Here is a 256,785-nt window from a genome sequence, read left to right on the forward strand (position 1 = left end):
AAACAGCTGCAGGAATCTGGGATCCATATTCCAGCTCCTTGCCCAAAACTCTCTGATCTACAAATCTAAGGGCAGGTGCAATTCTCCCCAGGACTCAACTAGCATTGACCTGGAGTTGTATTATTTCCAGAATCTCTGTGCTTCAGGCATATTAGAAAAAATGTGGCCAAACAGTTCCACCAGTTTGCAGAACAGGATTCCAGTATCTTGTCTCCTTTGTTTTTGAAAATGCAAGTGCTCTCAACCACATCCTACATAATCTTGTGGGGTTTTCTCTCACAAGGCAAGGCAAAATGCCAGCTAGAAGCTGAGGAGGAAACTGGCAGTGAAAATATGTCATTCCGTTTCAAAGGGCTCTTCTTACTTTCCAGACAAATGAAAAAAAAAAAAAAGTTTGCTTCGGTTGAAAGAGTACACCAAATACATCATGCACTTGTATAACCTGCCTTCAAATCCATGCCAGTTTCCCCCTTGATGAGGATTTCGGAGAGCTCCTGTGATGCAGCGGGATTCCAGCCATGTGCACCCAGCTCGTGCACCCCGAGTTGTACTGTGAGGAAACTCAAGACAGGCAAAGAGGAGGGCTTCTGGGTTCACAACCGAGGCAGGTAACCTTCATCACTTCAAGACTCCAGTTACTTATTAGTGCCTTTCATACTGATTGAGGAACCCACCTTTGGGCATCCAAGCTTGGAAGTTGTTTGGCTAAATTCATGGGTGTTTCTGTTAATCTACTTGCCTATTATATTTCATTTTGAAAAGCAGGATCTTCTCACAATTAAATTCCCTATGTGAACTCCCTTCCTGGCACATCTCCACCATACCCATATGAATATAGTAGAAAAACAAAAATTTGACCTTACATCTGTGCACCTATGCAATCTACAATATCCTGAGGTTAAAAACAGGCTGTCCTGGAAGTCTGGCTGCTCATTGCCTTGCACCAGATAGCATGTCCTTTAGGTTAGAAATTCAGTGTGGTACAGGCTTCAGGAGTACGCATTGTGCTTGTGATCAATACACAAAAAATATGACAGAAGTAGGGCAACTCTGCAATAATTTGAATACGGCATATTTATGTAGTTATTGAGCCATGCCCTGGGGCCCATTCACGGGGTCAGCTGCAGGTACGCACATACAATGGAGTCATCTAGACTCTGTGAGACTACCAATTCTAAGGCACAATTCATTTTATTCTAACACTGATGTTTCAAGTACAAGAATGTGCCTAGATCTGCAGTGAATACAAAAGGAACCTAAAGTGACTGCTCAGAGGCAGACATGTGCATTGTAAACACTGCAGATTATGTGGGATGAATTCTACCCTGTGAGACAGACCATCGTGGATTAAATATTGAGGTATTTTACCCAAATTACTAGTATTAGGCTAAATTGACAGCGCTTATTAAAAAAACCAAACAAAGAACAAAACCAAAAAAACCCAACTGCAAAGTGTAACACTGACTCAAGGTAGGACACATTTCCAGAGGACAAGCCTGCTTTGCCTTTACAGAGGGGCTCTGGCTCTCGCCAAGTCCAGCAAATAAATTTTGGGCAGCAGGACTAAAAAGTGCAGGAATGGAGAAGACATAGGAATCTTAGACCTGCCCCAGAAGTGCTGACAGATTACTGTCAGGAACTGGTGGTTGTAGCCCACAGCGAGTGTTTGAAGAAGTCAGATCTGCATAGGTGACTACTTTGACAGACACGCACGTGCTGTTTTACAATGGTTTCCTCTACATGCCTCCACAGGTATTACAACAGGTATAACAAGCCATCACTCTTCAGAAGGCCATCTGTTTGCCATTTCTGAAGGAGACTTGCTGACAGCTGGGCCCACCAGATAATCACAGGGTGTTGGAGCTGGGGCCTGCCCAGAGATGGGAAAGCCACATCTTTTCCTGGAAAAGTAAAAGAATAAGGCCTGAGGCTTGAGGAGTTTATGCAGAAAAGATATTGTTAACATAGTTGTAACTCATACAGAAGTAGGGAAGGGACCTTCTGCGTCACTGAACCTTCCCAGCTGGAGTGCCAGACCTACTCTCATGGCCATACTGGTATCGATACCTGAGTACTACCCTAAGGCTCACTCAGATGTATCTCCAAGTGCTGTATCCAGTGCTGGCTAAAATGTAGTCCATCAGTAGTTCTTGTGGGCAGAAGCTCTCATGAACACCAGCACCTGCAGGATTAGCGTGTCTCACTCTTCTGAGAAGCTGCCAGTTTACAAACACAAAGAAGCATTTGTAACCTTTTAAAAACTTCCTCTAAAGTCTTTTATTTTTGCTGGTGACTCGTCTTCTGCAACAGGCAGAGCACACCTAAGCTCTTCTCCCTGTTGCTTTCCATGAATGTTAGCTTTCGCTCATTCCCTTGGATGATTTTGGAGTACATGCATCCCAGGAAGTTCCACAACTCTACGAGATGCTATTCATAATGGAAAAAAGATCTTATGGACTGTTTTTGACAAGTTCACAATATGTAGGAGATGTATTAGGTGAATTTAATAGCCATATCTGGAGAAGTATTTGTGCTCTTAAACAGTTGCATATTGGTGCCTAAGCTCTTTTGTGGATCTAGACCTCTCCACATGCTTTTAGCTGCACTTTCTCATGGAGATATTTGGGCTTGGAAACACTTAAGCCAACCTTTTTGAACTCAAGTGCCTAAATTAGGCGTTCTCTTCCCACTTAATGCAAATGCCAGAAGTCCTTTCTATTCCAGCAGCAGAAGAGGAAGCTTTAGGGCTAACAGCTGTCTCCATAGCTCTCTGATTTTACAGGTGCTGGAGCAAGCAAGCTCCCCTGCCTGTCCAGATGGCTATCGACTTAATGGCTTATTGCCTGCCCGTGGGCAGCTTTTCTGGATGCATCTGGCAGTGTTTAACCTGTTGGGTCTGTTCAAAGTAGTGGGTCCCTACGTGCTCCTAATAGTGAACTTCAGCCGTGCTCAAATCCAACCTTGTGTCTTGCTGTCTGAAAAACCTGCAAGCCTGGTTTCTGAGAATGGCCTTGAGCTGCCTGTAACAGGCAGGACAGGGAGGGACAAAAACTCCCAAGCCTTGTAAACTGCAGCCCAAAATGGTCATGTGGTTCTGGGCTGCTCATACTGCACCTGCCCAAACCAAAGCTTCACCCAGCTTCTCTTCAGCTCCCATCTCCCCCGTGCACGTTCTCTACCTCCAGCAATTGCAGCCACAGGCAGAAGCTCCCGCAGGCCCTGGTACTGCTGTGAGCTCAGTGGTGAACGACCGTCAGCCCACAACCATTTGCTCTTGTGCAAGGCTTCAGTTTGCATGTACGTTGTCCGGGATGAGCTTTTTTTTTTTTTTTTTTGAGGTCTGAACAAAAGTCTGCACTAAAATCGGGGCTGTAGTAGCTGGGTGGTGGCCGTTTCAGGCCGAGCCACCAATGCGGCGCTGAGGGCTGCGCTCTCCCACATAACGTTTTCTCCCTGGTACCGGTTTTTCCTATTCAGGCACCGCTGGGGCCTCCCTCCGCTGCCGGCGTGCCCCCGCCCTCCGCGCTACAGCGGGCGCAGAGAAGAGGGCGGAGGTGGGCTGCTCTGCCCAGAGTCCTCAAGGAAACGCCGCTCCCTGTCAAGGTAAGGTGAGGACAGCTGCCGGTCCCATCCTTCCCCAGATCCTGGCTCGGGGTCCCGCTCAGCACCGACCGCCCGGCCCCCGCCAGTCGCTGCCCGCCCCTTCCGCCGGCGGGCCCGCCTCCTCCTCCCAGCAGCCCCTGGCCGGCATGGCGGCGCCCGGCGCGTAGGGCCGCACGTGTGGCTATCGGTGTGGGGCTGTGCCGCACCGCGTGGTCCGCGCCGCCATGAAGAGCAAGTCCTCAGCCCACAAGTCGGGGAACACGCACCGGGTGAGCGCCCGCCCGGCCGGGCCGCGCCGAGCCGCCGCGGCCGCGTCTTTAGGTTTTCGTCGTCGGTACTAATTTAAGGGTAGTGCGCGGCTCCCGCAGTGGGGCTGGGGAGGGAGGCGTGAGGGCGGGTGGTGGGACAGGGCCGCGAGCAGCTGAGACATCCGCGCCGAAGTGCGGCTTCTCTCCCTTTCGCCGGCACTCGGTGACACCTCCGTGAGCCGAGTCACCGTCTGGCTTACGCAGCAGGCACGCCGTGGCCTTCGTGTTGAAAGCTGACCTAATTTAATTTAAAAAAAAAAAACATCCTGTGGGGGTATTGACTTAGATGTTCTTGCCAGAACGGGGAGAGCGGGGCGGTCTGTTGAAGCCTGGATAGGTTTTCCTGTATCTTTTTCACCGTGTTGTGGAGATACGTGGGGTGTGAGCCTTGGTTATGCAGAGCGAGGTGGGAGAGGGTCGGTCCTGCTTGTGAGCATTTTAAGCATTTTTTTCCTTTAAAATTCTGGTACGATTGTTTACAGATTGACAGGTACTATCTGGCAGCTCGTCTTCAGAAGTGGGTTTTTTGTTTGCAGCGTGTGTGCTATGAGAGGGACTTGGAAAGTCCGTGTTCAGAATCAAAAATAAAAAAAAAAAATTCAAAAATCATATATGTGTTTTTGTTTTACAGTTTCTTACCTTTTCGGAGCGCCTAAGCAATGTTAATATTGATGTTATTCATCGGATTGACAGAACTGGAAGCTACGCTGAGGTGAGAACAGCGGTTGTGGTCATTTTCTGAAATCGTGTGATAAGTAGATAAGCTCCATGAAAGATTCGCATAAGAAATTTATTCAGGAGGAAATGGGAAAGAAGCTCCTTTCCTGGAGCCTCATTTCATGCTTTGTTCCCCTTTACTTTTTGACCTGCTTCACAGTGTTGCCATAGAGACTCTTTGACAACATCACCCTGATGGCTTCCATGTGGCCGGTGGGCCTGCGGGTGTTTCTGAGCATGAAGATGCTGCTGTGGCCATCAGCAGTCCTAGGTCCGGACCTGCAAAGGCCTACGGTTGCTGAACAGTTGCAGTCCTCACAGCATGTGTACAAAGGGGATGCATGTCTCTTTATAGATCATAAAGAAGGGTCGTCTATATGTGTCCTATAGATCATCATTGTGAATATAGTGCTTTGCAGGTTATTACCTCCTGGCCTGCTGGATTGTTCTTCTGAACTTCCCACTAAATAGATGCCAAAAGAAATCCCAAGGCGTTTGTGTTGGGTGGGCTATGGCTCAGCGTCTTAGATTATCAAGGCCAGTCAACAGAGGTCTAAAAAGCAATTATGTAAACAAGTCCTGTCGCCAGAAAATATTTTCAAATGTGTTTTGAATATAGGAAGAAAAGTCTTATTTTCAGGGAAATTCCATAGCACCTTTTGAAATTAAGCCATCAAGATTTCTTGAAGTATTCTTCAAATATTTGAGGCACTTGATAGTTTTCTTCATGTGAACCTCTCATCTTTACAGGCTACGTTCATTAGTGTTGATGGCTATTGTTTTATCTTTGTTTTGACAGGAGGTTGAAACGTACTTTTTTGAAGGTCTACGGAAATGGAGGGAGCTGAACCTCACTCAGCATTTTGGTATATCATTTTTATTCATGTTTCCTGCTTTTCTTCAACTGTTAAAATACGTTTCTTCTGCATCCAGAGCCCGATGGGATATTTTCTATTGACTGATTTTTGGATTGGGCTCTGGATAGCTATTATTCTTTAACATCCTACATGTTTACCAGGAAATGGACTAGTTTTCAGGGTCTTTCTTTTGTGGTTTGAACAGTGCAATTCTACAATGAAGTGGTGGACAAATGCCAGTCCTTCAACCAGCTGGTCTATTACCAGAGTGCCATTGTGCAGAGCTTGAAGATACATTTGCAAGTTGAAGGCAGTCTTGCTTATCAACCCCTATTAGAGTAAGTATATGGTGACAAAATGTAGTCAGAAGCCTTGACGGTACTACAAGTAAGCATGAGTCCTGTTGTGAGTGTTCTTTATTGTACCTGAGGAAAATATAGCATTGAGATGCCCAAAGTGATTGTATTTCCCTGATAGAGCTTTATGGTTCTAAGTCTTTAAAAAAAATAACTATGACAAGGCAAATTATCCTGAGTGCTTACTGAGTGTCAGGCAGAGTATTAATGTGCTTTGTTTGATGTTAATAATTTATGTTGTCTTGCTTAGTGTTGTCTGCTTGATTTTTTTTTTTTTTTTTTTTTTTAAATCTTAAGAATCTTCCCATGCACTGCTGCCTATTAGCCAATATTTGAATAAAAATTAGAAGTAAAAGGGATGCTGTCTGTGTTTTGAGAGAGGCTGTGCTGGATTATGCAATGTTTGACTAAGTTTTTATTGGTTTGTTTTTGAAATGCACTAACACTGCTGTATTTTCTGAAACACAGTCTAGTGGTGCAGCTAGCTCGAGATCTTCAGGCTGATTTCTATCCTCACTTTCATGACTTTTTCCTGGCCATTATCAAGTTACTGGATACACGGGACACAGAGCTGCTGGAATGGGCTTTTACATCTCTTTCCTATCTCTACAAATACTTGTGGAGATTGATGGTGAAGGACATAGACAACATATACAGGTAAAAGCCGTGTTTAATGGCTGTCTTGATCAGCAGTTATTAGATGCTATAGAAATGTAAATGCCACACAAATACGTCGCTTAGTGCATCAGTATACTTGTTAGCATGCTTTCCCTGCTTTCTGAGAGACTCTGAGCCTTGTTATCTTAGGCAGCTCCTTTGACATCCTACTGACTTTCGTGGGTCACTGTATTGGAGGAGGGATGTGGGTTGGGCTGCAGATTTGGGCCTTTGGTCCCCTTTTCTCCTGTGGCAATAGGAGAGGAAGCATCCACCTCAGTTGGGTAAACAAAGCTCAGAAAGACACTGGATTGTCAGAGTCGTCTTGCAAACCTGTGACCAAGTCTAAATTCAGCACAGGTCTCTTGAGGATCTGTCAAGTACCTCAGTCATAGTTGTATCATTTATGTCTTTCCTAATTGCAGACACCTAGACTAAAGACATTGAATGGATTCCTTTGAGTCTTTAATTGTTCCTTTCCCAGCATTTTCCCCTTTATGTTTCTCCCTTCTTCCTGTCTGTTTAATGAGAGAGCAGATGAGGTATGCACGGTTTTGTATGCTTTGAAACTCCTTGCTGAAGGATGCTGTGAATGTGGAAAGTTGGCAAAGGTTCAAAGGGCAACTGGCCAAGTTGGAGGGAGTTACCAAATGCATCGGTGCCACCTCTGGCTTGGGGAGTCTCTGAGCTGAATACTGGGCTGGATGGACCTCTGGCCTGACCCAGTATGACTGCTTGTTCAATCTTACATTGCTGCCGTAGCAGGTCTCTTCTTTTTGTCATAGCAAATGCGTCCATGTTACTTCCTCCTGATTTCACTTTGGAATAGATGGAGCTAAAGAGGGGTTATATATTTCCTCCCCAACCCAGCAAAAGCTGTCAGGCATATTCAAAAAACATCTGCTTGGCTGTGAATCTGAGGCACCACTGACTCTGCACTGAACATGTGCTGAGCCACCTGCAACTGTTACTGATACTTACCAGAGAACTGCAAATATTTATCACCCCTGTAAATTGTATCTTTAGAAACTTTTAAGTGCACATGAGAGCCCGTTGGCTCAAGTGAAATACAAATCTGGCTTATCAAATCAACTTTGGTTTCACTTACTGCTGCTGAGTATGTGTGTTGAAAATCTTGATGCTGCAGTTGAATTTGTGTGGTTCCAGAGATTTTAGAGGTATTTCTGAATGCGGCTTAATTTGCCTGGCATTGTTGTTTGACCTTATTTGCAAAGCTCTGTTCTTTATCTGGGGAGAGTGGGAAATCGAGTTGAGGAAGGTATTTGCCCTCTCTAGGAGGACATATTCTTAGTGTTCATAAAAGGTGGCAATGTAAACTGAAAACATAAGTGTTGAAACCAGTTGGTGGCAATTCTTGCATTGCCTTTACGACAGTGGATTATTTTGTGTCTTTATAGCCTGTACAGCACCCTGCTGGCTCACCACAAACTTCACATCAGAAACTTTGCTGCTGAAAGTTTTGTCTTTCTAATGAGAAAGGTGAGGTGTTCGTACTTTGATGCAATCTCCATTCTATGGTAGCTCTTAGATTCAATGCGTAATACTAGGATTTCTCCAAAGAAGGGTTAACAAGGCCTGAACTGGCATTCAGCATGTCCTAAGTTGTCATTTTTAGTGAGTGTTTTACTGAGAATGTCACGCACTCCATATCAGCAGTGGCAAACAGAGGTCTTAGCACTCTGTTTTAGAAGCAGTGAAACCAAATGTCTGTGGTTGGTTTATTTAAAATGACTAGAAATGATAAGGTAATCTTGCAAAAACGAGGCTTTAATTTGTAAATGCACGTTTGCTCACTGGGTTCTTCACTAATGCTTTAAGACCTTTGTAGAACTGAAATTCTTGTGACAACCTTTTTGCACTCCTGAAAATCAAAGTATATAATGTTCAGTCAAGATCAGACAGCAGTCTTTCATGGAGTAAGGAAAGGGAGTGGTAGTTGTTGTTGTTTATTTAGTCAAAATATACAAAAGCTGGGATTCTTGAGACTGGCTAGCAAATTTGGGTATCCCTATTTTTGTCCTAAGCTGAGAGACCTTAATAAAGCACATTTGTCTGATTGCTTGTTTTCAGAAATTGCTGAACTTCAGGTGAAGTTGTCAGAAGTTGAGAGTTTTAAAGTCTTGGGCCAGATATCCTTGCAGTATTCCCAAGCGTAGTTATAGTTTTGGATGACTGGATCCTGCATTCACAGCTGATACACGTCTCTTTCCACCCCAGTGCAGCAACCTTTGTGTTCCAGCTGGGACCAGTTTACTGGTGCATTTATGCACATGTTTAACTCTAAAATCATAAGAATAATCAAAAGCACATTATTTCAGCTGCAGTGACCTCAGTAGACGTGTGTACGTGTTGGGGGGATCTGTAGTGACTGAATAGCTGATAATTTTTCTCCTTTCAATTTCCTTGGGTGGTTGCAGAAATAATGAGTTTGAACTGTTGTGGGAAGGCAGGGCTGGGAGAGTAACGTAGTGCTGTGGAGCCATTTAATTGCCTGTGTCCATCTAGCAGCTCTAAATAGACGATAACTTTTATTTTCTCCTTGTGTTTTGTAGGTTTCTGATAAAAATGCAATTTTCAATTTAATGCTCCGTGACCTGGGGGAGCACCCTGAGAAGGTGGAAGGTGTAGGACAGCTACTTTTTGAGATGTGCAAGGGTGTTCGAAACATGTTCCACTCTTGTGCAGAGACGGTAAAGACAAGAAAAGGGTGCTGGTTTAAATGTTGCTGTAATGGAGCCTTAGGCAGCACTCAGTGAAACCATGGAGTGTCATCTTTTTCACCTCAGTGAATCCTTGGTGATAAGCATGCTGTTCACTACTTAATAGGATCTGAAAGCCTTCTTCTAAGAATGTTCTTTGAGATAGGAAGGTTGTTTTTAGTAATTCCTATGCAGTGTTCCTGTATATTAAAATAGTACTGCTTGCTGATATCTCAGATTTTAAGTGATAGCCTTTTTTTTTTTTTCCTGTATTCATTCTAGAAAGAATTGAGATCATTGGAATATATTAGTAGTGTATTGCACTAACTAACTTTAGGATTGCTAGATTTATTTTCTAAGTATGAGGACATGATGTGCTCTTTTCCTGTCCAGGCTATGAAGTTAATTCTGTTAAAGCTGGGACCTATTACCGAAGAAGAAATTGAACTACCGTGGGTAACTGTAGGAGAAGCCTTTGAGTGGATGATCAGATCAGCTGTAGTACATATCCATAAGGAGCATTTTAACATTGTCCTCAAGTGTCTGGAGGTACACTGATTTTTTTCTTTTTCTTTTTCTTTTTTTTTTAATGATTTTTTTAAAATTTTTTTTTCTATTCTGAAAAAAACTATTTGCACTTATCAGGAAAAGTATTTGTGTCTTATTGGACCAGAACTGTTTTTTTTTCTGCTTTGGAAACATTAAATACAGTGTCATGTGCATGGCAAAAATCCCACCCTTCTTTTGTAAGTTCCATGTGGCCCTGGTGGCTGTGCTGTGAGTGAGAATGGAACTGCTGTGTGCGAGACTTGGAGCTCAGTCCCATGGCCAGGCAAGGAGAGTTTGTAGGATCTGCCTTTGCAGAGACAGGCATTGCAGACCCTTTGCTGGGGTGGGAATGCTAGGGTTTGTTTTATATTGCTGAACTAGGTATATTGGTGGTTCCAAAACCACTTTGTGACAATAAAGAGGAAGCTTTTTGCCCTGCAGCTCTCTTTACAGCAAAGACCTGCGCTGAACCTGAAGAGCCAAGTTTGAGCCTTGGAGACAAGTACTGAAAATTAGAGTGTTTTCAGTCCAAGTGTTCCTATGTTGCTGCTTGGGGGTTACACTGAGGTTTGAGGAAGCACAACTGAGTGCCGTGGGCTGTGCTGTGTTGGGTCAGGGTGATGCAGAATGATGAGCAAGGGCCTGGCAAGTGTTTTTGACTTACCTGACCAACATTTAGGTGTTTTCTTACTAGAGACTGGGATTTGCTAAGGGGGATTGAAACCTCTTGCAACTGACAACATAGTCTGTGTCAGTTGTGCTCCTCAGAGGGGTGAAATGGGAAACTGGAGGAAATGGTACACCTGAACTTTAGGGTAGCCCTTCCAGCATGGGTAAACAGTCCTGTTTGTTCTTTCTTGGAACTCTCTCCCTGTAAGTTTCCCAGAAAACCCCATCCTGTTCCTTCTACCTCACCCAGTATGATAGCAGTTACTGCCTAACTGTCATTAGCTACAGAATGGTTTGCCCCTGGATGTTTTGTATGCCTGAGAGCTGAATCACTCAATATCTGAGTGGTGATGAAATCTTGGAAATTGGTTGACGTAATTCCTTTAATGAGGCTTGTTTTTTCACCCTAGGAACTGGTGGGTGCATGGGGGTATCTTGCTCAGAGGGAAATATTCACGTAGTCTATGATAGCTCTCTAAATTGGGTTCAGTTTATAAGATCAAGGATGGAAGTTTGTATTCTCTGCACAGAAAGGGACAGTAATGGGAGTGATCCAGGGCAGCTCCATTATCTGTATAATGTAGATTATATGAGTAACCTCTCAGCATCCACATTAGCATAATGATGCATAAAGCGTAAAAGTACTTAAGCTCTGATAATACCAGTGGAAGCTGGGTGCTTCCATACTGTTGTGGGTCTGAGGCCAAGTATTTCTTTCTCTTCCTCTTTCCTATTTTGTATGTCATGTGTTGGCCTTTCAGAAGACCCTCATCTTGGGAGGTATTTGTGTTTCTGTTCAAGGAGTCCAGGATGTGTGTTTTTACATAATCGGAATTACATACTGTTTCTGCAAGGTTTAGTTTGTTGAACATGAACAAGAGAGTCAACAATAGTTTGTCAAGCAGATGAGATGCTGATTCTTCAGAATGCCTTTCAAATAGCAGTAAGTGAAACAGGGTCTGATAATTTCTCTGAAATATTTTGCTTTCCTTTTTTATTTAAACAGGAGTCACTCTTAGACTTGCAGAGGAAAACAACTAAGGCCAACTGCTGTATGGCATCAGAGCAGATGGAAAGGATTCTGCAAGCATATCTGATCCTAGTGGAACATGCAAATGGTTCCAAAATCTCACTGCCTGAAGACGTCTGTCAGGTAGGTCAGACCCATCACTTTGTCCGATGTGCCAGAGAAGTAGCAATTGAATATTGAAGAGGTATGGTCAGCTGAAGAACTCATACACATTTCTGATGTATCAGTGGGCTTGGGATTTGAGTTGAGTGAACAGACACATTTATTGTGAGTATCGCTACCTCTCTGATCCCATGAGAATTTACCTCTGTACTGTAATGCTGGTGTAGTCCTCCTTTAAATGAGCAAGGGGGAAAGCAGGGTGCTGCTGCTACAGACCACACTGAGCTGTAGCTCCTGCCACTGTGGAGGAGGCCTACACCCTCCCATATCAATGGTACAGCAGTTCTACTAGATTCACGTGTGTTTGACCCCATTGGGTTCAAATGTAGGTTTAGTGCCTTCAAACTTTAACAGAACTATTAGGATTCATTTCTGTGGACTGAAGCTTAGAACACCATGCCCTCCTGCTCCAGGCGCTGTCCAGATCATTCAGACCAGACAATCACCGTCGTCATAGACAAACATCAGTTCTCTCTCTTTCATTTCAGACTTTAATGAAAATGTTGCAAACACCAGATCTCTCATCATCTTGCTGCAAGACCCTGCTGAACACCATTTCTGCATTCCTGTTGGCTGAGAATGTTTTCTTGCCTGATTCTTTGACCAAGGAAGCTATTGAGAAGGTAACAAAGACTGCTGCTTATAGCAGAAATCCCAGAGTTCACGTTCCCTAGAGCAGGCTGATTTCAGGGCATTCCACGTCAGGCTAGGAAATAGACTATAAGGTTCCCTTTAGCCTTTTTGCATAGATAAGGGCTGCCCAATGCATTAAATAATGCCTGCTGTGGTCTTGGGACTCCTTGACAGCCTCACACAGACTGTCAGTGTAGCAATGCCATTGTGGCAGACGTGTTTGCAATGAAAACCAGGCTCTGATTCAAATACCTACAGTCTCTGTAGAGAAAGGAGAAAGAACAGAGAAGGGATATGTTCTGTCTTAGATTATAAAGCAGGTCAGTGAGTTGGACTTAGTGAAAAATGTACTTCTTTCACTAAGCTGCCAAACACTTAGTCAGCGTGGCTTAGCCTTGTGGACAAGGTTCAGGCAAGTGCAGTTTGATTTAGAATGTACAGGGGTAGGCATATTTCAGTACTACTGTTGCTCCTGAAGTATTGACAGGATTAGCTGCATACATTCTTATCAAACGCAGTGTTGCAAAAATTAATAGGAGATGCTACTATGAAGTATTAATTCTTCAGTTTTCCTGTTACATTACATTATAATTTTGCAATTTACAGTGTGGACCATAGTTGTACTGTGCATGTAAAAAAATATTTGAAAGAAAAGATTTCATGTGATTTACAATGGGAAAATGAGGCTGTTGCAATTGTTTAAAAAAGATCAAATTTCATCTGGTCTTCAGTGTTGGCTTGTGTTGAAGTAAGATTGGTTGTGCCTGTGGCATGAGTCCAGTTTTGCTCAGGAGACATGGTCCTTCAAACATTTGAGGATATTTGTGTGGGCGTCTGTTAAACTGGAGGAGGCTTAAAGTTGTCCTTGTCTTTTGAAGGGTCTGGGAAAGGGAGATCTGGGTGTGTATTTCTATGTTGCACATCTCAGTGTTGAGAAGCACTGATCCTGGGTATCTCAAAGGACTGTTCCTATCTTGGGTGCTTCAGAAATAGAGAGGTTGGCTCTGTCCATGAGGTGGTAAGCTTTCTGCAACTTGCTACACAGGAAGAATGCTGAGTTGAAAGATCTTTTGGGCCTAAGCTTTCTCCTACCAGTCGGTGTGTCTGTGCTGCAGTCCTAGAACTTTCAGCTTACATTTTCCAGATCATGCTAAAGAGATACCTAAGCTGTCTTTGCACAGAGCCAGCTTGGATCAAGCAGGGTTTGTTAAAAAGGGCTGTGCTTTTCTGTACCTGAACTGTCACTGGAAACAGTATTGCTGTGTGTGCCTGAACTAACAAGCCTTGCTAGCTGTGAACAGAGAGCCAGGCTGGGTGTCTCAGTTCAAAGCATGTTTGATTCATAAACTGGAAATAATGTCCCATGGGTAACGGAGAGTTGACTATGAAATATCTCTTGTTAATATGTTCCTGTCAACCTTTTATTTGCATCTTGCAGGTATTTGCAAGTGGATTTGAACGGCGCTTTCTTTTGGACTTCTCCGAAGCGATGTTCACAATGAAGCAATTTGAGAGGGTAGGTGGAAGCTTTTGTGCATTTTGTTTATTTTTGTTGCCAAAGGGAACAACTGGGAAATCCCTAGTATATTTACCTGCCTTGTATGCTGAAGCATTCTTGTATATTGACATGATGTTTATTTAATCTTCTGGCATGATCTGGTAAGAAAGAGGTTACCTATGACAGTGTGTTGAAGCTTGGTAATGGTGCTCAGTGTTGGAGGAGGTGACAGGTATCTGTGCTCACAAAAAGGAGCTTGTCTGTTGGGAATTAAAGGGGTGGGCTTGTTGTGGATGGGATGAAGAGAAGGAGTTCCAGAGAAGGTAAGTGGAAATGAAGAATACGGGATGTCTGATAGGTCAGGCCTGGAACTGGTGATCTGGGAGGAATCAAATTAATTAAATGGAGTGGGAGGCGAAAGTAAATTCGGGGATCTGGAATGTCCTGATGAGACTAGATTTGGGGCAAACTGAGTTTTTACCATCAAATCACTGTCTCTGCTGGGGTAAAAGGATGTCTGTGTGCTGGTGCCTTGGGGCACCAGGACTGATATGTCTGGTGCTTTGCTGGCTCATTTGTGAGTATTTGGATTCCTCTGTGGCTGGTGTTGTGTTTTTTGTAGATTTGATCATGTTTAAAAAGACTTACCAATCCTTGACTTTTTTCTTCTTTTTTTTTTTTTCTTTTTTTCCTTCAGCATTTTCTTCCATGCTTTCTAAAGTACATTGAGCATTGCTTCTCTGACACAGATGCCCTTACAAAGGATGAGGCAATGGCAATTCTGGCTAAACTCATTCTGGTGAAAGCAGAACCTCCTACCATTGGTTCAATGGCATTTGAAAAGTATCCTCTCGTTTTCACTGAATCATCTGTCAGGTGAGATTTCTCAAGTTTAGCAAACACTAGATATGGCTGCAGGCCTGAAGGCAGTGCAGAGCTACATAAAAGTTGCCCCCTGGTGTTTGCTCAAGTTGGTAAATGGCAACATTGCTGGCAGATCTGCAAACCAAGTGATACAGTAGGATACCATTTTTCTTTCTGAGACTATTTGAGAAGAGATACTGCTCTGGAAAGGTGATCACTGATATAAAAAGACTAGCGAGTGTTGCGGTAGGTGTGTAATGGGGATTTGTTACACCAAGATGCATGCTGCACCCTTGGGCAGTTAATCTTTGTAGTGAGCGCTGCAGTCCAGGTTCTCATCAAGACTAACCTCCTGCCTGTGCCCCATTTTTCTTCCCTGAATGCATACATCTTGTCCAGAAGCTTGCTTGGCAGCAGTACTATAGTCTTACCATAGAGCACAGCTGGGTACCAAAGGGCATGTAATTAATCCAGGTGCAACACTGTGCTGGCACAGCTTGACTGCTTCTAGTTGCAAAGCTAGCTTGGTTGCAGTGAAATCATTGCTTTCCCCCTGGAGCCTCTTTGGGAAAGATTTGGGGTAACCACTGTCAAGCATAGAATGACCGTTCCTAATTGACTGATAACGATTGTTCTAATCACTCTAGCTCAGATATTTAAAAACTTTCACCTGCAGAGTGGTGACCTGTATTGCCTTTTATGTAAGGTTTTATTTTTCCTAAAAGCAATCCACTCTGTGGGTTTTCCTATTTTTATTTCATTAAGTGGAGGTGTTATGGTTTAGGGAACAGAAGGTTGAGTCAAAAGAATTAAATTAATTTTTCTTCCCTTGGTTTCTTTGTTGATCTCTCTGGATTTTCAATGGTGTGGAATACATAGCTGAGAGGACCTTGGTCCTACTTGGGACTTCTTTGTGCTCATGCTGTCAGTAGTAGAAATTAGGGCTGGGAGACATCTCAAGAGTTGCATGCCCCATCTCCTACCTAGGATGGAATTAGCAAGTCCTGAACAAGTCCTGAAAGATGTCTGACCAAACTGTTATTAAATACTCCAATTATGGAGATGCACAAGCTGCTTCTGGCAGTCTGTGCCAGTACTTTGCTGTCTTTATGGTTACACAGGTGCGGTTTGTTGTTTTGGGTTTTTTTCCACGGCCCACAGTGTATGAACTAAACTTCCTTTACTGCAGTTTAAATCCATTGCTGCTTATCTTATTTGCAGGGTACATAAAGAGCAGGTTATTTCTTACTCTTTGCATCCAGCTGTTGCAAATAACAGGCTCTTATTATCAGAAGCATCTGAAATCTTCTTTTTCTGGACCAACAATCCTAATTGCTTGAGGTTTATCTCATAAATTTTGTTTCTTAAACCTCTAGTGATTCTTGATGCTGTCTTTCTTTAGCTTCTGTATTTCTTGAATGCAGCCTTCTAACTGTGGTCTTGCAAACACTGGGTGGAATGGAAAGATTGCTGTCCATGGGGTGTGAAGTACTCCTTCATATGTTCCAGTATGGGGTCAACCTTTTCTGCTTATAGATAGGCTTATTGATTTGGGCTCAGCTTGTGATTCCTTTTAAGTCCCCAAACTTTCACCTCACTGGTTGTTTTCTGTCATCCCTTAGTCTATCTATGTCAGCGTGATCATGGTTTATTAACAGTAATCACAGAGACCACTCTCAGGTGCCCCTAGAGGCTATATATCCTAGTTGTGAGGGTGTCCAACTAAGAACTAGCGTCTTTCCTTCTAGAAATATTATTTGAACTTGAAATAAAGACCTGACATTTCTTGTGGGCCATGTTTTGTGCTCCTCAGCATGACTGGATGATATTTTGTGCTGTGGAGGACATTAAAAAGAAAATAATCCCTTGGGTTGTCCAAGTCCTTTTTGCTAGAAGTAGCAAACATAATTTTAAGTATCATGGGAGGAAAAGGAACAATCTTTGATATGCAGTGGTGGGTTACTAAAAAGCTTGGTTTTATTTTTAGCTCTAATACAAGGCAACAAACAAGTAAAAGACAAGGAGGAAAGGCAGAAGTGCCAGTGTTGGATCATGTACTGTCTTTAATCCATTTACCAGAGAAGGAAGATATCACGGACCTTTCACAGCCTTGGGTTGCTTTGGTTGTACTGCCACATATTAGGTAAGGGATATTCTAAGGTACTATTGTCATGTATTTCTGTAGTACTGTCTAGTTCATTATCTGTCAGAAATCATCTTACTAAGGAAAGGACAATAATTACTAACCCTAGTTCGGGGAAACAGGCGTTAGAAGGTGAAAAAATGCTGTGTGAAAATACCATAAGTCAATAGTAAAGTCAGGAATAGAATACCAGTTTCTTGATTGCCTACTCCCTGAATTTAATGCTCTAGTACATAGAGATGTTCTTGACACATTTCAGTTTCTGTGTTTTAAGCACTGTCCTTTCTAGACAGTGATGTTTTCAATAATTACGGCATTCTTGTATGGAAGGAATAGTGGAAGGAAGGTTCAATGAATACTACAACTTAAATTATGAATTGGAAATACCAAAAATGGTTTGCTGGGGGTTTCAGACTAGGGGTGAGCTATCTGTAATTTAATACAAGGTAGATGTTAAAGAAAGCTTTCATAGGTGTGTAGGTGTCAGTGTAACATAGAGATAAAAATCTTCCCATTTATTTTGGACAGACCAATGGACAAAGAAAACATTCTGCCCCATGTGACAAGTTTTATAGACAGTGTCTTCACAGCCATTGACAAAGGAAGCCTCTGCAAAGGTCAGTTAAGGTTATTTCCTTTTTATTTGATTTTTGTTGATATATTAAAAAAATATAAAGCAGGTTTTTTGATGACACAAAGCATGAAAATGAATAGCAGTAGCATTGTATCCAAATTTATTGATCAGCTCAAGTAAAACTAGAAAAGCAAAGCTTGGGGGGAAACACCCTCCAGGAAACGATGTTGCATTTGCTATTGATAATAATAATGGGGCGGCAGATGTTCTGCAAAGTGGAGGGCAGAGATAATTGGGAAGGAAAAGAATAAAGTGAGAAAAAAGAGGATGGAAATCAATCTAAACCAGGTCCAGGCTGAAGCAGTCAAATGAAGAGACTGTTGACTCAGCAGCTCCAATTAGACTATTCCAAAGCTATAGTGTAAAGTTTGAGACATTACCATCTCTGACCTAAGTGACAGCACCAATTCATGGTGGTCACTGGTTGTCTTCCCTGTCTGTCCAGAAAAAAAATGTTTTAACTTAGTTTTCATTGGGCATTGTTACTCAGGGGGATTGCACGTATTTGGCCTTGTGCAAATACTTGCTTATCCAATACTTGTATAAGCAAGTATTGGAATGCCCCAGGTTCAGTATTCATCATTCCTTGGTTTGAAAGGGCTTTTCTAGAGTCTGGCCTTTTCCCTTTATAACCCCTTTATTAACATTCCTAAACGTATCCACCAGTTGACTCTGTTGTTTTTTCTTCTCTAGTCTTTGTCAAGCATGGTCCTTCTTGATCTAGCCCCTTCTTCTGTCCCGTTTGCAGGGTTTGCATGCTGTCGTGATTATTTTAGTGGCGATGTACTTACTCTAAAAAAGGAATACCCAAACTTTCTTTTCTTGGGTCTCATCTTTGGTGGCAGTAGTAGCAGCTCTGCACCAGCTCTGTGTGTGTGTGCAAGAGACGCGTTGCTCTTTCTTTCTTTGCTCATACGAGAAAAGAAAACAAATGCAACCTCAGTCCTACACTGCTGCCTCCTGTTGCCCCCATCCTACACTTCTTTACTTATTTTTCCTCGCCCTCCTCCCAAACTAGGGTTCCTGGACACTTTCTTCATCCTCCGGCACTCTCTCCAGCTCCATGATCTCTACAATTTTGTCACCTTCTACTAGGATTCCAGTCGTCTTTCACTGCCTGTGCAAGGCACATCCTAGCCCTGTGCTCCCTGTTTGACCTGCCTGGCCTCTGCAGCCTGAGGCAAAGTGCAAGTCCCAGAACTGGGTGTTTTTCTACAGTTGCCGTGGAGTGCAGGGAAGCAGGCTTGCGAACAAGGACAGAGCAACAGCAAGTAACCCCTGGCAGCTGTTCAGGAAGTGCCTGTATGGAAGTGCTTGCCCTGTTGATCATATAGGTGTGTCCACAGTGAGGTGGGAGCCACTATCTTTGTCCAGCACAGACATAGTACTACGAAATGGTGTGCAGATTACAGTTTGGGAACCTGTGCCCTTACACTGTAGATGCAGAAAGCTTCATCCTGCCATTGCTTTCTGTTTCTCCTCCTCTCTTTGAGGAGCACATTATGGAGGTTAATGGTGAGCAGGATTCAGCACACACCTGGGGGAATTAAGAAACTTGGAATAGAGGGATGCTTTCAAAGGAGTAAATGGGAAATGAATGCTCACTACCCCTTCTTTTCCATGGCAGCTGGCAGCATGTAAGAAAATTATATCCGTTAAAAACATTCTTCAATTTGCCTGGTTTAGGTACAGTATTTCTTCTGCTTGGGAAGAGATGAAGGAGAAGGGAATTACTATTCTTTTTTTAAACAACCTACTTGCTAACTTAGGAGTTGCACGGGAAAGGAATTGCCCTTCCCCTTTCTCACCTGGAAGGGCTTTGGCTCTCCTGTACTTCTGGGAAACCCTCCATCCCTAAAGGAGGCTGAGAGGTTCAGGAAGGAGACACGATTGCTGTAATTCAGCAAACCGACTTTCCATTCACTAAGAAATATTCAGTCTTTAAGTACATGGGACAGCTTTGAAGGTCTCATACAGTAGTGCATTGCTGAAGTGCCAAAGTTTATAGGCACCTGTGTGGTAGCATCAGCATATATTTTTGCTTCTATTTTGTGGCAGTCATATCAATTTGAGCAGCATTTCTTCGTTTCTGAGTGCCATTTGTAGCGTACAGCTGTCTGAGTCTTCTGCAGCAGTGCTTAGCTCCAGATCTCTGTTCTCTGTTTACGTGGGTGTGACGGAAACAGATGCAAACTGGGAGTTACTCGCAGCTTTCAATGCTGGTTCGCTGGAGTAGGCACTTACTTGGATAGCCAGAGGAGCATTTCCTTCATGGGTTATGATAACGGTTAGAAAATACACGTGCCAGTTCTGGGATTCATATGTTACCCTATTGCTGTGACTCCAGCCATTTCAGGATGCGCAAGCACCATACAAACACAAGTCATTGAGAGCTGAGTAAATATACAGGCTGTTCTTGTTCTCTCTCTGCTCCAGGAAGCCTGTTTGTGGCCTGCCAAGCTGTAAGTACTCTTCTTAGTTTGGCGGAGTCTTCTGAAATACTCCATTTGTTACCTGTGGAGCGTGTCAAGAGCTTGGTGACGTAAGTAAACTCTGCCTGTTCTGTGTTCCTTCATGATGTGTGTTCCCTGTTCTGTTACGCTGGCATGTTGCTTCAGTATTGTGGTTATGTAAGGTAGCAATGTTGTAGGCACTGTTTGTTTGGAGAACCAGGTAGATGTAGTGCCTGTTCAGTGACATTTTCTCTGCAAACTGAAGCTTTCTTAGACAGGTGCAGGGTAGTGTGTCAAGTACGTTGGTTCTAGTTTTGCCTAGGAGCACTACACTTAGTAACTGTGTTACATTATAATGATAAAAGAGACGTCAACAGCGCATTCTGGTTTGTATCAAAAGCATGAACTTCTGCCGTCTGTTGGTGGTGTTGGGATTCCACCATGTCATTACATACGCATGTGCGTGCTTGCTCCACAATGGGAGGAGGTTTTGTACGCTCCATTTTATTGTAGCTCTCTTCTACATAGAATTAGCACACCTAACTGAGTGGCTGGAGGGATTGAGGGAGACTGTTGATCTCTCTCCAGCAAATCCTGCTGAACTTGTCATCTCCTATTACTGTTGGGTTGGAGCATCTCCAAGTCTTTGGTGGCTTGAGCTTCAAAACATCCTGTTTGTCACGAAATCATGGTGCCCATGTCTGAGGCATGATTAGAGATGAAACAGCTTGCCCAGATCAAGCAGGAAGTCTTGGCAGCAAGCTTCAGTGTAATGCTTTTCTGCCAGTTTTGGGCTGGGTATGTGAAACTCACTTGGTGCAAGGGATGTTAGGTAGTAGAAGGAGGTTTCCCTGAGGGCAGGCAGGATTGCTGGTGGCTCACCTAAGCCCAGATTATTTCTTTTCTGTTGCAGTTGGTCACTGACTGGACACGTGTGCAATAGCAGCAGCCGTTGTCTGACCTATGCAGATTTGTTTTCTGCAGCTCTGGGGAGGGGGGTGGGGTCCAGCTTGCTAGCCCCAGCTTGACAGGCCTGATTAGGACAAAGGAGGAATCTCAAGCCTCTTGGACTGTCATAGGTAATTGGGCTTTGAGACTGCAAGCCAGTGTGCTGGTGAAGTCTAACTTCACCGTCCTGCTGGTGCCACCAGAGTCTGAAGTCATGTGGAATTTTCTCTTTTTTGTTACTGTCACTACTGCCTTATTTTCAAATACCTGTATTGTTGCAGTGCTTTCTGTATTCTAATAAAACACTCTGTTGTTTTAGCACTTTCCCTTCAGACCCCTCTGCCTTGCTGTTGGCTGATCTCTATTACACGAGGTTGGCATTGTGTGGCTGCCAGGAACCCCTTTCTCAAGGGAACCTAATGGACTTGTTTGAGAAGTTGCATCCTAATATTTCCACTGGTGTTTCCAAGGTAATCTGCTTTTTTGAGCACGTGCAAGATAATATGTATTTTAGCTATGTAATTTAAGTAAACTGAGTTAAATGACAAAGGCTGAAAGGAGGAACACGTGACTGTATAAAAGCTATTACTTCCATAGTATCTGTTTAGGACTGTGTCCATTTCTAAGAGGCTGCCATGGGTCATGAGTTAACAGAGGTTAACTTTTAGCCCTGAGAAGCTTGCCTCTTCCCTAGAGGTGAACCAGAGCAGGAGCCTAATGTATTCATTCTGAATTGCCTGCTAGACTACAGGAGCTCATCCGTTTCTCAGCTTGAGGAGGAACCTAGTGAAATCAGCCTCCTATGCAAAACATTCACCTCTGTGTAGGTGTGTGTGTGTCTGCATATATTGCCTGCATTCTCCTGCATGCTTCTAACATTTTAACTTTGGATAGGTCCGGCTATTGACTGTTCGAATTCTAAACCATTTTGAGAATCCACCTTCTACACAGATTGAGGTAGGGCTAAAACTTTTCATTTAACATTTCAAAGCCATCTGTGTTAGATGTTGTGTGTGAACTGTTTTCCACTTTGCAGAAACAAAGCATGTGTCTGGTAGAGGCTGTCCTCTGCTTTTGTGCTTTCACATTCCAGTTTTATCTCTTTGTCCCCTTGCCTCCTGATGTTTTCAAGTGTGTGAGTTTTGATCCCTAAGTGGTAGAAACCAGAGCAAATCCCTTGGGTCCTGCACTTCGGTCCCAAAAATCCCATGCAATGCTACAGGCTTGGGGAAGAGTGGCTGGAAAGCTGCCCTGCAGAAAAGGACCTGGGGGTGTTGATTGACAGCCAGCTGAATATGAGCCGACAGTGTGCCCAGGTGGCCAAGGAGGCCAACAGCATCCTGGCCTGTATCAGAAATAGTGTGGCCAGCAGGAGTAGGGAAGTGATTGTGCCCCTGTACTCGGCACTGGTGAGACTGCACCTCGAATCCTGTGTTCAGTTTTGGACCCCTCACTCCAAGAAGGACATTGAGGTGCTGGAGCGTGTCCAGAGAAGGGCGATGAAGCTGGTGAGGGGTCTGGAGCACAAGTCTTATGAGGAGCAGCTGAGGGGACTGGGGTTGTTCAGTCTGGAGAAGAGGAGGCTGAGGGGAGACCTTATTGCTGTCTACAGTTACCTGAAAGGGAGTTGGTGTTGGTCTCTTCTCCCAAGTGACTAGCGACAGGACAAGAGGAAATGGCCTCAAGTTGCGCCAGGGGAGGTTTAGACTGGATATTAGGAAAAACTTCTTCACTGAGAGGGTTGTCAGACACTGGAACAGGCTGCCCAGAGAGGTGGTGGAGTCAGTATCACTGAAGGTGTTCAGGGAACGTGTGGACACAGCGTTGTGGGACATGGTTTAGTGGGTGTGGTGTTGGTGGGTTGATGGTTGGACTTGATGATCTTACAGGTCTTTTCCAACCTTAATGATTCTGTGATGCAAAATGGCTGGGACTCTGCGTAGTTTTGTTGAAATACCTTTCAATGAGAAAAGGATATTCTTAACAAAATGCATGTGACTTGTTTGTTCAGGGTGATGGCACAGGGGAGCTCCAGCCAATATTTGCCATATTGCTCCAAGCAGAACTTGTGCCAGCAACAGTGAATGATTACAGAGAGAAACTTCTCCATTTGAGGAAACTAAGATGTGATGTAGTGCAGTCTGGAATACAAAGTGGATCTTTGCAGGAGGTAAGTAGTTACTGTCAAAAAGCAGTTGTCACATTCCTTTATTCCAAGAGAATGTTCTTACTCCATGACATGGATTGCAGAGTTCTTAATAAGAGTTCATAAAAAAATTCATTACCTTCCAGATTAGGTTTTAGAAAACTTACTTGTTAGTAGGGATCACAGCTCCCATTGTCCTTGGGACTATTGTGTTCTCTTGAATATTTAGTAGAACAACAGTGGTGTCCAGATAAATGGCCCACAACAAGATTAATCAAGTTTTGGTGTCATGGAAAGGAAGGCAAATGATTCCAGGGAGAAGTGAGTCATGAGCAAATTTAAAATCATGACCTCGCCATACTCTCAGCATGGTTGAACGTTGGTGGGACTCCCATTGGCCATTGGAGAGCCTAGCTTCTGGATCTTGCTGCAGGGTGAAAATCTTGTATGCCTGTGACGGTTGAATCTCCACTGCTGCTGAGCTAAAGGGGACCTCGCTTTCTAGATGTTGGAAGGGTCACAGTTTCACTAGTTAAATGATCATGGATTTGATGGGAGGGGTTTTTTTATTATTTTGGTGGCCGTTGCTGTACCTGTATAATTTTTTTCATCTTGAGTTGTAAACTCCTGTGAGGAAGGGTTGTATGTCAGTCCTACTGCATGTAGGTCAGCAAGGAGCCAGTCCGGAGGACACGCTTCTAGGTCTAGTGCAATGAAGACTCCTCAGGGCAAACTTTCCTCTTTCTGAGGTCCCTAATGCTGCTATGGCAGCCCTGAAGTTTGAGAGGGAGGCAGGCAATCCAGATCATCTGCTGTGGTGAACTGGTTTTTGCACTTTTGTGGTATGGTGACTAGATCTCAGGGCAGCTTATAGAAAATGGGCTCTAGATTTCCTCATGCAGCTATGAGACAAGGAATGATGATGTGTGTGACTTGTTTCATTACTTGTACTTCTGAGAACTTCTTTGATCAAAGTTTCCTCTTTAAGAGGAAGAAAGGTTAGAGAAGGTTGGTTGGTCTTTATTGTTTTTTACAGATGGTAATTGTATGTCATTCTAGGTGCCTCTTCGGTATTTACTGGGAATGCTCTATATTAACTTCAGCCCTCTCTGGGATCCTGTAATTGAACTGATAACGTGAGTATATACGGTTGGATGCTGCACTCTGTGGTTGTCTCACAGAACATTTCTTCCATTGTCCTGTGAACAAAAGCTGAAGTAAAAATGTCCAATTTGGAGAGATCTGTGCATGAGAACCTTCATATGAAATCTTCTGAAATGAACTTGATCTCTGATAAATTGCAACCTGTGTAGACTCTTACTTTTTAACTTAGTTTCTTATTTTTCCTACTATTAAAAGGAACTTGCAACAAATACAGTCAAATAGCATCAGAGTTTTGAGTCAAAGGTAGCAAGATTTGATTAGTATTTCACAAATATTTAAAGGAGCAAGAAGTCCCTCTCGGTTTTCCTGTCTCTGACTTTTCTGTCCTTACTGGAAAACCTCCAAATCCTACTAAAGAGTAGGGAAGACTTACCGTGGTGACAGCTGAGCTAAATACTGAAATCAGTGTCTGCTTTCAGCATGGCTTTATCTTCCTGTTTTTTCCCCCTCTGTTGCATGATTAAAAAGAATGGGATTTTCCCATTCAAACTACTGAATTAATGAGAAAATATTAAACCAGCTCTTCGAAAGATACGTCCATGCTAATTCTTCCTTTGGTTCTATATGATGTTACTGTACAGAAGTCAGTAGAAAGCTTGAGAACATTTTTACTCAATTTGAATTCATTTGAAGTCATGAGATACAAGAAGATTATTTTAATAACAATTGACACTTGGGATCCATGAGTAAAGGCAAGGAAGTGCTACAGCTGTATTGTCCAAATGTCCTGGCTTTGGACACCCACATTAAAGCAGTGATCAAAGACTCTGATTGTGTTAGTTGTTAACTTGCCTAGTGCCGCATGGCTTTTTTTTTTCCCTTTTTAATTTCATGCTCTCTTATGCTTTGTTAGTTCTTATGCAAAGGAAATGGAGAATAAACAGTTCTGGAAGGTCTTATATGAACATTTGGAGAGGGCTGCTACCTATGCTGGTAAGTCAAGGCTCCTAAATGTTGTTACAACAGTAACCCAGCTAACTGTGAATGACATGACTGTGTTTTTATGTGCCCCAAATTTACGTGTGATGGGGGAATTCAGAACCAGGGCTCTTGACTACCAGTGTCGTGTCCAGGGCAGGAATGGAGAGGCTTGGGAGAAAACTGTGTCTCCTTCTATCCTGAACACCAAGAAGCAGATACAAAAGGCCCCTGCATTAGAGGAGGGAGTTGCAGATTGTGAAGCCATGCAGCAGTTTCATCCCTGCTTAAGGCTGTCTCTGCCCAAACTGATAAGGAACAATGATGAAACCTGTATAATGGGGCTGACCATCTTTCTGCTCCATAGATTCAGTGGAATTCCTGCAAAAAGTGTCTTTCTTGAGTGTGCTGTTGAGGTTTACCTATGGGTGTATGGAATCTATGATTTCACAGTAGAGCCATGAGCACGCAGCCATTTGTGGACTTCTCTGTTATTCAAGAGAACTGAGATTAATTGAGACACGTCAGGGCTGTAAGGCATCCTGGAATACTTTCTAAGCAATGCAGGTCTTTCAGGTCAGTGATAAATACAGTTGTCTAAACAGATATCACCAGAAGTACTGCTGTCATAATGGGGGAGTGATACCTTGCTACTGGCAATTATGAAGTAACCTGAAGAGATTTTCTTCATCTGTTCTATAGAAATGGAGCTGCAAAATGAACTAGATGAACAGGAGGAAAGCATTGCTGAAATAGAAAGTGAGAAGATGCCAGAGAGAGGAGTGGGGACTGTCTTCCTGGAGCAGCTGAGGACTAGAACAGACTGCAGCGAGCGGCTGGACCACACAAATTTCCGTTTTCTACTGTGGAAAGCACTGGATAAGTTTCCAGACAGAGTGGAACCTAGGTCGAGGGAACTTTCCCCACTTCTTTTGAGATTTATTAGGTAAGTAAGATCTACTTTTCAGTTGAGAGGACACATTGCTTTCGGTGTGTTGCTGAGCTTTAAGTCTATGGCTATCCCACTATAGACTTTATTTCCTGAATGCATGGCTGATGAGATGTCTGTTTCCAGTTAAGATAACCTTTTGATTGAAATGTGGATTCTGTTAGAAACATCACACAAGAAGCAGGCTGAAATGAAACTGGCAGTACATTTCTGCTGCTCAGCCTCTCATTTATTGACTCATCAGTGTCACAGCCTCATTACTCCATTAGGGAGTGATTTCAGTGGAAATAGACTTCCTTTTTCTAAAAATTAAACTACATTTTAATTTGGAATCACAGAAGACTGAAATATTTTCCCCCAAGATGGGTAAAATGCTGGTTTTGTTAGAAGCTGATTCAATTTCCTGCCCCTGGAGGGAGAGCAGTGGTGTGCTTGCATGCATGCACATATCAGATAGTATGGTGCACATGGGGTAGATGTAATCTCATGGCAGGGGAAGGTTTCTGATACAACTTTTCTATGATTAGAAAACCTATGTTTTGCTTGCCTTCCTGGAAAAATTGAACTATGCTATAGTAGGTTAGTTTTCTTACTTACTCTCACACTGCCATACTCACTGTTCATAGAATCATAGAATCATTTAGGTTGGAAAAGACCTTTAAGATCATCAAGTCCAACCGTAATCTGCCCACGCGAGCAAACACAACCCCCCATGCCCTCCACATAACCTCTTTACAGACCTGAATTTAGTAACTCAGTGATTCACGTCTCTTTTCTCCTGTCCGCCAGGTACCTCCAGTCTCCTTTAGCATATTTGGTCACTGCCTTATATCTCTGCAACTTGTAGGCAAAGAAGCATATACTTGCTGAAGTACACTTCTTTGAGAATTTTTAGCCATGTAGTATCCCAAGACACAGTGCCATGAATAATGAGAATGGTGGATTGTGGAGTTTCTAGTTGTTCTTGCCCTGAAACACTGAAAAATGCTATGCTTCTTAATTCCTTCCTTCCTTCTTTTTTTAAATACAGAAATGAGTACTACCCAGCAGATTCGTTAGTGGCTCCATCTCAGGATCTTAGAAAGAAAACGAGTGATACAGTAGCAGCAAAAGAAATACCTGGTGAAGAGGTGAATGGTGTTGCTACGGAGGAGGAGGAGGAAGAAGAAAAGGAAGAAGGGGAACCGATTACTGTAGGACTACCAAAAAAGAAAACAAGAAGAGCTGCTGCTAAGTAAGTATTTTTAGTTTTCCCTTGCTACTGCTTTCATGGAAAGGCAGATTCAGCAGCTCATACTGAGATAAAAAGCTATGTTTTAATATATATTCCTTTTTCTTCTTTTGCTTGCACTTCATAATTTTTCAATTAATTATAAGCCCTTTAGAGTCAGAAACTGTGCCTGCACAGTACTAAACATCCAAAGACACTGCCCAGGCTTTATCATTACCTCATTACCTGCTGTGACAGTCTGTGGTTTGTGTTACTTTAAGCAAAAGTTATGTGGTATTCTGAAGCCGTTCTGAAGTTTTTGGAGGCCATTGTACCTGCATTCCTCTGGCTTCTGTGTGTGTATCTGTTGGTCTTTTAAAACCATGGGCATTGCCAAACACTTTGAAAAATGAGACTATTCATTTAGGTATTTTAATATTGGGATTCTGCCATTAACTACCTGTTAAAAATCTTGGTCCTGGTCATCATCTTAGGGACAAAGATTTTTATTTGGTGGTGTTTTAGGCTGAAGCTACATGCTGTTGTAATGTCACTGTTTGCAGTGCTAAATACATGGAAAAAGTGACTCTTTCCTCACAATTTCTCTGATCAGAGTCCTTTTACCCTGATGACCTCTGTCAAATGTCCATTACAAATACATCACAAAGATTTGTATTTTCCCACTTTTTCTACAAAGGGTGGCCCTTGCAATGACAGAGAACTTCAAAATGTCACCTTACATGTTGGAACATGACAAGTATTTGATATGTAACCTGAGTTGTCATTTAATCCCAGGTGTCTTATAGGTGTTTCATTTTGTTCCCAGATTCTGGCTTGTATCTGTAAATTGTCAGCAATTAAAATACAGTGACAGTCCAAGGTTTTTTTCATTTTGTTTTTTTCAACCTCCATGTCAAAATGTGCATGTACTTAAGTGGAAGCATTAGTTCCTGGTAGCAGTAACAAAGGCATAAAAGATTTACTGGAGACGTGTTAATGGGTTCTGGAGTGACCTCCCATCGTCTTTGCCCTGGACAGTTCATGCAGTCAGGCCTGTGCCACAGGCCTCTTGGGGCTGCAGCCTGCAGCTCGTGAGGTCTGGCTGAGGCAGTGGGAGGATCCACACTTGCCCCATGCTCAACGTGGGGTTGCTGGAAGGTGTCATACTCGTCCTTTGGCTGAGCCCAGCCATGGAGGAGGGTGGCCCAGCTGAGTGTCTGGAGAGTTTAGTGTAAACTACCACAAGGAGCAGCTGGATGAGGACAGCCTCTGCCAGTCCAACAGCGCATATGGTAGAGGAGATCTCACACCTTCCTTATCTTGGTCACCTCTCTCCCCTCCCACAACATGGAGCTGGGGCAGATGTGGGGTGACAGCCACTTTTAGAGAAACTGACTCCCATCTGTGCTTGCAGCCTGGCATAAGTCCAGCGCAGTCAGTGGCTAAATGCAGCCCTTCATGTTGATAGGAGCGAAATGGGCACCAGTTAAGGACAGGTGAATAAATAAAGAGGTAAATTCACCTGCTTGATGTTCCAGACTGGGCTGGCAGAGAGAAGTCAGCTACATCCTGACTGTATTCCTTTCTCATCAAAAGTTGAGCCCGTGTAGTGCTACTGAGGAAATGGCCTTCGCTGTGCAGTGAAGTGACATGTGGAAGGAGCTTAGGAGAGGGAACAGGATACCTCTTGCTGTGTCTCTGAAATGGAGGCCTGTAGACTTGGGATCCTCTTGTGTGTTTGGATTTTTTTTTTTCTTTCTTGTTAATAAATTTTAATAAAAGTTCCCCATTTGTTTATGATAATGCAGGATTGTCTCTTCTGGTCATTTAAAAAGTAATTGTTTTGTTTTGCAGGCAACTAATAGCCCACTTACAAGTTTTCTCTAAATTCTCAAATCCTCGTGCATTGTATCTGGAGCAGAAGCTGAACGCATTATATACCCAGGTGATGCTATTTGCTGGCTTTTAGAATTACTGCTAATAAATGAACTCATTCTTATTTGAATGCAGTGTCTGAGACTGCAGAAACCTGTGATTTTCTGAACCCAGCCATGATAGCTGAAAAAGGAGCTGTCCTTGAGAGGGCTTTCTAGCAGGCTTCACTTAAAATGAGCCCCTTTAGCGAAGACCTGCTTGAGATACCTGGCTTAGTTTGCCAGGAGCAGCTCATGCAAACAGTTCTGGCAGCAGACAAGTGGTAGTCTTTGGCAAGATGGAGCAGTGGCTGTAGAGGGAGCCTGTTCCACTTGCACAGCAGGATCTGGAAGAGGATTGTGAATCTTTGGATTCAAACAGATCATTTTGCGTCAAAAAAAGAAAACAGTTTCTTCTTGAAGAATATTCAGTTTGATAAGATTCTTTTTCGAGGGATTTCCCTGAAGGAATTGTCAAAATTATGACTCTGAAGGGGCATTCTAAGTCTTTATCCTACACTCCTTAGAAGGGTATTTTATTAATTTCACTGAGTTTTGTTGGTTTCTGATTTGTGGATTTGTTCAGATCATTGGGGTTTGCTCTAATTGCTCCCAATTTGTGTTCTCTGGGGCTGTGGTCAGTGGGCTGTAGAACTGTATTAAATGGTATGAACCTTTTAGTTCCCTGGGTTTCACCTGGCACCCGGTGTGGGAGTTGAAAGGTCCATTCATTAGTCCCCAGATTTGGGAATCTCTAATGAACATCCACTCTATTTCAGTCAACCTCAGAGTTTTGCTTAGGAAAAGAGTTGGTCCATGTATTTGCTTGCCTGTGTTCTTAGGAAAATACTGAACAGATGTGTACAGGTCAAAACAGTGTGTGAAGAACAGCCCAACATAAGAAGAGAGAGTACTTCATTACTTACTGTTTGCCATTTCGGTGTCTTAGCATACGTATTGTCATGGCTGGTGTGTCCATCTGGCATAGGGACATCATGGTGAAGTGACCTTTGATTCTAGCCTGTGCTGTTTGGTAGGACACAGAACTGATAAGGATGCTGCTTGGGAAAATGATCTGTATTTCTTAATGCCTAGGTTATGAGGTGTCATTTTCAAGAGAGGGCAAATCTCAGTGAAATTTTGCGTATTAAGTCTTACGAGTATTTTGTGTTTGTCACAGGGAAGAAATACAGGTGTCTTGGGGTGGTTTGAGTAGTCTGCTTTTTAATCCAGTCTTCCCAGACACACAACTGGTAACTGGTTTGGGAGGTTGAAAATGCAAGCTGACAGTGGTCCAAAGGACAATTATGAAAACCCAAATATTATAACTGTCTTATGTAGATGGGGGGGTGGGGGAGTATATATGAACTACCAGCAACTGTATGTGCTTTTTATGGGTGACAGTTGTGTATTCACATCTTGGCATTATACTGGCAGCACATAACATTCTGTTTCCATTTTGATAAGTTAGTCCAAAACCTGCTTGAGCTTGGAGCCTTTGGGTTGTTTTGCTATTTTCAGTAAGCACTTCTCTCTTCCAGATAGTGACTCATTTTCTTTTGTCATCTGCAGTTACTGTCCCATCAAGACCAGAATGTACAGAGAATAGCTCTTGACTGTATAATGACATACAAGCATCCTCATCTACTGCCATACAGGTAAAAGCTTTTATATTATTTTAGTATCGGTGAATGAGCCTGTGGTCATATCAGAAGCCTGCTTGGGGTCAGTTACCTCAAAGAGGGAGCCTTGCCTATATTTATTGAAGGCATATGTATAAATGTTAATTTTAGCCAGCTATATATTTCCTGTCTAAAACAGGAAATAAGGTCTTGAGGTTGGTCAGTGTCTCTTTTTTGTTTGCAGGAAAATGGCAACACTTTCCCTCTGTCCCAGAAGAGTGTGTGCTTAGTAGTTGTATCTTTTTCAAAGAGGTCTTTTTGTACTGATGCTTTATAACCACTCAGAGAAAGTGACAGCATAAAACTGTAGTTTGTGGTTGAATAATCTCTTCAGAATATGTCCAGGAGGTACTTACCTATGTAATTAGCTTAAAGTTGCTGGCTTTTTAAATACTTTTTGATAAAAGGTTGTGAACATAGTGTTTTAACATTTTTACATACAGCACAGATTAGATAGGTAGGTAGGTAGGTAGATACAGATGCGTGTGTGTGTGTCTGTTTATTTTTACAACCCCTACCTGCCCTCAAATAATGTTTATTACTCTCAGGGAGAACTTGCAAAGGCTACTGGAGGACAAGAGCTTTAAAGAAGAAATAGTCCATTTCAGTATTTCTGAGGACACTGCAGTAGTAAAAATGCAGCATCGACCAGATCTCATCCCTGTTCTTATGAGGTGTGTCATGAAGTGCACGTTTAGAGGATTCATGTCAAAGTACGAGGAGCAGAGATGTAATGCTGCTGCTTCTAATTTTAAACAGTTGAGATAAACCTATGGTTAATGGTATAGTTTGATGACTTAATTTGTGATGTTCTGTATGGTTTCCTTTTAAAACGTTTATGTACTGTGTTACACGAATGGTGTTTTCTTTAAAAACAGCATTTTGGTAAATGCTTTCTTTTCTAAGGCTTACAGAAAACTGTGAGATCATTTCAGTTCACTTGAGTATTACCACTTATTTTTATTAAGATACAGTGATGCAAGTTGTCATGGAGATTGCTTTATCAGCAGTAGCTGCCCTCAAGCTAGCATGGAGGTATTCTAATTTTTATACTGGAAGTCTCCACCAAAGCTTCTATTGTAGTAGCAGAAGCTGATCCTTCACTGAGATATTTTTGGGCACCGTGTAGTAATTCAGTGGAGACCCTGAAGGGGGGACTTCCACTCCGTTTGTTCTCACTAGGGTATGTTTTTAAATGAAATGGAGTTTCTCCTGCAGAATAAGAGACTAGAAAACAGATGGCTTGCTGAAAGCTAATGCAACCTCTTTTCGGCTCTTGAAGAATTCTCTATGGCAGAATGAGAAACAAAACAGGGAGCAAAACACAGGGCAAGTCTTCAGCGGGCACTCGCATGTCGATCGTTCTGCGATTTCTTGCCGGCTCACTGCCAGAAGAGATACGGATGTTTTTGGATCTGCTCTTTGAAGCTGTGAAGCAATTCAGTAATGGTAGGTACAGGCAGTAGAACCTGGGGATGTGGCAGTTCCTGACCTGTAGAGATGTGGGAGGATAAATACGCTTAGTACTGTTATGTGCTTCAGTTTGTCTCTAACAGTGCCTTGGGGGATGAAAGGGTGAAAGTGAACTTTTGATAAGGGCTGGGATTCCCTGAGCTTTTCCTGACAAAGCACGATTGCTCTGTTTTACAGGTCCAAGGTCAGAAAAACTGAATGAGTTGCCACAGCTGTGCGAGGAAGCTGTAGCAGGCCAGGAATGAGCAATCACTGGCATTGTAGGCTAGCTTGAGTATGGTGGCAATAAACAGAGGCTGTAAAGTGCTCTGATACTGTAGCAGTGGGAGACATCTGAGTGTCACAGGAGATGGAGACCTGGAGCTGTCCTTAGTTAAAAAGCTGAATGTGAGGAACTGTAATTTAGGGCCATTTATGCTATTTTTTCACTGAAATTATTTTCAGTAGTGGGTATCTTCATGGTGCTTCTCTAGGTAAGTTGCTGTCCCTTTGCCTATTGCAGGGCCTTGCCAGACTGCAGTGCTTCGAAGTATGTCAGAGCTGGATTTAGCTAAAGTCCTGCCTCTTGGGCGTCAGCATAGCCTTTTCAATGGTCTCGAAGTTGTGTTGAAAAACATGGGACATTTGATCCATCAGTACCTGCCTGAAATTCTACAGATTCTCCTCTGCATGACGGCTGTGGTATCCTGCATCCTCCAGCAAAGAGAGAAGGTACGATATATGTGTACATATACCTGTATTTGTACACATGCATACAAATAAACATGTAAATTAAATTCCTTTCCCTCCTCCTCCCCTTAGCTTGCACATGTACACCTTGACTGGTTCAGGTTTAATGCCAGCATGGAGTGAAGCTTAGCAATTAGATGTCTGTCAAAATAGAGGCTAGTGATATTTTTCTGAAAGTGCTGCAGGGCTCAGGCAGTGCAGGCAGAGTTAATAGATTTAGAAAACAGGACTGCATTTTTGTTTGAGTTACTGATGAGAGAGTTGGAGGTGATCTTTGTGCATTGCTGCCTGCCTGCTCTGTGGAGAGATGGGCATGAGGGAAAGGTAAATGATTTGTTGTAAGGATGTAACAAGATCTTATGGCTGGAAGTTGAAATTGGCCTTAAAGGTGTAGTTCCTTGGCTGCAAGGATAAAACATTTGAGCAGGGGAAGGAGAGGATTTAAAGTTCCTTGCCTGAGGACTTCACAGCAAAACTTGTCTTTGAGGTGTTCTGTAGCAGCGCTAGACCTCAGGGGAGCTCAGCACTGTGGATGATCACAGTGATTATCTACAGTGATTGTCTCATCCCATGAGACACAGGGATAACATGACCACCAGCCAAGCTTTCAGCACACTAGAAGCACATTCAGCTCTGTATCAGGAGTAGTCGTGCTAATCCAGTGTCACAGTTTGGGTCTCAGCTGGGTATCTGCAGAGTACTGCAAATGTTTTTTCCCTTGCTGTGCGCTGGCTGTACAGGCAGAAAGGGTCAGGTGAGGAAAACATTCTGTTAAAGATTGGCTGCACCTAAAGATGGGGCATGTTTGGCTTACTGCTGCCCTATGACCAGGAGAACAGTGCAGAAATTCCTGAGCTCTAGTCCAGATAGCTCAGGGGGTCTGTTGCCAGCTCTTTGGAAGCTATGACATTGAGCCAGCTTTTCTGTCTTTCTGAAACTAGTGCCTTTGCCAGGCTTCAATCCAAATAGAAAAAGGAAAGCTCAAGTCTGGTCTGGTGCAGAGCCTGATCATATATTAGATGTGAAACAAGGAAACTCCACAGTCATCATCATCACTGCAGAGTTGAAAGGAATTATGAGATGATAGACTGAGCAAGTGGTGTGTTAAAAGGAATTATGTGATGATAGACTGTGTAAGTGGTGTTAGGTAATGAATGTTTTGTCACCATGCACATGTGTTCTTGCGAAGACCCATCCGTGAGCATTTGTGGTTAGAACTTGCCTTGAAAACAATCCATCAAACAAAGCAAGCCCTTACAGTCAGGTGGCATCCAAGGTCCCATAGTTGCCTGCAGGCTGCACAGAATCTTGTAACTGTCTTCATTTATGAAGGGGATGGGCAAATTTGAGGACAGCAGCATCCCACAGTCTGTTAAGCAATGGATTGCATGTGCCTACATGTCTTAAACTGGGAAAGGAGTTTTAAAAGCTCCTTCATTCATTTCTGAGCTAGTCACATTTTGCCAGGGTTACTACCGTAATGCTGTCATCGTTGTATAACGTGCAGAGCGACGGTCTGTCATTTGTCTGAACTTAATTTAGCACTTCATTAGCCCATGAGATGTTAAAAGCTCAAGGAAGAGTGTGAGAAATCTGTTTATCTTGGCTAATGATTGGATGTTCTTGGAGTTTGAGAGTAATTTATTGCAGGCTTATACTGCCTGGAGAATTAAATATCAACTTTGACTGTTTTAAGCCAAGTTATTCATTTACCATTTCCTACTGATTGTGTTCAGTATTGAGTTTTTTGTCCTCTCAAAGGCTTGATCTCAGAGGACTGCTCTTATGGCAGTTGAACAGTGGGAGACTCAAAATTATTTTGCTTGGGGGTCACCATTATCAATAGCAGCCTGGTTTGTGCTTTCTTTGGCCCTTCAAGCAGCTCATGTGCTGCCTGGAAGCTGACTGCACACCATTAGTACACACTTAGCAAAGCTTGGGAGGTCCTGGGCAAGAGCACATTTGGTTCCTTTTCCACCATCTCCTCTTTGTCTTTTTACCTGTGATTTTGGGTGCAAAGGGAGTATAGAAGTGTATTGCGTCGTAGAGGGTAGTGTCTTCAGAAGTCCATAGGTATATCAAATAAAAAAAAATTGTGATGTGTTTCAGTGAGGCTTTGACACCAAAGCTGCTTTGCAAAATAAGAGATACAAATGTTTATTCTGTGTGGTGGATCATGATATGTACTGGAGACCCTGAGGAATCCAAGACATAGCTCTAGTCTTGGTCAGTGGCCTTTATTTGCTGTGACATGGCTCTGTTGTTTCTGAGACTGGAGTTCAGTACCTCTGCACTGTGGAGCTACCTCATGTGTTTGTGCTGTGAGCTGCATTGCACAGTATGGAAATAATTTAGGTTACTTAAGTCAAGACTCGTCTCGGTGAGAAGAGTCAGAATGCAGCAATGCATGAATAACTTCATGATTAGCTGTGTGGCTCATTTCCTTACTTAAATGTTTTCCCCAAGAAAGGCTACAGAGCGTAAGTGCTAAATCGGTACAGGAAGCATCCTCCTGTAACCAAATGCTATACCCTCTGTGCCGTTGGAGGAGGTGATTCACATTCTTGCTTTCTGTATTCCTCCCCCTTCTCCTTGTCTGTTGATTTCTTTTCTTCCCAGTAGATCTCAGTGTGCAAGCTATAACTTCGCTTTCGAGAGCTAATTTGGGTCCTTTCCTGTGTAAGACAGAATTATTTAAATGTCAGGGCTGGAAATGTAACTGTTTTGTAGCTTTCTGCATTCTGTCCAAAAAGGGCAGATACTACTTCAAACCTGTCAGCATAGATTTTCGTGAGCTGAAGGAGTCCTGTGTAACTCAGTAAGTGCAGGAACAGGCACCCCTTAGAAAAATTTAGGTCAGCTATGAGAAGTAGATTGCAGCCTTGAACAAGTTACAGGAGAAAACAGAAGAGCATTGTGATAGTTCTAGCAAAGGTTGTGTCTGTGGTCAATGAATTGCTGTATTTATTTAATTTCAGAGCAAGTAGTTAGTTGTTGTTCTGCAAAGGTCTTACTGGGATTTTTTTTGTTTTGTTTTTACAGGTCCAACCGAGGTTGATTAATCCACTGAAGAATTTGAGACGTCTTGGACTCAAGCTTGTGGTGGAGTTTTTTTCTGATTATGAGACCTACAGCTTTAGTGTGGAAGAGATTGATGCAGTTTTCCATGCAGTGGTGTGGCCTCAGGTAAGTATTTCTTGTTCTTCCAAACAGCTTGTGTGTAACATGTACCATGCAGAGAATTCCAGCTGCCCTGGAGTCCATTGTGGCAGCTATGCCTGTTACAAGATTGGATGAGGCCTCAGACAGATTCTGGCATTCTGATGTGTCTGTGCAAGGCCAGTCTCTTGCCTCATGTTTGATTAGGCCTGGAATAATCAAGTCATAGGCTAAAGTACAAATTAATTCATCTGAATAAAGTGGATGCCATTTCTTTGTTCTTTAACCACCAAAGCAGACTTCTTCCCTAGATGCTTCAGGGAAGCAAGATAATACTAGTCACTCCTAGGTGCACTTTGCTACTTTTCTGTGTGACAGTTATTGGGCCTGTGGTAGGGAACTGCAGAAACAAATACTGCTGCAGAAAAGGAAGGACCCAGCAGGTCTGTCAGTGGGCTGTGTGCTCGTGTGCCTGCCTGCTGGGAGTCCCGTGTGAGCACAGCAAAAAAGCACAGGGTTGTGGCCTTCACCAGAGAAATTCAGATCACCTCTGAGTTGGGAAAATGTACTACTATGAGAGGAAGAGAGAACACAACAGTATTTAAAATGAAATTGTGCTGGCTGTGTCAGTGCACTGGGCTCTGAGGTTATCAGAGAATGCCTGTACCAGCTGGTGGGTTGTCCCTGCTCTAAAGGCAGTCGCCTTCACCCAAAGGGTAACAGCAAAATGGCTGACTCCAACAGACCTCTTCCACTGAGGCTTTTGAGGTATCCAAATGTCCAACTTCCTTGCAGCAGAAAAGCCTGTCAAAGAGCACCAGGTGTAACTGCTGTGGTCTATGAAACCGCAGATGTGCTTCTCTAGACATTGTGTTTGTTTAATCCTACCATGTTTCTCCGCTCTACCAGTAACAATATGTTATGTGTAGTATGTGTATGTGGACGAACAGTAGATAAAATACTTTCAGGCAGTCCATATAGCTCTATATTTCACTGGGCTGAGCAACAGGGAGTTGTATGTTCCTGGTTTGTCCATGGAGTCTTTTCAAGGCCAGGATGCCATATGGGCAAAGCAGTGAACATTTACTGCAGTCCCAGAGCAGTTCAAGCACGTGGTTCAGGCTTTAAGTCAGCAAAACACTTAATGCTTTTGGGGAGCATTGTGTTTGGAAACACTGAGTAAATCTGAACAAAATGTAAAATTGTTGTTAAATAGTTAGAATTCCTGTTGTCCTTGTAGATGTGAAGTGCAGAGCTGGTTTTGGAGCTTGGACGGTAGTACAATCCAGAAGCTCCCTCTAGAGGCGGTCTCTACCAGTGAACTGGTTTTGGCAGAAGAATTGTTCGACTTGTGCGCTTTCCTTTTTTAAGGCTGTGGAACTGAGGTGTATAAAAACTCATGGAGAAGGCGAATTGTTTTAAGCCTGTTGTACTTGGAACTGGAGTTTGCTGTTCTTCATCTTCCAGGAGTTTGCTGCAGAGGCTCAGTATCGTTAGCCTGCACAGCAGCATTCCTGCAGAATTGGATTAACGGTTTACTGTTCATTGTACGTCATTCAGAAAAGATCTGTTTTATGCAGAGCAATAACATTACCAGCCTTTGGGGGCAGGAGAAGAAGCTTTCTAAGACCCTGGCTATGACAGTCAGATCTGCCTTCTTTTCTGTTATGCTCAGGACTTGAGCCCAGACTGAGCTAGTCCAAACTCCACGGGCACCATCCTGGCTATCGCCCCTGAATGCACTGGAACTTCCCCTGTCTCTGTTCACTTGCGGTGCCCTGCTGACAGTGCAGCTATGGTCAGGGTGGAAACCCAGCTGTGTGAGTTGCATGCAGCCTGTTGGGTTGCAGAGTGGCAGAGAGGAGGGAGCCAGACCTGTGCACTGAGTCTCTTGCCTGTGTCCAGTCATGTGAAGGAGCAGCAACTACTGTGTGGGGCTTAGGCTGGGCATCTCTTAGGTGGGGTTGTTTTGGCCACAGAACCGTGTTATGATACCGCATTTCCAGGGTGTGGTGCAGTGTTTGAGCATCTCCCTTAGCAGAGAGGGTGCTTTTGTAGCAGTGAGGCCATGGAGATACAGAGCAGATGCTGGAATGGCAAGTGCTGTGGCCAGGGCACAGGAAGTGTGGGAGGAGTGAGTCTTGGGTGTCGCGCTTGAGATCTCATAGCTATGTCCAGAAGAGGTTGCCAGGTCTCTGTGGCAAATGTGAGGATCCATGGGGAGCCAATTTCAAGACGAGGGTAAAAATGGTAGCTGGAATACTGTATGAATAGGAGTAAGATAATCTAAGAGTGATTCTACAAATATTGAGGGAGCTGGAAAAATGATAATGAAATTACTTTCTCAAAAAAGGTAACCTATAGATTGTAGTGAGGTCTTTGTTAGAGTTGAGGTTTTTAAGTGGCTTTACCTACTCGGGTTGCATTGGTATCTGATTTTTATCTCCTTTAGGTCTGCAGATTGACTTCAGAGAGTCAGTATTCTCCAACTTTTCTGCTCAAACTCATTCACACCTGGAGTAAGAACCCCAGGTAAGTGTTCTTGCAAAGAAGTGTAAGTATTTCTCCTGAGTACACAAAATTCAAGGAAAAAAGAGAGCACACTAACAGGTTATGAATAATTTTGTCCAAACCCACATTTTCTTTTTCCATTAGACTATTATTCTTTTGATAGCAGTCCAGATGCAGTTGTGAAGCTTTCCAATTTATGCAATTACTCTCTTTTTATTGGACTGTTTTTCCCATATATGAACAACCAAGCAGATATGTAGCCCAAACCCAGCTGATGGGTGAGGAGGAAGGCTGACTTCTTAGAATATGTCTGTGTCTTGACTAGTGACTTCTTAGTTTTGGGAGTTGAGGAGTCAGTTTTACAATACATCATTTCATTCATGGTTTTGATTCTTTCATAAAATAGAAAGATACAGGGAATGTGGGCAGGTTCCACACAGAATCTGTGACTGAAATTCTGACACTGGGAATTGTAACAGAGCTCTTTTTGATGCAGGTACTGTGAGAAATTCCAACTCGGCTGTCTTGAGTGATTTTTACCTCTTCCACAGACTCACTGGGTACTTCAGGAAAGAAAAAGCAGTATCTGTTTTAAGACATGTCATTTGTAGGCATGAAGAACTTGCATACAAACTTCCGTTAAAAGGTTAGGAAATTAGGTTAGGAGCAGGCTTACAGGAGACTTGGACAAACATCTGTGGAGAAAGGGTTAGGTTTAGATGATGCTATATTGAAGCAAAAAGAGGAACTTTATGACCTCTCAACCTCCATTCATTCTACTTTTATGACATTGTTGTTCTGTGATATTTTTTTTTTGTGCTTTTTCCCTATTTGAAGTAGAAGACAGTCATTATCTTTTTGTGTGACTTTTTGCACAAAAGAATTATAAAGTTCTAAACTTAAATTTTCAGCCTACCTTTTTTATAATCTTTCTCTCAGGTATTTCCCCTTGCTGGCAAAGCAGCAGCCAGATCACCCAGAGTGTGATATACTGTCAAATGTGTTTGCTGTCCTGTCAGCCAAGAATCTGTCTGAGGCCACATCCAGTCTTGTGATGGACATAGCTGATAGCCTTCTCAACAGTCCAGATTTTCAACCCACGGAGCAGGTTTCCAGTTTGAGCGTGACTGACTGTGTTGTCATGGTCACTGGAGACGTGACAGAAGGTATGCCTGCGTAAGAGTTGTGAGAGGCCCTTGGGGTGGTTTGGATGCAGGTGTTAGATTATGTTGAGGTTGTCTTTACACTGGCTGAGAATACAGGGGAAGGAGACCTCCTAGTGGAGATGGAAAAGTCAGTGTGCACATTTGTCTTGGCATGCTCAAGAACTGTAAAGTCCTGCTTGTCTCATGACCGCTGAGATCCACATTTGAGTGTCAGGGTCCTGAGCATGGAGAAATTCCTTATGAAGAGGGGAAATGTTTCTGTTGTTGACCTGTTTTGTCTGTGAAGCTTTGAATGATAGAATAACTTCAAGAACTGCATTGCTGACTTGACTCTGAGCCTCGCAACAAGTTTTATATAAAAGCCCACTCCCCACATGGTCATGTACCGTTGATGTTTAGTCTCTACTCCCTGACAAGAAAGACCTGCCATTGATTCCTTTTATCTTTGAGTGGTAATAGACAGGAAGGGTGGTGTGCTGTGTTTCATGCTGTGGAGCCATCTTTCACCTGTAACACTCAAAAGTAGTGGAAAGGAGAGCACTTATTGCTGTGCCTGTGTTATGGCAGCTTTGATTTGGACAAGAGGTCAGAGGTAGAATAAAGAAAACTGCATCTATAACTGCTCCAGCCATTTTATGAGACAGTTACTACCTTTGAGGAACCTCCTTGGTACCTTTTGATAAGCCCACATTTACCAGGACTGTTACTGAAATCTGTGAGGAGAGCTTTTGTTCTCTGTGTGTGCTTTCATTGGTCCCAGCTCAGACACGTTAGACTTGGTCTCAGCAAGTGCTGGTGCATGTTCCCAGCAGCCAGCTGCTCTACACATTCATAGCTCCCATTGATTTTTTTTTTTTCTTCTTTTTCCACTGACGAAACCTCCTTTGTCTCCATTTCCCCCTTTGTTTGTCTAGGGTTGGATCTCCCTTCTGTTGCTTGCAGCACAGAGTTGGGTGTTGCTAACTGTTGTATCCCTTACAGAGACCCTCAGCTTAGGTTGCCGCTTGGTTCTGCCTCATGTTCCTGCCATACTTCAGTACTTCAGCAAAACAATGTTAAATGTGGAGAAGGTGAAAAAGAAGAAGTATAGAGCTCAAGTCAGCAAAGAGCTGAGTATACTTTCCAAGTAAGTGATTCTTTAGAGCTCGAAACAGTTAAAAAAGTTGGAAGGAGGGAGGAAGAAAGAGGCTTTTTGTAATAGGTTGCAAATTAAAAAAACGTTCCATCTCATTGACTTTGCAAGTTGCTGGTGACTGAGGGGAAAAAGTTTCAGAAATTTATTCTAGCTGTTTCTATTGCTGGTACTCAAAACCAATGCCTCTTGGGGGTAGGAAAAGGTACAGAAATGCCTGCAGTCATGTGGAACTGAATACCTGGGCTGATACCATGATTTTGGTGGGTATGCTCTGTTAGCCTGGGTACGGATGGATGGGCTGACAAAGCCCTGTGGTATGGCACTAGTGCTGACTGAGTTCTTCTGTGCTCTATGCTGGTGATGGGATTGATATAAAATAGTAAATCACCTTGTCTCATTGTGCAGGATCAGCAAATTTATACAAGAAAAGAGTCAGAATTCAGTGCTTGTGAGCCTTCTCCTCCCTTTCCTTTATCAGAGTAACATGGAACAGGTAGGTAGAAATTACTTTTCCTCCCCCTATTAAACATGTTTTTCTTTTAATAAAGTAGATTTGTTTAAGATGCAGTTAAAAGTCTTATCAATTACATGCCATTTCTCATGATTAGCCTGAAATCAAGTCTTCATGTGTTTGTTGTCTGCTCAGAAAGCTGTGCCATTATGCGTTGATGCCTACGAGTCACTGGATGCTTTGCAAGGATGCCAGTGCCCAGGCCGACTCTGTTCCCCCTTTTCATGGGGAAGGCCTACGGAAGTGTTTATGCAATCTTTGCTTCCTTTGCCACTGTACTGAATCCACGAAATTCCTTGCAGTGTTTGAAATAAATGCTCTTCTTCGTTGTGGATTTTATGCACCCCAAATCCAAAGCCACAGCACCTGGACAGCAGTATGAATACACATGGTTGAGTATGTAGTACATGCTGTGTAATGGGCAGTGCTACATTGATCTGTTTCAGGATGAAAGGCAAACATTGTACAGTACTATTAACATGCTCCCATATCTCCTGCTTCTATTCTGTTTTCCTTCCACTCTTAAGGAATCCACCTGTGGGTACAGAAGTGTATCTCATTACTGAAACTTCCCTAAAATCCTGAATTCCTCAGGCATGCAAAGCATATGGGCTGCAGTAGAAGGAAGCAGAGCTCTCCATGGCTTAGACTTTTGTCAACTGTTAAATAAATTAAGCACTGAGGATATTGGTAAACTATTTTTTCTGGGTTTCCCTCACTGGCAAACCTTGTTTTCAGAAATATAGTCCCACCTACAATGAATGAATCTATTGATTATTCAGCGTGATTGCCTGAATCATTGGATCAAGGTTTGAGTCTTGTTTTTCTTAAAAGACATGCAGTTGCTCAGTGAGAGATTTTAGGTTTGCAGAAAGAACTGCTAGGCAGCAGTCTGTAGCTTCTGCTTTGCAAGTTCACAGAGGATGCTTGGTTTTTAAATCTGTGAATCATTAGGGGACCACATATGATTTCCATTCAGGGAGATCATACAAGTATATGGTGCTGTTAATGTTCGTTTCACAGATTAAAGAAAGACTACCTTTTAAAGCTTTATTAGTTCTCCTGAACTTCGAGTCATTTGAGGAAAGACACAAAAAAGAAGTGTTCATTGTAATGGCACTCTTCTCTAACACTGTGCTTGTGTCTAATTGAAAGGTTGCAAGTGCTTCTGAGAGATTTGATAATTGCATTGAGTGTGTCCTCCTAATTCTTTGTTCTCACTCAGTATCTGTGATCTGAAGAAAATATAGCAAAGCGGTTAAGTTCACTCTGTGTCTTGAAATATTTCCCAAGGAAATGAAATAATCTTGTGAGATTTCAGTATTTATTGACAGTTATCTGTCTCTTTCAGGGTACAGAGATTGACATTCTGGAGACAGTGCAGAACTTGCTGAGGCATTGCTCAAACCCTACAAGCTTTCTCAAACCACTGGCAAAGCTTTTTTCTGTCATCCAGAACAAACTGTCTCGACATAAGTTGTGCTTGGTATTTCAGGTATATTGCATTTTACGTGTCTTTCTCTGCTTTTTTTTACTTGTTCTAAGAGATCAAGAACAAAATAAATGGCAATATTTAGCTTTGTTGTACATGAGCTTAAAAACCTTTTTAATCTACATCATCTGTTAAGTAAAAGTAACAGAATTGTATGTGATAGAAATTAATGAGCTGCACGAAGATTTGTAAAAGTTTTGGCTTACAGCCTGGTTGATGTGAGCATGACCAGGGTACTTTTGTGTAAGAGAAGCCAAATAAAGCACACTTCATCCATAATGAATTCTGTATCTTTATGAAATAAGAATGGCTTTCAGCATCCTGAAGGTTATTTTTATTTGTATTCTTCTCTCAGAGATTTATAGCAGTCAGGCTGTTTTCTACTTCTTTGAAGTGACTTACATAACTTTTTTTTTTAGCAGAAAAACCCAGGAAACACTCAGTGTAGATATTTAGAAACTTACGAACTTAAAACACACATCTTTGAACTTGAGGAAGAATGGCTTTTATTAAGCTTCTAACAGGAGAAAGATTGATGCTGTTGCTTGCTTTATTTTTTGTCTCAAGTGGTAAAGTCTTGAGTTCTCTAAATTTTTAACAACTGTAACAGTTAAACTATTTTATGTTTCTTTTTAGACTTTATCTGATTTGGACAGTGAATTGAAGTATATTACTGATGTTGTTAAGGTATGCACAGTTTCTTTGCTCACTTTTTTCCCCCAGCATTGTATTGTCATGTTTCTGGCCTTTTTCATAAATTACTTGTTGCTGTCTCTTAGCTGAATGCCTTTGATCAACGGCATCTCGACGATATCGACTTCGATGTACGTCTGTCAGCATTCCAGTCAATCACAGCCCACATCAAGGAAATGCAAGTAGTGGATATTGACTTCCTCATCCCTGTTATGCACAACTGCTTCTATACCATCCAGGTTGGCTGAATGTTCCTTCTCTTGCTTTGTGCACCATGTGTCCATAACGAATCTAACTTCCGAATGATTTCCATTGGCTGTTTTTTGACACTGTGAAACATTCAGAGAGCATATCTGAGTCTTCTTACAAAACATCTGTTTGTAAGTTTTGTCCACTTGCCTTCTCACCTGTGTGTCCAAAAGGGCAAATACAGTGCAGCAAGAAGGTTCACCCAAGCACAGTGCACCTTTCTATCAGTGAGCCCTGGAACTGTTCGGTCAGTTTGTACTGTATAAAAGGCATATTGCAGTCTTAAAAGGCTGCTTTTCTTTTTGTTGCAGTATGTTGTGGTTGTGTGGGCCTGCTGGTAAATCTAAAAGGATTTTTCCTGATTGGAAGGGTGGGCATTAATTTAGGGCTAGAATTTCTACAGGAATGGTATCAAGAGTTACTGGGTCTCTATGGGCCTTGTTATGTTGTGTCCAGTCTTTTGGGGAGAAAAAGGTGTGATATCCAGACTCATGTGGTACAATTTCTTCATGCACTCAGCTAGGGGACATGGCTCTTAGTGACAACGCAAGCCTTTGCTTGACCAGTTTTATCTGCCGACTGGCAGAAATGGACCACACAGAAGATGATTACAAGGAACTAATCCAGCATACTCTCCTGGAGTCTGTGAGAAGGGGGCTGAAGAGTAAGACTGAGGTAAGGCACTGTTACCTGATTAGACATTTCCAGCTGTCTTCAGGACGCTAGGTCGTATGAGATTTCTTATAGATGAGCTCTTTGAGTCTGTTGCTGGGATAAGAAATGCAGATACTCACTGTAATCAAATTTACCCTTCATTTGATATCTTATAAAAACCTAACAAGTTATAGAACTCTGCTGTCTGGTGTTTCTTTGCCATTGTTCAGCTTTTCTTAGTTGTAGCTCATTCTTTGGAGGAGAGACTTTAATTTATGTGCAGTCCAAAATACAGGTGTATTTGCTGTTACCAAAGAGTAGGACTTAGCCTTAAAACACTCTATAAATGACAGCGCTGCTCTTCTCAGGAGTATGTAACAGCCTCTCTGAGGGGTACTTAACCTTCACTGCTTGCTCTTTGCAGAGCATCCAGCAGGACTACACATCGTTGCTTTCCTGCCTCATTCAAACATTCCCAGCAAATCCTGAATTCCGGGATTTGGTCCAGTTAACCAACCGCCATGATCCTGACATGGACTTCTTTGAAAACATGAAACACATGCAGGTAAAAGGCAACAGGCATTCCCTAGTGTCTTTCTCCCCCTGCCAAAGCAAAAGCATTTTGCTGTGGGGTAATGTTTTCCAAAGCATCTATGTGCTGTCTTTATAGAGAAATTGAATCTGTGTCATTAGATAGTGGAGAGAAAAAAAAAAAAAGTGGGCATCATCACATGGGTGATTGCAAATCAAAGTCATATTTCTACCTAGAAATTTCTTGGCTCTGTGATTTAGCAGCACTGGTTTTTGCCTCTTCCTAATTTAGCTAAAAGAATTGCTTTCATTGTAAGTGATTGTTCATGATCTTGAGCAGGCAACTCCACGTTATGACCTCTGTGTGACCCAGCCCACAGTCAGCAACAGTGTCCTGAGGATCACTCTGACATAGGCAGGGAACAGGTCTTTTTAACAACCTGTTCCCTGCTACTCTCTGTCTAGAGGCTCTGCATCCCCTTTTCATTCACAGGCCTTTGTAATATAGATGTTGCACAAAGCCTGGTCTCCTGTTTTTTGTTGCCGTATGAAAATAAAGCATTTGTCCTGCTCTTGGAGATGCATCAGAGAGAGCCTTTGCTACATCTGTAGTTATATGTGGAGTCTAAATTTTTTTTCCTTGTAATTTTATCAGACCTTCTCATCTTGTATCAGTTGCTTCCCTTGTCTGATACCTGAAGATGGCAGTGTCTTGTGATTGTGAATTCACAGTGAAATATCCCATTGAGTTGGAATATTTATTGAGGCAAAAGGCTAGTGAAAGCCCAGAGACTGAAGGAAAAAGCATGGCCTTTCCTCGAAAATGAATGTAATATGTTTACATCATTACTTAAAACTGAGGCATTTTCAGAACTGCTAAATGTATGTGCTCCCTCGTGCCAGCTGTGACTCAAGGGCCACCTCATTCACTGTCTCTCATGTTTGGCTCAGATCCACAGGAGGGCACGAGCTCTGAGGAAACTGGCTAAGCAGCTCACTGAAAAAAAGCTTGTGCTGTCTTCCAAATCCCTACAGAACTACATCATGCCTTATGCTACTACTGCCATTTTTAATGAAAAAATGCTTAAGGTAGGCTTTTAAATTGAATGCATCCATTTTGAGTATTTTCACCTTTCTTGTACCATTCTCCTTAAAAAACTAACCACTTTAAAAGGCTGATAGGTTTGTGGAGTGAGTGTTCCCCTTTCAGACAAGAGCTCTGTGCTTCTTTTGGTGGCAGAAATAGGGTTTGGAAGGTGCAGATACAGTCTGGGCCTAATCCTTTATCTGTTAAACCTGTCGCATTTCTCGAAGATGGATCTCAAGTGTTTGGGGTTTGGGTTTTGTATGTTTTGGGGTTGTTTTATTTGGAGTTATATTTGTTTGCCTTTTTTTGTAATCAGTTTCCCCTCTGCCTCCGAACTGTTACCTTCCTTTCCGTTGTGAGATTAGTCACTCTTTGGCAGCAGAATGTGTGTGGTAGGGAACATAGGCTGTGCCTAGTAATTGAGGTGGGAATAAATACTGTTTTCTCTGGAGTTACGGGGGAACTGCAGGAATCAGCTGAAAACCTCTGAAATCGTTAGTAGCTTTGTAATTAAAGTTTGAAGGGTGATATTTTGTTTAGTCACTTTCCATACATTTTATTGAAAATATGAGGTGAAATTAATTGTAATGTCAATATGGATAGACTTTCTACTTGTGACTTGGAAAAGCAAGGCTTCATACTTCTGTACAGTTCCCTGCATGTTATCAGGAGAACAGCAGACCTGCTTATGTCAGACCAAGCAAGTGTCTAATTCACTTACTGTCAGAAATACTCTTCTGAAGCTGAAACAGTTAGAGCTTAGGCACAGGACCCAGCACCTGCAGCCATAGAGACTGTGCCCATCAGTAGTGTGACTGCAGTTGCTCTTTGACCAATGGGAGGTAAAATGCATTGGTTGAAACCTTGGTGAAGAAACAAACACATTTTATTTCACATCAGAAATTGGTTAACAATGTGTATTTCTAGTTGACCAGCATAGCCCAGCAATGTGCCATGTGTCTGTGGTTAGATATCTTGACTGGTTTTTAGTTCTTCCCACAAGTGAGCCCATAGATACAGTTATGTGAGAAAAGTTAAATGTGTGCAGAAATATTTGGAGAAAGTGGGTCTGGAGATCTGCTTGGTGAGCTGTGATTTTATTTTATTTTTTACCTGGTGACTGGGAGGAGATCTAAAAGAGCTGAATACCAAACACCCCCACTAGACAGACATTACTACTTCTGGCTTTTGTTGCTTTGAGTAAAATATGCTTTAGACACATGTTTGGCATGAATGCTAACAGCAACTGAATTTCTGTCTTTTGGATAGCATGAAAATATGGTAACAGCCTCAGTTGAAGTTGTTGGAGCTGTCTGCCAACATCTCTCGTGGTCAGCATACTTATACCACTTGAAGCATTTCATCCATGTCCTGCAAACAGGGCAGATCAGTCCAAAGCTGGGAGTCAGGTAGGTACTCTGTGCGATGTTGCTCTAGGTTTCTCTGAAGACTGCTAAGGTGAAATTCAGTGTCTTAAGGAGCATCATGTGGATTTTAACTTCTTCCCTGGGATGAGAAATTGCCCACTTTGAGCTGGGCTTATGCAAGTGAAAGTAGGCATGGCCTTGCAATTCGATATGACTGAGCTATGAAGGGTTAACAGGTCATTGCTTTCTCACACTGTGTCTCACTGAGTGCATGCCAGCATTAGCAGCTTCTGCTCCTGTCAGTCTGTCCCTGCTCCTGGGACACCTCCATTGCTCCAGTACCACTGTCTGTGAGGTTTCACAGTGAGCTAGGTCACTGAATGCATCTAGCTGATAAGCAACCAGTTTTTATTTCCTGGGTTGTTATTTCAGGATAAACCTCCTTACACTAAATTTTTTGAAGAGCTCTTTTAAGGTTTTCCATTTTGTTGGGCTATGCAGCTTCTCCTTTTTGGGTGGAGAGCTGATCTCTTTGTGTTTTCCTTCCACAGTGTATTAGAGACAGTGCTGGAAGCCTTTCACTTTGACTACGAAACACTTGAAAAGCAGCTTGTGACCATTGAGAACCACGGTGAGCTTTCTGCTACCTCTAATTGCTCAAAGTGCAGCTAATGGAAATTTTGTGGTTTACTCTTGAGGTCAGCTACTCCCAGCTTTTTAAAATGTGCATATTGGAAAGCTAGTTTTGACTTACCTCCTCAGGAGCAATGTAGACTGTCCTGTGTGTTGACACAGTGAGGAGAGGTGGGGGGAGCCATCTCCACGTTACCTCTCCATCCCAGGCCTCTATAAGCCAAAACAGCCCAGGCTGGGTTTATGCAAATCTGGGAGGTTCTCCAAGGTCTGCACTCACCCATGTGGCTGCTGCCACATCAGAGTTTTTCATCCTTGATGTTGGCTGCTCTCATTGCTATCCACAGCCTAACAAGGGTGCTGTATGTCCTGGCTTTGCTTCCCCTGCTATTTCATGGGAACAAGTGGTATCTTTGGCTTCTTCACCGTTGTGGTTACCTATGTTGTAGCCTTTGAGATATTTTGAGGGAGGAGGATATCTCACAGCTGTGCTTGTCAGTACCTCTCACCTTGTGAAGTTCTAAAATGTAAATGAATGGCAGTTCTCTAAGGTTCAAGCACATTGACCTTTGCTAAGCTGTCTGTGGAGTTCAGCTGAAGAGCAACCTAGTCTTTGCTTTAAGCCTAGCCCTGAGGGGTGATTATCAGAAACCAGCATGCCAGACCTTCTCTACCCAGTAAAACAACTCTGATGCCTAGTGGTTGTTCACTGTCGCTGATGATAGGAGCTTTGTCCAGACCAAAGCCATCACAAGAGTCTCTTCTAAGGGCTCAATTTTTGTGTCCTCCTATATTTAGCTGTGCTTTTGACAATTACTTGACAGAAGCTGCTGCCATGGACTGTGATCCAGTAGTGGAGGGTGAAGAAGCCATGGAGCTGGAGCAGAGTGAAGGAGAAGAGGAGGTCGTTGAGAAAAACAAAGGGGAGAATCTCCCTGAGGAGCCTGCAGAACCTGAGCATGCAGCTGAGGCATCTGAAGATGCTGAGCAAGTGACCAAACCTGTTTCTTTCTTACCCCGAAATAAAGAGGAGCTGGAGTGTCTGATCAAACACATTCAAGATACAGTTACAGTCAATATCTTGCCTAAATTGCACAGGTGTATTGTTGCAAAGGTAAGGAGTTGGCTTTTGAAGGGTGGCTTGCAGGCCTGTGGTGCTGCTGTAAGGATTGGAGTGCTACTTCAGAGAGCCCAGTGGAAATGCAGCACATTAAAAAAAAAAAAAAAAAAATAGGTGCAATTGGAGAGAGTCCACCTGAAAGGACAAAAGAGAGTTCATCCCCTTTAGTGTGCCATTGAGATTACTGACAGACCCTCTGGTCAGTGTGGGTGTGGTGTCTTCACTTCCCTGCTGAGAACTGGCTTGAACCACACAAGTGAAACAATTCACTTTGTGCAGCCTGTTGAAGAGTTCTTAGCCACTTGCTAGCGCCCAACTTAGTTTCTGCATTGAAAACACAAGGATTCATCTCGCCTGTCCTTCAGCTGTCTAGGTTTTTCCTGTAGTCAGCAGAGGACAGCAACTTGCCTTGTTGGCCTCTTCTCAGGGTATGTTGAGAAAAAGCAGGATTTGTTTAAAACTCTGTTTGTTATATTTATGTATATTAAAAGTGTGTTGTGTCTTTCTCTGTCTTTAAAAGGTTAAAAGAGACGAGGAGCACAAGCTTGTAAAATCCAGTGTTGTGAATGACGACGAGGTAGTTCGTGTTCCATTAGCTTTTGCGATGGTCAGGATGATGCAGTGTCTTCCGCAAGAAGTGATGGAAGCCAACCTGCCAAGGTAAATCCTGTCAGAGCTCCTTAAATGCTGTTCATTGTGCTGGGAATGAGTACAGGCACCTTTCTTAAGCTGTGGTTATGTACAAGGCTAAATCCTAGAGGGGCATCCTAACAGTCTTTAAATACTTTTTTTGGAAACACATTTTCCTAGTGACATTCCCCTCTGTCAGCATTTGACTTTTTAAAGTTAAGTTTGAAAGGAACTTGGTAAATCCTTAAATAAGAGCAGAGCTGTGAAGCAAGGTGCAGAGGTAAAGGTGGCAGAGGTGAGGTAAGAAAAGAGTACAGAAAGACACGACAATCCGTAAAATGTCTTGAATGCCTGTAGGTGTGTGTGTGTGACTATAAAGCCTTTCTGTGAGGCTGGCTTTGAGTACAGTACTGGTTGTAAAACAGCCCTGAAAAGCAGCCTCTTTAGCTAGCAGTGTAATTAGTTCTGCTCTGTTTGGGAGTGAACTAAGCTGTCTATCTCTGTTTCCAGCATCCTTCTGAAAGTCTGCACATTTCTGAGGAACAGATTTCAGGAAATCCGGGACATCGCCCGTAACACCCTCACTAAAATCATGGAAGTGTTGGGAGTGCAATACCTTCTGTACATCTTAAAAGAGATGCAGTCCGCTCTCGTCCATGGGTACCAGGTAATGCTGAAATTATTCTTCTTCTGCTCTCCGTAGGTTTTTTTTAATGTGTTAGGAGGAGAATCCAAAGGGAAGTTGCTACTGAAATTGTTTTGCACTGGTAGAACAGCTTGGTATAATACAACTAAATACTATTACTAGTGCCTACATCAGTCTTTGTTATGCCAAGTGTCAAATGAGGGTCTATACCCAGAGAATGTGGAGTCTAAGCAGGGAAGAAGAGAGGATCTCCATCTTCCCAGTGAAGAGTTGAGGTATGGAGGTAAAGGATGATTTTCTGGTTCCAGTAAAATTAGTGGGAATCTTTCCAGTAAGTTCATTAGGGCCAAGCATCATCTAAGGTGAGTTGCCACAGACACTGCACAGACAGTATGTGTTGATGCTTATTGAAGTCTTGCTTCCTAGATCAAGAGCCAAGGCTCTGACTATTAATTCGTGTTTCCTCTTTCCACAGTGGTTTGGGTTAAGAATAACTTTCTATGTGAATTACCACAGTGGAATGGCACAAGCTTCTAGCTGCTATAACAGTGGAAGTGCCAATTAGCACGGCCTGAAAATATCAGTAAGAGCACTGGGGAAAGAGGAGATTCTGACCCTCCTGCCAGTGTGTGGAGGGACAGGGGGTCCTCTTCCTGCTGCCAGTACATGGATTCTCATCCTCCCAGTGATTTTTTTTCCTATAATGAGAGTTCAAGTGCAGTGTGTGAGTTGTGATGTCTCTGCTATGGGAGTCTCCCCATCCAGTATTATTAAAGAGGTCTATGCAGGGGTTTGGAAACATGATCTGTTCTCTTTTTCTCTAGCTCCATGTGCTGACTTTCACTGTGAACCTGTTACTGAAGGGCCTTACTACCAGGCTCAGTGCTGGTGATTTGGACCCCTGCTTAGATATCCTGATTGAGGTAAAAGCTACTCAAGATTTAAGGAAAGAGCATCATGAAGTACCTGGGGCAGGTTCTGGGAGGAGAAGGTTTTGTGTAGATTGTCTCGGACTTGGTGGCAAACAGGACTGATTGTGTGTGTACTGCAAAGGAAGGACACTGTTTTCTACTGAGGCATCAGCAGACCCCTTGTAGAGTAGCAAAGTATCTCTGGGTCTGTATCCTGAGCCCTGCATCCTGAAAGGGAATGGGTTCAAGATTAAGATACCTAACTATGTTTCCCTGTACTCTAAATGGCTGAGCAAGTCAGCAGACATCTAGTCAATGCGACTCACGGAGCCCAGGAGATCAGCTGGCCACCCAGATGGGGTACATTTGAATGCCTTGGTCTGAGTGGAGTCCCACTCCTTGTATCACAACACCACAGAGGCGTGTAAGAACATCTTCCTCATCTGGTGTGCTCAAACTGGGGTGGTTGACGTTGACAAAGGAAAGGTAGACCTGATTTGTGGGAAACCTGGAGAATTGTTTGTGAGTGGGGAAAAGTAGTGTTGTTCTGCTGCTACTGGAGGAATTAGTCTCTGCTTTTCTGCTCCTCTCATTCACTTCTCTTGCCTGATTTCCAAAGATTTTCAACCGAGAGTTGTTTGGGAACGTAGCTGAAGAGAAGGAAGTGAAGGGAATTGTCTCTAAGGTCATGGAAGCACGCAAGAACAAGAGTTACGATTCTTATGAAATTCTTGGAAAGTTCATAGGAAAGGGCCAGGTGACAAAACTTATTCTGCCACTGAAAGAGGTAAGAAAAGTCAGCCAGGGTCTTTCTTAACTCTGAGCGCTCTCAATTCTGTATGGTCTAAAAGAAACTCTAGAGCTTCCAGGTGGCTACTGTGACATTTCCTATATAATCCTGCTTTGGCTTTCCATTTTAATTTTGAAAGGCAGTATGCACCCAGCTCATAAAATGAGACTTTACTATTGATGCCCAGGGCAGGAAATGGTGTTCTGTGAAGCTTCCCCCTGCTAGAGAGGAAACATCCCACTATGAGTTCTCCATGCCCTCTCCCTCTGCCAACTCTTGTTAATGCCATTTACTCTTGAGCTCCAAAGTCCTGCAAGGCTGCTCTGTGGTTTGATCTTTTGCGCATGAAGGAAATGTCACCAAAATATGTTCGGGTTCTGTCCATGTGCAATAATTGCCTTTTCAGTGATGCATTTTTTTTCTTAGTAGGGTGAAACCTCACACAGAAATGGAGCCCTGGTTTGCTTATGAGCTCTGGAGTGTCCTGGTGGTGATAAGTGAACTGGCTGGAGTCTGAGAAGAGGCTAGAGAGAAAGGGGAGGGATGTTGGGGCAGAGCTGAGGCAATGGGATGCTGTTCATGTAGAGAGCTGGGGTCTTATAGCAGCAGGTGATGAGGGAGGAATTGCTCTGGCTTTTCCCATGATTTCTGAATACAGATGGCAGATCATTGCCCTCATGTTGCCCTCCTGACTCTCATAGTTGTGCCTTTGCAGATTCTGGAGAGCACCACAAGCTTGAAGATAGTCCGGAAGGTGCATGAGGCGCTGCGTCACATCATGGCAGGGCTGATCTTCAATTCAGATATGAACGCAGAATCCCTCCTCCTCCTCAGTCATGGTCTCATCAGTGAAAACTTGCCTCTGCTCACTGAGAAGGCTAAGTGAGTTCCAGGATGTTATCCAGATGGTCTGTTATTGGTTGGGAGGTTTGCTTGCAGAAATGGCAGCTCTCAAATCTAACTGATCAAATGTATGGGGGTTTCCTTGCTTTTGTTTGCCTTTTGTTTTCAATGTAAGTGAATTATTTGGGCAGTCAGAGGGCAAGGAGAAAGCTTGGGAATGAGCGCTTGCTAAACTCATGGGAGTCTACTCTTGAAAGTGCTCAGAGCCTTCAGTAAGGCTTTTTCACAGTCTGCTAAGCTGGTATATGCATTTGGGTGTCTGGATGAAGGGACATGAGGCAGTGTTTGGAAGTAAGCTACTAACTGCCATATAAGAGCTGTTTGGGGTCCTGGACATTTTCATGGGGACAGGAACAAGAGAAACTGTGGGCTGTCACTTTATCACTTTGGTGCTGGTGCAGAAGTCAGGGAGAACCATCAGATTTCATATCCATCTGGTGGTGTCACTGCTCAGAGCTGAGTCTTGGTGTCTTGCATTTCCTGTGTTACATAGGCCAGCTTGCTCTAGGATCTGACAGCTGTTTGCAGACTTCTTAGAGCAGTTTTATAAGCCATCAGAAACTGAAGTAGGTATCACTAAATGAAGTGCAGTGGGCAGTGGCAGGAGGTATATTTGCTTGAAGGAACTGCCGAAGTTTGTCTGTCCACTGAGAAGAAAAAAGTGGGGATTTTATGCAAACCAGTGTGCATTTGTTATCTTCGTAATAGTGATACTGTTCTCAGACTCTGAGAGTCCCTTCTGTCATGCTGCTCTCAAGTTCATTTTATTTCACTGTGTTCTGTTTGTGACCTGCTTTTGCTTGCTGTGTGGGTAGCAGCTGAGCACAGTCTAGCTCTCTTCACTCCTAACAGTGAGCTTGTTGTGGTGAGGGTTGAAATCTGAATATTCTCCTTTGCCATACACTGCTTTTCAGAAAAAAAGTTGCCCCTCCTCCAGATCCTCGGCTGCAACCAGAGAGCTGCCTACTACTCCAGCCCACTCCCACGAGAGGAGGGCAGAAAGCACATGTCAGCAGCAGGACTAACACGTATATCTTGGTTGATTCAGGACTTCGGGTAAGGATCTCCTCAGATACAAAGCTCTGCAATCAAGATTTTTGTTAAGAGTATCCAAAGGAAGGTATTCTGGATAATATTATATTAACAACACAGCCACTAGTCTTAACTTTATTTTGCATGTGGTAACTCCAGTGGTGCCTCTTAGAGAGCTATAAAAAGTGCTCAGCCTGTTGCAGATACTTGAATGGGATATGGCATAAGTTCTACTATAACCTGAAACAATGTGGGACTTTACTCGACTTATTTGAGTCCCAGCCTGGCTTTGAGATAAATGTCCTGTGTTTTCTACGCCAGCTGCTGCACATGAGCCTGAAGAGGTCCAAAGTAAATTCTTCTGAGGAGCATGTTTTGGAAATGTTAGACCCTTTTGTTCAGCTGCTTATAGACTGCCTGAAATCTATGGATGTCAAGGTACAGTTCTGAGCTGGAGTCTGTCTATTCTGTCTGTTCTACTAAGAAGGGTCCTGCCCACAAATGTCATCTTGCCGTTGATCTGCGAGGGAAGAGAAAGCCATCCAGTTTTCAAACCTGATTTCATATGTGTGCACTTTAAGTTGTTTAAGGACATGACATCCCAAGGAGGAGGAAGGATTGTGGCTGATGGAGGACTGAATGCTCTGCCCCTAGTGCTGCATGTTCAAGTATGGAAAAGTCCTCCTGGAGCATGTTTATACAAGGACTTTGCAGACTTTTTAGGCTATCTATGAGGAGGTTCTTGAGGTCCTGTAGCTGCTGGGAGTGGTGTTGTCACAACCATGGTTTCTTTTGATCCAACTCTAATGTCTATTTCCAGCACCACAAACAGCCTCCTTTTTGGACAGCTTTGGGTTTGAGTGAGCCGAGGAGGTGAATCTGTTAAACCTTGAGTCTCCCAGGGATGGAAGCCATGCCTCATATGCTGTCAGATACCGGGAGCAGGACTTTCGGATGACTTGGGTTTTTGGCAGAACAACTTCTATGCCTTGAAGGCACCTCTGCATCAGAAAAAGTTCCTGCCATCTGCTGAATCAGCACAGTGTTAATGTCTTTACCTAGTAAAATCAAAGTTAGAGAATTAGGGAGTGGCAGATAGTCTTTTTAGAACTGAGAAGCCTTTTGTATTACATATGAATGGGTTGAAAGAGGTTGATTTTGTTAGCTAATTACCTTTTACCACAGTTGCAGATAGCCTGCCCTGTGTCTGTAACAGTGAGAAAAGTGTTCTGTCAGTGTCATTGTACCCATATGTTGTCCTTTGGCTCTTTCTTACAGGTGATAACTGGTGCTCTGCAGTCCTTGGTATGGATTTTAAAGTTCCCTTTGCCTTCTGTGAGTACGAATCTGGAGCCACTGATCAAGCAGCTTTTCCTCTTGCTGAAAGAATTTGCCAAGACAGGAATAGCCAAAGGCCAGAATTTCCACCTGGTTGTGAGCTGTTTCAAAGTAAGTCAGACCCAGCTTGCTCTTTTCTACTTTAGGATTAACTTTGTAGAATGAGACTCTTCCAACTGCAGATCCCTCCTGCAGCTGTCCCTGGAGAGATAGTCTGGAGACTGCAAGGTGGCGAGGGAAATGTGGCCTTGCTGATTCCTTCCTAAGTGAAAACTTAAAGAAAGTTACCCCCCAGAAATGCACAGCTTGGATCTGAAGAAGTGTTTTTATAGAAGCATATTTGCCTTCTTTCTTCCTTATAATGGTATCTTGTTACCACCCTGTGTTTTGAGAGGCATCAGTTTTGTACTTGAATAGCTTGCTTTTAACATGATTAATTAGAATGAACCCTTGCAGCTGAAGTGAGACAAGGGAAGAAGGCAATTAATAGTAGTAACTACTCTTACGGTGTGCAGTGTCTTCCTGTAGATGTCTTCTAAATGCATTGCTGAATTAATTACAGCTTTATGATCATAAGGGAAAGTTAAGAGTAATTCATGCTGAATGTCAATGCCAGAAGAATTCTCCTCTCTTCCTGGCTGTATTCCTGCATCATGGTTCATGTCTGTGAGCATCCCCACTCATTTCAAGGACTGGTCTGAATTTGTGTATTTGCTTGTGTTCAGTTTTTGTCTCAGAATTGCCAGCTGAAAGCAAAATGTGATGAGAACAGTGTTAGCTACATGTTTCAGAGCAGCAGTTTGTCTTTTCAAACCTAAGTGGTATAAACAGGGGCTTTGGTGCGGAATTATGTTTTATGGCATTGCATGTGTATTGACAATGTGCGATTTGATTTTGTAGTGTGTAACAATACTTGTGAAGAATGCAGAGAGTCAGATAACAAGCAAACAGCTCCAGGTGTTGCTTGGTTTTGCTGAAGAAGACATTTATGATTCATCACGCCAAGCCACTGCCTTTGGCCTTCTCAAGGTATTTCTGTGCAACAGGCATATGGGTTCTGTGAGCCACTGGAATGGCAGTGATTCTACCTCTTGGTGAAAGGCTGTGTGATCTCACATAAGGAACAGGCTGTTAAGGCTCTCTGTTGGGAGGGCAGGAAGCAGCAAAGCTTTTCTGTTTGACTTGTAGTCACTCTTCAGAATTGTTTGGGAGGCTGTTTTATGCATCCTCCCATTTTTATTTTTTATGGGTTTTTTTATTTATATGAGGATGTATTTGGGTCTGAAGATATTTTTGCTAAAGTATCGACATCCGTAATCATTAGACTATTTTGTGTCCTCCAAAAGTAATAGATATGGATTTGTAAGCCACCCTTTTTTATCCCCCCCCCCCCCTTTTTTTTTTTTAAGTTACTCTGGCTGTGTTTGAAGATGTGCAGAAGTCAGTGTTAATGTACCACCTGAGACCAGTGTAGTCCCAGGTTACAGTACTGCATTTCACACTGAGCAAGCAAAATGACATGACTTCAGCTGTGCTTTCACTTTTTTAGGCTATTTTATCCAGGAAGCTGATTGTCCCTGAAATTGATGATGTGCTGCAGAAGATTGCCCAGCTAGCCATCACAGGTCAGAGTGAGCCGGTCCGAGTCCAGTGCAGGCAGGTTGGTAGAACAGAAAGCCTCTTATCTTACTTTACTTAGAGCTGTCTAACAGGCTAGAGGACTTAGTGTGGCCATCCCAGCTCTCACAGACATGTGCCTTAGCCCTGCTGAACCCATAATCCCATTTCTCCTTCTTACTAATCCTTGTTCCCCTTGTTATCTGGCTGGCTTTAGTTCTTGTGACTGATGCACTGCAGAATTGCAGACTGCTTGCCTATGGTGAGAGACTGCTTGCCATGGCATACCTTCAGAGAGCTGCTCAGCAGCAGTGACACAGTCCCCCCTTTGGAGGCTTTTGGGGCCATGTAACTAAGAGCCTTGCCCTTTTTTTGAATCCCAGCAGAAGAGAATTTGCCACAAATCCATGATTCCTTCCCACTAATTTGTCATTTTTTCCAAGCTAAAAGCAATCAAAAGGCAGAATTAGTTGCTTCATTTCAAGCGTTGGGGTACAGATGCAGCAGGAGCTGTGCATAACCAAATAGTGCATTGCCATAGTTACAGGATGAATTTTGAAGGATGCAGAATCTCTCGTAACAGAAGCCTGCGCAAATCACAGTAATGCTTTAAAGACTGATCTGGCAGTTGTCAAATGCCTGCAGATCCTGTTCTGGGCACAGAGCTTGACAGCAATTGTTGGCCTCTGCTGTAATAGGAACGGATTGAAAGGGATGATTCTCTTAAACTTGCTGCTCCATCACTAGATTTTCTTCATAACCTTTTTACAAGCTTTTCTGAGTGTTTCTTGTAACACCTCTCTGTGGTGTTGTTTTTTCTTTCCAGATTTACTTAAAATATATTCTGGACTACCCCCTTGGTGACAAGCTGAAACCCAATTTGGATTTCGTGCTCGCACAACTAGAGTGAGTTTATATTCCTGACATCTCTGTCAGAACAGAACCTTGTTGCCTAAATATGACTTTAGTGGCCACCTAAAGGGCTGCTCATGAGAAGGGGAGGGTTTGGCTGAAGTCTTGATTTTCCTACCTCTGAACTACTTCCCTTTTTCAGAGATGGGCTGTTTGATAAAGCAAGCCCTTTTTCTAGTCCCTGTTTCACAGCTGGTTTTGTTGTTCTTTATCTCTTCGTAAACAAAGGTTCTGTTGTTTGCGTAGTGGTTAACCAGCTCCACTGGTTGTGAACCAGGTGAACTGGAAAATCCAGAAAGAATAAGGAAGGACCATTTGTATGACTGCTGTCCCATGGCAATGGTCTCAACTGCAGTTGCAGGCACAGTTGAGATCAACTGCACCAATTCAGCAGCAGCAGTGTGCCTGAAATCTCCTTCTGAGCCTGAAATCTCCTTCTGAGCATGACCCCTCCCTTGCTCAAGGTGACAGTAGTTTACCATGTCCTCCAGCACCATAGCACAAGTGTCTCTATGCTGACTTAAGTTGGCTGAAGTCCTTTTTCACCTGTTTCTCTCTCTGTGCCTGTTCTCTGGGAGATGGAGCCAATGGGCCTGTTGCTTCTCTTCTCCTAAGTATCAGACCAGGTCTGATAGCTGTTGTAGAAAGATCCCTGTCAGTGTGTGTTTCTGGCATTGGCTATTCTTGTAAATTATTAGCAACTTTCTAGAGTATTAACCCAGCCCTAACCATTAATCGTTTCCTCACAGGTACGAGTATGAAACTGGAAGGGAATCTGCACTGGAGATGATTGCGTACCTCCTTGACATGTTCCCACAGGTAACAAGCATCCCTTGGTGTTCCAAGAATCAAGCAGTTACTGCAGCTTGCAATAACAGCGTTTTCAGAGCAGTTTATTTTGGGAGCACTTGGTAGTTCCTGTTATCGCTTATCATGAGCAGAATGTTCACTTATCTCCAAAGAACCTGGCTTTGCTCCAAAAGAGAAATGACATGCTGGAAAGTCTGCAGTACTTTATCTCAGTGCTCAGTGCTGCAAGTAAAATAAAGTTCTGTCAGCTGGGAGTTTATCCAAACTTGATGGTGATTTATGTCAGGAAGAAATACAACCAGTTTAGGAAATGGGGTGTGAATAGAAAGTGAAGTCTAGAGTTTTCTCATTGTGGGTTTTTTCAACATTCATGAGGGATGTTGTTGACTGAACTGGTGTGTGATGTACCATATCTGTTTTGTTGGCTTGACTGGAGAGGGAGGGCTTCTTAGTGGGATGGACCAAAATGGAACCTAAAAAATAACCATGCATCTGTGCAGCATAACATACACAAAATGCTAAGCTGCCTTAAAGCTCTGCAGCTGGAGCTTGACTGAGCATTCAGGAGACTGAGCGAAGTGCAATCAAGCAAGAATTTGGGAGGAAGGAAGAGAAATTCTGCACAGTAAGCTGTGCTTCACCACTGCCTGATTAGATGTAGTATCTCAACTTGGTTCCCGGCAATTCTGTAAAGTAGCAAAGAGCTGCTATCTCTGAGAGAAGGACCTTTGGGCTGATTGCTGCAGTGCTGAGGGACTTAAGCCTGTTTCAGTGAGAGTTGGGCATGAAAATGCCCTTTAAGGTCTGACACTCACATTGCTGTCCCAGGGACATGTTAGCAAGTCAGAGCAGGGCTGGGGCAGCTGTATACTCCTTGTGTGCTCCAACAACTGGATCATCCCATCCTACCTTGAGTGGACCCCACTCAGGGCTGACATTGTTCCTGTATGCGGTGCAACAAATACCCCTCTTTGCCCCTTTGAATGCCAGAAGCCCCTTGGGGATGTGTGGTTCACTAATGGTTGTCTCTTTCTAGGATCTCCTTCACAAATACTGTGGACTGTTTTTTCTCTCTCTTTGTATGATGATGATAAATGATGACTCTGCCAAATGCAAAAAGATGGCGGCTTTGACATGTAAATCGCTCCTCAGTAAGATAAACAATGAAAAACAAGATCTGATGTTTTCTCTGGTCACAGAGTGGTTTCACAGCAAGAAGGTATTCTTTGGTCTTTTCACTGACCACGTCTGAACTCTGGGGGCTGAGTAAGATTAATGCAAGTGAACGATTGCTAGTACTAGGTCTGGTGGGTTGGTGGGTTCAGCTGTACCTGATTTAGTAGTTTTAGGAAAGGAGTATGGGCAAGACTCAGATTAGAATAAAAGCTCGTTAAAGCTGTGCTCAGTGCCATAGCTCTTGCTAGTAAGAAGAGCAAGAAATGGTATAGCTTCATAAAGCTGCACAAATGTAAGGAACTGCTGATGCTGTAGGTCAGCCTACAGACTTCCCAGCTGCATTGCGCTGCTTTCTAACAATTCCTTGTTTGGTTCAGGTATTTCACCAGGTGTAGTCTTTGCTCAGGTTAAAGGTTTGAGCAAAAAGCTCTTCTGATGCCAGTAATTGGCTTTTTGTGCTGTCTTTAGCTCAGACTTGCTTCATTCTGTTACCAGCAGCTGGAAGGTGGCAAACTTGGTCTTACAGATCTCCCATTTTGATCTGGGTGCATGGGTGTTTAGTTATTCTCAAACTGGACTCAGGTTCTGTCCCTCTACACTAGTGGAGTAAGTGTTCTTCAACACTTCATCCTTTTCATCTCTAATATATTCAGTTCTGGTTTATAGCTGTGAGCCACCTGTTGTGTTGTGAAGAATCAAAGAGTGCAAAGTAGCTCCCAGAGCTTTGCAGCTGGGAACTGGGCTGGAAAAGGCCTTTCGGCATTTGGTTTTAGGGTGTGTTTCCAGGGATGACTTGTGCTGCCAGGCGCTTTTGTCCCTAGCTGGCAGCATCTCCTTTTTCAGTAGTGCTCTAAAAACCAGCTTCTCTTAAGATGCTGTTGCTACAGGCAAAAATAAGGGTTTGCTACCAGCTCCTGCACATGGGAGCTGCAGGATTTGATTATCAAGAAGTAACAAGGGGTGTATTCCTTCTGTTGGCAGAGCTCACACAGGAGGTTGGCTGCCCAGGCGTGTGGTTTGTTTGTTGAAGTGGAGGGAGTAATGTTTGAACGGCGGCTTGAAGCTGTCCTCACCTTGATTGAAAAAGAAATCAACCCAATTAAATTTGAAGAGGTAAGTAGTTTTTCCCATGTGTGAGGCTTGGGAAAAGAGGATTAAGAAAATTTAAAAAAGTAAGAAGTGTAGGAGAGATGTAACAGTTGGACCTACTGTTTGGGACTGAGGAAAGACATGAAACACGTGCATTTGTTCTGAAGGGGACCTCACTGACCTAGAACCATATTTTTTGTCTGTAAGCCCAAACCTGATGTCACGTGTCACAGCACAGGGGGCAAAGGAACTTTGAAAAGCCACCTGGCCTGAGCCCGCAGCCATACTGTGTAACCAGCAGATGTATTGCTCCTTGCCCCAGCCTCTATCAAGATCTGTGTGGGTGGAAGGGGTTCTTGAGACAGCCCTCAAGTCTCAGGCTTCCAGTTTTTACCTGTATGACGTGGTGGGTTGACAGCATGTAGCAGTATGTACGTCGAGGTAGTTTTCCCTGCTGCTGGTCTTCCCTGCAGTGGCAGGAGGAGGAGGTACTTTTTTTTTTTGTTTAAAGCAGAGTTATAGAAACCACCACCAGAAAGAATGGCAGGGTGCACAGGTAGCAGTGGGATCGGTTGGAATCTGTTTAGTTGGAAAACAGGCTGACAATCACACTGACAACATCCGTTTAACTGGGAAATGTGTCTGCTTGCTGCAGAGATTTGTGTAAGTGTGGAAGGTCAGGAGTGCATCGCTTGTGACTGCCTGCTTTGTTCAGTGTTATCTACAGCTTTAACTTTCAAAGGAGTTCCCTTCCTGTACTTCAGACCATGGTTTTGTTTTATGGAAAATCTTTTTACTGCACATGATTAACTCAGAATAACAAAGCTGCCTCAGATTCTGCTTGGCATGTAATAATCCCAAAGGGATCCCAGTCACTGCACCTGGGGAGTGGCCATGTATGTTACTATGTGCAAGGGCAACATGCTGAACAAGAGAGAAGAACCTTGGGATATGTAAATTGGCGAGAGATGAAAATAAAATACCTGCAGTGAGGAGAAATTCAGTGTAATCAACCCCGCTGCTGCAACATGTAGGTAAAGCACTTACTAGTTATATCAAGCCAGCTGGTGATTGCAGGCAGGGTGAGGACCTGAAGGCGATTTAGTAAAACACAGTGCACACAGTGTTGTCATAACAACTTGGGGCTTGCCAGGTGACACAGGCAAATCTGTGCTCAGCTTGTGCTCATTTGATTCTCATTATTAGAGCCAAATACATGTATAGACATAAATGATACACAATTTGTGTAATTGCTTGCATTTGGAAACATAACAGTTTGTTATAGTAACGTCTGTATAAAATAACAAGAAGAATGATTCTAGTAAGAATCTCCTGAAGAGGTTCAGTCTCCAGAGGAAATGCTTTAGTGGAGCTGCTTCTCTTCTGTTTGTTTTGGGAATTGGGTACAAGTCAGTCTTCTGTTTCTTTGCAGGGTTGATCTGAAATTTATCTAGTAGTATAAATAAGTACTGTCTTCAGGTTCTCATAAGCATCTTTCTTGACTTGCTGATTTTATTAGATAACTGAAGAGGAGGAGGAGAAGGCTGCAGATAGGCTGCTATTCAGCTTTCTTGTGCTGGTAACAAAGCTAATCACAGAGTGCAACTTGATTCAATTAACCAAGAACAGTGATGTTGTGAGTAATATCTGGGGTAAGTACCAAGATTCTTTGAGTGACATGTTTTTTCACACCCTAATAAAACAAGTGATCTTTGTCGTACAAAGCTCACATGCTGCAAAATGCTAATACACATCTGTTACTGGGCAGTGAAAGAGATGTTAATGGAAAAGGTTACATGGTTGATGAAAACAAGATGCCTTCTGTCTCAGTTGCTGGGAAGCATTTTCTATTATCCCAAGAGCAAACAGTTGCAAACTATTGCATGTTTGGCCATAATTACATCCTCTTGGATGAAAACGTTCAGTTCTCTTGGGAAGATGAGATTTTCTTGATAAGATCATACATACCAGCCAGCAAGCGATGACACATGGTAACAGTGCTGCAAGTACTGTGTGTTGAGGCCTGGAAGTTATTTGATTCAAGCAGTTTCCCTATGAGTGAGATTGTACAATGTCAGGCTGGCTTATTGGCATTTTGTTGCCTTGTTTTTAATTGCTTCATTTGCTGCTATCAGAAGGCCTGGATCTGGCTGGTTAATGTCTTCAAAGAGTTTAGCCTGCCAGGTGCCTTTAGTGAGATAGGAGATAACCCTTGTAAATCCTGGACTGCTTGGTGATGTGGAGCTTGGACAGAGGCAAGACAAGAGGGCAACTCCATCTCTTCTCTGAAGTATCCTCAGCCTCCATCCAGGGGTTTGATCTGACCATCTGCAGCAGGGCCAGCTCACCCGAGTCTCACAGTAGCCAGTCCTCAGACGTAACGGGCAGATGAGCTGTGGCACTAAGTCCCTGAGGGGACCATAGTTGCTGCAGAAACATGACTTGTCAGCCAGGATTGGAGCAAATGCCTTTTTGTGCCGTGCCCACTTTTCCTGCCCAGTTGCCATCACTTTCCAGCAATGGCCCCATCTTTGGATGTTTGGAAGTGCTGCAGGTGCATTCAAGAACACCTGGTCACCATGGGGACATTTGGCTACCTGTAGCTTTTTGCTGCTCTCTGCTTTGGTTGGAGAGTTGCTTCACCTTTTTATTGTAGCATGTGCTGTGGTAATTCTTGGAGGGACCTGGTGGTTCTTCTGCTCTCACTGGACCAGCTCCTGTGCTGAAAGAGGTTTTCTTTCCCCCAGGTCATGTCCAGTCTCACCTATGGTATCCTCACAGCTGGGTCTGGCTGACAGCTACTGAGATCTTTGGCTTGTTGTTTGCATCTTACAAGCCAGAAGATCTTGTCAGCAAGTGGAGGGAAAGAAAGGCAGGGAAGAGGAAAAAGACATCAGCAGAGCTGTCTGCATCCACAGTCTTCCTGACTGCTGAACTGGACAAAAAGGTAATGATGTCTGTACTGCTCCTTCCCCCCGCCCGTGCCCATTCCCTGGCTGGAACATAAAAATAGTGTTATAGTTTGGCATGCGCATTTCTCTTTTAGTTGCTCATCTGCTGCCTAATCCTGATCACTTAAAGCATTTGAGGAGGTGCCTCTGCTGCTGGGAGGGGGCTTCTCTGGGTGTTATTCTCAGCAGCACAAAGATTCCTCTCTCAGCTGCAAGATGCAGGCAGAAGTTGTGCTGAGCCAATCCCTTGGCCTCCCCTGGGAACTGCCTTTGGTGACTGCAAAACACTGCTTTGAGTTTCTGCTACTGGCTCCCTTTCATGGAGTAATTTCCTTCTCCTTTTTCCTCTCTCCAGATGAAGGAACTCGTGTTTGCATTCTGCCATCAGCTGCAGTCCAAGTTCCTGGACCTGTCTCTGGGAGAGCAGGTAAGAGCAGGAGAAGGTCCGGGGCTGCAGAAGGGCGCAGAGCAGGCCCTGGCCTGTGAGGGAGTGTTACGTCCTAGTCAGGACAGCAGTGCTGATGGCTGGTGGTGGCTCAGGGCAGATACACAGTGCAGGGCCAGCTGCTCTGTGCTGAGGGCATCTGAGCAGGTGCATGTCTCAGAGGGGCCCAGAAAAGTCCCCCTTGTGGTGTTAGCCTGCTGGAAGGGCTGAGGGGTGGTCGGGACCATTGCAGGGCAGGACTGGGGTCCCTTCTGTCAGGGAGAGGCTGGCTCTGCAGCCCAGACTGGAGCAGGCTGGGCAGCCAGATCATGGAGCAGGCATCCAGATCTCTGGTGCTGGTTCCCTGCAGCTGCACTGGAGCCTTGGCTGTTTGCTGGGAGAGTTTAGTCCAGCTTTTATGCTGTTGCTTGAAGGTCTGACTCCACTGTGAACCTGGTCAGAGATTTCCTTGTGGAGAGCCAGGGACTGCTAGAGGTGGGGAAGACAAAAGGAGCAGCCCTGCCTCAGGGGGTGCTGGAGCCCAAATGGCATGATAGCTCATGGGGACTCTCCCAAACTGCAGGATTATATTGAGGTGGGCCTTCACGTTAGGGGCACATGCAGGGGGTGACCCCTTACAGCCTTCTGGGTTAGCCAGTTCCTCTTTCAGATCTAGCCTTGGCTCTTAAATACCCTGGGCACTGCTGGTGCTGACACTGGGGGAACCCACAGTGACTGACTACTCTGTTTTACACTTCAGGTTATAAAGAATTTGCTTTTTGTGGCAAAAGTTGTTTACTTGCTAGCCCCTGCCTTAGAAGAAGGTAAAGAGGCTGAAGGAGAACTTGGCTGTGAAGTGGAAGAGCAGGAGGCCTCAGAAAATGAGGAAGAGAAAGACATTTCTGCTCAGGGAAAGGGAGGAAGAGAAGACACGGAAGAGAAAGGCCAGCCAGCCACACTGCTATGGTTAATGAAGAAGCTCTCTCTCATGGCAAAGCGAGAAGCAGCATATTCCCCTAAGATCCCTTTAAAGGTAAGAACAGGGTTAGATCAGATGCTTTTGATGTGGTAGACACTTGCACAGCAGTGTTGCTCTGGCTCTTTGCTTCCAGGGGACCAGCTGTAGAGGGTGCAGGGAGCTGGTGCTGAAGCGAGGATTAGTAGGTGCCAAAGAAACAACAAGCACTGGTGAGGCCGCACCTTGAATACTGTGTTCAGTTTTGGGCCCCTCATTACAAGAAGGACATTGAGGTGCTGGAGCGTGTCCAGAGAAGGGCAACAAAGCTGGTGAGGGGTCTGGAGCACAAGTCTTATGAGGAGCGGTGGAGGGAGCTGGGGTTGTTCAGTCTGCAGAAAAGAAGGCTGAGGGGAGACCTTATCGCTCTCTACAATTACCTGAAAGGGGGTTGCAGAGAGGTGGGTGTTGGTCTGTTCTCCCTAGTGACTAGCAACAGGACAAGGGGAAATGGCCTCAAATTGTGCCAGGGGAGGTTCAGGCTGGATATCAGGAAAAATTTCTTTACTGAGAGAGTGGTGAAACACTGGAACAGGCTGCTCAGGAAAGTGGTAGAGTCACCATCCCTGGAGGTGTTCAAGGAACATGTGGAGGTGGCATTGTGGGACATGGTTTAATGGGCATGGTGGTGTTGGGTTGATGGTTGGACTGGATGATCTTACAGGTCTTTTCCAACCGTAGCAATTCTGTGTGATTCTGTGTATGTGATTTCAGTTCGGGATTCTCAGGAGAGGCTTGTGCAAGTCTGCTTCTCCTTGCTGTTGCTTCCAGCCTTTGTGTGTGGTGGTGAAAGTGTGGGAAGGCCAAAGGCACCAAGCTGAAGGGGACAGAGCACTGCCTTTGAAAGCCCGAGAGTGCTAGGTTTATGCAGGCAGGGGAATGGCAGTGTGGAGTTACTTGTTAGGAGAAGGGGAGGGTGTGGGAGAGCATCTGGAAAAGCACTGTGGTTCTCCATGGTGTATGGTTACAGAGGCTGAGCTTTGATGTCTGCAGCTGCCTCAGTACAGGACAGTGAGAACAAGTCTGTTCAAAGTGTTAACAGCTGCCAACCCGGTGAAGTCACAGCTTACATGTCTACAGGATCCCTTGGGGTTGTGTCTCATCTAAAGGCTGTACTTGGCTGCAGTAAGACCTTGTAACAGCAGTGAGTTTCTGACTCGGATGTCTGTAACAAGGCTCTGTGTATAGAACAGTTGATGCGCAGCCCTCTTGCAGCAGTTCAGTTAGGTAGTTTCCTTCCAACCTTCCTTACTTCATGTCTCACACGCTCATTTTCAGAGAAGCTGCATCTTTAAGTTCCTGGGAGCAATTTCAGTGGATCTGGGGAAAGACAGGATCAAGCCATACCTTCCAACAATTCTCACCCCCCTGTACAGGGAGCTGAACAGCACCTATGCAGAGCAAGGTAAGTGATTTCTCTGACAAAGACTAGCAAAGAGGAAAGTGTCAGAACTCTGCCTCAGCACAGACACCACCTGTCATTCCTTTTGTTGAGGCATAGATGCCATAAGCAGTGAATTTCACTTACTTACAGTCTAACCAAAATACCAGGAAAGGAGAGTATTTGACAGCTCTAACAGAAATCTACATGTTGACAAAGAAAACAGACTGGACTAAAGTTACGCAGGCTCCTACATGCAAGTGGGTAAAGCTTGAGCATGTGATGTAGTGGAAAAGTGTAGTAATCAAGGGTGGACTCATAGTGGCAAGACTAATGGAGTTCTTGCTGAGGAGAGGAAAAGAGCGTGGGTCGTAGGCCAGAACAAGGCTGTTGCTAAGTGCCATTATTTTTTAATTGCCACAGTTCTATCTGCTGTGAGGCTTAGGGGCATGAAGATCCATGCCCTGTGGTTAAAACTGTGTTTCAGATTTAATGTAAAAGAGGGTGTGTTTTATGGCAGCTTGTGTTACTGTAGAGCAAGGGACTGTGTAAGTTGGAATCGACAGTTTGGTGGTTGCTTGATGTTTTCCCCAAGCTCCCCCTTTTGAAATAGAGAAAATGACCTTTAGCATGTGCCATGTGTGCACAGTGACTGAAAGAAAGTAACCTTTGCAGGCACAGAGAGCTGTCTGCTGCAGCAATGCAGCACACAGTGTGTGCAGGCAGGTGTACACCTATTGAACTGTGCACAGAACTTCTCCCTTTCTCCTGAAAGAATCCAGGTCACTCTGTCCTGCTTGATACTACCCGAGTTAACACCACTTGTTTCTCCCTGGAGATCCACATTTAAAAGATCTTAAGAAGTCATGCCTGGTGGGGGAAAGGCAAACAAACTTCCCATTTAACATGAGAGACTTGGCTTAAGAGCAAGTCACAGCTGTTTAGATAGTTCATGGAAATGTGTTAAGTCAAGTCAAGCAAAAATCAATGTCAGGAAAAGAACAGACAACAAACTAAAAAAGTTATAGTACTCTAAATCTGTGGTTTGTATATGCCATGAAAATTCAGTGTGCAGCACTGGGTCCCCACATCTCAGAAAGGATACAGAAGAACTGAAAAAACTTGGAGGAGGGGAGGAGGGTAGTAACAGTGTTCTAGGTAGGAAACAGCTGCTTTGGCTACCATTTTTTTTTTTTTTATGCTAAGCAAGTAGGAGACTTGGAAAAGATATGGTAGAGATTGACAGTATCGTGGGTGGATAAAGATCAACTTTTTGCTTTCTCTGCCAGCACGAGAACCAGGGGCCTTCAAATGATTTTTCAGAACTGCAGAAGTGGTTTTCCACAGATGGGGGTGTAGACCCAGGGAACTTGTCACTGAAGGATGTTGTGCAGGCAAGCAGCTTACACAAGCTTCTCTGGAGGCTGTACAAGTGCTTGTAAGAGGGATCTGTTGGAAGACTGCAGGAAACGTTTGCCCTGCTCTCAGTTTTCCCTTAGCATCTCTCTGTAGCCTTTTTTTCCCCTAGTATCTTTTTTTTTTTTTCAGTGATTATAGTTAATGGTTAGGATCACTAGTTAGTATTAAGCCAGCCCTTATTGTGCGTACTGGACAGAGATGCTGGCTGATAAAGCGTGCTGAGCTGGAATCGCCTCTATTTCCAACAAAGCCTATTCTGAAAGAGCCCTGGTGGCTGTGTATGGGAAACCACTCTTAACCTCTGAGATGCCATTATCATTCTGAAAAAAACTTTTGCTTCTCAGAAGTATTATTTTTTGTTTGCCTGTGTGAAGTGCCACTTGTGGTCCTCTGGGAAAGCTGGTGAAGAACCAGCAGATTTCACAAGCGTTTTTACTCTGGTCTCTATGGTATATTGGGCAAGATGAATCAGTACAGTTGGTCTTTAGTAAAGAAAGGGGAATCCTTACTGTGCTCTTAGCTTTCATTCCATATGCTGAAAAGATTAAGCAAGTTAATTTTGTTTTATTAGATCCAACACTGAAGAACCTTTCCCAAGAAATCATAGAACTGCTCAAGAAGTTAGTTGGACTGGAGGCTTTTTCGCTTGCCTTTTCTTCTGTGCAGAAACAGGCTAATCAGAAAAGAGCGATGAGGAAAAAGCAGAGGGCTTTGCAGGTAAGGGTTGATTCTGTTTTCTCTTCCAGGAAAAAGAAATAGGGTTTTCCTAAAGGCTCAAGAGCTGATGGGGAAGGTGAGTTTGAAGAGCAACTTCATCCTGAATTGGCACAGTTAATGATTGTTTCATTTCTGAACCTTCACAAGAAACTATTTAAGATCAGCCTCTTGCGCAGCTTCTGCCTGACAGGGATGCTGTGCTTTCTCGCTTAGCTGAAGAACAGTGGTAAACCTGGACAGAGCAGCCAGAATACCCTCAGTTCTGAGGAGCCTACGAAAACCCGTGCATTGTCTTACCAGTCACCAGTTTCTTAGGAAGTACCTGATGTTTACAGAGACAGTTGTTAGTTGTAACTAAACAAACGTTTTGTTTTTTCACTAGACTGTAGCAAACCCCGACATTGCTGCAAGGAGGAAGCTGAAGAGACATAAGAATAAAGCGGTAACCAGGAAGAGAAAAACAGAATTCTTGCACCCTACCTACAAGGCGAAGAGACGTCGAAGTCAAGCACTGAAAGATTTAGCAATGGTGGAATGAAAAAGCTTTTGTTCTCTCCTGGAGGATTAATTTATAAAAAGTAATTTCAAGCTGAAGAACTAATTGCTGTTTTTTAAAAAAAGTATTTACATATTTCAGTTGTATTTATTCATATTTTTTCACATCCTCTTAATCATCTAGGATCTTAAATAAAAGCTTTTCAATTTTTTCCAAACCTGTATATTTACCAGAGCATGTACAGTTGAATGGATAACCACCATGATTTTTTATATTAAATCTTACTTCATTTCTAAAAGATTGGTTTATGTGATGACTGCATTCATGCCTGTGAACATAATAGCTCCTGGAGAGAAAACAGTTTGCCTCCTGACTTTGATTTGTCTTTTGGTTTCTGCAGCTATACTGAGTGACTTAAGTGTCCTTTCTGGCAAAGCTGAGGGCATGGGAGTAACAGCTTATGAAGGTGGAAGTTAAATTCAAATGATGGCCCTGGCACATCAGGGCAGTAGGTGGCTATTGAAGACATTTATTCTCCTCTGAGAAAACCCGTGCTACATTAGCAGCTAGAGGTATAGTGTTTACCTCTGTTGCTGTACTTTATTGTAACATTGTATCTACACTGAAGGATTCTGAAGTATGACACCAGCTTAAGGAAAGCTCTTTCTTTAAATGTTCAAGTGCTGCCAGTTCTAACAGCTGGTTAGCTGGACTTGTTTCTGTAAGCAAGCAGCCTCTAGCAAGCAACACACCTGTGAGTACAGCTGGGAGTTCCAGATTTTATTAGTGTTTTAATTACACAAATATAGTAGCCACTCAAACTTAAAACTACCAAAGGAGGGAGGAAAAAAAACAAAAAAACCTTTCCCAGCCAGTAAGACTTTCATACAAATTAACGTAAGTACATCCTTTAAACAGAAAGAAATGGAATTTCCTAATGTACATAAACCTTCACTTCGTTCAAGTTTTACAATTCAAGAGAAGCATCCACATTACAGAAGTCAAATCTGTCCTATTTACAAGTATTTGTGGCCTGAAAATACTTGACTGCAGAAAGAGGGATGTTGGATATAGCTGAAACTTCTTTGCAACAGTCAGCTTTGTATCACTGCCTGCTCTTCAGGGCCTCCACCAACCTGGGAAAAAGGTTAAGTCAGTTTACTGAAAAGTCACTGCAGTTATGTTGAGAGACTTCAGAAGAAAGAGTAGCTTTCTCCTGAATGTGGACTCCTGTCTTTTGTGTCAGACAGACTTCCCACAGATCCGTCCTTCAAAAAAAAAAGATATGCTAAGAGATACTTCTCTAATGAAACTAGCATAATTAGACTGTTACTCACCATTCCATCGCTTCATCAAGCCCGGTGCCTTTAGTTGCAGAGGTTTTGAATATCTGCCATTTTCGGTCTTTCAAAGCTGGTAAGCCAAGTGCATTTGCCATTTCTGTGGGAGTCATGGCCTGTTCCATGTCCTGCTTATTTGCAAACACCACCAAAATGGCTTTCTTCAACTCTTCTTCCTAAAAAAGGGGAATCGTGCAAGTTGTTGCAGAGACTTTCACTGAATTTATTTAAGCAGAGAAAACCCATAGAATGAAACGGAACTTCAGCAACTCTCCTGATTTTCAGTTTGCTGATGTTTGTTCTTTAGAAAATTTTTCAGTGAAAGAAAGAGTGGTATTTACTTTCAATTCCAGTTGCTCCCAGCATGATACCACATAGGAATAATTTCAAACATGGCAGGTTAGGCCTTTTACATAACAGAACAAGCTGCTAGTTGGATTTAACAAGGCATATCAAAAAGCTTGCAGGAATTCTGGAAAGAAAAAAAAAAATATTGCTCAACTTGTCTTCTTACCCATATTACCCTGTTCCACAAGTTCTTCAGCTTCAAAACACAGCAGGACACTAATTACTGTTAATCCTTCAGGGCCTGATTTTGCCAGCACTGAAGTACTGAGCAGTTGTCCTTGCAGGCAGATAAATTTTCATGTGACCAAAAGGCTACAAGTAACTAACTTACTGCCCAGACAGTGCTGCATAAAACTGTGAAACATCTTCAGCATATTTAGTGCTTTTCAGTCAGAAGTGTTGCACGGGCCTATTCTGAGGGCTGAAGTTTCATAGTGAAGTTGAGCTTCACTTGATTCACTGAATCAAATTTCACATTCGCTCCAAAAAAAGGTTTTAGTTAATTTCTCAATTCCTGTTCTACTGATACAATTGTCATCCTTGTCTTCTTACCTCTAACATAGCAACAAGCTCTGATTTTGAAGTGCCAATTCTGTCTCGATCACAGCTGTCCACTACATAAATGACTGCATCTGTATTTGAATAGTAACACCGCCAATATGGCCTGCAGAAGAAAGATAAGTTCCAGTCACATAATTTGCATTTTTAGCAGTGCTTTTCAGCCAGATAATGAAAACCAGATTACTCAGAGGAAGTAAAAACTGTCTCTGGGGTGAAAGGCCCCAGGAAGCAAGCAGAAGATACCTTCAAGAGGCTACAAAAAGGAACAGACAGTACAAATTCTCTCAATAGCAAAAACAAAACAAAACAAAACAAACAACAACAACAAAAAAAACCCCCAAAAAACCCCAAAACAAACCCACACCACAACAACCAACCACAAACAAACAAAAAAAACCCACAAACCAAAAAAAGAAAGCAGCTTGAAAACAGGGAAAGGACAGAAGTGCTGTGGACAGATTTATTTGGGAATCAGCCTGCAGGACATCAGGTCCATAACTGAAGGACAGGGAAGCAAAGGAAGTTTAAACACACAAGCTTCTGCCATAGATAATCATTATGGTCACCAAAGAAGGATAAACAGAGAAATCTTAAATAATTAATTCATACAGGCAAGTAATTAACAAGGATCACAACAAATCACCTTTTTCAGAATTATCTTACTGAAACTAAAAAAGGAACAAACCTTCACCTTACTAACTGCACCTTAATTACTAACTACGCTGCACCTTAGTACCTAGTGTTCAAAAAGGAATCGTGAGAAGAGCATACAAGGGTCCTGAAGAGATCACTACAATTATGCATACAGTAACTCATTACAAAACTTTTAAAGCTCGCTAAAAAAAATTATCATCTATACCTAAATTCAACTTCCCAGCTTTGCATTCTTAAAAATAAGAATATTTAAATACTTCTAGGGTTTATATCACTCACTTCCCTTTCTCAGAATGCTACACAATTGCCTACTACAGAAGTAAACTTGTTTTGCAAAGCAAAACTGTATACAAGTGAAAACATTCACTTGTTTCTTTCCATTCTGTAGTCCAAAACAGGTTTTACTAACTGAATTCTGTCAGATGAAAGTGCTCTCCTGACAATGGGCTGTTTTTAAAACTTAACCAGTCTTCAGAAGTGCCAGCTATGAGAATTCCAAGAGCTTAGCACTTTTTAGAGAAATTTAGTTATATCTTTTCATTTTAAGACATCTATTACCTTATGCTTGTCTGTCCTCCCAAGTCCCAAACTTGAAATTTCAGATTCTTGTATGTCACTGTCTCAACGTTGAAGCCAATGGCTGAAACAAAGTTAAACAATTTCACTGTTGTTGATTTTTCTGAAGAACATTACAGCACTTACTGAAAATTTTCAGGCCTGAAAATTCTCAGTAGCTACATAATGAAGTTCATGCCCTTTGCAAAGTTACCCCAACAAACACTTACAGCTCAAAATAATGCGGTAATTTTTTTTCTTTGAACAATAAAAACACGTTGTAAACATATTGTAGACATTTGTAACAAATGCTAAGGTGGTTAAAAATGCACAGTGTGCCTAAAATCACCAAAAGAAACAGGGCAAGGGCTAAAGGAGCGGCCTCTTTTGACAACCAAATACACAACTGACAACAGCAATAAAACACTAAGGAATGTGTCCTTCGTGTCAGCACCAGATCTGCGCTCTCAGAAGACCACAGCAGAACCAACTTCTCAGCTGAAGAACTGACACTATGGTATCTGGAAGTTGGTAATAAGGTTACAGCATATCACATATGTCATTCCTTTTCCTGCCAGCCCAGAGAAACACAACACAGGGAAGTGAACGATGGACGCAGTCTGCCTAAAATTTACAGAGGCTGAAATAAGCAAAATTCTAGGGCAAAAGGATTACGAAAAAGTAAACTGCTGGCTTCTAAAAGGTAAAAAAGACCTGACCAAAGTCAGTTTATCGTTGCCATTCAGGAGGAACCCAAGAGACATGACAGGGACTCAAAAGCCAAGCGTCCCTTGCCCTTCACGTTACACAGAGAGATCCTAGCCAGACCACTTCGGCACACACATCTGGGTGTTTGTAATCAGTGGGTATAGCACGAATGCTAAGACAGTTGGTGAAATCAGTTACATTTTTTAAAATAAGCATCACCTCCTTCCATGAGATCTTACATTGAGTTTTGTTACACTTTCTACATAATGCAAAGTTAAACCACCTGATTTCTTCTTCTCTGTGTTAAACAGAAGGGTTTACATAACAAAGTGAAGACCCTTGTCAATAAAAAGAAATTAAATAGGTATGATTCACTGACATCATCCTATGTAAAAAATTTTTGTACAGTAACAATGATCTCTAGAATTCGCATCATAGCTATATTTGGAGACAAAAGACTTACGTTAGTCAACAGTTACCATTTACTGAACATCTACCTATCAAGAACAGCCTGCCAAATCACGGTAACAATCTTAAGGTCAAATACTTTTTGCATTCAGCAGGGCAGCATAAAATATTCCTTTATGTAGTACTTCTATAGCACATTGTAATACCGTTATGCAAGAAAGTTCTTAAATACAACAGTGCAAGGCTCCCACAACCTAAGGTCCTTTTGTTTATGAAGGAAGCGTGTAGCGAATTCAGCTGACAAAGCTTATGTGTTAAGAGCTACAGGCAAATTGGCTATTTTTACTGAGGCACTGATCACTTACTCGGAATGGTGGTAACAACTTCTCCAACTTGTAACCTGTAGAGAATGGTTGTTTTTCCTGCTCCATCCAGTCCCAGGATAAGAATCCTCATCTCTCGAGTTCCAAACAAACTGGAAAAGATGGTGGAGAAAAAGCCCCCTACAAAAACCAGAACAGAAGGATGGTTCAATGTCACCTAGCAATATGGAGGATATGGAAAGGCAGACAGATCTACCTCATTTCTTACTGAACAACAATGTTTCTTTTCTCCAGTGAAAACAGACAAGTTCAGGTAATCACCCAGATACCTCCATGTTGAATCCCATTATATTTTCCCGGTTTTATGCTACTATTTTATCGTAGCTCAATCCAGCAAAATCACATTGCAGCAGTATCAAGCTTCCTCACTGTGGTTAGGAATTTTTTTCCTTTCCTCTCATTTGCCAAAATCTGAGCCAACTTCTTTTTTGTTTGTATCGGACTCTATCTTTTCAACGCAAGAGACTATACAAGGACATGCTGAAGCCTGAAAGAATTCTTTCTGATGTTTATGGTCTCCCACAGGACCATCCACTGCTTTTTTCTTAAAGAAGTATAAATCAGCAGGCGCATATTAAATCACAGTCCATTACAAACTATGAAGCTGCACTAAATTAAGTACATGAATGCTACAGAAAAGTCTAGGAGCTGATTTTAAATGCCTTTTTTTTTTCCCCCCAAAACTCGCTTGACCCAACATCTCATTTATTCTTTAAATGCATGTAAGAGTACTTGTGGCCAGACTAATATCTGATTTGTGCCTATTAGATATTTAAGTGTAGAAAGAATACTAATGTTCTAAGCCAGTAACAATGACATTTTTTCCCATGATTTTTGTAAGAAATACATGTAATACCAAATAATAATTTTGTAAATCCACCTAACCCCTGTAAAAGGTAATGAAACACCAAACAAGCTAGAATCACATTTGATAAATATATCAGAGAAGAGACAAAATAGAGAAGATCTGTAACCAAAATCTTATTGAAAGATGTTCTGATAAAAATTAATTCCCTGTGTTTGCCTTTCTAGACATCTGTGATGCCCTTCCAGGGAAAGGAGGCATCAATGAGCTGCATGCTTATACATAAGAAAGAATTCAAACTGATAACAGGTTGCTTTACTTCTACTAAGCCCATCCCATCACAGAAGCCATGCACTCTACAAACCTGGAAAACAAAGAGAAGGTATAAGGGACCATTGTTGCAACTTTGCATAGTGCTGCTCAAGGTACTGTTTACTGTGTGTGCTGGTTTTGGCTGGGGTAGAATTAATTTTCTTCATAGTAGCTAGTATGGGGTTGCGTTTTGGATTTGTGCTGAAAACAGTGTTGATAATACAGGGATGTTTTAGTTACTGCTGAGCAGTGCTCACACAGAGTCAAGGCCTTTTCTGCTTCCCACCCCACCCCACCAGCGAGTAGGCTGGGGGTGCACAAGAAGTTGGGAGGGGACACAGCCGGGACAGCTGACCCCAACTGACCAAAGGGATATTCCATACCATATGATGTCATGCTCAGCATATAAAGCTGGGGGAAGAAGGAAGGGGGGGACATTCGGAGTAATGGCGTTTGTCTTCCCAAGTAACCGTTGTGTGTGATGGAGCCCTGCTTTCCTGGAGATGGCTGAACACCTGCCTGCCGATGAATGAATTCCTTGTTTTGCTTTGCTTCCCTGCGCGGTTTTTGCTTTACCTATTAAGCTGTCTTTATCTCAACCCACAAGTTTTCTCACTTCTCTTCTGATTCTCTCCCCCATCCCACCTGGGGGGAGTGAGCAAGCAGCTGTGTGGTGCTTAGTTGCCAGCTGGGCTTAAACCACGACACTGTGAGACAGGCAAATAACCTTAACAGAACTGAGCTGTGAAAGGTATTTCAATAGAAACATTTCAAGTAGAAGGCTACTGTGTGATCCACGGAGGCTTAAGAGATGGTAACTCTTCACTCTCAGTCAGTAACTTTGCTTACTGCCAGACACCTCTCATTCTCTCTTCTTATATTCTAATATGCTTTTCCCACACTACAACACCGCTCAAATACCATCTGTAGTAGGGCAGATTTATGTTACTCACTAACCCCTAGATTCAGGGCCTCTTACTATTCCATCTACTTTATTTACTATTCTACAAAACCTATTTCATATTTATTTCCTTATTAGCAACCCATTACGCACCTGAATCAGAGTTTAATTTAGACAAGTCTCAGAAGTACAAAAGCATTAGGATCTTTGACCAAACGCATGCTCCTGCTGTGCTGCTCAAACGATTCGCCATTGCCCAGGTAACAATGAACCGCTGAAAACGCTGCCTTGAAGCACTTCAGCAGCAGCACCCCAGGACGACCACACCAGCGCTAGGAAGCTGACCGCCGGCAGGGACCAGACTGGCCGGGCCCGGTCCGTATTACGAGCTCAGGCCGAAGGCAAGTGGGCAGCAACCGCCCCCGCGGCCGGCCGTGCCCGGCGCTCAGCTTCCCCCCGCCGCCGGCGGGCAGAGCTGGCAGCCCGGAAGCGATCCCCTCCCCTCATCCTGCCTCGTTCAACACCGATCCGGTCGGCTGCCCCGGCAGCACCGCTGCCGGTCGCTCCCCGGGCCTCCGCTCAGCGGCCCCGTGGCCCCCCTCCCCCCACGTCTCCACAGGCCGCCGGGGGCAGGGCGGGGCGGGGCGGACGGGACCCCTCGCGCCGCTCCACAGGCTGCCGCGGCCGCGCACCGGGGCCCACCGCCTCGCGCCAGCCCCGGCCGCCTCCTCCCGCCCCGCCGCGACGGCCGGTGTCAGGCGCTGAGGCCGCCGCCCGCTCCTCACCCATGTCGAGCCGCTACGCCGCGCCGCGGGCACCCCGCCCCGCTCCGGTCCGCTGGCCCTGCCGTCGCCGAGGCGCCGCCGCTCGCAGGCTCCACGTCGAACGCCGCCTAGAGTAAACGAGGCGCTCCCTCCCCCACTCCCCCCGCGGCCTCGCCGTTTCGACACGGAGCCGGGGCGGCGCCCGCCCGCCCTCGGCGAGGAAGGGAAGGGCTGAGCGCGGGGTTTCCTTTGCCCTCCCTGTGCGGATACACCCGGACGGGAAGGAGAAAGGGAGGAAAGAGTTAAAAAGTGAAAACGTGACGAATCTGCGGCGGCGGAAGCGCGGTGCGCGGGACTGCGGGGAGGGGCGGGGCTCGGCTCCGCGCTGCGCTTCCTGCCTCCCGCCGCGCTCCACCGCCCGTCTGTCCCGGCGCGGCGCGGGGTCCGCCTCTGCACCGGCGCGTATGCCGGGCCGGCCGAGTGCTGCTCAAGGCAAGCGCCGACCCTCCCCCCCCCCCCCGCTTTAAAAATAAATACACACACCCAGTTGCCAACAGTGTTTACTGCTGCTGAGGGTCCGCCAGAACTAGGCCCCGGTGACGGCTGTGCCACCGCGCAGTGCGGGCGCGAGCTGCAGAGGGGTTACCCACGCCCGTGTTACAAGCGGGGCGGGGCGCGGGGAAGTTGCCGCAGGCGCCACGCTGCGGCAGCGGCAAAACACGGCTCCGCCGGCGGGGCCGCGCGACCGGTGGTCGCGGCGGGGGCGGCGCAGAGCTCCCACGCGGCGCGCTCCAACGGCGTCACGAGCCCACGGCTGGCCACCGCGGCCCAGGCGGCTGGTACGCGGCCAAAGCGGCAGCCAAGAGGCGCCTGCCTGGCACTTCCAAGCGCGGGTAGAGAACAACTCCAGTTACCGCACAGCATGAGCTACTTGAAGGATACGGACCATCGCAGGATAAAGTCAGGGTACAAATGTTACCAAATTCCACACAACGAGCAGCTGGTTACCATAAGGGTATTGTTAAAACACAGCGAATTCCTCTGAGCCAGGAGAATTCCAAAGTTACATTCTTCTATGTAATGAAAAACGGTACACAATTTTCTGCTTTTCAGTGAGGTGGCAGAGAAACAAGAAAAACCCCACTGAGAATCAGCTGACGAAGTCCAAACTATGTAAACCATTAACATCGAGCTGTGCCTATGGAATAGCTAATAACCATCATCTGAGAGCAGGGCTATCAAGATGATGTAATGCATGTAATCAGTCTGTGCAGATGAGTAAGTATAAAATCATAAAAATATTAAATACCAAGTAATGAAAACTCAGGGGAGATAAAATGTGCAGTTAGGCTTGAAGATCAGACTGTAATAAGAAATCCAGCAGAGCTCATGTCACTAATCAGTGGTTACACTATCTCTTACTTAAAAAAAAAATAAGGATCCTTGAGATGAATATCCCTTTGGTTCTCCTAAGAGAATATCCTATCTACCACTCAAGCGTGTTGGCCTCTTCCTCATGAATTTTATTCAGTCTTTATACTTCTCTTCCAGCAAGACCAGCACAGAAAACTACTCCCCCAAGCCCTAAGAACCAAACCTAAGGCAGTCACCTTCCATGACCTTCCCCATGTTTGGTTTTTTTTCTCCTTCTCTAGACTTGTCCAAAGAGAATAAGCTTGTACTTCTGTCAGCTGAAAAAACACAGGGCAAGGGGGAAGCAGAAACAAGCAGTTCACAGTGCAAAATGATCACCTGTCACACAGAATCTGAATGGTTAAATCACTGACGGTCCCTGGCTGAGACCCTGCTGTAATACACAGAAGCTTTACTTGCATAGTTTTAGTTATTTTCTGAGCAGAGTTGATAATAGGATGTTTCAAGACGTGTAACTCCCTTCCTGATGAGATCAAATGGGCCTTGAGGTAGCTCGTTATGCCTCCCGAGTATATCATTGACAACAGGGACTCAGGACGTTTGTGTTAAGATAACTGCCGAAGAACTAGTTCAAACTGACCCTTTTGTAACATTCCGAGGCCAAAGGATGGATGAGCCAATCCATGACCATGTATGGACAAAGGAAGCCCAAAGTTCAACTAGCAGACAGTGCAAGGAAGACTATGAATAACTACCGGAGGGTGAAAAGACCCTAACCCTAATTTTACTGCGCGTGCTTGGACTATGCAAATGAATTCAGGGAACTCATCCACATAAGACCACCCTTTCTAGAAATCTGATGAAGATGTATGATCTTTCTGTATATGAACTGAGGTGCTTTGCTAACCCGTTGGAGCACTCGTGGCAGACAAATCCCCAGTGCTGCCCAGCGCTGTATTAAAGAATGCCTGCTTAATAACAAACTAGTTGTTATTGAGTTATTCATCTCGGAAAACTGTCCCAATCGCGGGCTCAGTACCAACTTTGTTGTTTCAAATCCACACCAAGGAGTGATTACACTGTCTGCAAGCACTGGGACTTGAAACCCATGTTTTCATTCAACCTGTGTGTGAAGGAAGAACAGCATAAACAGACACAGACCATGTCATTTTCTCTGAAAGCATCCATAAACATAATTATCATTACAGCTGCAGAACTTTTGTTTCCCTTTATGTCCTCCATTAGAATTCTTTCTTGCTTGAAATTTTACATTAATCACAACTCAGTTAAAAACAATACTTTTATTTTTCCTGTCAAGTTGGGAGCAGTAGGAAAGAATACACAAAACTGATCTCTAGGGATAGGAGAAAAAAAGTAACAAAATACTTTTGACATTATTTAGAAAATGTACGATGATCTATAAAGTCTGATGATCCAGAAGGCCTGCCCTAGTACAGGGGGCAAGCAACATGCACCAGAGTCTTTTAGGTCCTTGATATCCTTAGGAGACCACGGATGCGTCTAACAAGAGCTTGAATAAAGGTGTATCGTGACCGAACCTTAGAATACAACCCTTCGATGTCCAGAAGCTTCTTCTGCAGAGATTCACCAAAGCTGTTCATGGCTTCAATCTGAAGCTGAGAAACAGAGGTTGGTTGCAGTCAAGACAAAATATCTTTCTGGAATGTCAGCTTATCCATCATCAACTACCTGTCAACCCTTTCACTATGATTTATTCTCTAAACCACTTTCAAAAGTGTATTTCTTCCTGACTCTCCTAATCAGTACTACTTGCATTCTTCCCTTATGTTTTTCTCTCTAAGTTATATATTGGATAGCCTTTCTACAGAGGTTTTTGGGTGACTCAGAGCATTTACAGATTATCCAAATATTACCACCTTACAACCTCTCCAAGTTTTAGGAATTAAATTCCTGGTTTAGGAATTAAACAGTCTTATATAATTCAGCTTCTTCAGTTATAGTCATACAAACACTTCTTCGAATTAAAATTTTCCTAGTCCTTTAAGGACTTAGGAAGTTTAGGAGTTAGAGGCCATGTGCATAGACAACATTTTTTCATTAACACATACGTAAACAATCCCGGAAAAAATTAATTACATTCTAAGTATTTTAGCAAGATGTTACTGTATATTTTACTTTTGAACAAATGAAATAAAAAGACAGATGCCTCATCACAAAAAACACATACAACTGTTCCTCTAAGCCTAGATCTTATAAAGGTACTTGAGACTGCACAGGTTTTTGAGTACAGTTTTCTTCTGCACAAACAGCAGTAGAAATGTCAGTGGGATTTAGTAATGATCTTTTTCCTGCCACCTCTGCATCAAATTTACACAAACGATTAAATAGCTGTGTAAGCAGAAATCACTTCTTTGCTAGCATTCACATTTTATAGTCTCCTTAGTCTCTGTTACCCTTGGCAACCTCATTTCTTTACAGACTAGCTGCAGCCCACCTGTAGTAAACAGCTATAGTATCACAGAAAATGGGGAATCCTACCCTCATATTGCAAGTCTTTCAAGGATAACTGATGTTTTCAGAAAGCTATGATTAGAAAATACATACCGTTTGACTGGTTTACAAGAGAAAAAGAATGATTACTTTTTTTTGGTAAATCTAGCTCATTTGTCATTTAACTTTTTTTATTAAGACTTGAATATATGTGTGCAGCAGCACAACTGCTACCTGTTTCATAATACTTTAAAAAAAATAATTCTGCAACATTTCATTAATCCTAAATTAAGTCATATCCTGTTTGTGTTACCACAGGCTGTTTAGAGGTGGGAAAACTACAGTCAGACTGCTCTCAATAGCTGTATGGTAATCAAGTGCATTCTCTACTTTTCGGTAGACTCTCACATCTCACCTGTTCTATATCATGCTGGCTCACTCGATTCAGCCCGCTACTGAAATCCAAGTTAGACTCTGAACCAAAGGAATCTAGTGATAGAAAATGAGATGTTAAAATTATGTTGGCTGCTCAACACTGTCTTCTCCACATCAAATTATAAAATTAGTTTAAAATGCAATGTTCCAAATTTTTCAGTAAACTTGTGCATTAGAAATGACACTAATTTTTTTACTTAAATGATATAGAGAAAATTCATTAAGAGCCATAAATAATTTTGATCACACAACATAGCACTTGAAGCAAAAAGCTCCTCCCCAAATCACTTCTCCCTTTCCAGCTTCCTTCTGTTCCTAATTTTTATTTAAAAAAAAAAAATTCAAACTTAAAATCTTCTGGCAAATCAATGGTGTCTACAATTCTAAAAATACTTTTAAAACCACCAATATTAATTTTAGTTCTTAATCTTAGATTATCATATTGAAATATTTTCCTATAAGTTGTTCCTATAAATTACATCGCTGATCTGATTATACTGTTTGAACAACAGAAATAAAAAAAATAGTTAATTTTACTTTCCTTTGGAGGTTATGTATAACAGACAAAACCCAAAAGTCTATGACTCAACAATATTTGTACTGCCAATTCTCCAGCAGGAGATCCAAAGGTATGCCAAATCCAAACAAAATCTCTTTTATTAAATATAAATGGCAAAATATTAATAGTAGCAAATCAGTTTTAAAGTTAACCATTAGAAGTTACTCAAAGGCACTTTGATGTTTGAGAAATTTTACCTTGCAGCCTTCCTTTTTTAAATGACATCCTGGAAGACAGCAGCGGGTCTTGGGAGTCAGTGGGTGTGCAATGCAGTAGATAGTGTTCTAGATGACGCCAAAGAATGAAGAGACATGTTTCTATAGTATCTGTAGACACATCTAAGTGAAGGAGTCTAATTTTGTTGTCTTTAGATTGTACATTTACTATACAAGCGTATTTACACACTTTGAAGCAGCTGAAGATGTTAGCTCAACCATCTGTTACCTCCCCTCCAGCAGAAGTTTCTTGCCCCCACTGCTATGGCCTGGTAACGGATCGCTTGCATGCTCCTTTCCTGCTTCAGTGGAGTGCTGGCTAGGTTACTGCAATGACTGCTACTCACCCTGAAGAGGCTTTAAACCAACACTCTGCACCAGAGCAGAGTATGAGCGCTCATGTGATTTGTAATGATAGGTCAGTTCCAGAGACAGTGAATTAAAGCTGAGGTTGTAAGATGTTACTGCCATCCCCAGCTTTAAGTTACAACAGGTAAGTCTGCAAGACCACATCTTTCCCAAAGTAGGTTTAGAGGAAAATTCTGATCTGCTGCAGACAATTATTTTGTGCATGACTAGTTATTTCCATAGAACTACTGGTGTTTATGAGATTAGGTTTATGCAAGGTTGACTGTAAGACTGGAAACTCCAGTGGCTCTGACATGCATCCAAAAATTATTTTTAAAAACATTTCTTCCACTACACTTGCAACATACGTGAATGTTTAGTGGGTCTGGATACTGAACTGAAGAGCTGGGCTGTAATAACTCCTCCATTCTAATACTGCAGAAAGTCCTAGCAGGGTCTTCATGATGGGAATTACTAACTTGAAAATATTTACATTCTGACAATAGCAGAACAATAGCCTCTTACCAATTTAATTTTCAGTATTTTGCAAAAAGCGTTGTTCGAAGTGGCTAGAAATCTGGGTAAAAAAAACCTGTTCCTATTTCTTTGCTTTTCTGGAGCATCACCTTGAAAGTCATTTCAATTTTAGAAGGATACAAGAACAAAGAGAAAGCAGCTTGGCTCGGTTGTTTATTAGCTTCACCAGGCGTCGCCTTGCCAAAACATATTTTTGGGAAGTGGAGATTTTGTCAACCCCAGCTGGCATAACTGACTGACACAGCTGTGAAAAAAAGAAGAAAAACAAGACTATAAAAAATCACGGAGCATCAAAAGAAATAAGCAAATAAAATTATTTATCAATATCTAGAACTTCCTTGTCAGCTACTATTTCTTCAAAACTGAGCTCTCTATTTTGAATTTGCATAACCTTGCTGACCAAAAAAAATGGAGAAATTAAATGTATCCCCAAGCAACTATAATGAAAATCACAACTTATACAAAGTTAAGCCCAATATTTTCCCCAAAGTTTTAGGTCACTCATTCTGTGGACCCCTTCATCAACAGTAGAAAGGAACTGCACAACAACTGGAACTATTTACTTATCTAAGATGCTTTGGAGTCTCTATTACAGCTATGTACAGAGACTACAGAGTCAGAAGAACTATTACCTCTTTTATTTCATCTGGTGGGAGTTGCTCCACATTTTGCAGTTTGTTAACACTCTGACGATGGCTATCATAGTAACTGAAGAAATCACTAGTGCTCTGTTTCAGCAGGTAGACAATAATGCCCAAGCCAGGCAAGTGCCAGTATGGGACCACTGGTGCTTGTGTATCTAGAAAAGATGATGAACAAGTTACAATAAATTTTTTTTAAAAATTTTGAAAAGAACAAGAAATCAATAAGGTATACTCTCTGTCAATGAAGTAGTGAAAGACATGAAAGCACTGGCAAGTTTATATTTTATACTTCTGCATCAGACAAAAAGTTCTGTGGCTGCAGTACTAGAAGGCAGTCAGCATAGTACAGTATTGAGTGTAACACGTGAAATGTAACTAGACCAGAAAACTTACTATTTAAATATTTTAACCACTCAGCTGTGTAATAGTGCATTGTAAACTCTTGCCATGTGGCGTAATGAAGAGTTCCAGTCAGCATCAAAACACATTTAACATGTCATAAATGAGGTCCTAGTTTCACATAATGTAATCCAGCACAGACGCTGAAAAAAAGAAATCCTCACCTTCCCATGTCTTGTGCTATTTATTTACATACTCTTTTTTTTACTGATACATGTGTTTCTGAGGCTGCCATGGGAAGTGAATTAAAAAGGATTTTTTGGTCACGTTTCGTTTAGCTTGGATTAGTTTCCTGATTTGGCTTAGTGCAAGTCTGTGCAAGTATGTGTTCCAGAATTAGAAAATGGGCAGCTACAGTACTGGCATAAAGTGTATGTAAGTGTATGTAAAACTACAGCCTCTGGTTCATTATTTTCTACTAGCCCAAATGTCACCATTCAGTCTCATAAAATAGCAAGCCGAAAATCTCACCCTGACGAGGCCCATCTCGGTTGGTTGATTCTGACAGGCTAGGAGTAAACAGACAAACAGCATGCTGAAAACTGGGGGCGCTTTGCAACATAAGTGACTCACAGTATTCCATCACATTTGCACAGATCTGCCAAAAAAAATGACAGCACGTCAGTTACAATATCTACAGGCTTTGGAGCATTAAATTTTAAATGGGTAAATGTCAATAAACAACATGTTTTGCTCCCTTTCTTCTCACCAGAATATGATAGTTCTGTTTGCTAATCAGTTACAGCCTCTCTTCTATTTCAAGTCTAGGACTTGCAACCTTGCCTCTTTCCCAAACCTGGTAGTTAACATTTCTGGTCAATTTTAAGTCCCCTTTGGCTCTAACTTAGTGTCAGCCATTGCCCTCTATACCCAGCCTTCATTTTGAAATTTTCTGATTAATTTAAGGCTTAGAAGTTCACAGAGTTTGTACCCAAAACAATAATGGTTGCTAATGCAAATTTAAGTAACCAAGTTTTCAAGGTTTACTTTAAATAGAAATAAAATGTGGGATCCTACATCAAACTAAAAAGTGTAGAGCATTACCACTATCATATGAAAGTATGACAACTAAACAAATTTGCACAGCAGGTAAAATGTCACAGTTTGAGACTGAAGGTTCTAGCAGCTTCCTGTGTCCTTACCTGTTGCATGGCCAACTCAATTTCATCCCTCTTGTTCACTCTGTCTCCCTCTGCGTTATCATCTTGCAGTTTAAACTGACGTAGTCTGTCTGAACCACCAAACCGACCTAGAAGTCCTAAGCACTGGCGCTGCCATAAGAAATTAACATTTGAATTAGTACCTCAACAAATGAAGTGCATGATTCTTTTCACTTAAGTGATACATAGCCCTTAAAACATAATAGCAAGCAAGCAATGCAGATAAAACTTTTAGCACTTTGTAAATTAAATTTAAATTTTTAAAACATGATGTTTTAACTTACCTTTAATTAATTTAAAAATTAATGGCATCCTAAAACAGCTCCTTGAGAAATTAATGCAATTCAGAAGTGCACAACTTTGTCTTATGTCTCTTTCAGACTATTATACTGACTAGCACTAATGACGTTTAGGTTTACCCATTACCACTTAAAACACCTTTATCTATATAGGCAAACTAACAAAATCTGGATATGAAGATAGTAAGCTCCATAAAAGTAGAGTGCAAAACCCAAATCAATAGTTTCATAAAAAGAAGTAAAAATCAATAAATTTGGTTTTAGTTTACATGTGGCTGTTAAGATCACCAAAGCGCCTCAGACTGTAAGTCAGTTTTGTGTGCAATGGCAAAAAAAGATATCCAAGATTAAAGATTTTTTGGTAATTACTGTTGGGGAAGAGTAAAATACTTAAACCCTTTTATTACTTGATGAAAATAACAGGACAAACTAAAGAGAAAAGTTACAATAACAGATGACTGATTCACACAGTTTTGCTCAGAACAGCTTGGCTTTCAAATTAATTAATTAAAACTCCTTATAACAAAACAAAAAAATCTTTCTGCTTTCCCGTGGGAATTTCTTGCTGACATGATGCAGCAAACCACCAAGTACCCCAGCATTACAGCAAACATTTACAGCTTGCTACTTTGCTTCAGGCTTGTCAGCCTAATAGTTACTATCAAAGTGTCCAGAGAACACCTCCTTCTCTTGCAACCAGAAGTATTTGATAGGACAGCACTTTCTACAGATAGTTTTCAATGAAATATTTCTTTACAGAAGTCCTTGCTCACATGAACTACAAAGCTTCAAAAATATTAATGAATGCTGAGCTGTCAGGAGGTCTGCAGTGATAGCTTTTGAGCAAGACTTACTCTACCTTGGCTTTCATTCTGGTTTCTAAGTCAGGGTTACTTTTAAAAGGGGAAGAAAGAAATAAAACACTAGCATGTCTGATACTCCAAATTGTTGAGCTGGAGACATGCTTGTGGCAAAAGTGGTAACAGAATATTTCTGCATTACTTCACATGCTTTGGTGTTGACCTCAAATTCTTCTCCACATACGGTGAATCCTAAGCCAGCGAGGGAAACAAAGTCCCTGATGCAACTCTGATGTTGCCACTTGGTTGGGGAAAAAAACCACCAACAAAAAACAACCCAAAAAACCAAACCACTAAAAGCACACACCACACAAACCACCACTCTCACACACAAACCACCCCCACCCCCCAAAAAGAAAAAAAACAAACCACCATACATTCTTCTTAACGGTAGAAAACATCCCTTTCATAACTGCTACTAGCTAGAGTACAAAACCAGGAAGAACTCATCTACATACACAATTCTAGAAAGACAACTGTTAAATATAGAACTTTATTACCTGAAATCGGCCTATATGTCCTTGTAGTTCCATCTGTGTCCCTTCATTGACATCAATGTCCAGCTCACTTAGCACTCCTAATAAAAGATATAGCCATTAAATTAACTGTTTGGTTTTTTTTTTCCAAAAGAAAACAGATTTATGCTGTATATACATTTATATAGAACGATTGATCAGAAAAAATTTAGCCAAACACGCAACTTATATTTTGCACATTGAGGAAAACATTCAGATATGAATGCAACTAGTAGGAGATGCATGACAGCATGTAGCTTACTGTTCTGCTAACTAATTAAAAGGCAGGGGGTAGGGGAAGGCGGAAGGGAGGTTAGCATGAAAATTGCAGTTGTTGTGCTAAGCTCAGTATGCTGTAAGCAAAGAAATAGTTGGGCTCAACCTACAGCTCTGCACTCCTTTCTATTGTAGTCAGACATCTCTCCTGAACAAAGCAAGCCATTAAATCAAAACAGAGAAGTTATTCTGAAATGGTAAGCAAGTCTTCTAGCATGCAGAAGAAATCACTATATCCATCGCAATAATTACTAGTCCTCTGTGAAGATAAGTTACACAAGAGAAATGTCAGTATGCTAATCCACAGAGCTTCTCCCTGGAAGCTTTCTTTTAAAATAAATAAAAATGGAGAAGACATTAACAAAGATATGGGTATGCAAACCATTTTCAGTCTTCATTTCCTCAGTCATAGAATTCACTGAATGAAAAAATTCTTTTTGAAGATACCACATGCACTACTATTTGCAAGTGATCTCAAAGACAAAAAGCACTTACTGTCAGGTAGCTTAATGAAAAGAAAATGGGAAGTCAAATGCATATTGGTAAGGGCACTACATCCACTGCAAATCCACCATACTTGCTTCAAGAACAGTTATTTAACATTTCTTCATTTTTCCCAGAGCTCTACATGTCAAGAAAATTCTGTATTGTAGTAGATATTCCCTTATATGTCTTACTATTTTTTTTTTTTTTTTTTACAGAAAACAAAGCCTGAGATTCATGCAGATGGGGCTAAGAGACTTCAAAACTGCTGTTCCTACCAGGCAAAGCTGCCTTGCTGATTATTCCTGTCAGGGAGGCCAGCTCCTGGAGAGATCCAACACTAACATCTTGACACCTCAGGATTGCCTGGATAGTATCTGAATGGGAAATTAGAAACTGCAGAACCTGTACCACAAGAACAAAAGGGAAAATATGAATGACTCAGAATTTAGCAGTGAGCAGAGAGAAAGCAATGTTTTTACTGCTGGAGAATTTTCAAGTGATCTCCCATACCAGTGAGGATGGGATTTTAAAAAAAAACTTACTTTCAGAGCAAAAGGACACATGATTTCTTTGAAAGAGCAGTAGCGGTGATACTCCAGCATCTTTTGGAACTTACCTGTCCTGCTGCTTGCAGGTGTTGTGCCATGCTGGATGTGAGGATCACTTGGCACAGTTGAAGAGCTGGAAGAAGAATCTGGCGATAACGTTCCACTGGAGCAGGAATGAAGACTGGGGGATCCCTCATTCCATACATTCTTAAGACATTTAAAAAGAAGAAAAAAAAAAAAATAAACAGTGCAATAAAAGTGAAGCCCACTAGCAAGGCAGAGCCTCAGCCTACAATCACCCTCAAGTACCTGCAAACATTCCTATTTCAGTAATAGGTCTGTACTTGAACTGAGTTTTATATTGGAAAAGCAACAAATTTGTGATACATAGCTGCTGCAATTTACCTAGAAAGCTGCTGCCAAACATTTTCTCTAAGCAGATAAAATTACTTCTTTGTACTATACTACATTAAATCAGATTACTTTGTTGTAGAAATATGACATCTGTTTTCTTTACTTATATATAAAACTAAATATTCTCAAATGTTTTAGGAAGAGGTGCGTTTAATTCTAAAACAACTGATAAATAGTCTTCCACAAATGCCCTGTAGGTTTCATACAACTGGAAACACTGGAATAGGCTGCCCAGGGAGGTGGTAGAGTCACCCTCCCTGGAGGTATTCAAGGAGCGTGTGGATGTGGCATTGTGGGATGTAGCTTGATGGACATGGTGCTGTGTGGTGTTGGGTGGGTTGTGGCTTGTTATTGTTGTTGTGTGGCGTGGGTTTTGTGGTTGTGTTTTTTTTTTGGTGTTTTTTTTTTTTTTTTGTTGTGGGTTTTTTGATGTTGTGTGTTGTTTTGTTTTTTTTTTGTTTTAGTTTTGTTTTTTTGTTTTTGTTTTTTTTGTGTTTTTTCCCCCCCCCCCCCCCCCCCCCCCAGGTTGGACTCGATGATCTTACAGGTCTTTTCCAACCGTACTGATTCTGTGATTCTGTGATTCTGTGATTCATTGGCCCTTTTAAACAGATTACCTGTCTAAGTCTTAATTTTTTCTGATGTGTTTGAACCCCCAATGTGTCACTAAGTACTGTAAATTTAAAGCAAGGACCAAGGTTTGAAATCAACCAAGGTGATTTCCCTTAAATATGCAATTTACTTCTCTGAGATCTTCTCTCAGTCACGGCACAATGACTAACAACATGGCAACACATCAAGAAACTTGTCAAGCAATATATAACTGCGAAAAAAAAATTGTTTTTTTTAAACACATCATAAAATATTTCTGAAATATTTACTTCACTTTTTCATTAGTGCTTTATGGGGGAAGATGAACTCTGCACTTTTTGTTCACCAACTGCAAAGCCCCAAAAATAAGTTTACAGTGTAAGCTGTTTTTGAAACATTACAGTCTAAATAATAATAATTAGACAATTCCTGTCTAAGGTATCAAACAAATAAGATTTTACATAGTCTAAGTAACTGGACATGCAAGTACAACTTCAGACCCAGTTATATGGAATTTTTCTCTCAATAAAAGGTAGTTTTAAACTGAACTGATAGGTTAAAGAAATACACACACAAAAAGAATATACCCACAAATACTTACTCAAAAGACTTGTGGCTATAAAGAGACATCATATGCTTCCAAGACTATATTACAGTTTCAAAATCAGCCAGGGAATCAATACTTACCCCTGATGGTCTGTTTCGGGTCTCATGTCATACACTTGACACTGTGCCAGCCTCACAATCACTCCAGACCGCAACAGCTCTAATGCCCCTTGTTGACTTTTAGCTACTCTAGTGAGGAATGCCTAGGGAAGAGTAGAGAAGGGTAAGTGTTGGAGATGCACAATAAGACTTATTATGACTATTTTCTCGCTTGATTTTAACATCATTTCAAATACTATTATTTTAGTAAAATATCTCTGAGTACAATCAATGTGAAGTATAGACAAACAACTTATTTTTAAAAAAACCCACCATACCACAAAATCTTTTCTAAAGTACTATTACCATTTTGGACTCATAGGTGTACAGTGCTTTAAGTAAAGGGGGCTGAGGTGTAAGCAAGCTCTGAAGAGTCAGGTCATCATCTGCTAGGCTATCCACAAGCACCTTCAGGTAGCCACTGTTGGAGAGATACAACAGCCACTGCTGCTGCTTGTCTACTGAAACAATACGATCAAGCAAAGCCAATGCCAACATCTGGGATGGGGAAAGAAAAAACAAAAAAAAGAAAAATCAAAACAGAATTAAATCTATGAGATTAATGAGATTTCTAACAAATACCTAGAACAGCTAGAAATACCTTCTAACAGCTTCTTTAAAGCAGAATGCATTTCTGCACTACAATCACAATCCTTTATGTGGAAAATATTTTACAATCTCTTGACATTTTAGTATAATATGAGCCAATTACCTTTTCTCTATTATTCTTTAACAAAATATTACAGATATTGTTGAATAATAACTATGCAAAAATATTTTAATTAAGTAAACTGGTAAGTCCATGATTTAGACATAATTTTAAAATAATAACAAATAAATGCCACAGCAGTTCACACCTACAATCTTTCACAGCAGTGCTTGCTACTTTTATTTTTAAACAATAGGACATACAGCTTTATTGAGAAGAACATTAATATGCATGTATGCCCCTACTTTCAACAGCTTGAAGGATGAGTGGGAAGACAGAAATGTGAAAGAGATTAAGTATCTACAAAAATTGTTCTAGTTCTACCTCATGAAATTTCCTATTTCTGCACAGTAGTAAAATGTTCTTTAAAACAAACTGAACAGTGATTGCTAAGGCATAGAATTATTTACCCGGCCTATCTCATGACCGTCACAAGCATCACGACAGACCACCTCCATGAGAGCTGCCCCATAACTCTCAATAATCGCCATGTTTTCCCGTTGCAGTTTACTAAACACATCTTCAGGAGCTGTCAGACGTTCCCACATCGTTTTTTTAGCTGTAAAAAGCAAGTAAAACAAAAAAAGAAAAATGCAAAGATGGGCAGCTTAGCATTATCTTAGCTACAGCACAGCTAAGGCTACATCCTTCAGTGTATTCTCCATCTTGCAACAGAAATGCCCCAAACAATGGTCAGGGTTTTTGACTGAAGTGCAAATCTTTTCCTGCAAATCCATTCTTTCCTGAATACCACACACAGGCCAGCCAGCACAAAAAAATGTGTGTGCCTGTATACATACACTACCTTTGCAAATATATATTCTGTGTTACATGTATTGAATCTTAGAATAATTTTAAGCAGACTATTAAACATAAGAACTTTCACTGGGACCAAAACACTCGGTTTTGAAGGGAAGTAAACAAAGCGACTTAAGTGGGAAAGGGCTGAATCCAAAGCCAGCAACACACTGCAAAGGGGGAATAACAAATTCAAAGATATTTTTTACTACTGTAGCTCAAAATGCTTATCAAGTAATAGCATTAAGAGTCTGCATGCACAGGTACTAGCCCCAAGTTTTATTTTTCAATCCTTGCCCAAGCTCCAAGATGAAATAATGACTAGAAACACTGACAAATCAAGTACTTAAGCCATTAACAGAGAGAATGTGGTATTCACCATAAGCTCTCTTGGTTAAGCAGCAACTCTGCCTAGCTTACTTTTTGCTCATTTTTTGGGGGGTAAAGTTGATGCTTTTTTGTTTGTTTGTTTTCCCCCTAGGGGTCTTCAGCTAAAGGAACAGAAAGAATATTAAATAATCTTTGGGTTTGTTTTCTTTTTTTTAAATAGGATCACTGTGGTATGAGTGTACACATAGAAGTGGAGGCAATACATTTCTACAGCTGTAACTGTTCTCAAGTAGGTCCAAGTAATCTCCAGTCCTTCGACAATTTTGTAGCTATGATGCATAGCTTTAAATGGACACAAATGAAATATCTTCTTTAGTGCTGGAGGTCAGAAATTTAATATCCTCATCCAGAACAATGCATTTTGAATGCATATGTAGCTAGACAGGTCAGAATATAGGAAGATTTGCATCATTTAGCATAAGCAACTAATTTCAGAGGCTCTTGGAGTAAGATGGTTTCTATCTACATAATCTATCTATTTCCAGAAGACAACTCAGCATGCAGAAACTGTACCATTCTTTTTTTTTTTTTTTTTTTTTTTTTTTTTTTTGCTCTTTTCCATAATACAGTTGGACCATACCCGCTTCTAAAGTGTCTGGTTCATCTGGTCTCTGGGCAATCTGCAAGTAATAAAGCAGTGATCCATAAAGGTGCGTTCTCACTCTCTGGAAGCCACCACCTGTTCAAAAGAAACATTCCTAATTAAAACAAAATAGATGTAAATTCCATAACACCATATTCCACTGGTACTTAATTTAACTTTTCTATGGCAATGCTGGCAGAAATAAATAAAACAAATAGATTTCTTAAGTCAGTGTTCTACTGTTCACATAAAAGTGTATTTGTGAGTAAATTGAGCAAGTTTATGCTGCTCCAAAAAAGTGGCAACATTTACACATCTCTCTTCTGCTTGTTGTTCAGATTAAAAAAAATACATTTATTAATTTTTTTCTTGTTATTAACATCATTAGATCTATATTAATCATGTAAGATCCATCTAATTGACTGTAATAAAAATCCTCACTGCAGTAACAGGAAGCAACTCAGTCAATCTTTCTACTCTTGGTGGTTAGAATTCCCACATATGCACTGCAAAGGTCAACACACCTGTTTTCAAAATGAAATCCAGCAGCTTTTTTAAGATGATGTTGAGGGAGGAGTCACCAATGGAAGCAAAACCCATGGATATGCTCTCAGAGCCAGGTGATGAGGTACAAGAACCATCCAGCATCAAGACATATTGGGACTGTCCCACCATAGGGAGTGCAAGCGGCTGTTTCTGCTCCGTTTTCACAGACTGGCTCAGGTGGGCAGTCAGGGTGAACACAGCCCCTGCCACCACTGGCATCAACTCCTGAGCTGCATCATCATCTAGGATCTTAGTACACAAGAAGAAGGAAAAAAAAAAAACACATTATGTAGAAAAGTGTGTGATTTCATGAGCTTTAATAGCAATTCATTTAGTCTCTCACAGCTATTTCATTTATGTATGCATAAGGATTTCATTAACATGGCACTATTTAAAACAAATCAAAATCAGTAGTGTCAGAAACTTGTTCAGAAATATGAGGAACACATTTTAATTGAGAAGATCATTAGCCTTCTGGGTTTTTATTTACACAAATCAGAGGCACGACGATAATTAGGTCTGGATGGGGAAAAGGGAAGGAACGTGCTGACATTTGAGTTGCTTTATTAGTAAAATATCTAAACCTAAGCTAAGGAAAGAACAACTGACACCCTCTTGGCTTTACAGCTATTTAAGAAAACTATTTCCATTAAAATTGTGAAGATACAATTTAAAAAAAACTCAAAGGTGTGAACATCAAAGAAGTGAGCACCAAAGCAGTATTTAAGACAATGTGGAGAAACACTAACGAGAAGTTAGCATTTACTATTTACTTCACGTCATCATTTAAAAGGTAAACCTGGTGTCTTTATCACTGACATTCAAGGAGCTTTCCTTTTAAGCAATATAGTTGTCTAATACAAGAGAATTATTGTTATTTTCTTTTGAAAATAACTGATGTTTTCTCAAATTAACAAAATCTTTACTAAAAATTAAGTATTACAGAAAATTAGAGTCTGAAATTTCTGCTCTGTGAAGACTTTAAGAAAGAAATTCCTTCAACTAGCAAAGGCCTCCCTTGTTTCCCTTTTTTTTTTTAATTTCTTTCACATAAAAAACAAAACCAGCACTCCACTACAAGATAGTTTTTTGGTAACTCCTACAGGAAAAAATAACGGAAACAACAACAAAAATCCAAAAGGTTACCTTTTGCTTGAAAAAAATGTAACATTTTCATATATATTTCTCAAAACACAACTTGTCTAATCAGGAGAACTACAAACAGCATAACTCTCACAATGAAGAAAAAAAATTCCCCAGCAGTCTAAACAATACAAGGATCCTTCATTAAATTTTTTCTTTGAGAACGGCTGGGTCAGCAGTAACTGCCTACTAGTCTGACTACTGTAATTCAGCAGTAAACCACCTAGACTAAATATTTTAAGACAAAGCAAACTCTTGCATTTCCAAAAGCCCTTCTAATTGTAAAATCTTAACTTTTCCTACTCTGAAGCTTCATTCAACTCTCATTTTTCAAAAGCAGCAGTGGTAGGATTTGCAGCGAGTCATCTAAATGCAGTAAATCAGCAACTGCAGTACTGTCTGCCTTCATCCCTTCCATGAGTTCTTCTGTGTTCCTCATCAAAATGGGCTGTTTCCTTTTCACACACCCTTTCCAGACTACCATAATACTGGATTATACTGAAAAGTCTTTGAAATTTGTCAATATATGGTTCATAGTTCAACAGTAGCTATGCAAGAATACAGAGCATCCCCTCTGTCCACAGTGCATTCAACTTCAGCATAGTAGCAATCAGAAAACTAAAAAGAATACTAAAGGCAGAAAATTTTTTTTTTTTTATTACAATCAAGGATGCTACTTGAAGAGTAGTTTCTCTTTCACAGAAAAAGATATAGCAACAAAGTTCAAGGAGAGGGCTGATTTCCAGTATAGCATTACCTTGTCATGCACATCCTGCAATAGATCACGGATTATCAGTTGTCTGTCCTCAGCCTGTATGAGATCCTGAGGGCAGGCAGTGAGTATAATTTCCACCAGTTGTCTCCATGACTCTAAAGCATGCCTCTTAGCATGGAGGCATTGCAACAGCTTGTTCCGCTCCACTACATACTGCAGGATAGTGTTGATCTCCTGAACACCCACGACAAAGAATTTGAGTTATAATATGCTAAAATAAGTTAATGGCAAGGACAGATTTCAAGATGACAATTTTATCTATTAGTAATAGTCTTTGGGGAAAAAAAAAAAGGTAACTCTTCAGCTTATCAGAAACAAGCTGCTATTAATCATTTTAACAAGATAGACCAATCCATTTCTGAGCTGCTTTTCACATGGTCTTTCCATCATGAATGTCTCAAGCTCGTAATAAAGTAAACCAGGGAAATTCTTTTCCAACATACACTTTAAATATCAAAACGAAAACAACTATGAAACATCTATTTGTGCATTTTCTTCCCATTTTAGTCTGAGACATTTCTCCTTCATCCTTCAACCTTCAAATGCATTTAGCCAATTTCAATTAAATTTAAAAGGTGACAGGAACCTCAGAAAATAGTTAAGCTCCAAGTTCACTGAAACTATAGCTGTGTAGAAGGCAAAATAAATTAGCATTCCCTATGAGAGAAAGGCAAGATGAACTTGGCTGCTACACACTGTACTTGTCAACAGCCAATCTTGACATCAGTACATACTGCTTTCTGTACGGTGGGGTGGGAGCTGCAGTTATCAGTAATGGGGAGGGAAAAGGTTCAAGAAAAAAGAAAACAGACTTCAGGTCTGCTGTTTAGAGAACAGTACATTAAGAAGTAGTTTATCTTACCAAATTCTAATTTTTTTTTTTTTTCTTCAGGAATTGCTAACTCAAAGTTAGGACTCAAATCCACAAGCTTTCATAGTAAAGCTTAATGCTTGACAGTATATGAAATCCACCGAGAGCAACAACAAACAGTAGTTTACTTTTTCTGTACTTACCTCCATAAGTAAAGGTCTCTGGCCTATTGCTGCCATTCCTTGAAGGGCATTGACTTCTGCAACCAGAACTCTGTGAAGGTACTGAAATTTAAAAGTTAAAAAAGTAACTTTAATGACAAGGGAGATGTATTTGTCCCTCCTTAAAAATATTTAGGAGATGGTTACAGAATGACAGATGCAACTGAAGGACTGAGATTTGAGTAAGTTTTATTCATTTTTTAGGTTTCTCCCATACTTCATTCTCTAACTGCAGTACTTTTAGCTGTCTAGTCTCTGTCCCTGCTTGCTGCACTTCTCATTTTTTAACTCATTTGCATTCATTTCCTTCTGGTCTTAAGCTGTTCTGTCCTTTTATGAGCTCTTCTAACATATCACACCTGAGGACCATGAGGAAGATGGACTGTCCATACATTCTTGTGTCGTCTTGTGCCGCATGCTCAGCCCAGCAGTCGGTAGGTGCCAGCTTTACGTGGGCGTCCCCATGGAGGCAATGGTGACCTCACCGTACACTGGCCCACTGCTCTTCAGGAAATCCCGGTATTTATACATTTGCAGAGGAACGGATTTCGACACACGTGACCAGCGGGTGCCGAAAGACGCCTCAGTTACCAACTCTCAACATCGTGAGCCTATGGCGCATGTGCCCGCTGGTCAGGCGCGCTGCATGCGCCATAGCCATCCTCTCTATTGGTTCGTCGGCTTTGTACACGTGGCATATTACCGTAATCCAGCAGTCACGTATCAACCATGCTCAAGCCGATAGCAAGATGTTATAAGGCAAGCAAAATTACGAACTATGCTTTGTATTCTTTCACCACTGCACGTCCTCCCTGTCCTCCCCCTGTATTGCTCAGCCTCCTTATCTCTATGGTCAGCATTTCAAACACTAGACAATAAACCATCTGTTTTCTTGTGCTTTCTCTTAGCTATCTACTTCTCACCCAACGTTGCGGTTTTCTTAGCTATCTACTTCTCACCCAGTGTCCATCCACGGACCAAAATTCCATCTTTTAACCCTTCCATACACACTCTCAAGTCTAAAATACATTTTACAATATGGAATAGCTGTTTCCTAGTATGGAATAGCTGCATTCCTATTACCATCAAGATCACTTTTACATTACATTTCACTCCTGCTCTGTCCCTTGTCTCTCAGATCACAAATTTTTCAGGACTATTTTTCATACACTTATCTTAACTGAAGCCTCTAAGAACTACTACACTACACAACTATGTTGTGTATGTAATTGTGTATGCATCTGTAGTACTAAATAGTTGTGTACTGGAGACCAATGAAATAGATAAGGTAGATGTCATATCTGCAATACTACTTGGGTGTTCCAAGATGGGAAAAACATTAAGATAGTTTAAGACACTTTCCGGAAATAATTTCTGATGCATCTGTCTACTGCAAATGAGAAATCAGTGTCTGCAACACAGAAGAAGAAATAAACTAATCCAAATAGTTTGCATAAATTATGCACATTACTGAAACAGCTATACTTTTTATGTGAAAGCAAGTTACAAAGTATTATTAATACACTGATAATTTTTAGTATTATTATCAGCATCAAGATATAAAATAGCACATGTAACTTGAGAACATAGACCACTATGCACCTTGACGTTGCAGACCACTTGTCCACGTGCATTCTTGTGCTCACAATTAGCAATGACTTGCTCAATCTGAATCCGGTCAAAAAAATCCAGTTGTAAAGGCTCTGGAATGTCCTGACTGAAGTCAATTGAATCCAGGATACTTAAGATCTTCCTGCGTACTGGAAATGTAAATCAATTCAAACTGTATTCAGAAATATCAAGGGGAAAACAAAAAAAAAATTGACAATAGAAGCCTAACTTACCGTTGGAAATCCAAATCTTAATGTGTAAAGTTTCAAAAGAAAACATTAAAACATTCAGAAAATGCTATTAAGGGGCTTAAAAACATTTTCTAGAGCCTTACATTCTTAATTTGTGTTATACTGTATTGTTCTCCTGTTATGTATGCATGTAAACCAATATTTACAAATACGAGATTCTCATTTTTTCTCATAAATAAAAGTAGGCTGGTTTTCAATGAGAACCATGCAGTCTTTTGTTGAGACTTAGAAACATTATAAGGAATCTGAAGTTACTTATTTGGGTTTTATATTCTTTGCCATGAAAATACAAATATGTTCAGCCTTAGCAACAGTCTCACTGCTTTCACTGTTAGCAGTAAATTTATGGACTGCCACCCTCCCATTCTGCCCTTCCAGAGATACTTAAAACACAGACTCTAACTTCCTTTCTAGTCCAGTATTTTCCAGTCCGGTATTTTCCACTCACTCCAACCATTTATGTCAAGGTTCTAAAATTCGTTTTTTTCCCTACACTAAATAAAATTGTTCCATATACTGCTACTGTTTTGAAAAAGAAAATAGACTTTCTAAGTTTCCTTTCTAGAGGCGGCCCTCCTCCCATTCAGGATCAGAAAAACTTTACTGAGAAATTATCAACAGCCATAATGCTTACCTTTGGAAGCAGTGTCAAAGTGGAGAAACCCACTGACTGATCGACTTTCATCTTCCATCCCTCCTTCACCATCAGCTGAAGGTAATGAAACATAATAAATAAATTAAAAATCAAAGCAAAAAATACCACCTACTTTATTAATACTGAAAGAGAAAGATGGAGAAAGCACACACTGACAAACCTTTCATGTGAAAGTCTTTAATACAAATACAGCCTTGACTGTTAATAAAATGAAAACAATATGTATCTCACAGGAGCCAGCCAATTATCTAATACAGATTAGACAGTACTAGAAATGCCTAAAAAGACACCCTACCCTCCAGTATGAATAATGCAGTTGGATGAACACTGTAAAATGAGTAAGGTATCTGGCCACAGTTTACCATACTCAGATCTCCACAAGGATGAAGAGACAGTGTTCAGACCTACAGAAGTGAGGGAAAACACCATACTACTGCAGCCTGTAATGATATCTTCCAGTTACTCTGTTTATTTTCTTCATGTAAAGAGTTTTATTGCCACCTGTTTCTATTTCTCTTGATTAACTTCTACTTGTTCTGGAACTCTGAAATCTTGTCTTTTTATTTAGCATTGCATTTTACATCACATTGGGATGAAATACCATTTTTGTGATGTTATAATGTCAAAAGTCAACTTGACCTGTAGCTACTATCTTCTGTGAGAGAGGGTTGAAAATGTGTGACAGACAGACAGAAGTTAAGACTGAGAAAACTTTGCCTACAACTGTTTACTGAGGAAGACCCTCCACCTTCTCTACCCAGTAACAACTCTGGATAGCATCCCAAAATAAATTATTTTACAATTTTAATTATTTTTTTATATTCCTCTCTCCTACCCCATGAACGATGTTTGTTTTTTCATCAGTATATACACCGGGACATTTCAAAAATGAAACACAAACACAGCAGCAATGAACAAAAAGAGGCCCTGATTTCTTTCACTTTGGAATCTACAACCACCATCATCTTTCTTCCCATATCTCCAGTGGCAATTCCAGACCCAGTATCACAAATGAACTGTCACAAGATTATAGAGAACAGAATTCAAATAAAGTCTCTCGTACTTCCATTTATTCAAGCTTATTTACTCTCACAATAAATTCCCCTTACCCAAATATGGTTTCACAGGCATGTCATCAAGCAGCAGATGAAGCAGTCTCTGTGTGTGGGAGCGCTGGCGGTTCAGCGACGTCACTCGCATTTCTATAGCTGCGGTCTTCATCAGCCAAGACATTTGGTTCAGTGTTGAAATCTCATGTTCTGGGTGGGGATAAGGAAACAATTATAAAATTGAACATAAGTGCTTTCCTTGGGGTAAGTAATATTATTTATCATTAGAGAAAGCTTTTAGAGGATGTCATTACTTATTATCTGCTTGCCATTTGTTCATGAGACAAAAGGACTGAGAGATCTGCAAAAGCCATTAAGTGAACATGTGGTTATTGTGAAAACAAATCATAGACATACATGCAATTAAGAGTATACACATACACAAAGAAATCTGGATATAACTGTACTGTCATTGTGGAGAAAGCAGTGCTTTATGAGCAAATAGGGTCAGTTATAATTTCAGTGAAAACAATCAGACATTTATCCAAAATGAATTATAACTTTAATCACAGTTGATAAGGCTTGAATGTGGGTCTCCAAGAATCTTTATAGTCATCTAATTTAGATTATTAAGTTGTATAAGAATAATTTAAAGTGCTTTATCTATGCTGGATACATGTATTCAAATGCTAAGTTTACTATCATTTAACAAATGACTAGTAGTCAAGCATCTGATAAAGTGAGTAAGTACATTTATTCAGTTGAGGACACCTGAGAAATGTTGGTCTGAAACATTAAAAGCACATCTATTAAGTTAAAAATTAATGCCATGACCAAATAAAAGTTCTTTATTCAAAGGAAGGGAAGATACAGGTGGTTACAGACACCAGCCTTCTATTCCCTCAGTTCTTCATAGCATTCTTACTTTTCAAAAATATAATTTTTTTTCCTGTAGCATAATCTAAAAAAGCTACAATGATAATTGGAATATAGATTAGGATTTACTTCTGGAGACTTGATGCATTCCAAAACTAACATTCTTTTACAAGAGTTTAGTGCTAATAATCTGAACTTCCTAAATAGGCAGAGTTCAACCTTTGCAGAATTAGAAGGCTGGCAGAGGCAGTAATTACTTCAGTTTAATAATGCTACCAACGTTTCTTCTATGATTCCTAGGGAGTCAAAAAATGCATTGAATTTTAAACATGCACAATCTTACATTAACATAAAAATTACCTTTGACAGAAAATGGTAAATACTGCAGCTGAGTGAATAAGAAATCCTGACTGGTCCTCAGATATCTCATAGTTGGACCTGATGTGTCAGAGCATGCACACAACTGATAGATCACCTGACAATCAAAAACAGTAGATACCCATTTATGGAATTTATTTTAAAAACAAACCAACCACCAAATCAAAAGATGCATAACACTGTTTTACTGCTCAAACAATATTACCTGTATTTACAGTAAGTTTTCCATCAGCTTACTCCAAAGCTGAACATATTATTTGTAACAGACGTTAAATTATGACATTAAAGGACTACCAGCATGTGGATGATTCCAACGGCTATTTGCCCACAACGTGACACTATAAAACCCTTTCTCTTTGTTCAGCTCACCTAAAAATAAGTATCTTTTTCAGTCTCCAGGTTCACCAAGACAGGAAATATAACTGGGGTTTTTTCTTCCTTCTACAGTATGGCCTCTTTCACTTTTAAATAATGTTTAAAATCCTTTCTAGATTCCACAGATTTTCAACATGATACAGGTGTGTAATCATATTATTATATGATTTAAGGCCAAACATCAGCTACCTTGCACATACATCTAATTCAGCTGTCTTCCCTATCTCACCCTCTCAGACATACATGCATACGTCCTGTCACTACTATAGAATAATGAAGAGAATTTTATTGGCTTATTTGGGATTATTTGTTATGTTACTTGTTGGCAAACCGGAGTTCCAAAATTAAAAAGAAAGAAAAAAAATATCGGCATATGGTCACAACAGATTCAAAGGCTCACCAAAAATATTTAGAACATTAGTTTAAGTATATCCCAATTCCAAGTTCTGACATGAGTGCACATTCTTTATTTCCTGTGTTGCTACAAAATGATACTTTTTCTGTGTGAAAAAGTTAGAATAGAAAGAATTCAATGTATATTACAACCTGACAGATACATTTTAAAAATGAAACTATTATCAAAATCATCAACCATCTCTGTTCACCAATCAAGGAACAGTTAATTGTATTTAGAGCCTACTTTTAGTATATGCCAACAGAAAATAGGCTGAATACCTGGTAACAGAGTTCTGCAAGATGAGGAGATTCCTGAACTGCTGTAGGCCCATTCCTTGTTTCGGTACCCTTCTCCAGTATGTTCAAAATAGCATGAAGGCAAGTCCGTGGGCAACCCAAGACACCTTAAAATACAAAAATAATTTCTTAACATTCTTGATCTTACTTGCCTTCATTGCAAATACAGGTTAGTACACAGAATTACAAAAACTAAATTGTTCAGATACCTTGTGCTGCACTATACTGTTCCCAGAGCTGCAGCAAAACTATCTGGCAAAGTTTTTTCTCCATTAATTAAAATAAAAGGAGGAACTGTGTTTCAGCAAACATTTATAGTTAGTCTGTAGGCTTTTGAGATGCTGGTGAAAGGATAAATTATGCAATCAAAACCTATTTAAGAACTTTCTCTTCAGTTCTATTAAAGAAAAAAAAAGAGATTCAATTGATTCTTTAATATTCTGCATTAACTAAATAAAAATTTGAATTCTTGCTCTTGAACTTTAACTGAATACTCATTTGACAATTTCAAAGAAGAGCTTTAAATTCCTGTCTTTATTTTACAGCCATTTTATGACTAATGCCCCTAAAGGCATCTGACTCTGCAACCAAGGGGAATGGGGAGGAGATTTTAAAACTGAAGTCAAAATCCTGTCTTTCTGCATTCTTCCTTTAGCCAATTAATTCTTTAATCAACCCAAAAAGATGTCCTGAAGCAGTAAAGGCATCAATAACCGCAGTTCTTACACAGGAAATCATCTTCTCTGTTTGGACACATATAATTTATGCTTTAATAGGAAATTATTCTCTTGAGGCAAATGGATTATGGTCATTATTTCTTCACATTATTAATCAGGTAATTCAAAAGAGGTCTGCAAGGGTCTGTCATGGCTTTGAGACAAAGTCCCCTATCACTGACCTAACAACGTATGATACTCTAAAATTGTGTGGATGAAGATCAGTTACCTGTATTGTGCAGCTATGGAATTTCAACATATCCAAAACATAGTCTGCAATTGTAAGCTACTGTGCAGATGAAAAAAATAGGTTGGCATCTATTTTTCACTTTTCTGACATATCAAACAACTTTAAGGCTTTTTTTTTTTCCCCCAAGTAAAATTCAGGTCCTATCTACCCTTCATTTAGAACTATGAAGGACTAAAATCTGCTGGGCCACAGTGTCCAATACAAACCTGAAAATAATGAGAAATATTCTCTATATAACTAAAATCAAACATTTGTTCAAACATGTTCATATAAAATATCCTTTAAAACAGTTCAGAAAGAATCTCACGCTTCAGATTGGAAGGGACTCCAGGACGTCTCAACTCCAAACTACTGCTCAGTTATGATACCAGACCAGATTGTTTATGGCTTTATACAGTTGGGTCTTGAAAACTTCCAAGCATGAAGACTGCATGACCTCTCTGGCCAACCCACTCCACTGCTTCACTGTCTTCATGGTGAAAAAGTTTTTCCCATATCCAGTTGAAGCCTCTCATTTCAATTTATGCCCACTGTCTCTCATCTTCCTGCCACATACCTCTGAAGAGCTTGTTTTTATCCTCTCATTAACCTCTTTGTAGGTATTTGAAGACAGCTATTAGGTCCCCCCAAAGCCTTCTCTTCTCCAGGCTGAAGAAGTCCCATTCCCTCAGCTTCTCCTCACAGGCTGAGTGCTCCAGTCCCCTGACCATCTCTGCTGAACTTGCTCAAGTTCATCAATGTCTGTCTTGTACTGAATACGTTAGAAGCTCAGAAGGCAAACAAGACACATACTAACATGCTATTTTTCTCAAGAGTTCAAGAAACATTAGAAATGTCACTCCTGTTGCTTTAAAGTTCATATTCTCTTGTGTGTGTGTGTGTATATATATAATGAATATATAAATATATTAATATACCTAGCAGTAGAATGAAACCCCACATATTCTAAAAGGTTTTCTTCTACAATGTTAACAACAAAACTAATTTTCTTCCCTTTAATTAATTTTAAACAGGAGTTTGAGGAGGGACAGGATAGCAGTCAAGTAGTATAACTAGTTCAGAGTGACAATTTGCTTTGTAGATTCCCGTGTTGTCATATGTAGGTACTTCTTGGGTCATCAAATCAATTTCTTTGTACTGTGGACACAACCATGCTGCATAAAATAGTAAATAAATTAATGTTTCACTTCTAAATTATCGTTTTCCCCCACAACTGTAATTTCAAGTCTGTTCCAAAATCCAACTTAAAGGATCAAACCCTGATGCCGTTTAAATGCTGCATTTGGGTATTAACATATCTTTTAATTTAGCTTTTGAGGATGAGAATAAGGCCTGTTGTCTTATTCTTAACATTAAAAGGAACTGCTTCTCCCCATGAATTTTCCAATAAATATTCTCAATGGTGGTAACAGCACTGATTAAATGCAAGATCAGCTTTTCCTCTTCATACCTGGATCTTGCAGGTTTGTGGTGCTGACAGGTTTCTTTAGTTCATACCCCAAGAGATACAGAGCAAGGCTGGGAGGACTACACTCAAGAGACGTGATAAGGAGATTCAGAATATGGATCCTTGTTTCATGATGGATTTGTGCCCGCTTCTTTTCAGGCTCCAGCTCTTGAGTTAAAAAAAAAAAAAAAAAAAGTTGGTGAATAAAGAAGAAATCCGTAGAAATCCATTTAATGGAATAATACTCAGAGCCTTCAAGTTAAATACAAGCAACCTAAGGCATCAACTTATGTTAGTACAGAGGGACACAAGACCAAAATTTCAAATTACTATTAATACAGCTCTAAATAATACATCTAGAGCAATGTTAAATACTTGTCATTGTATACAATGCATAAATACAGTTGGCTCATCATATTGTGGACATATCCTAACAAGACATTGGTGCTTTCTATTGTTAAAGGTCCAATTCTACAGAAAACAACACAAGTGTTTTCTGACTTTCTTCACCTCTTTCATTAATTTCATTCTATGCAAAAGACAACAATGTAAGCAATTTTTGAGAAGCCTTTTACATACCTTCATCTGGATTAATTAATTCTTCTGCATCTTCATTGTCCAAACATTCCACAAACCCAGCCATCAGCTTCTGGCTAATACTCTGTATTCAACAATGTAAGGATGGAAATGAAGAGGATTTTAAGAGTATTAAAAACAATACCTTTCATAATACGCTCCATATAAGTTGACAGAAGCTCTAGACAAAAATTATATAGCCTAGCTAATAAGCAGGAGTTAAGAGTCATAGCTGTTCTAAGCAGAGGTTTGTAATTAGCCACTGAACAGAAAAAAATCTACTGTTGTTACATATGTTAACTTAACCTCATAGGTTGAAGACTATAAAGTCAAGAAAAAGTCTCAGTATCTCAAAGAATATAGTCCTTTTCCTTCTTGCAAATATTCATTATTTAGATTTTTTTCAATTAATGAAGTAGTTGTAGATATAAGACAAAACATAGTTTTAATGTACTTGATCTAGAAACCTATCCTTTAAAAGTAACACTATGGAGCACCAGTATTTCTCCACCAGTCTCTCTTTCCGGATCCAAAGAAACTGGCACTTACCTGGTCATGTGTGAAATCACCAACTAGCTTTATCTGGATGTTAGAATTGTAAGAAATACAGCACAAAATCTTGGCACTTTCAAAAGCCAGTTCAGGATTGCTGTTTCCATGACAAAGATACCTTCAAAATACAAGATTATTGTAATGAAATTGTTGAGAATTTTACTATTTCAAGATGGCAATGCACAGATGAGAAATTAAACAACATTTAGAACTAAAACTTTTACAAATCAAATTACATGAGAAAATGTTAAAGCTAAAAATGAAATTTAACTCTACATGAAGCACTTAACACTCCTCCATCGAAAGGAGGGTAGTAGGCTGAGCAGGGATAATAATTTCTCCTGGAATTTTTACCATTCTTTTTATCCAAAATCTGCCTCAAACACTGCAGGATAAGTTAAAACAACTGGTCACAGGCTCACAAAAGAAACATGGAGAAGATACCTTCAGATCACACAGAAACCAGCATCACTGAAGACCAAAACTAGCTAAAATCAACTACTGCATGTATCCAAAACAGGTGAGAAAATAAAATTAAAAGCATCTTAAAAGGCACACTTTTTGAAACTATTTGTCAACTGTTGTTATGTGAAAAAAGTAATATAAATGAAAGACAAAAACGTATTTATAGAAAAAGTTCAATCTTTTAGTGCATTCCATGTCAGAATATCACTGCTTTTTTGTGCACTCAATTCTACTATTCAATGTTGGTTTGTCGGTAAAGTTATTATAAAAATCAAACAGTAACAGAAGGTGTCAGTGGGAAATGGAAATCCTAAAGTTTCACATTTGAAATGGAGTTTCAGATTACTAGCCTGATACTTTTAATATAGTAACTAATGTACAATACTGTAAAACATTTAAGTGGCCAATAGCAACAAAATGAAGTTTTACTCTCCCACACTATGACAACCAAAGTCTGGGGCAAACTGAAAATTATATGCAAGGGAATCACTGCACATAATGCAACCAGGAAGAAATCATGAGGGGAAAAAATTCAGAAAGAAAAACTATAAATGCAGATCCCAGTCTTGCACTGGACAATATACAGATCGTACCACCTGTGAAGACGCCTCCCCCCACCAAAAAAAATTTCAGAGATGCTCTGTGCAAAGAGAAGCATTGACTAGTAAAACTAATGAAAAAAACAGGATCCAAACACTTCTGTGCCTCCAGAACTCCTCCCTTCTCAGTATGTTGCACATACCTAGCGATATTCACCACATGATCTGCCTTTTTAGTGCGAGGATTGATTCCTTGAAGCAGCTGCTCCAGTGGCGTGACAATAAGGGAAAGGTGGCTCTCCCGCAACAGATCCATAAAAAGATTCTCTTTCTGTAGGGTTAAGTTTAGAAGCGCAAGGCAATACTGTACAGCTTTCTCTAAATGCTTCTTCCCTGCAATGCACAAACAACAAAGAACTATAAGAAAACCAAAAGGAGCAGTTAAATAGACTACATTCATAAATCTCATTCATCAAGCCTTGCACCAAGAAAGAACTTTGCAGTTGTTTAGTACTAGGAAAATTCCCCCCAAAACACAGTTTTTATATGCAAGAGAAACAACATCAAGTTGAAGGTATGCAATGTCAGCTTTAAATCCCACTTAGTATGCATTTTAACTTCACATGAAAAATAAATTCTGAGCAAATACCAGGAAACGGAGCATAAGTATCAAGCTGCTTAACCCCTTCTTCTAGCAAACAAAGGGACAGTTCCAGCATTGGGGACTCATTCAATAGATGATACATCAAATTGAATCCAGGTGGTTTATATGCTATTATTTCTTCCCCTATAGAGAGGATGAGAAAAAAAAAATTAACATCTAATAGAAAAGACTTCCATTACACAAGCTAGCTTGAGCTACAAAACGTAACAGTCCCTGCTGTTGAAAGCAACGTCTAAATAGATGAAACGTACTGCATGCAAACTTTTCAGAGGTTTTCTTTACACATAAGCCAATTAGGGAATTTAAAAAGTTTGGGAAGAGTAGTAATGGCAATTATCATTACTTTTCAATATCTAATAGCGCAATTTCCACTTTAACCAGTTAGACTTTCCCTAAGGAGATCTGACCTTAGATTCAAATCAATGCTAGGATTTTATACCACATTGGAGCTACAGTAGACAGTTTTGCAAGACTGAAAAGTAACTGGAAAAAGTTTACATCCCCCCAAACCTGCATGAAGATCCTGGATGAGGGAAAAAGCATTTCCAGAAATCAAAGTTGAGAAGGTCCACTGAACCCCTGATGCTCATAGTGTACAGATACTTGCATGTCTGTTGCAACAATGTATGCAAAAATGAAACTACTAGCCTAAAACTCAGAGACAAAATAAAAGGAAAAGTCAAGACTCATGTTTCTGGTTTATCTAGTCTCCTAGTAAACTATGGTGGATAAAAGCAGGCGAGCAGTAAGAATCTTTTTCAATATGCAAGCGAGAATGAGGGTGGAGTTTCTTTTGGTATCAGTTTAAACAATCCCTTTCTCCTTCCATTCATTCTGTGTCTGTGCTGCCCCCTAACACGCCAATAGACATGCCATGCCACTGTGGAGTCACACACTGAATCGGTTCAAGAAATGGATCTAGTCAAAAAGGTCAGTTTTAACCCATTTCTCCAATATATCATGTAACCCACAAATAATCATCCAAGCTGAAGGACTAGCTGAGGACAGGAGTGAGCTAACAGAAATTGCTCAAGCCAGTTAACCTGCCATGAGCTGTTTGTCAAAGTACAGGGCACAGAGGTCTCCCAGATTGAGACGAGCTCACTGGAGAAGTTATGTCTTGAAGTTGTTGTTCACTTAAGAAGCGATTCTTACAGCTCTCCACTGCTAAAGCAAAACCACAGGCATCAGGATGGCATTCAATGTTAAGAAGAAACTTTGTACTAAAAAAAAAATCTGTAGCCCAAATAAGCCTTAAATTTCCTATAATGACTCAACTGCCATCTACTTTGGCCTTTTAAAGAATAACCGTCCAGAATTAAAAGACTTCAGATCATAATTCTACTGCTGTCTGCTCTGAATAATTAATATATCAATACTATTAATATTAGAGGATATATTAAATACATTGACACCTTTAAAGTAACCCTGTGAATAATGGTGATTTAGATACAGACCAAACAAATCCAGAGGAACAAGGCCAAAACCAAGGTGTTTAAGTGTCAAATGCTGCTCTTTAATCAAATCAACAATGCAAGAGAGACAGAAGTCATCCTCCTAGTAGAGCTAGGGAAGTAGGAAATAGTGTACATGAAAAGCCCTACCGAATCAGCAACATAACTCCCAATAGTATGTGGACATTTTTTGAACGTCTTCCTATCTTAAAGTCTTGGTCTAGCTTTCCACCAGCTTACTTGCACTATTAAACAAGATCATAAGACACAAGCAAGAAGGCAAAGCAAGTTACAATTCTGTTTGTCAGTGAACAAATGAACAAGTTAACCTTGTAACTCCACATATTGGTCCACAAAGTCTTCAAGTTGAGGTTCATAGTCCCTCAGCAATTTGTAAAACACTTCCAGCACTACCTCTGCTACTTCCCACTGTAGATAATCACAAAATGAAGACAAAGTCATACACAGAATAAGACTGATACTGTAGCAACAAGACCAGGATAACAAAAAAATACAACAGGCAGTACAGTGATGTACTGGATCAGAAGTATGGCATGACTATCTAATTCCAAAATACTATCCAGCAACACTTATAATTCATCATGTCAAATAATTTGAAAGGCCAAGACTTCTTTCCGAAGTAAAATGGAACACTAAAACAGGTTCATTGCCTATTTTAGGCTCTATTATACAATACACATATTAGCATATTGAAACTACAAGCAATAAAGAGTCTTTATTAGGTATACAGCTAATAACAGAATATTAATAACTTCCAGGATACAGTTTAGCATGCACTTTCATTCAGAAATATCATAAAGGAAACTCAAATTCCTTGGTTCAGCAAGTCAGAAATATTCTCTGAAGTAACAATGAAGAAAGGACAAATCTGACTTGTAGATTTGGGGATGTGATGTTCAGAAGTCATTAGCCATGTACCAGAGTTGCATAATCCTGTATAGCAAATTGAAATTTAGCAGTAATATAATTTTTTTTTTTTTTTTTTAAAAAAGGATACTTTATACAGGCTCTTTGTAAGTACTTCATAGATCCTCATGACCCCTAAGTTGAAAGATCACCCATTTACAGAATCAAAACATTATGAACTGCTCCAGGTTACCCCTGCTGCATCAAACTTGCACAGCTTCTCAAACAGATCTAAGCCACATCAGCAGTGCCAAATCATTTTAACTACATCCTAAAAAAAAAAAAATTTTTTTCAAACAAAAATTACTTTTTCAGCAGCTCTCCTGTAAGCTCTGGTGCGGAATCGGAGAAACACAGAATCCCTGAGGAACTGGAGATAGGGATCAAAGCCTGGTGGGCGAAGACCCGCTCCCAAGTTAGAGGGGAATGAACTCTCCACTAGCGTGCTGATGAGTCGACAGAAGGCACGGGTTAAAGGATATTCCTCACATCGGGACTCAATCTCATTCAATTCAACCTTTCCAGGAGAACAGCAAAAACAGAAAGAGAAAAATCAAAGATTTTGAAGGAGGAAGAAACATGTGAGAACAAACAATATAAGAGCATCATCTGTGAATTACTTTACAGTGAATTGACTTTGCTCCATTTTTGCCTACAGTACACCACAAACAAAGCAAAAGCAGTGAAACAACAATACTGTCATTTCAGTTCAGCAATAAACTCTTCATGCATATCTTACAGTAGCTCAGAAATGACTCAACATTTACATACTTTGCTTTAATTTACCACTTTTATTAGAAGTGAAGTGAACTGTACTAAGATGTAACAAAAGTGAGGCCAAATTAGGAAAATAGGAAAATTTTAATAAGAAGTGCTCATAAGAAATTTCAGTGTTTAGATGCTGCTCTGTTACTAGTATGAAGCTGCACTGAATTCATAAATGGATAAAATTTCCAGAAATTACAAGCAGGCCTGAGAGTAAATTAAGAAGCAGTGAATGTCAGAGCCTATTCCAATGGTTTCCCGTGGACACTGCAGCAGATGCAGCCTCTGCCGAGCTCATATGCAGATGGTCAGAGAGGATGCCTAGGTACAGAGAAACCCTTACCTCAATACCAATTGCTTGTCTCTGACCCGGACTTCTCACAGTTTGTAGTATCTTCAAAACAGAAAGAGAAATGAAAACAGACAAACAATACATTTTACATAATCAAAGTGCATCTCCACCATTTCTATCATGACTGAAAGGTACTCATCACTTTTTAGCTGTAAGAAGAGGTTTCCTAAATCCTCTTAAAAGGTAAAAAGCTAAGATTTTTCTGCCTGAAAGGCTGGATTATATGTTGTGCACTTGTATATTTCTAGCTTTACATCCTCAAAGATCTGCATCATGTTTATTGTTAAATGAAAGAGAGCAGAAATACTTCCACATTAAATGATTTTTGTCTTATATTGGCATGGGGAAAGACATTTCCCTTGTTATGTCTTACAACACTATATTTTAAGAAATATCATAAATTAGGAAGCAAAGGTGGTGAGCATTTAAAATACTACTATTATAAGATGTCATTATTGTCAGGGTGTTTTTATTAGTAAGTAATAATAAACTAGCAGTTGTAGTTCAAATGCCTCAAGTTCCTCCAAATAAAACAGCAATTAGTCTGAACCATAATACAGACTATAAAATAAGCCCATCCCATTATGATTTTTTAATTAACAATACCGAGAGCCTTTTCATTTGATATTCATCTTCCTTAGGATTCATATTTAAAATCTTTCGCTGAAATCCAGACAGAAGGGTAAACCCACTTTTTTAAAAAGGTAGGGCTTGTAATATATCTCTGACGTTTGCCATCTAAATGTGAAAGTTGGCAACAATATCCTGTAAATTACAATTAACTTCCTCTGAAAATTAAATGCCTGAAAGTGGAGCTTTTTAGCCAGTCCCTTCTTTCTCTAAGCACCACTCAAACTGGATGAATATTACACACACAAGAAAAACCCCCAAACAAACAGAAAAACACGTGACCTGCAGAACATTTATTACCAATGACATACCCTGAGGAAAAAAACATACTGAACACATAGAACTGTCAGTTAGGAAACCTGTATTTATGTAAAATAAGCACAGCCATCTGAGGCATAAAACCATACTGTGATTTTCAAAATAGTTAATGCAGTTCTTACTTTGAAACAAAGTGAAAAAAATTATATTCAGCAATGACAACAGGAAAATTTAGAAGGAAATGCAATGCTATTTAAATTACACTGACAGCTTCAACAGATTGGGATGCTATAGTTCTAAGCATTGAAAATCCTAAAATACCTGTGTATATTCCAGGGATTGCCAGAGCGAAGCAGCTATTTCAGGAGATCTTCCAAAAGCAGTAAGAGTTTTTAATAGCTCTGCTTTCAAAATAGGAGGAATGCTGCACTGAAGAAGTCCCAGAATGACCACTACTGGTGTCCACTGAGGGTGCTCACAAAGAGCCAAGCGAGCATTCTCACTCTACGGAGTTCAACAGAAAACACTGCAGATTATTACTTTGAAGATTATTCATGTCTTACAATCTCTATCTCACAGTTCAGTATCAATGACTCTGCTTTGTACTTGATGGTACACAGAACATTAGAAGAATAGCAGACCATTCCAAAGCAAATAATTTTAATTAAACAAAAAGCCCAACTTAATGACTCACAAGTACTAAAATTGTGCCTATGCATACAGAAAAATTATGTGCATAATATAAACTTCTTATAGCAACCCTATTTTTTTAATTTTTTTTTAGTAGACACATTTATGGAATTAGTCTTAAATAAGTTTAAGTACTTACACTCTAGACAGCTTCTTCGAGCACTGGTAGAGGGACTTTATCAATACTTCTATTATGAACTTAAACTGCATTTGGACATTTGCTAGGAACTTACATAATTTCTTTAAGTCTCATAGCAGGGTCATCACCAGTGGAAGCTCATCTGAGACTCTCAAATGAACCACTGGACAGGAACCTGCCTCTAGCCTCATCAAATGATAACTCCCTGCATCCTTAGAACTTGCTTCTTTCCAGGTTATGGTTTGATGATGCCAGGAAATATTAGTTTTAAGAGTCCCTTTTCTCACCATGCTTATCCACTGCTGACATGACAGCTCACATAGAAACACCCCATTATCACCACCACCAGGAATGATTTTTAAAATCCTAATTAGTTTCACTGACGTCTTGTGTTTGTGTCAGCAAAACCAAGGGTATCTCACTACATCACAGAATTTTTAGGGTGCAGTCTGGTGGGTACTGAAGAGCTGAATTCCACAGAATCCAGAATTACCCTGACAATTCACAAGACAAAATCTGCATTGCAGTTTTATCCTCTGCCAGTCAATTCATAGCACTTTTTACACTCTTGTTTTGGGGACATTTTAAATCTAACTCTGAAGGCAAGTTTCACAGTTGATGAGTTTCCTTGCCAAATTTCTACTATTTCCTTTCAAATTCATCTATTATTTTTGCCTTTTCAAACTCATAATTAAATGCAAAGAACTTTTCTACTCTGTAGTCATTTCTTCTGAATATACCTAATTTCTGAAAGACATCTCCATGACACCGAAGTGTCAGGAAAGCAAGAGAATCAGTAACACCAGCAACACAGGAAAAGGTGTCATCTCTTCCTGCTTCACCCGGACCACGTGTTTGTTCGTAATAGTTATTCCTGATGCTTCCCATACTTTTGAAGTTCACTAACCAAATGACTACAACTGCTAGGTAAATTTGCCCTACATACCTTTTTGGTCAAGTGAACTTCAACAGCTGAATGATGATGTTTTGCAAGAAAAAAAAAATAACAAAGAAAATCAAATGAAAGGATACTTACCCACTTTACTATAACAGTGGTCAACTGTAGAAAGGCAATTAATCCATCCTGTTCTTTCTGTGTGATTCCTCGGAGAGGCAGGTGACGATACTGGACACTGTCTGCACTTGGCAAGTCTTTCCTTAAGTGCTCATGATAAAGCATTAAAGAGTGGAAGAAATGCTCCCAGGAGACTGGGCTGCCGCCTGCTCCTTGGATGTTTTCCGCTAGAAAAATGACAAACAGGTGACAAGATTTTCTTTCTACTCTTTCACAGGGTGACAAGCAGGGTAGTTAAATTTGAAAAGAAAACTTTCTTATCTAGAGGAAAAAATAAAGTTCAAAGTAGAGCTATTGTTTCTGAAATCAGTGGTTCTGGTTTGGGGATTTTTTGGTTTTTTTGTGTTTGGTTTTGTTTTTTAATAGAGACAGAAAGGTGCTGATATGAAAAGCCAGTACAAATAAGTTTTCCGTTTTATAAATAGTGCTGCAAACATTCCAATTCGTATCTTCAAAGTACGGTTTTTTTCCAATTTGATCAATGCAAAATTAATGCAGAACACAGGACTGACCAGCATCTCTTACTCTGAGAAAGTGCTATTATATCACATGTATCAAAAAATTCTAACAGAACAAAGCGCTTCTGAAAAAAGTCAGCTCAGCTCAGGAAAGAGAACTATATTTACAAAATACACATCTTAAAGTTAAGACATTACTCATTTTATATTTTACAATAAGCAATATTGATATTCTGCATCTCTTATGGTGTTAAGACACAGCTTTTTAAAAAAATGTGAATTACTTGCTAAGGTGCTCAGACATTTAATTACCTAATCAGTTTTGTTTGGGTTTGTTTTATTTTTTGGTTTGGGTTTTTTTGTTTTGTTTTTTTGTGGTTTTTTTTTTTTAACAGATTTCAAGTGAAGCCTTCCAATTTTATCTTTGCACTAATAATGAAATGGTAAAAGTATGAAGCCACAATTCATTTCAAATAAGTCTTTGTACTTTTCTAAAGAAAAAAAGTTGAGAAAGAGCTGAAGTGTCACGTTTCTTACCATGACTACTGCCGTTGACTTTTAGCAAACTAAAGCAGTAATGAGCACACTGAGGCCCACTAGCCAGTCCCCGCAGCATTTTCAAGTATGGGATGTAAATTGTGGAAGGAAGTAGATCTCCCATTTGCCTAACAAACTTTGACAAGACAACCTAAAACAAATAAAGATCAGTGTTTAAAAAAAAAATTAATCTGAGTATTTTAGGAAAACAATAGACAGCCAAAGTCAGCAAACAGATTCTAATGTAATCAGGGTGGGGCAGAGGGGTGGAATCACAACTCCAAAAAAAAAATTCCTTTGCAGACTGGCCTATTCAGTTTCCCTGAAGGTGACAATCATGTTTCAAAGAGGAAATAAACAAAATAAAATAATTCGTGCAAAGTACGCAACTCTCCAATTCTGTATTTCTAGTGGTAAAGTTTACTTCAGCTCACAAATAATGCACAGCAGTATTAACAACACGTCTCACAGTGCAAGTTAAGTGATATTGGGAAAGAATTCACTATGCTTGTCATATCCCTGCACAGTAACTCACACACACAGTGGTTCCTCCCAGGGTCATAGCAGGGTGTTTGCAGATGGCACCAGGCCCTAAATTAAGTTGCCTGTATTCTGGGTGGATCTTAGGACGTGTCCGATATGTCTCATACTAGGTTTTACCTAACACTGCACAGTGCTTCATTGAAGGCTGACAGCATCCTAGGTATCTAAAGTGTTTTGGAATGTCTGCTTCATCTGTTTAGATTGCTTCTTCATCCTGATTTTGAAGTTTTGTCTCTCATGGGCTATAAATAATTACAATATTCTTATGGATTTTTACCCCCTAAAATACTATCAACTATAGTTAATAAAGTTTTTTTATAGTTAAGGAATTTAACTTCTCAGTTACACCAAAAAGGTATGTAGAGGTCATCAGACAGAAAACACAAGAGCACTGTTACCAGAATTCATTTAGCAACTGCAACAAAATCAGACCTAAACAAAATTTTCAAAAGAAGTTTGTTAGGACTCTTTCTTACTAAGTTTATTGACAACCATGAATGACTGGCAGTAGCTCATTTTAGAGCAAGCAACAATAACCAGGTCCTGCAGAGCAGGACACATGCAGATAAGCCACTGATAAAAGATTATGTCTTCTTAGAGGCTAGCTGTAATAGGATACCAAAAACTTGGTTGCCTGTTTTTTTTTTTTATTACTTTAATTTCAAGTTACTAGTAACTACTGAAGAAAATCTAGATAACCTGGCGCTGAGGCGGTCGCTGATGACCTACTCCAAGGTAGGACCCCATGATGGTAGATGTCTGCAAAGGCTCTGATGGACACCAGTATTCAAGGGCAAGTTCCAGATTAAAGGGGTCTTTCCTGTACAATTCAGCAATCTATCAGAGAAAGGAAGATGTTAGAAAAATATCAACTATATAAAGAAAAGACGATTACTTCAACAATAAGCACTGCTTCTACATAAGCTAAACACGTTTGAGAGGCAAAGCATCCCACGTCTGGTGTTCCTTTCCTTAAAACTCTCTGAAAATGACAGCTTCTAAATAGCAATATCAGAACTAATGACAGCCACAGAAATTCAAAATGCAGATGTAAGTGAAACTTTCATAGCTTTCTAACTAATTATCACAGATTAAATCATTGCTAAGAAAACAGTGCAATTTCTTCTTAAATAACAATTTGCGTACCTTGATACATTAACTTAAAAACAAGTTAGGCAGTATCAGGATTGGAAATCTTACCCGTTATCTGAACATACAAATTTCTCAGAATAAATTTTCATTTCTAGTTTGTCATTTAAGTTTACTATATATCTCAGAGCTACTTCAGAAAGCATTTCAATATAAAACTTTTCCTGTTAATGTCCTATAACCTAAAGGACTACCTTTGGAAAAGAAAAGTAAACCCTATATTCAAGAATGCTACATTGAAAATTGCACACTTGTACATTTTCATGCTAAGTAAGGGGAAATATACAAGTTTTTAATTTATTCATGAACAGAAAATATAAAATGCACCAGTTCAATATGCAAATCCGTTTTCTGATGTGGGTTTTTTTGAAACTGCCGTTAGGTAACCTTAATAACTAATATTTAAATAAACATTTATTTAAATTTTTTTTCAATTTTATTTTATTTCCATTTTCTTTTATTAAAAATATGACAGAAACAGAAAGATCTTTCTTTTAAATGTACACTTGTGGTCAAAACTCCGCTGAAATTAGGGAATTTGTAATTTCAGCAGCCTTAACGGGGTCACCTTGCCTAGCCTACTCTACAGCAAATACAAGACAGTCTTCCCAAATTCTCATTACAAATATATCAACACATGAAAATTGTTTCAACATTTCAAATCTTTATCAGAATAATTGTCAATAGTCGGGGGAAACCCCTAAAACCTAGTAACAGTTTATGCACAGTAAATAGGGAGAAATTTGAAGACTTACAGAAACATAAAACACTGTGTAAACATTAAGGTCTAGATACACAAAGGTGTTCCATTCCAAAGAACTTTCATGCATTTAGCCAGATCAACTCCAGTGATAGCCTGTAGTCTTAAAATTCCTATTTCTAAGTTATGTTAAAATAAGATGGCTTAAGATAATAGACATGTTAAGATAATCTTATTATAATTTAAATTTTGGATATTTAAATATTTCATAAAATATTGTCAGCTCAAGAATTCTTCAAACATAAGAAGCAATGCAGTTCTTACTTACTAAACAAGAATTAAATGACACTTCATTAATATCAGAATCCAAGGCAGTAAATTAATTCCTTTACACGGAAAGTTATAGAAAGCATCTATATTTAAGAGAAAAAAAAACCCCTCTAATCCAAAAAAGGAAAGATCCAGCACTGTATGTTACCATTCAGATATGGGTTTTCTGATGAAGAAGGAAAGTCACAATCACTTTTTGCCACAGTAACTTAAAAGAAAATAGGGCTTACTAAAAGCATTAAATGCTCCAGATCTCTCCGAAGGGAAATTGGTGGATCATTACCCATCTGAATACTCATGTGGATCATGCGAGCATCTTCATCAGCACGGTTCCTCAACTGTTTCACCTACACAATTTATAAAGTGGAAAAAAACACTGGTCTATATTTAGCTAAGAATGAAACAGAACAGAAATAACAGAATTGGCTAAACAGCCTATTAAAAACTAAGAAAGCAAATGAACTTGCACATACATGACAAGAATATTCAATTATTTTTTTTTTAATACCCTCCCCCGCCAAGAGCTTACATTCAAAGATATATTCAATCACTTTCTTACTGCCAAGGCCCTCAGTTCATAGCAAAAGCCCTGAACTTATACCATGGGAGTTTTTCCCCACCTGACTTCACCAGATCCTCTGGTTTGGCCCCAAAAGGTGGATCCTTTTCCTCTTTTTACTTTGAAAGCTAGACAGGTTAGCTTCAAACAAAGAAAGTTAGACTATTACCCACTGGGAGTGAAAAGAAACAGAAAACAGCGTAAAATTATCTTTTCTGTATATAGATCTGTGAATTGCACCTTTCTTAGCCATTTAAGGCTACTTCTACTTACAGCTACTTTATGTTTTGAGAAGTTTTGGATTGATGTAATTACTTTGGACCCAGTCTGTCACAACTAAAAGCATTACCACATGTCAACAAACAGAATAGGGAAAAAAAAGAAGAGAAAAGGGAGGGGAATAACAACTGCAGCAATTGGGAAAAAAAAAAAAAGCCCTTTCATCAGTATCCTAAAATTCTTTGTGTTGAAAAAACTAATTACTAAAAAAAAACAGCTGACATTTAATTTTAATGTCAAAAAGCCTTTGACAAAACACCCCACCAGAGGCTTATAGAAAGCAAAGAGCCATGAGATGAAAAGTTAAGTTTCCTTAAATGTTAAGCAGACATTGAGCAACGAGAAAGAAATAAACAACCAATTCAACACAACAAAAATTAAAACATGGTGATGGTCAATAGAGACAAGTTCATGGGCTATATTATATCTTAATCTGCAAAATCGAATAAGCAGCAAAATAATTGTGTCTCATCAAGAAAAAAATAGTTAAAAACTATAAGTAACTAGTGGAAAGGGTCAGAGCAAACTAGCCAAATTAGTATACTAACAAAATTAAAAGACGGACAAAACTGAGTGTTGATAAATGAAATAATGAATTACCTGAACTACTAAAGCTAATTATTGAGTTCTGAGAGTAATACAGTCAACAAAAAAAAAAAAAAAAATCTACAGAAATCCACAAAAATCTACAGAATCTACACTGACAAGCAGCATAAATGTTAAAACTATACATTACAGTTAAATAAAATGCTGACTTACAGATTTAAATAAAATTGAACAAAGGTTATAGATATTAAAAAAAAAAAAAGATTCTACAAAGCAGACACTTCCTTTTACCTAAAATTTGAGATTCAGTAGAAATAGCTGAATACATAAGCCAACCACTAACTAATAGCAGTCAAGACAAAAAAATTCCCTTCTAGGGCTATAACCCAATTGCCTGCTAACAAACCCTTTCCTGTAAAACAACTAGTACTGGCCTCTATACAAGTCAACATACTGGCCCGGAATACAAGGCAACAGTCAGATTTTTGCTTATATCCTGTATTACAAAATTCTATTTGTAATGAAAAATATCTCTCTTCATCTTTAGGCATTAGCTACAATCAACTGCAGATCTGAACCAAAGCAAAAAACCCGAAATGGAAGATAAATACTCTTCCCAGAGATAAAGCCTCCAATTCCGTAACGCAATGAAGAAGAGAGATGTACCAAATAACCAATGAACAGCTTTGAGATTTTCAGGCAGTTCTGTGGATACAGGAGACAGATCTGCTCTAAATCTAACAAGGCAGCAACCTCAGCCTGGGTCAGTCTCCTGCTCTTCCACCTTCATTCAAAAATCTACCTTGTATCTCTTTCATAAAAAACTGATATCATTACAGGGAAACATTTAATCACTTGTAAAGCAACACCATCCAATGAAGAACTGGCTTATTAAAAAGTTCCCAGTTCCAAACCTGTTTGCATTTGATTGTTTAAGAAATTTCCATAAAGTATACCTCACATATTCCTCAAATATTCAAGATTCCTAAGGGCTATTGTGTCTGTATTACAGAAAACACCGCTGCATGCAGCCTTCAAAGGATGTCCAAAGCCTCTTACAATATGGTAAGTATTATATGCAAGCAGCCATTGCAGCAGAAATACAGCTGTAAAGTTATCAACATGAACTTGTTTGAACTGACATTATACTTGTTCTATGGATATTCTGCAGCTTAAAAAGACAGCCTGAGAAAAAAACATGCAATACCAATAGATTATAAATAAATTAGGATTAAACCTAAAGGCTGTCTATATGCCCTCAAAGATTCTTAAGGCTCAAATATTGTTTTTCCTGCCAATATTGTTCTCACTCTGTGAGGTTACAATGAACAAAATATATTTTTAAATCCTTCTTTTTGCACACTGAAAAAAGTAATTATTCGAGCTATAGTTGGAGTTGCCAACACAATGAAGGTCACAAAATAAAGCCTCCATCAATTAAATAAAAGCATTTTCATAGAATTTTAATTTTCCATGTCTAGATACAAGGTCTTGCACAAATTAAACTGTTGTAATTGCTTCAAACTTTTTTTAAAACCTTTTTGCAGCATTTCTGCTGTTCTAGTGAAAACAGCTACTCATTTTCCCAACAATTGATACTACTGAAAGAAAAAGGAGAATCCCTCCCCTTAAATATGGAAAAGATCATTAGTAAAAGAATAAATTAAAAATGAGAGACAAAACCAGTATGTTAGTTTAGGTTACACTACTGTCTGTATCAAAAGACAAAAAGAAAAACAACAACAACAACAACAAAGTCAATACTCACATACACTACCATCAATTCCAGTATTCATTTAAATTTTAATCATGTAAAACAAAACAAAACCACTACCACCACAAAAAGCATGCTTTGCAAATCTCACCACACCAAAGCGTTTTTAAAAAGAAAATAATAATAATAATTAAAAAAAAAAAAAAAAAAAAAAAAATCACACTCTACTTCAGTGTGGAAAACAAACCCCAAACCATACGGGTTCCATAAAGTCAACAAGTTTTCTGAATTGCAGCACCTCAAGCTGAGGGTCTTATCTGAATCTCTATGCTACCTGTCCTAACGTTAGAAATATAGAAGAGATGTCCACATTTCTCAAGAACTGCTATTCACAGAAACAACTTACTTTCATTGGCATGAGTGCAAGGAAGTCTGTGACAAGATTATGAATTTTGCGAATGTAAAATTCCTCCTGGTAGAAATTTTCAGACCCTACAACAGATTCAGTCAGGAACAGGAAGACATTATCAGCAACTGCTAGCTCTGCCATCGCCTCATCTGCCTCAGTGAATTCTGCAAGAGCTGCGCAACAAAAATCACAAGAGGGGAAAAAATAAATTACAATTATCAGTTACCAAACAAAACATATTTCAGAATACCTGGCTGACATGCAAATCAACATGCTTCTATCAACTATGTTTTTTCCACCATACACGAAAACACTAAACTGGAAAAGACAAGTTAATGTCAGGTGACGATCTCAACTTCCCTTTTTAATAAGTGTTAAAGTACATAATCCATTTACCCAATCAAATCTAAAGTTGCGAACCAAGAATCACAAACCAACCTTAATTAAACATTAATTATACTGTTTACATTTTCTTTAATAGATATTCTGGAGTAGACTCAGTTCTGACCTAGTAGGGAGCCTGGAAAGCTTGTGAAGTACAGAGAGAAAAAAAATTAAAAATAGATTTCTTCTCTCAAGATACTGAGGTTTAATATTTACAGATGTAAAAGATCATAAGCGTGAATCAGTTCTCAATTTAAGTGTTCAAATGATACTAAAGCTGCTAAAATGCAATCTTTTACATTTTTCAGTACATTAAAATCTCTTTCACTTCAATGAGACACTATGCAATATTACTGTCTAATAACGAATTGTTTCTAAATCTGTGTACATTTCAGAGCAATTCAATTCTCAACAACTAAAGTCACATATTGAGAAAGCTTTAAAGGAGTATCAACGATAATTTTATCATAAAGGTAAATACTACCACTTCAAAAAGGTAACACATACTTCGACTTACACCACTTGCAAGCTCGGAACACTAATGTGCAGCAACTGCACTTTAGGGTAATTTACCTGTCACATCAGATAATTGGGATATTCCGCGTAATGCCAGCGCCCAGGCTAATCTAACAGTAGCTTGCAGGCCTGGTAATTTCCAAGGCTGAGACTCCTGAAGACGAGTGTGTATTGTTGCTATATACTGTCTTTCTGCTAGCAGAGGAAGCCGGTGCATCAGATCTTGAAGAACAACAAAACCAAACACAACACCAACATCCAGTAAATGAATGTGAAAACAAACATGCAAAATCCTACTAATTTGTTACTGATCAGTAACAAAATTGGTTAAATAACAATTTATCCATCTGCAAAACATAACCTCTTTGTGCAATCTGCCAGCATTACCTTCACGATCCTCTGTGCCTTGTTCCAGAAAGCTGACATCAAAGCAGTAAAGGAGAGCCATGAGAAGAGACAAGTTCACGCCATCCAATGAGCCATCAGCTTCCACTGTTACTTTCTCCAGGTAACTTATGAGGATTAGAGTGTCATCCTTACTCAGTGGTGCCTGGCAGGTCCAGACAAACAGACTTTCAGCCAAAGACTGTCGGCATTCTTTAATGAGGTCAGAAACCTTTAAAAGAAAAATCAAACAAAAAAAACAGAGAATATAAATATTCTGGCAACATGTACAATTTGTCCATCTCAGTCAATCAGTATGACTAGGTTAAGTTAAAAATTACTCTAAAAAGACAACAGCTACGGAAAATGTTGGGGGTTTTTTAATTGCTGAACAACAAAAGGCACATTTCTGCTTGTTAAATGCATTCATATTCCCATGTATTTTGTGTGAGTAAATATCCTGGAATATGACTACATGCAAATCTGCATCTCTGTCAAGGTCAGGAGACATGAATCTACACAGAACTTTGGTAGCTGTAAACGTATCACACAAAAGTCACATTTCCTGTCTCCAGTATACAACTACACCGGTAGTTAAATGCAGATAAGGTCATAGTCTTCCCCCCTTGCCCCAGAAGGGATGCCCTCAACTGACTATACAAATACCTAACTTCTACTACACTGAGAAACTGAAAGACATTTAAAATTAGAACTTTCTTCCCCAGACAAAATATTTACATCAACTTCAGAATATAAACACAGATGAAATCTATCATCCCCTATTACATACAAAACAAATATCATGCCCAACATAAAGGCTACCAAGCATTTTCATACTAACAATATTTTTTTTTCTTTTTATTTGGCAAAATATTGCATGTACAATTAAGTACACTGGCTCTTGAAAACAAGAAGTTTGCCTTTTTTCTAACAGTTACACCAAAAATTACCTGTTTTCAAACAAGGACAAATATTTATTTCATTTGTTAACTTCATTCCTCCCCCCAAGCTGAGTTTTAACTGCTTTAAGTCTTATGAAAACAGTAGAAGTTAAAAAAAAACAAAACCACAAACTTAAAAAATAAAAGGCCACTTATCGCCTTTCATAATGGTCTTTGTAAAACTGTATTTAGCTAAATTACAAGCTTCTAATAATGTTCTTGACCTATATCCATCGTACCTGGTTAAATAAAAAAATAGAATGCCTATAGCTCTTTATCTCCTATAAAATCACATGCATGCTGATAAAAACTTTTCAACATTTAACACAGCGAGAGATTTGCGCAGAGATTCCAGCAGAATAATAGTTCTAATGAATACAGAGGGAAATACGTTATAGTCCACCTAAAAGGAAGAAAAAGGTCTAACATTAAGCATTAAATTAATTTTAAGATAAAATTAAGGTAAATAAAGGTAATTTAAGGTAAATCAGAAGGATATTCTTTGCATAGTTTCTCGATAAATAGCAAAAATGTAAAACTAGTTCTTTATTTGGTGGAAAACAAATTGACTGACTGTAACAGAATAATTTTTAGGCAGATCACCCCTTAGAAAGAAGTTCAGAAATTAAATCAATAATGTTTAAAATCTTACTAGAAATATACTCTGCAGTTAGTCACAGTCTCAATAAAGTTCAAAGATTACAAAAATGAGGACTCATTTTCAAGCAATTCTCACTCTTCACTATTAGAAATGCTTCTGTTCATATTAACACAATTGGATTATTAACAAGAGCATTATTTGCCTGACTAGACTTCTTCTCAATCTGTTTTAATAATCTGTGAATTTTAGTTTGCTATTTTTATTCCAATGGTGCTGATAATGGTAGTGCTGAGAGCAGATTATTTAATATACAGTCTTTAGAATAAAATTGCAAAAAATAAGAAATTTACACATAGTGCAAATATTAGGCTTACTTTCTCACTGTCCTTGATTATACTTCTTCACTAAAAATAAGGTATGCCCTAGCATCAGGAAGCAACAGCAAAACAGAAAAGCAGGAAGTAATCTGGATCTCACACTGGTATAGCACAAGCTGTTGAGTAGTTACTATGATGCTTCAGACAGTAACAGAGCTTGCAACGGGAGAGAACAGAAACTATAAAGTGGGGAAAAAAAAAAAACCACCACTCCATATCTCTTGGCAGTCTAACTTTATTCTCATCTTTCTAATCTGTGCAGTAATTCATAAGAATATTCACGCCTAGTCCCTTCGTTACCTCTTTGCGATGTTTCTCACTGCCCAATCCTCGCTCTCTCTGGAGTTTATCAAATTCATTGTTCAAATCAATGTGAGACACAAGAGTGAGGATCTTCTGAGTCAAACCCTGTTCCATTAGGTCATCTGTAAAGCGTGTTGTCATGGACATTAACTCTTGACTGTAACGGAAAGAATATAAATTTAACAATTAATCATACTAGTCCCAGTCACAGAGGAAGTCTAAAATAATGAATCCCATCAAATGTATTTGCTGACAGAAAATGTACAACTACCTTATACACATAAAGCAACTAAATGTGCATCACTAATCAGTAAGCAGTGCCCTCAAAACATGATGCTGAACGGATACAAAGTTTTCAGGTACCTGTAGTTTCAAGAACATGGAATATGAGAATACAACATAGATCAGCTAGTTAAGATTTCTAGCAAAAGGAAAAAGTACTATACATAAGACGCACATAACACACAAGCACACAGCCTCTTTCTTACTAGTAAATGCAATTGTCCAATTATGTACATCCTACTGAAGTGGTGGAGCCAGTTCTAAAGTAATAATTTATTTCATGTTTCAGAATTTATATTTACACTAGAACACATCTTTTAATCTTTCTCTAGTCAAGCAATCACTGTGCACTGGAAGTAAACAATATGTACTGTTTTCTTTTTGAAGTCAAAAAAATGTTATTATGTTCGCCAGTAGATAGTGTATCCATTTTAAGTAAAGGCAGGAGCACAATTCTGTTTTGCAGGACACTGGAAGTCAGAACACAGCAAAGGCAGAAACTCAGTCTCTGAAATACTGAGTAATCAACACTAGTTAGAGCAACACTGACTGGGTGGGTGTCTGAAGCAAAACACTGCCAAAAGGTGAAGCAGCATAAAAGAACAGAAAGTAAAATGGATATCCTTATAATCCAATACAAAGATGTGTAAGAAAAAAGAATATTATGCTTAAAAAACAAACATGGAAGCAGCTGCATCAGGTTATGAGAAACAAACAAATTTGAGAATATTCATATTCCCTTGAGTCTAAATCAGTCCTAAAAGCACTCAAAGAGCTTTGATCAGCTCATCACCTTAATACAGACCTGAGTTCCAATGTCCACGTCTTGCCTTGGCGTGACTGGATGAGGGTTCGTAGTGAATTGGCAATGCATCTTTTTCCATCCCAGTACAACAGAACAGCCACTAGACCTCTTGTAAGGCCAGGAAAATGAGGTTGCTGGTGTTCTCCTATTGAATGAAAATGCACAGAATAGTGACATCAAGCTGAACATACGCACTTTGATTACAGCTTTGTATCTTTACATTTCTAATTGAAATACAAATGCAGCATTCAAAACAATCATTGTAATTCATTATCACTTTGATTTGTTTCAGGCACTTCCAAGAAATCACAGAAATTTTGGGTGCTATTATTAAAATCCATATTAAACTATTAAAATATCCACAAATTTAAAAGAAATAGAAGTTCAAGTCCATAAGTATCCTAGTCCAAATGGTATTTGCAACTGATATCTACCCATCTTAATAATCAAGCTAATTATCAGCAAAATATCTTTTCTTTGTTTAAAATGAAATTGCCTGTCTGAATTTACTTCGAAAATTCAAGTTCAAAATAGAAATTGAGGTTGACTTCAAGATGGCTTTCCAAAGGCGACAAATCGGCAAGCTACTTCTTTAATGCACTTAAAAGTTAATAATGAACAGTTGCTAGTTATTGCTAGCAACTGTACTTTAGTAACATTGAAATAAATTTTCTACATGCAAAGCATGTGCCACTTTTCAGAATACTTCTCTTACTAATCAGCTATTAGATTACGATCCAAATACAGTCACATATCAATGTATAACTAACACATAATTTGAAGAACCAGTATCTATTACACTGCTTTATGGAAAAACCCTCAATCAATTATTTTTAAACTATTTTTAAATTCAGTGATAGAGAAAGTAAATCATAAGAAAACCCTCAAATTATTCTCCCTTTTGCAATCGCTGCATCAAATGTGAACATTAAGGTTCAGAATACTGTTATCATATCACATTACAGTGACAGCAGATTTCTTTTTACAAACATTCTATGTCAGGAAGCTAAGGCCTTGACTGAATCATGCATTCATGTTAAGCATACACTTAAATAAGACAGCCCTATTTAAGTTGTATTTCTCCAGCTCTTAAATATTTTCCCTTCTCACCAGCTAGAAGGAGCTCAACAGCTGCCAACTCTCCAATATCAAAGAGGTCACTGAGGATAAAGGCTTCTCTGATGAGTTGCTCTGGCAAAAGCCTAGTTCCCTGCTGACCCTGGATAGCAACCCCTTCTGTACTTGCTTTCTGAATTTTCTCATGCTGCTGAACATTCTTTGGCTGCAAGAGAAATAAGCATCAGAAGTTATTCAAAATGGCAAGATCAAATACTGAATAAAGCTTTACACATTAATCCTGCCTCACAAATACAGTTCTGAAAGGTTAGGTTGTCATCATAAAAACAAAGACAGTGTTTTAAACACGGAAATAGTAAAGGCAGCCTAAAAACGCTTCACACTTGCACAGCAATGATCTCCTTGTGGGAATGTACCAAAAATAATCTTATACAATCGGTGCTGACATTTAGTTTACTCACAATAATGGAAATTGAAAGTAAATTTTGATACAATTCTCAACATGAATCAGCTCAATGAAAGACATCCAGGTTGTTGATCAGAACTGTTGCATTACTCCAAAGCACTATTTTCTACATCATTCTTTTTTCTATTAAACTCACCGACGCTAAAATATACTGACAAAACTCTATATCTGACTGTTAAATTTTCTGACCTATCAGTTTAAAAAGCCATATACTCTTTCAGAATTAACACCACTGAAAGAAGGCATTTCTAATTGCTACCTTGTGATCCTCAGCCAAGAAACAGTGAGTTTCTCCACATCATCTCACATTCCTAACAAGACATATTCTATATTTTGTAAATTAATGTGTTCACCTGTTCCATGTGTTCATTAACCTGACTGAAGCATAAGAGTGGACCAAAACCAGAAAAAAATAGATTTGTGCTTTATTTCAGACACACAAGAGTAGCAAAAAAAGCCAATACTTGACTGATGGAGCATCAGATACTTTTCCTATTCCTTTCAAAAAAGCATTCAAATAATGAGAGGAAAGAAATGTTATAGATAAAAATTATGCTGTACAAGACACAAAATAATATATATTATTCAAGCTATTCATATTCTTACAGCAGAATAAGATTGCTATAACACATTTCTGTTATGTACTGTAAAAACGTAAAATGAAAAGAATGGTCAGTGCCTAAATGGTATGTAATACAACAGTACAAGACAGAGTAAATCATCAACTCTCCAACTCATTCCACAAGAGAGCATTAGTCCAGTACCGGATTTCTGAAGAGAGAAATGAAGTCAGATTTGTGTTTCTTTAAAACCTGGTCAAGGCGATGAATAGCTTCAGGTTGCCTTTTCCAAATGGCATTCATTACAGTCTGCCATATGTCCTTATATGGACCCCACAAGCTGGCAGCTAAAAGAAGAAATAAAACAAAACAGAAGTATTTGAAATAGAGAAAGAAACAAAGAAAACAAAGTATTTATACACTGTTTTCAATAAGTGGCCTTTTTTAATTTACTGTTAGTCTCAGCTTGACTAGTTAGACTGTTATGCTCATCAAGCAAAGCATATTTTCCCTTCTTAAGGCACAAAAAACCCAACAACAATGGTCTGGTATAAAACCTAATTGTATTTAGGGAGCTAGAGAAGCAGAAAAGATGATGTATGCAGCTAAGTTCTGGGGCTGAAAGTAATCTTATAAAGATATTTGATACAATCTCTGCATGTAATCTTGCATCCTTATATGCCTTAGAAATTCCTAAGACTAGAAATGCCTAAGACTAAAGAATAACCTTAAGAACTGGACACCAGACCTTGAATCTGAATGCAACTCAGCAAGACAGGCTTCCTGCTTTCCATTTTTGACAGAAAACTCCCAAACAAATACCTAATACATGAGGGACTGAAAAGGAACAGCAGTGCTATCATGATCTGGTGCATCACTGTATCAGATTGTGCAGCATAAAATATATTAGAAACCAAAACTGTACGATTAAAGGCAATATTACATAAGAAACAAAAATCATAAGCCTAAAGACACTTTCTTTTACATTTACTCATCTCATTTTAATTTTTAAAAAAACCAAACAAGTAGTTCTGATCCCTAAGACACATTTGCTGTTAACATTCTGCAAAAGAGCTTCATAAAGAAATTAATTTCCTTTACTGGAAACAGACAGATCAATATAAATAATTGCCTCACTACATTTAGAAGTGACCAGATTATTTCTGGAAGCTAGCAAACATAAATGTGTTATTATTCAAGATAAGTCTGACTCTACTCTAGAAACACAATCTATCCTCCTCCTCAGCACCAGAAAAAAAGTTTCCTCTGCATACTTCAAATATGAATTCAGTACTACAGCTGAAATGATCTCTTCCTCACTAGAAGTCATATCATTCAGAACCCAAAGTCTGTATCCTGAAGACTGCACTAGAACTTTCCTTATTTGCATCAGGTCTCATGAAAACAGTATGCCAAAGTAGTCTTCAGACCTCTGCCAGAATCATTGTCTAAACTGAAAACCTTACAGACTTAAAATTATTCTTACCACCTAGTATTAACATCCTGTTAAAAGAAACCCTCAAAATTTTAAGACCCACATTAAAAAGAAGTATCAAAACGTTTCCCTTGTTAGATATCATTTGTATTTGTGAAAGTTTCAGATTCTACACACAAGCCACTGCTAAACATACCAGATAAATTTATTACCAATTATATTCAGTTCGCCTGCAAGCTACCACATAACAACCACTGCCTGATTGTAGGTAGTGTTACGTGTTACTGAGCATCTACTGAGATGGTCCCTGACCCAAAAATATTATAAGCTGGCAGTGTTTTTTGCATGCTACAATTTTGCTAGTGGAAAAGCTACTTTAAGAGGTTGCTGCCCTCCTTCATTCAGAGCCACTTGTTCCCAACCGTACGCACGCCTGCTTCGTTAATTATGTCCCTGCAACTCTGATGGACTGCACTGTAAGTCGTGTTAGTCAAATGATCAAAATTAAAGGGGGGGGTGGGGAAAGCAACATTGTCCAGAGTTCTTCCAATCTTGTTTTTAAAAATCGGATTATTTCATTAGCACAGGTTACAAAATGGCCCTGCTAACCATTAAAACAACTGAAAGAGCAATGCCTGAAGCACAGAGGAAAACAGCAAGTCGGTAGCTAAAAGCAGAAGCCTCTGAAACCGTCTTTGTTTCTGGAGAAATGATAAAAATGGGACTATGACTTGCAGGTCACCCTACATACAAAAATATTAACATTTCACTTAAAACTGGCTTAACTTCCCCCCTCCCTTCTTTTTAACATACAAGTTGATATTGTGGTATAAAAATCAAGTACAGAGGCAACATTTTATCTTCATGTAGCTTGTTCTAGCCAGCTCTATCCCTCAAGGTAACCCTGACTAGATGCATCGAAGTCAAACATTTCCACACCTCATCTTTACCGGGCTGCTTACATTAAGACAGCAAGCAAAAGGTAGCTACTCTGATGTGAAGATGCACCATCTCAAAGTAATGCAAAATGCTACATGGATGCCCTGAATAATAAGGCTGCGTAAGCCAAGGCGAAGTGAAGTGAGTGAGCATGGAGACAAGAGCAGGTCTTAGCGAGCGAGACCCCTGGTTTCAGCCAGTTTCACCACTACCTAAGGTATCTTGGAAGCAGCAACAAACTAAGAAAACTTTGTCAGTTTTATTCTGTTGCAAAGGAAGAAACCACATAAAACAAAAATAAAACCAAAACAAATCCTCTCACCACAACCTCAGCACTAACAAAAACTACCGTCCCACACCGTCTTTTACAACGCAACTAGCAGTGCCAGTAGACCTGTATCTGAGAGGACAGCCTATAAAAAGGACAAATCCTCTGTCCTTTTTAAACATCACTGTTTTAATCATACCATGTTACCCCTGCCTAGACAAATCTTTAAAGATAGCTACTATTGGACAAATAATTTCACACTCCAGATTGTAACTGGCTCTCCCATATAACTTCACAGTTCAGAGATTTACTTCTATTTCTAAATGCTCTTTTCACTCTTATTAAATTACCAAGTCCAATAAACACCAGCAGCAATCCACAGTGCCTGCCAAAAGCTGTTCAACTATTTCCCTGGCCCATTTGTTTGCTCTTGTCCCTACAACATTATTGGTTTGCAGCCGCCCAAATACACATAGTGTAAGGCATTAAAACAAATTAAGGATCTAACTTTTCTAACTGAAAACTAATTCAAAAAACAGTTTCTTTTCATCTACCACCCAGTTTGTGATGTCACGAGCTATGCTAGGACAAAGATGGAGTATTGTAGAGAAAGGAATAAGCAACTGGGATGAAAAAAAGGTTGGACTTTAGCGACCATGCTGACTTTTTCCCACTTATGCTGTTTCTATTATTATTAGTTTTAGAAAGGCTGACCACCCCATCAGGGACAGCAAGGAAGAACAGGCTAGGTTGCTTCTTTTGGCAACAATAGCAGTTCACGCTTATGCCTGAACTTTTTGCCAAGCTATAGACTTAACCACGCTATGTCTGTTCCCACAAACAATATACTATAACTTAAGGCAAAATCGTCATTAGTTCCAGTGCCACATCTACTTTAATTTTTATCTCATCTTTCATGTACAAAATGCCTTCTTCCTCTATTTTTTAAATTATAAGGCTATAAAATCTCTTGCCATGTAATTTATACAGTAAAGTGTAGTCTCCTTTGAACTACTCCAATTTCCACTTTAACAAAGTCACATTTCAGATACTGTTAATGGTAGGAATAATCACCCTTTCTCCATCCCCAAATGAAGGGTCTTTGCTTTATTACTGCTTTTATGTGTTGGGGCAGGGATGCAATTGATTCAGTTAGATCAAAATATCTTCTCTGTAAAATTTACTCCTTGCTTGACACAGGAATGACGCTTTTCAATTTTATTAACTAGTCACTATAACATACACCACCTTAGTTACAGACCTTTTGGCCATGCCCATATTCCAGGCACGACTGCTTTTCACAGGGTTTCCATTCTCCCTGTATTAACCTAATGAAGCTCAACAACAGCAAATACAATGTTCTGCACCTGAGACAGAATAACTCCACGCAACAGTACAGGCTGGGGACCAAGCAGCTAGAAAGCAGCTTTACAGAAAAACACCCAAGTGTCCTCTAGGCAGGAAGCTGAACATTAGTCAGCAGCACATCCTCACAGTAAAGAAGGCCTCTATGCACCAGGCTGTATTAACAGAGTTGCAGCCAGCAGCTCTAAGGAAGTAATTATTTAGGCATCTCAGAGTCCTTCACTCCGCTACTGTGTCCAGTTTTGGGCTTCTGAGAGCAAGACACTGAAATAGGGAGCCGGAGAACAGGATGAATGAGGAGAGGCTGAAAGAATTGACCTTGTTCAGTCTTAAGAAGGCTTAAGAGGGATGGGAGCTTTATTGTCTTCAACTACTGAATGGCACTATACACAGAAAACAGAGAGAGAGATACCCCAAGAGAAGATGAGCAGCAACTGACACAAGCTGCAATACCAAAACTTACAATTAGCCATCAGGGAAAAAAAAAGTTACTGCTAGGGCAGTTACACATTGGAACAGAGGCCCAGAGAGGTCTCTGGGAGGATCTTCATCCCTACAGATACTCAAAACTAGTTCAGATAAGGCCCTGAGCCACCTGATTGAGCTGGCCTTGTTTTAAGGGGGAGGGAGAGAAGGAATGTTGGACTAAATGATCTTCTAAGTTATTCTCCGATTATCTGGTCATTTCCTTTTGTATCAGATTTATTCCCCAATTATACTGGGTAAGTGCTGCATTAGTAACCGAAAACTGCTCCTTGTGACAGACTCATGGATGATCCTGATGCTCCTAATCCTTAGCAACACTCAATGCAAGAGAAACCAGCTCAACATTTCCAGACTCCTTGTACAGCACAGAGCAAAATCCCGGACACTTCTTTTTTACCTTCTATTGCACAAAGCATTAACAGATGAGATCCATACAGAAATGATGCTTAATCACACATGCACTGAGTTACCACAGTCCTCTCGAACCAAGGTGGCCTTTGCTCCCTCATATCACCAGCTTCATACGCTCCTTGCCAGGATCAGACAGGTACGACAACAGCCGTGACCGCGGAGCTCCATCGCCAGGCACGTTTGCGCGGTCTGAGCGCCCCGGGTACCACCGCACAGGAGGAGGCGGCCCATACGGAGGCCGCTCTCCCCACCACCGGCCAGCAGCAGCGCGGTCCCCACAACCTGGCGCCCTGCCCGCCGCCCGCTCGGGCCGCGCCGCCTCACGCCCGGCCTTCCCACGGCTGCCGCCCCCGGCTCCGCGGGCTTTGAGAAGGGGCGCGGGGCCGGCACCCCGCGACCGGCTGGCGGGTGGGCGGCGGGGAAGACGGCGAGCGGCACCACCGCGGAGAAGGAGAAGCCGCCGCCCCACGCTCAGGTTCCTCTTACCCGAATTTACCGCCAACGGCGCCGCCATCTTGGAGAGAGGGAGGCGCGATCGCGGCGCCGGCGCCCGAGGAAGGCCCGCCAACACACCGGGCTGCCCGCGGCGGCGCCTCCCGAGGCGCGGGGCAGCGTCCCGCCAGCGCCTCCCGCCGCGGAGGACGGGGAGGGGATCCCACGGCTCCCCCCTTTTCCAGCTCTGTGGCAGCCCAGGTGGCGAAAGTTAACAAACGGCCGTTTCCGCGCCGGCGGCTCCCGCAGGGGCAGGCCGGTGCCGCGGGCCCTGCGCCGCGGGCTGACGGGAGTTGTAGTCGCAGAGAGGCGCGGAGCCCCGGCTGGGGCTGTTGGCGGCGGCGGGGTCCCACGTGCGGTGGTGTGCTCGGCTTGTTGTGGTGTAAGTTGCAGATGGACAGTTCATGGTGTCAGTCGGCTTCGTGTTCGTGTTCGTACCTTTTGGAGGTGGCTGCGGAGAAGGGAGAGCACTGGGGTTCTGCATTCCCATGCTCAGTCCTTTGTTGTAAATAACACATCACTTCTGTGCTGTTCAGTTTCTCTTCCCCCCTTCCTTTTCCATATCATGCTGAAGGGAGTCTTTCCTTTCAAGCCCTGCCCTATAAGCCGTATTCGTTGAATAAGGCAAAATGCCTGAAGTCAGACGCTGCAATTAAATTTATTAGAACGTTTATTATAACATTTATTAGGTAAATAAATTTATTAGAATTTATTGGGTAAATTTATTAGAACGTTTTCGGGTTTTTTTCAGGGGAAAAAAAAGCGCACCTATTTTTATTTCAAAACCAGGTTTTGGTTTCTATGGTTTCAGATTGAAGTCTTAAAAAAAATGAAGTAAGTAATTGTAAATGTTTCAACGATGGATGATCCTTATTTAAAATGCAGATACTTAAAACAGCACTATTCACTTAAAACCAGTAAACTAAGTTTTTTGTTCAACTTTGTTAGCAGCTGTGTGGCATTAAAACTCATGTTTCTTGGTCTTCAAGTGGTGAACTAGAGTTTACTATCTTGTATAGAAATAAAAGCAGCCCTGGTAGAGGTTATCCTGTGAAGAAAGCTGCATTTAAACTCTAACGTATGTGCAAGAAAGAAGTACCAGGAATGAAGAAAAGAAAGCAAAAAGGACATTTGTACATGTATGTATCTGGAGCTAAGGAACAAATACTAGTATCTTAGAAGTACCCCATATCTGAAGTCAATTTACCACCCTCCATCCCAGTAGTAGTCGTCTCCTCCAGAAACTCCCTCCTGTGTTACCTTTAAGACAGAAGATTCCACCAAGAGTACATAATAATTTTTAGTGCCAATAGTTTCCCCTCTTGAACTTTATAAAAACAATATTTCACAGTTGCAAAACTATGTCCAATGAACTAGACCCATGGGAAATTAGCAAAATAACTATCTTTGCTGCTCTAGACCTTCCCTATAACAGGATGGCAGAGGGGGCAATATAGAGAGAGCAGTGGTCTTGGGGTGAGAGTGAATTGGCAAGGCAGCTATAAGAAAAAAGAGACAGAAACCAGAGAAACAGTTTCACAAGGATTAGTCAGAAGTGAAAAAGGAGAGAGACGATGAAATTTTAAAAAGAGGGGGTAAAAAAGTCTGTCCTGTCAGAAACAGCTCCTCTCAGCATTCAATAGATGAATCCGTTCTTGTTAATTTGGCCTAATTTGTTCATTTAGTCAAAGGACTCATATTTCCTTGAGATTTCCCTTTTCCTGGTCTTAGCCATGAACCAGAACAGACCTATTGCAATGAGAATGATAGACAATGAATTATTTATTTTAATCTAGGAAAGGAAGAGTGCCAGGCAAGACGTGAAAGTAGAAAATAAGTTAAGTTATTCCACAAGCAGCAGAACTAATGCAGCCTGCATATGACATTTCTATATCTTCTCCTGTGCACTCATCTCTGTGAAGCCATAGCTCTGTTGCTATCCGGTACAAGTACCGCCCCAAGAACCACAGCTATGAGAGGCAGGTACCATGATAAATTTGGAGGCAGGTGTGCTGATCACCTGGCCATGGCAAACCTAATGGATAGCTTGCGGTTTTGCTTCAGCCTCTCCAGCCACAGGGGTCCTAATTTTGATCTTTTTCCTTTATACATTCCCTGATTTTCACAAAGTTTGTGAGAACATAAGTTTCTGAGCCCTGTAGCCCTTGATCAGATTAGGTTGGAATTGGTTCAGGAATTGCAACAGGTTCAGAAGTTACTGAAAAAGTTTGGCAGACAGAGTGTGATTTCCTAAGGTTTGTTTCCTTAAGAAACAAGACTTTTAAAAAAAAAAGATAAATAAATAAATGAATCAATTTTTTTAAAAAGCCTTTCCCAGGCATTAAGAGCTGTCATATTTCCTTTGGCATTCAGATGCAGCCAGATTGCACACACTTTTTTTCAGTCTCTGTTGGAGGAAAAAAATCCTTTCTAACCACTGCAGATTTAATATTTTGAATTTCCAGACAATTATTTCCTCTTCTTGCCAATTGGCTAATGGCACATAGCAACATGAAGGAAAAAAAAAACCCACCCTGAAAAGAGTGGATAGCATCAGGTAGGTCACTGGGCAGTTGAACTTCGGAAGAAAAATACCACATTTAGCTCCAGCTGCACAGCATTTATTATACTCCGTCAGCAATGTGATATTTTAATGCAAAATAGCTGTGACAATACAGCTCCTAGTACGGATGAAGTAAGAGAGGTATCTAGATACACCATACCATACATTCTGCACATATTTACATTGGCATAACTGCGTCCATCCATGCTTTGATGAGTAGGCAAGTCCGTGAATTCTTTGCTTATTCTCGCTTTATTTGCTGTCCTTTAATTTAGGATCTTATTGTTTACCTGGGATCACTGGCTGGTTTGGTAGACTATTTTTGCCAAGTCACTATAGGAAAAGAATACCTCATTCCTCTTCCTAACAATAGCTTTCAGCAAGTTCTCCAATACAGCTGGGTTCAGTGAGGGACATCGGCTTCTTTCATCCTTAATTAGAAGACAGAAATCTGTGAAGTGTCAAAGGTAGGCTGACACTAAATACCTGGGATGGGTATTAATTCCTCTGGATTCCAGGGAAAGGAGGTTCCAGATCACCTGTAGGGTAGTGAATTCTGCTTGTGCGGTGCAAGACCTTTGTGTAAGATATGTTATTTTCTGTAGGTGGAAATAGCTACTAGTAATAATTAAAATTAACTGCACAATGGGAACCTGCTCTTTAACTGGAACTTCTACATGGTTTGTGATGTACTACAGGTGTAACATTCTGAAATTTAACAATACTAAATTTAGTCACTGTGGTTCATAGCCAAATCACACATTAAGATGCGAAGATAACAATGATGATATTATAATTTATTTTCTTTACATTTTATTATGATCAGGAAGAATAATTATTAGCAATAAAGAAGTATTATTCAAATGGCCAGGAGACCATGCTTAATTTCCTACTTTTAATCTTAAGCATCATTGTGATCACATCCTGCGTGATGGAGTAAAATGAAAATTAAAAGGCTTTTCTGCATCACAGCTGAAAAAGATGCCTTGTAGAAGTGCATCTACATAAATAGACCAGTCTTTACATTGTGAAATATGCCTCTTTACCCAAAAAGTCAAAAGCATTTCTGGCTACTGATTAGACGATAAAACTTCCTTGATCTTTCATTTTGACTGACACTAACTCTGTCTGTGCATCTCAGCTTACTGGTCTGTAAAAATGGTTATAACATTTCACAGCAGGCCAGGAATGCCGATCGACTGGATCTTTAGCCTGGCTCCATCTGAACAGAGAAAAAGAATGTGTTTTTGGGTTACGTTAAGTTGGCAGAGTAAAAACCCCAGAATTCTCTTACTATGCCAGCTAATTTTCCTGAAAACTTCTTAGCTGGCTTTAATCCTACCTTTGTTGCAAAAAGTGTGTTTTATACATCGAGATAGTTAGCTTGGCATCAAATCTTAGAAGAAAGTCTAAGACCTTTCCCTGCAGTGATTCTCAACAACATAATTTTGTAATTTCTCTGTCTTCCATCCTAGATATTTCTACTGTCACCATGGTATCTAAGCTCATCAGAGAAACTGCATGAGGTTGTTGCTAGCTTGGGTAAGTGGTTTATCTAGTCCAAGGCATCAAAGAGCTAAATGTTCTCAAAGTTATATGAATACCTTCTTTGGGGTCTGGGAGCAGGGGGAGAGGAGCTGAACAACAGCAAGTACTGCTCTTTCTGTGTAGGTGAGGACAATTAGTGGCTATAGGCACCTGACCAGAAATGAATGCCTTGATAAACACTATCAGTAATTTTCCTGCTTGACAATTGGGGCTTTATGATCCCTGTTCAGGCTTCAGAAGTAAAATGAAAATACTGTTCTTGGCCATGTGATGTATTGTAAGTTAATTTTTTCCTAATTCCTGCTTTGGAGCCCTATTATTTCTCATCTATCCTGGAATGAAGAATAGCTTTTCTTTTTTTTAATAATTTCTCCATTCAGCTTCTGAAGGGAATTGTAATGATGTAGCTGCTAGTAACTGACGAGAAGAGGTGAAGAAACATACAACAGGGGAAATGATGGAAAGACAAAGTACGAGCAAAGCAGAGATATTTGATATAGTGAGTAGAAGTGTTGGCACATCAGCTGCCTTATTGATATTCATTCTGTTGGTGATTTCTGTATCAGATTTACAGATGGTTGATGTTTTTGCTAGTTGCCAGTCCCACAAATTCAGACTTTGTTCTGAAATTCATGCTGAGCTCTTTACAAAGCATGTTGTATATATTCTGCAGGCTGAGTTACACACTTACTGCATCCTTTTGGGTTCTCATCAGAGAATGGCTGTGCTGGAATAGGTGTAAAGCTACCAAACTGTAATGAGGTCACTTGGGCAACACCATAGGTGTGTAAAGTTGCACTACAATGGCTATGCTAATAATGTAAAGCACAGAGTTTCTCTAAGTGGAGATGATACAGGAGATGGGAGAGAAAGTATCTTGACAGTCATAATCTGAGCTAAGTTGTAAAAAAATCATTACTTTATACTTACAAACTGAGTGAATTTAATATGGGAACCAGTGAGATTCAGGAAAAATGGCATCTCACAATGCCATCTCTACTGCAACGTGAAATTGCTTCACAAATTATACTACCGTTTTGTTAATTATTCTCCCAGTGCTGTCCACTTCTTTGGAGTTCTCTGGGTACAAGATAAGAAGCTCCTGTACATTAAAGATGTGTGCAGAATTTGGCTTGCATACTTCTGACAGTCAATTACCGAAATACTTTCCCTGGCCTGATGCTCTGAGATAGCTTATTTGAAGGAAAGCCTTGTTTAAATCAGTAACATAAGAAAGGATTTGCTTTCTGCTCCAGTCCATTTTTGTTTTGTTGAAGTTTCCTGAGGATCAGGAAGAATTATCAGCAGCAGCAAGAATCCGAAGGATATGAACTGAACAAATCCAATTTCTGGAATAGGCAACTGTATTAATTGGCTCTGGTGTAAAAATATTTCATTGGAAGTCACATGTCTATTAAAGTCGCCTTCTGCCTTATTTCATTATGACTGTGCTGCAGAAGGATAATGAGAAGCAATATTAGCTGTTCACAATTAATGGGGCAACTGTTGAGACCACATGTTCAATAACTCCTACCAAGGTGACACCTTAGACATTGTAGAACTAAACTATATTATGTGCTTGAGTGATCAAGGCTGGAGTTTATGGCTTATGCTCATTCAGTTGCTTGAGTGCTTAAGAGGAGAAGAGTGGAAAACCTTTATCTTATGCGCAGGTTTCTGAGCTGCTTGCTACATATAGCTCCTATACCTTTCTTCTAGATGGTGTCAGACGGTCAAAATCAATTTCCCTCATCATTCAAGAACATTCCTATTCTAAATCAGACAAAGCTAAATCTCTGTCTTTGAAATGTAGTGCTGAAAAACACCTGGTCAGCTAATTTGACGTCTCAGGTAAAATGAGACCTAACCAATGGAGAAGGCAAAATTCTCGGAGTTAACTGTGTGTGTCTGTAGATGTCCAACGTGGTGGGATGGTAATCCTTTAGGTCCTTCTGCAAGCCAAAACTATTAGTGTTGTAGATTAACTTTAGTGGAATTACAATGCAGCACACTTAGGAGAATAGTTCATTCCAAAGTTAATAACCTATTGAAAGCACGCATACAAGAAATACTGATTTGAAGAACAGAAATTCAAAGGTCAAGAACATGCAGAAAAAAGTAGGGACCCACATTCATCATTAGGGTTGATACCTGCATAAAGGGTCATACCAGTTCTCTTTAAGTAGACAGCAGTAAATTATGATCTCAGGATAACTTTACATCTTGTGCTATCTCTTTACAAATGCCAATCAATATTTGCTTGGAAATAACACTCAGAATGTGACAGTCAGCTGCATTCCTAGGCATCTGCCTATTAATAATATAATTTTGTTTTTCTTATGCATCACGCTCAGTCTTATTTAATGCACAGTCTGTCTGCAGAAACAAGAAGTTGTGGTGAGGTCCAGCCCAGGAGAAGCTTGGGGTACTGACTCATTCTGAGACACTGAGGGAAAGGTTTGCTTGCAGGTATATGTAGACTGTAACTACACAAGGACACTAAGCAATGAGAAACCCCTAAAAATGAGGTGGCCTTAGTTTTAATGAAGATTTGATTGTGCCTTTTGGGTGGCTTAGTTTGACATTCTTTTATACTGGCAGATGGTAAACATGTTTTAAGGTGTGATTTCCCAGAACTTCTCAGAAATTTAGTGTCAATTTTGAGGTGAGATCCAAACAGCATTATAGGAAAAATTAATGCCTTCCTTTCACTAGAGGAGTTCAGATCACTTGTTCAGATTGTGAGAGGCTTGCTAAGTTCCATCCCCTGCCCCCCGCTTAACATACCTCTCCTACCTCCCATAAAGGTTGGAGGGGACTTTGGCATTGTATGCTCTCAATCTGTCATTAGTGCCACTTCATTTTGCAAAAATAATTAAACTTTCATCCAATATGGAACTGGAACCTGCCAGGGAGCAGAGTAGAGGTAATCCCACCGTTCAAATGACTAATCTGACCACCAAGTAAATAATATTTCTCCTGCAATTTGTCTCAGTGATTAAGTCTTTTGGACAAAAGCATCAGCGTCAACCAAAAGAATTGAGGTAAGCACAATCCAAGGCCCTCAACTGCCTAGAGCTTTTGCTCAAGTAATGTGAGACTCAAATACTAATTCACTTTCTGCCTAAATCATGAAGAAATGTAACATAAGCATCTACTACTTTGGAGAGTTCTTGAAAGCCTGAGCCATATGTGAAAGGGGACACCACTTTCACCAACTCTGTCAACCCACCAGCCACAACCTTTTTTTCCTTACAGGTACTCCAAACGAAGGCAATCTGTATTCTAAGGGTGGATTTTTTTTTCTGATCTCAGCAAGAACAAAAACATGTTTTTATTTGTATTGATCAGAGCTACTCTTTTAATACTTTCTGGTTTGTTTGCCTAGTCAGATAAATCAGTGAGTCATATAACCCTAGTGCTCTCAATAAACTGATTTCTTGTTTGAAAGTTCTGTGTCTTTTCTCTCTATTCATGGCTCCATAAAATAATGATCCAACTCCAAGTCTTACCTCACACCAACTTCCATGCATAATACCAGAAAAAGGACTTTCTGAGGAGTTAGTCTCCCTCTAGAGCTAACAGCCTTCCTTATTGCTAGGATTCCCTGTTCATAAACAACTTACCGCCTCTTGAAATACTGTGCAAACACAGACTTAGAGAAAGTTAAGGGGATAGTATTAATTGTTGATAGTTAAAACTAAGGGGGGAAAAATAAGGGGACAGTAAGTACACACACAGCTATTATCACCCAGGGCAGTGTATGTTCTCACGTGATGCTTCTCTGCCTACATCCTTCTCTCATCCAAATCATGGCTAGAGTCAGCCATGTCATAGTAAGAAGTTCTTCACTGGGAAGCCTGGTTGCTATTGCTAGAGCCAATTGACACAAGGGCAGCTGTGGTAGGACAGGAGTAATCACGTTTCATCATGTGCTGCAACATGAACAAACTGCGCCAGCTCAGCCTTTTCCCAGTGGGGCACACCTCACAGGTCACTGTGCTGTCAATCTACTCCATGAGAGTTGTCAGCCCTCTGCAGACTGAGCTGCCAGGGCTTGCTTTTCTTTAAAACAACTGCTTGAATTTCACTGGTGCAAAAACTTAAGCACTGGAGCACTTCCTAAAAAGAGGGTTTAGAGCCACAATGCTTTTGAACTTTTGTGTGCTGAATTTCTTGGAGACTTTTCTCATGAACCAGTTGCTTCATGACATGCAGAGCTGGTTTGTCTGAGTGTAAGGAGGACACAATACGCTACTAAACTTTAAAGGTCTATACAAGATGCAGTTGAGCCATGAAAACCTAAGGTGGCTCTACTTATCTTCTTAATTCCTCAGTTATTTGAGATTAAAATTACCAGTTAAAGGCGAATGCTGTATCATAGATAAGTTTTCTTAAAGAAGTACACTACTCAGAGTATTAGCCAAGCATCTTTTACAGTTTTGATTGTTCAGTCACATCAACAATTAGAAAGCAATGCCTAATGAAACTCAATTACATGATCATGGTCTTCTTTGTCTAGGAGTACAACAGAACCACTGTTATGCTTTCAGCAGTTTTACTTCATGTTTTGCGACCTGTACTCTTTGTTTCCGCTCTTTTTAATTTTCATTAAAATAGTCGTAACTCAATAAATAGATACTGTACCTATTTAACAATTTTTAAATAAAATCCATGGGGGTATTTTCACTTACATTACTAAATTGAGATAAGCTTGGATAAGAAGCTTGGATTTTAATGAGATCTTGACTATGAAAAGGTAACTCCCTTGTCTTTACTAAGATCTCAGCTGAGACTACTTACTGTTTACCTGTCCTGAGGTGAGAACATATGACTTCACTCTAGTGAGAAAAGGTCTGAGGGTGCTGCCTCTGACTTCTGTGCCTTTGAAGTAAGCCTGCAATGAGTCAAGGCATATACCGCTCAGAAGAATGAGGAAAAGTATATATTACTCAGAAGGAAGAAAGTCTAGTGTCTAGATTCCTATCTGCAAAGAGGAGGAGCGAAGAAGCAAGCAACCAGCAACTCACTTCCCTCTCATCCTTGATTTTGGCAAAGTCTTTTTACCCAAATGGGAAGTAGCTGGCTGCCCACCTAATCTTAGCACTCTTATTCTGCTGCTTCTGCGCTGGAGAGTGAAGAAAGTGATGGCCCACCACTTCGGTTGAATGAATGGGTTGCCTCTGAAGGGTAACAAAGCTGTCCACATGCTTATGGCAGAACATACTGTTAGGCATCACCCTGTGCATCTTACTCTGGGGTACATTCCCTACTCTTTTCTCTCAGGAAATTCTTCATTACTTCCTATTCTGCTTAGTCATAGCTTTACCCTGAAGTGTTTTCAAAATTTATTCCAACACAATACACCCAAGAGATTAAACATGGAAGATTCTGGATACATTTGGTAGAATCTAGTGGGTGCCCACCTTTTTTTTTGTATCATAATACTGTACCCAGTGTTATCCACAGTGTAGGTCTAATATTCAACATGGAAATCCTGTGTGGGAAACTTGCAGAATGGAACTGTCTTTCAGAGAAGATGAGTTTTCATTGACCTCAGGAGAAGTTGCAAATGCTCACTTGTTTTGGAAATCAGGCTACTATCATGGGATCCCGAGTAAATATAAACACCTAAAAGTTTTGAAAGTTGTGGGTTTTAGACATTACGCTGTTTTATTTGCTAGTTAGGACAAATACTGCTAGGCACAGACTAAAACCACACAAAAAACTCAGCATATCCTTCCTTCTTCCCGTGTCAATCCAACAACTGTGCAGTACATTTTAAGACCCAGCATACAGTGAGTTTGCATAAAACATTATAAGTGCTTCAGGCAAGCATGACAAAATACACTATCAGTGGAAGTGCTGGTGGCACATTTGTGCTGAAGCTTTCCATGCAAAATGTCATTTTGGTTTCTCAGGTGTGATACCAATACAAAGAGAGTAAGGAGAAGTAAACCAAATGAAAGTAAGTTAAAATCAGCACATGATTTACATGTTTTAGCAAAATATGGCTCCTATCAGAGTCTGACTGGCTACAGTTTAAAATAACGTATTTAAGAATCAGAGGCAATTTATCATTCCTTAAAAAAACAAGTGCCAGATTATTAGGAATAAACCAAACTAGATCTACCCGGGGCTTTAATTCTACATCTGGCATCTTAGCAGGAAATTCTCCTATTCCTTCAGTAATGTGCCATTGATGTTAAAATATTTAAAATGTTACTATATTAATATTAATTATTATTATTTAATAGATATTAATTACTATTAATATTCAATATATTTAAGATATTGCAGGGGAAAACAGTAAAATTTTAAAATGCATATGAAATAATAAAAAAATACATTAAAATAGAAATATGTCTACCATCCTTTAGTTGTCTCGGTTAACCTATACAATACAGTTGGGATACCAGCCTGGTCTCTGCTGCCCCTGGATGTGATCCCTGCCCTCGGTGGCTCTCAGCCTGGCCCCGTCATGCTGCAGGGTGCTGGAGGTAAGATGGAGCAGAAGGGGAAAGAGAGCAGAGCAGCGCAAGGCACACAGCACAACCTTCGCTCTGTCAGCGTGTCAAGCGCAGGCTGTTAAGAAGAGGAAATGTTCTCTATCAGAATATAAGGGCCCAATTTCTCTGTGCAACAAGCACACCAATGTCATACGGAGTCTCAGTTACAGTGCTGCCTATATGCAAGACTGATCTTATTATTCTGGGATCTCTCATTTGTCATCATTACAGTCGGGTTCTGGCAGCTCCTTAAGGAACATACTCATATTTCTGATTAACAAATGCTTCGACTTTTCTATTTAATCTATTATTTTGCGTATCTAACCCATCTAATTTCAGGCTTGTCTCTCTATCAGCATTATTTATATAGCATAAAACTAGCTGCAGTAGCTCACATTCCTTTGGCAAAAGGAAGTAGATCTGCCTGGAAAACTGCAAGGTTGCAGCTGGAGCTTGGCTGGTGCAATATATTTACAAGCATCAAAGTTCACCAGCCCTTTAACACAACGTCATACTTTCTTGACAGGTGAGCTCCCATCACACCTGGCCTATGCAAGCTCCAACGCCGATAAAGTCGGTAGAAATTCTTGTAACTAACAGTTCCTGTTTATACAGCGGCCACAGAATCAATAAGCAGGATCAAGTATTGCATTTTCTCAAGTTGTGCACTTTTTATTTCATCTCAGCAAATCCCATATGGCTGAGGCATTTTTATAAGAATTCAAGCAATTTTGAGCTCTGTGGAAAATGCTGAGTGCTGTCGTATGCAGGCAGAGAAGGGCAGAAGAAAAAAAATACATTCCTTTGAACACACTAATATAGAAGGCAATTAAGGAATACAACAATAATGAGCAATCATTCTCCCTCTTAATGTATGTTGTGCTTTAAAAAGCAGGTGAGGACTCCCTGAAAACAATAACAAGTAACATAATGAAGTCCTGTCTACACAGGAATGTTACTTCAAATATTTTAGATGAGTTGGCTTGAGTGCAATCGCAAAGGTTGTTTTAAAGTGGCTGGGCTTTCTTTTTGCATGAATGAAACCCAGGCTCACCAGCCCACAGCCTTCAGCTATGAGCTGCATCAAGCTCGTGAGAGGATTCTGTCCATTTTTGAATGATTTTCCCTTGTTGTATAATGCGATAAGGTTTATTTGCTGTCTGGCCCCTGAGTGCCCTCTTCTGTTACAAGATCATCAGGATCAGGTATGTTATCACTCTCGCTGAATGCTGATGCCCTCTTTTGCAATTCCAGTGTGTGTCCCCCTCCAGATTCACACATTTTTTTAGAGCAGCGCCTCTTTTCCTCCCCTGATATTGTCTCATGGGTTGCGTGTAGCACGACCAGCCCTGACTCTATGACACTGCCTCAAATACTAGGAATTGTGAGTATTGGCCAAACTGAATGCGAGAAAGACATTCCTGAGAAACGGACCAGTGCCACTGTAAAGCAAAACAATGCTGGCTGGTCTACAAGAGCACAAGGGATATGAACAGGACCTCCAGGACTTCTAACTGTCCAGAATATGACGAGCTGTGAAAGATTTATCCAGGGGAAGTCACTGCTGAACCCCAGTGTTGTAACATACCCAAGTGATTTACCACAGCTGTCAAATGATGTCACTTCAAACAGGGAGCTGTAGAGCTAATATTTTTTTTCAAACCACTAAACTGAAATGCAAAGACTGAGGTTACAAAAATGCTGTTTGAAATCCAGATTGAAAATCATGTTGAAAAAGCTGCAGAGGGAAATATTCCTATCATGCTCTGTATTATATTGTAGCTCTGCATCTCTAAACCAGGTAGTATCTGGGTGCCGCCACTGGTGGTGGAAATGAGCTGTATGAACCATGAGCCTCTTTCCATCCATTTGGCATCGCCTTCCCTAGTGGTGCCATTGTGCTCCACAAACAAGAACTCAATCTTCTGCCCCCACTTTGCGCTGCCTGACTACGTATCTGGGCTCGCTGCTACTCTTCCTGCCACTCAAATGGTCAATACAGATTGCAGAGCAGGCGTATTTATTGCAACAGCGGATGCAAAAAAAACCCAGTAGCAAATATACTTTGGCTCATCGTTTGTTCAGCACTCTTTAGCTCCTTTCACATTTTATGAGATGAATTACCAAAATAAAATATTTCAAAATGCTGAGATTATAGACACTTATAATCAAATCTTGAGCAATATAAAATTCTTGGATTCAGGCCAATTACTCTAAAGTCTGTTCCCTTCTAGTGCACATGATACTAACCTGTGCGTGTTACAGGAGATCTTAAGGCAAAGGCTGCACTCCATTTTACTATGCACAGAGCAAAGTGATGCAGCCTTCTTGGTTGCTTGATTGCACGGTGTCTCTCTCTCACTCCTGCAATTGAATATATTTCAGTAGCCTTCCATGCAATGCTGCATAGCTTTCTAATTTATCCATTGCCTTTTTTGGTAAGACTTTTTCTCATCTCTTGGACACACACTTCAAGGTAACATTGCTACAGAGGTGCACACAGAACTGCAAACTTGAATCCTGTTACTATTCACCTCTCACTTGCCCAGTACCTTCTTCCTCCTTCCCATTCCAACACCAGCACAGGATTTCTATATAAAGGAGATGTAGAGTGGGAGGCATCTTACTTCATTACACACCACTGGGTTCCCTGGGAGTATCCATTTCCTAGGGAAGCCCAGACTGGAAAAGCAGATGGGAATGACAGTGAGGAAAAAAAAATGAAACCAATTATCATTGGCACTGAGTTCAGTGTAGAAATGACAATTATTTGCAATTTGTCTCTGGCAACCGAGGCACCATTATGATGAGGAACATGAGCCTTGCAAGCTGCTTGATGCATGAAAAATGTTTCAAAAAAGAAAGGGAGGATGGGAAGGAGAAGTCCAAGGATTCTCTGAATGGATTTCAGCACAGGAGCCAAAAGGCAAAAAAAGAGCTGGAAAGATGCTTGTGACAACTTGTGTTAACTTTCATGCAAGTGAAACAGCAAGGAAAACAGCATACAGGAAAATTTGCTGGGAACTATGCAGAAGGAAACAGACCTCTGAAGAAAATGATGATGTTATACTCATACCAGTACCTCAAGCGGACCCTGAGGTTAACAAGAGTAGTGGTAGCTTCCTGGAGCTCCCCTTTCCAGAAACACCCGCACCCTTTCCAGAAAACATGAGTGATTTCTGCTTTCATTTGCAAAGATAGGTGCACTTAGCAGATAAGGTGTGCTGTGCCAGAGTTATGCTGAGTAAGTAAAGATTATCATGAAAAAATTGGCTAAGGCATCCCACTGACGTTCTCATTTTCCCCTAATAACACAAAAACATTAACAAAGATGCATCTCTTTCCTATCTTTGGCTATAATACATTCATTTTTCACCACTATATTCTTTCATTTGATAGCAGGACAAATCCCTCATCCTGTTTCCCTGAGCAGCATGGACACCTCCTCCTTCTCTCATGGATTTTAAACAAGACATGGTGAACATCTGCCACTTGCAGCAAACATTGATCAGAGTGTTTGTAAGGCTCCTCTACCTGCCCTTCAATTTTCCAACAAAGCCCTTCATTATTATTCTACAGTTACTCAGAATAGTCATACAGTTCCTTTCTCCAACACATTTGCCCAGTAAAAGGCATTATTAGCCAGAGAAGCAGAAAGATGTCTGGGTCTCCCAGAGTGACAAAAAGAATGGACACATCATTAACATCCATTGCAGTCCATGGAGCAATTCTTATTTTTGTTGCAGCTGAATTTCTAAAAAACCTGTCATCAACTATTGTATATCATTCTGCATCAATACCTGTGAACTTTTCATAGTAATCAATGAGACTTTGCAGAAGCTTGAAAAAATCTCTTTTTTTCTATTTATGAAACCTGATTTTCAGTCCGAAATACTGACACACACACCCAACCACTGCTTCCAGCACAACTCAGGATCATGAACTTTCCAAATCTTGAAGTATTTTCTCAGTACCAGCACACTGAAACACACACGTAACACGTATTTCCAGCACACAGTGGTAGACTAGCATCAATCCAGTGAGCAGCGAGCCAGCCGGATTGCTGGCGAATACTGAGGCACTAATGGTTACACATGTCCACACGCAGAGGTGCTGCTGTATTGGGGTTTTTTTGCTGCAGACTGCAGTCCGTACAGATGCTTTGCAAACTTCACCATCCTAAAGTCCCAGCGTAATTACTCTTCATCCCAGCCAGGAATGGAAATTACTCGATCTCCACCTTCTCCTTTTCTGCCAGTATCGGTATACCATCACCATGTCTCTTTCTAAGCCCTTCTCAAGACACTCCACTGTGGAGCTCCACTGCATTCCTCGCATTGGCAGGGGCTTGGCAGCCATTTGAAACGGTGGTGACTTAACACCAGAGGAGTCCTGAAAATAGCTTGGTTTCACCCCAAACTGCAGAATCCTATATTCATTCCATGAGACAGCGACTGTGGAGCATTGCCCAGGAGAACACCTTCCCAGCATGCAGTGTGAATCAATGCACAACAACTTATATGCAAAGAATCAAAGGGAAATGGGGGCTGAACCACAATAAATAAATCATATGGATACACAATTTTTACTCTAGCTAGTACTCATTAGTTATTTCCAAGAAAATATATTCTGAAAGCTTCTCCTTGTAGGTATGGAAATTATTCCTTAGAAACAGTCCAGCTCAGTTATCAAACCTATTAAAAAACAAGCAAGCAAACATTTCCAAAAGCGAATAAGGTGTGAAAATGTGGCTATGTTAAGATTAATCTAGCAAAACAATTATAATTACTTAAAAGCAAGAAAATAATTAATTTAAGGACATCTTAAATCTTACAATGACCACACAATGGCCTAGTGAACTATTCTTACCAGATTAAAGCAGAGGTGGAAGCAAGGCCATGGGTAACCTTCAATAACATCAGCCAAAGTAATCTTCAGCCATGTAGATTTTTTTCTACATTATTATTGGATGCTGCTGAAATTTGTGTTCATGCAGGGCTCAGCAAAGGGAACAGACTCTTACTAAGGGAAAGGCTCCTCAATACTAGATTAAAAGAAATCACAGAATTCACTTAATAAACAGCCTCAACTCTGACCAAGAATTGCAGCTTTTAGATATATTATTTTTAATCTTTCTTTCCGAGTCAGAGTACTTGCTTTTATTCAACAGGAAACGTTGCCAGCTATTAGGTGTGTCAACAATTACGTTACTTATGTAAGTTACTTACATAATGAGTACTTCTGGAACCTAATGGTTTATATATAGGTTGATATGGAAATGTGAAAACTATAAACTTTTTGAGAAATATATTATTTTATATATATATAAACCTGATTTTGAATAATATGTAGCTATATATATGAAGTATATGTTACAGTTGAATATATATGCGGAGAAACATGGAAATTCTCACATATATAGGTGTTTATATTCCCTTGTGCATTTTGTTTTCAAAAGAACACTGCATTTGTGTTCACACGTCCAGACTATTACTGAAAACAGCATTTATTTTTATGCAGACCTGGGTCTTGCCTACAGCTAGAAATGGTAAAGCTAATTCATAGAGCTTTCCTGTTGTGGATATATGTATATCAACATAAAATTTAATACGGACAAGGTAATGTTAACTTGTTTCAGGAAGGAGAATAAGCTATGCCAATACAAGACACTTTACTGTTAGTGGAACAGGCATATTGTACGGGCTTTACTAGCATAACACTTCAGTCTAAGACACAAAAGTAAATAAGAAAAACATCATGTCACTGAACAACATAGTTATGCCAGTGCATTCTGTGATGAATACCTCTCTTTCCTATCAACTGCTGAAATAAGTAAAATTCTCAGGTGGGTATTGTCATGGCAAACGTAGTAATAGCTTGTGTACTGGAGGTAACTGATAATGAAACACCCAGGATGAGGCTGCTTGTTTGGAGAGCTAAGGATGCCGGTGCAGGAGAGCCACTGGAGAGCTATAAAAGTGGTGAGTAAAAGTGCTTTTTGTCTGTTAGCTGAGGTGATGAGGTCCTTCGTGTGGCATGGGGATTACAGCAAAAAAGAAGGGAGAGTTACAGGTTCAGTTTTAACAGGCCACATGGCCCAGGGTGTCTGCAGTAGAAAGAGACGACAGAAGCAATGTGGTTTGTGTGAGTTTCTGACAATACAAAGATCAAAACCAGAAAAGCCTTTTTGGCAGGGGAGAGATCGTCTCCTTCAGAATTTGCAGGAAGTTGCCCCTTTCAAAATTACTTACAGCCCCTATGCATGAAAACAGAATTTGCCTGGATTTTTTAAGTGAGAGAGAAAACCAAGAAAACACCTTTTTCTGTGCCTTTGGCTTCTGTTCCAAATGGGGAGTGGACCTTGAAAATCCTAATGATAACAGCAACAAAAATCTGTTCAGCAAAGGGGCAGCAACACGTGAGTGCCTGCTGCCATAGGACAGCTGTGCCCGGGCACAGAGAAGCGCCGGGCAGGTGAGGGAGGCTTCGGCCACGCGAAGTTGGGCTTGGTGGGACAGCAGCACAGCGGCCTGGGAACCAGGGGGATGTGGAAGGTGTCTCCAAATTTTGCAGCTTCAGAAACTGATGTCCTCGTTAGCGAAGCAATCGTGTCATACCAGGTCCTCGTGGTTGGAGCCTGTGAGGATGGAAAAAAAAACCACAAGGGGAAAAAAGGGGAGGGTAAGGGGGGAGGTGGCGCGGGGATCCCCTCCCGGAGGACTGGGCTGGCAAGCTGGGGCAGTGGCGGGAGCGGCCGCCCGCGGGAGGGGGGACCGGGGTAGCGCAGGGGCACAGTCCCGCTCTCCCGGCATGTGAGGGAAAGGACGCGCAGTGAGAAACCGCTGCCTACGTTGAATATAGTGGGAGCCGCATCCAGTCCTGACCTGAACGCCGTGACAGCTGGCATTGCTGACAGCCGGTTCCTGGGAGGACATCCCCTCCCCGGACGTTACAGCCAACAACCGGCAAAGTCTGAAGTGTGGGTAGACGGAGTCGCTTCGTCCTGGCGGGGGAAAAAAACCCAAAGCAAGATCAATGAAAGGGGGGAAAAAAAATCAACCCAGTACTTTAAACCTGCGCAGGTTTAATGGCCACAACAGGTGGCTGAAATTGCAGCGGGTTTACGGCCGCGGACTGCCCGGAGCGGAGCGGGGCGGGTCACCGGGCGGCCCTGCCTCGGGAGAGGCGTTGGGGTGCTCGGCCTTATCCGGGAGGCAGCCGTGGCGGAAGGGGAGCGGCCCGCCCGGCCCGGGACTGCACAGCGGCCGCCTCCTCCCGCGCTGCCCGGGCCGCCGCCTACAAGTCCCGTCATGCACAGCGCCGTCGCGGCCGTTGCCGTCGCGCTCCGTCCCCCTCCTCCCGCCGTTGCTCCCCGCCCACTGTCGGCGGCGCAAGCGCAGGGGAGGCGGCGTCCAGGGCAAGTCTCCCTAATGTAAGATGGTGGCCGGGCTGGCAGCGGAGCGCCCCGAGCTCGGAGATTACCCGTCTCTCGCGTAAAGGTCGTCGGAGCAGCCGCCCTAAGCGCCCGGCCGGCCGCCGCCGCAGGTCCCGCCCCAGGAGCGTCGCTGCGGTTTTCTTTTCCACACCCCCCCACCCCGCTTCTCCTCTCTTTCCTCGTCGCCTCTCTCCTTTCCTCCCCACCCTTCTCCTTCTCCCCTCGCCTCCTTCCCCGCACGCTCACCCACCCGCCCGCCCCCGCCGGCCCGGCCGCCGCCGCGCCGGACAGCGTGAGGGAGAGCCGCGCACACGCACCGCGGGCCGGGCAGGGAGGAGGAAGGCGGGTGAGTGCGAGCTGAAGGCCGGGCCGGGGAAGGAAGGAGGGAGGGAAGGAGAGGCGGAGGGGGGGGAGCCGGGCCGCTGTGACTACGAAAGCGCCGAGGCTTCGCTGGGACGGCGCAGGCCTCAGCCCACCCCCCGGTGCCAGCCCCGGCGGCGGGGGAGACGCGCTGTTGCCGTGCGCGGAAGCCACCGGGCCGTGTGTGGGGGGGCGAGCGGGTGGTTGCTCCACGGGGGGCGCTGGGGAAGGGGGCTCCCTCCGTGCCGCTGCCCGGGCGAGGCTTTATTTATTTCCTCCTTGCCGCCGCGGCGCGGGGGAGCCGTTGGGCCGGGCCGGGCCGCCGGCCGGGGGCGCGGGGGGGACGATGCCCCCGGAGCCCCTCGCCTCTGCCGGGGGAGGTCGGCGCGGCCCGTCGTGGGGATCGCGGCGTGATTCACTTAGGATTTGCGTGGAAATTTCCTCTCTCCTCTTCTTCTTCCTCCCCGGAGCCAGGCTCCATTTGTTCTTGTGATCTGCACTTTTTTTTTCCTGAGAGAGAGGCAAACAGATGGTAAATGGCAGCCGCTTTTTTTTTGGTGTTATTTTGGACGGTCCGTGTAACCTCCCGAGATTTGTCTGTCAGTAAAATAACTGGTACGTAACTTTCTGTCTTCTACTTGCAAAATACTAGAAGCTCTTTCCATTTTGTGCGTTAGCAGAAGCAAATAGCGAGGCTGCGTATGAGCTCTCATTCTACTTCCAGCGATGGTTGTACAGCTCTACCTGCCAGTCTGAAAGTAAGCTGCCACTGCCTTCGTCTGTACAGTAAAAGGGGAGGGAAAGTATGCTAGATAATAATCTTAAAATGCTTCGTTACCGTATCAGAAAGGATTTAATTGTCCATGGCTTATATATTTGTGGCAGTATGGTACTATCAAGTACGTAGTTCACAGGAGAAGCAATTCTCTCTAGAGCATATGTTAATGTAAGCAAAACCCATCAGCTAGTTAAAGCTGTGGAAGCTCTAGGCCTGCAGATGTTAGTTTACTCCTGCTCAGAAGTTTTAGAAGTTAATGTTGGCCAATTGCATGTTTACTGAACCTGTACAGATTTCTAACTCACTGTGTTTTGACTGTTTGTATTTTGTTTTAGCTTTAAAATGTCTTGACTGGAGCATCCCTGTACTTTAACTTCATATTCTTGTAAATGTGATGATTGGCCCTAAAAGAAGAGAAACTCATAACAAAAGATGAATATGTAGAAGAATGGAATTCCTTCTAGTCCCTTTCTCTCCTTGCTTTTAAAAAAAGGAAAGAGAAAAAGAAAAAAATAAAATACAAACTTATGAAGAGCAGAGAATAAAGTAGCTGTTTAGCTTGAGAGGGTAAATTACTTTCAGCCTAAAAATACTGAAATATACTTCTAGTGTCTTAGCATCTCTCTAATAATGTAGTGAACTAGTGCATGATCTAGGATTTAGATGTGTTGTACCTTAGGCTTTTGGGATTCTGTGATAGAGTTTCCATTTCATAAACCAGATGAACACATGCAAGTGTTTAGAAATGCTTGGCAGCTGAACTTGGCTGAATTGCAAGCAAAGTTCATTCTAGGGGAAAGGATTGTTTTGGAAAGAGGGAATACAATGATAAAATGATCTTTGCTTTTAATGTGCGTATTTCTTCAGGTGCCTCTTTATTAGCTTTTGAAATGGTGAGTCTTGGAGGATCCTAACAGCTTTTCTCTTTACAGAGAAAAGGTGGTGAGTGCCTGTCAGGAATAGTGTTCTATTAATTTCTTGGTACCTTTTCTTCAGAAAATTTAAGAACAGCTATACAGTGTCCACTAAATAAAAAGCTTGGCTTAAAGAAGCTGGTGAGAGAATATACACAAGTATGTGGCTTTTTTGTTTAATTAAAAATATTGATTATAAATAGATACATGGTGTCCTTCACGGCTGTTGTTCAGGAAAATTAGGATATTCTTTGTGAGTGAAATGTTTTGAAATTACTCTGACCAAGGTCTTAAGTATGGGCCCTGAAGGCTTAACTCTGGCAACTATTTCTCAAAATTTTGCCTACCTCTTTGAAATAAATGAGATCATTTCAAATAGACAGTGTTTTGTAAGCACTGGTAACTGATAAGTGGCTGATCATAGATTGTATCTTAGGCCTTGGACAAATAAATTCGTTCTTCTGGTGAGATGAGGCTGATCTATCGGCCTTACCACATGTTGGAAGGAAATTACTTGCTCAGCAAGATTGCTAGGATCAAGGGTTCTCAAACTTTCACATGGTGAATGGTGTATTAGGTTGTACAAACTACCTTTTGTACCACTTGTAGTTGTTTAGTATTGCTGTGATAGCTTGAATAAGTGCGTATGTGAAAGACCGCATAACTTATCTTGCTTTAATGTCCTGAATGTTTCAGCTCTTTAAAGATGTTGATGCTTTCTCTGCTTTCCAGTGTGTATCTTTCTACCTGCATTGCCCTGTTTTTATTGGATGGAAACAGCGTGCGGAGTCAGAGCTCTATGAATAAATAGAGCCCCCATCTCTCTGGGCCCCCCTCTTCTGGTTCTTGGAGAATAGTCCAGGAATTTATTCCTTTCAGGAGACTGGTTAACATTCGTTAACATTTTAACAACTGTAAACACTTATCAGACTTGGAAAATGAAGTATAGCAGCAAATGGTTTGGCATGGCTTGAGATGCTGCTCAGACCTTCTGGTTCTTCCTGTAAGCAAATTGGGGGGGCAGTATAAGTATCTAGTGGGAAATAAGAATATAACCTCTGTAAGTAAAAGCATGTGTGCATTTTTGCATTAAACTATTTGGATCAGTTAGGTGCACATTCTCATCAAACTGTGTTTTGTTACGTCATACCACAGTCTTTGATGATACGCTTAATTTTGTCAGACGGCATTTTTCTTGTGCAAGCTTGAAAAGGGAATCCTCATCATCTTCTTCAAAATTGTGTCAAAGATTCTGTTGACTTAGTGAACATTCAGAATACATGTTCTTGACTTGTGGCTAGCTGTTATTAAACTGGATACACCAGCTTAAAGGAAAGAACTAGTGTTTAAGCTAGCCATTTCCACATAGTACTAAGATCAAGTAGGTTTTATCGTGGGTTTTTACTGTCCTTCCCCTTGGCAGTTCTGGGAACACGACAACTCTAGGGTATTTCTTGTAGGAGTCTATCATTTAAATGGAGCTTAAAAGTGTTTTCTAAACACATATGTGCAAAATAATGCATTCATAAACTGTCTTACGCACATGCTTTAACATTTTGAGGAAACCTGCATCCAAAACCATCAGGAGAGTACAGGCTGAGACAATGATACTCTTTCTCATCCCTTTCTGTGTATCCTGGAAGCTATGTACGATGTTTTTATTCTGGAGCAGGATATGTTAGTGTTAATTTCATAATGATTAATCAATCATTTGTGTATTTTTATTAGGTACTTAATCTCTTGCTGGTTTTCAGACTGGGGAAAGGTGGGTTGGGGTCAGCGTAAGGGGGATTTTTTAATTTTTTTTTGTCACAGAGTTAAGAATAAAGGTGGATGTAGAGATCAAGCAGACATGCTATTGAACTTGGTGGAAAGGGGGGTCAGCTCTTGGCTGAGGCTCGTGCCTTAAGCAGTGCTGTCAGCTTTTGATCAGGTTCTGTTTTCTTGCAAGGGAAGAAGGGAAAACTTCAGCTGTGAGTGGCTTTCTAACATATCGTGATCTCAGCATCAGTTCCTCCTATCTTGCTGCTCTCTCCAGAAGAACAGATGCCTAATATGAAGTGGGTTCCAATTGACTGCAATATGTGATATAAAGTAACTGTACTTCTACAAGTCTTGATTGTGAGATTGTCCCCTGTTGCAGCGCAGATCCTTGGACTGTCCCCTTCTGGGCTTTGGGTGTTTTACTCATCGCAGCTTAGCAGTCTTTGATTGCTGGAAGGTAACATTGCAATATCGTCTATTTGATTGCAAGTATTAATTATTAGCACTAGGAATTTGGGGTGGTGTTTTGGGGTTTTTTCTTTTTCAAAAGAGATGAAATGAATAGAGAAAGAAACTGTAAAAGTGACAGTGTGCTTCCCTTTCTTGACTTTGAACAACTTCTAATGAATTCTTCAAATTCTGAACAGAATCACAGGAGCTTTGTAGGAATGACCAAAAATGTGGTAGGAGTAAGTGAGAGTGTACTGTGGTTTTTAAGTAGTGTTTCATCCCTGGTTTTACTTTGGCACGTTTTAAGGCCTTGTTTGTGGTGGACTGCAACCTAATCTTATGTTTCAGACTACTGAGCTCTAATCTCTTCCTTGCTTAACAGAAGGGGTATTTACTTTTCTCAGTGTGGGTGTTCTTAAATGGCTTCTTCCATGGAAGATTTGATACAGAAAAGTAGTAACTAAAAGGGTAGCAATCTCGCTCATTGTAGGACAAAATACACTGCATAGGAAGACTCGCTACCAGTTTCCCAGCTTAATGCAGTGGAAAAGTGAGAAGCTGGGCAATTTGTTTCAGGAACACTGAATTCAACAGATGAGATTTATTTGAAAGCAGGCTACATGTTGTCTTTGGGTTTGAAGTTTCTATCACCAGTATAGATTTAATGTGAATCCTGTTTGGATGGTGTATATTAATTTTAAATTGCAAGATCCTAGAGTGTGGAATACTGTACTTGCAGGTGGAGTTAATTTATTACTTCTAAACCCATCTGCTATTACATGTTACAATAACTTACCATTATAAAAAAAATATAACAGAATTTGAGTGCAGGAATGGAAGGAAGTAATTCAATTATGTGCTTTGGAACTGCCTACCTGAGGGAGTTTAAGTGATAGAAATTTTGATGAAGGTAATGTGCCAGATAGTTGAGCATGCAGTGGCTGTTGTTCAGAGTTTCTGTTTCGCAATACAGCCTAGAAATTTAGAAAAATGGGATGGGGAAAGAAATACGTAGCAGTAATCTCTGCACGTGTGGAGAAAGTGTTCAGCTACCTTTTTTTTCTTCCTCTACCTTCTCTCTAAATATAGTGAATGAAGATAGGTATATGTAGCTATAGCTGTGCCTGTCAATTAAAGACCTAAAGCTTCTCTATGATCTGTAGAAGTTACCTTGGGCAGTTGGACATTGCAAAAATAGAAACTATTCCCTCTCTTTGGGAGAGGGAGCTACTGCTTCATTACATGTGACTTCTTCCTTTTTTATTGAATGAAATCTAGAATTAGTCTTCAGTATCTCATTCATAAAAAGTGTCCTTTGAGAGCTCCTGAACTAGCATAAAATGAAAGACGAAAACTTGCTAGGTCAAAATTAGTGTTTATAGGTCAACTTGCCCATTAGTTAATTTGAATGCATTTCCCCCAATCAGTGTGAACTGTAGGGGCCCCTAAACTCCTGGAGTTATGTTAAAAGCAGTGGTCTGAATGAGAGGGGCCTAGTAGCATTAATCCAATTTGTCTAGTGACTTAATCTTGCTGCCATTTATTGTATAACTGCTGCGTCTCTGAAGGAGCCTGCTTGCATGTGCTTCTGTTGGTTGTTTAGCAAGTTGAACCCCTTTTCCAAAGAAGGTAAGCTTTCCTTTTATGAAACTTCATCCTAGGTTAAGGGTCAAGGAAGTTATAACTGAGGAGCCACGTTTGAGAAATTATAGCTTCTTCCCGTCTTTGAAAGCTTCTTTGCTAATACTTTCATTTAGTAAAGCATACATTTAATAGACTAATGTGGTTTCACAGTTAGTGGCAAACTGGTTCTAGAACATCAGGTGGTAAGGCTGAAACTGGAGGATGATCACTGGTTTTCTTTTATGTAACTGTTAGTGTATGTTGACAATATGGAAGAACAGCTGGGGAGTTTAAGGAAATACCAGCTCTTATACTCATCAAGCTGTCTTCTGCACATGGGTAGTGTCATCTTCTGGCTGGTTTACAGTTTCATTTTTGTCTTGATTAGTAGTTATAATTGTAAGCATGCTTCAAGGTAGGTCCATTCTCATGTTTTCATCGGTGTAGTGGCTTCCTGCTCTAATTGAGCCCTTCTAGAGCTATTAATTTCTTAATTCTTTCGCTCATGGTCTCATTCCGATTTAACCTTGAGGCTCCTGTTTCCCTGGGTGTGAGGCAGTGTCATACCTTGTATGAGAACTATTGCTCTGGTTACTACTATATAAACGCATAGCATAGTGAAACTTGGTAAGAACCAGCTGCATTGTGTGACCATATGACTCTCTGACAATATTAAGAAAACACCATACCACAGGTGGAAACTGCTTAGAATTGGTTCTGTAGACAACAGTATCTTTTTCTGGGAAACTAACTGCTTTTAAGTTCAGTGACCAAAAAGAGAACACTGTACAGCCATCTCTATAAGGAAGCCTGTAGTGGCATGACTTTTATTTTTTGAGCTTAGTTATACAGAGTGTAATTAAAGTGAAGAATCAGAAAACAGGCACTTTGCTGTAAAATGCTTATTCTGTCTCTACTGATAATTAATACCAGTTACCATGAGTGTTTTAAAATTCTTTGTACATACATATATTAAACTATTGAGTAGGGGTGAAGCAAAATTTGTTTTCAAACAAATGTAATTTGGTAGGATGAGGTGAGAGAGGCAGGTTCCTTTTGGCACTTGCAGTGCTGTAGTCATCCATGCTTAATAAATGAGCCACTTACTGGTTGAGAGGGGCAACCAGCTGCTGTTTCTGCTGTATTTGGTTTGTGCCAACTCTGAAAGCGTGGTGGAGGTTACTTCCATAGACGTGCAGTGCGGCATCTTTTGACAGTACCATTGTTTTCTGAGGCTTAAATGGACTCAGGAGAGACTCCTACAAGAAAGGAGATGGACTCAGTGTCACTCTGTGGTGGGTTGACCCTGGCTGGATGCCAGGTGCCCACCGAAACTGCTCTATCACTCACTTCAACTGGACGGGGAGAGAAAATATAACAAAAGGCTCATGGGTCAAGATAAGGACAGGGAGAGATCATTTGCCAATTACTGTCATGGGCAAAACAGACTCGACTTGGGGAAATTAGTTTAATTTATTGCCAATCAAATCAGAGTAGGATAATAAGAAATAAAATCTAAATCTTAAAAACACCTTCTTCCCAGGCTCAACTTTGCTCCTGATTTCTCTACCTCCTCCCTGCTAGCAGCACAGGGGGATGGGGAATAGGGGTTCTGGTCAGTTCATCACACCTTGCCTCTGCCCCCCCTTAGGGGGAGGACTCCTCACACTCTTCCTCTGCTTCAGCGTGGGGTCCCTCCCACGGGAGACAGTTCTTCAAATTTCTTCAACACAAGTCCTTCCCATGGGCTACAGTTCTTCATGAACTGCTCCAGCATAGGCCATTCCCACAGCGTGCAGTTCTTCAGGAATAGACTGCTCCAGTGTGGGTCCCCTGTGAGGTTACAAGTCCTGCCAGCAAACATGCTCCAGCGTGGGCTCCTCTCTCCACAGGTCCTGCCAGGAACCTGCTCCAGCATGGGCTTCCCACAGGGTCCCAGCCTCCTTCGGGTGTATTCACCTGCTCCAGCATGGGGTCCTCCATGGGCTGCAGGTGGATATCTGCTCCACCATTAACCTCCATGGGCTGCAGGGGGACAGCCTGCCTCACCTTGAGTGGTGAAACACTGCAACAGGCTGTCCAGGGAAGTGGTGGAGTCACTGTCACTGGAGGTGTTCAAGGAACGGGTGGATGTGGCATTGTGGGACATGGTTTAGTGGGCATGGTGGTGTTGGTTGATGGTTGGACTTGATCATCTTACAGGTCTTTTCCAACCTTAGTGATTCTGTGGAAGGAATACAGTGCACATGCCCAGATCACAGTGCATCATACTTTCCCAGTTCTAGTCTATTAGGTCAGTTTCTACTAGCTGACTCAAAGGGAAGTTAACATTTGATAGTTAGCTTTTTAGGCTAATATGAGGTAGGCATGTTGGACAAAAAGCTTTGAACTGTTGGTCAGCAGTGGAAATATGGTCAAAGATACTGAATCTGAGAGCCTTGGAGAGGGAAGTCATGGTGGACTATTCTGGTCCAATGGAAAATTCCAAGCTCAGGAGAAGGAGGGCCTTGGAAATTAGGTGAGAGAGACGGATGAGTAATGTGGAAAGGTTGGAGAGACAACTGCATTGCTAGGAAAGCAAAAATGAAATGTGAGAGACAAACAGGAGCAAAACTGTGTGCAGTCTTTGAGGAGAGCATCTATAGCTACATGTATTTTTTTAAGCATCAGTCATACATGTATTTCATTTCCAGAAGGAGTATGCAAAGAGTAAAATGTTGAAATACAAAGCAGAGTGGAAACCAGTGCAAGTATTTAAGGATGTGGGATTACATTACTGAGGCAGCAAATAAGGTGGAGGATTTAATCTCTGTCATAGGTTTCAGGGGGTTCTGGTAAGCATCGAGCAAATCAGAAAGAGGGAAGATTATAGTTTTCTAGACATTTAAAGCACACAACTTTGGTTAAAAAGAAAAGGGACAAATTCTGCCTTCAATCACACTGATTTATACCTGGAGTAACTTTTTCAGGTGTTCAAGGAATGTGTGGACGTGGCATTGTGGGACATGGCTTAATGGGCATGTGGTGTTGGGTTGATGGTTGGACTTAATGATCTTGCAGGTCTTTTCCAACTGTAGTGATTCTGTGACCATGGTCTTTACCACGTGCTGCGGGGGGAATGTCTGCTCCAGTGCCTGGAGCACCTCCTCCTTCTCTTTTTTCACTGACCTTCGTGTCTGCAAAGTTCTTTCTCTCACATATTCTCACTCTTCTCTCTGGCTGCAGTTGCACAGGTTTGCTGCCCTCCCCACCCCCCCCCCCCACCCCCCCCCCATATGTTATCACGGAGGGGCTACCACTGTTGCTGATGGGCTCAGCTTTGGCCAGCGGTGGGTCCATCTTGGAGCCGGCTGGCATTGGCTCTGTCGGACATAGGGGAAGCTTCTAGCAGCTTCTCACAGAAGTCACCCCTGTAGCCCCCCTGCTTCCAAAACCTTGCCACGCAAACCCGATATACACTCTGGGGTTTTTTGTACTAAATATAAACCCAGATATTAGTGAGCATCCCCTTAAACACAGCTGACATCAGCATAAATGTTTCAGAGGCCTCCTTAATATTGTCTTCATTTTGTATTTTTTCTTCTGTTTTTTAAAGAAACTTAAATCTAATAGCCAGTTCTTCATTCTCTTAAGGCAGTTATTTGAATTTTCTGTGGCTTCTGATTAGTTTGCATCTCACATGGGCTTAGGCTTCTCTGAAGGAACTGCATTCAGCTGCTCTTGATCAGCAAAAACTCCCAACTGTCTCTGTTAGCATTAAAAAAAGTCACAACATTTAAAGGATATGCTGGGCAGCAGATGCATTTGCAGTCAGCTTGAACTTCTGTGCTTTTTTATATTATATATTTGCTGTAGTCTGACAGATTATTTGTTTGGGATTTAATTCAGTGCTTTGCACTTACCAAATGACTCCTTAACTTCACCTGCCTGAATTAATGCTGCTCCATATAGTCGAGGTAGCAGTAGAAGGAATTTATCTAAAACCAGTACTACACACCCTATTTAAGTTTGTGGAAGCTGATGCTCTGTTTTTGAGTATTTTACTAGTTTGTTTCTTTTTAGAGTACTGAACTAGTTTTCCCTTTTTGCCCAGTCTGTTTAGAAAATGACCTGGAAAACTATCTCCCCGGGATACTTCTTAATGCTCTCCCTTTCCTTTTTTCTTTCAAGACAGTTGCTTTGTATGTGACTGTCTCTAGAATTTGTTTACTATAGCATATACGTTATCTTCAAGCAGTTATATGTTCTGTTTCCCATTGAGATAAAGGTACTTCCCTGAATGCAGGTCCTGATCTTTCTCAACTTTGTTCAGTAACAAATATGTATTTCCCTGAAAAGTAGAAGCAGAAAATTGTGGCTTGTGTACCAGATATGTGGAAATTGGGGTTTATGATGTGAGTGAATATTGGATTTCTAGCAGGTATGTGGAGTGAGTGATATAAAGATTCTTCCATCCTCTGAAGTTCACCTGTGCTTCTAGGTTAAACATTTGAACTCTGGTTTGCTTTTTGAAATAAAACTCAATTTTTTTACAAGTACAAAACAAATGTCTACAGTAATGCTGCAACTTATTTTGACCAGTTTTAGACTTGAGTATGTTTAAGTCGTTATACCTTGTTGTTAATTTGTGAATCCTTAAAACTTTTTAGTTTTCATCCCATTGGAGGATGCAACCTTCACTTGAAGGCGGTGATGCAAGATTATTATCTGGAGTCTTTAAATGCATGTGTTCAGGTATAATAAATATCAACTTTTGAATAATTTAAGGTCATCCTTAATTTCTGACCCAAAGGAATGAAGTTTAGTTCCTTGTAATGCAACTTCTACCCTTGGGACATTCTTGTATTGTAGTTTCCACCTTTATTTTCCTTTGCATAGATCTTAGAATTTCTTATCCTTATTTCTGTCTGATAAAAGTGAGCCATAATCAATAATTTCTGAGAGTTGTTGCCGAAAATACTTAAGCTTGTAGATCTGAGCTCTGCTTTGTACTGGTTTTTGTTATGATGGCAGTCTTGTTGGCTAAAGAATACTGAATTAAGTGTAATCTTCCACCTTCTGAAAGGTATGTTTTATAGGGAATTACAATGAATGCTGAAGTAGTAGAAAGGCTGGGAATGGAGTGGCTACTTCTGAAGTGAATTTCGCCCTGCAATTCCTAATACTACTTCTTGTCCCAATGGTGTCTTCAGGGTGTGTAAGATTCTGAAGTGCAACCCAGAAAAAAGTGCGCATGGGGGGAGATATTTAGTGTTTTTTGTTGTTCTGATTTCCAGTTCTACATTTGTGGGGTGGTGGTTTTTGGTGGGTTTTTTGTTCTTTTTCTCCACAAAGTAAAATTCTAAGTATTCTCTTTAGAAGCCAACAATAATCCCAAAGTGTGGTTGAGTGTGACTATGACATGGTAGACATTTGTACTATTTTCTGTTGACTCAGATGTCAGTGAATCTTTTTGAAGCAGCATCCTGCTCTTGTCTGTCCCAAGCAGACAGTGTTCTAAGCATAGTATTCTTATTTTCCGTACTTAAACTGAACTCTCAGTCAATGTTTTTCTTCAGCCAATAGAACTGATAGATCATCGGGTTTGTTTGATACTGCGTTTTAGTTAGATGTACTTTGTGTTTTATCCAACTGTTTTCAAAATTGCTAAAAGAAATACTTTATTGTCTTGAATTATGTGTTACAGAATTCCAGATTTTAGAGGACTCTCACCCTCAGCATAAACCAAGAGATAAGCCGGAGGCCTAATTTCCACCTACTTCCTGACAGCGCCATAAATTTGGACGCAGGATGTGTGCTATATTTGCTATCCACTTTACCTTCCATATATACCTGCACATCAAGAAAGCTGAAATGCTTCACTCATGTATTTTTTCCATCAGGCTTTGCAGTTACTAGCCACAGGGGCTAATGCTTTAGTTGCTTGTGCACTCTTGAAAAATTCTACATGTAAGTACCTCAGTGTAGGCGTTATGTCCCTTTAGAATAGAAATGGGCTTGCATATATTAAACTTCTATTGCAACTTTACAGTTCCACTGTACCACGTGGATTTACACTCTAAGACTGTTACATTGTACAGTGGCAGTCTTTATGCTAAGGAATTGTTTTAATAAAACTTAAATTTTTGCACCTAATATTGCAAATGTAGGCTTGGTTCTCTGGTTCAAGCACATTCTCTAATTTCATTATAGTTGAGAGATCTATTCCATTGGGTTAAGTTTACTACGTAAATGTTTGTAGAATCAAGGCCTTAATTTCTAGTGTTTCGTTCTTCTGCCTTGACCACTACTTAAATGCAATTAAGTTCTTATGCATTGCTGTGTTGCCTTAGGTTTAAAATGGAAAGTATAGGCAAGTTCATAGATTCATGGAATGGTTTGGGTTGGAAGGGACCTTAAAGATCATCTAGTCCAGCCCCCCTGCCATGGGCAGGGACACCTTCCACTAGATGAGGTTGCTCAAGGCCAGGTTGGATAAGGCTTTGAACACTTCCAGGGAGGGGCCATCCACAACTTCTTGGGCAACCTGTTCCAGTGTCTCACCACCCTCACAGTAAAGAATTTCTTCCTAATATCTAATCTAAATCTACCCTCTTTCAGTTTAAAACCATTACCCGTTGTCCTGTCACTGCACTTCCTGATAGAGAGGCCCTCCCCGTCTTTCCTGTAGGCCCCCTTTTAGTACTGGAAGGCTGCAGTAGTGTCTCCCCAGAGCCATCTCTTCTCTAGGCTAAACAACCCTAACTCTCTCAGCCTGTTCTCATAGGGGAGGTGCCTCAGCCTCCTGATCGTCTTTGTGGCCTTCTGGACCCACTGGAGCAGTCCATGTCTGTCTTATGCTGGGGGCCCCAGTTATTCAACTAATATTCTATCTCCATACTGTTAAGTGTTCATTTGTTTGTGGCTTAAACTGACTTGGCTGCTCCTCTGCGGTGGTAGGCAAGTGTTGTCACTTTTTGCAAAAGTCAAGTTTGCTTTCTTTTGCTCTCTTGTGGCTGTAAATGTATTAAGAGTGTGAATGGCTGAGAGTGAATCTGGGGGCAGTGACTGTGCTGTTTCCCAAGCTTTAGGACGAGGTTGAAGAGACTGACCAAATCCTCCTTCTGCTGTGTGATTCTTGGTAGCTTCTCAAGGATGGTGAAGAATTCTCTTAAGCAGGCACAAGGATTTAGTTTATTTGTAAGGATTTTTTTTTTTAAAGAGGCTGGATGAGGAGTACAGACCTTTCTCTGATACATTTGCTTCCCTTCAGCTAGGAATGAAAGAAAGGACATGAGTTTTCCAGAGAGACATGGAGGTCTGTAGAGAAGATTCCTTTTTTCTGTTAAGGAATCATAGAATCATCATAGAATGGTTTGAGTTGGAAGGGACCTTAAAGTTCGTCTATTTCCAACCCCTCTGCTATGGGCAGGGACACTTTCCACTAGACCAGGTTGCTCAAAGCCCTGTCCAACCTGGCCTTGGACACTTCCAGGGTTGGGGCATCCACAACTTCTCTGGGCTATCTGTTCCAGTGCCTCACCACCCTCATGGTGAAGAATTTCTTCCTAATATCTAATCTAAATCTACCCTCTTTCAGTTTAAAGCCATTACCCCTTATTCTATCACTACATGCCCTTGTAAAAAGTCCCCCTCCAGCTTTCTTGTAGGCCCCCTTCAGGTACTGGAAGGCTGCTATAAGGTCTCCCCGGAGCCTTCTCTTCTCCAGGCTGAACAACCCCAACTCTCTCAGCCTGTCCTCATAGGACTGCTTCTTCCAGTATCTGTAGGTTCCCCCCTGCCACCTTTATTTTGCGAAAAAAGGGCTGGCACACATCTGAATTACTGCTAGGAGGTCTGAAGTAAATTTTCAGATAGATTTCTTGTTCTTCACTCCTTCCCCTCCTGTCTCTGGGATTCATTGACTGACTAGTCATCACATGGATTTTCCAGTATGTAACAATTCCTGATGTTACTTGCTTCACCAAAGTGTGAGTGTATGTGTCTGAAGAGCTGATACTGTCCTGAAATATCTTGCCATTAGCCTGATAATTAACTTTGTAGGACTGGATGGAGGGCTGGGAAAACAGACAGGAACTTTTGCTTGTAGTTGTTGGTAGGACGCTATACCTTACCAGAAATTTACTTTGGATGCTGGAGTGCTTGAAGCTTCTTCGTTAATGTCTTTCACTTGTTATATAACAACTTAATGGCTTACAGCAGCCCTAGTAATGTACTCTTATTCTCCTTCCTCATATATTTCTGATCTACATACTATTTTCTGATCTACATACTGAGTTGTCGTCATGCCCCGTGTGTGTGTCCCCCCCCCCTTCTGTTCTGGGCATTTGTACTTCTTCCTATGTATCCAAGTTTGTGTGTGTGTATATACATATATACAAAAGCCTGTAAAACTTCTGCTCTACTCAGTAGTACTGTCATTCAACTGTGTGTGTTCCTTAAAAGTTCTTCCATAATTCTAATTCTAGTTTAGAAAGAGAGCTACAGGCTGAACAGGAGATGCTCTCTCTTCGGAGCTGAGGTACATCCTAGAGAGGGATTATAGTGAGCCTAGAAAGGCAGCGTACAACTCATTCCAGCTTGTGCTAAAACAGGTTTTAGTATAAGGTCTTAACTCCTGCGGTTGTATCTGGGAAAGTGCAGGAATAAAGATCAAAAGCCACTCTGAATCAAAACTTTACATTGTAATGGAAGACTTAAAGTCTAGCAGATGCATATGAGATGTTAAGAGTTTGCTAAAATTCTATCGGTTGTTATGGAAATTGGTCTTCAGCCTGGGGAAGAGAAGGCTTTGAGAAGCAGGGGGAGCTAATAGTAACCTTCTGGTACTTGTGGGCAGGCTATTGAGAATACAGAGCCAGGCTCTTTGTAGCAGTGTTTGGAAGGCTGGCAAGAGACAGCAAGGCATGCATTAAAATAACTGCAGTTAAGAAGAATGTGTTTTGCCATGGAGTGGGACAATCATTGGGACAGGTGAAGCAGGTTCTGCAGCTTCCATCCTTGGATGTTTTGATGTCCAACTGGATGAAGCCCTGAGTAATCTAGACTGATCTTGCTGACCTTGCTTTGAGCAGGAGGTTGACTAGAGAACCCTAGAGATGCTTTCCAAATGGGATTATTCTATGATTCTGGAGCAGAAAATGTAAAAATCCTCAACTTTATATTCATGAAGTTGTCCATGTTAGAGCTTGAAACTAAGTATCAGTAATGGGCCTATATTAAAAGCCTTAATGTAGATTGTGTGGCTTCAGTGGAAATACAAGAAGGTTTTTATACTTCAAGGTTTACTCCTTGATGTAAACACTAAAGCTTATGGATGTAATACTGAAGATCATGGAATTCTTGCACTGTCAAAGGATGTTTGTTTTCTTAAAGTTTGAGCTGGCTGCTTAAAAATTCAGTGATGAAAAGTCTCAGAAGTAAAAGAACTTTTCCAAACACTGTCCATGGTACTGCAGGTGCAGGCGTTGCCTTTCCACAGTGGTAGTCAGTCTGAGAATGTGTTGGCACAAAAGTGGTTTAGTATTGAAGTTGGGGTAGGTTGTGTGTGTGGTGGGTTTTTTGTGGGTGTTTTTCTTTTTCTTTGTCCTTTGGGCTTGATACTCCTGTTTCTGAGGCTTTGAACAGTAACAGCGCTGTGTGTGGCTAAATGCTGGTTCCTGTAGTTGTGTCTCTGCGAAAAGCAGGAGAAACAGACTTTGCTTCTATTGGCTGAACCCCACAATTTTATAGTAGATAATCCATAATAATTTCAGCAACTTGTAAGTGCAAGTATGCTATAATTTATATTATGGCAGAACTTAGTCTCAATTTACTGCTTAAACTAAGATCTTTAGATAGCTTCCTAGTGGTCAGCAGGATTATGAATAGAGTCCCAAATGAAAGATAAAATTAGGTGTTGAACATCGTTATGGTGGTTCATAGCTTCTGCAGTGTCCCCTGGGAGAAATTGGGCAATGAAGGGAATCTGATCCTATCACCCAAAACTTATTTTCTGCATCTTTGTGCTGTACCTATGGATAGTGTCCTTAACACTAGTTCTTCTAGATTTTGCAGGTATTCTTTCTCAAGCTTGGGAATTTTGTTTGGGTAGTTAAAAAAAAGTGTTTTTAAACTAACCCTTTGTTCATACTGCTGTTAGATGGAAGTTGAAGGACACATAATTTTTCAGTATCTTAGTACTTGTATTTCGTTTAAAAAAAAAAAAACACTGGACAATAATTCTCACTCTTGACTCTTGTATGCTAAGACGTCTGGTGGTTTAATGGCACTTGCAAACTAAAACTAATTAGGGATTGATGAACTAATATAGGTGTTTGTAAACTATCTCATAGCTTTATAGAATGCTGCAAAGAGAGTATGTTTGAAAGAGCTTTTCCTGTGTCCTGTAATATTCTTCAGCTCTTTGTCAGTCAAATGAGTTTAGCTGGAGTAATGTAAATAGTCGTAAGAGTACCTTAATTCTGACCTGGAGGAATGTGAAGGTAGTTCATTCTTCAGCTTGACCTTTTTTTGGCTTTTCCCCACAACTGGTAACTTAGTGTGGTATGGGCAAACTGGGGTACTGTGGGTCCTAGAGACCCGGACTCTAGCCGACAGGTATAATAAGTAGTTTACATGTCATGGTCACCACTAACCCTGAACTAGATCTAGGCGCAAGCTGAAAGGTCAGAGTTCTAAAATCTTCGGTAACTACTGGGGAAATAGTGCTCTGCAAACAACGTAATTCTAGCATTCTGTTCCAAGAAGAGCGGAGATCCCTTTTAAACGGGTGCAGGATGCTGATTTTACTGCTCACATGTAATATGCTGAAGGCTCTATTTTTCTCCTTCTACTTTGTCTGAAAAGACTTTGGTATAGTGGGTAACTTAGGATGAATTTTGGTCCAAGAGTATCTTAAGACCTCTTCTGCCCCTCCTATCTCCCAAGTGTAGCTGTTGGTTTCCTGTGCTACGCCATAGTTGATCTTAATCAATTTACTTTCAAAATGACCACGCTTCTCTTGCTGTTCACTGAGAATAACAAGGTAGATGACTATTAATTTAATTCTTTACGCACACCCTAAGAACAATTTTTAAATTAATTTAACAAACTTGCTTTTAATTCTGATAAAAATTTGGGACATCAGAACTTGGGATCGAGTGCTGAATATATTAAAGAGCCTATTTATAACTTGTATCAGTCAATAGTTACTCAATTTTGTAAGTGTCAGATTTTGTCATCCTGTCAAACTGTGCAAGATGGGGGATGCAGAGGTAGTATCTTGTTGGATGCAGAGATAGTATCTTGTGTTGGACCAGTATAGAGTTCATGATACATGTTGATTTAATAAAAGATAAAATCTCAGCCTACAAACCTTGTGGCTGCTTTGGAGTAGGATGAATGCAGGAGTGTATGCGAGGCACAAGGATGTGGCTTCTCATCTTTGGCAGCCTCAGGACTCTGCGGAGATGCACAGTGCTAGAAGGAAGACAAGTTTTCTTTCCTCCATGATTGCTTTCATCTTCTCTTGTGGCTGTCCCTGGTCTGTGTCCTGCTGTTTAAGAAAAACTAGTGTGGGCACATGCTTTGTCTTTGGTATTGATACCTCTGTGTTCAGGTGTAACAAAGTGACTTGTGACTTCATGTTGAAAACCTTAATTCTGCATAGTGATATCTTATGCTATTTTATGTGCTATGATCTTAATCTAGAGAGAATATTCTGTGTGCTCTAGCATTCTTAGGCTTATGCATAGCCATGTGTCTCAAGGAATTAAAAAACCCTGTGGCTATAAATGTCCCTTTAGAAGTGTTTAGAATAGTTTTCAGGCTTTCATTGAAACTATTTTCATGTGACAGTTTCAATGCAAACTCCAGGTTTGTTTTTCAAGATGATTTCTGGGAAGTAGTACTTTATCTTGGGACTCCTTGCAGGGCAGAAATAGTGTGAATTCTGTCTGTGGTCAGTTTGGAGCTCTTGCCTTGCAGAGAAGGCAGCTAACTTGGCAGCTGCTATAATCTGTAACCCTAAGGAACAGGGCAGTGGGAAGCATGTCTCTGCTGCTGATGTCTCCAGGCTTTCTTCCTCCTGGGAGAGGATGTTACTTTTCTGTTACTCTCTGACTTTGGATTTCTCCTCTGCACTACCTACTCCACCAAATGAGCATTTCCTTCCAGAGGGTCTGGGAATTGAGCTGCTGATGTTCTAGCAGCAGCAGCAGCAGCAGGAATACTTCATCCCGTTCCAAAGGTTTGCTGTTTGTATGAGAGCTGGGAACTTGTCTCACTGATGTTCTAGAGTAAATTTGGGAATGATAATGTAGTTGAGATGTGTACATGTAACCAAGTTTTAATAAACAGAATGGAAAAGAAATGGGGGGGGGGGGGGGAGAAGAAAATCCACAAAACCAAAGGTGCTGTTTATTCACCCTGACTACTCATTGTTAATTAACTATTGCCATGTTAATACTTCATGAGCTATCTGAACTACCTGTGTCTTTCTATGTGCATTATGTTATGTTATCAACTAACACTCTTGGTAACATCTGATTTACCTATTTGTATGTACAATATTGATCACAAGCCTTTTCTATTACAGTATCTAAGGAGAAAACACTAACCTGCTTTTCAACGGCAAGTGTCCCTTCTCAAAAAGCAGATAAAAATCTGTCTGTTATTTTACTGAGTCAGAGGAGCAAAGAAATTTACTGTATGTGGTGTTGTGGTCTATACAGATTATTTTACACCCTCTTCATTACTGTATGGATCTGGCCCTTATGCAGATAAGTATTAAAAGAACTTGGAATGTGTAGCCTGTTCCCTGTAAGGTGGCTACAGCAGTTGTCAAGAAGCAGATAACCTAGGTGCCATACCCCTGAATAATGTGATACCCCCCTCCCTCTCCAAGTCTCCAGGAAAGATGCTTCTATAATCATGCTGTTTACTAGAGTAGTGTTGAGAAATATCTTTTTAAAACCCAGGGAGTAAGTCTTTGGTGTGGTGACTTAGCATTATTTTGAAAGTGGACATTTCTATTAGATACAGCAAAACAACTCCGCTCTGATGTAGGAACACTAATAAGGGTTTTCTGGTTGCTCTTTAGAACACTTAATTACTATTCAGCACCTTGCAGATGAAGACTAAACCACACTGTAAAGTTTCTATTATAGGTTTGTAATGACGTGCTAGTCCACACAAAAGTGGTGGTGCAATATGACCCATTGTTTTATTTTCTTATTTCTGCACACACATTTCAAATGGAGCTTCTGTGGTTTTAATACTAATTTTGGAAGACTTTTTCCTCATCAAATTAAGCTTTGTTCTTAACTGTTCTCCTAAAGCCAGATACCAGCCAGTGCTGTCTGTCCTGCAGTTAATACACACAGGAAGCATAAATGTAAAAAGCACACATTTGTATTTCATTCTGGTTCATTATTACTCAGCCTCCTGGTGCCAAGACCCTAGAAATTCTGAACACAATAGACTGAGTGGATTATTTTTCTTGTTGAATGCAACTGCTGAGCTGATTTAGGTTTATTTGCATATTAATATTTCAAATATCTTGATTAGCAGGTGTATGTATGTGCCTGTTTATAATAGCCATGTATGTTAGCCATTTTCCCTTTTAAAGTTGGATTTGCAAATGATTTTTTTTCTCTAAACTAAAGTGTCATTTGATTTTTTTGAGAACCGGTTTTAGGGTATGTGTGAGGTTAATGCTGTAGTTATGTCCAAGACTTAAATATCATAAAGCTTACTAAGTGGAATGTCCTACTGAAAAGAGAATGACGTGGTCAGAAGCAGTCGTAAGTGGTTGAGCTCTGAAAACTGAAGGGCAAGAGTCAGTAACAACACATATCAAATACATGATCGTAGCAAGGGAAAAGGATGTTGTTCTGATGCTCGTTGGATTCTGTTTGCAGGGGTCTTGTATGTGAGACTGGACACGCTGAACAGCTCTGTCCTGAGGAGCTGCAGTGCTTGGCCTGGGCCGCTAAAAGAATAAGGAAAAGTAAGGGTGCAGCTGCTTCTTGGTCCTGTCTCCCCTAAATTCACGAATTACTGTTCAAATGTGTGTGGTAGATTATATGACTGCTTATAGTGTGAGGCTTGTTTGGAATAAATTGCTCATTCAGATTGCTGGTTGGTGCTAATGAGTTTCAGAATAAAGCACCTGTTTTTTTTAAGACATTCCTGTGGTCTGTAACTTTATTTCGTGATGGCCTGCTTTGATACATTTTTGTATTGGTACAGCTTCTCTGGAAGGACTGCTAGGAGAGCCTCCCTGAGCCTATAGAGGCCTCTCTCCCGTGGCCAGTGTCTTGAAAGAAAAAGGAGCATTCTGCTCAAAGGCTTACAATGGATTGCCATCCTGATCAAGAATCTAACATGTTCTTTCTGCATTTAAATCTTTTAGACCTACTACTTTGAGGCTTCCTTTGAATCTCTGTTCTAGACTTTTTGTTTTTATCTAGAGAGGACCATGATGCTTCTGGCATTGTTTTGCACTGAGGAGTTTGGTGATTATTGCTGTGCTGTTCCATGCAGCACTGGAACAGATCACAATAAACAAAGCTTTTCAGTTGTCTCTGAGAGTGGAGAAACTTGGAGCCAATATAAGGGTACAGTCCAAAAATTCCTTTTGTAATTTGAGATACTAACATCTCTGGCCCCAAATAAAAAACCCTTGCACCGTTACTAGTGGAGAGCTGTGTTCCTTCTTGTGCTTCTTCCATAGGGTGAAAAATGGCAGTGATAATAAAGGCAAGGATTTTCAGAGGCAACTATAGCTTTTCGGAGAAGTCATGATGGCATACTGCGTTTTTGGTTTGTGGGTGGGTGTGTGTTTTTCCCAACTTGCTTTTTTTTTTGAGGCTACAAGGCAAAGTCATTTAGCCTAATTTGTAGAAAGGTAAGAAATATTTTAGAAGTGCATTCAGGTTTTACTGATATCTAAACATTCAGCCTCTTAAGTCTATTTGCATCAGTCTCTAATACAACTAAGGAATGAGTTACAGATTTTCCAGGGATGGAGCATACTTGCTAATACATTCTGAAAGTTGACTCTGGATATAAGGGCTGTGGCACCTGACATTGGTATGAGATTTCTGTTGTCGTTTCAAACATTAATTGCTTCAGTAGCAGCCTAGTCATTCAGTGACCACAGAGAATATATTTTCCTTGCAAGCAAATGTTTTTCTCCGTAGCTCTTGAAATCTTGTGTAGCCCTATCTCAGGGAAAACCCATGGTGTTTTCTTGTGAGGTGGAGTGTTACTACAGTCATCTCAGCTTTGTTGTTAGCACCAGCCCTCTGAATTCCCCTTCTGCAAGACAGGGTCTGTGGACATAACGTATGATGTCTCCTTTATGTCTAATGCCATGGTTGAGCACAATGGACCTTGTTTAGAAGCTACGGATTCTTCTGTAAAACAAACTGTGCAAACAGCCTACAACTCAGGGTAATATGCCTGACTTGCAAAGTTTATTGTTGCTTTTTCATGGTATAGGTGCATTGTGGGAAGGCAAGGAAAAGACCTCAGCTTGATGCAAGGTGCCATTTAGCTGGTGGGCTAACTGCAGCCTCTTAAATATTAAAACAAAGTTCTTAGTATACTGACTTCCCTTGTTGGAGAAATTCTGTTATACTTCTCTACAGGATTTTCTTGTAAATGAAAAGTTCTGGTATGCATTGAATTAATTCTTAGACTCATGGCTCCAGGCTGTGATTGGTGGTTTTTCTTTCGAAGGAACTGATTTAGGCTTTTCTCAAATTCCTGCGATGTGACCAGATCTGTAAGGATGATCAGATGCTTGCGTGCTGGCTGTGTGAATGTCTTTCTAGAGACTTATCTTTAATTTCCTGGTTGTTGTTGTTATATGTTTGATAATCACCAGAAAAAGTGAATAATTTCTTCACACTTCACTGTGATACTGACCTCTCTGGGATGCTTGCCCTTGCTGAGGAGATACGGGCTTTCTCTGAACCTGCTCAGGCTGGATGTGATGATTGTTTATGCCTACTGATGCTGGTTGGAGCATGTACTCTGTGCTTCTGCCACCCTTCCTATTACATCAGAACTCCTATAAAGTCTTTTCCATGATTTTTTTGGTCCATTGTGGAGTCTTCCCCATGCCTTGGATCCTAAAGATTTGCATAGTCTATTTTAATCCATGGCAGCCTGCTTCCTCTATTATATACCTATGAGGGCAGAATACAATGAGGACAAGCTTACTCTGGCAGTTAACCAGAGGGATCATTGGGATACAGGCTCTTGTAACTTGGCTGTGATTTACTTTATCGTTAGTATAGCATTACTGTCAACTCCAGGCCTAAATTACTGGCAGAAGTGGGCTTGAACTCTTCATCTGAACAAATGCATGATTAAATAATTTTCTTCCCAGAAACCTTATCCAAGGCAAAGTGAAAAAGCATGGGTTCAAACTCCTGATTATGTTGTCCAGCTGAGAAGATACAAGCAGAAAATGTTTGAGGATGATTTTTCTTCACCTAGTGGGAATCTTGATGTGATAAGGCTTGCTACCAGGTGATAGAGACTCTCCTGGAGGCTGCTCAAACTGAGCTTATGTAGCCTCTCTTGGTTTTTTCCTTCACATTTCCTACGTAGCATTACCTGTAATTCTTTGCAACTCTGAGCTCTGTGTATTTTGAGTCCTTCTAACCAGACATTATAAGGCCATGGAATCTACTGACTGTAGATGTGTTGCTTCTTTTTCCTTCAATGGTTAAGATATCAGTTGTGGCTGCCACTACAAATTATGTATTAATTTGTCTGGAGTCTGAGGTGATTGGAATGTGGTTATTTGAAATATTGCTGTGTCAATAAACAAAGTTTTGTTTATAATAAGTAAACAAACCAAAAATGGTATAGTTGCAAACAGTTTGTTCCAAGTGATAGTAGCAGTAGGTAAGTAGTCTTTTCTGTGAATGCTGAAGCTTTGGAGCTGGGTTGTAGCTTTTTTGTGTGTGTAGTGTTGTTAAAGTAATACTGCAGAAACAGCTCTGTACTCCCACTTTACGAGTAGATTAAACCAATCTTGATCTAACTAATGTCTTCCTCAAATTTTTATCAGTTGCCAGAGTCTAGAAAAGCCTACTTATGGGCAGTATCTCGGTACTATGACTAAGTGTTTCTCCATGATCATACCTGGTGGTGCTGGAAACAGAGGTGCTTTTCGCCACTGATTTGCTCATGATGTCTTTTAAAGGTGTGTAACTGAAAGCATCAGTAGACAGCAGTGAATTCTGGGAACTTCATGTAGTACCTGTAGTGTGAAAATAAAAGTGATGCAGCTATGATTCCACTCATGTAGTATATGTGTGGTTTCCTGGCAGATGCAGATATTTGTAACATTAAATTACCTTCTCATAGGTTTTGTTGATCAAAATTGGGGAATATTTTTCAGCTGCTTCCTGATGTACTTCTGCAAAGATCTGTGAAATTTCACGGCATGTGTATCTGCCTGGCTAACTGCTGGTAACCAGCTTCAGGACTTTATTAGAAGTTATGGAGGGAGAACTTTCCTTGATTTAATTTAAACATGAAAGTCTTCATACTTGCACTGTCTTTTCTGTATGGTGCATTTCTTTCGTGTGTTTAGCAGATGCTAGGTAAAAAACTGCTTATGCTTCTAATTGCTCTGTCAAGTTGTAGTTGTAGAAGTGTGTTTATAAAAATGCTAAAGTCAGTTCTAGGGATAGGAAATAAAATTAATAATATGTGGAAAGAATCTAGTGTCCAAGCCCACTCAAACTCAGTAGTATGTATTAATGTTTCTTCTCCCCTTCCTTTTATGTTTCTGAAAGTGTGGAACGTGGTAATAAATTAGACCAATGCCATGTGCAAGAACTGCTATAGTGGATAAGAATGAAATTATCTAGGCCAGTATCTTGCTGTGATTAGTAGCTAGCAGCAGATGCTCTAGGGAAGACTGTAAGATCAGGGTGACCATAGTGATACTTCCTAGGATGCCTTCTGATGGCAGTCCCTAAGGCTATGGACGTCTCTAGCCCAGGAGGTGTCTAGCCCAGGCACTTCCTTGGCAGTTATTTTCTGCTCCAGTGTGAGCTTTTCTGTCCACAGGTCCTGCCAGGAACCTGCTCCAGCATGGGCTTCCCACAGGGTCTTAGCCTCCTTCGGGTGTATTCACCTGCTCTGGTGTGGGGTCCTCCATGGGCTGCAGGTGGATATCTGCTCCACCATTAACCTCCATGGGCTGCAGGGGGACAGCCTGCCTCACCATGGTCTTCACCATGAGCTGTGGGGGAATGTCTGCTCTGGCGCTTGGAGCACCTTCTTCCCCTTCTTCACTGACCTTGGTGTCTGCAAAGTTGTTTCTCTCACATATTCTCACTCCTCTCTCCAGCTGCTGTTGCGCAGTTTTTTCCCCCCTTCTTAAATATGTTATCGCAGAGGTGCTACCACCATCATGGATTGGCTTAGCCGTGGCCAGCAGCAGGTGTGTCTTGGAGCTGGCTGGCATTGGCTTGATCAGATACAGGGAAAGCTTCTAGCAACTTCTCACAAAACCATCCCTGTAGCCCCCCTGCTACCAAAACCTTGTCATGCATAACCAATACACATATATAAAGGTGAATATATACGTATTCTCTGTTTGTCTCTTCCATTCTACTTGTGTACCCACAAGTAATTCTTGTTATTCTTCTGTACTTGCTGGTTCTTTCTGCATGTGGGGAGAGGAAAGCAGAGTTGTTCTGCATACAGCATGCAGGTGCACTGTAGACTTCTACAGTAATGTTGTTTGGTGCTTTTTTCCTAACAATTCCTTGTATTTAGTTTGGCTTTTGACTGTGACTGATTACTGAGCTGATGTTACAGGAGATACGACAGCTCAGAGAGCTTGTTCCTTAAAATTACTAGGTAGATTGGCACGTCATTGTGCTCATTTAGAAGTTGTTTTTCCTTGGTTGCATCATTTGGCGTTTAGCAACAATATATTTCATGCTATTTTATCACTATTCAGTCTCATGAGATCCTTCAGATTTCTATGCTGGTCTTAAATGGTAGGTCCTTTGGTGTAGAAACTTTTGTCCACTTCCTCCTCACTTTCTTTTTCAGATCATTAATAAATAGAATTACTTAGGTCTGTGATATCAGAGAATCATGTGGAACTCCCATGGTTGACTTCTCCTGTTCCTTCTTTTGTTTCCAAGTTTTTAAGATAAATTCTTAATCCATGAGAGGACAGACACTTCTGATGGCAGCTTAGTTGCTTTAGAGAGCTCAGCAGAACCCTATTGAAAGCCTTTTTGAAATTTAAGGAGACAACAAAATTGTTCTGCTCCACATGATCTGTAAGCTTCCTCAAAAAATTGTTTATGGGCGGGTGACTTGTCTTTCCATGAACAGTTGGGTATTTTTTCTCATTTTGTTTTGACTGCCCATTAGCTCTAGCTCTAACTAGTGAGGTCATTGGACTTGATTACAGCCTAGATCTTAAAAGCTGCAGGCTTTGCAGTATTTCACAGAATCACTAAGGTTGGAAAAGACCTGTAAGATCATCAAGTCCAACCATCAACCTAACACTACCATACCCACTAAACCATGTCCTGCAATGCCACGTCCACATGTTTCTTGAACACCTGCAGTGATGGTGACTCCATCACCTCCCTGGGCAGCCTGTTCCAGTGTTTCACCACTCTCTCAGTGAAGAAATTTTTCCTAATATCCAGTCTAAACCTCCCCTGGTGCAACCTGAGGCCATTTCCTCTTGTCCTGTCGCTAGTCACTTGGGAGAAGAGACCAACACCCACCTCTCTGCAACCCCCTTTCAGGTAATTGTGGAGAGTGATAAGGTCTCCCCTCAGCCTCCTCTTCTGCAGACTGAACAACCTCAGCTCCCTCCACCGCTCCTCATAAGACTTGTGCTCCAGACCCCTCACCAGCTTCGTTGCCCTTCTCTGGACACGCTCCAGCACCTCTATGTTCTTGTAGTGAGGGGCCCAAAACTGAACACAGTATTCGAGGTGCGGTCTCGCCAGTGATGAGTACAAAGGGACAATCACTTTCCTACTCCTGCTGGCCATGCTATTTCTGATACAGGCCCTGCAGGATGCTGTTGGCCTTCTTGGCCACCTGGGCACACTGCTGGCTCATATTCAGCTAGCTGCCTGTCAACTAGCACCCCCAGGTCCTTTTCTGCTGGGCAGCTTTGTTCACACCTGGACAGTCTGTGTTTCTGTTTATGAATGGATGCTTCTTTGGGAGGTTAGTAACTGGCTGGAAGCTGAAATAATGTGCAGTACTGAAAGCACCAGCATACCTCTGATTCGGTAAATCCAATGGGAGGAGAGGCAAAGAAATTCAACCTACTTATTTTCTCTGAAATATCTTAACACTTTTCTAAGCAAAATATTTCCTTTCAGTAAAGGATAAGTATGCAAAGTCCCTACTAAAACACTTTTACTATCAATTCCTAGTCTTAAAAATCTGCTGCTGCAGCTATCTGTCAAAAAGCGTCTATGTAAACTCATTAGCAAAAGTTTTGAAGTACAGGCTCAGCAGGTAAGAACTGTGCTCCTCCCCAGCTGCCTGATCAACATGTATGACTGATCAGACTCTGTGAAAGTAAACCTGCAAATAACTTCTAAACTAAACTTGTAGTGACAAACCCAGTCAAACTCTTAAGCAAAATGGCTTTAAAAATAAATATGGACTAGAATTTATAGCTCTTCTGCATAAAGTGTTTATGAAGAGATTTATCCTTTACCCCACTAAGATTTGATTCAAAATTGTCTGATCATGCGTTAATTATGTTTGATTTTATGAATTTGCACTCCTCATTTCTAGCAAGTAGAGCGTGTATTGAAAAAAGTTATCAGGTAAAGAATGAATGTGCAGGTATTGAAGGGAAAACTCTTTTGCCAATTTTTCAGGTCATGTATATTAATGCATTGGGGCTTTTACAATTTTACTCTAATAAATGGAGGCAAGAAATCCCAATTCTAGACTACTGCTTAATATATTGGAGGTTTTTGTAATATATAATGACTGGGAATGGCAATTCATGTGTCAAGTGTCCTGTGGCTGGTTGCTGGTTGTCACTGTCTTTCCCAAACTGTGTGTTTTCCTGAAACTCAAAATACAACTTCATTTACCTTTGGCTTGATGTTCCTAAAGAGACAATTCTGGCTTTGTTCTTCCTGTGCTGAGTCAGGAACACTTTGAACCAGGGGATCTGTTTGGTGTGTTGTTCCCCCTTCCCGCCCACCATGCCCCATTTCAAGAAATGACTGGATAAAATACAATGGCTTATTTTCACATCAGACCTGAATTTGGAAATTCATGTTGTCATGTATTGCAGTTGTCTGCATTATGTCTGCTCTGTACAAGCGAGCTCTAGACCACAGCATATCCAAAAAATATGATGTACATGAAGAAAAATTACTGCTGAGTTACCCAATTTAAAAAAAAAAAAGTTGTTCATCTTGGTTTGATCATATGTAACCAGAGTCATTAAAAGGCAAAGTACTTGATTCAGACTTGGAAATATTTTAAATGGTATAGTGCAAAAAAGCTGATAGAGTAAACAACAAACTCTGTCAGAAGCTGTTATTGCTCCAGCAGTTTTTCCTTGTGCTCTCTCCTATACAGAGGAATGGCAGCAGCTGTGCTATTGCACCTACACCATATCTCTGGGTCCAGAAATATAAAGTGATTTAATAGTTTTAAAATTTAACTTTTACTGTCTCTGTTCCATTCCTGACCTTTTCAAGAATGGCTTGTGTGGTGATTAGCAGTTGGTTTTTGATCATCTCATCACTTCTTTCTTACTCTTTTGCTGTCTTCTTCCGTTAAAGCCAAGAGGTCTAGTTAGTAGCCACCTTCTGAGGTTCCTGCTCATAGGTCTGACCTTGGTGTGGAAACTTCTGTCTTGAGAAGAGAGAGGTAAAGTGTGGTTCCTTCTAGCTTTCCAGGGGAGCAGTTTCTGCTTTGAAGGAGAGATAACTCTGGAGTCCTCTCCATTGTTTTCTGACTCTTTTTAAAGAAAGTATGTTTTCTTATATACACATTGGGCTGCTTTTCCCTTACTATTTTTTTTTTCTTCTGAGATCTATAGAAACTTTCAGGAGTGAGGCATGCTTCCTGCTGAAATTGAATCTGTACCATTCAGACTATTCTGGTTATCACAGTTCCCATGTAAATAGGTCCTGTGAAGGCTTTGTTGCTTCACGGCATCCAGTAGGACACTTCGAATTGTCAGAAATAAAACTACAGCCTGGAGAATTACAAGATGATTTGAGACCTTTGTAAAACATCCATGTAATTCCAGAGTGAAACAAAGATCAAGAATTACTGTGGTTTGTTTTTTTCAGAAGTTAAGGTTAGACTTAAAGTACTAGCTACTGCTAGAGCTGAGGGGAAGCATTGAAATAGGTGCTTCACAGTTTCTGACCAGGGAAGTGAGAGAGAAGTAGTTTGTTTCACTTGTATAAGAATAAGCAGGCATGTCCAATCTGGTGCCATATGTGGCTGTTGATTTGTTAATGTGTTATACAGCATACTTCATGCCAGTCTTAATCTTTGGCATCAGCTGCCAGTGAGTTTCAAGATAGAGTTGTGGGCACTGAGGAGTGCATGGACTTTGACAGAGGTTTTTATTCTTCTGAGCTCAATGCTTTGCATTATTACTTGATTAGCAGAAGCACTCAGGCTGGAATCACTGCTCATCCAGAACCTATAGATGAGCTGTATAAGGCTTTCTCTGTGCAGATTTCTCAGTCTTAGACTTGTTTTAGGGCTTCTCTCCCCTTCAACCCAACTAAAAAATCTTTATTCTTTCATGCATTGTGGAAAAACATGGGGAGACCTAATACTGTTGTTGCTAAGAAAACAATAATTAGGCTCATACTATGTTCATGTTTGCTGTTTAAAATGACTTGAAAAGCATGTAATAGGTTGATTGCTCTGTAATACTTAAAGGTCAAGTTCTCCTTTTGTTCTTTTTTGAAAATGTTGAACAACTGCAGGAGTTGAAGCCTAGCGTAAATAAACCTTAATTGAGAAGGTGGGGAGAAAACAGATCAACATTTAGTTTATCATCCATTTTCCGAAGGTTGTTTTAAACAAATTTTAAACACCTACATAAAGAGCTTTGAGAATTATTTAAAATGTGTTCTCTCTCAGATTTTCCTGTGTCCTAGTATATGCTTTCCTAATTTCAAGTTTGCTACTGAAGGGAACTGAGGGGTTGTTGCTAACACTGGCTGCATCTCCCATTCCCTAGATCTGAAATGTATTCAGCTGTGTTATTAAGCTTTAGAGTGAATAAATCTTGGTTTTATTCATGTCTTGGTAACACGGGAAAAGAGTTACCTAGTACATTCATTTACACTGTTTCTGTTCAAGAAAAGCATCTCATGCAGTTTGCGGAATTAAGAACAATGTTCAAGGGGGCTAGAGGCAAGGCAGGTGGGTGCTCAATCCCCCCTGCTTATGCATAAACAGAAAATTTACTACTTGCCATGTATGTTGTGTGAGGGGTTTTTAATAGTACTAGTATGTGGCTGATACACTTTCCTGGTTTGTTATCACTTAATATTTGTATGACAACTCAGCAATTCATAAGGGAGAGTTAAGGAATTTGCAAGTTTCCTGAGATACTTGGCAGGTAGAGACAAGAAGCGATGACCTGTGATCATCAGTCCTACATTTTATACCTAGTTTTCTACAAGTCATTTTGGGAATTCTTATGAGCTAAAGGAATATGTGTGTGTCTTCATAATGAATGGTGGTACAAATGAGAATGCCTATCTCTTTGGTGTGATCAGCCTTTATCCCCCTTTTCTGTGCTTCTTCCCTGCTCCGAGCAGCTCTAACTTATAGAATTATTCCCAAGATAATTTCAGAAGTGTGTGTTAACTACTGGACACTCTTCCCTAAGAGCAAAACGCAGTGCTGCATTTTTAACAGATAAAGATCCTTGTACTTTTGTAAAAAATCCAAAGAGAAAAATTTCATGTGTAGTGTGCCTTAGCTCCAATGGCATTTTCCTTAGTTATGCTTTCTGTGGAAGATACAGTTTCTGTAACTGCTTCTTCAAGGGCAAATAACAGATGATCCTTTTGCTATAGAGAAAGGTATTTATCTAATAGATAATAATAAAAAAATCTCTGGAGATCTGTTTGCAGGAGGTTTAACTGAGTATTTTTTCCTTCATTTGGATAACATAAATATCCAGGAATTAGTGGAAGAACTGGTTACAAGGTTTTTACACTGGATAGTACAGCTGTTGCAGTTACTGAGTACAGCTAGACAGGCAGGCTAGGACTTCCGAAGATGCTGCAGTGGTCTTGTTAGTGCTGCACCATGAAAATGCAAATGAGAGGTTTTTTAGTGTAAAAGCTAAGCTGTCCTTTAATGCAAGTTTTTAAAAAAAAATGCATATGCTTTTTTCTGAGCATACTGCATGGATGGTGCTCTGTGCTAGATTGTACTTCAGTGATGGTATGACTCCTATTCTTCAGGCATCCTTTCAGATCAGACCAGTTGTAATATTAAGTGTATGTGAACTAATGCAGCTGGAGCAGCGGATCAAAAATAGGTCCTTCTGGTAAATTATCCAGAAGGTGATGGCTGCTGGTGGGATGTTGAGAACTGGGTTGTATTCAGATAGTCTTGCATCCTCAAGTAGGGTGATTTTTTTTTTATTTTTTTCTTTCTGTGTGTAAGAATTTCTGGGTTGTCTCTCTTTAAAGGCTGTGGAGCTCTTCAGAGCTGAGTTTTTCTTTATAATTGGATCCGGGAGTACTGGCCATTATTATTAAGTATGCTATCTAATACAAGCTAGCACAAGAAGTTTTCATTACAGAATGGCATGTTCGTACCCCTCTTCAGTGAAGAAAGAAACAGACTGGTAAAAACTACAGTAGCCAGAAGCCTGGAGCCAAAAGCTGGTTGTCTTGTCTTTTGGATGAAGGCATCCTAGGAAAATGTAAATAGGCTGGATGGCACCGGGGAGGCGGATGAAAAGTGGGAAATTATGAGAGGGCTGCCTAGGAGACAAGCAGAGAGCAGAGCTGTGTCATGGGAGAGGGAGAAGAACTGCTTCAACTGCTGTGCAAAGGGAAAGGGCAGCACAGGTGTGGTGACTTGGGCAACATGTTGTGTTTTTTGGGTTGTGGGTTTTGTTTTGGTTTTTTTAAGTTGGTCTGTAGGTCATGCCTCTTAAAATAAGTCTGTTTGCTCAACTCCCCCATCAAAATCAGTCTGACAAGTGCTATAATGTAAGTCTTCTACTTCGTAATCATTGTCGCTTAAATTAGCATTTCCTCTAGTAGTCAACAAATTCTACATACAATCAATACACATTGATTGATACTAGTACTGAGTTCTAGCATTAATTATATTAGAAGAGCTCACTAGCTGAAAAACTGAAATCTGTTTACCTGCTATATTAACTTTTCTTAAAGGCAGTCAGGCCATGTCACTTTTAATTTACTAGTTCACAGAATCACAGAATGATAGGGGTTGGAAGGGACCTCTGGAGATCATCTAGTCCAACACCGTGCCCCCCCCCCCCCCGCCAGAGCAGGTTCACCTAGAGCAGATTGCACAGGAATGTGTCCAGCTGAGTTCTGAATATCTCCAGAGAGGGAGGCTCCACAACCTCTCTGGGCAGCTTGTTCGAGTGCTTTACCACCCTCAAAGTAAAGAAGTTCCTCTCGTGTTGGAACTTCTATGATCAAGTTTGTGCCCATTACTGTTCAGCAATGTGTTCACTTTCACTGGAGGAACCAATTCTCTTAAGGTGAAAAAGCTTTTTTCTTTTTTTACTGTCAGAAAAGGAGAATGAGGATATGCTGTACTAGTTGTGAAATCCTGAAGAACTTGGAGATAAAACCTCCTGTTAACATTGCTACTTTTAGATAACTTAATTGGTTTTAAGTTTCGCGAACATACTGTCATACATTACAAGCACATCTAAGAGTTTGTATGACTTTTATACACTTTGCTAGTTTAAAAATGCCATGTAGATTTTTTAAACTAAGTTATTAAACGCACCAGTGATACTGGATTAAGAAACAAACCCTCAAAAATCAGAGGAACATATTACATACTGAAGCAGCAACAGCTGAAGTGTGGGTAATGCAGACATTCTGCTGAGTTAGTTTAAAAAAAAAAGCTTTGTTTAGTTGTAGATCGACATATATAGTAGTTATCAACAGGAAAAAAAATATACTTTGTTGTTGAAAAGTTTAAACTGATTTTAATTGAGGGGAGAGTTAACTTGCAGTTTATCTTAAAATTGGTTATTTTAAGTCATAATAAAAGGCAACAGAAGGATAAGAAATTAATATGTAAGTGAGATGCTTCATTTGCACAAAATTGCGTTTCGGGGATTGCAACATGGGATAAGTTGAAACTTAAAGCCGTTTCGGCCGGTGTCCCTAAATTTACTTAGGATGGCACCAATGAAACATCTATGTCTAGGGTTTTTAATCTGCAGAGGTAAAGCACTGGAAAAACTGGATGTTGGAAACTTCTGTAAAACAGATGGAAGTGTCGATCAGTGAAGTCAAGCTGCCATCATTCACCCGGCTCCTGTGCCTTGCTGTAGGGAGTTCGAGTGGCTGAACAGTGTTAGCCCATTATGGTATCATTAAAAAAACTCGGTCTGCTGGGGTACTCTGCACTGGTGCTGAATATGCTTTATGATGTTAGTGACTACCTTTACAATTAAATATTGTCATATCACAGTCAAATTACTGCATGTATATGCATTAAGAAAGCTTTTAATCTCTAAGTCACCTGTCTTTTACAAAACACTTTGTTTTTCCAAAGTACTGTTCCAACTGTCTGATGGTGTTTCTGTGCTAGAATGTGAGTCTCTACAATGAAATCAATATGCCAGTCTTCAAACATGGAGAAAACTGGTATGCTAGGACGTGGAAAGGGTAGGAGTTTTCCAGTGCTGGTAGTGCTTTACAGATTCACAAGGAGGACAAGTGTGTGCTTATGTATCACCTTATTAAGGACTAAATAGAACACAGCATTATGGAAAAATTGAACTATGGTACACTGATATGTAGGTATCCCAACTGCAGAATGAGTGTTCTGTGGTAGGGTGCTGTGTGAACAGAATAAAGACTGTGTTCCCCAAATAACCTGTGTTTTGGTGCATGATTGGCAAGCTGATCTATCTAGACTTAGGGAATTCAGGATAGTTCAGATAGAATGTATTTCATGTTTAACAGGAGCTGATGGATCTGGTTTTTGACAGATTTTTTTTGCATGCTATATTATGGTCTCTGCAACATTCTTTGACAACAATTGTGATATATAATTTGCTGTATCCAAATCTGTATAGGTACGGCTATTTTGTTTTACCTGCTGCTTGAGCATCTCCTGCTTGTGTCCTGAGGAGCTGGAAATAATCATGCTGGAATATGTATACCAATATTAGATGGTCACAGTCTGTGACATAGGCTTTTAAAATGTTTAGACTAATAATTGTAGAGCCCACTTCTAATTCATTATCCAAATGCTTTTGGCATATCATGTCTATATATAGTGGTGCTATTAAATGGGAACATACAGAAAGAGAAAATAAGGAATACTAGCATTCAAGTTCTAACATGAATGAATGTGGGAAATTAATTTAGACAATTAGAGAGCAATATTATGCTTTTAATTTCATTGAATGAGTTGACCTAGATGCTAGGATAGTGTTGTTTTGGATAATTGTGTCCAAGGCTTTATGTGCTTGTGGATGAATTTGTCAGAACTGTATTTGGCCTATTTTCTTTCTAAATCTAACACATTGATTCTATTCATGATATGTAAGGAAGTAGTTTATTTGATTAAATGGTCTCTTACTTGGCATTCATGTGTCACTGATAGTATGTAGCCCTTTACGCATAAAAGCTCTGAGTCCTATAACAATAAGCCTACAGTGACGAATTCTCGGTTCAGTTTAAATGAGAGAAAAGCATCTTTTTGTGGTACATAATTTTTTTTGCCATGTAACTGTCTTGAAATAGTTTGTTTTCACACTGGGTTTATAAAGAATGATTTGTTTCCCTTTCATTTAGCAGGTGGCATCTAACTCTTGTATTTTTGTTATTAGGGTGTCTTGAGGACATTAGGTCGAAACTCATCTAGTGAATTCTTTAGCTGATTTTTTTTGCACTGTTGCTGAATATGTTGCTTGAGCAGTTGCTACCCCTAGGTGCTTGTTTCTAGGTCTTCAGTGTGCTGGTGCAAGCTTCTGCATGGCTGTGTGATGAACTGGATGGAGGATTGATTTAGGTAAAATGTGACCCAGCAAAAACAGTTATGTTTTGGTCTTGTTGGTTCAAGTGACAGTACAACTGCTTATGCTGGCAGAATTCAAAGCCTGAAACTATGAGAGTGAGTTCCTTAGGCACCTGCAGGGAGGCTTAAAGCAGGGGAGTCTCTACAGACTTCGGTTTTGACCTCTTTCAGCTAAATTACTTGGGGATAATTCTAGCCAGTGTAATGCTGTTTTTAGAAAGACTGAGATGACTGCCTGATTCCTGGTCATACTTTCTAAACATTCAGGACTTTCTCTACCTCTTACTTTTCTTACATGTTGTTTGTACTGTGATGAAAATGTAGCTGCAGATCACAGACAGAATAATGAACGTTATTCCAGAGAGAAGACATGAGATAAAATGGACTGTGCAGTTACTGGGCATGATTTTGCTTTAAAAGTTCAGCATGGTCAGGAAGAAGTAGTAGGAAGTGAACTTTCCATCTGTCTCAAACAAAAATCAGTTTGGATGAATTCAAGAGCCTGCTTGCTTGTCACTGAGGTGTCTTTGTTCTCAGTCAGAAACAGAGCCATAAAACTCAGAAAAGCATAGCCTGTCTTCAGCACTCCTGCTGTCTGCGATATCAGTGTTGCTAACTAGGTGATTGTAAAATATAACTGTATTTTGATGTGAGTGAAGGCCTAGTGGGAGAAAGGGATCACTCTCCTTGTGTAGTGCTCCAAAAAATGACACGCAAGTAAAGGGTAGCATGTCAAAGAGGTGGTCTGGGGAAGTTCCCTAGATTTCTTCTGAATTGTGTGGATGACTTAATTAAGACACAAGAATAGATGTTTTAATGACTAGACCATCCATCCATGATTTGGGACATGCATATGTGATCTTTCTCCCTTACGGGTTCTCTGTGGAGCCTTGAACGACTAACTTGCTGGATCTCCCTCAGTTCTGTGTGCTTAAAGTAAAAATGGGCTTTTCTCTATAGCCTGACAATGAAAGGGTTTGATGTAAACCTTCAGTGGTCACTACAATGCATTGCAGTGACAACCTTTCTTACCTTCAGAGACCAAAGGAGATCAAGGTTGCTTTCCTTTTAGCAGAGTCACTAGCAGGAGGAGGCAGTTCCCCCCCGCTGGCCTGGAGGAGAGCGGGCCTGAAGGAGAGCGCTATGCTGACAGAATTGCTGTTGCTCCCCTGATTCAAGGAAGGGATAACCCATTATAGCTGCTGCTTGTAGTCTGCTTGCCTTTCTGCCTCCAGATTGCGTGTGGAATCACCACAGAGGTGAAGTGTGGAAAGGGAACTGGTCCTTTGGCAAGGTGGGAATGGGGGTCTTGAGGGGGCTGCCTTCCTCGTGGCGTTATGCTGGCAGCATCCACAGTGCGTTTTTGAGACTTCTTGGGGCTGATGAGTTTCAAAAGATGCAAGGCCACGAAAAAAAGTATGAGTTTCTAGTTGCGTAAGTTTAATGAGCCCTTTACTAAAGGTTTGGTGCATAGACTCCGACCTGTTTTACTTCAAGTGTCAGGTATGTTTGAACTTCAAGTGAAACATTAGCTAGCACACGTCTGGATTTTTTCCTTCAAAAGGCCCTAAATCTCCAAATATTTTCTGGGATACAAATCCTTAAGTCAGGTTTTTCATTACTAGATTTCTGACAACTTCGGCTGTGACACTTTTAGTGTCTTAAAGCAAGTAGCTATTGTATGAGGGGGAGAATATGTCTGTATCCCCTGGAGCTAGCTGCCCCTCTGGGGGAGGACTTTAAGGGACACATTTTATAAAATGAACTCATAGCAAGTAGAGATGTTTTGGTGTCTACTATGGGGAGATGAGGGGGAGTGTGTGTCAAGTCTTAAATTGGTGCACTTGAGGAAATAAATGGGTAACAAGCTAGTTGTTTTTCCCCTGCCCCCTTTTTTTAAGACCCCTTTTAAAATTAAATAGGGAAGATAAACTGTTGGAAGCTAAATTTGTTCACCTCAAGTGAAAAAGGGAAAGGCAACATCTGCATCCTAAATGGACTGAAATTACTAGCTACATTAGAAGTAAAATTGTGTTCAGGTGAGTATCCTCAAATAGTAGGATCTCTTATTCCTGACTGCAAAATTTGGAGGATTTCATCGAGGGAAACAATTGTACAGTGAAGCTGATTAGACACAGCTGTCAAATCCACTAAGCAAGCACTTTTAAATGTTAATGAAAAATTATCTTCTTCATTTTGCATATGTCTTTGGAAAAGAAAGGAACTTATTCGTTGGTACAGTGGAAGGGATAAGATCCACAACTATATATTTCTATATTTTGGTTATTACCTATTATAAATCCACTAAATCTTAAAGACACTGCTGGACATTGTCCACCTCCACTTCATCCCTGTGTGCATGAGTGTTTTGGCAGAGTCTCCTGTAAACAGGATGTGGAGCTGTCAGAGCCCTGTTTGAGTGCAGTTGTTGGCGTTTTGGAAAGAGTGTGCACAAATTCTAGCTGCTTGTATTGTGTGTGTACATGTGCACAACCTTCCTCCTCTTCTTCTCCTGAGATGCCATTAATTTAATCTCTTTGAACTTGATCCCAGAGACCAAATATTCTGGATTAAACACAGCCTGTAATAATGCCTTTTGATTTTTGCCATTGCTGTGTTACTTTTCCTGTGATGTTAATCTCGAATTGTTTGGAATACCCTTAGAGCTGACTAGTTGCTCTGTTTCTTGGTAGCGCTATATGAACAATGCATTAATGATGCCTTACCATGCGTGTTATTCTGGTTTTGAAAAAACAAGCATTGTTCTAATGCAGAGTTGAGACACAGACCCTGGTATATAAACCCTCTTGAAATGAAGACACACTTCAGTGGAGAATCTCTAAATGGGATGCTTGAATAGTCTTTTCCCAAGTAAATAAATATTGCCTTTTACTTAGTTTCAAGAAACATGGCACACAGCTGCTCTTTACTCCTTGTTGTAAAATAATGGGCCATTTGCTGACTGCAGCAAGCTATTGGCATTATTGCTAGCAGCTGCTGAACTCTTACTGTTAATTTAAACAGCTCATAAATGTTAATCATGTTGCAGTTTTGTTAGAGCTTGTCTGAGTATCCCAGAGGTACTAGCTAAGATGTCACACTTTTTCACATGAACTGATGACATTTCTTAGCAGAGATTCCAAATCGTAATTTTATAATTCAGTAGTTCTACTGTGGTGGCTGAAGCTTCTTCAAAACTGCACTTTTAACTACAGCTTCACTAGCACTAGTATAGCTTTATTTAGACATGTTTTGGTAGGCTCAAAGCTGCTGAGCATGTGGTAGAATGAGCACACAGTTGAAGGGAATATGCTGTCTGTTTACTGACCTGTTTGGAGATCTGTGACAAAGTCAAATCCAAATCTAAACTGAACAAAATCTGGTCAGTTTATTCTGTGCTTTGGTTTAAAGTCACTTTCATATTGTAATGGTTTTGCTCCTATACAGATGTGAGAAGTTTACAGGAAATTTAAGGGTTGCTGTAGAAATGTGTGTTAAGTTATCTGCATAATAAGCAATTAAATGGTGTGCTGTGGCCTTTTAATAGACTCTCCTGCTCTTCAGCCATTGGAAGTGTTCTTAAAAACAAGACAAAGCTCCCCAACAAACTAATCCTTTCCTTCCTTCAGGTCAGATTCTGCTAGTGTTCTCTGTAGAAAACATTAGTAAAGTCCCAGAACCCATTTTTGAGCCTGTCAAAATGATTGTAAACATAGCACTAATGAAAGCATAGATAATGAAGTTAAAGCTGCTGTATTATTGTAGAAGTTCAACTTTTTTATTTTAATCATTGTGAAGGTCAGAAAGAGGACAGTGTTGTTGCTAGTGCGTGCCATATAGTGAAATCATGCTTATCGCATCCAAAGTCATTCTGTCATACTTACTTTAATGTGAGCATCCAGTGGAACTTTTTCTCTCTAGAGCAGTGGTGTATGTTCACCAGAACTGCACTTCATGCCTAGAGGCTATACTCACTACCAAACTAGTTGAAATTGCAGTTAGTCTAGGCTTCTGGTATCAGCCTGTGAACAGAGGTTAACCTAACTACAACGTGACTGTTCCCATACAAAGCTATATACTCTCTGCTGTGTATTTGGATGGTGCTTTGGTTGTGTGTGTGTGTGTATGCTGTTCCTCTTCTGGGTTCTCTCCTGGCTGCTTTCAGAGGAATTTCTGTCCCTGAAGAGATGTGCAGGCCAGGGACAAGTATCGCAGACTGATGCTAAATAGATCCTATCCTGTAAGGTGGAAGGTCTCAACTTGAGCTGGAACCTCTTGGGCTTTACAAGATAAGACTTCATGCAAGAAATATGGTTTAGAGTATGGAAGATCATAAACAGGACTGTTTTTTGTGGTTGTTAAAGTATCAAATGAAAGATACATAAGGCTAACAGTACAATGTACAGAAATCTGTGAGCAAGGGTTTGATCTCAAAACATTTCAGTGATCTTATTTCCAAGGACAGGAGTAAATATCACTCTTCAAGTAGGTGGATGTGAGAATTTGTTTCTGGACTTGCTCCTAAAAGCCCAGAGAAAGATTGGATAGTACACGATCTAGTAGTTTTTGGTTAGAAATGAAACAGAAAACTGTCTGGGAAAGTAGAGGGTACTCCAGATTGTGTATGATTAAATTATGACTGATGTTTTGGGAAAGGTATAATTGTAAAAATAATTTTGGATTTTTTAAAAAAACTTTTGAGCTCACTTATTTATAAAGAAGTTGGTGTAGTTCATTACAGATAGTATGACCATTCAACTATCAGTTCTGGTCACATCTTTTTCAGTGCTTTTCAGTGGGTTTCTAGTTGGGTTTTTTTCCTTCCAAAAGGTACACCTAAAAATTCTACTGTTCCCTTTAATTCTGTCTCATCTACATGCATGTGTCATGCAGCAGATAAAGACAGCTTGCTGAGATTAGATACAACTTCAAATATCCAGAGTGGTACTGAAATGAAAAAAGAAAGCAAGGAAAAAAAAAAACCCAACCCCAAACTGATTGGGCATGTCAGTGAGGACTGTGTGTGCCTTGTTTTGAGTCTGAAAGTAATTCTTTTTTTGTGCTGCATTCTTAAACTAACAGAATGGAAGCATACTCAAATGACTGAGCTCAAGAAATGAGTTAAGAAAATGGTGACCTTAATTTTAGTTCTCTCCAAAATTCTGATCCAGAAATACCTTAATGTGGCTGCACGTTCAGTTAAAACTTGGGGGGTTTTTGCCTATATGTGGGCTTTGGTGTGAATTAGATGCTGATGAAAAGCATGAATGACTTGATTAAAGTTGTGTGACACATGTAGAAAGCTGTGCACCTGACAAATCTTGGATAATGCTATAGTCTTAAGGCTGATCTTGGAGATCAGTCTCTGGACCAAAAAATGAGATGGACAAAGAAATGAATCCTCCTAAGTAAGAAGTTTTCCTTGTTTTTGTTTAACAATTCTGTAACCCTACTGAAAAGCCTGAATGGATGACCTAAATGTTGTTTCAAATCTCTTGTTGTTCCAAGTCTCTGAGCAAAGGAATAAATTGATCTTAAACATTAAGTCCAGCATTTAAGGATTTGACTTTGGATTTGTAGAAGATTTCAAGAAAGCAATAGTTAAAGGAGCTGGGAGAACTTAGAAGCAACGTATGGCATACACTGTTAAGCATTTCTTTGCAACAGTACAGTTTGAAACCCAAGTAGGCTAGTGAACTGCCAAAAAAGTGCTTGCTTATCCATGTAGGGAGGTATATCACCGGTACTGTTTTTCATATTACTTCTGTGACTTCTAAGTAGGAAAAGACTCTCAAGTTTATTAGGGAGTAATGTGTGTTTAGTAGATAATTCGTGTGGGGAGAAGGAAAGTGGTGAAGAACTAAAATACTGAAGGGTGAAAAACAAAGGTCATCAAAAGTATTAATCACTTTTTTCTCTCTTGCAGACCTTCGAGTGCTGACCTTCTCAGTCTATTAAGTTATTATAAACTTTTGCTGCTCTGCGAACATATAAAGATGTCTCGCAGCCCTGATGCTAAGGAAGACCCTGTGGAATGCCCACTTTGTATGGAACCTCTGGAGATTGATGACATCAACTTCTTCCCTTGCACCTGTGGCTACCAAATTTGTCGTTTCTGTTGGCATCGTATCCGCACTGATGAGAATGGACTTTGTCCTGCTTGCAGAAAGGTAAATATCCTGGAGCAGCAGCTTGTCTTGCACATATCACAAGGCTCTTGTATTGTGTTGGTACCAAAGACATTCTTTTCCTTCGGGGAAACATTCATCTAGTCATGGCCTAGATCAAGGGTGAGGTGTTGGATCTTTCAGATTCTGTCTGCATATGTGTCAAAGCTGTTGTGCAACGGGTAGTCTTGGTTTGTTGAATTCGGACCTGGATTAATAGGGGAAGCTGTGGATCAGAACCAAGGCATGCTGATGCTGGGAGAACTGCCCCCCCCCCCCCCCCCCCAAAAAAAAATCCTTTGAGTTGGGGTGCTCATGCATTGACAAAATCTTTACAGGAAGGACAGTGAGGATTCCAGCATCAGGGATTTGCTGAGGGCCAAGGTTCAGCTAAACTAGCAGAGCTGTCTGAGACAAGCTTATAAAGCACCTGCTTGTTTTGTTTGTAGCACTGGAGCTTTTAATCCATGTTTTTCTGGACACTAAACACGTAGAACCTTTGGAAAATATATCCAATGGTGTTAAACTTTAAAGCATTTCAAAATCTAGGCTAAGTCTATTTGTCTAGTATTCTGATCTTTTTGCCAAATGCTTGAAGGTAGTACTTTGAGAGTCATGCTTAATTTCTCCCTGTCTCTTAATTGATATCTGCCTGATACTTTGGTAGGCCACAACTATAAATTTCAGCTTCACTAAGTTGCCTGCTTTTTTCCTTTGAATTATTTTTCTTCTCCTTTTAGTGTTTTGCTTAACGTAATTATTTCCTTATCTTCAGTGTTTAATAAAATTCTTTCTCAGTATCTTCTCCTCTTTAATGACTTCCCTTGATGGCAACTTTCTTGCCTGACCTTCATTTTTGTAATCACAGCTACTTATGTCCCCTCTTTCTTCTGCTGTTTAATCGTGATCCTGTCCTCAGTTTACTCGGTTGTTGGGTTCCTGTCTCACATTACAGCTCCTGCTTCAGACCCCAAGTAATCTTACTTGGTCTCACTATCTTTATTCACTGCCACAGCTTTCTATAAGCACTTCCAGTCACATTTTCTTGCTGCTCTATTGGGCTTTGGCTACACTAGAGCTATCACTGCTAACCTGTGTTTGGACACCTCTGCAAACTTGAAGGCCATCCCACAGCAACATATGTTTGTTAACAAATTGCGAAAATTTGCTGCGACATTTGAGCTGTATGTTCTACAAGGAAGATCCACCTGCCATCAGCCATATCAGTCTCCACATGTGATACCTGCTGTAGATGACACTACTGTATAGTAATTTTTCTAGTACAAGAAAACTTCTACTTTGCTGGTACAAACATGAGATTTCTGGAATTTCCTTGTCTGTGCAAATTGCTTCATTTACCTGGATTTAATACACTACTTCTTGCCAACAACTATTTGATTAATCTGCCTGTTCATTATTGGAAGTTTATGGAATATATCTGAAAAATCAGAGAAGCAGCGTCCTATTCACTGCCTCTGGGTGTCTGAATTCTCTGAAATACGGATACTGCCACAGCTTAACTTTTTAATGTGGAATAATCTGGTGTATGATTGGATGTGCAAATATTTTGCTGAATTGGATACAGTTTGCTTGAAAAACAGTTTCGGGAGAAAAGCTAGACTGAGTGCTACAATTGGAATGAAGCACACCGATTGTTCCAGGAGAGAAAGGAGACCTCTTCTTTCACAATGGACAAGGATTACGTTCTTGGTAATTTCTTTATCCATGGACTACAAGATGTTCTTGAGTAGAGTTACAGCTATATCGCTGGATTGTAGGAGATTTGCATGGAGGAGGCTGAGTACACTCCTTTCGTGGCGTAGACAAAGACATTGTGGCACAGAGACCCCATCAGGATCTTGGGAATAAATCATTTTGAGTGCCACAGTTGACGGCGGCATCAAATAAGTCTGAAGAAGCCACCTTTTGAAATGTGCTGGATCTTCTGAACCAGGTATGTGGTTTTAAAATGCTGAAGCGCAGAAAATGGCAAAGCAACAAAATTTTTGCAGGAAAGTTTATAGTAGGTACTATGCTTTCAACAGGTACATGATGTTTACAATGTGTATACCAGTGCAGGATACTTACTGCAAAATGGACTGTGAATAAACATATATTAAAGCAAGGCTGAGTGTGTTATGCATAATTACATAATAGAAAACTGCTATTTGTGCCAATGGTATTGAATGCAACACGAGTTCTCCAGTGGTTTGATCCCTAGTCTGTGGAGAGGTGCAGTCAAGAAGTTCCCTATCCAGGGATTTTGGTTGAAAAGTTTGGGCGAGATTTTGGATAAGTCTCTGATAAAATAGTTTGGCTGTAGACTATAGTGATGCCAATGCCATTTGATAGATCTTAACTGTGCGTTGCATATATACCGCTATTTTCCTAAGCTTTCTAATTTACTTCTAACTGAAAAGATAGCAGCTTGCAGTTTTTTCAACCAAGGAGTAAATACTTCTACATGCTTGAACTGTATATAGATTAATATTTGCATGTGGAGAATATGTTCAGGTGGTTGCAGTCAACTGAGTTAGTGTGTCTTAAGTTTCCTCCTGTTAGTACTAGACAAACATATGCTTTGTTTTGATTTGTGAAAGTAAGGTGCTAATATGGATTAACTTGAATGCTGGTTGGAAACTAGTACTTACTAGTCTTAACACATTAAAAGGTTTCTAGACTTTGCCTGAATCTTCTGAAATAAGACTTGGAAATTGTTTCTTTTTAATTCATTAGCTACAAAAAGTACTACTTTAAAAAAATAGAACTGAGCTGCTTTGAGTTCCTGATGCCCTTCGGAATTATAGGTGTAGTCAATTGTAAGATGCTAAACAAGCCTTTCTGTTTTTTTCCAGTCAATTGATTTCTTAACTGTGAGTGAAACAGCTGCTAACTAGTCAAATTAGAATGAAAATACGCTGTCCTCAAAAGAGACTTCTGTAGCCAAAAGCTTGTTTACAGGTCACCAGACTTGCTTGTTCCGGTTGTGAAGCCAGTGATTTTTATTTTTGCAGTGTTTTTTCTTTTTTCTTTCCTTTAAAATTCAGTGGCCTAGGTACTGTCGTATGAATAATACATAACATTTCAGTCACTTGTGTTGCTTTAATAGAGCAAAGCACTCTCAGACCTTAGTGTCAGTTGTTGCAATTTTTAAATCCAACAATAAAAAAAGCCTAGCTCCTTCATGTTTCTTAATTGCTTTGCCCTTCTGCCAAATAATATAACTTGATACACAGCTGTTCCTGTAGTGTGGCTTTGCCTTGTTCTCCAGTTCCTTGACTTAGTGAGCTTTATTTGTCCTGGCACCTTGTGTTAGAGATGAAGAGAAAAATAAACTTTTACATTTATAACCAAAGAACTAACATGTTTTAAGCATGTTTTTGTCCATGTTTCTCCTACTCCTGCTTCTGTGTAAAAGGAACACCTGGTCTTAATGAACAGTCTCCAAATGTCGGTTGTTTCCTCTAGTGCTTTTAATCCCACAATTGAGTAGTTTGGTGCAAGAATTAATATTTAGAAATATATAGGAAATGGCTATTTTTTATTCTTGATATAAGTACTATGGTGTATACTATGCATAAACCTTATTGACTTTCTCTGTATTTCTCATTTCAGAACCTATTTGGTAGCAAGGCAACAACTGGGAAATGTTGGTACATCCATTGTGTGGAAGGAAGGTGACCCATCTGGGACTGACAAAAGCAAAGTGCTTGATAAATCCCAGCTCAGCTTTCAACAAATGGGAAAATCTGGGGAACAAAGTCTGAAAGAAAACAAAACTTAAATGACAAGACAAACTTAGTCAGGAAGACTGAGAATTCATCAAGGGCCATCTCTAATTAAAGAAATGAGACTACAGAAGAGACATTTGAACTTGGAATGATGTTCTTGTAGGACTACCAGCAATTTGCAGTTAGTGTAAACAAAACCTGGTCATTTTCCATGTTTGGCACATCTTGTTTAGGTGGCTTTCATGGGTTTTGCTGAAGAGGATTTGTGTAACTTGAGTGGAGGGTGTCAGCTAAACTCAGTGAATCAGTGATGTTGACATCTCTTAATGCCTTACATTTGAAGATACATAAATGCTGATAACACTTGATGTAGCTACTTGGATCTCAAATCCTCTGCCACCTAAGGAATCGGTGATAGTAGGTTGGACAAGTATGTTATGCTGCTTGCTTAAAAAAAAAAGTGGTCAGTCATGTCAGTAGCATTGCCACTTGTAGCTGTTGCAGGACCTGAGAGCTTCTGGTACCTGTGGTCTTCCCCCTACCCCTATATTTTAGGGTTGGACAGAGAGTAAACAACAGATGAAATAGTACTGTGAGATACATCAGCAGTCAAGCAACCTTGCTTGGCTTTCAGAGCCTGCATGTGTTCTGTCTGTAGTTGAACTATCATCTGAGTTCATGAATTTCAATATTCTGGGAAGCAGTCACTCTGAAGATGAAGTCATTTATTGTCCTATTTGTAGACTTTTTGTCCTTATTTGGAAGGAACAGGATTTCTAATACTGACTATTTTTTTAGAATTAGCTTCTGAAATGTTGATGCTGTGCTTACTTGCCTCCCTCCCTCCTTAAGTGCGCCATCTCTTATCTGTCATCATGCCGCACATTGTATATAGATAGGAAAATCATCTATCACTTATAATTGGGTTTCTGATTTATTCTTGGGATTCAAGAGGTGAATGCAGATTCATTTACAGGTCCTGCAAGCCAGGATATCCAATTACTCATATTCTTTAGAAGCATTAAACATGTCATAAGAGTGATAAACATACATATGAAACATTTCATATATAATACACCTCTGCAATATCTAGCAAGAACTTTTGATTCTGTTGCTCAAACAAGTGCTGTTATCTATGGTGGCAAATCAACTGCTGCTACTTAATGATTGAAATTCTTATTCAGGCAGTCTTGTACTTTCTGCTGAGATGAAGACATTTCTCTTCCCTGATTCTGGAGCTGCTGTTTAGTTGTGTGCCTCCCAGCAGTTCTTGTGCTCTCCTGTAGAAATACAAACTATTAGTTTTACTATGGACAAATAAATATTCTGCTCAGGGTTATGCTTGAGCTACCTGGGATGTTTCCTGACTAATGTTCAGGACCTCCAGTAGCTAATAGTTGTACAGAGAAGGAGCATACTGTCTGACTGACTTCTCATTTGAGAATATGCTCTGAATGTGGCTATACTTGGCAAGAAAGAAGCTGATGAACTTTGGCACTCTTTGCTGTAGTTTTCTTAGACCTTCAGGAGCCTTACTGAACCTACTGAAAACCATGAATTCATTTCTTGCACAGTACCAGAGAGCAGCACACTTGCAAGCCTAGCATTGCATAGTATGGGATGTGGAGAAGGAGTTAATCTGTGAAAGGATGGATTGTGGGTATGATACCACATCACTTGATGTAGGGCGAGCCATTTTATTGTTGCCTTATACTTTATTATCTGCCTTATACTGGTGCACTTGTTTTCTCCCATTCCTACCTGAACTCAGCTTGAGTGTGATAACTGAATTAACTCTCTCTTGGCTGAGCAGTCTTTCTCTTCCCTAAACCAGAACAATCTCTATTCTTTATTCTGCATGATTGACTAACATAGACTTTGAGAAGCTCTTTAAAGAAGTGAAATGCCTTGCAGAATTATTCTGTATCTCTGCAGTCCTCATGTGTACATGTGTTAAAACTCAAGATAATCATTGGTTATAGCTAATCTCCAATTACCTTACTAACAGGTCATGGCTGTTCATCAAGTACGTTTTAAAATCTGTAAAAGGTATTCAGTGTTACTTGTAAATAACATAACTTTTTAAGAAACAGTACAGTTTTAACTGTTCTTCAAGGGTAACATGAGTCCTTATTGTATTTTCGTGTTAAGGACTTAGTTTTATACCTTTGGCTACTGCTGAAGTATCTTAAAAGTTTAAATTCCTTTGTGATACTAAAAACATGTTCCAAGGACTTGGTGTTTAAAGATGAGATGCCGTCTGCTGAAGTCAACTGCAGCACATTTTTAGAAGATGTCTCAAGTATAGCATAATGATGCTGAACTTTAAACTCTTTAAACTGTAAAATGGATCTTATTTTGTGTGGGGATGTACTCGGAAGACTGTCAGACCTGAGTGCTTCATGGTTCTTTCAGTAGCATCATGCAAGTATGAGGAATATATGCTTTTAGCCTTAACCTTATGTTCATCTGCTGATGTAGATTTTTTGCAGGTCATTTACTATGACAGTTAGTTTTGTATTCTACCATTAACAGAGGACAGTCAGGAAAAAGTTAAATTCATTTTTGTGGGACTTGCACACTGAAACCTTTAGTTATGGTAGTACAAGCAAAGAACTTAGTTCAACGTATTGGTAAGCTTAACTTCTTAAGTCTTATCTTAATGCACATCTCCTGTACTCTTTTAATTTTTTTACTTCATCTCAGTGTTAAGAAACACTTCTTTTTGTTTGAGATATATTTTTATGTACTTGCTTCTGTGCTTAGCATTGCTTTGTATATTAAGTGTGAAATCTAACTTTTCAATCTGAGAACTGGGACAGGTAAGGAATATGGGACTGCTTTGAGGAGTAATCTGGGGCAGAGGACAGTGCAATGTAGACTACAAGACCAGGCTAAAATAGTGCCTTTATAGCAATGCTCTGCATGAATAGAGCAATCTTTCTAGGTAACTCTGAGGACACTTGTACTTCTGCTAGATGTTTTTGAGATTAAAATCTACAGTGTTATGTCTGTTTGAGGAGTTATCTGTAGATAATAATTTCAAGGTTAAAAATGCACCTTTGTCCAGGGAAGACAAAGGCCAAGTTTCAAACTGGTACACAAGCATGGCAGGAATACTATTAAAACAGTGTGCAGTAGCTGTATTGAAATCTGTCTCTTCACTAGGAGAAGTTAACCATGTAAAGATTGAGCTGTGTAATGGTGTTACTGTCTTGAACTTGGTGGGCTGCCAAAATTACATTTGTGTTTTGATTTCTTACCCTGTAGTCTTTAGTTTGTTTGGTAATACACTTAAGTATCCAAATCTTTATCAAGACGACTAAATACAAAGTGAATGTACAGGGCATGCTTTCACCCTGCTTACTATGCTATGTTAGTGAAATCTTAATGGGATGTGCTGGCTGTCATGTTGCAGCTGCTTGTAGTGTTACCAAACTGACTAGGCAGCTGGGTTAGAATGTGGCTATTGCCCAAATCAGTATTATGTCTAGGAATAGGAGAATTCCATGAAAATATGCAAGATGTTCACCTTTCCCAAAGGACTGAATGTGCTACTTCTATAATGTGGCTGGCCATAACAATAAGAACAGTATAAAAGAAGAAAGAAGTTTGTGCGTTAAAACATTGGATTTAATGATTTTTCAAATGTGTTGGTTTTTATATGGGTTGTTTTTAATGGTATTTGTTACATTTAGCCATATCCAGAAGATCCAGCAGTGTACAAACCACTCTCCCAGGAAGAGCTGCAAAGGATAAAAAACGAAAAGAAACAGAAACAAAATGAAAGGAAACAAAAGATATCAGAGAATCGCAAACATTTGGCCAGTGTACGGGTTGTACAGAAGAACCTGGTCTTTGTGGTAGGGCTGTCTCAGCGCCTAGCAGATCCAGAGGTGAGTGTTTCACACTTGCAGATCTTGCTCTTAACTTACCATTGGAATACCCTTGTGCCCACCCTTGTCTGACTCCGTGATGGGTACAAAATGAAGCAGCGTTGAAAAGGTTCACTGCTGCTGAGGCCCCCTCTTCTTAAGGGAACCTACTCACTTCTTCCTAAATAACCTCAATAATTGTTTGTCTTTGCTTGAATACTCGATTTTTTGGTTAAGGAAACTGTATTTGTTCAAAAATGGCTTGTTGTTAAGCTAAAAATAAGCTTAAGGATTTTCTTTTTAGATACTCATTTTCCTAAGCTGGATCTGCTGACACTATACAGCTGTGTCATGCACCACCAGTTCTAAAATGGGAACTTGGTAGGGTTATAAAGAACAAATATTAAGTGTAGTACAAATCTGTAGGGACAGAAGAAAAAAGCCAATACCTGAACAACTAGGAAGGAGCATAAGGGTGATGTCAGTTGAGGGCGGGGAGGAAATTACTGAGAGCAAGACCCAGGAAAGAGTTGGCTTACTACTCTGCATCATCAAAAAGAAGCTTTTCATTTGATAAAACTGATTTGGTTTAAAATGTTTTATTTACTTCCATCTCAGTCAGCTGCAGATGGCTAATGGAGTTAGTGCTAATGACTAAAAGTACCTTGGATTAGAATATGGAGGGAATGTACTACAAGATAAGATAAATGTCTTTGAAACTACTGGGCCAAGTTAAATTCACCTGATTGAGCTAAATTGTCTGGAGAAATCTCAAATAGAAGTGGCTGTTTCTGAGGACTCATGGAGTATGGGCTGCATTTTAGTAAACTGGAAAAGAACAAATGTAAAAAGCTGCTTTTAGTGGAGGGGAAATAAAGGGGGATATGAAAGGAAGAGAAAAATCAAAGTTACACTGATCTGGTGTATAATGCTTCAGTTTCTATAAGAATATAGCAACAAGTATTTGCAAACAACTGTCAACACTGGCTTGGTGCTATTTATTACTGAAAAATCTATTTGTTTTCTTTGATCAGATAGAGGATTTGTGAGTAAGAGAAGTAATAGTAATACAGTTAATTTTTTTAACCTCAGATAATTCCCCACTGAATACTTGAAATAATTAGAAGTAGGTTTATTGGTGTAGTAAGGGAGGGTGGTTGTACTAGGTTTGGTGGTCGCAGTATTCTTACTGACATACCAGAAGATAATGTGTCCCTACTGAATATTGCATATAGCACCAAGATAACTTCATTTCCAAGAAACCTAGCCTGAAAGAGAGAGATGGGCTAAAAAAAAAAAGTATTCCATATATTCAATTGAAATTTTCCACTTGTGCAGGAGATTTTTTTGCCTGCTTAAATAAAGATGATTTGGAAGGGGTGATTGGCTACTACTTGCTGTTTCTGGAAATAGATCTGTGGATCATAATGGAGTACAAGTGGATCCACTTCTGTTGGCATGCTCTTGCTAAAATTGTGAAGGCCATGCTGCCATATCTTATTAGGAGTATGATCTGCCAGACACTTGAAGAAACTCTTCCACTTTACTCAGGATTGTCAGTGTCCTCTGGAATGATGTCTGAGGGTTGGTGTAGGATCTTTCAAGAGGGTGTAGATAAAGGGAAGAGCAGTCAGAGACCAGTGATTGGCTGGTTGTCTATACAACGTGCCCTGTAGTTCTACATGATGTTCCAAATGTGATTAATGCTGTTAGATCTTGAGGAATTGGTGCTCCCTTGAGAAGGGAGAGGAGGTGGTTAGGTAAAGAAGTTCTTGGATCAGTACAGTTTAAGTGTACTATCCACTGTTAATATGAAGACGGAGCTGGGGAAACAAATCTTCCTTTTTAACCTCTCAGGCTATTGTTTAGAACTAGAAATACCCTTAGCTTATCTAGCTTCAGTCTGAGTAGTCAGTACTTCTGCACCTCCTTATGTCACGGGGATAGAAAAAGAAAGGCTTTTGGTACCACATCTGTCAGATATAGTGCCAGTTCCATTGGCACACAGGTAACCGTTATTCAACAGAGTTGCTTAATATGCTAGAGATGTTCCTGCTTTGCACAGGATCCCTGAATGGTGTGTTATTACTAACTGATGCAGGGAAAGGCAAGACAGTAGTATTTTTTTTTCTTCAGGGATGTGATATTCACTCATTTATTTCAGCATGATGTTGATTCTGAAACGTCTTTTCTTGCCCCTGGAAAATGTCATGAATAGTCTTACTGTACTTAGTCTGGTGTTCTGAAAACTTGAGGCTATCTTGAGCTAATTGGTTTACTCTCTCTTTGGAGTGGGGCAAGTGAATCAGGATTCAGTGTTTTGTTCCTAGCAGTTAATGTATCTGAATGCAAGTTTGAGGTTGTTATTTGTTTTAAAACTACAATGAATGTGATTTTTGTTTTTTCCTCAAATTATAAAATAGATACATACAGGATTATTTCATGTTGAATGAGATGTATCTTGCCAGGATAGGGTTTGGGTAATCAGAGTACCAAAAGAAATTTTAAAAATACAACATAAAATGTCGAATATCCCTCATTTAAATTCTTTACTGTGGTAGCTATGTACTCTGTATTGCAAGTAACATTTTTTATGTTGGAAAACAAATTTACATCTACATGCTGTCCTCCTCTTTGTAGAAGAGACCTGGTTTTATTAAAGGCTTCAGTTGCACAGAAGAATAATACAGCCCTCTATGAATTAACTTTCCAGTATACCATTTCAACTTTCTTTTCTTGTAGGTTTTGAAACGACCAGAATATTTTGGGAAGTTTGGTAAAATACATAAAGTTGTCATTAATAACAGCACATCGTATGCAGGCTCACAGGTAAGTCAGAGGCCCTTGTGTGGTTTTTTATTCCTTTAGAGAAGATACATGTGTGCAGAGTGAATCTGGGGCTTCCTGTTTCTGATTAAGCAGTAGGTTAAATTAGTAAAAAGAAAAAAAAGATACAGCATTGCAAAAATCAAATTACTGTTAAGTTACTGAGGCATTGCCCAACCACACTCTCAAAGCTCGGATGCAACATGCAGTGTAGAAAGATTAAAAACTGGATGACAGGATGAGAACCTTCAAATAAGCAGCAATGCGGTGTTTATTCACTAATCTGCATTTCGGGGATAAAATACCTTTAAGTATTTTTAGAACTTTCAAGCAACGTTTTGATGCAGTTCTTGTTTTCCCCATTCTTTATGGATCACATCTAAATTTTTTTGATTTGTACCATTTTTTTCAGTTTTCCTGTTAAAAACATCTAGCTGTGAATATACCAGTTTGTGAAGTGAGCTGCTAAAAAAGCAACTTAATGTTCAGATCTGTCTGGGGGGAGAGAAAAATAAATGAAGTACGGTATGTTTTCTTTCTAGGGTCCAAGTGCCAGTGCATATGTAACCTACATCCGCTCAGAAGATGCTCTCAGAGCCATACAGTGTGTCAATAATGTGGTGGTAGATGGCCGAACACTTAAGGTGGTAATATTTTCACATTCTTATGTATATGTGCTAGGACGCTAATATTAGTGCATAGTATAATATTTTATTTGTATGGATATGCTTTTGTTGATGAACAAAAATGTCCAGTTTATTGCGTTTTGACCTATTTTCCTAGCATTAATCACAACATGGAAGTTCAGTGAGCTTCCAGCTGGCAATGGTTTAAAGGGTTAGCGGGTAACTTCTTAAAACAAAATCTTGAGACAAAGAAAGAGATGTACCCCCTCCCCCTTCCCACAGTGGCTTTTTAGCTGTATAGCTTATAGCGCAGTGTGAAAACCTGCTTATTTGCTTTTACAAAACATTTCTGTAGTCCAAACACCACACCTCTCAAAAGCTCCCTGGGAAATGCAAATTTTTTTCCTTTTGGTATCTGTATAAACAGGTGCCCAGGCTGACTTGGCCAAATTGGTGGCTATAGAAAGTCATCTAGTTAATATTAATTTCCTGATTCTGCTACAAAACATTAACCAGTTTCATGTAATACAAACTCATAACTACTTATTTGGCTTCTTCTGATTATGAATGCAAATATTTACTGAGGCTCTTACTTTGGCGTTTATTTAGATTGGATGAAACTAGAAATACATCCTAATTACCTAATCTTTAAGTATATAGATTTTTTACAAATGGATTTCCTAGTCCGTCTGCATCAAAAAATGCATTATGATGGAACTCCAAATACTGGGAAGGAATTTTTTTTGCCAATACAGCTTTTTTCTTATACTGTAAAAGGCATTCTTAACCTCCAGTACTTAAATAATGATTTTTTTTCTTCTTCAGGCGTCATTAGGTACAACAAAATATTGCAGTTATTTTCTAAAAAATATGCAGTGTCCAAAACCAGACTGCATGTACCTACATGAGCTGGGAGATGAAGCAGCCAGTTTCACAAAAGAGGAAATGCAGGTAAGTGTAATGAATGGGAAACACATGAAATGTCGTATGTATGTGTTTGATTGTATATAATTTAGTCTAATATGTGTGTAATGTAGCCTTTTGCTGAGTGTTATGGCAGGGTGAATTTTGAAATCCAAAAGGTGGTCAACCATTTGGATATTGCAAGTGAACAGTTAGTTAAATTTTTTCATTGCATGCTGCTTTTAAAGGCTGAGAAGTCCACTGAGTGTTCATGAGTCAAAAAGATGGAGATAAACTCTTAACCAAGAATTCAATTAACCTTGAGTTAGCTACTTGCCCTTTGTTCATACCAATACAAGGTAACATATGTTATTTTAAATCTCTGTGAAAGAAGTTAGTGCAGATCTGGGTTTTCCTGTAGGCTTTGGGTGTCTGCCCAGTTATCGTGGCTTGACTATTGTACTGTGATTTGACCATGCTATCCGAAATCTGATAGCCCTTTTAGCCTGTGAAGGGTATAGAAACCATTTGGAATTAAAACATTGAGGTTAACTGTAATAGAGCATAAATACCAATGGGGGGATTTTTTACTATCTCAACATCAAAATGCTTATTATCTAGGGTAGGGAAGCAAGTAAATGGATAGCTTTACTTTCTCAAAGGTGGTGCATTCTGAGGGCTGGGTCTGTCCCTCTACATGAGGTATGGTAAAGCTTTTAAAATCTATCTCAAGTATGCCAGCCTTGCATCCATACTGTAATTTTTGCATGTGGTCTGTCCATGAAGCAGGTGGTCCCTACCCCTACTGCTAGCACAAATGTTGTACAAGTAGATTTTATTTTATGTGTCGGGCTGGTGTAAGCCAGAGAATAAGGAAGAATGTCCATATCTATTAAACATTTTTTCCACAAATTAGTAGTTATTTCTGAGGATTTCAGCTATGTTTTCATGAATCAAAAAAACCAGCCTGCTGGCTCAGATGAATAGTCCCTCTAGTATATATATCTTGTTGCAGATAATGGCAATAGGAGGTAAAATTCAAGGAGAACTTGCAAACCAGGCCACCTTCCCTGTTCCCTGTATTTCTCCCACCACCTAGATCTGTTACATTATACATGTTTGAGCGTATGTTCCTTTCTAGGCTTTTTAGTTTTTTTATAGAGCTGTCAGCCATGAATGTATCTAATCCATTTTGAACCTGCTGATACTGTCAACCCTATAGTCTTTTGTGGCAGCAGGCCCCAGAAGTTCACCAGCTGTTTTGTAAAGTGCTTTCTTTTGCCTGTGTTTTAAACTGATCTCCAGTTAATTTTGTCAAGTGTCCTCTAATCTTAGCATGGTAGTACTTCCTGAAAGCAAAACCCTTATTCACCTTATCCATTGCCTTTGTGATGTTGTAAAACTTGATCTTATCTCTCTCAGCCTTCTCTCGAAATAACACAAGTTTCTGGGCTTTAAACTTCTTTGTAAAGCAGTTCCTCCCTTTCTGTGATAATTTCTGTTTCCCTTCTCTGTACTTTCTAACTGTCCTCCTTGAGATGCAGAAATCAGACACATCATACTCATGATGTGGGGGAAGCAAAGTTTAATATAGCAGTCCTCAATTTTTTGTGTGTGTAGTGTGGGGGTTGTGTGTGTGTGGTTGGTTGTTTTTGGTTGTGGTTTTTGTTTTTAAGTGCCTTTCCTAGTGATGCCCAGCACATTTTTTTGTGTTTGGTTGCCAGTGAATAATCAACTAATAATTTCAGAGATCTGTTAGCAATAACCTCAGTATCTCTGAGCTGTAACAGCCAGTTCACAGATCAGTAGTGTTAGTATGGTTTAGGCTACTTTTCCCTTGGTGTGTTAGCTGACACGTCTCTGGTGAAGCTTATTTGCCACCTTTTTGCCTGTTTGCTGAGTTCTCTGGGGTGGTTCTAGAGTTCCTCGTTGTCAGCATGGCAGTTTACTACCCAAAGAGCTTGGTATTGTCAGCAAAGAACTTGGTCTTTGCTTCTTTCTCATGCATGCCAATGGTGTTGCATAAAACTGATGCCAGTCACCAGTCCTCATTGCTTGCTTCTGCACCGTAAAAGAGCGACCAGTAAGACTTACCTTTGCCTTTCTATCTTTGAACCAGCTTCAATCCACACAAGAACCTTTCCTCTATCCCAGGGCAGCTTCTTAAATAACTTCTGGTGTGAAACCTTATCAAAGGCTTTTTTTGAAAATTTTGTGGATCCTCTTTATTTATGCTTATTGACACCATCATAAAATTCCATCATGTTAGTGAAGTAGGGTTCCCCTTTACAGAAGATGTTCAGATTCATTGCCAGCAGATTGTGTTTATCCATGAACTTCTATTTTTTTTTTTAAGATAGTCTTTATAATCTTAGGAGGATGGAGGTTGAACTTAGCCATCTGTAGTTCACAGGATCTTTTCTACAGCCCATTTTGTAGAAGGCAATGGCGATCTGTCAGTCCTCTGGCCTAACTGCCAGTTAAAATTGATAGGCAACATACCTTGACCAGGAATTCAGTGTCACGTATGAGTTCCTTCAGAAGTCTTAAGTGATATATATAAAGTGTATATCTATATATATATGTACTTTATATATAAGTGTGTGTGTATACATATATGCATACTTATAGTTGATCTTGGTGACCTAAATGAATCTTCCTTTCCTCTTGCTTGTTACATTCCTTAAACCTTCTTCTTTATTTCATATTGCTTTCTTGGAAATCACTGGAAATTACACAACTATTGAAAAGTGCCCTGTGCTTTCAGTGCACCAGCTTTCTCAAGTTCGGGTTAGCATCAATGAATTTACAGGTCCATTTAATGAGATTGAATGTTCATTGTCACAGACTTTGATTCTCTATTTAAAAGAAAATAAAATAGTCAATGGATGAACTTGCATTCTGGGTTTAATAGTTGTTAATAGAGCTAAACATTGTGACAAACTAAAAAGAACTGGTAGAACGCCAGGAAGTCTCTGAAAGTGGGGTTGGGAATTTACGTAAGGTAGGTTGGAGATGCGAAGTTTGTTCTCTGGATTGCTTGTCATAAATAAAGCACAATCACTGCAAGCTCCTGTATAGGATTTTAATCTTGTTTCTTTCTTACTTTTATGGGACAGGTAAGTGAGTTTAGGACTGGCCTAATGTTCCTGGCCACGATGTTCAGTCTTTTGCCACTGAGGTCTTAAGCAAGATGAGATATCCAGGGAGGTTTCTTCTTAGCTGCTTAATGTTCGCAGTGCAGATCTGTGCATCTGAGCTAGTTGCTTATATTCTTTTCATAGCGGGTGGTGAAAGAAGCGTTTCCAGGGTGCAGTATATCTCACAAAGTTTGTGTTTAGGTGAACCACACTCTAGAACCACACTTTTTTTCTACTGTAGATAGTAGCGTGGGTGTAGATACTGACAAAGTTGACTAAGATGATGCATACACTAGATGTTTCGGTGTCCTTTTTTGAGGGTTGTGTAGGTTGACTACATAGAGAAAGACAGGTTCAGAATGAACCAGTAATGGAGAACTGGAGAATTAAGTAACAAAAAACTGGAGATATTAATAGTGTTTGACTTGGAGTATTCAAATGGGATATGCAGTTGCCCTTCTAAAGGAGCCTGTAAGGGAATTTAGTTTCTCAGCAGTACTGTTTTTTGAATTTTATCAAATATTCCTGCTTAATTTGTTTTTAAAAAGCAAGTAATAGTTTTCTTTTAGGTTGTAATATTTTTGTTGGAGGATGTCCTCATTGCTTGTGCATCAATGCCATTCCTGTTCCAACAAAACATTTATAAAGGGAATGAATTAAGTAATGTAAAAATGTTAATTTTTAGGTGTACAAGTAGTGTGAGGGCTTTTAAATCAGTACTGAAGATGTGATGGATAATAACATATGTGTTCCAGACTTAAGATTCAGAATGCCTGACCATAAATCTTGGTACTTGTTTCCTTTGCTAAAGGACATCTCTTAATATCTGGAAACTCTAGATAAAAGCTATTGACAACTTCACATTCACTGTTCAATTTTACATCGTGATTCAACTCATTACAGTACTTAACTTGCAAATAGTAATTCTTGGGTTGGAGTTGTATAACAACCTAAAAAAAATGTGAATGCTCATCTTTATTTTGTTTCAGATGTCACTTTAAAAGTTGCGGGGGTGGATCTTAACTGGTTTTGTTTTAAATACATAGCCACAGAATATTATAGATAAGTTAGACTGAAAAATACTCTCTTGCTTCACTCACCAGATTCAGTATTCTGGAGTTGGTCAATTTCTGAAAGCAAGAAATTATTCTTAATTCAATTAGTTAATTTTTCAATATTTCAGTTATTAAAAGGGATGATTTAGCAGTTATTGCTCAAATATATTCCTTGTCACATGACAGTTAACACTCAGACCACCTCAGCTGTTTTTACTAAGCTGATAGAAAATGACATCCATTTTGGAGCTTTTGGTTTAAAAGAGAGACTCCTTGCTCCTTCCCATCTTCTGAAAAACTTAGTATGGTTGACACATCAAATGCAGACTGCCTTGGAGATTTAGCTGTTTGTGATTTAGAAGGTATATTGTGAAGCTCTTGATCAGGACTGAAGAGCAAGTTCTAATAAGTTTGTAACTATTTTTCTGCTTTAGAAGTCTTCAAAAAAATTACAAATTGGTAAATACATCCAAGTGATTTCTAGGCAAGCTTTAAATTTGTTGAGATCACGTCTGTGCTGAGATCGAGAAGCACTGTTTTGAGTTTGTCAGGAGTGAACTGTTAAGTTGTTAAAGCTCAATTACTAAGCTTTGGGACGTACATATGTACATTTCTATATTAAAAAATATTTTTTATAACTACAAAAATATATAATAAACCAGTATTCATTCATTGTGAATTTCTCTTTCCTTAGGCGGGTAAGCACCAGGAATATGAACAGAAACTACTGCAAGAATTATACAAACTAAACCCCAACTTTCTTCAATTATCTACGGGTACAGTTGACAAGAACAAGAACAAAGTGACAGCACTGCAGAGGTATGATGCATAAGTAGTGATGCTGGACTGCCTGGCTATGCGTTCTTTCTGGTTATTCACAAAGAAAATTTTCTTGTTCCTACAGCATCCCCTAAGTTGCCTGCTCTTTTTAGTGGCTATTATAATATAAACTCTGATACTGGTTTTCTCTGTGCAGAGGCATATGCACCACTTTGTTCTAATACAAAGTAAGTGTGAGTTTTAGTAAAGAAATGTTTTTCTGCTGTGTGCATTTTGGATCAATAGTTCAGAACAAGGTATTCTTATTCTGAAAGAAGACCTTATATTTTATATTTGCATGAACACATAATATTTATTAAAGACCAGATGTCAGCTTTCCTGGTATGGTGTCATGATGAATGCAGTCTGTACGCCCACAACTGAGACACCTTATAGTCTTGATACGTGTTTTTATTGTGTGTTTTACACCATGATTTATAGTGCAGTCCTTACACTAGGTGTAAAGACCTTGAAAATTTAAAGTAAAATCAGTTTCTTTTGTGAGTAAGAATTCACAGGATGTGAATAAAAGATTTCTTGCTTTAATCTAGTAATATTAAATGATATTTTACTGTGTTGCAATTGCAGATATCACTTATAATTGCTTGTTAAAATAATATCTGTTGAAGTAGTTTGTTCAGTAAGTTATGAAAATATTTCTGTCCATATGAGTACATAGTCATACAAAGATAAATGAAAGTCTAAGGTCATCAGTCCTTATGTGAATTATCCACTTCGATGTCATATTTAAGATAAAGAAATAAAACCTGTTAATAATTTCCTCCACTCTTTTCTGTAGGGTTTTCATGATGAGATGGGAGAGTGGAATGGAAAAGTTTAGATTGTACTTCGTATGCACCTTGGCCTTGTAATGAGGGTTTGGTTGGTGTGCCAGTTTATCCACTACTGAATTTTTTAGACAATTTGCTGCTGGCAGCATCGCTGCACAACAGTTTAAGCAAGAAAGTGGGTACTGTATCTAAAATATTGCCAATGGAGCTTGAATAAGCAGAATATAATTCTGAGAACTGGTGTCCCAGCTGGTGTACTGGGATTATTTTCTTTAATTTCTGGAGGAGGTGTCATATACTCTTTGACTGCAAGTGGTCAGGACCTCCAGTTGGATCTTTTCTTAAGGACTGTGCCACTTCTTATTTCTTGGGCACTGGTTCAGTACTGACTTGGAAGGTAGATTGCAATGAGTAGAGTGAATATACCACTTTCTGCATTTGGGTATTGATTATTTTATGTTCAAAATGTGAACTAATCTTAATTTAAAACCCAGTTAGATCCCAGCAAGACACATGATACCAGTGAGGAAAGAATGCTGTCTCTGAAACTGCAGCAAACTTTTAAGCAATTATGAATTGGAGCTTGGCCAGTCTGTGGTGCTAACATTTTGGCACTTGTGGTAAAAATGACGTGTTGCTCTAAAGGCAGTAAGTGGTCTGGAGTTAATTTCTCTTGTCAGCTGAACAGCATCATCACAACACAGACTCTGTTCTTTGCTAATGGCTAGGCACCACCTTTAGGGTTGCAAAATGAATTTCGTGCAGCTGGGATTTTGAAATGCTTCTTCAAGTCCCATCTCATCAGTACAAAATGTAGCTTGTGAGCTGATGAATGTGTGTTGTTCTCCCTCGCAGCTTTCTATCCAATCAGGTTCTCATTTTTGTCTGATTGATCGGTATGATACTAATATTTCTGGCAGTTTATCTGAGCCTCTGACAATTTTGTAGATGTTCCTGTGTTTCTGGGGTGCAGGATTTTTGTTTCACTCTGGAACTGAACAGAAGCTGAGTTCTAAATAGTAGATGTTTAATTATAAACATCCAGTAGTAGAAAATAGTTTCTTAAACTGTGCATAAATGCTTTTTCACAATTGTGTTCTAACTTGAAAGGTCCGACTCACAGACCGTTTTTCTTGCTGCTGAAGGCAAATGTTAATCCCACAGTGCCACTTAGTGTATGTGGGTGCTCCTCTCTTGGTTATCACTTGATAGTCATGGTGACTGCATTCTCTTACAACTAGAGGTATATTCCACATTTAAAACATATCAAGATCTTTTTTCTTTTTTTCTTTTTTTCCTGCTGACCCTTTCCTGAAGAACTGAGATGAATGCTTTCTTATGCTACAAGTGGAAACACTTGCTGGTCTTTTAGCAAACAGCCCTTTAGAAGCATGTGGCTTTGAACTTAACCAAGACAAAAAAAACCCGTATGCACAAAAACCCACCCCAAAACATAAACCAGTTTCTTTCTCTTTACCTTTCTCCTTGGATGCAAAACTGACTTTTAACTGTGACATTTTCGAGTTAGTTTTAGTACAGAGATGGCTTTGCACTGCAGTGAACATAAATTTTGATATTTAAAATAAATCTGTTAATGGATTGACAGTCTTGTTATATCTAGATTACAGCTCATTTTTGTAAGGGTGAGAATGTTAAATGACTGTCACTGCACTGGTGATGACATGTCTTCATTCCTTGATGTTCAGTACCTGATCAACTCACTATCTCTAACTTATTTCAAATGTGTACAAAGCAAAGATGAGATCTATAAATCAGGTCAAGGCTCTCATCTGTATACATATTGTATAGGTATATGAGAAAAGATGGAGGTAAATAGCAGATCTTACAATACTGAGATTTGAGGGTAGCTAGTGATACCAATTTTACCTGAATAGGAGTAGGAAAAACTTGTGTTGCTATAAGCAGCCATAGGAATGTCCAGATTCTGAGTGTGAACTTGCTAAACAGACCTAGCAATGTAGAGTAAATGTTGGACCATGTAATCAGAACATATTAATGAAGGGGGGGCATCAGGAGGAACGCATGTATTAAAAAACTTTTTTTGATAGATTGTTCCTTATGAAGACAGCACTTGGACACTAAAACCAGTATCCTAATTGAAGCAAATGAAAAGCTAAAAATATAAAAGAACTGGAGAACACAAAGGCAAATCTTTACAGTAAGATTGTAGGGTTAGCAGATGACACTGTATTTGAATGCATTCAGTTATAGATAATATTCCAGCTTGCTTAAATTTGTATGAAATGTAACTATTTTCAGCAAAAACTTGGCTTTTGAGTCCTCTCTTGAACTTCTTTCAGAAGTGTACTCTGAAATGAAATTTAATGTTACTTTATAAAAAGGAAGTAATTATGGCTTTAAAGTAGAAATTAAGGGAGCAGTAACTTGAATGAACAGTGTGTTGGTCTGACTGGTCTCATGGTCTGTTAGTAAAGCTGTGGACTCTTCTGTGGGTATAAAACACAAACTTCTGGGGCCAGGCTTGATAGGGCCTGCAATACAAAACACTTATTTAAAAAAAAGTTACTTAGTTCATTCTTTACAGAGCTTACAAATAATTATGGGATAAAGCAAATAATCCTAAATGAGGTGTGTGTAGGTCTGAATACTTGAAACTGTCAATGGATTTTTGGGGGGTTTTTTCTAATTTTTTTCCTCTACCCCAAATGGACAAGTTTGGACTTCAGCATTGGCACAGCAACTATCTATTCAGTGAAGAAAACGGAATTCGCCCCAGTTTTCTCTCTCCCCTTCCTACCCCACTAATTCTTTTTTTAAGTCATCCCCATTTAAAATCTGAAAAATAATATCCAGATAAATCTATTCTTATTGATTGCCTGGCACAAGGATTCATTTCCCCAGTGCTTACAATTTTTTAAAAACACTTTCTTCATAACTTGAACTCTTCTTTTTTTTTTTTTACTCTTGCCTTTTTCCAGACCCAACAGTAATTACAAAGATGCCTGGCCATCATTACAGAGTTCAAGTAAATCAGCCAACGGTTTAACAATGGAACACAGGAAAACGCCTCCTATATTAGAAAATGGCACAGACCCAGAACACATGACTCCAGATGGTGCAGACTCAGATTTCGGGTAATTGTGCTGCCTTTTATACTTCAGATAGCTTGCTTTCTCTCTCACTGATTGGTGTGGAGGGAATGATTCCCCAGTCTCTCTCTGGTTGGAGAGCTGGATTCAAATCCTGATCAGGTCACAAAAAGCTGGGCTTAGCTTAGCCCATGTCAAAAAGACTGATTGGCAGATTGTGCAGGAGAACCCTACCATGAAGTTAGTAAGTGATGGTACAGGTAAGGGCTGAGGGGAACTGAATAACCGGGGGATCAACAGCTTATATAGCTTCATGGTCCCAGCCAGAGCTGAGCCCTTCATTTCTATACAGAAGCTTCCACAAAAGTAACGCACTAGTTCCTATACATCAGGAGGCTTGTCACTTGGGAGAGCTTCAAAAGAAGGAAACTAAATGTTAAGGCTGAATATCTGTCATCTCTTTACAGTGGTGTGTTCCAGAAACACAACTGCAGAGGTAAGGGTTCCATTATTATCACTCAGTAAAAGGAACAACAGGGCAGCAGATTCAACTGAAGCTTCTTTGTGCAGAGGAAGTAATTAATCTGCTTGCAGTAACTTCGTTATTGCTAACCAACATCTCTTCCTTTTTTGGTGCCCTCCTTGAATAGAACTGTTGTCCTTTTCCATCATAAGCAGCACTTGCAGTTCTGATGGTAGTCTGTAGTCATGCTGTTTCGTTTTTTATGGACCCCCTTAGGTAATATCTGTTGGGCTCATTCAGAGGTTGGATGGGAAAATAACAAAGTAAACCCTAGTATTTCAAGAAGTGGTGTTGCTGATTAGATAGCTGATCTTAATTTTAAATCAATATTGAACCGATGCATTAGCATTGTGAGTGCTGTTGAAAGTGGTACCTTCTTGTTAGGCTTAGTAGCAGTCCCACTGAGGTATGATCAGAGATCCTATAGCTGCATCTCAGTAGTGACATGCAGCTTCCTTCTTATCTAAACGTACTAAATGTAAGTAAAAATATTTAGCCAATAGATAATAAATCTTGTTCATTCCTGAGGGCTGGAAGCCTGTCTTAAAATTGAAGGCTCCTTAGGCAGGTTCAATTATAATAAACATTTTCAGCACTTAGATTGTAAGACAACTTTTAATGACAGGTAGCTTTTGAAACTGCAGCATTGTGACTTTCTGTCAGCAGCTTTGGGAAAAGGATTTGGCTCGAATATCAGCTCTACAATCAGAATGATTGTGTAGTGAAGAGTCTACAGCAAACTTTTGTGCTATAGGTATTCAGAAATTACTAACCCAAGGCAGTTTGTTCCAAATGGAAGAACTTTATTCATGCTGTTCGACTGCTGAGTAGAAAGTATTTGTAAATCTTCACTGGAGTAATGCTCGTTGGCAAGTATATTCCTCTGATTTTTCTTTTATAGTCATAAACAGTTCAGCTTCAGGTATCTTTTTGAGATACTGACATAGTGTTCTTTTGCATAAAAATTGTTTGGATGGGTTACTCTTATATAGTTCCTTTAGAATGGAAAAGAATTAATTCTGCTGGGTTTCAACTCTAGTTAATCTGGGGTGGAGAGAACAAATATGGGGGGAAGCAATCTTATGAATTTTTGACCTTAATATGTGGCTCTGTGCAATATTTAAACTTTGAAGCAGCAAGAGGTGTTATGAAAACCAGGTATAGCTAGAATCTGAAGTCTGCACCCAGTTAAAATAATTACTATATATACATTTGTCTTGTGCTAAACACATCATGCCTGTAATTCAACTTGTATCACATTCTGGCCTCATAATGGAACTGAAATTCATGTTCTTCTGGTCCTTGTTTGTAGGACCAGTGTTTTGGGCTGTGCAGCCTGATGCTTGTGCATCTATTCTTATGGGCAGATAAAAATGAAAGTACCTTGAAGTTGTGAAGCAGATATTTTAATCTGAACTTGAACTAATACTGTTTCATTAGTGTGGTATTTAGCATAATTAAGGCAACTCACAGATGTCTGTGAATCCTGAGATGTGCCATTTCAGCTGAGTCATGTTAATTCCTAGTGAATAGCTTTCTGAGGTGGTTTCCTGCTGTATCTTACCTTCTGTTCTCTTTATGTTTGTTGGCAGTTTTTTAAGCTTTGTCCTTTCCTGCATTTTTCCCCTTCTGTCATCTCAAAACACAGTTTTCTTGCCTTGGAACTAATTTCTGCTAGTTAAAGCTTGAAGGCTGGTGGGAAGCTTAACTTGCCACCAGGACTAAATATTTAATGTAATCTTTTATCTCTCCCCAGATTTATTTAGGACTTGTATGGGAACTGACAGGTATTTGGAAAGCAAATCTGTTCCCAAGTTTCTCTCCAGTAGTAGCACAGGTGGAACTGACTACTACGGAATACTGCCATAGTACAAGAGTCCTGGTTTTTTGAATGGCATAGAGATACTATGAACATGTTTAAAACTTTTCTTTTGTTCCTTAACAGGGCAGTCAACAAGCAGAGTGGAGAGTGGTGGGAAGAAGTATTGTAGTATATGGCAAATGATTGGAATGCTTATTGTTACAGACTGTTTTCTTCAATAAGTGGACTTTTTTCCTTCTTAATTCCTCCTAATTAATTTTGCTTTGTCTCTATTTCAAGGCTTTTCTACCATTACAAAAGCAAATGTTCATTTTCACGTTAAATACTTGAGTGTCTTACTGTCTCTTTTCCCCTCCCACTTTTGCAGCCCTATCGACAAACCTTCAGATTCCCTCAGTATAGGAAACGGTGACAGCTCCCAGCAGGTAAGATGTAAAGACAAATGCTCTGAAAGTAAGAATTGAGTTTGAGGGCTTGGTGCAACTTGTAGTTGGAGAAGCAAGTACTTTCTGAAATGTATCATAATTTTAAACAAAACTAAAATGCTACTGCTAAGTTGATTTTTGTTTGACCTTGTACTGAGCTATGTATTAACTAACCTAACTGCAGGCAAAAGTTTGGAGGAAATTTTTAGTGAAGAAGTGTTAGGGAAGAATATTTTTTTTATATATATATATATATATATAAACACTCATGTCTTAATTGTTTCTCTTCCTCTCTTGGCTGTAGATAACAAACAGTGACACACCTTCACCACCGCCTGGTTTAACAAAACCCAATCCAGTCATACCCATCAGTTCATCTAATCACAGTGCACGGTCCCCTTTTGAAGGGGCTGTAACAGAATCACAGTCACTCTTCTCTGACAATTTTCGGCACCCTAACCCCATCCCTAGTGGGCTTCCTCCATTCCCCAGCTCTCCACAGACTTCACATGACTGGCCCACAGCACCAGAACCACAGAGTCTCTTCACATCAGGTATGTACACAGGTTACATGGCTGGGTGTTACTTGCTTTTGCAACTGGTGTCTAAATCTGTGTAGAACCAAAAACTCTAGGACTTGCTCCATACTGGTTTTTCCCCCTTCATGAATGATTACAATTTGTCTCTTAACTACAAATCAATTGCACTGATGTTAGGGTTTCTTCTAAAAGAAACTTTACAGAGTTTTCCAGCTGCAGGGCTAAATTATCAGTGTTTATTTAGTTTTTCTTAGCCATGTGCCTGTCTAAATAATAGGATGTGACATGTATGGTTAATATTTAACGTTACATGTTTTTATTGAGAGTGGGGATAATACATGGTCTCAGTATATGTTGGTGTAATAATCTGTTATAATCTATAATTCTAACATCAGAAGCTGAGCAGTGGAATTCAGAATTGTCTTTAGTATCCTGCATAGTTATCTGAAGGTGCCTAATCTTTCTCCTTCTGAAGTGAGAGTATATACATTCAGAAAAGATTAATATGGTTAATTGCATCAATTGAAAGATACCGGTATTTTCCAGGTACTTTCCTATGAAATACCACTTCATGTGAATGAAACATCATTTTAGGTGTATTTATATAGTCTTGGGAGCGGTTACCAGTATTTAAGAGCTCACAAATTATAAAACTGAGGGAGTTGTTAGAAAATTAAATGAAACAATATCAGTAATAAATAGAAAGTAAATGATACTTTAGGACACAGTTGGTTTACTTAGTGATTAGTTGTCTTCTGATGTTTATCTGACTTCTGGATGTCATAATCCTGTTTGTAAACAATATTTATTACCAAGGAAATTACCTGCTACTAGGGTACTATATGCATCAATTTTGTGAGGATTAAGTAGCAGTGAGAGACAATTTCCAGGTAGTAGACATATTGTTTGTTTCATAATTAATATAAAATATATGGTTGTTGTTTAAATAAGAATACAAAGGACAAGTTTTTGTCTGTCTAGCAACTCTTTATCTATTATCATGGTTTTTCGAGTGAAAATAGAAGTGTAGATTTCTTTTCTGAGAGAGGATACTGAGCTTAATTTTAACTACTTAAAGCAGCAGACCAGGTTCCCTACCAGCAGAGGGAGTTAATGTGAGTGATACTACCTTGTATTCATCAACTTGCATTACCACAGTTTTGAGCAAAAATACTGTGAAACTAGACCCAGCATTCACTGAACCTGAATAAGAAACTTGAACAGTATAATGAAGTAGTAATTGAAAATGCAGGGAAATTCTGATAACCCTTTTTTGCATCACTGCCTCAAAATATTTAACAGTATCTTGTAATGCAGTTCCTTATTTCTTGAGTAGACACCTTGATAAAACAAAAGGAATTTGTGTTGGTTTTCTTCATAACGGAAGGTTGACAGTTGGGGGGTTTTTGTGGCTTTTTTGCTTGTTTTGGTTTTGGGGGGGGGTGGTGTTTAACCACTGCTCAGGGGTTCCCCCTTTGACAGGGAACATCTCCTCCCCACCTTTCTTGCACAGCAGAGCTGAAGCACAGCATTAATACTGGAAGGCAAAATACTAAACTGAATAATAAGCTTATTTAAACTGCTTGGTCACACTTCCATCAAGTAATATGGGTGTAAAGAAGGTTCTAAGCAATTGTTTATTGGTCTCTTTCTCCTTGGTGCTATTACTGACAATACTTATTTGATAAGGCTTTTCTGTAGTTCAGGAACAGAGAGATTCTGCAGTAAAAATACTATTTGCTAGTTCTACTACTTCACCTTAAGTAGAAATCTGTAATAGTTTGATCTGAAAATGGCATTCTAAGCTGATGAATAAGGTGTCTTTGGGGAATGTGTAAAGAAGTATTATGTGAAAGGTAACTGGCAATATAGATTCAAATGCACTGAGGCTGAAATTTTTATATAGATATTTACTAATTCTTGTTCTAAATCCTGTTCCTCTCCTCTCTTACAGAAACTATACCAGTATCCTCCTCTACAGACTGGCAAGCGGCTTTTGGATTTGGTTCCTCCAAACAGCAAGAGGACGACTTAGGGTTTGACCCCTTTGACATCACCCGCAAAGCCTTAGCAGACCTGATTGAGAAGGAACTGTCAGTGCAAGACCAACCTTCCCTCTCGCCCACATCTCTTCAGAACCCTACCCCACACACTACAACTGCCAAAGGGCCAGGCTCTGGATTCCTGCATCCTGCTGCACCCACAAATGCCAACTCTCTCAGTAGCACCTTTCCAGTCATGCCACAGAGGTTCCCACAGTTTCAACAGCATCGAGCAGTTTACAACTCCTTCAGTTTTCCAGGCCAAGCAGCTCGCTATCCTTGGATGGCCTTCCCACGCAATAGCATCATGCACTTGAACCACACAGCAAATCCCACCTCAAATAGTAATTTCTTGGACTTGAATCTCCCACCACAACACAGCACAGGTCTGGGAGGGATCCCTATATCAGGTAGGTGAATCGGGACAGCCATGAATATGACTTAATTCATGCTTTCGGCTTCTCTGAGCCAGGACAGGAAAAGCGAATAGCCAGCTGCAAGTGGTAAAGCGGTACCTCTTGACTGTCATACTAGTTTTTGAACAGAGGGAGGAATTTTTTTTTTAAATAGACCCTTTGCATTTTTTAAAAAAAGAGTATCTGGATATTTAGCCTTGTAATATTGAGCTTTATAAGGAAGGTGGAGTATTCTGTGCCCGCTTAATTTTGTGCCAAAGCAGATTGGTACTTTGGTTCTTCAGTCTTGCCAGACTGGCTCTCCTTAAGAGTAGGCCCTGGAAGCGCATTGCAACTTCCACGTCGACGTGCAGGTGCTGACCAGAGTTCTTACAATTGTGCAAAAAATTTTAATGATGGTAATTTGTGCCAGATGTCTTGGCTGCATTGTTCCCTCTTGCGCATAACCAAATGGCTGCACAATAAAACATTCAGTGCTGTTCATTTCTGTACTTCAGATGGCCTTAATATTATGCTAATCTTTCACTGAAGGGATGCTTGCAATGTGCGTAAGAGGATTCATCCTGATTGTGAGGGTTGTGATGTTGGAGGAAAATAAATGTGCAGTCAGACCAGTTCAGGCTGCCCTGAAGGGATTGATAGGCTCTTGAAGCAAATGTTACAACTAAGGAGCTAATTGTAATAATAATTGTCTTAATTAAAAATTCACTTCTGGAGTTTGAAGTCCTTGCATGCTTCCGATTTAGCTTGGCCCAAACAGATTCTCTTTTCCTAACAGGGAAAAAAAATTGTATTAGGTGTATAACAAACTGCAGGTCAAAAGTCTCTGTAAGCTCTTTGTAGTCTTGAGATGGAGAAAAATGCTGCTTGATTTTTGCCAGTGTTATTTTCTTCTCATGGGTTTTGAGAACACCTTATATTATAGGAAAATGACCTAGAAAAAGTCACTGTGTGTTTTTGATGCTCTAGTTTTGGCTGTTTCCTCCCTGTACTTTGTCCTATTTGAAGGCTTGTTGAAGCTTCAGTATTGTTGTAGGGTCCTTAGGCTGATTCATAGTATAAACACTTGGCCCAGATTACAAATGCAAGTAGTTAAAAACTCTTTATACTGGTAGTGGCAAAGTTTTTAGACTAAAATGACTGATACTGGTTACACTGAAGTGTTAAAAAAAAATTATTTTTGATGTGGCGTCAAAAACACAGCATCCATAGCACTGCAAATTGTTGCTCACTTTCCCCTAAACTCCATAGAACTTCCAGGAACGTTGCAAGACATCAGATTTAGATTTTTACCACTCAATTATAAAAATTGCTAGTTCAAGGGGCCAGTAACAAGACATTATTCTGGCCCCTCTAGTCCAGAAGATACCTTTAGTGTTGAAAAGGATCTGTTTGTAGTACAGGCTGATTCTAGGTTAGCGAAAGTATTCTTTAAATTGCATTATTTTTAATTACCTTTGGCAGTTTGAAAGTGGACCTCTTTGCGTTTGTAGAAGACTCAAATCCTTGGTGCAACTCCTGAAGAGCCAGTTGTGTGGTGTTGATTGATACACAGCCCATGCCATGTACTTCCCCCATATGTTTTAAGGCAACAGAGTTGATACTTAAGTATATCCTTTTTTGTATGCAACTGTAGAACCAATTAATCTCGAAACATTTTTGGCAGATACAGTGCTAAAAACAGAAAAAAAGTATCTGCTGTAGTCCTATGGAAAGTTCCTTTGAGTTGGTCTTAATCTCTTGTTATAGAAAACATTGCTAGTTGCCTGGCTGACAATTAGATAGCAGCAGTTGCTGCAATGCAAACACTTCTCATCTGATCTGCATGTCAGCTTTGATATCATTTATACAAACAGATTACTCCTTTTTCTTTTCCTGTTGTCAGAAATCATCTGAAATCTCAAATAGTTCTGGTCTTGTTCACTGGGTTATGGATTTGTATTATTTGTGTGATACTTGGTGCGTAGGGTTTTCTTTAGTGATTTAACTGCTTCAGAAGTACAAATAAGTTGAAAGTCAGGTGATGCCTTCATACCTCTCGTGTGCTGACTTAATAGTTTCCAATTTATTGATTATTCTGTCTTTTCAAATCCGTATCTAGTGTACAGGTCTCTCAACAAATTCCTTTTATATTCTTTTTGAAAGAATAATTCCTGTTCTTTATCCTTGCTTTTAACCTATCAGTAGCAGGTAATTATAGACTTTTCCTAGTTTCCTCATTTGATTTACAGATACAGCTGTCTGGTGGGGTTGGGGGAGGAAAGTGGTGTACAAGTACAGAGAAATCATGTCAATGGGACTTTATTACAGTGCTTCATAACAGACTCCAGCTGACCTGCTAGAAAGGCAGTGCATATTATAATAGCCATTTAGCAGTATGGAGAGATTAGTTGTAGTATACCGGAAACTCCTTTTTGTTAGCTCTTTTGTTAGTCTGTAGTAGGGTGTTTTAGAAAATGTCATCAACTCAGCTGTTTCAGATGTAGCAGCAAAAGAAACTTAGTGCACATGAAACTTCACATTCCGTCTTCTAGCAGACACCCTCAACTGCTGTCCAAGTTGCATGTTTCCTAAGGTCTTTGATCACAGTTTTTTGCAGGACTATAAATTCCTAAAGCAGATAACACTGGACCAGTCATTTAAAAAAAAAGAAAAAAAGAAGAAAATTAATATATTGTGTGCATTTGCCTGCTGTATTTAATCAACCCTTTTCAACTTTCCTATTTAATTTATGTGAAAATAAGCAGATCTAAAAACTTTACTAACTTCATATGAAGTCATAATACTATTTTCTAGGCTTTCTAAATCCAATTTTCATTGATTTCACTAAGTGTATTTGTGGCTTGGAAACCTGTATGAAGAAAACAATATCTTTTAAACTGCTGCTGCTTCTGCTTTAGGTAGGCATTAATATTCACATGAATTTGAAATGCTCGTGTGTTGACATGTTAAACGTAATATTCTGAAGCTACTTTTTGTTTAGTTGAGAATCAGAGCTGTGCTGTATTCATAACCCCACAGCTCCAGGTAGGGCTGTTTTGTGATGTGCACCAAATTTAAATGGAGGAACACAGGCATTACCTATATTTTTAAATTTTTTTTAAGCTCTCATTTAAAAATAATTTCTATATGGAATTTGGTAGCCTGTTTCTCAGAGGAAGTAGTATTTATTAAACTCATTCTGCAGTCTCCAGTGAAATGACACAATGACACATGATTGACTACATAATTTTATTATGCATATATGTGAAATGTGTAATTTATCAGGCATACATTTGTCCCCAACCCATATTTAAATGAACTTTTTGATTGAATGATTCCCAAACTAGCTTTTTTTTACCCCCCACTGTATGATTTTGCAAACCATGGCAGATGTTACATGTTCTCATTGTAAATGACAATTTAGGCTTGTTGCTGTTCTCTGGTGTGGGATGGATTAGATGATTTACTATGGAATTATAACTGTGTAACTGTGCTTCAGGAGAAAAGTTCAGTGACTTCTTATTCATGGACAGCGTGATTGTTGCTAAAAGCACTCTTACCCTAGATTGTGTGCAAGCTATCCTAAGAATGTAGGACAGCAGCTATCCTTTATTCTGCAGATAATGGCAAAGGAAAGATCTACTGACAGCAATGTGGGCAGGTGTGTGCCTTTATTTTTATGTTACTTTAGGATAACAAGAAACTCTCTGTAATTTGATAGCTAATATGCTCTCATCTTTGCTACCCTACTGCCTGGTGATGTGTTCTAAAATAATAGGTATAGTATTGGATCATAGAGTAAAGTAGGTCTCAGATTAATGGTGTGTTTTGAGACAGATGCTTATAAAAATGAGATGAATGCATATTAATAATGGGAAACCAGAAATATCTTGGTTTTATTTCTTGAGCTTACTGAGTGGTTGGTATCATTGATTTTATTACATAGAAGAAGTATAAGAACAAATTTCCCACAGTTAAAAGTATGAGGAAAAAGTTGTAAATGGTTAGTCTGCCTTTCCTGTCAGTTCTATGCAAGATTAAGTACTTGACATTTTGAAATACTGGCTGTTATTTCATTTATTAATTTCATAATTACCCTGAACATAATTCCAAATGAGAAACTTAATTGTGAGAACTTATCAATTCAATAATAATGAAATAGTTTAAAATTTGAACTCTTCCAAGACTAATGCTACACAATGTTGTCTATATATTTTTCCCACATAAATCACTGAAACCCCTTGAGTTGAAAGGGACCCACAAGGATCATCAAGTCCAACTCCTTATTCCACACAGGGCAGCCTGAAAATTAAACCATACATCTCAGAGCATTGTTCAAATACTTCTTGAGCACAGACAGGCAGTTAATGTATACCATGCATATTTTAGAAATCTAAGAGGAAATAGTCAAGTGGACACAGAGACAGGTAGGAAGCATGAAGAATTAAATCCTCTTTAGGGTAGGGGAAGAAAAAAGTTTCACCTGTTGTCCTTGAAGATAACCACTGTAAAATCCATCAAGTTACTTTAGCCATGAAGTCCATTGATGTGGAGATTGCAGTTAGACTTCTGTGAACTGTTCCTGAAACTTCAAAACAGGGGGCTTGAATGTCGTAAGTCTTTGTAGTTTAATATAATTGACAAATCAAAATTTTTTTTCTCTCAAGACCTCTTTGTTTTGATGTTGTGCCTTATCTCTTAAATATGCACAGCCTAATTGATGGAATTACATATATTTAAAGATGAGATTGAGACAATGAATAGGTAGACAGTTCTATTAAGTTTGCAAGCCATCCAGCAGTCTTCATGGTAGTGGTGTTGCATTCCTTATCAAGACACTGATTAGTGTGCACATTTCTGAGTCTTGCCTGCATTTAGGTTTTTGTGAAGCGGTAGCAGGAAGGGCAAAGCAATGAAGGTTATATTAAGAAGGTTCAAGTTCTTCCCACTTAGTTCAATTCCTGAGCTCTTCCATATCTGAACAACTTGGTGTTGCCCCTTCTCCCACTTTAAATTTTTTGGCCTCTGTGCCCCCAGCTATTGAACTTGTCAAATCCTTTCTTGCCTAATGCTACTTTTTGGACAACATTTTAGTAAAACAAGGGAAGATACCTATGTGTTGGCTATGATCATATTGTTTAAAAGACTTTATTTAGACCATAGAAGGATGAGATATCAGAATTGGCATTGACATGCTTTGCCTTTAATACTGAGTGTCCTTGTCTGACTTGGTATTTCCTGAAAACATAACCTTATTTCCATTTGGGGCATGCAGTTCTTGTTTGACCTTTGTCCTTTTGACTTTGTCTCCTCTTTCTGCATTGATTCTTAATAGTTGATTCTGTCTTCTGAAGAAAAAAAACCCCGTCTTGTTTTGTACAGTCGTGGAACCAAAAAAAATTGAATTTGCAGCATAGCATCTGACACTTTTCTGTAGTCTCAGGATAATTTGGTATGGGGTTTGGGGGGGCGGGTTCTGCTTCTGCTACTGTGCCTTTTTAAAAGAGGGTCTGGCCCTGTGGTGTGACTGTTGAATTCAGCATGTTTTAAAACTTAAAATTCTCAGAATGCTGTGTACAAAATACATTTAATCCCATACCCTAGCAACAGGCAATGTGACTTCAACAGTGCTGCCTCACATCCCTTTTATTTGGATGCAGTGATTTTGCTACACTTTTCCTCTTGACCTGACAGTATGTGAAAGGTTTAACACTGGTTTTAAGTGTTGATGGCCTTACTCTTAACAGTGAGAGATGCATTAGTCCATTAATTTTCTGTCCTAATGCTTTAAAGAAGACTGCTTGCTCACTTGATGGTCTTCCTTGATGATTGACTTTCTGACAGCAGCTGGGCAGAAAGCGTGGCAGCTGAATGTCATCTTTTCTGTGCCCCTGGTTAGATCTATGGATGCCTAGAGCTGAAGTCTTTGATTAGGTATAAATATTGAAAATAGGAAATACGGTGAAAATCTTGGCTGATACAACTATTAGTTGTGGGTGGTACCTCCAAAAGTCTGTATCTTTCCAGAGTGCAGAGAAGCTCCTCTCCAGAAGTGGATGTGTTTACCCTGATACCAAGGTCACTCCTCATTTGAAAATAAAGGCCTGAACACTGCTTTGAAATTGTAAAATGAAATTGTAAATGACTCTCAGCTTTTTCCAGTATTGCTTTTACTGACCCTTGCATAGACCCTGTGTGTAGTGTTTTCCTCAGTAAAGATGACTGTTCTTAGTGCAGCCTTTGCCACTGAGTACTTTGTTCTTCTCATCAGTTCTTATGCCCGCTGCATCCGATTTCTTTCCATTGAGGTTCTCGGGCCTCTACCCCCCTTCTTTAGGAGGTGCTTTGTATCTGTGTGTATCCTCCATCCCTGAAATTCATTCTCCTTTTATTTCCCATCATAACTAATTTTCTGTTTTACTGGTGAAGAGGTGAAGTGTTCAGCACAATATGGAACATACTCAATTTAAAAATAGACTTTTGGCTTGTTTGCTTCCGTTGCTGTGGAGGTGGTGTGTTTTAATGTACCCGGAGTGGTGCGGCTAGGTTGAAAGTAAATGGAAGTCTGATTTCAGATTAATTTCCAAAAAATTATATCAGTGTCAAGATTGAAGTCACACTGTTAGAAATCTGCTATGGATATTCCTTGTCCTACCTCTGGTGTCTTGTCCCTTAACTCCCATATGCTTTCTACATTTACTATTAAGGCCTGCCTTCCTTCGTTGTAATCTTGTCATGATTTCTGAGAGAACTTCATCCACAGCACCTGTCCTTTAAGTCTTGCTATTTCTCCATCTGTTCTAAAATCTCATCGCACACACCCACCCTTCCCTCCCAGTGCCTTTTCAGTGCTAATATTGCAACTGTTTTTAAAACCCTGTGGAATTTTTTTCTCATAGTGGTATAGGAGATACTGTTCTAAATAAAGCTCGATATATAAATATCTGTGTCCTCATCTCTGGGACCTTTGTTTTAAGCTGTTACGAATTTCTTAATCTTTGATTGTAAGATTATTAGGGATGGCAGTGAAAGACAGGCATCCTGCTCTTCTGAGTAGTAAGATGCCTACTTTTAAATGTGTAATTTTATTTCGGGAGAAGAAAATGTAACAAAAAAAAAAAGTAGTGTAAAAAAAAAAATCCTCTAACTTCTCTTAGCTGCAATATATCAGAGGAATAACTAATCACATTAACACTGCTAGACTAGAAATAATGTGGTGTTGGCTGAAATAGGTGGCCTGAGTGGCTAACCCAGTTTGCATCCTGGACCATCAGTCTTGACAGCTTTTTGTGTAACTCCTCCCCAGAAACAGGGGGAAACAAGCACATGGGAGGTATTTCACACTAAATTTCCTGACTGTCTGTGTCTGTAGTAGTGTCACCACATGAGCTTCACCTGCACTAAATGTTGGGCCTTTGCCTGTGTTTTAGGGATGGAAGACTATATTTATTGCTTATAGAACAAGAACTTTTCCCTTCCTCTTTAGGGCTGGTTCACGAAGAGTTAGAATGGCTGTTTCCTTTCATAGGTAACCTGTAAGATCTTGGGACAGCTTTGCAGTAGTGTAAGAGGCAGCTCTGTTGGCTGGTGTAGCATCTCTCTTCTTCCTCCAGCAGGCAGACGCTTAGCCTCAGAGTGCTCTGTTCTCTTGGATGCTTTTCTAAAATACAAACTGGCACTTCAAAATATACAGTAAACCACTAGCATGAGTTAAAAGATGCAATTGACTTGGTGATGTTAAAAAACTGGTATTTTCCCTTTAAAGATTGGAAATTAGTACACTTGGCAGTGCTACCTGTTGGTAGTAGTGTCTAACAAGAGGCTGTGCCTTGGGCATGGATCTGAAACTCCAGCTCCTTCTGAGTCAAGTCCATCTCACAAAATATCAAGTATGATTGATGAATTTTAGCAAAAAGCACAGGCAGTTCATAGGCTTTCTGCGTAAACACATTTTGAAATGCACCAACTTGAAGGACCACTGAGAAAGGGCAAACATAAATCTTTTAAAAAAGTGTATTGGGGGAGCAGCATAAATGAAATATCCTGAAGGGACAACAGCGATTGAAAGAGCAGCTTCACAAAAAGCATTTCTCCTCCCAGTGATACCAAATCACATTTTGGGGTGGGGGGGAGGAATCTGATCTTTGCCATCCTTTGCCATCTCTTGGTTCTTTCTGTATCACAACCTCATTTGAATGTAAGCTTGTTCCCAAAGGAATTAAAAAAAAACCACACAAACATGTATTTAAAAAGCAAGTCATATCTATTGGAAGACAGCATTTAGTAATCAAATGAATTTCATGTCATGGAAGGTTTGTTTTTCTTCTCAGCTTTCTTGCAGTTTATCTAATCTTCCCACAGAATGATTGAAGTATCTACAAAGATGCATCAGCCTTCATTCTTTGTTACAGATGTGGAAAAATTAAAAATTAGTTTATCATTTCTCAGAGTATGTATTCACCTTGCTAATGCTGGTCTCACAGCCTTGTTAGAGGATTGGTTGGGTACTCCTGGAATCCAGAACCTTCATAACTAGATAGGCTCTTGCTAATTATTGATACAGCTTTGAAGATCTGATTTATCTTTGCCACTTCTTGTTATTGCATTGGTCATAGGGCAAATTCCATATATTTTGCTTTTATATATGCATATATCTATGCATGTACCCACAAGTACACTTGTGCAGACAGGATTTTCATTTGAGATCAAAGGGGTTTTTTTTGACAGGTAGGATTACATGGTGAGATATTGAACCCTGATGCAGGATCTAAGAGTAAGCAGCAGGTATACTTAGGTTAAAATGAACTTTGTTTTCTCAGATGAATGGAATTGCATGTCGTTCTGAGCTTTTTAATCAAACTGTTCTGTATGTAGGATTCAGGTATCTGTTTCCTTCGTTTCCGTATCTTAAGTCTTTGTGTGCTTAGTTAAGGTTTATGTTAATGTTTAAGATTATCAGTGGTGAGAACAGGCTTTTTTCTTATGAGGTCCTTTTTTTGGATGAAAAGTGTCTTGTTAGCTCACATGAAAAAGAGGTTATTTATTGACTAAGGTGGAAGCATTACAGAATATATTGTCTTTTTTGTATGCAGGACAGTGGGCCCCAACTTGGAAGTCCTGCAGTTGACCACTATGCATTTTTAGCAATAAACAATTTTCAAAAGTCAGTAATAAAAAATGGTGGGATACTGTGGAAACATCTGATACGAAGTCAAGCATGTTTTTCAAAGCAAGTTAGAATCTCAATTTGAAATTTATTTATAGCTTAAAATTGGGTGGCTGACTGCTATTATTATGTATTAGATTTAGTATCTTGAGCCATAGTAAGTGTAAGTCAATCACAAGAACTCTCCAGAATACTTAATGTAAAATTGTATTTCTCAAACCTAATAAAATTCTGACACTGTACAAACAAACAAATATGAATCTTCCTATTGAATATTTAACATGAGCTGTCCCCTTATTGATGTTATAGAAGGGACTTCCCCAGAAACAAATTAAACTTTCTGACTCTTAACACTTATTTAGTCACAGAAGGCTTAAAAGTTGTGCTGTCAGATCTTCATCAAAAAGAAAGTGTATACTTTACTATACACTTCAAAGTGTATATTTCAGAAGTCAATATATTTCACTTCTGCTTGATAGTTTGGCTTACTGGCATGTTAAGCTGCACTTGATTTATTTTAAATTGAAAATAGTGGGGTTTTTGTTTACATGTCTGTCTTTTAAATTGGGTACATGTGGTATTATAACCATGGAAATCAGTGTGGCATCAAGATAAAAGCTGCCTTACTTGCATTATTTTAAAGCTAAGGGCAGCCTGGTGTCTCTTGACTACCTAAGCCAATTCTGTAGGTGGGCGTGTATATAGGTATGCTTTCGTTTCCCCGGCTCTTAGAGCTCATGACCATAAGACTTTCATTTGAAATCCGCACTGTGGAATGACACTTAACAATCCATGAAAACAGCTTTCTAAGTTGCTTCCTGTGTGTAGAGAAGATCAGTGTGGCTTTTAAATGTTCCCTTCAAACAGCTTTATCTTCTAGTGCTCCTGTTAGTTGATACATCCCTAATATGAAGTGGCTATTTATATTCCTGATGGGCAGTGCTGCTGTTCAAATGTGGATAGGTTCAGTAGTCTTTAATCTGCCAGTGATGGTTCTCAGACCCCCGTGAATGGGTGAAACTTCATCATTTGGTTTAAGCATTGTGGGATTCCTAGAAATCATAGATACACAGAATCAATGAAGTCTGAGACTGAAATCCTTCAGACCATAGCAGTTTAAATGGGATTTTACTCATGCTTGTAAAACTTCCATAAGCAAACAAGCTTATTATTCATATTTAAGTGACACAGGTACAGTTTTTATCATAACTGTTTTGTTGATGCTTAAGTATATAAGCTTTGGATGAAAGGCTTTTGAGTTTATCTAATGTGATGGGCAGTATTACATTTTAGGATGTGGTAAATCGTCTTCTCCTCTTCCCCCCGCAGAGTGAAATATTGGATAACTTTCTGCAAAATAGAAATACCAGTAGTGGAAAGTCATTTTGAGATTAAAATAGAGAAGCCCCAGTCACTTCTCAGAATAGGGTAACGGGCTGTTTCATGGAAAGCACAAACTATCTGTGGTATCTGTGAAAATGGTAGCACAAAGTGCAGGCTGGGACTAACAGGGATATCACTGTAAAGGGTATGTTTTTCTGGTGGCCCCATTTGTTTCTGATCAAGTTGAAAGACTCCTGGTGAACTCCTTTCTGGTAGTCTTTCCTGTTCCTTTTTCCTCTCTTTTTTCTTTTTTTTCCCCCTGGGCCCAACTTTGTCATTCTGGTTGTCTTGCCAAGGCTTCAAAACTGTTACTGTACAGTGTCCTTGAAGATTTCGCAAGAGCCTTCTTACAAGCAGGTTACTTCAATAGCCATTCTATTACCAAATACACCTTGATAGTATCTTCACTACTTCTGTTGCTACTCTGTGCAGTCAGGTATGTGACTTTGCTAATAGTTTATTTTTCTCTCATGTGATGTTTTTCCTCTGAATTCCTTTTGCTTATTTGAAGCTTTTCTGTAGCACTGTTGTGTGCTTTGGTCACACACATGGCATACTGACAGGTTCTTAAAAAAGAAATAAATAATTGCAACCTAGATTTGCAGGAGTGCTTGCTTTTCAGCAGGACTAGAATATTTAGGACTCTTGGCATAAAGATATTTAATGGTTTTACACAATTAGTATGAAATCAGGCTCTTGTAATAGCTTGGAATGTAACTTTGGCAGAACAAAGAAATACACTTGCTTTACACTTAATGTGATAGTCTTGTGATCTTTTGATATTAGTTGTATTTATTTAAGCATGTACTGTGTGAATTTTTATATGGATTTGACCATAAACTTGTATCAGAATTGGGGCAATAATTTGAAGTGGTCTAGTCTCTGTAGGACATTGATTTTAGCGGGCTTGTCTCCTGCCAAGTAAACTGTAAGACATACTATCCCATTCCCCTCAATAGAAAAGATCAAGTGCATCAACATCACAAATGTGGTACAGCCAAATCTGAAGCACCTTTGGGTCTACATTGTGGTGTTACCTGTCAGAATTCATGAAGTCACGGAACAGCCCTTGTCAATGCAGCTGACACTTGTGCAAATGTCTTCTAAAGTACTGATTATGTACAACAGAACAGTGTTTCTGGCTTGGCCATCATCCTCTTTGCCATCTCTCCCCAAATACACACTTGTTTGCCTGATTTGAAGGAGTAATGTTAAGGCATTGCAGGTAGAGGATACTGAATTAACTACCAGACTGTCTGGTAGGATGTCATGATGGGGCAATGATTTTATTTAGAAATTCATTAAATGACCAGTTTTTATACAGATGAATGTTCAGGGTTCTCAGTCATATTCTATTTTAAGTTAACTTCTAGTATTTTTTATTTAAATTGGGAGGACAGGTTAAGATTGTGATAAAGCTTTTTGTTTCTTCTCTTTGGTCACTTTAAAATAGTGGTTGACTTTGAAAATGTTACATACAAGTGTTTTTATTTCATGTTGGCATACTACCTCAGACACATGAAAAAGTTCAGTGCTAGAACTGTGGGATATGTTCACCTCTGTAAAGTTTGCACTAGACCAGATAAGATTGAGATACACATCCTGGACTCCAGTCTCCCCTTGATGTGCATCTGAGCCTGGTTTTCATGTGAATAGTAGTGCTTTCAGTAAGCTTCACCAGGTTATTCTCTGCTCTCAGACAAAGCCAGGGTATAGGGGGAAGTACCTCCAATTTATCTTGGTGTGTAAAATCTTTTCATTGCAGTCAACTGGGTTTGAACTTGTTTTCTTCTATGTTTTCCCACTGTCTGTGGACATACTGCTTTAAATTAGTATGAGGCTATCTATGGAAGGAAACAGCGTTTCCACTCCTTGAGAGGGGGAAACAGTGGTGTATTGGTTCTCATGCCCCAGGTTATGATGTCCAACTGAGAAGTCTGCTAGGTAGTCAAAAAATTACTCCCTTCAGGGAATTAAGTTTAGAAGTAGGGAAAGATAATAGGTAAATGCCCTTTTCAATAGATCTGTATTAACTGAGAGCTAACCTCTTCTCATTTTTAACTGCAGTACTAGCTTCATGGTGAAGCATAAACTTAATTACAAAAAGGACAAACCAGCTGAGGGATGAGTAGTAATTTCTTCTGAAAATACTTCCACCACCTGAAGAAAATAAGTAACACCTGCCTTTGAGGTGGACTTGCATTTTCAGTTAGGCTCTTGTTTAAAACTTGTTCAGGCTCCAGCAGAGACATGCTGATTTAATTGTTTGGGTTTGGGTATTGCTGTATGGTGCCTGGAGATTGCTCAGGTACTTGGGTTGCATCAGGAGTTTTTCTAGCTGGGTGTTTTGCCTATCATAGCCAGTAACTGAGGCCGCAGAGGGTGGTGCAGGGAGTGTCGAAGAGCATTGCGTTCTCTATTGATCCCATCTACTTTAACACCTCAGTGCATTTTAATCTCTTACCAGATCCCATATTACACGAATAATTTAATTGCAGTATTTCTCCTTAGAGGCTGGAAGTCTGACAAAACTCTGAAACTTTGGTCGTGTTTGGTTTGGTTTTTTTACTCTGTGCATTTATTGCCCAGTCAGAAAAGCCTTTTACAGACACCTGAGTAATGTGTTGCTTTTTCTTTGGTGTCAGAGGGCAATGCTTGTGTCATACCTTGCCTTTCAGCCCCACAAACCCAGCTGTCTGGGAAAGACAATAAATCTTTTGGAATTCACTGTTTTGTCACTTTTGTACCTAGGAGCACAAGATTTTAATAAACAAACTTCCTTATTGCTAGCAAATAACACAGTTTCTATAGATACTGAATCCTTTTAGGCCTTTCTTTCATCTCTTGAATTCTGTGGTTGCAAGTGGATTTTGTACTGACAGTTGAGATAAAGGACAGTCTTCCCCAGTTTCTTATTTTCTGTTGTTCTGTGTTAGAGAGGGTACACAGCAATGGTGCACTATGCCTGCCTCAGTTTAATGTCTCCTCACCAAACAGTGCCAGCCTTTTCTGTTACATGAAAATCTTGTATCTCAACTGCTTGCTAACTTGCTATCTTTCTGGACTCTTATGTATGCTGTATTATCTATTTTTCAAATGGAGAATAATATGACAAAAATAGGTGTATTTTCTTAGCCCAAGGTGGCCTAATGCCCTGCTACATTTATTTTCCTGTCCCATTCCTTGTAAGTATGACATTTTGCTGGTTTTGTCTTCATTAGACTTCCTCAATGAAATGTTGCAGGTGTGTAGTTTACTACATGTTTATTTTCTTGTACATGAGCTTTGAGGGCATGCTGGGGGTTAGTAATGTCCATGGTTAAGATCATAATGAGCTTGCAGATCCCCAGCTCACAGGTATTGGATGAGTACGTTCACTTATGTGTGGTCCCAGTAAGCATCTTGAGTGTGCTTTTTGCCTTGTAGTAGAAGTGGGTGATTAAACTGAGCTGCATTTCTTTGCACAAGCTGTTGGAAGCAGCGGTGAGAAAATAAAGTGGAAACTAATGGTGTGCCATGCAGCATCTGTTGCACAGTTATTTCTGTGATGGTGAGCTGGGTGCTTTTGTTCGGGGAAAAATGACTTTAGAACTTGTCTCAAATAGGCTTATGGATGTTTAAGAGGGTTGTGAGCAAATATCTAGCAATGATTCTTCTGAACAACGCTTTTTTAAAAATTTTATTTTATTTTTTTTAACCCAAGGATCATAGGCTTGAATGAAAAATGTATTGCACTGAACTTTTTAAAACTGTGTGCATTAGTATTGCAAAGAAAAAACTGGGAGCTCTGGAGGGAACAGGAAGTAGATTTGATTTACAGTAGGAGAAAATGAAAGTAGAATTGAAGGCCAGTTGTATGCACTATGGCTCGATGCTAAATGAACACAGAACAAATTGCTGATAAGCCTGCTTTTTTTTCACCCAAAGTGACTTGTACACCAGGCCCCACAGAGCATGTTGCACACAGTGTGTGTATACAGTCACACTTATGTCTGGAGGCTTGATTGCATCTGTGTAGCTAATGTGTTACTAAAAAGCTGATATTAGGTTACTTGCTTGAGGCAGAGCTGCAGTTCTGTTACTGCTATTTTTTTCTCCTGTAGTACTCAAAATTTTAATCTTCAGATGTAACACGGTGCATGTAGCAATGGGTGAGCTTCTGGGTTTATTTCCACTAACTGATTTTTGACCTGTTTTTTCTTTATGGGAATGCTTAGGAGTTGTCAGTCTTCCCCATGGAGGTACGTCACCCTGTAACCTCTGAGGAAGAGTGATTCCCCAGCCTCAACCAGTGAGTGGGGATAACAGCAGTTGACTGTAAACCTTACAGAATCTGTGGTCAAATGTATTCTGCAAACTTGCCCAGACACAGAGGATGATTTTCCTAGTACACTCTTTGCATTTGTGCTGTTATCCCTGTCGAGACTCCATGCGCAGCATTAGTCTGTCTGGCCATGGATGTTCTACGTGTCAGCTGACATCCTGCTATGTGGGGTCATGTATGCAAGCAGATGGATGCTTGTGCTAGAACAGCTGCGTTAGGCATGCATAGAGTTAGAAATGAATGCATTGCTTCAACAGTTGTCATAGGCAAAGTGGATATAGCAATTTGCATAGTAATTTGTTTTGGAGTTCAGTTGGTGACATGGACTGAGGTATGACTTGCTGTCATTTGTGATTGAAGTTGCTTGCTGTAATTCTGTACAGAAGCAGAATCTTGCATAAAGTTTATTCTAAAAAACCTCTGGCCTGGGGGAGGAAAGTTCTGCATGAAAGCACGGGATTTCAACAACTTGCTTCCCACTGCCCTCCCCCCAGTTACAAAAAGGTAATTGCTCGAGAAATCAGTTCTTTCTGAGCATTCAGCTTGACAAAAATTGCCAAGGCAGGTTTTGATAGCAAGTGAGACTGCTTTCTTCACTCTCCAACATACAGAGTTGTAAGTTAGTGATATCCTCTAATTTTCCATGAAGACTTAAATATCTTCAGTTGTTGATGAAGTAGCAGTATTATGTAAGTATCTCACTGTAAAACTTCTGATTTTGACATTTGACATTGACATCAAGGTCCTTTCTTCAATTAGGACAGGCAGAGATGGTTTAAAAAAAAAGCATTTATTCTAGGTTTTAGTCAAAAAGAGCATACTGCCCATGTGCTACCCAATACTTTGTTATCAAATATATTTGGCCACAAGCTAATTAAGTATGACATTCTGTATTGGTTGATAAATACTAGGATGCTCGCGTCTGGTTTGTTTTGCTTGTGATACCTAAAGCAGGAGATGGATAATAGAACCTGATAGTCTGTTCTAGATAGCATGGTTTAACGTTTCTGTTCAGGGATCATTTGCTGTAGGGCTAATAGCCATGTTATCCTGTTGTCCTTTTTCAATACATGCCCTGAAACGTTTGGGTAAATAGTTGAGACATGACTGTTCTGGTGTCCAGCTGGTTTTCTTCTAATCAAAGGTTTGAGGATGTTGCTATGTCGGGAATTATTCTGAAAGGCCTCTAAAGAATTTTCACTACTGTTCTTCAACTGCAAGAGGAAATTGCACTCCCTCCAACTTCATGAGAACCTAATTACCACTTCTTTCGGAAGAACATCTGTAGATCTGTGAATGAGCAAGCTATAAGAAAACAAAAAACTTGTGTGATATTCCTCTGCCTCCCTGGTTCCTCATGTTCGGTTTCTATTGCAAAGCCCTACCTAGCCTTTCTTCATTTTAATACACTTCAAAGAAAACAACCCTTTTGAGCCTGCTGCCCATTAATAAAGCAGCCAAATTTGGTTATCTAGCTTGCAACAGAGGTCGACTTGTAAAGGATCTGGTAGGTTTTTCCCTATTAGTAATAGAGGGAGAGCCACTGTGCCCTTGATTATTTGAGTCTCTGAGCTGAAAAAAATGGGGAAATATGAATTGGGGAGGAGTTAAATCTTTCTCCCACTCCCTTACACTTGGTTTAAAACCTACCAGCCCATCTGAGTAATTCATCAATCATATAAACATTGACCCTAGTTTTTAGACAGGGAAAGTATTAAATGCTTAGCTTAAAGTTAAAAAAAAAAAAAAAAATCCCATACCCCACCAAAGAAGGACATCTGTTTCTAACTTCAGCTTTTTATTTTTTTATCTTTCATTTTTTTTGTTGGTAAATCTCCCAGACAACAGCAGTTCTGTAGAGAGTTTAAATATGAAGGAATGGCAGGACGGGCTAAGGGCACTTCTACCGAACATTAACATCAACTTTGGTGGACTGCCCAATGCTTCTTCCCCCTCCAACGCCAACCACAGTGTACCAACGTCCAACACTGCCACCACCGACAGCCTGAATTGGGACAGCCCTGGCAGCTGGATGGACCCCGCAATCATCACAGGTAACCGTTTCTCACTCCTTCAGCTCCACTGGCAAGCCATCAAATGGGTATTTGGCACAAACTGATTTACATCTGGAAAAAAGAAAAAGTCAATATGCGGTGGTCTCTTCCAGCTTCCATTCACAAAACTTCAAGGGTCCAGCAATTTTTGTGGAACTGCTAGGTATAATGAAGTGTCACTCAGGCCTTTGCAATGCATGCCCGGGACCTTTGCAGGCAGTCAGGTGGATCAACGCTTATCTATAGAGTCAACATAGGTGTCCCTTCTGCTGTATGGCGTGTCTGGTCTGTGCGCCTCTGGTCCTGAGGCACTGAAGGCATTCACTGGACTTTTTTTTTTTTAAAAAGGGACGTACTCCACTTGTTTATAAAGCTCTCTTTTATAAGGCTGTCTGGTTGTGTTTCCCTGTGAGAGAGGCTGAAGCATGATTCAAGTAGGCAGAGTTAGGAGGTGAAGCATGCAGTGTACTGGTAGTTTGGTGTGGTGAAGTCATGTCAGCAGGGATGCAGTCCTTGTGCAGGATGTTCAATAGAAAAATATGTATTTTATGAAGTGGTGCTCTGAAAGGGAACTTTTTCCTATCTGGATTTAATGTTAAATGTTTTGCGGGCAGGGTAATTATATCTAATAATGTAAAATGCATTCTCTGTACAAACTAATTGTGTTTTCTCACTGTTGCTTTTTGTTAGGTTAAATTGACCTCCTTTGTGCTCAGCCTGTTGCTTCTGCTCTGACTTGCCTGTATCCCTGTTTTTTTTTTCTTCTCTTCATAGGTATTCCAGCCTCCACAGGAAACAGTTTAGACGCCCTTCAAGATGACAATCCTCCACATTGGCTAAAATCTCTTCAGGCCCTCACAGAGGTGGACGGCCCCAGTGCAGCACCATCACAGACACACCACAGTAACCCCTTCGGCACACAGATTCCTCTGCACAGAGCCAGTTGGAATCCCTACTCTCCTCCTTCAAACCCCACCAGCTTCCATTCCCCACCCCCAGGCTTTCAGACAGCCTTCAGACCCCCCAGTAAAACCCCCACAGATCTACTACAGAGCTCAGCGCTGGATCGTCATTAGGAAAGGAGGAAAAAGAAAAAAAAAGAAAAATAAAACCCAAAACGTTAGAAATGCAGGAAGTGTCCCACCCTGACTCCTCCCCATGCCCACCTACTGTTCCCTGTCATATCTTTCTTTCTGAAGAATACAGTTCCTGATCAAACCTCCCCCCCAAATGCAATGCCATCACAGGGTCATGATCGTATCTTTTCATTAAGTTTCTGCTGAGCCAGTGTTTGTAATACACTGTTTGAAATATTTTCTAACCATTCTAAGGGGGAAAAAAAAAAGAGAGAGAGAAATCAAAATGCAGTCTCAATGCTTAAGGAGAGTATTACTGTCTTATGTCTTTTGCACATGAGTATTTCTGCCTAGTGGAAAAGTGTCAATCTGCAGTAGTGGAAAAAATGCAACACAGAATCAAATGCAGAAACATGAAAGAGGCATTTAATTTAGATGAATTTACTAAACATGTGGGGCAAGCAGTGGCCTAGCATTTATTTTGCATTCAGTGTGGCACTACACAGGAAAATTGCTATGTTGGGTTTTTTTGAGGGGGATTTTATTTGTCAGTAAGAGTTTGACATGAAGTGTGTTGAAAGACAAAACACTTATAGCTATGAGTAACTGGCATGTTGCTAAGGAGTGGTTTAAAGAGGGGAGAGTAAGATTTTTCTTTAATTTTGGCTTTAGATTTAAAGTAAACTTTAATGTTTTTAAAGTATTCACAGATTTAATACCTAGTGTATACATAATGAGCAGCTGAAACACAAGTGATATTTACTTCAGTCTTTGTCTCCTCTGTTACTCTCTCTTTCTTTTTTTTTAAAAACAAAAAATCACCTGATTAGGGCACTCTGGGATAGCACTGCATTGGGGCCACATGATCACCATCAGGAGCAACCTCTGACCTCCTCTGCCTGCAGCTTTTACTTAACCCTGTAGTTTCTGGACGTTTGTGCAGTATTGAAAAGACAGGAAAAAAGAAACAGATAAATAAACATGGTTATAACCTGACGCTAAAACTAAAACCAAGGAAATGTACCTCTTTCTTCAGAATTAAAACTAAAATCTTAAATAAAACAGACAACTTGATGATGACTTCATGTTTGGTTTTTGTTTTAAACTTGGATTTTGAATTACTGCATCTGGTAAAACCGTATGTCATTGCATGATTTTTTTTTCTCCTGTTCATCTAAACTGGAGCTACTTTTTCATAGAAATACTGCTTTGCATGTTGACTTCTGCATTGACAGGTGGAAAAAGCATACACACTTCAAGTGTTTAAAGGAATTGTCTTCAATCATAGCAATAGCTAGAGGCTGTCTGTCTCTAACCTTTATTGATGGAATCCTTTCAAATCTGAAGCATGAAAGACTTGTTTATACTTTCTGAATTAAATGCCATGTCGCTTGGAACAGATAGCATGCAATAATGTGTCTGAAGGTGTGGCAGAGAATTCTAGTTACAACTCCCTGTTTCCATCAGCATCCTTGCTTAAAGGTGTAAAATAATGTCACTGTGCAACACGGGATGAAGAGCTCTTAACATACAGAAGGCTTCCAAAAAGCTCTTACACTTCCAGCCAGAGATCAGTTTTGGTGTTGAAAACCAGCAGCCTTGTGACTAGGGTGCTGGATTGGTGAGGCTTATGAGAGATGGCTGAGAGCCTGAAATGCCTGTGCAGCAGGATTTCTTCCCTGGTGTGAGCTGCCCTCACTGGCAGAGAGCTGGTTGCCCTCCTAAAATGTTTTCTCCTGGCAGGGGCAAGGAAGGGAATTCACACTGCTGATCTGTGGGCACCTAATTAGGGGAGACTGTCCTTTTGCTATGTGGGGAATGGAAGCAAGTCCTGAATTGATTGCTGGAGAGGGGAACAAGGCATTGAATCTGCATAAAGTGACTCTAAATATTCTGCTTTCTAAAACACTACTTGTTTGCTGATTGCCTGCTTTTGCTCTTCTCTTACCTGTGTTGCTGTTTAGTGCTGTATTTATGGTCTGCATGAAGGAACTGCATGTACTGTTTCTGGACAGGCATGGCTGCTGCAAATTAGTCATGTGCCCTGGTTACTTGAGAAAATGTGCACAACCTTTGATGCCAACGCCCCCCAGCAAAACAATATGTTCTTCACCCAGTCAGTCCCTTCACAATCCCCCGCTGTCACTGCTGGGGGTGGTGGGAGAAGCACTGGCTGCTGTGACCATGGGCTGGGAGCACTGTCCCCTGTGGCAGTGCAGGCTGCTGCCCCTGGCAGTGGGAAGCAACCCAGTGGGAACAGTTTGCTGAGGTGCTGGTGAAGATGCAATGGGTTTGGGGTTTTTTTTTGTTTTTTCTTGATTTGTTTCTTTGCTGCAGTTTAGGATGCGCTGAAGGAAAACTATGCCTGTGGTCTGTTACCACCGGAAAATAGACTTCGGCTGCTTTGGAGAGCTGTTATTCCCTGCTGCCATACAGTAGCTTGTGTGGTTGGCCTACTGACTAAACTTTAGCCTTAAGGAAAAGGCTTGCAACTGGAATGATTTTTTTTCTCTTTATGGTGCACCACCGCCCCCCTCCCCCAAGACTCCTTGTTGGGTAACATTGGTTTTATAACATCAAAATATATCAGTGTTTGGGTTGACTGGGGTGAGGGGTGGCTTCTGCCTCTTAGCCTAGCTTTATCTATTGTCTGATGCAGACTCCTGCATCCCCTGCAGTCAGGAAACAACCTGGCATTTCACTCTGTTCAACCATGTGGAGCTCCATTAGTTTCTCCTGAGGATTTTGTTGTTGATGGACTCTTCCTGCGACAAATTCTGTACAGGAACCTTTATTGAAAGGAGAGCATCCATGTGTCTGCTTTGTCCATGTGATCATCTCAGTGCACAGTCTGTTGTTATTTTATATATTGCATGGATACTTGCAGTTCTTCCTTACATTAAGCCAAGAATAGTGCTTGACTAAAAAAAGGCTGGCGACCCAGGACTAGCAACACATTTGGTAGATGGTGTCTAGTGGAGATGAAATTGGAGAAGGAAGATGGACCAGACTCCTCCTCCAAAATGGACATGAATGTGTTTTGAGGGAAGGAAGGGAGTTATTAGCATGAATGTGTTGGTACAAGAAGTTGTGTTGCATTTTCAACGAATTCTCAATTCGAGTGTAGTAATTTGGGGGTCAGCAGTGCTGGACTGATACTAAGGGTTCATGGCTGCTTTTTTTTTCCTTTTTAATATCTAATAAGGGAATTATGTTTCTCTGGAGCACAGCAAGGAGTATAATGTCACCTTCTAGGTAAGGTGAAGACCTATTGCATAAATTACTTTTCCTTCCTTTTACAACTTCCATTTCCTACTTGCGAGTCAAGTGTGAGCAGGTATGTGCCCTTAAATGCAGTGTCTTGACAGGGCTGCTCTAACCATACTTAAAACACCATTGCCAATTTCCATGACAGTTTTTAATCATGAAGCTGAGTTTGTGTTATAGTTCCTGAACTCCAAACTTTTGTTTTCCTTCACCTCCATCATAGACTCTCTCCAAAAAGTATTTTTCTTATTTAATCATAGGCATTCAAGATGTTGGATTTTGGGTAAAATGCATTGTATCTGGGTTTTCTTGTGGGAGGGTGGTTTTGGTTTGGTTTTTTTGGTGGTGGTGGTTTTTGGGTTTTTAGGTTTTGTGGTTTTGTTTTGTTCTGTTTTGGTTTGGGTTTTCTACAGCTCTGTAGAGCTGGCCATACTGCTGTGGAGATTTTTGGCTTGAACACCTTTTTTCCTTCTGGGGGGAAGAGGGATCATGCACCAATTTCCTCCCTCACCCTTGCCAAGGGAGCTTAGGAAAATACACTTGAAAAGATTGTAGAACAGTTACCTGGGTGCTTCTTGTTCATCCCTCTCCTCAGGATGCATGGAAGTTGCCTGAAGTTGCAAAGGAGCTTAGGTTTGGTGTTGGTCTCCAGCATACATAAATCCACTAAGTGGGATTGTATTGCCTGGGACTAATTTCCTCCAGGAAAAGCTGTAGTGCTGGAACAAAAACTGTAACTGCTCAGAACTGAGGTGTATTGAGAAACACTGTGTGAGCAGTGGCACAGTGCTTGAAGGATTAGGGGACTGGAGTTGTCACCAGCCCTACTTGAAGGGGTTGTAGGTACTCCTGACTTCTTGAGGGGAATGAACTCTCCTCCAATCCAGCTGATAGTGACATGAATTCTTAGCACATATAAAGCAAGTAGCATGAAGTGCTGTTTGCCGTGAGTGCATGTCTATTAATAGTAGTTGTTGCTTTACATCTTCCAGCAATGCGTGGCTATATGGCTACCTGTGGAAGTGCTTTCCACGTCACTGATTTGTTAATCATGTGTTCGGGCTGAATGAGGATGTAGTAACTCTAGGAACTTGTGCTCCTTCCTCTTCTCCCAAATCCCAGCCACTCTTTTTCCCTACTTTGGGACTTTCCACTGATGGGAAAGAGCTCTCAGTTCCTCTTCTGTTTATGGCTATGACAAAGCTCCTAAAGAGGAAAAATGTGCAGTATCGTCATAGCTTTGGGTTACAGTGTAAGAAATGGTGTAGCCTCAGTATGCTCTGATCTATATGTGAGAGCACTGTATATGAGCAAGATCCTCATCTCCCTTTCTTTCTGGGCTTTGCCTTTGCCCTAGGCTTACCACTGTTCTGTTTACTTGGCAAAATGAAGGCTCCCGAGATGGAAGTGGCCAAATGAAGTTCTTGCTGTACAAGTACAGGGAGCTAGTGTGACTTGCTGGGGTGCAGGAGTCTGGACTGCTGCATGGTGGATGTTTGAAGTGAGTTGGGTGATCCTGGCAGCAACAGATTTGTTACCGGCTTTGCTCATGAAAAGCACTGGTTTAGGGCAGTCTGATTTAGTGATACTAGGTCTGGAAGTCATTTGAACAGAGGTGGTGTCACCGTGGAGGAAAACAGTATGGAAAAGTCCTTGTTAATCTAAAGCCTGTGGGAGGGTCATCTGCCTGACCTGTGGTGGTCACAAGGAGCCCATCTCCTGCAACACTGACGAGGTGTTGTCTTTCAGTGGGGTACAGTCATCATACAGTTACTGTTGCTTTCTCCTCTGAAACCTTGCTGGATTACTATTTCTTTTCCCCAGTCCTCAGACTTACAAATCTGACAAATCCCTCTCCAATTCAGAGATGCTTGGAGAGAGGGTGGGACTTGCTCAGCTCTCTCCTCGTCCTACCAGCACAGTAGCACTTAAAATGGTAGTCTAAAAAGCTTGTACTGTCAGAGGGTGTCCGTTCTTTTCAAGATCACAGCGAGTATCTTTTTTGGAGTTTCATGGCTTTAGCATTTGAATGTTACAGGTCCCAGCATTAACCTTGCCCAGATCTTCAGAGAGGGTCTGAAACCCCTTCTGTCAGCGTTGACAGTCTTAGGAGGTTGGTACGCTGAGCTTCACTGAAGAATTTAAAATTGTGACCAACACTTGTTTAGCTCTTTCTAAATAAGCATGCAGGCTGAGGTTTCCAGTGTGGAGTCTGAAGCTTAAAATCCTGTTTTAAAAAAAACTGAGGCCATTTTCTCTCTTTGTTCAGACACTGAGTAAAAAGTGACTGCTTGTGAGGTTTGCCTGGGACAGAATCAGCAATGAGCTGATACTGTAGCTACCTCCATTCCTCTTCAGATGGTTTTCTCCAGTTCCAGGGACCACCTTTCTATTGGATATTGCAAGTATAGAATTTAAATACAAATGTGATACATAATCTACTGCATAATTGGATATTGCATTTGATGTTGTATAAAACGTTACAACTACACCTCTTGGAGCTTCTCCTTCCGTGTAGGGAGGCCTGGATCTTTGACAGCTGGAAACCTCCTTCCCTAGTGTGGAGAAAGCTAGAGTTTCTCTGGTGGTGTGAAGGGGGAAACAGTGTGGAAGGCAGCATCTCATGTGCTGCTCTGGTGAAGAAGGGTTGGGTAGGTGGTGGCTCCAAGAGGAACCACTGAGTATGTTTGGGATTATAGGCTTGTGATGTTTGTTTCTTCCTCCTTTGTTCCCATATTACGTAAAGCTTCTACATAGTTACCTTCCTTCTTCCTCTTTTGGCAAATAAATGCAAACGGTGCTTCCTGTTGCCTTACTGATGGTGCCTTCCCAGGGTGAAGCTGAGTGTGGCTCTTCACAAACTTAACTTGGCTCTTTGCTGTGCTGTTTCAAGGTGAGAGGGAACTGAGACAAAGACTAAGGGCTTGGTAGGAAAACTTGTGGTAGAGTTGGGCTTCCTGCCCTTAACCCATCTTTTTTGTGTTGGTTTCAGTCTCCTGCAAGCTTGGGAACTTTTGAGGAAGACCTGGATGAGCTTCTCCCTGCTGGAGGAACTTGGCTAAGACTGCCAAGGTTTTGGGGATCAATATTTTGTGGTAGAAAGCTTAACTTTGCACACAAAAAAAGCTGTGACAATGTTACCCCAAAGAAACTTTTCAATTTTGTCACGTAATTTGAAATATCAGTTGTATATAATGCTTATTTCAAGTTGACATTTTTTTTCCGTATGAAAAACTACTGTGTCAATTTTTAATTGAAAATGCTAACTTTTTGTTATGACACTTCAAAATCAGCATCTTTCTGGACATGTTTGGCGAAACATTGTTATCTCAAATGTGCATCACTTCAGTTTGCAGTGAAAGCAGGTGTCAATCTCTAATCTTATGGAGCAAAAAAATCCCACTTTTGGTTTTAAAGCCTTGGTTAGATCCAAGGAGCAGCAAACTCTGTGTATCAAATGTATTTTTTTGCACAAAAATCTCCTTGGAGAGAGGGGAAATTGTAGTGAGTTTCTGTTTTTTTCCTTAAAGCATGACAGGGGAGAGGAACAGAGAAGGAACAGATACAAAAAATTTCATTCCTGTCCTGTTGTTTCCCTTCCATTTTTTCCTGGTTTCATCTCTTAACAAGACAACTCCTTCCTACATGAACAAGAAATTGGGCGGTGCTGTTCGCAGGGCAGGTCCTGGGCTGAATCCCTGGCCATGAAACCTGTTTTGGTGAAACAGAAGTGGAAGCGTAGTCCGTGGTTATGGCACCAGTGTACTCATGAGAGCCCAAAATGCCTGTACTGCTGAGTCCAAATTCACTGCTGCCGTGTCTGCACACAGAGTGCCTTTTTCCACAGGTACTCCAGGCAGTCTTGTGATCATCTGGGAGGGGACTGAAGAACAGGTTACCTTGAAGCAGGATTATTCCCCTTCCTTTTGCATTAGACTTAGCTGGAAAAAGAGGAAGGAGAAAAAGGTAAGGTTAGGACATGAGCCGAAGGGAAATGCAGAGCAGGCCCTGTTTTTCCTGTCTTTTCTACATCTTCAGCTGTCTTAGACTGAAAGGTTTTTTCCTTCTCATGGTACAGTTGCTGGTAAATGGCCATGGGTGGGTATTGTCATCTTCTGCAAGGGATCTGTAAAAGCTTTACCACCTGCTCCCTCCTCCATCAAAAGCCAGCCCCCAAACCACTCTTTCCATAGCTTGGTGATGTGAAAAGAAGACAGAGGAGGTGGAATGGGGAAGAGATTCCTTTGTTATTATTAGAAATAGAAAAAAGTGTCCCTAGCCCTCCTTTGCCTTTGTAGCAGGCATGTTTGAGTATCGCAGTTTGCATCCTTGGGCACTGGATGGCGGGTGGGGGTGTGTTTCACATGCTGGGTGCTCATTCTTATTCCCTGCCCCATGCATGCAGTAGCTCTTGGGGCTGCCAGCACCTCTTCTGACTAATGCCATAATGCCTCTAGAGATACAAACAGCACCTCTGTGCACACATGATGCCATGTTACTCAACAAGCCCTGTGTGCCCAGACTGTGCCAGGCATGCTATGCATGCACAGGTCTGTCCTGCAGTGCCAACAGGGGACCGAGGTGTCCTGAAGCTGCTGGCCAGGCTCTGCATGCACTGCCTGGAATGCACCCCTGTATTTCCACCCAGGAAATCCTGGACAGAAACATGGGTGTCATATCTTTCTGAATACAAATGATGGCACTTAAGCTAGCTCTTCTGGTGCTGCTGTAGGTCCTGATACAACTGATGTGAATTTCTAATGCCAGAGAGAAGGGATGAAAAACCCCAAGCTTTGGTTTATTTTATTTTTCAAATGTGCTAGGTCCTTTGTATTAAAGATGAATTCACGTTTTCCTCTTGACTGGCTATCTATGCACACTTGTCACTGCATCTTGCAAGTCTAAGATTGTCTGTGTAGAAATGGGAGGATATGGTGAGTTCCAAACATCAACAAAAAAAACCCCTTTAAATCTCAGCCTACATACAAGTGCACTGAATTGTAAATGCTTCCAATTATCTAACGATATAGATTCCTTGTTCCTGGTACCTGGCTGTCTTCACTTTCAGCCTTTAAAAGAGTCCTAAACAGAAAATCAGACTTTTGTGTTTAAAACCTGAAAGTTTGCACGTGCTCAGGCTGTAGGTTAAGCTGGAGCTGCTCAGGTTTGGCTTTGTGCATCTCACGAAAATGATCAGTTAAGAAGCTTGTAACCCAGAAACTCTTGTTTGAAATGTGCCCTTGGGGGGCGGGGGAGCGGATAAAAGGATTATATCAAAAAAGCCTTTCAACATCAAGTGTCAAATTTTCTCCATTTGAAAACCCAGGTGCAGTAATGGCTCTTCTGAAATTCTTTCCTGAGCTCTGTAGAGTTTCAAGGAATTGATGGTGTTAAGAGAAAAAAAGAAAAAAAGTCGAGTAGCAGTTTAAATTTTCACACTAGCCTCCTGAACTTCTTGAAGAGCTTATGTTCCTCGTAGCTTCTGTAGTAGAGGGGGAGCAGGTCCCTGGGTACGTCGGCAGGGCACAGCATGGCAGGCAGCAGTATGTTGCGGGGCGGCTGGCTGGGTAGGGGAGCGATGGGTGGTGTGCCAGGCTGTAACACCAGCTGGGGTAAGACATGCACTTCAGCGCACCAGCTCTGCAGGGGTAGCTTTGGCAGGTTTTCAGGGCTCCTGGTAAAGGCAAGAGGGAGAGGGGGTAGTAAGAGGGGGCTGCAGTGCTGATGGGAGCCCGCAGCCCCCACAGATGCTGCTGAGGCAGGGCAAAGGGGAGCCCTGGTCCTCTGGCTCACCTCTCCCTTGAAAAAGAGCAGGTGCAAGGGTTTCACTGCTGTTAGGTGCTAGGTGGGGAGAGTGTGAAAGGGTGAGGCAGGGGATCAACTGCCCAAGCAATGTGGGCTTTTACATCTGCCTGCCTCTGCTTCCACGTTGTCTAGGAGCAGCTCTTGCCCCTGCACAGCTGGGAGGCTGGGCCAGCACCGGGGCTGAGTGGTACCTTTGGAAAGCCAGGTTACTGCGGCCTGCAAATGCCCCTGGGAATGCAGAGCTGGAGAGGGCTGAGAGGTCGTAATCGTGCCGGGGGTAGTGTTTCAGCCTCCCAAAAGCATTCTTCCCCCTCTCTGGGGTGGAGGGGTTGTGTTTCCATCTTCTTCTGACTTTTCTCCCCTGCTGCTGCCTGCAAGGTGGAGAGAGAGGGATGCCCATGCAGATGCTTTCTTTGCACTCTGTGGGCTGCCTGTTTTCAATTACCCCCCCAGAAAGACTGCATGTTTGTATTCTAAAGCAATGTTGTCACTCAGTGGTTTTGACCCCTTCCATCCACCCCCAGCGGAAAGCACTGAAGCTGTTTCAGCCCTGCAGAAAAGGGGCACTGGTGAGACTGGACCAGTGAAGCACCAGCCAGGGCAAGAGAAGAGCAGGTCAGCGGGGAGAGGTGGTTTGGTTTGTTTTTTTTTATTTAATTCCTTGTACTTGTGGCCTTCTCATAACAAGGAATTAGGCTCTCAGTTAAAGCTGCATCCTAGGTAGGCTTCTGCATAGTCCCTGTCCCTGCAATCCCTTGTCTGGGATACCATTGCTGGCAAAACCAAACACGTCCTGCTGGATTGTATGCGGAGAAAACAGGGAAGTGCTGCTGCTGTAGAGATGCTGCTCTGTCAGCATGGTCCTGCCTCGTGGCACCTCTGCTTGCTCACCATGGCTTCTCTCCCAGTTCTTCCCAGGGGAGGATGCTCCTCCTTTTCACTGCCGCCTGCCCGGCCCGCGCCCCCCCCCCCCCCCCCCGCACCCCCCCGCCCTGGCTGTGCGTGCTCAGTTGCACTGAACTTGGCCTCAGAAAAGGGATATTCCTACCACCCACTCTCTATGTGTTACCTCTTCCCTTCGTACTCTGTTAGGGAAGAGCTTTTTGTAAATCGGCAAGCTAACAGCTTTCCCTGTGCTGTGGGTTTTCTTGCAGGAGGCCTCTCCACAACGACCGACAGCATCCCTGAGGCCGGGACCCCTTGCAAAGCCCCCTCCTCCTCATCAGAGCCAAACACCTTTGCTTTGGAGCACCGGTTTAACCCCTTTTATGCATGACCGTGCCAAGCTGCGGGTGGTTTCAGAGGCGTGAATGGGAGGGTGGGTCACAAGACGCCGTGTCCCCAGTGGGTGCAACCTGCAAGGCTGCGTGTCTCGGCAGATGGCAGCAGCGCCTCCCCTTCAGCTCCACCAGCTCCAGCTGCTCTTCGCCCCCGCTGCCCAAAACCGCCTTACCTCCCCGCCACCCCTACTCACCCCCCGCGGCTCCTCCTCGCCCTATCCCGCCAGCAGCAGACGGCGAAGGAGACGGACAGGGCCAGGATCACGGCTCCGCTCAGCAGCGAGGCGGCCACCGCAGCGCGGGAGCCGGTGTCCGAGGGCTGCGGGGCGGCTGCGGGGGCAGAGCGGGGGGGCGGTGAGCAGAGCCGGGCCCCGCTCCCCCCTACGGGTAACCTAAAGTTATGCTTCAGGGTGAAGTTTGTTATTAATAACCATTTTAAAGGATAACGCTGAACGTGGGTGATGCCTCGCTGGCTCAATAAACAGGAAGGTTAGGGGAAAAAATCTTATTAAAAGTTAATATTGTCTTCAGGTAATTAAAGTCAAATAATCACACGGGACGGAAACCATAATGTGTCAGATCTGTCTTGCATAAAGCACAAAGGTAGCATGAATTGAGCCCTGAATTAAAAAAAAAAAAAAAGAAATGATGGTAACTTGTTGTGGTGTGTTGGTTTTTTTTTTTTTTTTTTTTTTACCTGGAACATATATTTCTGCTTTGGGGTTCCTTGGGAAAAAAAGTTGTTGAAGAACGAAAAATGTTGAAGAAGGAAAAAAAGTTGAAAAAGGATTAATGAAGCATGAGTATTTGAAAAAAAAAATAGGCTTGTGAAATAAAAAAAATTAAAAATTAATTGGAAACTTTGATGGACATAATCATAGAATCATAGACTAGTTTGGGTTGGAAGGGATATTTAAAGGTCATCTAGTCTAACCCTCCTGCAATGAGCAGGGACATCTTCAACTAGATCAGGTTGCTCAGAGCCCCATTCAACCTGACCTTCAATGTTTCCAGGGATGGGGCATCTACCGCCTCGATGGGCAACCTGTTCCAGTGTTCCACCACCCTCATCATAAAAAAATAGCCACTTCCTTCAGAATTTTCTTGGATGGGTGTATGGTCCATCCAAGTGTATGATCCCTACCTGCCCTAAGATGGAAGTTTGGAAAAAGCAGATGAATTGCACCCTGATGAAACCGTAAAGGGAACCTAAATGATGTTTGCATTGTAAATGTCTAAAGTTAGGGACATGGCTCCCATCTCAAGGGCAAAATAATATGAAAGAATTTGCTAACATCTGCTTAGGTTTTCAAAATAATAAAACACACAGATTCAAAAAACACGACCTTATGACCTTTGCAAAATAACTAAACTAAGACTTCTGAAAGTACAGAGATTTGCTTTTTGTTTCAAAGGGAACAAGTGGGGATTTTTTCCTTAAAACCGTCTTAAAACCTCTTTGTTTTGGGGAATCCATGGTGTGATTTAAGGTTTGGGATTTTTTTGTTTGTTCACCCAAGTTGTTTCTTCATTAAGCAGTGCACAAACTGCACCCTCCATGTAGAGCCAAGAAAACCAGGTTTGCTAATGAGCTTTTTCTGAATGTTTTGCTACAGGAGTACCTGTAACCTATTCCAACAAAGTTCATTGCTTTTATTTTGCTGTTTAGTTTTATGAACTAAAGACACTCGCTGACTGTGTATCACCAGGTTTTACAGCTCTGAATTGAGGCAAATTGCTTTATTTTTGTTTTCATTTTTAAAGGGCAAGCTGCCTGGGGTGCTTCTGAGGTGAAGCCCCTGCAGGGATGTCCTATGGTTGAAGCACTTTGGTTTCTAATTTGACCTTCGTGAGATGCTACCTTTTTTAAATGGATTTGCTTATCTTGAGCAAGTGAAAGAGAAGCGGCAAAAGCAAATGTGACAGACCTTTTCAATTTCAAACTTTTTTTTAGCCAGCTATTGCACCACAGGTTTGCCCGTAAACTGTTTCTGAAAGGGCCACAGGTCTTCAATTCTCAGTGTCCGGCATGGGCAATATAATTCACACATAAGCTATATAGCATTTATAACTTCTGTGGTTTTGCTTGCCACTGCAAAACATGTAACTTCCTTGAGGGCAATTTTCCTGAAATTATTTTATGTACGCACACAATATGCAGTGCTTGAGAGAAAGCTTTTAGAGCAATAAACTTTGTTCCTTCGACGTTCAGGCATTCATTCTCGATGAGCTCGTACCACAAAAAGTGTGAGGGCCATTTGCAACTGGCACATGCTCTGCCTGTGCTTTCACAAACAGCACGTGCTTGGTTATTAAAGAGTTCAACCTTCCTCCTGCTGAAAGCTTCTGGCTGTGCCCTAGAGTCCCTGTGCCTGTCACCCAGAGTTGGGCGTCAGCTGGTAGCAGGTTTTGACCCAACTTGGTGACTTCTGTACCAGCTACTGGGAGTGAGATAAGGCCTCATTACCTGCTGAGCCGATGCCAGGTGAATTCACCCCTTTGGCAACCCGCCACCTTATGCAGCTCATGAAACGCTGCTGCAGGGACCATGCTGAAGCATGGCATTTCACCCATGGACCACTGACTGGGTCAAGCTGGACCTCCGCTGTCCCCTCTTGGGGTGGCTGGAGCACCCCACCTCCTCCTCCTGCCCTCACTGGCTTGGCCAGAGTGAGGAAACCCCCGTGCAAGGGCCAGTGGCTGCGTCTCCCCTCCCAAGTTAGCAATCAGGTAGCAATCACCTGCACCCCGTTGAGACCCTGTAAGTGGGCACAGGGGCTGGGTCACGCCGGTGGGCTCCTTACCCTGGCAGTGGGGCGGTGGGTGGCTCCAGGATGAAGCGCTCTCCCGGCGGAGGCAGGAGAGCCTCTTGCTGCCCACCAGCTGGTACCCCTCCTGGCACCAGTACACGAGGACTGAGCCCAAGGAGATGCCCGAACCACTGTCCACATAGTAGTATCCGTAGCGAGGCGGTGGGAGAGCCGTGCATGGCACTGGGGGAGAAGGGGAGACATTAAGTGGAGGTGACAAAGACCTCGCTGGTGATGCTTTTGAAAAGGCTGCCCAGCCCCTGCGTCACTCCTGCAGGACCTGCAAGTCTCTATATTTTTTTTTGCGTAATCCTAGAGGAGAGATGTAGGCAAGTCTAGTGGCTTTATCTGGACAATAAGTCTTCTGGTTGCAAACTTTGCAATGTGAGCAGCTACTGAATGGCAGAAGTGGGACTGGAAAGGTGCAGATGGAGACAGGGTGCAGGGAGCGTAACTTAGGAGGGAAAGGAAGAGGGCAGGGATTTTTTAATACCCCAATATTCTGTAAGAATATTGTTAGCTGGAACTCAAAGCAATAAAAATACTACTCTGTGCTATAGAAAGATACTTTTTCCATCCCAGCCTTTATTTTTTTTTCCTAATTTGTTACACACAACTATTCAGAGCTACTCAGTTATCCTGCTTAGATCATCCTTTCTGCATTGCACCTGTTACATCTTTAGTGCTGTCCTTGTTCCAGTTTGCTAGTACCTGGTGAGAGCCAGGAGTGAGGCAGGCTCCAAAAGCGATGCCAGTCTGACTGTGTGTTTGCAAAAAAACCCTGGATATACTAACACAAGGCCAAGAAAATGTGGATGAGTAGATTCTTGTGTAACAGGTATTACAGGTACCAATATCCTGAATTAAAGCAAAATACTCTATCAACTCTAGGTAAGCCAAGTTTAAAATCTGCAGGCAGAAATGTGCCCTATCTAGCTTAGGAGGAATTTTTGAGGGAAATTCCAAGTGCAGCAGTAAAGCTAATGTAAGAGAGAGGTTTGGTTTGCCTCTGATTTTGCTGAGGTGATGTACGCTTCTCCTCCAGAGGGGCTGACAAGAAACAAATCAGGTTGAGTAAGATCAGACTTTCTCCAGGTCCAGCAGTACTGTTAACAGGTAGTGAAGATGTCTATGTGAGTAAATTGAGCGGTGCCAGAGAGGCTGCATAGATGCCTGGGCTGGATCTGTTGCACTTTAAATTGTCCAGCACTGGGTAGCACCTTCCCCAACAAACCTTTGCTGTGATTTGGAGATAAGGTGGTCCAGGGACTGTTCCCAACAGGCATTTTGGAAACAACATATAGTTCATAAAGGTTTGGGAAGGTGAAGGGTTCAATAGTATGGCATGGGCTGCTCTGTGCGGCTGCCCACACATGGAGGCGGTCAGGCTGCCTGCACCGGGCAGGTGGTCACCCCACGGCAACACTGTCACCGTGTCCCACTTGCTGGGGAATGGCATGTACTCTGCTCTAGGAAGTGGATTAAAAAAAAATAATCACCCTCAGCATTTGGAGATTATTTGTGCTTTTAAAAAATCTTCATCCTCATTTCTTCCTGAGGGTCCAAGCTCAGCCCTTAGGGTCAGGGATGTGTTCAGTGAGCCTGTCCCCTGGCCAGGGAGATGGCCTATCATGATATACACAGAGGTTAACATGGAGGCGAACTTTACTCTTAAAGGAAGACAGTCAAGCGTTAAATTTCCTCCCTGCGCCTAGTGACTTTGCCTCTGATACGATACATCTCTCCCCCATCACAGAAGCTGCTGTGGCCATGAGGACCACACAAAGCCCTTCAGCCCCTACGCGTGCCCTAGGCATGCCTCTGCGCCCGCTGGGAGAAGCACCATCATGCCATCATCAACACATCCCCGTGCCCTTCACCCTGTGCGCCTGCACGGTGGGGCGCCCAGCAGCCCCACAGAAGGAGAGGTGGTCAATCGCTCGCTCGAGTACCTGAGATGTTGCTGTGCACGTAGGTTCCGTTTACAACGTCTCTGGGCAGCCCCTTTCTGACGTGTCCTGCCCCAGGCGAGGCGGTCCCAGGCCCAGCAGCATCACTCCAGGCAAAGCTCAGGCAGCTCCAGGGCAGCAGGCAAAGGGTGAAGCATTTCCCAAACCTTTGTCCTGTCATGGTTTGGGGAACCACAGCATTGTCCGGTGCCTGGCTGTCCTGAGTGCCTGCAGTTTCCCTTTGCTTCTGAGTGGGAGTCAGCTGGGCTCTTAGGGCATTAAGCCTTGAGCAGCAAAGCTCGCAGCAGCTCTCCCCCCGGGGGCTTGCCTCTCCTCCACATCGGCAGGAACCCCATGTCCAGGCTCCTAGCGCTGCCAGCCCTGCTCCAGCTGCTCAGCTGAGCAGCTCCAAAGCCCCGCAGAGAAACCAGGCGTGGGAAAGGGAGTGAGAAGGAGCAACCGCGCGGGATCTGTCTTTTACAGCTCCCTCCTGCAGAGGAGGCTGTCACCATTTTTCCAGGTGTTGGAGCTGCACACTGGGCATTCTCCTCCTGCTCCTCCTCCTCTACCTGCTGAAATCCATGCTCCAGCTCACTGCTGAGACTCCTGAGCTGCAGACCCTCCCATGCACATCTCTTCCCTCCCACCACAACCCAGGGAGAATATGTGCCACAGGAATCAAAAGGGTTTCATAGCAGCAACTCCACCAGCTTTGCTGCTGTGGGAAACGGAGAGAAATCTGTTTTCCCTTTTCCTTGGGGCTCCCTCTGCACAGTGTCTCTCTGCCTGTCACTTCAGGCCCTGACGTTTTATGAAGTTTTGTAGCTGGAGGGGCCGCAGTAGCGACCAGCTTTTGCCTTCTGGGATGTAGGTTGCTTTTACCTGCCCCTAACCGCCTGGCCCCTTGTGCACACCCAGGAAGCAGCGAGGTGTCCTGCATTGCCCAAACACTCGAGACAGTGAGGTTTTGGCACAGGCAACGCGGAGGCTTTCCCCAGCAGTCAGTATACCAGCTGTGTGACCAGCGGGGCTTTGCAGGGTTTTTTGGCTCATCCCCTGCTGTGGTGTCTTCTTCCCTCCTTGCACCCCCTGGAGCTCCCCTCATCCTGTGGGTCTCCTTTACCCCTCCTGCATCCTTGCCTGTGCTGGGGCAACCTAGGACTTACTGCAGGTATAAGGGTGAAAGCCCAGGCCACTACTCATTAATAGCATTGGTACAAATACAGTGGCCTCGGCAGCTGGGCGTGAGGGCATTTGCAAGCACTCACAGCTTGGCAGGGAGATGCTCTGGCTCTGTGAGTCGGTTTTTGTTTGCCTGCAGCTGCAGCCAATGAGCTTGGCTGAGCATGGCTGCCCAAGTGGATCTGGGGGCCCGAAATGTTGCCTTCGATGTCTGGGCAGCTCCTGTTTGTAAAATCAAACAGTGCTCTTACAGTCTTTCTGTGATTTACTGCAGCGCATAAAGGTGAAATAAAAATGTCAGGTGGAATCAAACCCCTGTCCCATCCCATCCCATCCCATCCCAGGGGTGCCGCCAAGGGGGTCTGCAGCAAGGAGGGGAGCTGAGGAGCCAGGTGGTGGCTGAACCTTGCTTGCAGTCCCTCCCCGGCACTGGGACACCCTCTTGCTCGCACCCAGGGTGGCTCAGCAGTGCTCTGGCCTTCCTTACGCTTGCAGAGGGGTCTCTTGTCACCTCCGTGGGACTTTGGACCTGGGAACACCTTAATCCTACTCTGTCTGTCTGTCTGTCCATCTGTCTCTCAACACTCCCTCTATGTTTTGGCTGTGCTGGTACCTCTCTGGGCTTCTCTCCAGGGGATTTACTTGCTTTCTCAGGAAAACTGGTTTCAGCTTCCCATGACTCATAATGATCTTGCTCAAAAATGACTTTAATTTCTTCTCTTTCCTGGTTAATCCTTCTTAAACTGTGAGCTTTCCTTGGCTCCCCTTGGAGAGCAGGCCAAGGCAGGGGGGTCCTCCCCGGCTCAGTGAATATTGCTGGTTTCTTGTTTTGTTTTGGTTTGGTTTTTTTCCTTTCCCCTTCTGACTGCAGGGATTTTGCTGTTTGTTTGTGCGATGAAGGTAAGCTTTGAGGCAGGCTGGGCAGTGTAAGTACGTAACACTGACAGCAGAGGAACCAGCCCCAGGGCATGCCCCTGGTGCAAACGCAGTCACCTCCCAGCAGGCGGGTGCTGGGGATGTCTGGTTGGATGGGACCAACACTGAACTGGCTCCTCCACCGGGCCTGAGCCCGGTGTTGCATGTGCCTTCTCCTGCCAGGGCTTACAAGCTGGCCCCACTGCCGCCGATGGCTGGGGCACGGTGGGAAGAGCCAAGGGCAGTGCCCTCTGCCCGCTTCCCACTGCCAGATGTGTCCCGATGCTAAACAGCTGGGGACTGAGCATGTGCTGCAAGCGTGGCCTTCAGCGCGGGGCCGGCGGTGGTAAGTCTTGTCACATGTGCTGGGGAATGAATGGGCTTAGCAAAAGCCCAGGGACACAATAACCACGCTTGAGCTTGTGCTCAAAATGCCGAGTAGATGACATGGATTATTCCTTTGCTAATGCTCTTAAGAGCTATTCCTGGGCCCGAGGGAGATAAAGGGGCTTATTATTGCAAAATCAATATCCTGCCTTGGGGGGGGGATTTCAATGCCATTCCCTGCACCCTACTTTCTGGTGGCAGCTGTCTGCACAGAGCCGGGGAGCCGGGCACTGGGCTGTGCAGGCAGAGGCAGGCAATGACCCTGGGCTCAGGCAAGGAGCGTGTCGGTGCCCCAGCTCGGGAAGCCCTTTCCTTGTGGGGAAGGCAAGAAGGAAGGGGGAGCTTGGAGGGAAGCTGGTGTGGCTAAGGGGCTGGAGCTCTCCCAGCTCCAGGGTCTTGGCTGGGGGTTTCCGCCTTCCCAGAGGATCACCTGCGAGTGATCTCCTTCAAGGCCTGCTCCTCCACCACAGCAGCCTGCAAGGCAAAGCTCAGCTGATGGCTTCCAAAGCTGACTCAAAGGTCTCTCACCTGCACTCAGATCTCCCTCTGGCTGATGGGATAAAGCGTTGCTGAGCCATGGTGGGGTTTTGCCCTACCTTCTCCTGTGCCTCCTTGAACCTTTTAAATACCCCCTTTGCAAAAGTGCCCCTCTCACACGTTCCCACCTGCATGAGTGTTGCCCTGCCCTGGACAATTTTCCCTTCCAGTCCTCCAGCCCCTGCTTTACAGCTTCGAAGCTGGCACCCCAGCTTGGATCAGCTTCTGGGGCTCTCCCATCTCCTGTCCCACAGCCTCACCAGGCCAGGATGCCCTCGGCCCTGCAGATGGCACATTGGCTGCCCTCCATCTTGTCCCATCCCTGTGTTCTGCCTCCTCTTGTGCTGGTGTGCCTGGCCAGAGAAAGTGGCATCCCTCTTCCCGTGGCACAGGCAGCCAAGCAGAGGTGTGTTGGCATCAACACGGCACCATGACACTTAGGAGATCCCTCCTTTAATCTCCCATAGGTGTTTTTTCCATCCTGGCATGGCCCATACCACCATAACATTCTCCTGGTTTTGGCACAGCCTCTGTCAGCTCTGGGGTTGGTTATCGTGCTGCTTCGACACCAAAAAGCACCAGCCCCTGAGAAGAACAAGTGCGTCCCCGGAGAAGGGCAGGTAGATGAACTGCAAGGGTAACCAGAAAAGACTACGTGGTGCTCTGCCTTGTGGGGTCTCGATCACAGCATGCCCCAGGTTTTGGCTTGTGCAAGGGCTGGGCATGGTGGGCAGAAGCAGCCCTGCATGGAGAAGCGCTCATGCCCTGGGACTGACAAGCTGCCCTGACAGCAGTGGGATCCAGGACCAACACCCAGGGCAGGGCTGTGGTGTGGCTGGATCAACAGTGAAAGGGGGAAAGAAGAAGGGACTGGGTCAGGGGAGACTTGCTGGGAGAGCTGGGCGACTACAGGGGTCTTACCAGAAAAGAGCCAGGGAAGCTTATGCATTGCACCCAGCTCATTGGGTGTTGCTGTCTGACTGCAGCCCGCGCAATTTCCCTGGGACACTTGCTTTTGCTTACACGGGGAACTGGTGACAGGAATGTGCATGTGTGCCTTGGTGCCTCAGTTGTCTTGATATGTCTTTGGACGAGAAAAGGCAACCCAGAGACATAGGAGGGGGAAAGGTGAGCACACAGGTAATTCTTTGGCTGGAACATTGCACTCGGTTTCTTGCTGTGCCATAGAGATCCTGGTGCACAAATAGAAAGCAATGATCCCTGACTGTTTAAGGGAATTTACTTTGTTCCCCTGCTGTGTTTTAATCAAGCATTCGCTCAGGTAAACTTTGTCATATACCCCAAGTACCTTGCAGTGTGTTGCAATGGTTGCATTTAAGTGATGAGACATTTCTCTTGGGAAATAGTGTTTGCACACTTCAGCAAACCAAGACTAAAAGCACTGGGCTCACCCAGGTCTGTTAGTGAGCAGTGCAGAACTTTTCTGCAGAAGCTAAGCTTCCACTACTGAACACACAAGTACTGATTTCAAGTCAGTGACTGTGGGTGATTCTGTTTGCTTGCAGAAGGTTCTGCAGACGGAATGACATAGAGGTATTTTGTGACTACATTACTCATTGCAAGTCATTTACTTAGCTCTCTTGCTAGTCCATCCTTCACGCAAACCAACCAGGGCTAGCTCTGTGGAAGAACAAACCATTCTTCAGGAAGATGATTACAGGTTTTTTTGGTGCTTTTATTTCATAGCCCTGAGTTCCCTCTATACCCATCTTTTCCCAGCTCCAGTAGCTGGGGCTCAGTGCTGCAGGTTTGTGAGAGCACTGTGGATGAACCTGTCCTCCCAGGCAAGGGGCTTGGTGTGACTCACCAAGTCGGTACTTCCCTGGGTAATCACACATTACAGCCACATGTGGAGGGACTCCTCTCACTCAACTTTAGACATCTTCATCTGTGCCAGTCACTCTTGGTTGTTTCACAGTTTAGGAAAGAAATGGAGTTGGTTTTATCTAGCCCATTTGGGACTCCTATTTTAAGATGCAGTGGAAGTATTAGAGGTGCCCACTGAATGCAAAGGAAGCTTGTCTATCAGTGCCTGCATTGCAGATGGGTGAAGTCAGTGGGAGGACTTTCTCACCAAACCTGCCTGTAGTTGCTGGCAGCAGAGGGTGCTGCCAGCACGTTCAGATTTGTCACTACCCAGATTTTTTTGGGATTGCATGTGGCAGGCACTTGCCACATCTGTATCTACCAGTAGGGCCTTGGAAGTTGCCACGCTGGTGCCACCCCAACTGCACCCCAACTGCAATTCAGTGGGGACACCTACAGAGTGCAGGAAGCTCCTTGGTCATGGAGGCATAATCAGGGACAGTTCAGGTTTGCATCTCAGATGGGCATTTTAAGTTGATCCATTATGAAACACGCCCTGGGAAAAACTTTGCGTTTCGGGGAGAAATGTAGCGTAAGAGAGAAAATGACCCTGTCAGGAGAGCCAGGATACAGATGGTCCAGGCTCTCCTTGTGGGTACAGGAGACTTGGAATCTAGACTGAAGATTTGAGCTGGGTCTCCCATGACTCCAAGCTTTTCCTTGATTAGTTGCTTTTAACAGTCAGTTGGCTGCTTCTGCCCCCCAGGGGCATAATCGGAGACAGCCTTTACTGACATGAGCAGCTGGCCAGGTAGCTTGACTGATAGCAGGAGATATGCCAGCCACACAAGTCTAAAGGGAATCCATATTATATTTTCTTTTGTTCTCGTTCCTAACACATCATGAATGAGTTGAACATGTGGATGCCTGCCCATTTAGTCCTAAAAGCCATTCATACAATTGATTAGGCTGCTATTAAGAGATGACATTGCTGGTTAAGCATGCATCTCTTTGCTAATTGAGTAACTCCTTGTTGTGAAAAACTT

General features: G+C 40.9%; 5 protein-coding genes across 13 annotated transcripts; 2 read left to right on the forward strand and 3 right to left on the reverse strand.

The window, feature by feature from the left end:
* The first annotated feature begins 3,827 nt into the window (after positions 1-3,827).
* UTP20 (UTP20 small subunit processome component) lies at positions 3,828-69,791 on the forward strand. Its single transcript, XM_059816308.1, has 62 exons — positions 3,828-3,872; positions 4,543-4,623; positions 5,428-5,494; positions 5,691-5,823; positions 6,310-6,498; positions 7,917-7,998; positions 9,072-9,209; positions 9,612-9,767; positions 11,443-11,589; positions 12,117-12,251; positions 13,700-13,777; positions 14,457-14,635; positions 16,611-16,766; positions 17,295-17,383; positions 19,837-19,942; positions 21,121-21,271; positions 21,696-21,758; positions 22,813-22,971; positions 24,007-24,083; positions 24,965-25,044; positions 25,732-25,975; positions 27,009-27,212; positions 29,043-29,133; positions 30,674-30,759; positions 31,332-31,457; positions 32,066-32,232; positions 32,759-32,967; positions 36,028-36,171; positions 38,597-38,676; positions 39,595-39,821; positions 40,803-40,947; positions 41,362-41,449; positions 42,819-42,962; positions 43,596-43,646; positions 43,739-43,891; positions 44,421-44,576; positions 44,980-45,120; positions 46,038-46,175; positions 47,443-47,582; positions 48,092-48,171; positions 49,001-49,287; positions 49,814-49,953; positions 50,434-50,590; positions 51,394-51,492; positions 52,100-52,267; positions 52,986-53,152; positions 54,088-54,229; positions 54,527-54,643; positions 55,484-55,654; positions 56,444-56,572; positions 57,093-57,203; positions 57,987-58,066; positions 58,822-58,891; positions 59,919-60,101; positions 61,040-61,171; positions 62,667-62,799; positions 63,895-64,094; positions 64,454-64,525; positions 65,283-65,555; positions 66,816-66,942; positions 68,909-69,054; positions 69,437-69,791. The coding sequence occupies exons 1-62, from the start codon at positions 3,828-3,830 to the stop codon at positions 69,590-69,592; spliced, it is 8,385 nt and encodes a 2,794-aa protein (XP_059672291.1). The 3' UTR covers positions 69,593-69,791.
* A 518-nt stretch (positions 69,792-70,309) lies between these two features.
* ARL1 (ADP ribosylation factor like GTPase 1) lies at positions 70,310-77,338 on the reverse strand. The gene is made up of 6 exons (XM_059816186.1): positions 77,311-77,338; positions 74,490-74,627; positions 73,012-73,093; positions 71,791-71,902; positions 70,888-71,066; positions 70,310-70,686 (listed from the first exon to the last, which is right to left on the reverse strand). Exons 1-6 carry the CDS (start codon positions 77,312-77,314, stop codon positions 70,656-70,658), a joined length of 546 nt encoding a protein of 181 aa, XP_059672169.1. The 5' UTR covers positions 77,315-77,338; the 3' UTR covers positions 70,310-70,655.
* A 2,607-nt stretch (positions 77,339-79,945) lies between these two features.
* Positions 79,946-132,827, reverse strand: NUP205 (nucleoporin 205). Of its 2 annotated transcripts, none has more exons than XM_059815947.1 (43): positions 132,800-132,827; positions 127,614-127,756; positions 126,417-126,588; positions 125,307-125,451; positions 124,217-124,376; positions 122,001-122,229; positions 121,671-121,835; positions 120,711-120,877; positions 117,437-117,553; positions 115,727-115,864; positions 114,485-114,635; positions 113,451-113,656; positions 111,907-112,089; positions 110,689-110,739; positions 109,888-110,097; positions 108,983-109,082; positions 107,185-107,322; positions 106,739-106,928; positions 105,529-105,649; positions 104,983-105,064; positions 104,407-104,571; positions 101,973-102,097; positions 100,905-101,019; positions 99,729-99,878; positions 98,599-98,673; positions 97,705-97,862; positions 96,085-96,165; positions 95,053-95,244; positions 93,131-93,401; positions 92,604-92,702; positions 91,246-91,394; positions 90,433-90,624; positions 90,109-90,230; positions 88,485-88,623; positions 88,144-88,270; positions 87,092-87,168; positions 85,415-85,543; positions 84,744-84,870; positions 83,862-84,028; positions 83,350-83,473; positions 82,327-82,455; positions 81,551-81,624; positions 79,946-80,300 (listed from the first exon to the last, which is right to left on the reverse strand). In XM_059815947.1, exons 1-43 carry the CDS (start codon positions 132,825-132,827, stop codon positions 80,148-80,150), a joined length of 6,036 nt encoding a protein of 2,011 aa, XP_059671930.1. In that variant the 3' UTR covers positions 79,946-80,147. The 2 variants fall into 2 exon arrangements, with proteins under 2 accessions (XP_059671930.1, XP_059671929.1); XM_059815946.1 differs by having other exon boundaries at positions 120,711-120,886.
* A 58,193-nt stretch (positions 132,828-191,020) lies between these two features.
* Positions 191,021-236,837, forward strand: CNOT4 (CCR4-NOT transcription complex subunit 4). Of its 8 annotated transcripts, none has more exons than XM_059816167.1 (11): positions 191,021-191,194; positions 198,621-198,818; positions 201,540-201,626; positions 202,166-202,267; positions 203,075-203,200; positions 208,042-208,172; positions 214,738-214,798; positions 215,103-215,352; positions 217,292-217,789; positions 234,492-234,704; positions 235,479-236,837. In XM_059816167.1, the coding sequence occupies exons 1-11, from the start codon at positions 191,021-191,023 to the stop codon at positions 235,778-235,780; spliced, it is 2,142 nt and encodes a 713-aa protein (XP_059672150.1). In that variant the 3' UTR covers positions 235,781-236,837. The 8 variants fall into 8 exon arrangements, with proteins under 8 accessions (XP_059672150.1, XP_059672149.1, XP_059672151.1 ...); XM_059816166.1 differs by having other exon boundaries at positions 208,042-208,166; positions 214,741-214,798; XM_059816168.1 differs by having other exon boundaries at positions 198,621-198,752; positions 208,042-208,166; positions 214,741-214,798.
* A 7,643-nt stretch (positions 236,838-244,480) lies between these two features.
* Positions 244,481-251,072, reverse strand: LOC132316908 (uncharacterized). Its single transcript, XM_059816690.1, has 5 exons — positions 250,895-251,072; positions 248,937-249,125; positions 246,327-246,462; positions 245,044-245,223; positions 244,481-244,721 (listed from the first exon to the last, which is right to left on the reverse strand). The coding sequence occupies exons 1-5, from the start codon at positions 251,070-251,072 to the stop codon at positions 244,481-244,483; spliced, it is 924 nt and encodes a 307-aa protein (XP_059672673.1).
* Positions 251,073-256,785: the final 5,713 nt, after the last annotated feature.

This window comes from Gavia stellata, chromosome 4, assembly GCF_030936135.1.
Source record: "Gavia stellata isolate bGavSte3 chromosome 4, bGavSte3.hap2, whole genome shotgun sequence".
NCBI lineage: Eukaryota > Metazoa > Chordata > Aves > Gaviiformes > Gaviidae > Gavia > Gavia stellata.

Coding starts and splice junctions, on each gene's coding strand:
- LOC132316908 (XM_059816690.1), bottom strand. CDS start 251,072: ATGACAGGACAAAGGTTTGGGAAATGCTTCACCCTTTGCCTGCTGCCC. Junction 246,463..248,936: donor CCCACCGCCCCACTGCCAGG/GTAAGGAGCCCA, acceptor CTGCCCCCGCAG/CCGCCCCGCAGCCCTCGGAC. Junction 245,224..246,326: donor GCGAGGAGGAGCCGCGGGGG/GTGAGTAGGGGT, acceptor TCCACCTTGCAG/GCAGCAGCAGGGGAGAAAAG.
- CNOT4 (XM_059816167.1), top strand. CDS start 191,021: ATGTCTCGCAGCCCTGATGCTAAGGAAGACCCTGTGGAATGCCCACTT. Junction 198,819..201,539: donor AGCGCCTAGCAGATCCAGAG/GTGAGTGTTTCA, acceptor CTTTTCTTGTAG/GTTTTGAAACGACCAGAATA. Junction 214,799..215,102: donor ACGGTGACAGCTCCCAGCAG/GTAAGATGTAAA, acceptor TCTTGGCTGTAG/ATAACAAACAGTGACACACC.
- ARL1 (XM_059816186.1), bottom strand. Junction 73,094..74,489: donor AGTTGTTACCACCATTCCGA/GTAAGTGATCAG, acceptor ACTTTGTTTCAG/CCATTGGCTTCAACGTTGAG. Junction 71,903..73,011: donor GGAGGACAGACAAGCATAAG/GTAATAGATGTC, acceptor TTTCTTCTGCAG/GCCATATTGGCGGTGTTACT.
- NUP205 (XM_059815946.1), bottom strand. CDS start 132,827: ATGGCGGCGCCGTTGGCGGTAAATTCGG. Junction 115,865..117,436: donor TGGAGCATTTAATGCTTTTA/GTAAGCCCTATT, acceptor TTTCTCTGATAG/ATTGCTGAATTGTACAGGAA. Junction 82,456..83,349: donor GCTGCTTTCTCTTTGTTCTT/GTATCCTTCTAA, acceptor ATGTGTCTACAG/ATACTATAGAAACATGTCTC.
- UTP20 (XM_059816308.1), top strand. CDS start 3,828: ATGAAGAGCAAGTCCTCAGCCCACAAGTCGGGGAACACGCACCGG. Junction 43,892..44,420: donor ACTGCTTCTATACCATCCAG/GTTGGCTGAATG, acceptor TCATGCACTCAG/CTAGGGGACATGGCTCTTAG. Junction 50,591..51,393: donor CTCTCGTCCATGGGTACCAG/GTAATGCTGAAA, acceptor CTTTTTCTCTAG/CTCCATGTGCTGACTTTCAC.